Raw genomic sequence first — 215,550 nt, 5'->3', positions numbered from 1 at the left:
TCAGGTGTTGGTGCGTGTTAGATGGCGCGAAGGAGCGAAACCGTCCATTAAGGAGCGGTACAGAAGTAAAGATTACATTCGTAACGTTTCGTCGGGTATTTCGTTGCCGAGGGTGTGAGTAGCAGGCAGGACAACCGCTTATCGCGGCAATAAAAAGCATCGAGCAAGATTGGCATGTTGCCTGCCGCAGACGACGCAATCTTTTCGGCTCTTTAGGCATATTCAGATGTACACTAGTTCTCAGATAGCGCTGCGAAATATGCTCATCCTCGAAGAATGTTCTGACATCGGAGCTGCTTGGAGCAGAAGAAGGGCGTAAGGATTAATTTATGGATACGAAATTTTAAAAACAATATTCCCTCTAATCGTAATAACGATGTTCTTGCCAAATTAGTACGCTAGAAAATATATATTTTGTAAATTCAAAAAATTTCAATATTACTTTCAGGAAGGGTATATTATAAAGATGAATTTTATATGAATGAATAGTATGACGAAAAATTTTTACGAACAAAATTAGCGAAAGAATAGCATCAGTCTATGAATTTTCTTACTTTGTACAAATTATAACTAAATGGAATTTATGAATCTTCATTATTTTACTCTTATTTATTCTTTCCTAATATAGCCTAAGAATATTGTATTATTTATTAAGTGTTGTTAATTTATATAATAATTTATTACATTTTTATTATATGATTTATATAGTAATTTAATTATTTCTTGTAATATTGTAAAAAACTATGACTATTATATGATAATACATTAAATTTATATATATTTATTCATCATACATGATCAGACAAAAACGAATATTATATATGAATATTTTCTGTAAAAAGTGCATCAAGGATATGAAAATACTATTTTACAGATGTATGTCATAAACTATCCTATAGATATATCATAACATCATAAATTATTATTATTATTTACAATTAATATTACCAGTAGTTTGTAGAATTTTTGTACATTTATAAAAAATTTTAAACTACCAAATTACATAAAATACACATAACATGAAAAAATATAGTGCTGTTTAATATTTAGCACGTGAAACAATATTCTGCCAAAATCGTATTTTTGCATTTTTGAAAATATAAATTTGTATGAAAATCCGTAGTCCAACTGTTAATGTTCTTTTGTACATTGATATATCAACGGAAGTATTTGATTATTTTGATTATTAATTGATTATTATTTATTTAATTATTTTATTAGTTTATATAATCATTTATTTTTTATATACCATCAGTAATAAATGCACATATTTTTCTATCAGTCTAATATCCATATTTTATTTATTATACTTTCCATACTAGTTGTTTAAATAATTTATAATTTGATTATTTTGATTATTAATTGATTATTATTTATACTATTATACTTATATACTATACTATTTATACTATTATATTATACAATTGATTATTATTTATACTATTATACTTTCTATACTAGTTGTTTAAATAATTTATAATTTGATTATTTTGATTATTATTTATTTAATTATTTTATTAGTTTAGGTAATCATTTATTTTTTATATATTATCAGTAATAAATACACATATGTTTCTATCAGTCTAATATCCATATTTTATTTACTATTCCATACTATTTGTTTAAATAATTTATACGCGATCGTTATTTATATAATTTGTACGTAAAAATTGTAATTTACATTGTACCAATGTATTTCTTAAATATAGATATTACAATATGATTCGACATTAATTCTTTATTAAACACTTTCTTAATCACTTCGCACTGTATGGAACAATTTACTTCCCAAACTGTAGCATCAAAGTCTGATTTCCCTTGAATCTTAATTTGCACTCTCCTTAATACGCTGCTTCTTCCACACCTACGATCTTTAATCGTCACTCGCTCGAACAGAATCCTGTCTCAGGGTTACAGGCTCTCACACGGAACTCGAATGCGGATTTACATCGTCTGAGAGCAGGGTGACGAGCGTAGGAAAGAGAGGGTGAATAGAAACGACAGCAAACGAAGGATAGTTCCGGACGACGATTAGACAATACTACGGAAACATCGGAGGACGCCGAGGTTTAGCGAGTCCTCTTTCTCCATAGTTTGGGAGCACCAACAGATGTGCACGGTATCACGGACCCAGCATATATTTTATAGACGTGTATACGTAGAGACTCAAACACACGCATATCTCCCAGTATACGTTGCACCTCATCCTCGCGAGGGTCCCGCACCTCAATGTCTCTGATCTTGTTAAAGACGCACTGAACCACAAATAGCCGGCATCCATTCAAATATTAGCGAGAAATCTACCTACTTAAGCTAGCTAGTGTCGTGGCAATAACAATTTAACGCTGGGTAATATCACGACGAGAAAACTGGAAATATATTGAAAATTGAAAAATATAATGAAGTCATAATGTTGAAAATTTAATAAAAAGTAACTATTAAGATTTGTAGAATCTTTGATAAAAGCTTGACGCTTTCGTAACATTGTGTACATCGCAAATTCTTTATTATGTGACACAAGAAATTTATTCACGTATATCTCGATGTCTGAACTGGTAACTGGTATGTTCTACTTAGACACATATTTGCTATGTAGAGTTCAAGTCGAATATAGCTTTTGGTGCAAAATATCAATGATTTGTAGTATAGTTATAATATATTATAATTTCAATGTGTTTTATTAAAATTTTTCATAATAAATAAAATATCAAATGCATCATTATCAATAATATATTTTATTACACATTTTTATTACAGATATATTTTCAAAAATATAAAATTTTATAAATGCATAAAAATCCATGATCTATAATAACTATTTAAATTTTTTTTAATTTTTAATATCAGAATTAACGTAATTAGTAAATTGCGTAGATTTTCCTGCATACAAGAAATTATATACTGCAAAATTTCACGGGATGCATGTAATATGAAAATTATATATAAAACATCCAAAATATAGTGTTTTCTACATTATTTAGTACGTAAAACAATTTTGTTAAACACATAGGGATTCTACTTTTTTAATTATACTCTCAAAGTTATAAATTTGCATAAAAGTCCACTGACTAATTAATGTCCTAATTAATTTTCTTGAGATGAAATAATTAATATTAATAGATTTTATTCAGATATGAAGTCCGTTATAAAATTATAAAATTTTATCTATTTGTTTGGAATCTTTAATTTATTTTATTTTGTTACAAATAGCGTAGAACTTACAAATAATGTTAACTTTCTAAATTTCAGTATCATTACATATTTATCACATAAAACTGTGTGATTTTATTCATTTTCGCAATGAAATCATAGTTTAGTCATACTACAAACCTACAATTATTAGATGGTGTATATAAAGTATCGTTTCTACGAAATCTGATTTTATCAATTGTCAATTAGATTAAAAAAGAAAAAATTTGCTCCAAATTATGTATATTCCGCGTTAAAATATCATTTTGGGAAAGGTTAAATCCATTCTACATCTCGAAAATTTTTTATTGCATAAATTAAATTAAAACAGTCTACAAATATAGTGTAGGAATACTATTCTACAGCAGCTCCAATTTAAAAATGTTTGAATTTACAAATTGATAATTCTTATAATTTTGGAATTTTTTAATTGAAAAAGTATATTAAAAACTACATACCATCAAAGTTATATAAATGACATTTCACGATACATGCATCAATACGATCTTTTTTCCATTTTTGTTACAATTTCATCTTTATTTATGATTTTTTCTTCTTTTCACCTTCGTTAGTAAATTTGTGTAAAATTAACTCAATTAAAATTACAAATTTTCTCATTTATATTCCAATTTCACAATGTTCCAATTTTCTAATTTCAAATTTCACTATTTATTCGAATTAAATCAACAAGAGCATGATAACAATTTCGAATTTTGAAACACAGGGTAAACCTTGGGGATAAAGCCACGTACAAGATACCGTATACATCTGTACGCGCGATCTGTGCATAGTCGTCGATGCGTAAAGACCAGGACAAACCGCTGGATTTAATTCAGATACATGCCACAGCAATTACGGGTGCACGTTTCGAAAGACGTCTTCTTTTACGCGCCCCCTTACAAGGCATAAAAGGTGGTGGGTAGGGTCGTTCCGAGGAGTGGAGTTTGCCTTTGTACAGACTCGCAGTGGCGTTGAAGCCGACAAAAGATAAGCTGTTATTTATAACCGAGCTTAAGGGCCACTGCGTGGCGGGGGTGGCTTTAGGGAAAATAAAATCACTTCGGAATCTCATAGCTCGTATGTATAACCCCTGCAAAAGTATCTCTTTCCCTGTTTCGAATGCCGAAAGGTGACAAACGAGCAAGTTAGGTGTGAGAGTTCACTTAATTGCAAAACTCAACTGCTTTTTATAAGAAAAAAGGATAGTTTTGCATTCAATTTTAAAATACTTCTTTTTTTTAAATTAGTAGCATAAGAGATTTATTGTTGTTTCACATAAATCGGTTAAAATATGTAACATTTAATGGATATAATAATTACTAATATAAGATTTAATAAAGAATGTTCAATAAATAGAGTACTTTGTTTTTCGTATTTGATGTCAAATAAGTATACTATTTTGCATTATTTTAATCTGTAAATAGATAGAAATAAAAATAAATTCAAGAGATAAATTAAATGCATAGTAAAAGTAATAAAAAATAGTGAATAATAAAAAGAATGAAATTATTTTGTAAAATCTACGTAAATCTTATTTTTAACTTATATAAGTATAAGAATAAAGGAAGAACTTTTTTTTTATTTCGGTTATTTGACGTCGAAACAATCACTTGCGCTGGATTATTAATGACTCGAACCGCAAAAATTGTTTTTCAAAAAAAAGTTAGAAAAGAAGAAGAAATAAAAATTTCTTCAAAAAACAATTTTTCGAATCTCTCATTATGTTTCCACGTAACAACTCAGAATTCAACATTTTTATGTTTAAATTTAATACCATTATAAGATGAATCATGTGCTTATTATTTCAACAGAAAGAATATTGTATTAAATAAAGTAATAAAGTAATATAATGCAATAATAACTCCATTTTCAGAAATTATAATCTAATATTCGAAGAAAATCTACATCGTGGCATTATAGTAAAAATGTCAAATTTTTTTATTTTACAGAGGAGATATATTATCTATGCTCGAATCTAATAAAAGTTTTTTCGAAAAACAATTCTTTCTCAGGATAAATATAACAAGTAACTATAATAAATAACACGAAATATAGGATAAGTACAATCTTCTCGTTAAGCTTCCACGTGACAGCTCAGGGGTAAGTATTCTATGGTTAAGCTTGTCACAATCAAAAAACGAACCTTAAGCTGATACATAATTCTTATCTTCGCAGTGGAACTCCGTTTAGGTACATGAACTCCATTCATTTGAATCAAATTTCAATTAAATAAATTTTTGCTACTATTTTTTTGAACTTTTATTACATGGCTAAGAACCATTAGTAGAGAAGAATCGAAAAAATTATTTTATCCTATAATCAGTTTATACCGTAATGTTTATATTGTAATTTAATTTTTTAAAAAATTCTACGTCACAATATGTAATATCAATCTTTTTTTTTTACAAAGTAGAATATAATTGAATGTAATGAAAGTTTTCTCAAAAATCAATTTTTTTTCGAGATAAATGTAGGTACAATAAACATATGAAGTATAATTACGTATGACTTCATTGGACTTCTGTTCAGAACGGAAAGTTCTATGATTAAAAAACAAACCTCGAGCTGATACACAATTCTTATTGCTTCAAAAAAGGAAAAATTAAATAGTATGTTAAACACACCAATAACAATAATATAAAAATTCAATGTTATATATCGATTTTGACAAAGTTAAATGTATTGGAATGTAGTAAAAGTTTCTTCGAAGAACAGTATAAATATACAACAAGTACAAGTAAAAATATTCGTATGCATATAACATACATACAAAATTAAGTATTTTATTCAGTATAGTTATATATTACATAAATATAGCCACGATTATATCATATTATTGAATATAGTAATTATTAACTATACTGAGGTATACTTAACTGCAACCCTCTCGTTAACGTAATCAGAGAACGAACCCTCAGCTAATATCTACATACTACAATTCCTGTCGGAACATGAAATCTCGAGTCTTCAACAAAAGAAATACTATGGTGTATTAAACACGACAATAACATAACATTCTGAGAAATTGCCGTTTAATCCCCGAAGAAATTCCATGTCGCAGTATTTCCAATTAAACGGTCCATAAAGTAGCTGTGGCAAATCCTGAAACGTCTCCCGTGAAGAAGGTACCGTGCAAACGATACCAATGCAAACTCGTCCCCGTTTTATTTCCGAAGAGCCTACTGAAGCGTAACCCGAAGATCTGAGCGGAGACGACGGCGATATCTAAAGATTCGTCTTCGATGGTTCGTAGTTGTGTTGCCGGGGGTTGGGAACGCGGCGAAGGGGGTGGCGGAGGGCAGTTGAAACTGCAGGTTGGCACGGTAGGGGAAGGGGGTAGCGGCGGAGGCGGATAGGGGCGTCACGAGCGATGCCGGTAACCGGCGGTGAGGGTAAAAGGGAGGGGGTCGACACAGGGGTCGAAGCTTCCAGTCTGCAGAGGGTGCACCCCCCACCCGCTAGAGGGTGGGTGGTACCCAGTCCTCGAACTGATCAATACCTGAAACACCGCGAGGTATCGTCCCGCTATTTCCGGTGTCCCAACGTGGCCGGAAATGAAGGCGTTAAAAATATATAGAGAGACGTGTATAGTATATAGATATATATGTAGACATAGAGGACAGAGTCTACCAGGGCAGATAGTAGCGGCGTAATATCTTCTCCGGCAACTGTTTGGTATAGCTGGCCTCAATAGCGAGTTTGCAGGATGAATTTTTGTTGTCTAGATGGGCAGTGCCTTTCCGATATGACGGTAGCCGCGGTTTTGTCAAGAGAGAGAGAGCGAATGGAATTCGCAGACTTCTAATACTGTTTCTGAACGGGTGATAGAAAGAAATTCTTGAAAATGGGAAGCAAGAAGAGTTACTGCTCGAGATCTTTAAATCGTTATTCTGTACTTAAAACTTAATATAATGACTTTGTAAATACATTTGTTCCCTGCAAATATTAGAACAAAGAAATAGTTAACAAATATATGTAAAACTTGCAACTGACGCGTCAATATCCATTTTTAAACGATTCTTCAGAAATTGAAATAATTGAAACATTTATATCAAATCTGTTGTATTTACTCCATTTATTTCGATTTAATTGAAATTGCCAAATTCTAATATTTTAACTAAGAAATATATAAAATTTTAAATTTTTGTGTGGATTATCATTTTGGAATTGCATCCTTGGATAGATGTCATACTCGCTTTAATACCACTTTATGTTCTGGATGCAAGAGAACGACTTTTAAATTATAACTATTCGCTGCACTATCCAGCAACTGTGCCTTGAAATTAGAAATGGGAAATCGATACAGGCTTGATAATCAAACCCACACAGAAACCATTGTATAACCATCATCGTGATGCAAAATAGATACTCTTCGTTCCATAACCCGACATTTAAATTTTGTTACTCGGTGAACGCACACCGTTGTTTTAATAACGTAATGTTCAACGTAAGATGATTAAAAGCTTATTGCTTTAACTCTGCTGGTTCTCTTACTTCTCCTTCACGTTTGTGTCTTCTCAGATATCTTTCTTCTATGGAATACTGATTCGTAGGAAATATAAAATACGCAAAAGTGAATGAAATTGTATCATAACGGTGAAACTGAATATTTCGAAACTATCTGTAGTATAATAATATTTATTGAAATGTAACATGTATTGTCATATAGGCCATAAAAGAATAATTAATTCATTTGCATCACGACTTAAATTACACTGATGAAACTAAACATCCTGATTAAAACTTACCACTTTTGATTACTAACTGATTGTAATAAAATATCAGAGTATATAAATAATTATGTAGTGTAGGTATCTACTGTAGTATAAAATTCTTAATCACTATCTGAAGATTACTTTGCATTTGGTGATACAAAGCAAATATTATTCGTGGAATAGATAAGGAAATATTAACATTAGAACGCGACGATTGAAATATAAAATTCATATCAAAAAAATTAGGGTACAAGGAGAAGTTTACAGTGCAAGGAAAAATGCAAGTTCTTATTTATATATTCTACGAAAAATGATTCAAATTTTTAAAAATTACCAATTGGTCATTTTAATCACTCGAACTTTTAGAATTCCCTTTCATAGCATCAATGTTAAAAAAAGATATGATCAATGTGACGAATTTTATATCTTCTTTTTTTACAATTACGATTTTCGTTCAACAAATACGTGGTTGTATAGCTCTTTCTGTTTGAATCAGGGTTGATCATTTAAATTGTAATGATTTACATATAAAAGTTCGTAATAGTCGTATTAAGTCGAGTTCGTGTTTGAAATTCGCTGGAATCTAATTGAGATGAGCCAGAAGAGGAGCAAGTTGCAGGAATGCGAAAAACTTTGCGCGATCTTCAGGTTGGAGGGCGTGACCAGACGTCGAGCGTGCAACTCCGGATTTGTAAAATCTCGACGAAGGGGTTGGTTTAGTGTATCAACAGGTAGAAATGTAGCGTATCCTTGTCCCTACTAGGATAAGCCGTCGGCTAAGCGCCGGCGCTGGCTAAACCGCTCGCACCCTCTCGAGGGTGTGACCTATCATCCCCATTGGACCAACCGGACGTGTGAAAAAGAGAGAGAGAGACACGGTTCTGCGTTGGTCCTGCGCGGATAACATATTTTTTTAAATCTGTCAACACGAAGAGCGAAGTCTTTATCGCTGTCTTGTCGCTCGCTAGATAATGCTAAATAAATTCTTATCGCTCGTGCGGTATATTGTACATGCTTGATAAATAACAAGCGTTTTGTAAAATGACTTGTAATCGCACATATAAGTTTGTTACATTACATTGTAATCTCATCGAATTCTTTGCGATTCATCCTCATTTACGAAGTATTACACAGAAGTATTCATTGTTCATTTTGAGCGATTAATGTCGCTTTATTATATAATTTTTTTATTTCAATGACAATTCACGTGGAGATAATGAAGCATAATCGATTAGCATGCTCATTAGCATGCTTTTGAAATTTGTAAGAGGATATGAATCGTTCAAAGTACGATGTGGAAAAATGACACGAATAACGTTGTAATTGCCTTACTATATTTTAGCACTGCAATCACGGATATGTAATATGTGAATAAAATGTTTGAGTGAGATTAGAATTATTCTGTGTAAAAGATGAAATTGAGCGACAATATCGCGAACTAATAATTAATAGAAAAATAAAAAAATACTAATTATAAAAACTGATAATTAATAAAAAAGAATAACAATACTAATCGAGTGTTGGAATGACATTTATTAACTGATACTAACTAAGACAAAACTGTAGAATTAGAATTTACAAATACAAACGAAAAATTAGAAATACAATTACAAAAAATGAAAGCAATTTTTGTACTTTCGTCTGTTAAATATCTCATGATGTCTATCGCATGCTTGTTATTGATGTGTTGATGATGGTTATCGACATAATTCCAGGCTACAGTTAATCCAGTCAAGAGGGAACCTTAAATGCCACCCTGTTAGATTGAAGAAACGATGAAAAAATAGAAAAAGGTTATGATATAGCGACAGTAGGAGGGGGAAAGGGGAAAATATCCGCATGGGTCAGCCGAAAGAGACTTAGACTGTGGAGATGGCCGCCTCAATATCGGCTTTTCAGATGCTTCAGTACTTATCTAATGTCTTACATTTTCCAGTGGACTGCCCATTCAAATTTCGACTTATATATTTCATATGTAACATATTTTTTTATATTCAATATATTCAATATCTTTATATTTTATATTCTATTCCATATGTATATCTTATCACGTATACCATACATATATATACTTTTGTAGTATAAAATATTTATACATATATCTCTAAAACATTTTTCCACACTTTAGCTTCATTAATACTTGTTTATTATAGTACTATAACTAGTCAAAGTCATCGTCACTATCAACAATTAACTTTTTTTGAATATTGTATTTCCTAATACCAACTGGAAGTTTGGATATATTATACTGTATTTGTGTTTCAAATTTAATATTATACGATAGATAGACTTTATCATTTAATTGAATCATTCCATAAGTAACGTAATTTTTTACGAACTCAATTTAAAATGATAGGAATTGTTGCCATTAAAAGTTTTAAAATATTAAAGAAAATAGTTGAATAGAGAAAGATAAGAACGATATAAAAATATTGTGCTGCTAGTAGATTATTTTTCATTTTTATTTAATATATTCTTAAAAAATTTTCCATGTTATTAACCTTATTATTATTTGTTTACTATTAAACAGTAATTTATACATTATATCATAATAAAATGTATATATAAATTTATATATATTAAAACATTTTCTATTACAATTTTTTTTGAAATATTAAATATTTTATACTTATTAATCTCCAAATATTAACACATCGGATAATTTGATTCGCCGCATGTAAATTCAATATATATACTACGATGTATCGTAACATTTTGGGCGGATAACAGGTGCATTTGCCAATATATACTTCAATCTTTTTTACTATCACTGGAAATAATGTGTTCTCCACGCCTCATCGTGCGCACGAGTTATCTTACAGAGATATCATGTGGCATATCCCACGTTACTTATCAAAGATAAGTTCTCAGTAGTTTTCAGGTCGGTTCCGGGTACTGTTGGGCCATTTTCTTACGTTGAAACTTCACGAAAAGGAAACGCGAAAGTGAAAATGACCGATCAGAAATTATAATGTGATCGTGAAATTCTCGCGACGTTTTCGTTAACAAAAGTGTGAAACTTCACAAAGTGAAAATGTGATTTCTATGGATGTTCATGCGATCGCGTACGATAGCAGAGAATATGAAATACCGGATAATGACGCCTCGTGATTTACTCTGTTTGTTGGCCACCTACTTAGGAATTTTCTCGATCGCGCTATGCCAAAGTACTTGTCCAACAAGGTGCCTCTGCTACCTCAGCCAACTACCAAGGACTATCACGTGTTCGAAGCAAGGGTTGGAAGTGTTTCCTGAAAATATAAGCGACGTGGTGGGTGAATCTCTTCTGTGAAATCAAACCAGTAATGAGTTCTTCGTCGTAGCGTTGGAATTTCTAACAGATACGCACGAGTATTAAAGAAATGGCGATATAACAGACATTTTCTTCGCTTTATCGCATGGATCATTCTAGTTGTGGAAATGAGTCATTAATACTTACTAATATATCGACGGAGAACGAAAGAAATGCTTGAGTATCTTTGAGTATCTGAGAAAGAAATCTTTGTGATCGTGGTACAAGCGACTGAAAATGATTCTATGTGCGAAAATAGGTCAAGAAGAAAGAATGACATTTTTATTTTCTGTTTGAGACACTTCACTTTCGAGAAAATTGTGTCTGAAAGTTTGTCAAGTATACTTGAATTTGATTGATTCCAAAGGAGACAAGAATTAATAATCGACAGAATTACTCTGCATACAATAAAATTTTTTAGTTTAAAGTCTGATTTTTAAAAAGAATACATGTAAAAAGAAGTTAAAAATTTCTTTGGTACTAATTGATAAATTTTCAAATTTAATTTTCTCACAAACGAAACTTATTTACATACATAGAATAATCTTCTATCGATTACTCATTCTCATCTAGTCTGGAATTAAGTAAATTCAAGTACATACGTAATAAATTTTTAAATTCAATTTTCTGAAAGATTTTTTCTTGTATAAAAAAAATCTCATTCTTTTTACTCAATTCATCGCAAAAATACCTTGTATTTATCAAAATATATATGCATGTATCAAAATTTTTAACTCGAATCTTTAAATCAATTTTTGCTTAATATGTCACGTTGAATTGCATTTTCATGCTACGAATTTTCATGCACTTATGGAAAATTTGAGGATGTAAAAATACAAAAAATGCATAAAATATATAAAAATATATAAAACATCAAAAGTAAATTTAGTAGCGAAAACAAATTTCCATTTTAGACTTCGTTCTTATGATGGTATTCATAAAAATACATGCAATGCATAAAAGCACATACAATGAATTTCAATCTTATAAGTGCACTGCGATTTTTTATGCATTTATTAGTTGCAAAAATACACAGAATATACATGATATGTGAAATTATATAAAATATGCGAAGTTTAGCCTACATATTATGACATTTAGTAGGTAAAACATCTCTATTTATTTGTCTTTAGAAAAATACGAACTTCTACATTTTTTTTGTATTTATAGGAAATATTAAAATGCAAAATTTCACAAAATGCACGTTATGTAAAAAGATATAAACTGTATCCAAACTATAATGTTTCTATAATTGGTATATAAAACAATCGGGAGTCTATTTTTTTCATTATATTCTCAAAAAATTTGCATAAAAATCCGCAGTCTATTTAAAAAGTAATTTTGTACAAATTACAAGAGTGTGCATTAATCGACAACATTTTAAATTTATGAACATTTTTCTATTTAATTTAAGGCGATTGTTAACTTAATTATGTTGTAGGTACAGGAATTAAATTTATCTAACAACCTGTTAACGAATATCACTGATGACATTAATCGATTGATAGATTTACGAATCTTGAAACTAGCAAGAAATAAATTAACTTCGTTACCTGAGGATTTAAGTTCTTTAAACAGCTTGCGAACATTGGATTTGACTGCCAACAATATAAAACACATCGTTGATATTAGGTCTATAGTACAGCTACCATCATTGATGGTTCTATATTTATCCAAAAATCCACTATCTAAATTGGAAGGGTTAATGAGTGCCAGCATTAGAGCTTTGGATGCTAGTCATTGTGGTACAATTATATTTCACTAATTACATTACTATTTTAATAATCAATTTGTTACAAACTATATATTCTTCATCTAAAAATTAATATCATCATCTAAATATAATATAAACATGAATCTTTCAAGGTTTTTATTTTAAATAAATGTTCAAACGTAATGAATCTTAAAATTTAAATTTCAGTTCCTAATAAATTCTTTAATTTAAATTCTTAATCTATATTTTATTTATTCTACGTACTTAATCTATATTTAATTTTAAAATATTCTATAACTTAAATTTAAATTTTGAAATTACTTAAAGTCTTTTTTAAAATTCAGTATATTTATTTGTTTACTTCTTTACCTGAAAGTAGAATAAAAAAAGGTAATAAATGAATATATCTACTCTGTGATCACCTGGCTTCTTTTTAATATATTTTCATTTAACAGAAATACGGGAACTCACTAATACATCTTTGGATGGCCTACCAGAATTGACTATGCTTACCTTAATGGGAAACCCATTGAAAGACATTAACAAAACCTGGAGTCCAAAATTAGAGTGGCTCGACATGTCTGACTGCCTTTTAAATTATTTAAGGCCTGATACTTTCAATGGATTTCCAGCGCTTGAAGAGCTTCGACTGTCCAACAATCCTACTTTAGTCTACAGTACGAGGCAAGCAATCGAAATTCTAAGCAGAAAAATTATTCCTTAGAGTAATTAATTGTAATAAAAGAAATATCCAAAACAACAAATAAAGATAATCGTCTTGCATGTTATAATCATAAGCAGTAAAATTATATCTTTCTTTGCAATTCTTATTTATTAAATTAAATCTATATTATCGTATATATCCATGGTTATCTTAAATTGTTTTTTGTTTTTTGTGCAAATTTAGAAGATGTTAGAAATATATTTATATATTATGTAATGTTAGAGAGGAATAAGTTATTGTAAAGAAGAATCATTAAATACTTAAGGAAAATTATTTTCGGGTAATTAAATTTATACATATGACAGTAGTTTAATTTTAATTTTAACAAATTTGACGAAATTAAAGAAATTTGATAATTTCCTACTTGAGCTATATTGTTCCGTAGATAAACAAGCATTAGATCTTTTTCATTTAATACTAACTAAAACTAGATACTAAATTTAAAAAGATACTACATATGACTGATTTATAAAAAAATAACAGTTAAAAACAAGAAATAGTGAATACTATAACAAAAATTTGTTCTGTAAAAACAGAAAATAATAAAAATTAGTATTTTGGTATTAAAATTTTTACAAAATCTACATTTATTGTATAATCTATTATTTTATATTTATAACGTTTGAGAATCGAAAATCATCAACAGGTTAAATATTTAATTTATTAAATATTTCTTATTGGATATAATTTTATTTATGTATTTAGTTATTATAATATATGTCATATTATTTAAATTTTCATATATATATATATATATATATATATACACATTAATATTTAATTGGTAACATTTCACAATATTTCAGAAACTCAACATTGACACACTCAAAACTGAAAACGCTTGACGTGTCAAAATGTAATTTGGATAGACCTGGTCTCCACGGACTACCCTCGCTGACTCAGGCTCGATTATCCCGCAATATGATCCATATGTTGCCAGATCGAATTTTCGCCAAAAATAGAGAGCTCGGTTTCCTATATTTAAATGCGAATGGAATCGAAAAATTGAATACGAGTACGTTCGAGGGTTTAGTGAAACTTCAAGTGCTGGATTTGTCAGCCAATTACTTGGAAGTAATTCATCCGTTGACGTTTCACGAAAATGTGGAGCTCAAAGTGCTCAACTTATCGTACAACGTTTTGTATGAGCTTCCAAGTCTCACGTCAACCGTAACAACGTTGGACGCATCGTCAAATTTGATCAGCGACCTGGATGAAAATTTCTTAGCAAACATGCCGAAAATAAGAAGCGTCATTTTGAATAATAATCAACTACAAAGGTTTCCATCCAAATTGAAGTCCACATCGTTGAAGAATTTAGATTTAAGACGAAATAGATTAGTCGAAGTGTGTAACGACACGTTTCTCCAATTACCACAACTTCTGAGGATTGATTTGTCAGGTGCGAATTTTACCAATTTTTCAACAAGTTTACTACCATACCTGTCTTGAAATCTTAAAGTATCCTTTAAAAAATATAGTCAGTGTCAAAAGTCTATGTATCTCTGTAAATTTCAAATATTTAAAAGAAAATATGGGTTTTGAATATTTTATAGACTTTGATTTATTTATTAATTTTTTGATGACATAGGTTTTGAAAAAATAACAATGTTTCTTTTATGTTCGTTTATTGAAAATATAAATTAGTCAGAACAAAAGAGTCACAATTACGATGGGTGTATTAAAGTATATAAAATTATTCAGAATAATTATTAGGTATACAAAATAATCAGAATAGTTATTATTTGCCTTACTGTAAATGTGTTAATTGTACATAGATTTTCGTAAAAGTATGTTTTCGATTTATATATATTATACATAATGCTTTTTCAAATATATATATTATTTTATTTTAATATATTTATTATTTTTAAACTTATTCTTAATAGTACTTATTTTATACTAATTACTTGTATTTCTCATAATAATAATAAATCTTAAATTTTTAGGAAATCGATTAACAGAAGCTATAAATCCAGAAATCTTTCGAAATAATCCAAACTTGAATACCATAAAATTAGAGGACAATCCATGGCGTTGCGACTGTATTGACTTATACCTGATGTATAGTTTTCTAACAGAACAACCAGCAAAAACCGTAGACCAAAATTTGCTTTGCCAAAGTCCATCAAACGTATCCGGTTATACTTGGCATACTGCTTGTTTCAACATATGGAATAAATCTTTGTACTACAATAAAGATAGAACATGGGGGTTTGTGATGATCATAGTCCTTACGATTGTCGTTTTATCCGGAAGTTTCATATCTATCAGACACATGATGAGGATTAAAAGAAGAGCTATCGAACAAAGGCAACAATTGGAAACTTTAAGACTATTAAGGCAAAGAAGGTAAGAAATATTATTTCAAACGTTCATATTTGACCTACGAATTACTGACCATAAATAAAAACGCGCACTATGAATTTTTATGCATTTATGAAAAATCTGGAGATGCAATATTTCACACAATGTAAATAATATGAAAAATATATAAAGTATTGAAAGTATGATACTCTATATAATATTTAATAAGTAAACTAATTGTTTAGTTAGATTTCACTCTTTCAAGTATCTTCATAAAAATATAAAATTGCATAAATATCCATAGTCTAATAATGAGAAATATGAATATTTTATAATACAAACATAATTACAGTGCATAAGTATTTGAGCACTTTCATATTATTGTAGTATAAAATAAAATTTAAGTGAATCTTTCTAATTTAATCTTAACATATATAGTTAATAAATAACAATTAAAAAATTGCTAATGTCATCATAATTAGAAGCTGAAGACACTGCAGAATAATTTTCAATATCTAAATATGCCCATTATTGAAATTTTAGAACAATTGAAATATATACTTGTAATCATAAATTTTAGATTTTTACAGAATTTTCATAGTATTACATAGTTTTTAAATAGTATCAGCTATTAAATAAAAATATTGAATAATTGAATATGAAACAAAAAATATGAATTTGTCAAAAACATTCATCAATCATAATTGTCGAAACGTAACAAAAACAAACTTTTAATGGAATTGCCTAATTTGAAACGATTGTTCATTTATTTAATGCTTAAAAAGTATTCCAATTTAAATTAGATGTATTTTTAAAATATTACTTGAGTTACTTTTGCACTAAAATGAAACAAAAACAAAAATGCTAAAAGATAATAAAAGAATCGTATTAATAATTTTCTATAATTTTTCTAATATAGTATTGTTCACAAAAAAATTTTAAATTACAATTAAATTATATTTTCATTGTTCCTCAGTTGATAGTTTCCATCTACCAATCTGCAAATTACAATATTAGCTACATGAAACAAGTTAGGAATCTGCTTTATCTTAATAAAATAAATTCATTTAAAAATTTTTATAAATGTAAACAGTAAAACTGTTGTAAGTAATAATCTTATATTTCACAATCCTCTGTAAATTTTTTCAAAGCTTTTTAAAAAAGTTAATTAACTCTAAGAATTTATATTTTATTAAAGTTCTAATTATTACAAAAATTCCAATGGTCTCAACAAAAGTTAACTATTTCAATTGAAATTTTTTCTAAAATTACTGAAATATCTCTAACTTCTATCATTAATGTCATTAAATATTTAATTAATATTATCAATTTCAAGATAAATTAAATCATTTTTATCAAACATATCATTATCTTGAAAATAAAAATTCACCATTAATTATTTAATAGGAACCAAGTTGCACAACAACTGGAAGAAGAAGAGCACATTGAACATGCACCAGAACCAAGAATCCATCCCCTCGAGTTAATTGGGCCACCCAGTTACGAAGAAGCAATACAGATGCCAAGACTTGCTCGATCTTTGGACAATTTGGATGAAATTTCGGAGACGACTTCTGTGCGTGTAATGGGTTCCGCTGATAACATAAGATACAAATATAGAAGAACGAGGAGAACAAAAAAGAGAATACAGAGCGAGGACGATTTACTCAGAAGGGAAGAGCGACGACACGAAAGACTCAGGCGAGAACGAAATAGCTCCGCCGGTAACAGTGAAATCGTTTTACCACAAAGTCAAAGAAACTCTAGAGCTAACACGGCACGTAGAGCCAGAAGGAACAGCGCGATAAGTGATTCCATAGAAACAGGAAGTGAAAGAGTCCGAGCCAAACCGCAAACACCAAGTTCAAGAAAAAGGAGACAGAGATACACGGTTTACGACGGGCACTCGACCGATGATGAAGACTCGGACGTTGCACCAGTTGGTTCAAGTAGATCGATTATCATCAGGGAACTTCGAAGAGAACCGAAAAGCGGTTACAGGGAACCTGTGGTAGAACAGGATTCCTAAATATTCATATGTTATCGATTAAGATTCCACTAAGACATTTTTTCAAATGAAATATTGTTATATTTATATTTTTAATAATTTTATTTTAGAGAATGATTATAATTATTACTATAATCATTATTCTACCATTGAAAGATATTAATTAAAAACTGATTGCTATCAATAAGAAAATCATGTTGTGATAATATACTTTCATTGTTCTTTCGAACGAATTCTTTTTTCGCTGCCATTGAACTAATTAAATAAATAAGTAAAATAATTTATGCAATAAATGATATATCGCTATATATGTGAATCATTATGTTTGAAGATGACAAGTCTTCATTTGTTGGTCTCATGCATCCTAATCGTTATTTACTTATTTTTTAAAACGCAAAGCTTCTTTATTTCTTAATGTGTTCCTTTTTCAAATTTGTAATTACCATTTAAAAATAAATTTTTATCTTAAAATCTGAGGATTATTTTCATTGTCGACACTAAAAGGTTTAAAGTATATGTAGTTCATTTTCAATATTGTTCATAATCATCCGTCATGTTATTGTCAAAACATTATCATACCATAATAGAATGATTTTTATGTTTAACATTGAGTATTGCACAACTTTTAACTTTTTATTTAACTTTTCATTCATCTTTTGACGGTGAATGAAAAGTTGCAGGAGATTTGAATAATTAAATTATTTAATATAATATTAATAACTTATACTAATATAATAATACTAATACTAATACTAATATAATAATATTAATGACTCTTAATATTTTAGTTTTTACTACCCATCTAAATATTTGAAGGAAATGAACTATTCTTAAAAAAATGTATGTGCAATTACTTTAAAATAAAACAAATTATATTTGTTAATCATTAAAAACTCCATGAACAGTCTAAATAAATTGGGTATTTTAAAGGGTAACTACTGAAGTTTTATAAATATAACAATATGGTTAATGAAGGGATGGTATCAACATCGAACAAAAGACAAATGTGTATTTTATAAATATCAATATTTTATTTCGCATCCAGTGTTGAAAATTATAAACGCTTGAAAAATATATCGATATAATTGTTTCAACTATATATAGCTATCATACAGTTCGTTTCTATATATTGTATATATTGTATATTATGTATAACAATGTATATTTCATAAATGTTGCATGGAAGAAACTTATCTTTAGGAAACAAAATTAATGGTGAAAATAACGGTGACATGTCAATGATACCACGAACGATCGAACGTTACCCGTTCCTAGCATTTCAATGCTAATCACAGTAACAACAAAATGATTCTTCTTGTTGCACGTTCAATTGAACACGCATAAACAAAATGCTTCTTGTTTCCACAATTAATCTACTGTCATAGTACATAGACGCATAGATTTTCTTTGGAAGTAATTTTTACAAGGATTCATTGTCTTAATTCATTAAGGACCAACATTGCATTAATATAACATTTTATTTACAATTTGTTTTAAATTTTCAATTTATATTATCAAATCCCATTTCTTAATACTGATAACATAATATCGATAATTATTATTAATATTGATAATATAACATCAAATTCTATTTTTGAATACGTCCTTTTATATTTTTAAATGCTGCCTTTTAATATTAAAGGAAATTTCAAGGTCTCGTTTAATACTTTTTTATTATCATGTTTTCCATATAGATTTATACAATTTTATGAAATTTAAATAAGTTAAAGAATTTACAATTGATCAAGTGATAAATTATTGCTTGGTCTTTAATGGATTAATGACAAATACTTCGATATTTTACGCATTTGATGTACAAAAACTTACAGGAATTTGGTATAGAAGAATAAACGCAGACAAAAGTGATGAGAATATTTGTGTCAAGGCTCCAAGATTCCGAGAATTATCTTTAGAAATATTTATTTTTCATTTCGAAAGAATTCGATAGTTTTACATTGGATATTATCCAGCAAATTCTTTTTAGCCAACTAATTTTTCAGATTTTTACTAATTTCCACGACAATTCCCATTACTTTGTATGCATTGCAACAAATGTTTAAACAATATTTGATATGATATTTGTGATGTCGCTTTTACATTAATAGATTATTTTATAATTTCATTATTTATAATTTAATAATAAAATTTTTGTACAAAGATTGTTTAAAAATTTCTAAAAAATGCAAACAATTGGTCTTATACGAACTCATAGACAGTTGACATTTTATATTTAAATTGTCGAAGTTTAATTCCAATTTCAAATATATTATATGCTTTCATATATAAATTATGTAATTATATTACCTTATTTCATATCGATATTTTATTTAACATTATCGGTCCGACGATTAAAGTTATTAGAAGAGATGATATGATTAATCTGGAATGATTATTATAAATATATAGAATGTACATTTTATATAACTTAATTTTTTTTGTTATTATTATTAAGTGTTAAGTTTTGCTAGCGAAAATCAAATTCTTTTATATTCTCCCAAAGGAACATTTAACACTAGAACTATTAGAATGATCTCTGGCCATTTTTAATGATCCAGTTTTTGAGAAATGAATGATTTTTCGAGAAATATCGAGAAATGTCGCTTCTTAAAATCTTTTAAAGTCTTTTATATATATATATTAAAGGTCTTTTCCTGTATTATTATATTATTATATAGATTTCAAAATCTATTAATTATAATTTTATTAAAAAATTATATTAAAGTTTCTCTTCTTTTTTCTAAATTAAACAGTCATTAATTTCTTTGATACAAATTTTATATTTTAGTCGTCGATATAGTTCTAGTGTTAATATCACAAAACAAAACATTTGTCTACTATTAACATATTATAGTATACTTCAAAAACAATTTACCAAATATTTTTTAGCCACAATTAAGGCCAAATTTTAATATTAAATATTTGTTAATTTTTATGTACATTAATTTTTTAATTAATATGTTCCGCTAGCGAAAGTCCAATTCTTTCGTATTCTTCCAGAAAGACATCTGATATCACGAAACGAAACATTTGCTTGTTATCAGTATAATGAAATTAGATTACGAATATTTATACAATTTTAAATTTCACTAAAGAAATAGAACCAAAATAAAAATTTCTCTCATCCTTTAAATATTATATATGCTTTAGATATTTCATATATTTTTATTATAATGCGCATAATGTGCATTATGTGCATTATATGCATTTGTTTGTGTTTAAGTTTCTTATAAGTGCATAAAAATCTGCAGTCCAATTGTAATATCTTAAGAACAATTTGAGGAAAACTATATATAGACTTATATAAATCAGTTAAGGAAAATTTTTAATATAACGTTAAACATTATTCTTATAATTCTAGTATCGTTCATGTTACTATATTGAAACAATAATGGTATACATCGAGTTCAAAGAATTCCAGTGGAACTTATTGTACCAAAATTCCATCTGAGTTCATACAGGAAGGAAGATGCTTAAGAGAACTGACTAGTGTGCTAATATTGCATAATCGTATATAAAACGTATCAAATAGTTTTGCATCCACAAACCTCATACAAACAACGGAAGTATTACTATATACGACTATTATTTGCAAGTATGTACAAACAACTTCGTTTCGCTCATTTCTCCTATACCAAGTAAACGAATCGTCACTGAACTATACGCTACGAAAATGGACTTTCACTTACTGGAGCAATCCGTTTCACACTCGAAACATAATGATAGTATAATTCTATGTCTCACTTTATCATAAAAATGCACTTAAATCAAGGCCCGGATCCGGATAAGGATTTAGGAACACTGACGGCATTATGAATTCTATAAACTGGAACACACGATCACACCAATCTCCCCCGCGCTTTCGTTTTGACACTCTGGTTAGATTCGACTCTTTTCATCCACTTAACTCGCATTGAATTTACCTCATGGCGTCTTGACTAGATTCTCACCAGCCGCTGTTCTCGTGATGAGTATAGGCGTCCTTGGCACGCTATCGGGATTTTCTTGCAAGGTGATCTTTACTCTCTGAGCACCAGGACTTAAGGGAGGTTGGTTCGCTTCTGCTAGCCGAAAACTCGGGCTGCTATTGGTTACTGGATCTACCGAGTTTGTCTGTAACGACAACGAATCATCTTTGGGGCAATTTCCATCCTGACCGATCGTTTCTTTGATCTTTTGATCGTTCTGCGGGGTGACCGATCGTGGTGGTTTTAACGGTTCTGTACGATCGGAAGTATCATTTGGAGATTTCGGTATTTCCGCCGTAACACGGTAGTCATTGGAACTCTTTATCTCGTCATGATCCGTGGCATCGTCGACCAAAGGTGCGCTCTCCACGTTTCCATTCGAAGCTATTTTCGGTTGCGTGGAATTTCCCGTTTCCAGTAAAGCTTTCTGCATGTCTCTCAACTCGGTTCCATTCTCAACGTCACTGCGTTTCCTTCTTTTCCTACAAAAATCACCTTTATAAGCCGCAAACCCTATAAGAGTTGCTAAAATCGCCAATAAAGCGGCTAGGACAACATAAGAACCCATTCCTTTCTTCGATTGTTTCGCTGAAGATACCTCGGCCAGACCATCGTCCGTATCTTCCTCGTCCATTTTAACATTGCCCAATTTTGTCATGTCATGCAACCCGTTGTCCATTAACTCAACTCTACTTGTAGGTGTTGGTATGTCAGTTTTGATAGCCACTTCAGTGGTACCTGGAACTGTTTCGTCGAGGCCGACATTCTTCGGTACGATATCATTTCCAACCGCGGATTTGTTAACAAGTGATTCCTCCTCTTCGATACCTTTAGTCGAAGATGCGTCGATAAATTGTTCTTCTTCCAAGTTAGGTTCCTCCGATGGTTTCGTTGAACCCATAAATAAATGATAAAGCCCCTCGAAGAAAGAATCTTTCTTCTCGTCGTTATCCGTTTCGTAAACTTGTTCACCAAAACCTACTCCCGTTCCGGATCCTTCTCCAGAACCGTCTTCTTCGTCGCCGGAACCTTCCGTCGGATAAAATAAGCCATCTTCGTGGACTTTCTTTCTCTCTGTTGTAGTCTCAACCGTAATTAACTTAACTTTCTCCTCGGAATCAAAGAAAATCTCGTCGTCCTTGCTGATTGTCGATTGAACAGTTTCTGTCGTTTGAATAGGAAGTTCTTGTTCTTCCGTAGCAGCAGTAACTTCTCGTGACGATTCAGTTGTTTTGGATTCAGTGGTAGCAGAAATTTCTGGGAACGATGTTTCGTCTTCGAGCTTTGGAGCTTCGGCAGTAGAGCCTTCAATCACATATTCCGTGCTGTCGTCTTCTTTATCGAATGAATCTCCAGAGCCATAATCTTCCAACGAGTCCTTGTACTCCTGATCATTCTGCATCTCACGATCTTGCTCCTCAAAGTGACAAATGACCGCGGTGTCTAACTTGAACAACGACGTTCCCTTCATGTTTCTCGGATTGGCGCAAAAGACTTTTTTCGAGACTTTCACGCCCCTTTTCACGATTAGGTCTCTCACTTTAAGCGTTGCACAATCACATTGCAACGGATTACCTTGTACGTCCAGGTGTTTCAGAATCTTTAAACGAGCCAAGGCTGGCGGCAAATGCCGGAGATTGTTCTTACGAAGGTTTAAACTGTGCAAATGATTTAAACCATCCAAAGAACCTAACTCCAAACGTTCGATATGATTTTCAGCGAGATTTAAGCTCCTTAGATTCGTCAATTGACTGAAACTTCCTGGCTCTATTTGCTTAATAGCGCCTCCTGAAAGATCTAAATGTCGAAGGCTAGTCAAATTGACGAAAAATCCCGAATGAAGGATAGATATTGGTATGGAAGCCTTCAATGAATCAAGGTCGTAGGTCTTGATATATTTGACATCTTCGAGTTCGTGACAACGAGCTACTGTACCATTCTGCAGGATGCAGAGCCCACTGGTCAGTCCAGAATAACTCAAGAGGGCTAAGAACAACGGCAACAGTGTTCTTTGCATCTTTTAATCTGATTCACCTGGGAAAAAGAAAATAACATTTATAATTTCAGTTTATATTTTCAGTTTTCAATGTTCTTTTCATTGAAGATGAAATGTTATAGATATTAAAATTAAAATTAGTATGTTGTTATTAATGTTATAATGTAAATTAAGTTAATAATTCTACAATCAATACATAGTTTACATTATAGTTACATAAATATTATAATAAAAATTATAATAAATATATACGACATATATATAATACACGTATACTATATACATATATAATATATACTATAATACACATGATAAATAAAATTTAATTCATTAAAGACTGATAAGTATTTTGTTATAATATCAAAAATATATAAATTTCTTTAAATTTTGCAAAATTACACACGTTCGCTAGAGAAATTAATAACAAAAAAGGTATTGAGCGAATTCCTAGAATTCCATTTAATAACTAAAATATTAAAAAGATAAAATCGCAATATAAAATGATTTAGAAAAAGATGTAAATGAAATACGATAATCCTTAAGAGATTAATTTAATATTTACATTTAAGTATAATATTAATATTAATATTATCGAAAAAGACAGAAACGGAATGTGTATGTTGAAATAAAACAATATGAAGTAGAAAATTTTTAATAAAATTTTAATAATCAATAATAAAAAAATTTTAATTGTATGATTTTATTAAAACTTTTACAATTATAACTTTTAATTAAAAAGAAATATAAATTTATAAGTTATACCTATTCGAAATTATTGCTTCTTTAAAAATCTCAACGTTTAATGGATATTTTAACGTAAATAACCATGAATCATTCGTACTATTATCTGAAAAGTTTTATTAAGTACTTTATTATCATCACTTATTTACGAAGAACTTGTAACGAAGAATTGATAAGAGGCGATTTATTTTATACGGCAAGCTCATATTTTTTTCTATCTTAAAAATAACTATACGATATAATTTTTTAATTAAAATTTCATTAAAATTTCATTAAAATTCATTTTTGAATACACCATACATTATTATAAAGAGATATTGTTACTCATATATATGCTTTATTATTTATTGACAATTTATTGAAAATTTATAATAAAAATCATATAACATTGCTATATTAAATTATAGTAAGTTTTTCTATAAATAATTTTCTAAAGATGCACGTATGAACCTCAAAAATAAGATTTGAATTTATTTGCTTCCGACAACTTGTTAATTTCCAAATTTATCATTTAAACAAAAACTAAATAAAATTTTTATGCAGTTTAAAATTCAGGTTTTCATCGAAAAGAGCTCAAGATATCTACGTCAGAAACACGCGATGAAATGGCAACTATATGATTTATATCGGTGAATATCACATTTAACTACTAAACCATCGTCGCAACCAATTCTATTGACGAACCGAAGGCAAGACTATTAATTGGAATACGATTTGCATTATTTTGCATCTGCGTTCACGACATTATGTGACGTCATCAATAATTTGAATTTTTTTTTTATCGTAATCACATCAACTTATGACTGTGATTGCATATACTATCCATCCTTTGTTTTGTCTCGGTTTCTTCGCTTACCATTATGAACATCAAATGCTATCGAGTGGAATAATTCAAATAATCAATGCTTGTCTTTATTTCACGCAATGTATAAAATCCAAATACTAATACGAATTAAACGTACAGATAAAACTTAATGGAAATCCAAACATTTCTGGAATGCAATCTGATAATATTCAAATATTAGAGAATCTTAATATAGAATCTTAATATAGAAGTCATAAAAATTTTAAATTTCTGAAATATGATTGCGCAAATAAATCCATCGAATAAATAATTTAATTGTGGATAAAACTATGTGATAAATGAAATTGCAATAAAAAGAAATGTTTTAATGTTAATAAATGTATCTAGAATAGAATCTGAAAATGTTCAAATATTGACATAGAAATATTTTATATAGGTACTTATGGACACCTAAAAATATTTATTACAGAAATACAATGAATTATATTATATATTATAGAAATATGTCTAAATAATTTATAACTAAATTAAATAATTTATAATTTAATACGTAAAATAATAATATAGTTATATAATTTAGTTCTAAAAATAAAATTACATGATGAATGAATTTCTAATAAAAATATGTTTGTCAATATCATGTATTATGAAAGTGTGCGCCGCTCATCGGGTAATTTCATAATACATGATAACTTACATTCTAATTCTAGATTAAATAATTAAATCCAGATTAAATAATAATTTAAATTATTGATTTCAAGATTAATAAATTTGGAATAATACTATACTTGCTGATAAATTGTAACAGAAAAGTGTGCGCTACTCATTGGACATTTCCATAAATAATTTATAATTTAATTTTAGATCAAATAATATAGTTCCAAATGAAACTACATAATAACTGAGTTTCGAATAAAAATGTATTTGCTAATGTATCGTATTATGAAAGTATTATGAAAGCGGCAATTCATCAAATGATTTCATCGATTTAAAGTCCAAATGACGTATGCATAAGTACATTTGTGACAACTTTTGTGCCTAATGTGCAAACAGACGCAACAGTTAATAGAACTTAAGTAGTTACGTACTGCGCAAAGCAGTCTCGAAGTGTTCTGTTCGGATGCGTGGGTGGAGGTAGGTCATGGCTAATAAGGCAGGAAGGTTTTAATACAGATTCTGCCATCCTTTCTCTAAGAGAGATATGAAAATCAAATATCTGCTCGTCCAATTATTTATTGATTCGAGAACGTTCCTTTTCCAAATAAATTTCAGCACAGAAATATATATTTGTGATAAAATACTCACGATTTATTTGATCAGACGTAGCTCTAACTGGAATGTGATTCCGAAAGCATCTGCAACAGAGTGAAAAATATAAAAATAGAATTTTTAAACGGATATGTATGTGAGCACTATAATTAAACTGTTTGATGTTTATGCAATTTTATACATTTAAAAACTATAGAAACAGAGAAAACAATTATAAAGAATTATTTCAGCTATTAAATATTATGAGAAATATTGTATTGCTTTGAGTATTTCATCTCAAAATTTTCTATAAATGCATAAAAATACGCAATCTATTTATAAATTAATAATAAATAACAGAAATCGAGTAATTATAAGTTTGAAATTCTTATTTTGAACTTACAGTGCAAAGAACGTTTATAACAGGAATTATGAGTGAAATATAACAGGAATAATCTACTAAATATTCGTAACATATTCGTAACAATAATTTTGTTCTGAAAAATATTTTACATTTATTTATTGCTTTTGTCAAATATAATTTTGCTTTCTTTTTAAAAATGTGATATGTTTCCTTACCATTTATCTCTTAAACATATTTTCATCCATTAATATAAATAAAAATTCATTTTATTTATTATACTGTTAATAATAAGTTTAATTAATTAATTCTACTAATAATAAATTAATTTTCATGCTACTAATAATTTAAATATTTTACATGTTTTATTTGTTTGATAATTGAATTTTATATCAGTAGACTATTTAGATATTTTATCTGCTACTTTATTGCTATTTTATTTTGATATTCTACAGATATTTACTAATTTAAGCATTTTATATTTATACATATACTTCGTATTTTATATCCATAGTTTCTGCATATCATATACATTCTGTAAATTAATATACCCTTAAATTTTTTGAAAAAACATGAACATTCAATAATTATACTAAATGAATACAAGTATTAAGACAACATAAGCAACAAACTTTATCGAAAACGTTGTTGAAAGTTGTCAAAAATCAACAATGATATTAAAAATTCCTGGATTATAGATCATATAAATCTTGATATCTTGCATGACATGGATTCTTTTCGAATGACGTAAATTTTCGATAAAAATATTCAATTCGCAGGAAAGTGACGAACGAAAATAAATGAAATCGAGAAACAAGTAACAGAGTAGTAAAATTTTGTATGTTAAGAAAATATTATAATAATGATGTGTTTATATAACATTAAACGACTTTCAATTATTAATTTTAGTTAAAAATTATATTTAATTTAAGTTTTTTTATTAAAAATTTTAATAAGTTTTCATATTAAAAATTCTATATATACGTATTAAATACTTATATATGTAATATTATATATATATATATATACGTGTGTGATATGTGATATGTATAAAAGCATTTTACATTTATTTCTTACTTTTGTCAAATATAATTTTTCTTTCTCTTTAAAAATGTGTAAATAAACATTGTAGATATATTTAATATTATATTATATCGAAACAATTAAGTTCTATACATTAAAATAAAAATTAAATATATATTAAAATATAATAATAATGTATATTTAAAAATTTTTAATAATATTTTCGTGTCAGGAATCATGTTTAACTAACATCAGTTACATATATAATGGATTCCATAAAGGAGGAAAATAATAATACTGCGAAACTCGTACTACAGAAATTGCATAAGTGAAAATAGTTGTCTCATACACATTCAGTAAAAGTTATTACGCGAGAACTACAATTACTGGACAAGTTTCTCTTAATGCTTAGTAACGTTGTTACATGTTGTATATTTCTCATTTCTCACCGCAAGATAACTTCTTATTTTCTTTTTTTCTTTAAGTTCAAAGAATAAAGTAGTAGTATCTGTACAGCGTACGCGCTATATACCTACTAACCTATATACTGATATACAGAAAATTTTTCATTATCTACGTAAAAAAAACATATGTAGTCGAAGTCAATTAATATTTTCTCAAGGTCTTACAAAATCATGAAACAAAATATACACATTAAATCCGTTACTTGCAGTTATTTGATGATTACTAAACATATGTTACATAATTTTATGTAAATTTTTGTTGGATATTATTGAAAATCGAAAGTAATGCTAAATTTTATTATTAATTAGAAATAACAAATTTTTGTGCAAGTTTCCATTGTTTCATATTATTTATAAAACATTGTTTATTCTGATTTTTTTTGCCATATACTATAGAAAATGTATGTAGCTACTTTTTTGTAACCACAACTCTTTAAATTTTCATATTAAATGGTTTAAAAAAACTTATTAATATTATTAATATTATTATACACATTAAAAATTTATTAGCCATAAATATAATTATGATTAAAATAACTTATTTAGAGAATACCAATTGTTCATGAAAGTATATTTATAGAATATTTATAAAAGCTTTTTACGAATATATTACTTGTGGTATATAAATCATTTTGAAATTTCATTAACATTGTAATAAATCTCAAATATCATAATTACATTAATCAAATTTAAAATAAATATTAATATATATATTAATTATTATATATATATATTAATATATATATATATAAATTACATGATATTTAGTACAAGTTAAACGATTATAATTAATTATATCAATACGCCTGAATATTTAATAAAAATATCTTTGTCATTTACCATATGCTCGAGATGATCACGGTATATTAATTTCTTACTAAATATATATGTTATAACAAATATCTTGTAATTTTTATATATATATTCAAATTGATTTCAAGTTTGCTAATATAATCATAACTAAACTGTAGACTTTTTGCATTATATATTTGTATAAAATTATACAATTATTATATATTAAATTCATTTAATATGAAAAAATATAAAAAATTTGTAAAATATATATAATGCTTTTTACAATATTTAGTCCATCAATTTTCTATCACAGTTATATTTTTTAGATTGTATGTATTTTCAAAAATATACATTTACATAAAAATTTACCATTTCACCATTTTATTAATAAAATTTCAAAATGTACATGTGCAATGTATACGTATATACAAACATTCGAATACTTTCGAAACTACTTTATATTATATAATTCCGGTTTTCACTTAATCTACTACAATCTCATGAATCTTATTCATGTTCCAACATGATGACCCTTGAGATAAAATTTAACTTTAAAAACCAAGAAAGAAACGATACCTTGTAAACTGACAGCATCTATTATGATTCCTAGAATCTTTTGAATATGTAGGTATTCCCCAGTTCGAAGTACTAAGAACAGTCATCGTAAATCGAAAAGTTGGAAATAATCATTTATAATTCATTATTAATTAATCAGTTCAAATAACTTACTTTTGTTTATTCTTAACCTTCAGTTAGTTATCTAATATTTAGTTATCTAAAAATACCTTATACTACTACTACTATTTAATAATTTGTCACTTAAAATGGAAAGACAGAACTTAATCTTCACAAATTGTTGGACTTAATTAAATTATGCTCAATAATTTGTTTCTTTATTGTGGTAAGTTACTAATTTATACATATAGGAAAATTGTTGTAAAATTGCACTTGTTTACATTTCTAAGATAAAATTATGCCTAAAAATATTTCTATAATGTATACAATTTCCAAGATGTGACCTTAATCGCTTTGTAAACGCAACATTGAAGAAAACTTACACTAAAAATTATAAACATTAGAATTCACAAATGATTAACTTATAATTTTCCATAAAAATCTTATATATTTATAACAGTGTATTTTTAGAGATTTAAATGATTTTTAGTAGTATTTAGACAGGAACTTATGTGCTTTCTCGTATTCTAAATTTTTCTACTACAAACTTTATATTTTAGTCGTCGATTGTTCTGTTAAAAATAAAATATTTCTGATATTAAAAATTTAATCTATACTACTTTTTTCCAGTTTCTCAAAATTATATAACTGTTAATCTTTAAGTTGATAAAAATTTTATTGAAAAATATATCGCAATGTATTAATCATAATTATATAATATATAAATTTAATAAACTCAAATTCTTTACATCACTTTTAACAATGTAACGTATGTCAAATCTCTATTTGCAATACAAAAACATCACTGTATGGCACTTACTAATTGATCGTCAAAAATCCTGAATACTAAATATCAAAGGAAAAAAGAATTTAATATTCAAACAATTCTAAACAAGAAAAAAATTTTAAACCACATTTTATATTTCCTAAAATGGCTTATGTTTTAGATTTCATTTATTAATATTACTCAAAATATATAGATTATATTAATATAATTATTGCATGTACATATCTATCATTACATAAACACAGTATACATCTATCATTAATCTAAGCATACTATTGTATAAACTTTTAACAATATAACACAAAATCATGTAGTATATTAACATAAATAAATTAATTAAATTAAAGGTGTTATTTCTTAGGAATTTATGTTTCTAAATCGGCAAGAAGTAGTATGTAACACTATAATATGATACATCAAATAACGTTGTACAGAGAAACATCATTTCAGAATTAATTTAAATCTCATTCCTCAAACTTTATGAAGCATTTTAAATTTTTCTTAAATGAAGCAATTAATACAAACGTCATACAATGACGCATGCAGCAAATTTTCAAACTTGATTTTCTCGAAAACGAAGTCTCAAATCAAAAAATTTTATTCCATATTTTTTCTTTATTTTTTCCATGAGAAATCATTTCGTGCTTGCCCGTGCATGTTATTTATTTATTTGAACTCCTATCGTATGAAAGAAGTATCACTAGTAGAAAGCAGAATTAATGAATTTTAATTATTGAACCATTTGTTCCATGACAGATTCACATAAACGGAATTTTACTATATTATATCGCTCCCATTTAGCCAAAACTGTGATATCGGGAATAAAAGAAACAACGAGGAGTCGATTCATTCTAAATTGTACAATATGAATAACAGGAAGTGACAATGATTCCGAGTGATCACTTGACCAGGAAATTCAAAGTCGTAATGAACGTAGCAACGAGCATACACACCCGCTTTTGGTCATGATTCGACTTTTTGCCGGTTGCGCACTTAACGGTACTTTCGCGGCCTCGTGGTCCAGTTCACCACGTGCTTCTAACAGAGTCAACAATTCCAGAAGTCGTTTCAGGAGGTCGTGTACCTTTCGATACGAGGAAGACGAAAGTGTCGGTGAAATCTCAGCTCATTAATTTCCATGAAATCGATGAAATGATGTTATCGACTTTCCGATCTAATCGTTTTCTTCTTTCCTTTTTTAACAATAATATTACCTATTTATATTGATAATGATTTATGGATCACGCTAATTTAAAATTACTTTTTAAATTTACACACTTTTCAAAAGATAAGTAGCACGTAAAAGAAGATTTATTAACATATGAGAAAAATTGGCACCAAAAGACTATTTAGGAACATGTTTCAAATTTGTGATATCTATTGTTATTTTCCTTTTTCATCACAGTTGAATTTAATAATTTCAAAATATATTATTAAAACAGTATATCGCTCATTTACTGCAATATGACACAACTCAAAATCTGTAGTTTTCGAATTATTGGTATAGAAAGAATAGTTGTCACTTCGTGGTATGGTTCTGTACATGTTCGAAATATTATAAAAATTTGTGACATTTTAATGTCATGCTGTAACAAAATTATTACAAGAAAAACATCCAAACTCATTTTTCCTAAAAAGACAAAAATAAAATTGTATTATGAAAGATGTCATGTACATCCAATCACAAAAGTACACATTTATTTGTCAAATTTCAAAAATTTAAAATAGAAAAAGAATTTTTTAAATATTTTATGGATCTTAATTAATTTGTAAATTAAAGTTAAATCATTTTCAAAATATTAACAATGTTTTTTGCATTTGTTTCAAAGAACATAGAAATAAATCAGTAGATCTTACAAAAATTTATATGCAGTACTGTAGATAATATGTCTAATAAAGCGAATAAAACTATTTGTTTACAATTATAATTAGAATAAGAATACATCTTATGTTTAATGTATCTGTTTAATTTTAATTCAATTTTATTTAATTAATAAATTGGTTCTTTATAAAATATTCAAAATTCTTATTTTTCTTTAAATACTTGGAATTTATCTATATGTAAATCTCCGTAACTGACTGTGTATAAATAAATTTTATTTCAAATCTTATAACCAATACAGCCTTTAATATAAATAATAAAAGTAATATTGTAATAAATTTAATATACATCTAATATGTATAATACGATAAGTATAAGTGATAATATAATGTACTATTAAGTATAATATAATAATAAATTATTTATAGTATAATAATACATTAAACTATGTTAAACATATCATCTATTTCGTTTGTAAGAAATTTACAATTTTTAAATACAGAGTTTGTATTCATATTTAAAAAATGCTTATGTTTCTAACTTTTTATAAGCATCGAACTTTTTATCATAAAAAAATATTGTTATTGAAGTAGTGATTAATTATTATGTTGTCTTTGGTTATGCAAGTTACACATAGTCATAATAAGATAAATAGTCAATAAGAAATAATCTTCGCTCTACTAATAAGCATAGCTTTTAATAGACAATAATGCTCAAGTATCTGTTTACAAGACATTAATTGTAATTACAATAAAAAAACGTATAATTTAAAACAGAACTTAGGAAATAATTTAAAAATTTTCTTCTAAAAATATTGTATTTACAAAATTTAACTACGAAATTTAAATTATTAAATGTTTCTTTATAGATTTTTCTTTAATGATATAAACAATTATCAATATACAATATTCTTCTACGAAAATAGTTGAATACTTCTAGATAAAATATAATACATAGTATTACATGTACAGAATGCAGTTTGTTAACACTCTATGATACTTTCACTCTATAAAATTCCAGAAGGGAATGTCGCAAACAGAAACACTAATTTATTGCTTCAGTTGGTTGCAATCTAAAAAAAATCTTAATCAGCGATTTCTTAATACCGCAAATATTTCAGATGTATCATGAACAAAGAATGAACGAAACTTTTAATCTGTGCATTTTTAAATTTTCATGAACATAATTAAAAAAAATACAATCTACAAGTAAAATTTTGTTTCTTCTACTAAATATTATAATAAATACGCTACTTTTATGTAGGATATTTTTACATACTACATGCATTGTGTGCATTTTCACACCTTTAAATTTTTTATAAATGCATCTACATATCCAAAATTTTCTACATATCCAAAAATTTGCGACCTACATATCCAAAATCACACAACTAATTCGAATTATATTTATTAAGCTGTTAGAAAATTTAATATTATATTTTACGTTTCAAAATTTTATTAAATTTCGTTATTTTAACTAACAATTGACTTTGATCAAAGTAATTCTTCAAATAGCTATACAATTTAAATTTGTAATTATACAAATTAAAGTATTAGTGCGCATGTTATTAGAATAATTATCTTATTCTGCGAATAATAAATATGGATAGTAGTTAGAAGTAGAATCATAAGTTATACATTACATGTGTTAATGTATAAGGTGAAGACGCGAAATTTGATTATCTCGAATAATTTTTAAGATACACGTTACATGAAAACATTCTTTGTACAAAAATTGTATGATTTGAAAGAACAGATTATTATCGACGCATGTATTTCTTTGAAAAAAAAAAGATTTTATGTAAAAGAAACATAACTAAGTCTCGTTTCTTTAAATTATCTTTAAAAAAAATATGAATTCGCATAAAAGTCTGCAGTTTATTAATGGCATTCCACTTCGTTTTGTATATAAAATAGTTTACAATTATACATTTATTTACTAATATTATCTATTTATATTTATTACACTAATAATAAGTTTTACAACTTTTATATTTATCTATCAAACTTATATTTTATATTTAATTATCAAAATTAGCTAATTGATTAATCTGAGAAGCAGAAATATTAATCTTAAATATTAATCTTTCGCGAACCTAAATATCATTTACATATCTAAAGGTTAGTCAATGCTTCCGTAAGTAAAATGGCATTGAGAAAATTTCTACAAAATAAATCAGAATATGTGATATTTCAATATTTCTAAATAAAAATTTTAAAGTTTTTTTTTTAGATTTAACTCCAAATTTCTTCCAATTATTTTCATAATTACACTATATCATAATTATATTTAACAAACAAAAAATTAAATATTTTTTTCACTCATAATAATATTTGCTATTATAATGTTATGAATAATTATAGGTACAAAGCAATTTTGACGAAAGATTAAATAAAAAGATGAATTATAACAAACAACTCTTAGAGTATATTTTAATTAAGTAAAAGTCACTTTTCGAATCTTCATTACCGACAGGAAATAATTAATTATTTACTACAAGATCATTCTATTCAATTGTGAATAAATTCACTCTGTTAATAAATATAGGTCGTCACAATTTAATTCAAAATATCGTCAATTACACTATAACAAGCAATTGTACATTCGAGTAAAAAGAAAAATTCATCTTCATTTTTAATATACAGACTAAGAATAATACTACATCGAGAATTTCTAATAATAGAGAATTAATGGATTTTGTATATTTGCAACATGGTAATATAAGTTTCTAAGAGATTCCAATAAGAAATTCCAAGTATTATATCACAAAATGCATTTATCAGCTTTTTTGCGAGAAAGAAAAGAAAATTATGGACAAAAGGAAGTTTGGCAAACTATCAATATTTTCTCCAACTGTTAAATAAACTATTAGGAGAAATTTCGCAGATAGCAGCTTCATGCAACATTTTCATTTATAAATATAATTCAAGCTCAATAGAGAAGTAAATTTTTAAGCAGGTTATATATTAAATATTTGAAAAAATTATATTTATAATTCCTATTCTGTTTTATGTTTATTAATAAATTTTTGACCCTGTGTTTTGGCACTTTGACATGTAGAATTTTTGTTTGAGAAAAAAGAAGATAGTTTTAATTTAAAAATCGATTGTTAGATTAATTTATATCAGTCAATACACTTTTATTTAAAAATAAATTAATACAATATTCTTCATATACATTTTAGTAAGTATATTATATCTAAGCTATTATTATTATTATTATATCTAAACTAAAAATGGAGTTTCTACACCGAACGCTTCAATTATATAATATAATCTTTAATATGAAGCTTATTCTTTAACTGTTTAATTTCTAAAATAGAAATTGAAGTTTGTCATATAATAAAATATTAAACTTATTGAATATTCGTTTGCATCGCACTTATTTAAGACTGTACTCCATTATAAATAAACCAGAAGGTTACATGATATGAACGAGCAAATTATGAGACATAACAAATTAACTTAGCAGACGGGGAATGGAACGAACGCACCTGTATAATTATTGTGCGGATGTACGCGCATAACGTAATTACAGATTTAGTGTCTGCAGTATACATTTGAATTGATGTCTATAAAATGTTTAGAATCCTTGTTCTTCTTTAAATATCAGAAACTTGCGAATTTTCGTAACCTAACGATTATTATTATAATTTTTCACTTTTGACCATTATTGAAAATAACGTTCAGAATAAAAGTCAGTTATCAGTTGTGTACAAACTGCAATATAACAAATTCTTCAAAGATTGCTTTTTTAAAAATATCTCCAGTTAACATTTTACTTTTTAAATAACACTAAAAATTTTTAACCTTATATTGTTGTAGTTGATATCAAAATGAATTCAACGATCGATATATTATATATACCTAATCTATTAATATCGCGATAAATTAAAGTTTCGTTTGTGAGCGTGATTTTGAAATTATATATATATAATTTTTTCACATACTTTCAACAGTAAATGATAAGCATGTGTTTCACGCCAAAAAAAGGATAACTAAATATACAAATTCCACAGAACTATGTACGTTAAAAGAAATAACCTTAAATATTGGAATAAACTGATAACTTTTTACACAAAAGTATCAAAAACGTTGTTACATTATCTGAAAATTTCATTAACTCCTTTCATCCGGCATCAAGTTAGCTATATTATTTTTAATAAATTTTTGTGTCACTAAATTTGTAACGATATTATAAACATAGCGAAAGAGAAATAAATTTTCTAATAACTTCAGATACAATGAAATCTTATTTGAACCATTATTTCTCGAATATTTTGATATTCGAACTGTTTGTACTGATAATATAATATTCGAATAATTAATTAATTCGAAAAATAAAGATAACACACAAGATGTGTAATATTACATTTAAGATGGTAAACTGCAAAAAATAAAACGCAGTACTATACAAAGCAAAAACGTTTAATCTTTAGTATCATGATTTTTTATTTCATCCACAAGAATTTCTATCAACACACGTTTGTTCATACTTTATAAAAAAAAAAAACCAAAAAATTTCTTTCTAGTGTAACAATTTGAAAAATAGAAAAATATAAATGTCACGACTATATCAATTCGATTGTGCTTAATTATTATATGGAATGTTATATTCACAAACATTATATTTATGAAAAAATTTAAGGAAAGGAAAAAAATTAACTGCAATTAAAATACAACTTTCTTAATGGAAATTAATCTCTAGATAAAACATTTTTGAATTGGAAATGAAAAATTTTGTAAATTTTGCATTTGGTGCAATTAAAAAAAAGGTGCACAATGATGACGGTCACGATATAATACTAACTGTAAAACATTCGTGTGCTCTCTTCCAGTGATCCACGAGTGTTCAATTTACATGTCTTTTTAAGTACCATGAACAATTGTTATAAGCGTTAACATAAAACGATACATCAAGTATCATTAGAATACAAAAGATTAATCGAATACTTTTGATTCTTTATTGGAGGCTTTTACCGTATATCACAAGAAATCATTGCTCGATCCTTAATGAATTAAGAAGGCGAATGTTTTGTTAACAATAACAATAATTGTTATAATAATTCTTATTACAATACATTCATCTATAAAAAAGAAATTAAAAATTAAATTTAGAAAATTTTTTAAATTAGAATACATTGTCCCATAAATTTTTTACATTGATATCATATACCTATCCCAACAAGTCTCAGTGATGTAAAGAAAACATGTGTGAGGAAGAAATTTATTTATTATATGCTGAGAGCTTACATCTTAACAGACACATGGACATTTATTTATCATACGAATGTCTCAAAAGGATGAAGAGAAATACTTAATTGATGAAATGAATGGAACGAACGTACCTGTACAATTACTACGCGCATAGTGTAACAACTGCAGATTTAGTGTCTGCAGTATCCATTTAAGGGAATAGCAATTTCACGGGTGCTGGAAGACACGGTAGAACCTCAGCAACGTGAAGCGCAACGACGACGAGGCATAGAAAGAAAAGAAGAAAAAAAAGAACGAAGTGGAACCGAGGAAAAAGGAAAGCAGAATGAGGGAATGCGGGTTGGAATAAGTCAGGTGAAAAAGAGAAGGAAAGAATGAAAAAGAGAGACGCAGGCCACACAAGGAGAGTGTCTTAACCACACAGGTATCGCGATATCGATGGCAGCCGGTCGTGCGAAACGATTAGCAAACCGTAACGCACCAGAAATCAGGATCGAGCCATACGTCAGGACAGGTCAATCAACTCGAAGTAATCAGAAATAACGAGAGTCGTATTTGCTTTTCTAACGAGCAATCCTATTTATGAATCGCCGCTTTCGATTAATCATCCAGACTCCACGCTCGATAGCAAAACTAAAAACGATGAAAAAGCAGCGATGCTTTTTCATACAATGACGCTGCGACAAAATCATTCAAATGTGTTTCTTACTCGTTCGGAGGTTATTAAGTGGAAAAAACTAATAGGAATCTGTATTGCGCCGATAGCTAACGCAATACGTAACGTTAACGATTAAAAGTAATGAATTCAAGATCGGTTGTAATTATCCGTTGGTAAACATTGACTTCGATTCGATAAAAAAAGGTATTATTATTATATAACTAAGGCAGCAACTTTGGAAATATGTAAATAATTGTAGGAAAACAGTCGACAAAATTATCACAGAAAAAAGATGTATATACACAATCACGTTTAATAATAACCGAAGGAAATGAATTTACAAGTATTTAATGTTGATTAACACGTTAACTGCAATGTAAAATTTCACGATTCGTCTATATTTTATTTATGGAAAATATCGTGTTACAATAAAATATAATGAAAGGGCAGTTTTCTTATAGTATTAGTTAATTATTTATGCTATTTAAAATATTTTTATTGAGAAATAAAAGCGAAACTGTGGATAATATCATATGATACATACTCAATGAATTATACAATTTAAATAAAATACTATTGAGAAAATATTACTTCAATCTTTTATTTAAATTTTATTTGCTTGGATCAATTTGAAATATATAAAACAGAAGTTGCTATATCTATAAGATAATTATTTTTTTTACATCATTGATTAATAAAAATATTTTTATATTTGATTGCGAACTAAAAAAGTTAAAAGAAATATTAAAAGTAATAAATATAAAAAAATATGTATTCAAAATATCATTATTATTATTGATTTAAAATATTTTTGAGATTTTATTATTATTATTATTATTATTGTAAATTTTATTGAAATTTTATTATTATTATTATTGTAAATTTTATTGAAATTTTATTATTATTATTGTAAATTTTATTGAAATTTTATTATTATTGTAAATTTTATTGAAATTTTGTTATTATTATTATTATTGTAAATTTTATTATTATTATTATTGTAAATTTTATTATTATTACTTGTAAATTAATCATATATAGTAGAATATAGTATCAGTCACTCATTTATATAATATCCAATATCAGTCACTTATTTACATAACAGATTATGTAGATTTTTATGCATTTATAGGAAATTGCAAGATATAAAAATGTAAAATGTATAATATGCAAAAATATATAAATATATTATAATCTATAGTAGATAAAATAAATTTCTACTTAGGTCCCGTTTTCTTTTAGCTATAAAATCTTTCTTTTATCTATAAAAATTTAAAAATGCGTAAAAATTCGCAATTTAAATGTACGAAATACTATTAATATCAATAAAAATACTAATAATTTACAAAAGACAATTTCTAAAACTAAATATGAAATGGAAGTGCATATATATTTCTACTGCGTAAAATATAATATATATTTCTTATAATTATATTCTGTTACGTGTAAGATAATGTAGATTTGCTATTAAATATGAGATCATTAATATATTTCCGTAAGCGGTGCTATTATAAAATAAAATTTATTTCTACGTATTTCAGCTGCATCTTGAAGTTATATCATAAAATCTAACAAATTATAATACATAATTTTTAATTGTAACATAAAATGTAGAGATGATAGCGATAAATCAACCAATCACGTAAAATTAAATCATTATCATTATAGCTATCGTGTTAATTGCAGTGGAATACTAATGAACGATTTAATACAAGATCAACAGTTGTTGCATCTTATCTTTTGCAACCGGGGAATTGCACAGAGGCAAGATCAAAGTCGACAAGTAGTCTTTAGATTATCTTGTAAAAATACGTTATTAAATTATCCCAAAACTAGATTCTCTTACGCAGGCATGAGTAACTGACCAATTATTAATTTCATGATTATCATTTAACATTGACAAGTTGTTTGTAATACATAATACAGTGACAAAAATAGTACCGTTATCGCGATGCAAACTGGTTTCCTGTAATCGATGAAAGCAAACCAATCAGTGTGTTATTATAGATGGTAATGTTAAAATCGTATCATCTTCAGTACACCAATGTGTTTAAATCTATTTAAATTAGTCGAATAGAAGAATCACATGGCCAACGCTTCTAAGAGTACAGTATGTACTTATTGACAACCAATGGAAGCAATCAAGAACGTTATCTCGCTGCTGACACACATTTCGTAACGAAACAAACGGCGTGATTGTCGTATGTATTATTCGGCTATAAGTGGAAGCCAAATGTACCAAATAATTTTTTAATCTATCAATAATAAATATGAAGGATTAGGAAATAATGATTTGTAATGTATTAGCTTAAATTATTATTTCAAAGCTAATCATTAATAATTATTACTTGGTAGATATACTGTCAAATAGTGTAAATTAATTTATTCAGTTAGTAGATATACTGTCAATTAATATAAGTTAATTTATTCATTTAGTAATTAATCTTGACAAACAGAAGATATTAGATATTTAATATAATTAATATAATATGTATAAATATAAAAAAAATTTAGAAAAATTCGTGTAAATATATAACGTGTAACGGAAAAGTTTTTTATTTTCAAACTACCTATATAATTTCTAAAACATCAGATAAGAAAAATTTATAATACAGATATTTTTCTAAAATAAGAAAAATTTATAATACAGATATGTTTCTAAATTTATAATACAGATATTCAATTATAATACTTGAAACTAGTAAATAGATTATCAGTAAATTACATTTCAAATTAAAATATATTGTCGATCAATCTTTAAACAAATAATTTGCTGAATATTCATCTGCTATTATTAATCAGCTAAACTATTCGAATATTTTTGAGTAGTAATGTACATACAATGTAAATACATATAATACGTATAAAATATTTGTTTATAACTCTATAAAAAAAAAAACGTAAGCTGACTGAATTTTATATAATATTTCTTTCTTTTTTTTCTTTGTCTGCAGATTAAGCATCTAGCATTTAAATATTTAACCTTTTGTTTTGAGTGTTTAGTACTAAAGCATTGTACAAATAATCTTATGATCAATTATAAAATAATTGATCTTATTAGAGGTTCAAACAGTTAGAGTACAGTACATTAAACAAATACCTCAAAAAATATATATTTAAAAATGGAAGAATTTTTTAATTTCTTATATACTTCTCAGTATTAAACTCTTAGATTTTTGCTTAAATTTTAAACATTTAAAGAGATAAACTTATATCGTATATACAAAATATAGAGCATATCTGTTCTTATATACAATACAAAATAAATAAATAGATAATGTAATCCTTAAAAAGATCATGTTTGCAAACAGCACAAAACTTATTTATCTAATGAATATTTAATATTTAAGTAATACCTTAGTTAATACTTTAAATTAATATTTAATACTTAAAACTTAAAACTTAAAAAATATGAATTAGAAATTTTTTATAACAGAATAGAGATCAACTTAACTATTAATTGTTTTAAAAGTTACAATCTATGTAGAAACAATGCCCTCAAAACAAACTTGTTATCCTTCTGATGACGACTTAATGTTAATATCATTGTACAATTCAATCAACCAGGCGACCTTGACCCCCTATTTACATACGTGTAAATCAAACGCAACATATAATGTTTGGAGTTCAGAACTTTAAACATTAATGAACTCTAGGCACGACTAAATAATTGTATTAAATCCAATAATAAAAAGTACAATTCTTCATTAAAAATAATAGAAACCTTACAGGCATTTAATTAATAAATAATACCGTATATAGAGAAACAAAATACAAATAGATTTATAGCTTTCCTATTCTCTTTATTTTTTTTTTTTTACATTTATATTTTCTCGGACATTTTTTCTTTTTACAATATTTAAAAATTTTCTATAAATATCTTAATAATAGTTAATGAAATGTAACAGCCATTTTCTGGTCGTATAGAATAACAGCAGGATTAATTTTCACGGTATACAAAGTAGAGCGTCATTTATAATACAAATATATATTATGTTAAATATAAAATCAATCAAAATTAATTGATTAATCACTGCTATCATTATAAGAAACATTTGAATTTATAAAATTTTCGAGGAAAACATATCTTTATTTTTTATTTAGTGCATACACGACAAAAATTGTTAAAAATGAATCTAGGATTGTGAAAGGTCTACACTTTGAAATGAGTCTCATTGCTATACAATTTCTTATACGAAATTATAACAGTTTAAATATTATCAATTTTTCGAAGTATTGGAAATTTGGCGTATATAAGTTTGTGTCCGCAACTGTATAATCATTATATTTTTTGAATTACGACATACATTTGAAGTATTATCGATATTTACAAATACAAATACAGATAAAAGTAATCAATAATTGGGAGTGGTATTGCCGAATTCTATGTATATAAATTTTCAATATCAGATTTTTCAGAAATCTCAAACATAAAATTATATTTTTAATTTTTTACTTAATCTTTCATATAAAAACATCTCTTTTTCGAATGAGAAGCCAAAACGCCTTACTTGTATACTATGTACTGAATATATCTACTCAAAAATTAACAAGTAGATTTTTATATGTAATTAACGTAATAAACCTCGGTAGAAAATTGTTTTACTATTGTACTGAATATTATAAAAAATAATATTTTGGATATTTTATACATTTTTTTATATTACGTGCAATTTCACACCTCAAAATTTTCTATAAATGGAAATTATGATAATTAAAAAGTGCAGTTTATTAATAAATATCACCCATTCTAAAATTTTAAATTACAGATAAGAATTTTAATTTAATATAATGTAATTCTTTTATTTTCATTTCAATAATTTAATAATCCAATAATAATAGAATATTTTTAAATAAAACTATAATTAATTATTATTATATCCTAATTATTAGTCCTTTCTTTCGAATTTCGTATTTTTCCAATGACTAGATTGAATTACATAATCTTTTGGTATAAACGCGTGGCGATTACCAACCTGAAAAACGATCGACGTGTTACAATAACATTTTGAGATCTGATTTCATACGAGATACACTGTCTATACGAGATCAACGGATCTCTTCCTGTACAGGTCACGGATGAAAGTAAAATGAAATAAATGCATTGTAGAGGCTTGATTTTACATTATTATACGATCTTTTTCACTGCGATATAAAAATCGATTAACGAAACACGATACATCAGCTTTCGTGGATTTAACTAATACTGTAGTCTATTTAATTCTTATTAATATCTGATTTTCTTTTATTATTATAATATCTATATCTTCATATTTTATTATTATATTTCAAAATTTAAATGCTAAAAATTCTGCACAATTTGTTGGTCTTTTGCTATATTACTATATTTTTCAAATATGAAATATGAATCATTCCTTCGAAGAGAAGTACGTGTTAACAAATACAATTCAACATAATTTAGTATAGTTTAATATAATATAATAAGTATAATTTAGCATGCCGTTTAACATAATTTAAAAAAATTTGGACATTTGGAAAAATATTTGTACATTTTCAGAATTAAAAATATTAAAGCTATATAAGAATAAATATGACACTTATACAAATACAATATAAATTTTACAAGCGTTTAAAAAGATAATATTAAGTAATTTTCCGTTCCTACATATTTATTACCTATTAATATTACAGCTAATTATAAACATTAGCTATTATTCACTCCTTTTTAATTAGCTTACTATTATTGTACTAGCTATTATATTGTATAAAGTATAAAAAAGTAATTTTGTTTTATATACTAAATATATATCTTTGGAGTTTAGTACATTTTATATAAGGTATTTTCAATCGGATGTTACAATCGAAAAAGATTATTAACGTAAGATGATTTTACACGAAAAAGTAAGTGGAAAATAAAGAATAAATGTTTTTCATTTAAAGCTCCGTTTTCGAAAAAATCGAGTTCGAAAAAATCTATCAGGTACATTTAAATTTTGCTATATATGTATAAAATAGCATACAGCGTAATCTAGAAACCGTACTATATTCCTATCGAAGATAGAATATATTTTTGTTTTTGTCGGAGATAGAAAAAAATTGTAGAGAAAAGTATTACATTGTTTAAAAAGTTCCAACTGAACAGTACAATTGCACTTGCCAAGTCTGCTATTTTCTTTTCACGAATGTATTTCTTGTATTATTTTGAATAAAAGATTATTGGGACGCAATATCGAAAAAATTAATATTTTCTGAAATATACTACGAAAGAAAGTACCAAAATAAATATAAGCAAAGAATTAAATGCAGAACACTTTGTTTTTTATTTATAATAAAAAAATACATGCATTTAACGCTGTAAATTTGTACATAATCGGATGTTATTTTTGTGTAATTTCTGTTAAGTTTCTATTGCGAAAAAATATTATACAAAACTATTTTATTTACGATAAATTTGCAAAAAGAGTATCGACGAGTATAAACGAATATCGTGTTATATTGCGACACCTTTAAACGAGAGAAAAAATGTAGCAAACATGTAATATAAAAGTTATCTTATCTTATCTAATGCAATCTTTCAAAGATTACTCTTTGAGAATAGTTTCTAGCACACGAAATATCTGAGTAACCAACAATTTTCCTTGATGAACTATTTTCCATATGTGTAATATTAATACAAAAAAAGTAAAATTCCATTATAATAGAGCAAAGTAATGAATTAATGGACAAATAAAAATTCAAGAAGTATATTTTCAGAATGCTCAATATTCAATATATGCATTAAAATCAGATACAATGAATGCAAGAAATTCACAATAAATAATTAAATGACGTAGTTAATCAATTATTTACAGTGCCTTCATTTCACTTTCTGATGATTTCACTTTCATTAATATTATAACGTACAGTTTAACGTACAGTTTGCATAAATTCCAACATTATATTTCTCACTTCATTCTCTAAATGATTAATACTATATTTAAATTAAAATATTTCAATTACATGACTTATAGGAATTATAATACCCGATAAATATAATAATGATGGAGTTATAATATAGTAAGTGAAATAGGTATAGAATGATATATACATAAATTTAAGAAATTTATAAAATATACTCAATACATGTGAATAATATTATAAATCCATTAGACATATTTTATTTAAATTAAAATCATATTTCAAATCAATATTCAGTTCAAATTTTCTCAACTGTAATAATATGATATTTATTGTTTAACCATTTCATGTATTATTAAAGTATTTTCAATACTTTCTGTTCATATATGTTGAAATAAAAATATAATATTTGTTTTAACAAAGTGTATGTAGTTGTAAAATTTTCAATCATATTTTTTTGCAATTATTAGAATTTTTATGCATTTATAGGAAATTTGAAATATTGAACATGTAAGGCATATTTTAGCATCTATATTGAATATTTTTTTAATTATAATAATTTCGGTGTTCTAATTAAAATATGTTTTTAACAATAACAACAATGAAAAGTTACCAAGTATAAGAAACATGCATTATTGTTCAAAATTTTGGAGTAAATAAAAAATAAATAAATAAATAAAATAAAACCATGTATTTTCAGCAAATAAGATGGTACTATATATATATATATATTTTTTTTTTTTATATTATATATACAGGGCGTTTCATGAAAACCAAACCACTTGAACATTTTCTCTATTAGTACGAAAATTATTTCTAACTTAAACAAATTAAAGAGACGAATCGAATAGAAGAACTATTTTCTAAATATCATTTTTTAATGTTTTTTTCAAGATCATTGGCATTTTTTATATAAAAATCGTATATTCTTTTTCTATTTCATCAGGTAACTCATGAAAAAATACATTCAGATATATTTGTGACATGACCTTCAAATGACCTTGGACTTTAAATTAATGTGAAACTTATATTGAGCAAGATTCTGATAAACCCTAATTCGCCTTTCAAAAATGTAGTGTAATTTTTCCCAGCTTGCGTACCGTTGATAAAGCAAGATCCAATTATCTTATTATAATTCCGCATTAAATATTAAAACTATCGCGGATTCACAACCGATCATCATACCAATAATGCATATTTCTTAAGTTTAATTAACCATGATTTGTCGAAGATGTTTCATCGGTAAATAATATTTTTGTGAAAAACATTTCATTAGGTTGACGTATGAGCCACTGATCAAAGTTTAAACGATTTTCGAAGTCTCTTCCATCAAGGACTTAATGAACAGATAAATGGAAAGGATGACATTTTTTTACATAAAGCATTCGGAATATGCTTGAAACGTAATTAGTTTCACGTGCAAGTTGTCTTAAATTAATATGTAGATTTTCATGGACTTTGGCGATGACGTTTTTTTGGTTAACAAAATGGATAACAATTTTATGTATTTCTTTCTGTCGACCAGCTTCACGAAATGTTTTAGTGATATTTACGTATGTAATGACGCGATGGACGAAATTCTTTTTTATAAATTCGAAAGCTTCTCTCAGATACTGGCAAGCCTTGCCATAAATGAAAATCATTTTCTTGTTCTGAATAACTAATTATGGATCACTTGTCGACTTGATACACCAAGAGAATTAATAATGAACAATGCTTGAGAGAACTAATAATAAACTAATTTCATAGTGTTGTAATAGTATTTGTTTACTTTCAAGATCACTTCTATTTCGTCTGCAATCTCACTTAACATAATTAATTTAAAAATATTAAAGTCCAAAGTCATTTAAAGATCATATCATAAACATATCTGAATGTATTTTTTCATGAGCTACGTGATGGAATAGAAACAAATACATGTTTCCTAGATAAAAAAAGAGCCAATAACCTTGAAAGAAACATTTAAAAAGATAACTCTATCTATCTCTACTAAATCTATTCTGTACTCTATCCGATTCGTCTCTTCAACCAGTTTAAGTTACGTAAGGAACGATTTCCATATTATCATTAATAAAGAAGATATTCAGGTAGTTGGTTTTCGTGAAACATCCTATATATTGTATATAATTATAATATGTAAATTTATTTCTGAATTTTAAATATGAACATGGATACTCCGATCTTTTGAAAAATTAAAAAAAATCTTTAATTGCCATTTATCATGACACACAATTAATTCTATTTTCCTGTCCATTGGGAAAAGAACTTTATAAACCATTATTATTATTATTATTATATAAAACAACACCAAGCGTATGTCTAAATATAAAATATGAGATTTATTTTCTGAACATAGAACATGAAATTGAATTTTTTAATATTTATTTTGGAATTTTTCAAGTGTTCTGAAAAAACTTCTGAAAAAATGAAGAATACTTAATTAGCGAGCCATTCTTCTTGATATTACACACAAACGATTGTTGGAAGATACGTAGTTTCTGAGAAAAAAAAATTCATTTTGACACGTTACGTGATTCATAGGTTACATAACGCACCGTATCACAATATTACATCAGAATTTCACCATACAGGTACACTGTGCTTTCGTTGTCCACCATCGATTTCGCATACGGTGAACGGAAATGGCGAACGTAATATGGATCACGCGCAACGCCGCTAACCGTTTCGAACAACGTGAAACAAATGCATGCAAGTAAAATGAAAAGAATGAAAGACCAGCCGAGAGAAGATAAAATGAATATGCCGAGGTTGTAGGTCATTCTGTCGACTTCAGAATATCAGCATTGCTAATATCGTCAGCAATGTCTTTTCCTGCTTTACCAGCCAACCGGATGAACGCACGCAATATTCCAACTTGCATCATTTCTGACAATTATTTGCGTGAATGTTATACAATGAATATTGATGATCATTAATTATCATACGATTCATTATAAAATTACCTCAGGCGATATTCTAGTTTAGAATGTTAAATTTTAAGTAATTTTCAGTTACGTTCAATTCATTTTTCCTAAAAAAAAAAACCACAAGACTTTCTGTAAAGACTTTTTGCACATATATTTATGGATATTTAATGTTAGAACCATCGATAATTAAAACCTAAAATTTCTATCAGAGATATTAAAGTAAAAAAATAATGAAAATTTAAAATATAATAGAGCACACAAGTTATCGTTTAAAACAGATCATTTAAATTTCCAAAAATATACTGTTTCAAATCTGTAAAATTTCCAACGAAAGTTTTTTGGTTATTTTGGCCAATTTAATAGTTTTAGTCTTAAAGCATAAAAATTAGTTTTTTGAAAGTAAGAATAATCATTACATAAGTTATGTTTCTTTAATAGAGTCCATTCAAAAATAAGAGTTTGATTGATACGATTAACTAAAATGAATCTGTCTTCATATTGTATTGTCTGAGTAAGATCTAAAAATTAGTTTAAAAATTAAACATTTCTTATATACAGTGAAATTATTATAAGATTGTTCATAATATTAAAAATTTTAACAAGATAAGAAATTTAATTAAAATTAAATATTATTTTAAATTAATTAAAAAATTTTAGTAAAAAAAACTTAATTATATAATAGAAAAAATTTTAACAATATTTCGTCTTAATAATTTCATTAATATAATCTGATTTACATATTAATATAGAATAGCAATATATTAATATCGAATATATTTACTTGAAAATGGCCCAAAGCTTTGTTTATATCTAACAGTACAATTGAGGAGTGCAAATATTCACAAATTTCTATTTAGATTTTTTTTGTAACATTAAAAAATTTCATATTTCTCCTTAATGCTTTCATCAACACAATCTGCTTTATGTACTTTGTAGAAATACAATATAATACTAATATGTATTTTACTCGAAAAGAGCCTGCACATCTTGCAACAGTATAATTATCTTGTATAAATCTAACACACATTCATTATTAGAAATATTTTATATGTAATAATTATTTTTAATTTTCTAAATATTAATATAATTCAAACTACACAAAGCTTTAATTGAAACTATACTTGTAGCTTCAATAAACACGATCATACTTTGTTGTCATTTGGAATTATACATCTTGAAAAATTAACTCTTATTATTCTATTTGACAAGACTGCTTGAGGAAAACTTTTTCTAGATGAATTAATGTAATAATTTTTTATGTTGCAAAGATACAAAGTATTCATTACCTTAATAGGAATGAAGAGATTTTATATATGAGCCTGATCAACTCCATTTTTCTATTAATTTCTTAATTTCTTTACATAAGTACAAAATTAATATCCAATTTTTAGGAAATGAATAATTTACTTTCATAAGTTCAGAAAATGATGCAAATAATAATAAATTCTAAGGTAAAGTTATAAAAACAATATTTATAATATCATTTTCTATACTTTGAAGTTAGTCAATTTTACTGAATCTAAACGAAAGTAGGTATTTGATATAAAAGGAACAGTTCAAGATTGCTATAGCTTTTTCATTTAATATTTTTGTACTTCTTTTACGCACTTCATACTCTATTTTTAATATAACAATATTTTTTTTATGATATTTTAATTTTTAATATTTTAATTTTTTTTCCTTATAATGCTTTAATTTTTGTATTTTTAATATTTCAATTTTCTTTCTTATGATATTTTAATCTTTGCACTTTTAATAATTTAATTCTTTTTATGATATTTTCATTTTTGTACTTGTAATATTTTTATTTTCTTTCTTATGATATCTTTTTATAATTTTCTAATGTAGCTCTAATTTTTCGTTTATTTCATACTCCTGTCACTAATTCTCTGCATTATTCTTCCTTCTTTTTATTATTATTCAGTTTTTTTCTTCTTTATTATTTTTCCCTTTTGTGTTAATTTTTTAACTTTTCACGTGTCAGTTATTGCGTCAACGCTTCCTTCTTGAAAAGTTTATGAAAACTTACAATACGTAAAGATACACGTTAGAAGATCAAAAAAATTCATAAATTAAACAAGAACAACCAAGTAACAAGCTCTACTAATTGCTTTCATATTTCTGTGTAGTTTGAGGTATTAGATCAACATTGCCTTTGATGGAGTATATAACAGATAAACGGACTTGCGGTTTTGTGGGATATGTTTAATCGAAGGTTTGTAATTAATACCGAAAGAAAATTTCAATAAAAATGATAATATTTAAGCAGTTTCTATATCGATTATTTGTAAATCGAGAAGGCATTATTTGTAAATTGAGAAGATGAGTTAAACAACTCATTAAGTTTAAAATAAAATTTTTAAAATATATAAAATATATACTTGTATATATCGAAATTCAAAACGATATTATTTTTGAAATATTTATTATATTTATAAAACAAATTATCATTAAAATAAAAAGTTAAATAGAAAAATATTATTGTATGCTTCGCTATGTATTAGAAATTATATATAATTATATCAATCGATATTATGTTATATTTATTGCACAACTTAACTTTAGGCAAATGTAAAGTTCTATAGTATTTCTACAATCAAGTTTTTAGAATCAAAATTATACATTAAAGAATAAAGTTTCTTTAATTAGCCCAATCGATTGCAAAAATCAGAATTGATCTTTGAAATTATCTGTAGTTTTTATGCTAGTTTTATGCAGTTAATCGGTTTTTAAGTATTTCTTCCGGGAAATTGCGTCGATTTCTAAATGAATTTCTAATCATTTTAGTTACATAACAAATATTAAAACGTTTTTGTCAATGAATAATTAATAAAATAAAATAAAATAATAATTAAATGGATAATTAATCATTATATATTAAAAGTAATTAATATATAATATATAATATGAATGAATACATCGATACCGTAATTAAGTATATAAAGAAGTATTGTACAGAGATATAATTATTAAAATTAATTATAATTATTAAAATTATACATAATCAATGCTTTAAATAACAAACTATATTAGTAACTATATAGCAGATTTCAATGTATTTATAGAAAAAATATAAAATTGCACAAAATGTATGTAGTATGAAGAAAGATATGTATAAAATATTCAAAATATACATATTACTTTTTATAATACTTGATACTTGATACAACATAATTTTCTATCAGGATTCTATTCTTTAAATTACATTTCGAAAAATGTAGAAATCCACATTTTTTTAACAACGAATATTCTGATTTATTAGATGAATTTTTTCAACAGCATTAAGAATCAAGCAATGATTTATTATTATAAATACTTCAAGTCCTTGAAATTTTGTAAAATTATAAAATATAGAAGACATAATTATAAGATAATGATAAACGAAATATTGAAATTTCTTTTCAGGAAATATTGAAATTTCTTTTCCCAATTTTAAAAGATAGACTTTTCTATTATGTGATATGACATTTATTTCCAATAGATTGATAATAATGATCAATGGAAAAATTGAAAATTAATAAATTATTATTAATAAAGAAGAATAATGTACATAAGAAATTTTGTAAATAAAATATGTGAAATATATCATCTATTATATTAGAACATATATCTCCATATATCAGTATTATGTGCGAATTCGAAAACGAAATAAGTACTCTAAAGATTACTGTCCCTCAGTTATTTGTACAATTCTTAATTGATTTAATAAATATATTTCTATGTTACATAAATGATATTGAAAATTTGTTCAATGTAATGAATAAAAAAAAAAGAAATAAATATTGCGTTGATTTATGTTCGTCGCATATAACGATAACACACATTGATAAGTTTACGATAAAACATAACAAAATCAGCAAGAGTTCCAATAAAGTTTTTAGTTTGCTCGATTTGTGATAATTACGTATAATGTCACGTAATGATAAGTTCGTGTTCTTTGGAAAATTTTCAATTTATTGCCTGCAATTACGTTATATTAAATTCACATTAACTTTCGCATTACATGATTCCATATATCTTTAGATTTCATCATTATTTTAGATGTAATATTCAATTCTTATATTTATTTCTTTTATATTATAATGTTCTATTGTAATAAAATATTATATTTATACAATTATGTTTTCTTCATATTTAATTATGTTTTATATTTGTATCTTTGCTTTTAATAATAACCTACAGACATGGAATAAATTCTATACATATCAATAATTGACTATTAAAAATAAATAATTGTTATACATTAAATAACATAAATAACGAAAAAAAAGTAAAACAGACGAAATTTCTGCAATTTTATGGAGTATTATATTCTTAAGAAAAAAAAAAATGATAAGAAAATATATTATCACTTCGACAGTTTCACAATCAATGAATTGCAGAATATACTATTTACTCTAACAAGCTTATCATAGCATTAAGAAAACTTGTATTATTTAAATTTTTTTACTTCACTAAGACAGAAGTAAGAAATATTGATATCATTAGTTATGATATCTGTCTACGATACAAATTTGTAACTCTAGTAACCTAACTACATATATGCATATTTTTATTACATAATTTTGTGATTAATTTGTAACGGAATTATCAATATTAATGGGTCATGTAAACATACACTAAATGAACAGATTAGCACCCTAGAATAAATTAATAACACAAAAATACATCAGAAACTTAGAAAATATAATTTAAAATTTTCAATTCCTTGTCAATAATTTAATAATATAACTACTATTGCAATAATGAAACTTTTTTTTATGAAGTTATATTATATTTCTTTGTTGCTTGTTGGAAAATTCCGACAGGAGTATTTAACAACTCAAGAAAGACACGTGAAGCAAAAAACAAAAGAATAAAATTAATGCAAATAATCATAAAGCTAGAACTGTAGTAGTAAAAAAGTAGCTTCGATGACGTCTGATTTAACTATAAACATCGGAAAACTTATCGTGATATTATAATGCATTTTGCGTTGCATCAATTGGACTTTGTACTTTAGATATTCCTGGTACAAATCCTTTGATGCAAGTTAAATTATGTCATCAATAAATTATTGATAATTCTTCTAAAAAAACTAAAGCTATAGAATTTAACAATAGTTTTCAATATCAGTAAAAATCGTGAAAATATTACAAAATATTATGGCAGAACTTTATTTGTTCTATTGCAAAACATTCTTATTAATTGTGATGACAAATTATATTGGAAAATACAATACTACGGGAAGAGGATGAATCAAGAGGTCAAGTTTTAGTATTTTTCAGGAAACGAAAATTTATTTTTTAATAACGTTACAATTTCATGTTTTCTTCATATATTAAAATAAATGTAAAACTCAGGAAATTTTAACTCGATATAGACAATGATAACGAGTATACACACGAGAAACATGTTGAACTCAAATTAACTCAACTTAAGTTCAAAGTTTCTTAAAATTGACATTCCCCTTTTACTCTTGGATCCTTTATATAGTGTATTCCTATATAAGCGATTCCTGAATTTTTCATAAAATTATATTTCATAAAATGAAGCTACCATATTTTATGAAAATACAATAAAATGAAGCTACCACATTTAAGTAAACATAAAATGAGTATTATACATATACATGTATATAAATTTATAAATGTGTTATTAAAATAAAAATAGAAAATAATAACAAATTGTTTTTCGTAACGAACGTTATCACATCTAAATCATTAAACATCAGGTTGATCTAGATCTCATTGAGTTTCTACTTTAAAAGTGAGTTTACATAATTAGAATTAATGTTTGATAATTAGAATTTAATAGAAAATTTTGTTAAGGATTTATGTTAGGAATTCATATGAGGAATTTATAAAATTAAAGAAAATAATAAAACGAATATAATGAATGGATTTTCGAAGGAAATTTGAATGAATTCAATTTTTACATTTCAACATTTTTGGAATAAAATTAAAAAAAATTTTAGATATTTTTTATCGGATAAAAAATCAGCCCATTATTTCGTAAATTGTTTAATAAAACAATCTTCTTCCTTATTTTTATTCATAAAATATATAAGCTTCATTTGAGAAAACTTGAAACATTCTACATACTAATGCTAAGTATTTTTATTATAGCAAAGAACATTCTAGATATTATTTTATACACATATTACTTTTGTATTATAGTTTTAGATTTCTACTTGCTAAAAATTCTATAAATTTTTAATTACAAATTCATAATTAATAAATTACTGCTATAAATAATATTTATATCATAAATTCTGAATTATTCTATCAAAAGTATAGAAAACATTATGGAAAAAGAAGTATGGATGCAATCATATAAGTTCATAATTTTAATAATAAACACAAATAAATATTTTTAATTAATAACAGAAAATTTAATAACTAACAAATTTATAGTTGTCACAATCACTAAATTAGAAAGAAGAAACTACAATATAATTATATACATATAGCATTCAGATACTGTATAAGTTATATTTCTGTTACAATATTTAACACCCATTATAAGCCAATTCACGCGTCAATTATACGAATTTCTATCAATCGTCGCTTAATATCAGCAATCATTTCCAATCAGTATCATCTTAATTATGCGAAGATAAATCGATGCTTCGAAGAAATTGAATACTTCACTCAGAAGAATATTTATTTCAGAAGAATATTTATTTAAACTAGATTACAAAATATTATCACACAAATAGAGAATGTCGAATTATTTGATCAATGCATAAAAAATATAAAATGTCCTGGTATTGAAAATACAACTGGAAAGAAAGCGATTCTATATGAAAAAATATATAAAATAAAATAAAAAATAAAATTTTTCCATTTTTAAGAAAATATTTTTCATTTTCATGAAAAAATATATAAAATAAAATTTTTCTATTTTTAAGAAAACATTTTCCACTTTCATGAAAAAATATATAAAGAATAAATAATAAAATTTTTCCATTTTCTATTATAAACATACACTTCATAAATTTTGGCTTAACAAACATATACTCAATATGTTCGTAATATATTTTTAAATTGAGTTTTCTTAAAAACGATACGTCTTGTAAAAAGATCATACCTACACTTTTGACTTATTTTTACAAGTAGAATAATTCCCTTCATTATTTACTCTTAATCTTTTATTTATTAAATTTACTCTTAATCTTTTATTTATTTACTCGTAATCTTATTCTTATTTTTGAAATGATAGAAGTGGCCTTGAAATCTTGAAAACGCTTCCACCTAGATAAATCCAATGGCCATCGTAAAATGTCTCTTTCGAAACATTTTAAATTTTATTTGAAACATTATTTGCGATAACGAATACTTTGAGATAATCGCGTGGAAAGATTAAAATGGAACACCCTATATATGTATGTATATAAAAATTATTCCGTGTGCATCTATTATTCTATAAGTGTCCGAATACTTTCATGAATCACTGTGTAGTTACGTGTCTACACTCATACTTAAGTGTATACCTGTACGACCTTAAGTTCTAGTTGTGGCCCGAATAGGTATTGTGCAACACGCTAATCAAAAGCAACGTATAATTCTATCTACAACAAATCCAATGTCATCGCCTTTGAAATGAAACATTTGTATCTTTAGTGGAGCTATTTAAACCCGAAATAACTCACTATGGAACAAAACTACTACAAGTTGCATGGCCTTTAAGGGATCTAATAATAACTACACACTTTAGTGAAATGACGATGCTAATTTTCACACAAATTAAGGTTTCGTCAAGTGACAAATTTAACATAGAATTGAATAATATTGAAATCTTTATTTATTTGCGTTGAAATTTTAATTATATTTGTAAAAATGTATGTGTGCAAATTTATATAATTATAACGAGCTGTATCGTTTTCTTTGTTTTTTAATAAATGGTTAGACTATATATTCACGATTATATTTTTTTATATATATAAGTACGATAATACATGTATATTTTTTAGATAAGAACATTTTCTTTTTTCTTATATAATTATATCAAATCGTAACTTGACATAAAAAGATACTAACATTAGAACCATCAGTTATTATTACGCATTAAAATATTCTTCATATAAATCATTGGAATTTAAATAATAATTAAAATGAATAGATCTATACAATCATTCGTCTAAATCCATCTACGTTTATAGAGAAATCATTATTAATTTTGACAAAAATATCCGTCATATTTATTTTGGGTTTGGTTAAATATTTGCTGAAATCAGTCATATTTACGAGTTTGCTAATATGAAGTTAACATGGTCAAAGATTGAAAGACAAGGAAAACAAACTCAAAAGGAACAGGTTACAACTTTCCTTGTCTTTCAGAGAATAAGTTTCACAAGTTAAAATTAAAATTTACACTATTTAATTAAACCAAAATTTAAACTTCCATCCACGTTATTTTATACTTTTTTTTACATAGATTTGATATGTGCAAAAGAATGGTACATTTCTATTTGAAATAATTGCAAAATGCACATACGTTATTGTATTTACGAAAATATTAGGTTGATGTATATGAAATATTATTTTTTAAATTTGTATAACTTGATCGTAATTATTTCTATATGTATCCAGTGCACTTTTCTAACTAGTAGATTCCACAGTTATAAGAATTATAAATTAAAAAATTAAAAGATTTTTGAAATGTAATTATTACATATACATGTAATACATATATTACAGTGAAATGTAATTATTACATATACAGTGTTTTCCATTTGTCACCTGTTTTAATTAATTTGTGTATTAAAAAATTATCTAATTGTAATGAAGGATATTTATAATCTTTCCCAAATACTAAATGTATGTATGTTTCTCAGTGCATATCTGTTAAATAAACTAATGTAAAAAAATAATGCTCTAATCATTTATGCTGATAAAATATATATAAAATAAATAAAAAGGTTTTGATGTTCTATTTATAAATTTTTTTAATATTCTACATATAACTGTAGTTTTTAATATTCTATATATAAATAATTTAAATAACAATGATTGAAATAAGTAGAGCTGTACAATCATGTCTCTATCTAAAAATATCTGTATCTTCTCAGCAATTGTAAGAAAAAGAATTTTAAATTTTTTATATTGGGTTATAAATGATTTATAGCGAATTTCTTCTTCTTCCATGTAATTGATAATTGACAACTGATAGATTCAATCTTCGAAGAAGCTATGTTTCATACACATCAATATAATAGTGTACGTGTTTATGCATATGAAGTCATTCATCTTCTTCTTGTCCTAACATTTTTTTTTAACTTCAAGCAAAAGACAGATTATAGTTTATAACACAGTGATTATTTGTAACAGTTGCATCCTGTATATAAAAAGAAAATTGACATTAATGTAGAAATTAAAGAGCGCACTATATCGTGACATAAGTTTAAGATAACAATTTTTCGAAATTGCTTCTTTCCCAAGTCGAAGGCGGGAAATACGCTTCGATGGCGTGACTAATCACGACATACGTAGCAATCCAATCACGCATACGTGTTAATCCGTCAATAATATCTCTATGTTAAAACAAAAATAATTTCCATTCATACTCCTACTACCACTATTTTTTATTTATTAAAGACCTCACGTTCATAAGAAAAAAAAAAATTGTTATATCATGTACAAATGACAAACGAACAGTCAATGCCTTCCATCATAGAAGGGAAATAGTGAATGAATGAAATAGTTGTAGGAGTAACGGAGGTGTGTCAACCAACTGACATCATCATAAGAGTTTACTACTATTGTAATTTATGTATAAAACTGAATATACAAAATCACTTTGCAAACGTTGAAATCGACTGAATATCAAAAAGCAATATACATTACTTACGATGATTTTACTGTCATATTAAATTATGACAATTCAACCTCACGATAAGATACCTTACATTTTGAAAGTAGTAACTTTCGATATGATTTATCTATTTTCAATATAAATATATCTAATCATAAAATATAATCATTAGTCAAATAAGAAATCGTATGTACTTATAAAAAAAAATTTCTATCTTGTTTTTTTTTATTTTTTATATTAAATAATGTTAATCCAACATTAATTTATTGAGATGGTTTGTAAGAGCAGAATAAAAAAGCTAGATCATTAGATTCGCAGAATTATTTAAACATTATGTACATATGTAGTATTAAAAAACTGAACCTTGAAAAAGCTCATTTTCTTGTTATACATTTTATTATACATTATGGTTACGACAAGATTAATAATCTTTGTTGTTAATTAGCTATTGCTAATTGAATAATCATGTAGATATGTTCATATTCGCAGAATTACAGAAGCAAGAAAATTATTAGGAATACGAGTTAATTACAATTTATATTTAATCTTTCCTTTATCTATTTCTAAAAACATTTAAGTGGAAATAACAAATTGAAAATATTTAAGAAGTAATTATTTTCTTATTCTCATATGTATTAATTTCAAATATCTATAAGTGTAAAATTATGAATAAAATTAGCCATATCTCAAAAATATGTTACCAAATAAATTGTAGAATATATGAATATTTTTTCACCTTTAAACACACAAATTCAATTAATTAAACTAAACACACAAATTAATTAAATTAAATTAATTTTTGTTATTTAATAAATTTATACTGTAATGAATTAAAGTCATTTCACTAACTTTATTAAACTAATTAATAAATTAAATTAAATATAAGAAAATAGTAGATAATTTATATTAGTTTTAATACAGTGGTCAACGATGCAATGACTAGCGTTCCTATTTTATTGTATACTATTCTATTTCTATAAATATTTTATGAATTTCTATAAATTGTATTTTTACAAATATTATAAATAATTAAAGTAAAGCGAATATTAAAATAAGACTGGCTTAAAAAGAATTTTAAGTAACACTTTTATTCTAAAATTAAATATTCTGCCCACAAACAAAACATGTTGCAGTCAATATGTTAATAGAAAAGCACGCTATCAAGGTAATAAACTTTTTCAAACAACTTTTATAGTAAGTTTCACTTTATCAAAGTATTATAAAATATTAATAACAATATTAACCAGAAATATATATATATATATATCATAATAAATTATAATAATTTATTAATAAATTGATTCAATTTAGAATAAAATAAAAAAACTGTACTTTTAACATTGGTACTTCAAAAATGTAAACTATTGGGATAAATATATATATACTAAAATTTTAATCACTATAACAACAATAAAATAATATCTTTTGTTAATATAAAATCAAGGTAGTATTTTTATTAATTAATCTAAAATAATTGCATTAACAACAATAATGAATAATTCAGTTTGCACAAAGAAAAAAGAAATTTTAGCTTAATAGCATATTATTATTCATCATAAGTCAAAATAGAGTTAAACCATATTCCATTGACCGACCCTGACTGTCTGAAGGTTGTTTCTTACTTGATTTCTAGTGATTTATTCTAATTTTAGAAAAATACGGACATTAATGCAGGAAGAACTGCTTTACAAAAGTCATGAGATGTAAAATAAGAATTGAAATTTACACAACACGGATATAAATAACTATTCATTTCGACTATAAAGAAAGTGCAATTACCTATAAAATTAATAGCCACATTACGTACGTATTCTTAGTGAATTTTATCAGTCGAAAGACTATTAAAGTTACGCGCTAAAAACTTTATAATCATAGATTGCGTTCACGATAAAAATTCTTTATTGAGATTTCTTTTTGCTTTTCAATTTTCTTTTTAACAGAATCTTACAATATTTCTTTGTAAAAATCGTTCACTTGATGAAACGTGAAAATATACTAATAACAAAGTTAAAAATAAATTTCATCGTGAATTTCACTTGCAAGAACTAATTACAATTATATCACGTTCTGCCGGTCACACTAGTATCGAGATCTGTAACCGGTAAATGATAGAAAGCTGACTTAGCAGAAACGTCTTAATCCCGAATTAATTCAACGTCTCGATCCAGTTCGGAACAGGATTTTCAACTTGTGCCTGAATTTTCGAATTGATTCACTTCGAAAATGAAACGGAGTTACTCGCGGATAGAAAGCTTTTTCTAAATGTCTTGTGAAACCACGTGTCCTTACCTCCCAGACTCCAGTCGTTTGATATGTTATCCTACCGAGATATCCTTGAAGCGGCAAAATATCCTTGAATTATTGGGTTCACCGGCACTCGGGGAAAAGGTGAGGAAAGAACTGATAGAAACGTTATCGATGCAAAGTGTAATAAAAGAATGGTATCGGAATTTTGATAATACTCGAAGGTCGTTCGATCGGTTGTAGCGAAGGGGTCAGTTGAGGACCGGGGCAAGGCTGGTGCGCGCGAGATGAATTCGCGGCAAGATCGAACCGACGTAAGATACGATCTACCGTAGCCTGAAGCCGAGTTAGGACTGTGGACTCTGACAGTCCCACGAGCGAGAGAACGTAGTCAGCGAGCAGGGCTGCCAACTCTCCCGCTCGCTCTCTTGGCACGGTGGCCCCACCACGTATTCGTGATGCACACTTTAGTAGTGATAGGTGTGCGCGATCTGTCTCCTGGGGAACCGGTGAAATCATTCTGAAGAACGCCAATCTCCCAGGTATGTCTTTTACGCATGTATGACGAAATGCTAAATAACTACGAAATCTTGTTTCCTATTTCTCTTATCCTTTTCTCTGTTAGTCGGCGTTACGTAATTCGTTCTTAAAAATATTAATTGATATTTGTGAGCAATTGCGAATGTTCCTATTTTTTTTTTTTTTTTTTTTTTTTTAAAATAAAAAAAAAAAAATGTAACTTATGTAGAAAATTATTCTATTTATTATATGAGGGTACTATTTATATATAAACGTATTGTACTTCGAATATTTTATACATTGTTGTATTGTTACATTGTGTATGTGATGATATGTTAAATAATTACGAAACCTCATTTCCTGTTTCTTTTGTTTAGTCTATTAATTGACGTTACATAATTCGTTCCGCTTCTATTAATTTATATTCGCATGTAATTACAAAATTGTAAATATTTATATTTTTATGTACTTTAAGATAATGAAAAGAATAAAAAAGTAGAAAATTATTGCATTCATTGAGTGTTATAAGAGATACTTTCAATGTTTTGTATATTTTTGCTTATCGAATGCATTGCTTGCATGTATGACATACTAAATAATTACGGAATCTTGTTCCTCATTTCTTTTATCCTTTTATCCTTTTTATTCTTTCTTTCTATTAATCCCGCTTCTATTAATATTTATTAATATTTGTGAATAACTACTAGAATATGGATATTTATGCAGATTATTTAAGAAATAGGTAAAAGATTATTGTATTTATTAAATATTATAAGGAATATTATACTTTAAATATTTTAAATATTTATATTATATGCGTTTTTCGATTTCCTTTATCCATATATAATGAAATACTACTTAATCATTTGTTTCTCATTTCTTTTATCCTTTTTCCTATCATATATATATATATATCAGTTGACATATATAACTGATTTATAACTATGATTATTTATGCAATCTTTTATGAAGATAATAAAAAAATTGAATCTAAATAGAAAATTATTTATATATAAATATATAATATAATTTTACATATTACGTGCATTGTATGTATTTTTGCATTTTTAAATTCTTTATAAATATATAAAATCTGCAACCTATTAATTGTTTCTTTAGTTTAGTGATTAGAATTTAAATGATATATCTGTTCCACAATTTAGCAATTTTAAAAAGGGTTGGTAATACAATTCAATGTAAGTGAAACCATATAAATATGTTTTCTTAACTCAATCAATATTTATAAAGAAATTGCGGATTTATATTTTTACGAAGATAATGAAGATAGAAAATTATTTCATCTATTAAAATATTATAAGAAATATTGTACTTTGAATATCTCATCTTATACATAAATACATAAAAATTTGCATTACTTATAAATTAATAAAAAGTAAAAGGACTCGAATAACAAATATTGATCACGAAAATTCAAATAAACGTAAGCGTAAAGATTTTACACATACCTGTAAGTGATTATTCATAGCAATCTCGACCAATCGATTATCTGGAGCATGTTTAATTATTCACTTACTGTTAGCAATTTATGTTATGCGCGAGATTGCAATCACGGTGATTATAACATTGCAGTCATACAATTATATTTCATGTTAATGTTGGATATAAATACAAACACTCTGTCATATATAAATTATTGTATACAACAGTCTAAATATTAGTCATGTTATTATTTATTATTATTTATACAAGAAAATTTACGTTTAGAAAATTAAACCACGTATATTGATAATCACTTCATTAAAGAACAGCTGAAAAAAACGTTTAAATAAAATTTCCAAAAGTATATGCAATGAATGTAAAAAAAATTTATATAGTCTTATAATAATATAGTCTTAAAATATGATATAATCTATATAGTATTAATTTCTTAAATTTTTATATAGTATTAATTTCTTAAATTTTATTGAAATTTAAAATAAAACTTAAGAAAATAACATCAACCCTTAACCGATGTAAAATTAAAAAGTAATAATTTGTAATTGCAAAATATGTATATATGTTTATAAACTTGTAAATAAATATAACAGTAAAAATTTATATCTAAAAACTTACATTATAATTGAGACATAGAAACAAGTTATAATTCACTAATTATTTAATTAATTTTTGTTATAGAAATAGGTAATGAATACTTAATTGTCTTTTAGTTGAATAAAAAATAAAATATTTCACTTTTATGTCGTATAATTATCAGTTAAATTTGCAGTGAATATATTATTCACTTTAGAGCATTGAAATTTATATAAAATTTATGTCATTAATTAACAATAAAATTACCCATGACTAAAATATAAAATTTGTGCCAGAAAAATTAAAATGCAAAGAATATTGTTTTATAACAAAGAACATATATTTTTTTATGAAAAATCAATCACCGCTATAAATCTATAAAATTTCTCTGAAAAATTATAAATTGTTCATTTTGATCACATTGATAAATCTATGATATGTATCAATATATATTATATTTAAATTAATATATTTAACACTAGAATTAAAACTAGAAAATAGTTAAAATATAACAAAACGTAAAATATTAAATATTGGAGAATATTAAATTTATCAATTTAAATAATTAATTTAAATATATTAATATTAATATTGTAATTTAGCTATATTAATTTAAACATATAAACTATTACATTAATATACTACATTAAATATCACTTACTTTCGCGCTATAACTATAAGATTACCAATCACTGAAATCGTAATGAAATTTCAAAGTATAATTGAAAAGAATATTTTACGTTGCAAAGCATCCTATTAGGACTCACATTCTTTACGAGTAAACTTCTACTAACATCTACTAAAGATAAACCACGCGTACATAAAACGTAATTCGCAACGAATGAATAGCAATAGAATGACCGATTAAAATGACTTTACGAGCGGAAATAAAAAATACATTAATTTTTTTAGACTATCCTCGGTAGTCTTGTTTCACAATGAGCGAGGCATTCGATTATCGATTATCACTTATTCGCGTCTCCATCATCTCGAGCACTGGCGCAGCGAAGAGAATTCTCTGAGGTGGCTTCTGGTCTATGACTTATTGTTAGTCATATCGACCGACACTCGTCGTATATTTTCTGACCCAGAAAAAGATTCCTACGAGCGGAGAAGCAGAGTGAATCGAGTTGAGTTAAACGCCTAACATGTCTATTGCTTCACTGTTGGTAAGCATACGACTATTACAAATCGACGATTAGGATATTATTGCAAGTCAAATGTTACTTGGTCAGGGATCATTGCCGTCAACTTTTTTATGATCCTCTTTATGGTCAACTTTTGTTTTGAATCTGGAAAACTTAAAAAAGAATCGAAATTTTATAAAAATTTAATTATATATTGATATTAAATATTTTAATTTTTAATATGTAATCTTGTACCGATAATGATATATGAATTATTTTTTCAGAGTATATTTCAAAGTAAATATTGATATACATATATTTGATACATATAAAGGTACTATTTGATATTTTCTAGAAATCCGTCTTTTTTTATCATACTTATCTAATATACTTATCTTTGTTACATAAAATAATAATATTGATAAAGTATATCAGTATTATAGAGAAAAATAATATAAAACAAATTACACACCTTTGTTTATCTTAAACTATTGCAACCTTTGAAGACATTCATAGATAGGCTACGAAATTTTATGTATTTTCATATTTTTGTAAGCATAATTAAAAAAATGGAACCTAAATAAGAATTTATTTCATTTATTATATATTACAATAAATAACTTTAGATATTTCTGTATATATGTCTTCCAATTACACATAAACTTGCAGTCCAGTTAAATAAATATCATGTACTTGTAAACGTTACTTATAAATAGACATTTGGAAACAATTAAAACTCGCAAAACTATAATTTAGAATAAATCATCTGATGATTGTGTAATTTCAGAGCTCATTATTTAAGATTCACAAAAAAATAAATTAACATTATGAGCAAATACCGTTTTGCGTTACAACCTTGGCATGTAAAGCGACCAGTGACACAGGTGTGAATGCGATATATGTAATATCATTTCCTTTAGCAACCTACGTCTGACTTGTGAGACGATCAATTATAATTATTCTTAAGAGAAGAAAAATATAGCAAATATTTATTAGCATTTGCTTGTTAATTTAATTGACAGATTACCTAAAAAGAAAGAATATAAAATAAGTATAAAAATATATTTTAAAATTACAGACATATAAAGTAATGTATTAATAAAATAATGTATTATAATTTAAAAATCAAACTTTTAGACCGTGCTTTTATTTTAATTTTATATGATATTTACTCATCAAAATAGATACTAATTTTATGTATATACGTATATAAAAGCAAACACGGTCTAAAAGTTTGATATATATATATAAACAGTATTTTGAAAATATATTCTTCGTAAATAAAAATCATAGAAAAATGTTAAGTTGTTTGAACGCGTTAAACGATCATTATGATTTTATAAAGATTGGTTACAATACTTACAATCCTATTAAAGCTACATGCATGGCAATGAGCCTGAGTATAACAAAGTTAGTGGAAGAAACAATGATTGCAGTTTATTGCATTATGCATCACATGTATAATACTTCGCTCTAGCTTCGTACTTTCTTCAGAATGTTTTTAAATTAACATCGTTTAAATACGCTGTGCTATTTTTCAATGTTCTTTGTAAAGAAACACATCTATTAAGTCATATTACTTTCCCAATGAAATTTTAAACTTGAATCAGTTTCTTCAAATTTTATTCGCTTGCAATAATTGATGTATAAGATCGGTATACAAGGAGTGCAAATTAATATACAGCGGATGATTTTAAATGTAATTTTATTACAAGGTATAAACTTTAAGAACTTTTATTTTCCAAACAGCGTTAAAAGAGAAACTATACAAACGCAAGTTTCTACTTTCTTCCGCTTTCTTTTCCCGTTCCTTTCTTTTTCCAGTTTCGATTCCTGAATACATGCACAGTTCGCGCATGTTAAGCAACATGTAATTGCTAGAGCCCCCCTACATATTAGACAACAAAGAAATCGTTGTGAGCACACCTTTACACAATGTCTTAGAGAGAGGAACCACTTAGATAGAGCCGCAGTAACTCTATAACATAAGCGTGCCAGTTGGTGGCAAATTTGCGGATGCGTGCAATTGGCATTGCCTATGCCCTGCGTATACCTATATGTTGGCAATGGCAAACCGGCTGTCCAATCGGCAGCTATGAAGCAGTTAACTTAATATAGGCGCACTCGGAATGTGTGCCATCGACGACCTCGAGGCCTTCCCTAGGTCAGTGCTAATTCTTCAGAACCGACCACCTCTTCCGAATTTCCGGTCAACCTTCAAGACGTCGCGTCGACAACGCCGATCAAAAGCCATTATAACCGATCCCTCTGTTTATCTTTCCCTTTCTCTCTTTCATTTCTCTCTCCTCTCTGTTTCATTTCTCTTTAAGAGGTACGAACGAGAATCGTTTGACAGTAGTTATAATTCGATGAACTTGTGGATTCTTGTTAATGAAATCAGTCTTTAGTAAAACTTCATCACTTCTCCACTTTTCTGATGAAAACGAAATGAAAACTAGGTTGTAATAATGCAGCACTGACTGATCTTGATTACTGATTCATTGTATTATACAATGATGTAGCAAAATGCAGTAATTTACTGATTTCCAAATTAATATTATTAATCATGCAAATGTTTATATACATACTTAAATTAGATGTATATTATATATGATATATATTAATACATTAGTATATAATATATAATACATTACACAGTAATATAAATATGTATTGTATAGATATAAATTATAATATATACAATTGTAATAAAATAATATATTAATTATTATATGTAACATATAATATAATATATGTATTAAGAAAATAAGATAATGGTGTGAAAAATATTTGTTCTATGAAATACTAAATAAATTTTCAAATAATTGTATGAAAAATAATCATATATATGGAAATTTAAATGTGTACTTATATCATTGTAAATATTATTGTATATTTTAAATATAGGTCCTAGAAGAACCATTTTTAGATGATCAATAAATTATTTAGTTATTATTTATTAAAACATAGAAATACCATATCAATTATTTACATGATTCAATTCTCTGTAATCAAAGTGAATAACAAAACATACAATTTCTCATTACAGAAATTATTTTGCACCTACATTTTAACGATTTATTATTTTGTGATTTCCACTTCTAGTCCAATATTTTTTTCACCACAATTAATTCATATTCGTACGAAAGAATAATAATAATAACAATAATAATAATGTAAACTAAATAATAATAATGTAATGCACTGACATTATCAAATATGTATGACGCATTTTAGTTTCGGGAACAACGTCTCTTAGAAATGTATCAGTCTTCAACGTATAAAAAGTCGCGTTGTTTGATTCGAAGAATATTTCGTATTTATTCACTTACCTACTCCTGATATCGATGTTATCAGGCAATCGAGGAAATTTGCAGCAACGTGTTTGCAGTGCGGACAGTATCAGTAACTGAAGGACGTAGTTTCACTATCAAAGATTTAGATAGTCACTAGTCAAATTCTAGAACAGTTTTCATATAAATTATTTCAATACTATATAAAATTGTATATATTATGTACTAGTATTAATTAGATTCAGGTCTAATGAAATCAGTTACTAATGAAATTTTTATGAAATTCTAAAACAATTTTCATACAAATTTTTTTCATTACTACATAAAACTGTATTTATTATATATTAGTATTAATTAAACTGAGATTAGTGAAATTTTTATGAAATTCTAAAACAATTTTCATGCAAATTTTTCATTCTAAAACAATTTCATACAATTTTCACTACTATTCATTAAAATTGTATGAACAGATATGTATAATGTTAACTTATTGTATTGTTTTATCGTTCTTCTTTAAGAAGCTGATCTTTGATTGTTGTTTTTTACTGTTCGTTAAATTACATAAATAGATAAAATTATTTATTTTACGTTAGTTAAATAAATAGCACAAAGAAGATCAATTTAATTGAAGTCTATATTTTTTTGATGAATAGAATAAAATAAATTAAATACAGATTCATATACATAAAATTCGAAAACTAATTCAATATGAATTTATACTTCTCAAGAATACATATAAATGATATCGTGATGCAATACTATCATACCTATCACAAAGCGTTTTCATCAAATCATCGTTTAAGTATAATTTTCTACACTCAAATACTTCCAACACAATCATTTAATAAAATGCATGAGTTTCATGAAATTATCTTTTTGTTGTGAGTTTTGTGCAATTCTCTATTTTATACGTAGAATTATTTTTACTCTATATATCTTTGTTGAATTTACGTAAGTATAATAAATTTTTCTGAAACTATATCGTCGCTTTTGGCTTGATGATTCATGAATCAATATGTATTTCGATATGTTCAAACACTTTGCTATGTCAACGAATCAAAATGTGATAACGAATCGATAATATTTCAGAAATATTTCAAAAATTACATTTATAATATAAAATTAGAAACATTATTAACATTTTAATATTAAAATTTGATTGTTTAATTTTCAAATGATAACAGTAATATCAAAATATATTAATTTATATAGAACCAACTTTCACCTGATATTTTTAAAATATTACACAACTTAGGCGAAATCAATTATTCTTTATCACTTTTCAAACACTAATGTATTAGCAGTACTTGTTTATCATTAATTATACTTAACATTCTTATTGAAATTGTTTACTAATAAAATTAGACACTATAACACTATTACCTAACAAAAATATATACAGTGGCTATTGCAAGTACTTGTACTCAATGAAAAATTATAGATACTTTAAACTGCTCTAATTTCAGAAAAAAAATCAATAATCCAACACAGTTCATTTTAAATCCGAATTCGTTTTATTTTTATATCATTTTGGAAAGGATAAATGAAGATATTTTTCTTTCGAAAATTTTGCAAATTCATCTGTATGAAAATATGAAAAAAATTTGTTTATAACTAAATCCACGATTTTTAAGATTAAAATTTAAGTATCTTCTTCACAACAATACCTTAAAATTTAATTTTTTTTACAAAATTAGAAGAGTTTAAATTTTTAATTGAATGTACGAATGGTTTCTGTACTCAAGGTAAATAAAAAAATTTTTAAATAATTATACATATATATATAATTATTTAAAAACTGTTAAATGTTTTTTTAATATATATATGATAAACATAATACTAATTGTTGTGCATTATCTTTTTTACCAGGTACATTCTATATATTTTATGTTATTGTGTATTAAATTTATCTCATAGTTAAGTTGAATGATTTTTGTCCAAATTTTGTACTCTGTTAAAGCTATCAATATAGGCATTTAAATCTAATCCAAACCTAATTCAAACCTATATTGATGGCTTTAATTGATACAAATATATTCCAAATGTTAGAGATACAATACAGGATGACAAAAATATTTTTGTGAACATCTCGCAATTTAAAGCCAGATGGCAGTAACATGTATAAGGAAAAATTGTTCAGAATATTACGATATGTTCACAACATATTTCAAAATCCGTAATATCGTTTGTTTTGTAAATATTTATATAATACATATAAATTACTATGATGTTTAATATAAATCTAATTCAAAATATATAAATTTAATTATATACTATAAACATAATTTAATATAAAATCTAATTATTCTTATTCATATTTACTCTATTTTAATATAAAATCTAGTTATTTTTTCTCAAACTCTGTAAATCTGAAAATCTAATTATTGATATATTATTATGATATGTATATAAAATTTTATATAAAAGTTGCTCTTATCTTTTGAATAAAAATTAAATTTCAACTTCCTTCCCCTACAAAATTACACGAAACTCAATTATCGAAGAACATTATAATGTAAATCTACTCATTTCTAGAAACATCTTATTCTACCAAAAATTTATGTCAAAATTAATGATATAAACATTGTCATCTGTATATAAATCATTACTAACCTTAACTACCGTAATACGAGTTAACCTTCACGTTCTGCAATGAACAGAATTACACTCTTCAATTACAGACACGTGTACCTTTTGGACATAAACATAAAACATTCCATGACAATCTAATTATGTAAATGATGAATTGAAAGCGATACACGTCGAATCATATGGTCATGGAAATTAATACGTTTAATTAAACTTTATTACTAATGTATTTTGACATTTAAATTTGAAACACTCTATGTACTTCGATACTAATAGAATGACTAGAAAAAGAAAATAGTAAACGAGAAATGAATAAGAAATTTAAAAAGTAGTGAAAACAATATGAAAAAAGAGAATAAAATTTATCGATGTTTTATTCATTCTACATCGTACACTATAATAATTGTTAATAGTAAGTATTTATACGCAAAAGATTGTTTTATTGTTTAAAAAATTATTAGATTAATAACAATATTATCAATATTATAGTAATAAATAAATAAATTGGATATCTATTATTATTCTAATCATGTTATCCTAATTATAATTGTAATTATTATTTTAATTATTTTTATACTATATTTTAATTTTAATTATATTTAATTATTTTAATATCTAATTAATAACACTTATTTATATTATTTATAACTATATTATTCTAATAATACTTGTCCAAATATTTAATCCGAATATTATTATTATCATCAGTAAATACACATATATATATCAACAATAAATATATCTATATTTTGAATTTTAATAGAAAAGAAAAATACAGATTTGAAAAAATGATGCATTAATAATTTGGACAAAACACAATGGAAAAATATTTTGACACTTTATTAACAATAATTTTTACCTCTTATATCATCGAATATTATATGAATTTTAAATGATAATGATTAAATATATCTACTTAAAATTAGAACGTATAAATTATTGTATCTAATATAAGAAGCAATATTATTCATCTAACAACAGTCTTCCACGTGGATGTCATAAGTAGATGAGAATATTTCACTTATCGTTAGTATAAAGATTTCAAGGATTTCGACTTTCGCTTTACACATTTCGCGCGACATATCTTATCAAGTTAAGCGAAGATTACTATTTATATATACCCATGTGAGTGAATACACGCAGAATTACAATTTTTTAAAAATAAAAAAATTTTTTATGTTTGCCATTACAATAAACTACTCAAATGGATATATTTTAAATTAGAAATATCTATAATGTTCTACAATCATATATGTTCTACTCACTAAAATCATAATAATAGTATTAAAAATACGAAAAGTAAATCTGTCTATAAAATGAGAATTTATTCTGAAAGTTTATTTCACGAAAAAGAGAAAAATGAACATTATAATCTTCATCAATGTTTAAAAATTATAAAATTATTAAAATTATAAAAATACTTTCATACATAGGATTATTAAAGAAATATAACTTGTGAACGGAAAGAGACGAGCATAATAACTGAAAGAGATGATTTTTGTAATTTCGTTTTTCATAGCATAAGAATTAATAACATGATAGTATTCACCGTGCTTAGTTATTACGATAATGAAAGGTTTTTCTTGAACTTCTCATTACATGGTCATGATCATTCTGATTTAATTTATTCTTTAAGAAAAGAATTCTTAATTTTATTGATAAAGATACAAAACAGAATATAAATGAATGGTGCAAAGAACATCAAAGCTTCTTCTATAATAATAAGCTTCTATAAATGAAATCTCTGTTTTAAATTTTGAATAATTAAAATCAATATCCCATTGTCTACTTTGTAAATGAATTTGTTATATATAGGAAAGATGTACATATGTACATACATAGTTCACTTATAAAGAAAAATTTTCTTTCAGATATAACTTTCAGTTCACTTTAATATCGATTTCCAGAATAATTATAGAATCAGAACGTAAAATTATGCACTTTCACATGTTTTGTCATTTGGCTGTTGATAATTTCAATAATTGGCGTCTAACTTACATACTTGGAAGTATGTGCGGTTCGATAAAATGGTCCACGCGAAGGTATTACATTACGCCCACGTAATAAACGGCGTTAACGCGAGAATGTTAAGAGTTAATGGACCAACTTCCCGGACACGACGAGTTTCAACGGCCGTAGCAAATCCTCTGGCAATGACATTGCCATCTGCCACGTCATTGATGCCGAATAATTTTTCGGTATCATCTTGCAACATAATTTCGATGTATTAATATAATTGGCAATTGAAAAGTTGGTAGTTGCAACATTATGACAACAACAGTTAATAACTGAAAGGAAACACAATTCTCTGTCAAAGATAGTATATAATTAAAAAATAGAGAAAAAACTTTGGTACTATAAAATTAATGAAACCAGAGAATTTATAGCCTGATTTTTATTAGATTGAGAACTATCCTAAAACTTACTGACATGACTATACGAAACCTGGATTATGAATCAATGAGTCAATTTCCGAACAAACATAATGTAGAAATAATAAATCCCACATAGTAAAGGGGTAAAGGAAGTGATCCTTTCTCTTACTCACTACGTTAGGTTACCTGGCCCTTATATTTAATGTATTATATTTATATTATTATATTTAAAAATGTATGAGAAACAATCAATCAGACCCCTATTTCTTTCAAGGGACTTTTCATTATAGTACGTACGTTATGGCGAACTAACAAATAATTAATAGAAGCGAATAGGAAATCACCGCACAGTATCATCCAAATCATAAATAGTCTAAATCTAATTACTTTTGAAGCAATAAATAAATTTTACAATACCAAAATATCTCTCTCAACAATTATATTGAATAATGTATAAAATACGATTAATATAATATAAGACAATGATAATGTAAGAAGAAGATATTATATTATTATAGTATAATCTATATTTTTATTCTTATATTTAGTACAACTATAACTTAATATATTATTTCGTATCTCGAGAAAAAATAAAATAATGAAAAATTATTTATTTACATTACACAATTCCTTCAAAAATATTCAACTATTATTGGAAACATTTTTTTATATAACAAATAGTTTGCAAATAATTAGCAAAGTTAGATGATTCTGTACGCTTCCTATCTTAAAAGAGAAAATCAGTTAAGTTATTAATTTAGTTATATATTTAAGTTATATATTTAAAATAAGTATTATGATAGTTCCAAGTTAATTTCTAAGAGTTAAATCCAATTGCAACTATGAAAATTTGAAAAAAATAAATAAATAAAAATTATTTGAAATTGTTTATAAAGAATCGTAATAAATCTTTTAGTTGAGAAATATACTTAACACGATAAGTCGCGATCTTAGTCGATAAAAACATTGATTCGTGCAATGAATTGTAGGATGATTTGCATTGATCGATCTGCTCACAAGACAAACATCAATCCATTTTAATCCACCATAAAAATGTCAATCTTTGACAAACTGAAGTTATTTAAACTCCTAATCATTTCTTTTTCTTCAAGTGGCAAAAATAATTTACATATTAGATTTAAGTAAGATGCCCTATATATCAAATGTATTGCTGTTATCATCTTCATAATTTGGAAAAAAGGTGTGAAGCATCCAAATTAAACTAAAGATAATGTGTGCTCATAGGGACACTCTTATGAGTGATAACTGTAAAGAATAAAAACAAAAAAGTGAATCAAAAAAAAAAAGGAATCATAAATAAGAGAGAGATTCTAGAAATCATAAATAAATTATGCTGTCAGTTAATATTATGAGAGCTTCCTATCTTGTTTTTCTTCGATATTCTTGGTATTTAATAATCCTTCTCTTTTTTTCTTGCTGATAATCCTTTACCATTTCTTCAAAAAATCTTTAAATAATTACTTATTACTTACTAATTTCATATTTTTAAAAAATTAAACAACTTCTAAATGAAATTTCTTTCCTTCTAAATATTTTTTTCCTTTTTATATTTTTTTCATTTCTGAATTATTTCAATCACTTTAAATGCAAGATGGTCCCCTGACTTTTGCAGATTATTTGTAGCAAGTATTCTGTACTTAACCCCTAATACAAACTAAACTAAACCGGTTAAAAGTTAGTCGGTTAAAACGATTATTTAGTCTTTGATACGTTTACTCAAATTAATTTAAATCATCTTTATGTTACGATACAGATTTATAAGATGTATTGTTTACCATATAAGATTACAGGAAATGGATAAGTTGGCCTACTTCGTAGCGACATTCAGAGAGAAACGGAGTTTGAAAAGAATGTGTAATGACAGTTGATTGAATTGATCTGACATTAAACGGAATCTTTGGTGAAACTTGTCATGTTAGATTAAGCTTTAGAATTATGGATATTGTTAACTAACGAGAATATTAACTTCAACTATATCTGTTCTAGAAACGATGATTTGCGAATAAACACTTGAACATGTCTATCAATAAAAAATACAAGCGGTATTACACTTGTGTTGTAAAGTGATCCACCGTTCCTGTGACCACTGTCTGAGACCAGGTGTTTGTAAGTAAATCCATTCTCAAACAAAAATACACAATTCAAGCATTCGATGTTCGAAGAAGACAAATCGAAGTTGTCATACGATTAGTCACGATATTTATTATCTTGGTTAACATTAATATATTATTAATTATCATAGCAGTGATATAATAAACGCTTATTTTCAGGAACACTAATTTTGCACTTTATTTTATTTTTTTCATCGTGTTAAACACACGCGTTTCTTTGCAAGTATAAATATAAATTGTGTTATCTGATAAGAATTCTCAAGATATCATATACAAACCAAATAAAAATCTTTTCTTACTTGCCGCTCATAAAACGAAAAAATGCTAAGGATGATTATGCTTTATCGAAAAGATAACTCTGGAGAATACTCTATTTCAACGAACTATTCTTTAATGTAATGAGGTATATAACGCAATTTTGATAATATATGTACATCAGAGCTAATTTTAATTTGCATTTCTCATATGAATTTCAAATATTTGTTAACTTTTACTACGATGGTTGCCAATAATCGGCATTTCTATTCCTATAAATATTTTAGAATGATTAAAATAGAATACTGTTGACAAAAAATTCTAAATAACACGAATGACTAGATAATACTTTAAAATAAAAAATTACTCGATTATCTTCATTAGTTTATCTTTTATTGTAATATTTTCCAAAAATTAAATATTCTATCCTATAAGCAAAATATATAAATTTCGTACGGCAGTAAATACATGTGTTAATACTTTAATGTTAAAATCTAGGCCACTAGAAAATATTTATGTATATTTTATTAAATATAAATATCTATAGATGAAAATGTAAACCTATTTAATTTGCTTCAATTTATATATTTAATTAAAATAATTCAAAATAATTTTCGTATCTCATATTCTGTTGCAAAAATATAGTAAATAGAAATATTCACTATATAAATATTATACTGTACGATACTATATATAATACATAATATGGATCAAGTAATAGTGAAAAATCTATCATTAATTTCATCAATCATTGAAATCAAATCATGGATAAAATATAGAATAAATCTAAACCCGACGTTGCCACCTGTTCTGAAATACCGATCGTGCAATGGTATTGTTATGCCATCTATGATTTAAAATGATAGGGATCACCTGATTCCTTTACCATTTTGATGTCACGTTCTGTCATATCGACTTAGGCAAGTAATTGCACTGCAGCGCTATTGGCGATAGAAATTAAAATCAAAAAATACAAATAATGTTACCGTTTCCTCATCAAAAATTGCGTATTTTTTGAATTGAATTCGGTGACACTATTACGAGCGAACATACATATGTATGTACGTACAATAATAAATCGTAATAAATAAATACGAATTTATTAGACATTGTTTATGAAGCTCTATCATCGTATAGTATAGATTTTTCGCAAAAGTGTATTGTTTTTTAATGGATCTCTACAATTTTTCTACGTTTGAACTTTTTCTACGTACTATTCTGAATAAAAAATCCGGTATCGGTATTAATACGAGTAATGCTGCAGGTCGCAGAAAACGAACTTTGTCTCTCGAGTCAGATCCCGAGCTCGATAATTTCGCAATTTCTAATTTCGTTAGATTCTGAAGCAGGGACAATCTGATCGCGCGATCGGACAATTCTCTTGCTGTGTCAGGTTTAAACTGCCTGTTCCCTCAAGAGTCTTGGGAAGCGACTGACTTTAACAACTGCCTAAGGGCTCCAATCGATTCCACTTCGAAGGGGCTGTATGCTAGAGATAAACCTGATCGAGAGGTTTTCCGACTTGAAAAACATCTATCTACATGCGCAGCTATTAATGCTGCCAGGTAATGCTGCTAATAAGGTATGTTGCCAATAATGGCAAGGTATGATGCTAGATGCTTCGTGCGTCAATTTGCAAAAAATTTATATCAATGAATTGAACGAAAGTCATGCATATTTGAAAATTAAGTTTGTATTTTTTGACACGTTGAATGCAATGCTGATTTTGCATGGCTGGCTCAGGACGCCAACATGAATTTATTATTAGGGGAAGTATTATTTGCAATAAATGAGTTGAGGCATATAATCATATTTAGTGTTAAAAATTAATCTTACTGGGAATCACTGATAATGGAATGCGCTCCTTCGATTTTCATTTATTTTTTACAATATTTTATTTTTACGATATAGTGAAATTGAGAGTTGTATTTCTTTATGTAGAAGCTCACAAAGAAAATTATAACATGAAATGGTAGAAATGGCAGGAAAAACCAATATCATAGTCAACGGTCAAGGTATATATTACAGCATTGACTAAGAATAGGATAGACCGGACATTAAATGGGGCTTCGTGTCTCAGGGCACAGACGAGGTATATGAATAGACCAAGCATCTTACGGGGTTTTGTGGCCCGTGACCTGAAATACCGACATACCAAAAAATAACTGGATTTTAGCGCACTCTACGCTTAAAAAACGGTGAATTGGAGAATTACATCAAGTAAAACGACCGAGATTAGTCAAGTCACAGACGAGGTATATGAATAGACCTCTTTGAAATTTAATTTCAACTTTGCAGCGCGTCATCAGATTATAAAATAAGAAATTATTATCGCCAATTTAAAATATATTTGTACATAAGTACAATGACAATCTCTTATGTTTCGTTTATCAAAATTTGTCCAGATTTAATATTTTCCAAGCAAACTAACTAAGATTCAATGCTTCATCATTGTTTATTATATAACAGTTTACAATATTAAAAACAGTTTGAAATGATATGGCATTTTGTTATATTATTATAAGTACTCGCCAACATTTACAAGTTAATATATGCTATATTTTTATTACATTTATTTATTTAATATTATATATTTATTTAGACAGATGATGAAATCTAGATATGATACTTTGATATTCCCATGGAATGATATGGGTGCATTAAAACATTGAAAAGAAAATTTTGAAAATTGTCAAAAGTATAGGACTAGTTCTATAAAATATATAATAGTAGAAATTATAAAATATAATTTCTTATAAAAAATACTGGAACTATATTTTAACTATTATGAATTAAATATAAAAATAAAGTCAATTCATATAAAATGGCGAATTATTAAATGACAATTAAAATTTTATACTTATGTACAAATATATTTTAAATTGGCGATAATAATTTCTTATTTTATAATATGGTGACGCGCTGCAAAGTTGAAATTAAATTTCAAACAGGTCTATTCATATACCTCATCTGTGACTTGACCAATCTCGGTCGTTTTACTTGATGTAATTCTCCAATTCACCGTTTTTTAAGCGTAGAGTGCGCTAAAAAACCAGTGATTTTTTTCTCTGTCGGTATTTCAGATCTCCGGCCACAAAAACCCGTAAGGTGCAAGGTAAGGCCTAATCATATACCACGTCTGTGAAAAAATTATTGGTTTTCTAGCGCACTCTATGCTTGAAGAACAATAAATTGGAGGACTATATCAAGTAAAACGATCGAAATCACAGACGAGATATATGATATGATATTCACATATGTCCTCGTCTGTGTCAAGTAGTGAAGATAACAGACACACACTGTCTAAAATCATTAACTGAAGATAGCACCACAACCTCATCTGTGTAGTGATTATGATGATAAATAAATTTATATCACAATACTACAAATAAATAATAATTCCGTAATTAATTTTAGTTGTTTATATAAAAATATTATCAATATAACAAAATATATAATTACTAATAATTTAATGAAGATTAAATAATGAAAGTTAAATAACGAATCAATAATTTCTACTATGGTTACAATATATATAAGTGTCTGTAAACATTTCTATGGTGATAATAAAATTACTAACTATTTTTAAATATTCTATTGTTTATATTAAATACACATCTCGACGAAACGATTTAATGAACAGAGATGTCGTTGATCTAAATTTCTTCGAAGTAAAGATCGCTACACTGTGTTTCTGTCAGACTGAGTAACGATTGCAGCGCCAATGATACGGTGCGGTACAAAATTACATATCGCAATATTCAGGTACAATCGATTTAAATTTGTTGTCAATCTATAATATTGAAATATAACATAGAAATATTAATTTTTTGCAGCAAATACCACAGGAAGAAACATCAAACAGAATTGTCAGATAAAGATTATATTTGATAGCTTTTATATCTATTTCTGCATTAACAAATCTACAGCTTAAAAAAAAAAAAACAGTGAGCATCATTTTAAAGAGTTGTTACACACAATCCAATTAATGTTGGTTAGAAGTAAATATAATGTCTCATAAATATATTTAAATATTAATTATAAAAAACTTTTCAACTTAATACGTTATGTGTGTTGTATAAAATATACTTCGTTGTGAGATATGTTAAATTTCAGAGCAATTTGAAAATTCATAGTTTCATATGTTCTTGTACTAATCAGATCGCTTGTCGATTATCGTATTAGCATGCTGTGATTTATTATAGACAATGTTATATGGTTATAATTGTTCTAAAGAATTATATTCTTCAGAACAATTATATTCATATTATTTATTATTACTGCCCATCTTCTATTTTGTTAATTGTTCATCACTATTCTTCAAAATTTTTTAGTTATGAAGCCTTGTTTTGTTAACTAACCGCAGGTCTTATCTAGTTGGTTGCCGTAGATATTCCATTGTTGTATCCTGTATAAATTAAAAACAGGATTCCATTCTGTATAAATTTTCTGATTTGTTTCAAATTTTATCAATATAATCACAACAATCCTGTTTCTTTTATACACGATGAGAATAAAATTTTAAAATATTTTATATTAATGCATCTAAGTGTACATTGAGGGCATAGAAAATCAACTAAATCCTATATATGTGCGCTTGAACCCTCGCACCATCAAATTAGTTCACGATGCAAACCTGTTGCACGAGGAGTTATTTTGTTGTCGAAAATGGTGATTAAATATATCTCCCACATTTATTAATTAAGATATTAAGACAATTATTTTCACTAATTATTTTCATCATTATACATTTACCGTTCGTGTTAACTTCGTTTAATTAACGTACGTTCATCTTCGATAATTTATTGAATATTATTATAAATTTATAAATAAAAATTATTTTTCTCTCTTTATATTTTCTCTAATTATTTTTTTCGTTATTACATTTACTATTTATAATATTGCTTGTTTTGTTGTTATGCAGTTTTCGTTTGTACATTTGATTTCACACACTATTCCATATTGCAATTAGAAATTTAAAGCAAATAAAAAACATCATAATAATTAATAACAAATTCTATGATTTTTTAAAATTATGAAATATAATATCGTACAATATAATATAATAAAAATAAATAATAATATAATATATGAATAAATAAATTCATACAATACAATGATATAATATGAATAATAACATTTGTTTTATTCTAATGAAAACAGTTGTATTCTTTAATACAAAATATGAAATGAAATGTTTTGTCCGAGAGAATCGAGAAAATTTATCAGGTACTTGTGTATCAAGATCATTTTTAACAAATTATATATTATATATCGAAATATATAAGTCTATTTTCTTAAAAATAAAGGAAAAAAATTTATTCTACATTTTTGATTTATTTTTGTACGCGCAATAAATCTTTAATCTGCTATTGAATACCGTTTGCTAATATGAAAACGTTAGGGGCTCCTATTCTGAAATAGGTCTTATATGAAGTATCCAATTACATTCATTCTTTTAGACGAATTCCTAAAAGAATGGATAAAAAATAATGGATAGAATGGATGGAATGGATAGAATGAGATGAAGATTGGATGGTACTGAAATTGAAGCAGTTCGAGAAGGTAATGGGGTCATAAAAAAGCGACGAAAAAAGATATTTAAAATAGGCGAGTTTTGGTATACTTCTGGAACAAAAAAATTCCTTTCCATATGATTCTACATCAAAAAGAATGAAAAATATAATAGTCACTTTTCCAGGAAATGATGGGAAAATTATGAAAAATATAGACAAAGGATATAACCATAATTGTAACTCATTGAACTTTAATTTTTTCGTCACTCTTTTTTTCAAATAGTAGTTCATCTATAAAATAATCATTTAGAAACTTGTTCATTTAGAATATGTTGGAATATATACGGAGTCGATGTTAGAATATAAACGAGGGGTCAACAAGACAAGGTCAAGATAATTAGACAGAGCACCACGAGGTGTCTAACAAGTCAATATTCCAAGTTAGGTATGTGACATGCGAATATAAATATGCATGAAATAAATCCACTGGTCAGACAGTTCAGTCCGGTTCCTGTCCAGTGAAGTGCAATAATAGTGAAGTCATTATCCCGGGAAAAGTGGTGCTACCTGTGTGTGAGTGAAAAACTATTCTTGTTCCGCCGACATCGACCGCCGTAATTTTATTAGAATATTATTTAGAACAATTTTTGTACATTATTATTTAATGAATAAATAATTAATTTCAAAAAACTATATATCATAGAAATCATCCAAGAAAAAATTCAGAGTTTTTTCATCATTTCAGAGAAAAGGGATGACTATTATATTTTTCGTTCTCTTGGTGTGTAGAATTATGCTGTGAAGAAATTTCAGAGGCAAAGAAAAAAAGACTTTGTTGAGTTTTCTGTTGAAAGTTTAAATGAACAAATCGGCAGGAGAAACTTACATCCTTAAAATGTTTAATTAAACTCTATATTCTCTTTTACGCGTGTTTAAATTTCGTTGTCTTCAAAATTAACAAAGTAAATTTTTCAAATTAATATTAATTAACTGATTCTTTCTCTTTTAAAGATATATTTAATCTAAAAAACCAAAAAAAGAAACTAAAAAATTAATTAATCTAAATGTAGTATATAATATATACTATATATACTATAGTATAATATATAAGTATAATATGTACTAATATATACTATACTATGTACTAATATATAAAGTATTGCTTTATTTTTTCGTTAATTATTTTCTCAAATTCATGATTACAAATAGTTTTGTCTCAATAAATGGAATTTTCAAATGGCAGACGGTGCCTAAATGAGTCAATAAAAACTAGAACTTCTTCATAGCTTTCTATTATTTTATTTATTAAATACCTTCTAATTTTCTACAAATATGAATTAAATATTTTCTAATTTTCTTCAATATTCATATCAAATAGATATGATACAGAGTAACATTAAAGAATAATACTATCTTCATAAAATAATACTATCTCAATTCATTAAAGAATAATACTATCTTCTAAGAGTCAAGAGGACCCTTTCATTTCATTCATAACATGATAATTATTTACATTATAAATAATTATAAACATTAAAAATATTTATTAATTAATAATTAACTTAATAATTTCAATCAATTTTCACATTTCGTATAAAATCAATAAATACTGTGCCTTAATACTTATAAACGGGATTCCACACACTTCCTTTTCCTGCAATCAAAATATGAGTAGTACGAAATTTCTTGTCCAACGTATCCACGGTTGAATTTCTCATAAACACAAAAATTACTAACGACATAACATCAACATTGTTCATTCTTCCGTGCATCGTGGAAATTTTGTACTTCCGTACACCGTGCAATCAGAAATTATGAAAATATGAACCTCGGTCGTTCTCTCAAACTGAAAACGAAAATCGGGAATGGGCGGCCGCATTTGAAATTTCTCAGATGGATGTTGGGGTAAACCTTCTGACGCAGCGATAATTGCTGATATTACAAGGAGAGGAAGATTGGCACGTTGTGGTACGGAGCATGCGAGACATGGATATTTAGGAGAGTTAGGTTGTCAGCCGGATAATTATGCAGAGTTAGATGTCAAGTTTTCGGAGTCCCTAATTTCCCTTCCTGGCCACTATTAATACAGGGTAACTTTATTCGGCATATCAATCAAAAGCTGTGTTAAATGAGGAAAAAATGTTTACGCAATTGATTCGAGGAATTGGTAAGGATTGTCGGGATATTTCGGAGATGAATTACTCAATCAGTGAATATTTTCTTTTTTCTTTTTCCTTTTCTCACCGCTGTTGACAGAGGGTAACTGGCTCTTTATTTATGAAACGATACACGCGATCGTGTAGAATTTCTTACGTTTTTCCCTTCGGCAGATACCGTGTAATTTTCAATGCCATCATGCCGATGTTTTTATTATTTCTTGAATAGAATTCTCTTTGATTGAAGGGCTTAATATAAAGTAGGTATACTTGTGTCTGAAAATGTAATTATAATACAAAATACAAATATTTTCCCATCAAAATGTGATCAGATGATGATAACGTCTATTTTTTAACTGTGTCGTATGAATAGATTTATTATGAAATAATAATTTTTTGTATTTTAGCGAGTCTAGCCATTATGAATGCATACGAATATTTTGAGATTATTAGAATATTATTTCTATCAAGAGAATGAAATGAAAAATAGAGAAAATAACAGAAAAATTTGAGAAAATAACAAAATAAGAAAAGCAAAAAAGAAATGAGAAATTTAGCTAAAAAAAGATTACGCACAGTAAATTACTTATATTATAATGTAAAAAAAAGTAAAAATAATTTTTATAACGTAAAAATAAATGTAAAAAGATTCTAATTAGAATTGAAATATTTGAAATATCTAATTCATTTGTTTAATAGTTACGTTCAGTTTGATAAAATTCTAAATTCTAAAATAATAATAAAATGATAAAAAGGGTGTGCCTAATTTAATTTAAATTCATTATTTAATAGAATATTTAGAATATTGTTTTAATTACTGTAGTAATTCTATAGAAAAAAATGAAATTTCTAATCATTTTGTTCAATGTATTCTTCTTGTTTCATCTTTAATAAAAAAATTAGAAATAAAATTATTGAATTTATTAAAAAGTCAACTAAGTATCATTTCGTTAATTGAATTCTAGCAAATGTTTGATGTTTGTTAATCGATTTTACAGCAGGTATTCTCTTAATTTTAGCCGTAGATGTGGATTTTTAAAATAGAGCTAGGCGATTAATAGATTAATAAAACACATATTTAACACGAATACGTTTACTGTTTCACTCCATTCATGTTTAGGATCTCTCTATCATTAAGTCAATATTTTTCATTTAAAGACACCCTATAAATTGAAATAGGTCATCCTACCTGAATACAGTAATCAAGAAGAGAATTTAACAGAGAAAGTATTAAAGCCCAAGAGATATAAACATTAAATTTCCTTTTACATACATTAACGTATACTGGAAACCATATAAGTATATTCTATCAAAATTTACTAATTTTCGTTTCTTTATTCATTTATGGCATTTAAATGAATAAATATACGATAAACTTGCTTCTCGGTACTTAATTCATACAATAAACATTCTTACTTTCATATTCATGCTTGAAAAGAAGGTATTTTACGATTCTCCAAAATTTAATATTTTGCTAAATGTTTTCAATTATCCTAAGCAAACTAATCCATGAGTTGCACGCTAACGATATTTTTCATGTTTGATCTCTTTCATTTATTTTTGCAGTGTTTCGTAGCTCTCGACAAATATTGTAGCGTTTTCTTCGTCGACAGGAAGTCTTGAAAAATATCTCGACGCAATCCGTAATGTTTAAGTTAGAAGCAACGTAATTGTTTTACGATGGTAAGAACTTCTATTTTTGATATTAATTGTATCTTTAACAAATAATTAATTACATATTTATTTATTAGAATGAAATTTTGACATTTATATATAAAATGCTTTCACAAATGTGTAAAATTATTGTGTAAAATTAAATATGTAAAATTAATTATTATATGATTTAGAGCCCTGTTCGATAATATCTTTAATTTAAATTCGTTAATTTAAAGGTTGAAATTGATCAAACATAACATAATTATTTTGTCAATTAAAAAGAGAGGAGAATATACATTAAAGCCACGTATAAATCAATATTAAATTCGAAAGTTCTAAATTTTCTTCTGATTTAGTAAAAGCTAACTTTAATATCTACAAAGTAAAAGTAACGTTAATATCTACAAATTTAATCAAATTTATCTAAAAAATATATTATTGATATGAAGAAATTAAATCGAAATAAAAAACTTATGACCAATGATCTATTAAATATTTCAATTGTTATAATTATAACTTTGTTTTATAATGGTCAGAATGAATTAAATATAGTAATTTTATATTTTAGTATAATTTTGTATCAGTATTATTAATTTAGATTAGTATTTCTAAATAAATATATTTCTGAATAATAAACTGGCTGAAAACGAAAAATCTTATAAATAACTTAATCCTTTACAGTCCAACTTTAAAACGTTCAAACATTCTTCTTTGAAAATCCTGGACGATGATTATTCAAAATGTTTCTAATATTGTTGAAATTGGCGATAATCGATAATCAGATAATAGAATCAATAAAAGATGATTCTTTATTTTATATTTGAATAATTTTCCGTCAAGTTCGTTCATTGGCAATATATGGCAATTATATCCATTGTATTACATCGTTGATAATATATTTCACAATTCATTTAAACTCGATCCTTCCTGGATTTCAGGTAATGGTAACGTTTCCCAGAACACAAATAAATGATAAAGTATATAACAAAGGTGACTTAACGGAAAGTTTGATTAGCGTTCTACGTGCAAAGAGAATCAAGATGAATGTAGGAAAAGTAGAGCACGTTCAAAAATTAAATAGATTTCGGAAATACAATTGAAAAGTTCGGATACAACAATTTATGAGGTTATATAGTAGTAAGTTTCGAGGAAAGTAAAATTATATAATAATATAATAAAATAGTATATAATTATATAATAATATAATAATATTAATAGTATATAATTATATAATAATTATATAATAATATAATAATATAATAATATTAATAGTATATAATTATATAATAATTATATAATAATATAATAATATAATAATATTAATAGTATATAATTATATAATAATTATATAATAATATAATAATATTAATAATATTCATAATATTCATAATAGTGTACAATTGTACTAATATAATCACGTTAATTCAAAGAAAAAGCACTCAGAGAGATATATGTGTCTAAAAGTCTTATGAGAGAATATATATGCACTCTTTAGACAATTATTTCGCTTGTCAGATATCAAAGTATGAGAATAGTAGAGTATCTTAAGGAATGTGACATGGATTTGTCTATGTGACTATTATCTATATAACTATTAAATTCATTATCTCTTCTGGGTCTTCATAGTTATGGAATCCAAGGAAAAGACGTTGATTTTGAAAGAGTTAAAAAATAAATTTGAACAAAGAATTTACGCAACTTGAATTCAATATAGAGAAAACATTATCAAATAGGAAAGCATCGCATAAAATAGAAAATCAAAGGATAACACAAAACATGATTGCACATGAACATGAATATAGAAAAGCGGACCAAGAATGGTCAAAGTTAAAATAAGGAAATTTATTATTAAAGAAAATAAGAGAGAAGATGCAATGACAAATACAAAATTACGAAAATAAAGTGTCTGGTGTTTAAATAACACACAGTGAGATATTTAATTGATATAGATGTCATGTCGCTGGATGGCATCATATAACTAGTCCGCTATGAATGTTCCGTTTTATATAAAATATATTGTTATTTAAATATAATTTTTATATTTTTTTGAAATTGAGATCCTCCTCTGTGTATAATGGTAAATTCCAATTACAATGCCGTTCAGCGGCGCGACTCTTGGCCAATTATATTGATCGAATCTATGTGCAGCGAGGTAGCGTTACATGTGTGTAATAATAAATATAATAATTTCAATATAGATAAAAGGACAAAAATTTACAAAAATTGTGTTCACTTCCGAACGAAAATGAGAAGTAAGTATCAAAGTACAAGTATCTAATTATAGATTCAATAACATAAAATTAAAATATATAATGTTTGTACCAGATTTCAAAAGCAATTTATCGTCCATGTCTAGCATTACAGAATATACGGATATAAAGTCATTTTTCATAAAGACTATGCTGTCATAAGACATAGCTATGAAAGCCGAGATGCGAGATGGACTCTACTTCTCATCGATAGATGAGAATTCTAAATTTGCAGGATGACAACAACATGTGCGGGCCAATGCATATAGGCAAATTATATCACATACAACAAATACAAGAAGATAAAGTTTGAACCATTATATGGTTTGTAAGCAAGCGAACAGAAGATAGTATCAGGTATTAAATAAATATCTGATAAACATTAATTTTAGTGAAACAGCTGCGAATTGTGTGTATGTAGACTCTGTGAATAGTGACGTCATGTAGACAACTTGTTAATCAGTTCCGAAAGTCTTAGCAAAAAAGAAAAATTTAAAAATAAGCCCAAGATAAAAGATTTAGGCGAAATTAAGTCTAGAAACCATTCACGTGAAAAATCACTTTTAGAGAATGGAGATATAAATGTAATATATTTAAGTACACATGCGATGATAGCAGTCGCGTTAACCAAAGCCAAGTTACCAAATATTAAGCATTTGAGATGCGTGAAAATGTTAAATTTATATTAAAAATGTATAGGTGAAACATTGACCTAAGATTAAGGAGAAATATTGAAATTGGCGATAGTTGATACTCTTGGAATTAATATACAAGAGATAGATTTTTGTTTTATCCGGATAGTTAATTTTCCGGTTTGATTTGTGTTAAATATGTGGCAATTGTATATATTAAAACAACATATTATATTGATATTAAAAACCATATCTATATGATATTAAACTCTCTATTGTATATATTGTAAACCTCGATCTTTTGCAGAGCACTTCTCGTAAATTTTCAATATCTAGGTACATAACGAGTTAGTGCATTTATTTTCAAATACTACTATAAAATTTCTTCTTCACACCTTCGTATGTGTAATTCAGAATCACCTATTATATATTGTTTCGGATGAGATCAAAGACGTATATTTTTCTGAACCTCGGCATCGTGCAAAGTATGATAAAATTTTAAAAGTTCAGAAAATGTGTTCTTGAATGACATCAAATTTTCCAGTTCCTTCCCTTTAAAACTACGTCGAGTGTTAGAAAAGGCACGTAGCTGTCCAATTATTAACAATTCGTTGACGCATACCCTCAAGGATGCTTAATTGAACTTTATAAAGAACATATTTTAAAAAGTATATTTTTGAATTTTCAATAATTTTAGGAATCATATTGTTGAATTCAAAATTTTCTTATAAAATTATTAAAATTTTATATATTACTACTTCTTCAATTTCGTCAACATTAGATATTATTATAATATTTTACTCTTATTATTAGATTATTGATTTTATTCGACATCAATATCATAAATATTAATTTTGTCAATATCTTTGAACTTAAATATATTTTTATTTTATCATTAATACAAATTTTTTCTTTATTTTTATTTCATTATTTCTTTTTTTTAGAAACTAGAGTTTTTTAAAACTAAACTAGCGAAAAGATATACATGATAAATTTGGAGATTGAAATTTACAGATTTAAATGAGTGATGGATTGATCTTTAACGCTAGAACTATCGACTAAAGTATGAAACGTATACAAGAAATAGTAGAAGAAATAAGAAAAAATTTATGATATAATAAAAAAATACAGATTTAATATATTAAATTTTATTCATATATTAATAGACATACTATTGTAAGTTTATGAAATTTCTGTGATAATAAAGTGATTATTTTATTTTTTATGTGTCAATTTGTTAATGTTAATTTTCTTTGTTTTGTTATCTTTTGGAATTTCGTTTACTTAGAGAAAAATATTATTGGTTAATTATATTTAATTTAAAATCTACATTTAATTTAAAATCTGCCAACTAATGGTAGTTGCTACAAATAAGTAAACTGCGAATTTTTATGGATTTTTATACATTTTTAAATTTTTACGAATAGAACTAAAGAAATGGAACTAAATAGAAATTTCTTTTATTAAATACTACAATAAATATTTCATTCTTAATATTCCACATATTTTTGCATATTATGCGCATTGCATTTATTCATCTTCAAATTTTCCATAAATATATTAAAAGCTGGCAGTTTAGAAATACACTCATTTGATACTTTTGCAATGATACATCAATGAAAATAGGAAATAGGAAAATGAAATTTTCAAAACCTGAATGCGTATAACTTCCAGATTGCACTAACTTCCACATTACAGAGTATGGTTAATCATCGACCATTCTTCACGAAAAAAAGAAGAGAGGAAAGAATAAACGCAACGACAAAAGGAAGCTTAACAGAAAAGAACGACCAATAGTCAATTCCATGGATAGTTAAAACATTGCAACGTGCATCAATTCAGAGTGATTCCAACATCGCTCGTATTGAACTTGATCTCATTTCTCATAGCCCAATTAGCCCACATACATATATAATATATCCGCCCATGCCGTACCGTATGGGGTGGCTTTCACCCAGGAGTGTGCGCAGTAACAGGTAAACGGGCAGCCTCTGGGTTGGAGAAAAGGCAGAGCAGAGAGGAGGTAGCCCCGTGAACCCGTGTGATGATGCATAAGGGTAGACGTGTCGTGACTCTCAATGCTGATACTTCGTCGGGTGCCGGTAACGGGCCACTCGTGACGTTCTCGTTTGTAAAACGGCCATCCTCTTACTGCTGGTCACCTGGCCCGATTTTGCTCCTGCCATTCGTCCCTGGACTGAATCGATTAATAATTGCTGTCTAATCACTTTTCGGTAACTTTTTTTCTCCAGCCGACGAGGGAAACGCTGGTTCGCGCCGAATCCGCCTTCACGTCATCGTCGTCATCATCGTCGGCTTATCACCGCCACTGCCGCTGTCGCCACCGCCACCGCCATCGCCACCGCTGCCGCCGCCGCCACTGCCGCATCCTCGGACATCCGTGGCCGAGGGAGTATATATTTAGAAAGGCAAACGGCGCTGGAGGGGGGACTGAGAATCTGGAGCACGAACAGGTGGTGCAGTATCAGTTGAACAATATCAGTCGGGGAAGAAGTAACAGGTATCGTATCACCGATATCACCTTCTTCTTCCTCTCTTCTTCTTCTTTTGCTTCCTTTTGTCCTCTGACCGTTTTCATTTTCTTCTTTTTTCCTCTTAATTATTGTTTTCTTTCATCGATTCGTTTCGAATTCGTACATATTACGCATGTATAATATTCGTGTATATTACATGCAGTTTATAGATTTTTTGGACAGAATTTCATTTACTTATAGGAGAAAACGGTTATTATTTAATTATAGCTATTTATTCTGATTTAAAATCTACCAACTAATAACTGCTGATACTTTTGTAAGCAATAAATATATAAAATAAAATTAACGTGATTAACATGACTAATTTGTAATTTTTCTAAATTTACAACGATGATATTTTTAGATATTTGAATAATTTTCAAATAAAACCTTGCGTTCTTTATGATATTATAAATTTTTTCGTATTTCTTATATTTTGTCTTCGTAATCGTGTCAAATTTTCAAAAAACGCATGAACATCTGTAGTTTAACTACAAGTCTTAAAGAATACTTTTCACTCCGTCCATGTTAAACGCCATTTTGAAATTCGAATTAGTAATTTCAGTACTATCGTACTTACACTTAAAAGTCTTAAAACTTTATTTTTATAATATTTAATAATCAATGTTTATCATAAAAAAAAATTTTTAAATTACGTATATATTTTATGATACAATTATTAATATATTAACTTTACAAATTCTTTATTGCATGAATTATTATATTTTACTTGAAATATTTAGTACTTAAAATAAGTAATAAAATTTTTAAACTATACGTGTATTCTATAATAATATACTACATGTGTTTTTATAATATTTTATAAATGTATATTTTATAATTGTATAAAGTATTATTTAATTTTTTCAATTTGGGAACAAAGTAGTATACATTCCAAGACTTTTGAAGTATATTTAAGTACTTACTTAATCGCACTCATAATTAAAAGTAACTCGCAACATTTTTGAAATGCTCGCTAACAAGAGTTTCATTCTTCCTTCTTCGTATTTGCCATGCGAACCGTCTCGTTCCAAGAACATATATTTAATTTACTGAAAGTTGGAAAGTCAAAATAATACAGCCACAAGAATTATCTGTTTGTTTTCAAAAATTTTTGGTCTGTTTGGTCATTTGACATTTTGGTCAACTTCTAGCTGACTTTTCCTTTTCGATTTAGGTCATGGTTTTAAGAAATCTTTAATACTATCTTTTAACTTCAGTAATCGTCTAACATTTAATTTTAAACAATTTCAAATTAACTTTTTGAGTTCTTGAATCGAGTTTTCGAATAAACTTCTATCTTTTGATGATTATGCACACTATTGTACAATTAACGAAATCTTTGTTAGGTACTGCTTAAGGATTACACAGGATATCCCCCCTAAGTTTGTCATCTCAAATATCTCCGTTGTTTTTGGACATTTGAAAAAAATTTATTGAGTTATTTAGTACAGAGGGAACCATAACATTGCGGTAATAATTTTTCTGTAAATGGAGGGATGTCAGGAATTTCAAAATCACTTTCATTTTTTTCAATTGGAATGATATGTTTTTCCATCCATTGATTGATGCAGCTCGACATTCTCTATAAAAAAAATATTGAACTGTATGTTTAAATGTATATCAAAAAATGTATATTAAAATGTATGTCAAAAAATTATTAAAATTCATCGTATGAACGACAAGGAAAAACAGAGACAGTATTCTTATGTTTATAACTGTTCTTATCTTTTATGCACAGATTTTGTAAAATTAAAGTTTAAATATCTAATAATTTTTTTATATACATAGGTTAATATAGGTCGTGCTACATCGATGAAAAAAATATATCATTCTAGTTAAAACATAAAGGTGAAGATAATTTTTATATCTCCGATTTCTTCTATGATTTCTTCTTCACTGAATAACTTTTGTTAATAAAATGTTTTCCTATTTCTAAAAATATTACGATAAACGAAGATATTTGAGATGGTAAATTTAGGTAGAACTCTATGCATAACTTTAGTAATTCATGTATGTATGTAGATGTTTGTTTAGTACAAAGTGAAATACAGAGATGGAATAGACAATATTAGTTAAACGCAGAAGACAGATAGATGTAAGAAATTATAAATTAGAAATGATACGCTTACAAAACTTAAAAATATTTAACTTTATTTTGTATTTTATATTTTCTGTGTTTAAGATTTGCAATAAATTGCAAATGATTATTTATGTAAAATTTAAGTGTGAAAGTGTAGGAGTATGAAAATATCTATCAATTTAAAAGTGTAAAAATACGAAATTATATAAAATATTCAGATATTATACAAAATTTATAATTACATACCATGATAGATATTATATAAAAATATCTATTAATTTAAAAGTGCATAAATGCAAAATATATAAAAATATATAAATATATAAAATACCTATAATAAAGTATAATTATAATGTTTAATGAATAGAACAAATTTCTATTTAGATTCAATTTATTTAATTACATTGTTAAAACTCTAAAATTACATATTTCACAAACTACAGATAAAATTAAGTTAAATTAAAGATTTAAAAATTAAGTATACTATAAATTGTTATAATTTTCATTGATATCAGTTAAACGTTAAACATTTTTTTTTAATAATATTTTACAAGCTGTATATTTACTGCTTGTATTACTTTCCTGAATATTTGATATTTTCTTTCTCGCATACAGAATGATTAAATGTCAATAGATCAGGAAATAGATAGCAATCTATCTACGAATAAAAATTATCAAGATTTTTCTTACTAAGATACAAAGTAAGAAAGAAATCGATGCACAATATGCCCTTTGAATGCTCACTAAAATTATTAGAAGTTTAAAACTTTAATAGGAAATGGAGAATATGTAACAAATATTTTTTGATAAACATATATTTTTTGATATATTTTTTTATTCTAATATATTATTTTCTTTAAACCTTAAATAAATAAATTAATCATTTTAAGCAATTTAGACTTTGAGTATCTTATTTGTATGATATTCTAGCAAAACTGAACACTCAACTGGGTTAAACAAATGTATATCATTACCGAACCCTCGAATTTATCTATAGGCTATGTTGTTATTACAACTTTTAAAAAATACAGCTATTAAAAAAAGTAATGACGAGACTATTTATTTTTTATTTAGGTACAATAGAAAGTGTTTTTTTGCCATTTATTAAGTTTTAAAAATCAGTTGAATATTAAATTGTCTGTTTAAATTTTTGTAATTTTTATGAAATAGATGTATTAAATATCCTGTAATTTTTATATATATTTGTAGATCTGCTCCAATAAAAATGTTACAACACACAATATAATAATAAACAGTAGAATATATTAATAAATAAATAAAAAGTTTCTATGAATGTTCGAATATTTTGGTGAGAAACATATACATAGAAAATCAATTGATATTGAATCAAGAAGTTTGTTATTACAATGTTGTTTTTCATATAAAAGTTCGAAAATATTCTCTATAAATGAATGCACGTATACCGATTACTTCAGTTTATTTTAAATAAAAGTAGGAAAGAAAAAGTTGTACCATCCCGCTCATTATAAAATTCAAGAAGATAGAAGATTTCGTTAAACTACAGAAATTTTCCTGTTATTAGTTTTTCTTTTTAACTTTATTTACAACATGGGTAATTATTTACAAAAAGCCTCTCCCATTCGTTTTACGCTTTTACTTGATAATGCGCAATTTTTAATTGTGAAATAAAGTTATTATTGTATCAGATAGATTTTTGCTATTACATTAAAAAATCGTCAGTAAAATACCGATGTCTTCTGTTTTGCTTATCTCTTTTCATTGAGAATTAGCTAAATTCAAGTCGCTTGATAAATTCAATTTTCTCGAAAACGAAGCCTTAAATTTAAAAATTTTATTCTATTTCTTTTCTTTTTTTTATTTCTTTGTGATGAATCATCTCCTGTTCAGTTGTACATGTTATTCCAACGCACCTTGTATTTTTGCGAATAACTTAAAAATTAAAATATAAAGCGACGGTTATGTGCATGTGTGATTTCAAATCACGTCCTTGATAACATATTTCAAGATTATTGAAATCGATGAGATATATCTCTTTATAAATAATTATCAAAATATATGATGTGTACATATCAGATTTACGCATTTTATTTACGTATACACAATTTCCAAAGAAAAAAACAAAAAAAAAAATGAAACAATAACTTATTACGAAGTGCATGCAAAGTTGTTGACAATTATTCAAAAAATTGCTTTCTTTTTCTTACTTGTGTCGTTTAGAACGGTGGAGAGAGGCTCTTGTTGAAGAGACTCAAGAAATTGGAGTTCCTAAAATACGGCACGATAAACGCCATCGCATTCTAAACAAGGTATTCTGGACAATCAATATTTATTGCGGAGATCGTCGGAAGGAAGCGTTTTTTTCCAACAACCTGTGATTATGCTCAGCCCAAAAATGCAAAAATCTGGTAAGTTGCGAACGAAACAGCAACTATTTTCTGCTCAGTTTATATACATGGCGTCTTTCAAAAATATTCGTCGCGTCTCGATCGCGAGTTTTACGATATTTATTATCTTCAAAGCAAATCTATCGCATTGAATATTGAATTGTTCGTGCGGAGTGCCATGATTATTCAAGAAGTACTTCAGTAAAAATTTCTTTTAATAATAATACAAATAATATTTATGTAAACTCACATTGTTAGGAATCCAATTTTTAAGTCTGACGATTAATATGTTATCTGTGAAAAATGAAGCTCATTTTTATTTCAGATCGCCGAATTTTATTTAATGGAAATTTAAATAATGTGGATTTTGATAATAACTTTGATAATACTAAATGTTATTTCAAATGAGATTTAACAGTTAATAGTTAATTAGAAAGTTAATAACGAGAATTTAAATGAAATTTAAATAAAAATTGTATAAGATAAAAAAGAAATAATGAAATAAAAATTTAAATACCTAAGATTTTATTTAAACAAGGATTTAAACAGAAATTCTTCTCTTCTATTAAATAAACTTTATTTTTTTAATCTAATTTAACTTGAAATTTTTATTAAATTTTTGAATGAAATTTTATTTAAATAGAATTTTGTTTATTTAAAAATATTATTTAGATGTTTATAGATTGTTTAAATAGAAATTTAAATAAAAAGTAGAGCAAATTGTAAGTATTCCGTTTTGAATATTTTTTTTATATCTATCTATATTTTATTGATTTTTGGTAGATTTATTTATTTTCTCCCAGAAATTTTTATATCTTACTTTCTGTTACGTTTCGTTTCTATACACATACATGAATGTGATCGGATTTATATTACAAAAACATGTCAGTCTGATACAACACGAAGATTGAACTGAAAAGTTTGTTTCCATTGAATTTTTAACATAGAACGTATGCGTTGTTTTACATTGATTGATATTTGAAATCAGCTTTTCGAAACAAAAAATACCTTTGCTTTGCAGTTCTTATTTGTTAAAAAGTAATTCGTTATTTTATTGTGCGAAATTCGGTAGAAAATTTCCTGTTTCTTTTTTCTTCGAAGTTTTATGTTGCTAAAAATGTTGTTTTACATCCATCGAAATTGTGACGGTAGAAATATGATCGAGAGAACATTTCTTTATTTTCGTGAATTCTGTATTTTTTCAAGTTCAAAAAATAAATTTTGTCTGTTTTCCTTTTCACAGTAACGTAAACAGTAAAATAGATCCTCTTAATTGAAGAATATTTGTATACAGTGAAAGAGCTTTTATATAAATATATAACATCTATATTATATAATGTACTATATAAATTTTTTACAATTTTTTAATGTGTTAGAATTTTAATTTGTTAAATTTTATCGTAATCTTTCACTAAATAAAAAATAATTATAACAAAACAATATAACAAATTTTTAAAATTTATTTAATTTCTAAAAGCTGAAAATATTGTCACGATCGTATACATATGACTTTTGCTTGATGATTGAATGGATCATCATTATTATCATCACTGCTATAAATAATTTTCTACGAAATTCTATTTTTTTCTTTCTTTTTACTTTATTCACAATTGTTGTTTTTTATTATAAAAATATGAATTTGCATAGAGATGCGTAGTCTAATCATAAATTAAGCTTATAAATCTTTATTAAGTGAAAAATTTCGTCTTACTTGGAAAAGCTTAAAAAAAAAAGATATTCTCACGTTGATTTGAAAGTGAGAAGTCAATAAAGTATCGCGTGTTTTAAATTGAGTAATTCGATAAAACAAAGAAGTAAATCGATTGTTTACGGTAATGGATGACTTCTTTAGAAATCACACTTGATTACCCAGTTACTAAATCTTTCACTTAACTTATGTCTAACTGAAGTTGAGTTGCAACAAATCTCGAAGCTTTCAAGTGGATCGGGAACTTTATAAATATTTAGACAGTGAATTGCTCGCACCAGCAAAAATAGTTACTTTGAGATCCTTCTCGCCAATTGATTCTATTCTTTTTAAAAGTTCTTTTCACAGTGATATTTGACATGGGATATGATTCTGATAGTTTTAATAAACAGTAAAAAGATGAATATTTCAGTAGTATATAACTCGTTAATTAGAAAAATCAGTTAAGTTAACTATTTAAATTGAAATTTAAAGATCCTTATCTTCTGTCGATGTATATTTTAAAAAACAATTAACTTTTTTATTTATTTATTGTTTAAAACCATAAACATAAATGCCGAAAAGAAGACTAATGGAAGAAGAATAATTTTTCTTCGCTAACTTTAAATTTTAGAGTTAAACAACAAAAATTCAAAAAATTCTAAAAGTTTGTCGAATTTTTCGTCATCAATTCATCATATATTCAAAGTTTAATAACTTAGTGAAAAGAAATAGTAGATTATAGTAGATTTTAGGGAGTCATTATAAAGCTTCAGTCTTCAAATACGTGGTAGATTCAGTCCTGGAAAAAATTTTTCAATGTTTTGAGAAACGTTTGAATTTGTGAGCATTTTTGAAGAAAAACAATATGTTTAAAATGAGCCTAGAAAGAAATCATCAATTTTTCTAAAGAATTTTTTGGAAATTTGGTGTATATGGTCCAAATGTAAAAGATTGATAGAACAATATATCCTACTTCCAAAAATATCCTAAAAATAGTAACCTAATTATTATTATATTACAGAATTATTATTGTATATTTGTTTATAATAGAATTATTATAATAAAATTATTTGTTTATAATAGAATTATTATAATAAAATTATTTGTTTATAATAGAATTATATAATTATTGAAAGAAACATTCTTCTCGAAAAGGTTAAATCGTAATAATGGAACGTTACAATTGCAGATGTAGAAAACAACGCAGCGCGTAGTATAACATACATAGTATAGTATACAATTCACGATTGGATAATCTTTGAAATTTTATGAAAATGTTTCTAATCGAATATTCAACGTTAAACGTGTACAAACTTACCAAAGTTTTATACGTCGCATGCGCAAAAATATTCAAGTGGCGCGCAAGAGTGATAAAACTATTTTGAATTTCTGTACACTAGTTTAAACCAGTGCCGACATTTAATGTAATAATATCGAATAACGCTGCTCCCATTGATGTTGCCAAAATTTTAGTCGTGATATATAAATTTTGCCAAGCTGTTTATTTCCATTTCAAGAGAAGCTAAACTTTTGCATGCAAATGTTATTCGTGGTAGAAAATACGGGTACTGTTTAATGGAACATGCATACAAGAAATAATGACCATAATTATTTTATATTTACCAACAGTTGTGTAATTTACCTTGCGTACGAAAACACCAATAAAAAGTTTTCGAATTACACAAAGTTTAACGATAAAATATTAGGAGTTTTCTGCAGAGAAAATCGAGAAAAACGAAATGGAATATATTTTTCAAGCAAAGGGTTCACGGAAAAAGAAGGGAACGTCACGTTCAACGAATTTTGAGTTGAATACATTTTCATATGCTTTTCTTATGCTTTTTATCATTAACTGTATTGCATTGCAAATCAAAATTCTCTGAGTTTCGCGTGAGATTCATGAGATTATTTTGATATGTAAGAAAATATAAAATTAAATGGTTCACAGGAAAAGTGAAAATATCAATTTTAACAAATTTCAAATTCAGTATGTTCCTATGAAATTTTCTAACAATAAGTTTTACTATTTATTTGAGAAAAATATCAAACTGTGACGTTACGTATTGAAAAATAAATTTTCATTGTTCGAGAAATTCTGAAACTCGAAAATTCCCTCTTTTTCTCTTCAAGCAAAATGTCTCGTTACGATTAAATCACGTGCTAACGTGGGAAATGAATTTGTCAAAGAAGAACAATAACTACACGATAACTAGACAATATCATAATACACGTAACGCGTCCAAAAACATCGCATTCGATCGTACTAATTGCGAATTGAGGCTTGCGATGTACCATTTCATGTGCGATGTTCGTTCTATGTTTCAGTGAGAATGAACGATTCGCAGCTCGCCATGCTCGCGGAGAAAGCTCGTTACGATCAGTCGTTAAGTGGATATTTACACAAAAGGAGCGCCGACTTGGCCAAGTGGCAATTACGATGGTTCGTTTTATATCAGGTGAGAAAAATTTCAATTTTTCGCGTTAATTTTCATATTTAAAAGAGGACTAAACTATAATTATCGTGTGATCTTCGTTTTCTTTGAGTCTTTGAATATGATAAGAGAAATTACTCGTGTCGAAATCGTACTTGTATACGCGAGTACGTAACAATGGTTTTCGACGATAATTAGTGGTTTCATGTGATAAGTGAATTTCACGTGAATCAACTTGTTTGAAATTAATTAATGAAATTTATCTGACCAATGAATTTTGTTCGTTACTAGGTTAAAATACCTTTCTGAATATGTGTGACATAATATATATTACATAATATATTAGATATATATATATATATATTTATATAGTTATATATAATATACATATTATATATATATATTTATTTATTTACATAGTTATATATTTATATAGTTATATATAACGTATATATTTTTGGTGAACAAGCAAAAGCTAGAAAACAAATTTCGACCAAGATAATATAAATGATAAGTCAAAAGTTTGCCAAACGATATTTCTGTTCATTCACACATTTTCGTTGAAATTTTTTGACTGTAAGCTTCTCGTTTCCTTTCCTGCTTCGTTAAAAATGTGACAAAAAAACAGAAATTCCAACTGATGTTATTGTACAAATATTCTACAAGTACTATCTACTTCATAGAAATTATTCCACGTGACAAATAACACTTAATCCATGATCAAGCGCGAATTCTTTTCTTCGCGCTTCGAGAAATCGTGTTTGCTTTAAAATTTTCACATCGATCCATTTTGTTGCATACGTATAAAACGATGACTATATATATTACAGAACTTGCTGTTCTATTATGAAAACGAAAGCTGTTCGCGGCCCAGCGGCGTTATTTTGTTGGAGAGTAGCTACTGCGATCGTGTTGTCACCGTCAAAAGCAAAGAGCCAGATAAACAGGTAAATGTATTGTGTTTTTGTAGTGTCAGTGTTGTATATATATAAATTAGTTAGTATCCTATAAATTTTATTCGTCACGTAAATATTTCCTAAAATTTCTCTCGAACAACAAATCACCACACGTTCGATCATTAACTCTAGCTTTGCATCAGTAAATTGAAGAAATTTTGATATTAAAAACTGTCAAAGATTAAAATGTAAGATTTATAACTTGATTTATAAGATTTGTAACTAACGAACAGAAACTTGTGCTCTCTCTTTATTGTATTAAAAGTTCTTTCTTGTTTCTTGCGCTTTTTACCAAAAATTTCAATTTCAATTTCTGAAAATTATAATTAATGTATATTAATTACAGCTAATATCAATCATTTTGATCATTTTGATAGTTATATTAAAAAAGCAGATAATTATTTATATTAGCGATTCCCCACCGATTTTGAAATATGTTATCAAGTTCTTTAGTTTCTAAGATATTTATAGAAATGTATTTCTCGATTTTTAATGAAGAAGATTCCTCCACTGATTTCAATAATTTTTCGATTTGTATACTGTATTTCGGTATATTCGATAATGTACTTTAATTTAAATATTTTAATTTAAATACTTTATACTTTATAATTATTATTTTATATATAATATAATATATATTTTATTATTATTATTTGATATTTGAATCTCATCAACTTTTTTAGTTGAAAAGAGGTATTCACTGGCTCGAAATATATCTAGCTTAAACTAATACCAATTCTCGATTAAAGAAGATATTGATGAGATTCAAGTTATTGAAGTGCATACTATCGAATATACGATGACAGATCAAAAAATCATTGAAACCAATAAAATTTGCTGTTAAAAATCGAATAAGACATTTCTATAAATATATATCTTAAGAACTAAAATCGAACGGCGGTAACATGCAAATGAAAATTGTCCAGAATGATGAGTTTGACATATTTCAAGGTCATAAGAAATCGCTAATCTTTTTTTTTTTATTTTCTCGGATTTCCTTCTTCTTCTTCTATTCTTTTTCTTTAATGTCGTATCGACAGCGAGATCATTAGATTGACGACGATGCCATTAGAGTGTAGTAGTTTATGTTTTTGAGATATTTTATGTTTTTTTAGTTTTATGTTTTTGAAAAAAAATACAATCTAGCAGTGTTTTTCGACTTTTTCATCTTTCAATCTAATATATTTATTTATCATGGTGCCGCAGTTCAAATTTATATAATATGAATATATACGATCTTTAAGAACATGATAAATTAAAATTTTATATTGTCTGCATAAAAAAATAACTTTCATAATAACTATTTGATAATAACTTTTACATATTAAAAATAATATTGAGTATATATTTCTACTACGAATGATTTAAACGAATTTCGGATTATAGCAAATATTGAAATTTGATCTTTTATTATTTAATCTACTATAACCAGAATATAGTATACTTAAGAAAATTATTAAAATTTTAAATTATTAATTCCGATTAATTTTAAATTATTCATTTCAATTTGATATGGGAAATAATAATTGTTAAAATAAGTTATTTGATATTTTTGCATTTAAATATATGGAATAAAATTTTATAGATCAAATATACAAAATTTCAAAACGTAGATATGTATAATAACTTTCAAGTTACAATATAAATAATTAAGTTTATCTATAGAAAAATGTAAGATTAACAATCGAGCCGTTTATTTTCAAAGTGTCACAGGTCCATTTATCTTTAAAGATATTTAACGGTTTGTGCTTTGATAAATTTAAAAATATTGGTAACATGGTAGTATAATGTTCTTGTGTTTACTCAATTAGTTTAGAAAATAACATGTTTTTGATAACTATAAATGAACTTAGGCCACTTTTAAAATTAATGAAATAACTTTTTTAATTTTTACAATTTTTAATAATTACAATTTTGTGTTATAAAATTTATAAAAAATCCAATTTTTATTCACTATTAAAGAAATGTTACATTCAAATAATATTTCATAATTTATAATTCTTTCCCAATTGCATATGCGAGAGCGTTTTAAAATAATTATGACGTACAGGTGATATATTGTGTAATAAGTCCATTATATCGTTGTATTTTAGTGTTGCGATTGGTCTTACATTTTTGTCACAGTGATGTCAATTCAATATTATTAAAGTTTCTTGGCCTCTCCCGACGCGATAGTAAATCCAGAATTTTGAATAGTGCATCCTCATTCATTGATGTTTTATAGAGCATTTTATATGGTTCAGTTCTCAAAAATCGTATCCAACATTTTTTTAAACTTTTCTCCATTAATATTTTTTTCCTGGATTTTCAGATTTTAAAATGCGTTTTAATCATCCTTTACTTATATTGAACATATTCAAGAAGAATTTTTTACAAACGGATAATTTTCCGTGAGAAGTAGTTAAAAAATACTTAAAACTGTAATTTCTTGGCGATTTCTTTTTACCATTTCTTAACCATTTTCTTTTTACAACATTGCATTCAGTAGCTTCGTAAAGTAATATATTTTGCTTATTAAAACCACTCAAATTCTAAAATCTATCAAAAATCTTTTTCCTTTCTTCTACATGGAAATATTTTATACAATCCTTTGAACAGCGGCAATCTTTGTTTTGGAATAGGAGTGGTTCTTTGTATGTATAATTTTTCCTTTCGAGTGTAATATTTTTAATATTTTTTTCGTACATTTCGTAATTTTTTTGATTTTTCGTAATTTGTCATCACTCTTGTTTCTTAACATTCTTTTTGTGGAATCGTCTGAGACATTAGCTTAACTCTCTGTTGATGAATATGTTTCTATGATTCGTTCTCTCTTTCCAGTATTTCAAAATTAGAATTACCTTTTAGATCATCTTCACTTTCTGATTCCAGAAATCTTTTTTTTTTTGTATTAATTCGCATGGGTAGAATTTCTGTATATAACAAAAACAGTTAAAATTTCGTTAAAATTTTTAATTATGCCAATTATTTTTAACATATCTCACTTTAACATAGATCACTTTTTTAATTATCTGCATCATTGTCTGAGCTAACTTGAAGATGAATACTTTCAAATATGTTGAAATTTATATTAAAAACAAAGTTAACCAATTCAAATTTAAAGAAACTCTAAATATAAACAAAAATTTTTAGCCCGTAAAATAACTCTGTTTTTCAATGCAGATTGCTGAAAAATAATGCATTCCTTTTTACGTACTTTGTGTAACTATGAAATTTACCATTGCTATTGTTTACCATTCCGGTAAATTATCAATTTATTAGGAAACTTTAGAAAAGTAAATTGTGTACTCAATCGGGTTATCAGTATCAATTTTTGTCATATTAGTGATCTTTTTTACTTGCTTATTTATTTGTGTTAATATATTAAAATTATATTTAATGGAATTATTATTATTTAAAAAATCACTATCTGAGCTAATCAAATACCACTACTTTTTTAATAAGAAAAAAATATTGCTTTTATCTCATAAAATTTTACTGCATAATATACTTCATATCAATTTGAAACTTAAAATGGGACTTAGGCCACTTTCAAAATAAAAATTTTTATCATTTCATTAACCAGTCAATTTTCTGTGTAGAAAATCTTAGTGATTTTAAAATATTTGCTTAAAAAAGAAAAGCTGACGTAGAAATGTAAATGTTAAAACAGCTAGCTCGATTCTTTTTTGGAAAATGAACTTAGGCCACTTAAAAATATAAACGACTCAATTGTTTCAAAATTATAACAATTACTGAAATAACTTAAATTATATTTTATATCTAATTATTGTAAATTATATATTTTCAATTAATTAATTAATACTTATATAATATTAATATAATTACTTAATCCCACCATGTATTACGTTATCTAATAATAGTTATCCAATGATTGATTTCTGAATTTATTTTTCGTAACAGTTATTGAAATTCATGATCCATAGATTGAGAAATGCTTGAAACGTTACACATAACATATTCTTTCGCTTGTGAGACTGACACAATAGCGACATAAATACAATAAATGCTAAATATAAACATTATATGAAACATAATTTGCGTCACGCTTCTTTTCAAATTAGATATAATTTGGCTATTCTTTTGAAAATTACCGAGACCAGCTATCATTCTTAAAATCATACATTTCTCATACACACGGTATTGGGGTCAAGCGTTATGCGAAACGAGCCATATGTAAGTTGAGCACACTTTCAAAAAGACTTACGGATGCAAACCCTGGGATCGCGAGATTCATATCCTTTGTTTCCGCGTTAAAACTACCTTCTCGACGTTGGTGGTCCATGTAATGTCGACTACACCGAAACGACGCGTTACTCTGCAATTTACTGCAATTTACAATCTGCCATTAAAATTTCGCACGTAACTACCGAGATACAGTTTAAAAGCGAATTTACACATTTTCACTTTGAATGATTATTCAGGTTAATTTATAATACCATTCTTGTTTGTGTTTTATTCAAAGTAATCATCCAAAGTGACTAGTAAACAAAGCACAGCCGATCTTTATTTTTGATCATTTGAATGGATGATTCACTTGTGACAGTGACAAGTATAAACTTACAGTGACAACTAAAAGAAACCATAGATCAAAAACCTTAGTTGAAAATTACACATTATACTTGCCTCTTTCTTTTTAATAAAATTGAACGAGACACTGTACGACAGAACCTGTATACAGTGACAGCCAAAAGAATATTTAAAAAATAAAACGCGATAGATGCGAAAATATCATTAATTATGATAACTAAATAATTATGCTTGACAAGAGGAACGAATATAATAACACATTATAGAATAGGCGAGTGTTTAATACGAAAAGAATGTTTAATAAAATTTTATTTATTCAGATATGAAATATCAATTTCAAACTTCCTTTTGTTTGCTATTGTATATTTTATAACGTTTATAACGTTTTGCATAGTATAATTATATTTAATGCGTTTTTGCATGGTAAGTTCATAATTCTGTGACAAGTATCGCACGAAATGAACATGGATTGATTGAATGATAAAAATCTAAATATTTTCACCAACTTATTGATTGAATTTATTTCAGTCACGAAATTTAATCAGTTATAATTATTTGAACGAACAATACGCATGTAATATAACTGCTGTCATTGAATATATAGCACATACTCAATGAATTTGAAAAACAATAAAATAAATTCATCCGGTTCATCTTTCATATTCATTATGGATGAATCATTCATAATGATCATTCAAAGTAAAGAGATATCAATTCGGCTCAAATTATTGTTAACCTGGGCACTATTTGAAATAATTATTATATATAAATTATTTGAAATATTATAATTACTTCGAAATACAATTTATAATTTATTCTTGAAAGACTTACATGTTTGCAACTAACAAATTATTTGATACTAATAATCTCTCATTTAATTATAAATTAAAGATGAAGAATACTGGTTATGATTTTTTCTACGATTTTCAAATACCAGAAATCAAATTTAAGATCCCAAAATTTTTGAATGGAACTATACATATATTATTAAAAAAGAAAATAATAACAAATTTTTAAGTAGTCTAGACTATAATGACAGATTTTAATATTTACTTATTAACATTGTTACACCTAATGATAACTAAAAATTGCTCGATTTACTCATGGAAATGAAAAACAAGTTTTACTTTATCGGTGATTGCGCGATCTGACACTTTTATTTTAATCACAATTCATCAAATGGTACTTACTCCTGCATTGATAACAATTAATCGTAAACATTATCCTAATACAATTCAATTAACATTACCTTTCATCGCTCGATAGCATTAGCGTTCGTTGATACGATAAGTTAAAATTTAAAATTTTATTAATATTTTAACAACCAGCATTTGATGAATTCAAGAAATATTTTACACTGTATAGTTGCATCAGTCGATGGATTTTCTTTCGTGATGCTGTATTTATCGAGGACGATGCTTTAAATATCGACAAACAACTCGTTCAACCATATTGGTGACCTCGATACGTGGAATTTTTATATGGTACTCTGACACAGGTACCAGTAACAAAAACCAAACTATGTTTTATTTTTTTAAATGGATATTTTAAGAAATATAAAATGTATATTCTGCAGTGTTTTTCACGTTTCATTTTTTATCCTTTTCGTCATTATATTATATTAACCCTTTGCGATCGTAATTAAGTTTTGCACAAGTATCACGCTAGTCGGGATTAATTTTCATTAAACAAATGCTAATAATATTATAATATTTATACTTTTTTTCAAAGATACTTTCATAAACAAGATCTTTCATAAGATTATAAATAATATTTATGCTCTTCTTTGAAGAAGTAACCAATGAGAAAAGTTATAAAAATTCAACGTTCTTAAAAGTATTGAAACAATTTTTTCATAATCATTAGATTCACCATGATCTCGAAAATTGAGATTTGCTTTCTACAAGACTCAAGAATTATTGAACATTGAACATTGCATTTAGACAACAAAATGTTAGGATTATTTGAGTTCCTATCGTTTAATTCTAATGTTCAACATTCAAAAATATAAAATTCGAAAATATTTCGAATCGAATTTAATCTCTGGATCTGTCAAATGCTATAAAATTTCATTTTTTAGCTACTATTTATAAAACCGCGATTCTCTCTTTAAAATTGTGCAATTCTTCTCTGATTGGGATTTCTTATTCTTATATTGTAATAACAAGAGACATTCAACGATCATTCTTACAAGACATCGTGGTATACTTCCATTTACTTTATAAATAGAATTTCAATTTAAACGGAGATTTAATTTGAAACGAATAATTGAGTGGAAAAATTATATTACAAAAACAGAAAATATTAATAACAAAAGTATCTTAAAACTTATTACATTATTCATTTATTAATTATTTGATAGGAATGAAATTTAAGAAGAAAGTGGTAGGAAAAAAAGAAAAGTGAAAGAGAGGGAATAATGTGCTTTACGTCTGTGGAGTATGAACTACTAGTGAATTTATCAGTAAGGTTAGTAGAAATTAAGTTCGTAAATATTAGGTCAGAGTATATATGTACTTGTATTTTGTATAAAAGAAATAGTTGATGAGAATTTCCAAGAAATTGTGTTTTCTTGAACTTTTTTCTTACAATCGTCTCGTGACAAGACTATTGGGTTCTTTCTTAAAACTACGTATCAGAAAGTAAAATAAAAATAAATATGTACGTGTTCTTGGAAAAATAGCTAAAAACAGGTGATTCGTAAAAATTATTCTAGGAATACAATATCAAACTAAAAAATTAGCTTTAAATTCCAGATACGATAATTATTCAATTTAAAATTAGCAGGTTTGGGTTAGGTTTAGGAAAAAAATAATTGTTCTTGTACTTTTTATCAGTAGAGTTGTGTAAATATAGATGTTTAAAATATTATCATAAAAATTTGACATTTTGATATCATGCTGCAACAAAAATGTAACAGGAAGAATATTTTCCCTAAATCATTTTTCCTAAAATCGTGATTTTTGAGTTATATCATTATTGCAGTAAATAAATAATATATCTATAGTAAATTTGAGAAATTATTTGAATAATTAAATAATTAAATAAAATTATTTGAATAAAAATTCATTTAAAATAAAAATAAAATAGAAGGTTATTTCATTTGATAAAGAAATAGTGAAATACTCTAGAAATAGATTATTTTCATATTCAAATAAACTAACTCGTAGTTGTTTCAAATAAGACCTAGCGGACTAAATAAGTTAATGTATTATTCATTTTATTATATTCGAATAATGTCCAAGTCTATTATGAAGTGAATATTATTGAAAAATACATAGAATGCATACATAATATCTATACAAAAACATATAAAATATCCAAATTATTATAGAATATTTATTACAATATATAATTGACAAAAGAAACAAATTTTTATTTGCTAAGTTAGATTTTTAAACCTATCTCGTATGTACATGTATCTTTTCTAAATATTGTGTAAATAATAAATAAATAACACATAATAATGAAAACCATGGAGAACTATAATTAAAATTTATTTTATTCGTTTATTTTATTTATTTTATTACATTTAACTCGGATTGTGTTGATGAAATTATAAAGAACAAATATCAAATTGTTCAACATAGATAATTTTACAACTTCGTGTAATGAAATATGAAAAATTTCATTTTTGAACGTTTAGAGATATTTTCTGAAAACTAATCTTTGAGGTCTCTCTTCATCGAATAATACGTACAATTTTATTTTGTTCGCAGTTTCAAAAGTTGAAAATTACAAGTCTATTCAATATCCTCAAAGAGAAAAGATAATTATTCTCATCTTTCATGTATCATAAAATGTTTCGCGTAGAAACAAAGAAATTTATTTACTTACGTGAAAGAATAACTTTGTACAGATAATTACTTCGACAAAAGTAATATGAGGAAATTGATTCTAATTAAAGCGTGAAAATTTCATATCACGTCATCTTACGATTGTTGAACTTCCTTATCCTATTAATTATTTTTATAACTTAATCGCGACTTATTTAATAGCTATGCAATTTAATTAACCCAAGCATTTTTGAAATTATTCAAAAAGTATACGTTTATACTGTAAACATAATAATCATGCTAACAATATAAATATGCAAACAACAGCTTGGTAACAAGCTTGCCAAGTTACTAATAACAATGCGTGCGAATATCGATCTTTTCGAAGTGATGCTCTTGCAAAAGAAAGTCGGTGGCAATTTTTTATTTTTAAATATTGAATGTCCATACGGGAAAACCGCAGAGCAAATGCAGAATATTTGGAATAGCAGTTTGTTTAAGATGAATAAAAAATTGCGGCAAAATATGGGAATAAATGAAACTGCGTAATATTAATTAATAAACTTTTACGTTTTTACGTTTATTTTTACGGTTTTTAAACTCTTGGTAATAACGAAAAACAAGGTATCTGAAACTTTGATCTAATTGAAAAATGGCATAAAGTAACGATTTTGTACAGTGTAGGTAATAGATATTTCAATTTTCAAGACAGACAGTATAAGAATAATTACCTCAAGTAAATATTAATTCTAAATTTTAAATATTTCTTATGGAACAAAGGCATCACTGCGCTTTAAATTATTTCAGGTTTGACTTTAGTGTTCGAAATTAAAATCGAATGAAATTAAAATTAATAAGAATAATATTTAAAAATAAAAATAAAATTAAAATTTTATGCCACCTTAACTGCGTAAGTATATTTGTGCTAAAACTGGAAAAATGAAATAATATTTTATACAATAAGGAATTTGCATAACTGTGTTAATATAACAACTGTATCATATGAAACATGCAGTTCAATTTAAAAATTGTATTATCTACAATTAAAAATAAAAATTAAATTTATTATAAATAAGTAATATGTAATAATAAATACATTATATATAAATATATTATAAATATATTTTAAATAATAAACAGAATATAGATAAATAATATATATAATATAGAATATAATTATATTTTTAATTTATTAAAAATAAATAATTATAGATAAATAAATTTTTAATTTATGTAATAATAATAAATAATTATAAATAATAAGTAAATTTTCAATTTATTAAAAATAAATAATCATAGATAAATAAATTTTTAATAATAATAATAAATAAATTTTTAAATAATATTTTAATTTCATTCGATTTTAATAATAATAATAAATAAATAATTTTAAATAATAAATAAATTTTTAATTTATTAAAAATAAAAATTATTGTCTTGAAATTTTTGAGCGGGATTGACAAAATATGTAATTAATGCAAAGAGTGAATACTCATTGCATGTACAAATATCAATTTTAGCGTTAGAGTTAAATCAATGCTGTTATATTCTTACAGAAAATGGTAGTATCAGATTGATAGCTTAAATCGCTATACTTTGCAATCAGACTATCCAATGACGAAACTGTTTTGCAAAGATAATCCATCTATCATTACCTGTGACACGTTCATATTAACAAAGTTCTCGTGTCACTTTCCCTAGTTTACAATAACGAACTGTCGTTAATCTATCAAATTCTAGTATGGGTTTGAGCGATCGCCTGACTGTTCGTCGGGAAATTTGTTTCGCATTTGTTATGGTTGTTACACACGACAGATGGAAACGGGACAATCGATGGCTTTATGATTTACCTTTGACCTTACACCCGATAAACTTTCTATAAAAAAACAGATGAAACGGAAAGAGATTCTGTGAAGGTTGCTACTACTATTTTTTACGTGCAGGTATCTTCTTCACCAACAATAAATTCGTTTCTCGTATTGTTCTGTATGGTTTGATTTCTTGATTCTTTTGCTATGTAAGAATCTTACAATCGTAAAAAAAAAGATTTAGTTTCTTTATAGCCTGGAAAGACTATTTTCCATTGTTTTGTTATTTATTTGCAATTTTATAGTAAGATTGTTTTTGAAAATCTGAGATATTAGAATGTACATATAGTAATTCAAAATTCTGACTTTTTCGTCTATTTTTGATGTGACTTATTTCTTATTATATAAACAAATTTCTTTTATTATACAGAAGAAATGTGGAATTTATGATGCGAGAGGCAAAAAAGTGTAAAAGTATGTTGAAATATGAAAATAAGAAGAAGAATATTTTCTGCAATACGAGTCAATTAAAAATCACGTTGCTTAATTTTATAAAATTAAAAGAAAGTGATTATATTGGTAATATTATATTTTATATCGTCGTTTTACAATAAATAAATTTATAAAAATAAGTCATTTGAGAATCGAACATTATTCCTGCACTTAGGATATAAGTAATGAAAAAATTGAAAGAAAAAAGAGTTGATTATTTTGACTATTATTAGTTATTGGTAATAGAATATTACACTTAACTCTGTATATTATAGCATGTTCTATGTACTATGATCAAGAAAAACTTTAATGACAAAAGTCAATTATATTTAACCCATTAAAGACTAAGCAGAAATTTATCACAGTATTAAGAACTTTAAGAAAACATTAAAAATATTTTATTCTTTCATAAAATTACAAGATTTATGTCGAATGATGAAAACATGCTAAGAAAATCTTTAGTATTTTCTTTTATCGCAACAATATAAAAAAAATAAAGTTTTTATAATATGATCGAAAAATATAATTATAAATGAAATGTTGCAAAATGTTGTTGATTCTGAATGAATTAAAAGTTATATATTTCTTTCATTAGTGAAGTTATTGCAAGATTGTTTAGAACATTAATAAACTTAATGAAGAAATTTGAAAGAAAAATTGAATCTGCTGTATTGTTTCGACCAGTTTGGATCTACTCGCATTTTTTCTAACGTTAAAAAATATCTCAAGTTTAAACAAAATTAATGAAAAAATTCTTATTAGTTCATTCATTATACATCATTCTCTAGTTAAATTTTGTATTAAACTTTTTTCTAAAATGTTATAAATTTACATTACTTTTTTAAAATGAGAGTATTTATTATTTATTAGTATAGTATATCATCATTATGTGCGTTTTACTTGAAAAGGATCTAAATATCTTTTATATCCAACAACTCATTTATAATTTTAGCGAACAAAAAGATTCGAAGAATTTTTAAGATTACAAAATTATTTGTTGCTGTTGGTAAATGGAAAGCTTTAAAAAAATCCTTGAGGAACTACAAAGGTGTCCACTTCAGCTTTTTGACAGGCATTTCCTTTACAATGTAAAAGTTCCTCTATAGGGTTCATGTCACATACAACGTGCAGGAAGAAGCAATATGTATTTTCTCAATATCTTTATACAAAAAATTAGTGCATAACATTAGAAAGATTAATGTTACACAGAATGTAACATTATAATACGAAGGCTATTTTTGTTACATAAAATTCTAGAAGACGTTTAATTTTCAAGTTTAAGTTTAATTTTCAAAATTCTAGAAATTAGTCGTATTGTAAATCTTTTAGGTTTTAGATTTTCGAGATTAGTCTTTTTGATTTTGTAGATTCACATGCAATCACATAAGAACATTTAATTTTATAGATTTTAGAGATTATAAATGCTATAAGTTTTAGAGTTTAGATTCTGGAACTTAGTGATGTTTTATGTTTAGAAGACAATATGCTACTACATTTTACGATATTCACATATTATCTTCTAATAAGTTCAATATATTCAAAATTAATACTATTATATTAATATAATAACATTTTAGATGAGATATTAAAGTTCATTTTAAAAATAGAAAATCTTTTGTTATTTGAATTAATAGGAAGACAAAAATATTTGATTAATAGAATTTTGGGATAATAGAACAACAATTTTTCTAATATTAAATTACATATATTCAAAGAGCTTAAGAAAATCAAGAAAATTATCAATTTATTTCAATATTTAAGAATACTATATTCTTTTTGATTATTAAATTATCTAACCTTTTAATATAAGCACATTTTTTTTACATTTTAAATCACCAAAATCTTTCTTTAAATACCGTTTATCTTTTTAGTTTTAGTAAAAAAATCATGACTACGACGGTTTTGTCACTTATAAATGAATTAGTGATTTTTATGTAAACTTATATTCTTAAGAGTATAATTAAAAAAAAAAAAAAAAGAAACGGAGCCTCAGTAGAAAATTTGTTTTACGTATCAAATATTATAAGTACTTTACTTTAAATATTTTGTACATTTTTTCATATTATATGGATTATTTGCAATATCACTTTTAAAATTTCGTATAAATACATAAAATTGCATAAAATATATAAAACTTTGATATCACGAAATTAAACATATTTATATATTAAGACTTATACATTATATATTCTTTATTATTCTTTTTTTATTTATTTCCTTATTATTTCTAAGTTCTTTTTGCGACTGTGAGAAGCGTATGTAATAATGTATATATATTTAAAATACTTTTAAATATACATAAATAAACTCAAAAATGCACACAAATGCATTATAGAGAATATGAGACATAAATTGGATGGAAGAAAATTACAAGATAAAATTATTATACAGAATAAAAACTTCAAAACAGAATACTCAAATGCGAAGATAAAGGCTTTTTTTCATCTTATTATTAAATGCTCTGTTCTTTTTTTTAACTCAAAAATATAAAACCGTTCCGTTTGATAATAATTAATTCTCTAGTATAAAAGGAATGAGAAATTATTCTGCAATACAAAGCAAGACTAGATATTATTGAAATGAACTTCAAACAATTTAAATAAAACTTAATTTATTTGTTTTATCATTTAATTAAGTAACAATGTATTTGAAAAATAAATCATTTTGTTATTATTTGTAATTATTATTATTACATATTCATATATTACATTTATAATTATTATTATTTCATATAATATTTGTAATTCTATTTGAAATGAAAATATTTATTATTCGATTTTATCAAGAAAATAATTTTCTTCCTATCGTGACATGGAATTTCCACATATATTTATATAATACAAAGCTATTATTTTGTATTTTATATTATCACTTGAAACTATAATTTGAGAATAATTTATTTTTCAAATTAGACATTGGAATTTATTTGCATTCATCTTTACTTTAAAATAATTTATTTCTTTATATAGAGTAATCATTTATTCCTTTTTATTTTTATTTTAAATACAAATTTCTGGTATAAAGGTAAAGAAGATAATAACGTTATATGTACGTATATGTGTATTATTATAATGTACCTAAAAGGAAATTGTTTTCATTTAATAAATGCATCGTTTCTTACTCGCAATAAACATAGCAGATGATATTTCGTTAAATCGACGAATGCAACAAGTTGAAAAAAGCAAAAGTAATAAAATTATTTGATTAAATTTACCTACTTACCTTTTATGGAAAACGTTTCGTCATTGTGCCATATTTCTTAATAAAAGCAACGCTGTATATCGAACAGAAGCCAGCTGTGGTGTTACTAGGAAAACTAGAACCAACCTAATGGATATTTTACTGAAATTTCGCATCAAAATTCCTAATTAATTAAACTTGTTACAAATTCTGTCATTGCAATGTTACGGAGGAACAATGAATAATTGTTACGTCAACTAGAAGTCAACTTAATTACTTATGACATTTGAACATTGGCAATTTACACAAAATATATTAAATAATATTATTTACAACATATTTTCAAATCTGTTACGAAAGATTATTTGTAAGTAAATAATAAACTTGAACAACATGTAATATTCCACTATAAACTTTTAAATAGTACCGTAATACTTGTACATTATACATTGTATAATTTGTTATTTAACAAAATTTTAAGTTATTTAATATTATTTTGTATTTTATATTTCTTCTGACAGAGATTACTAATAAAATTAAATCAAATCAAAAATTTTAAAATTAAACATAAATATAAATTTTCATGGCTTCCAATAATGATACAAGTTAAAGATCAATAAAAGTCGCTGTAGGTTATAAAATAAAAAATTGCAATAATTATAATTTTTAATGCAGTTTCACTGTGATTTTTATAACAACGTAATATATCTTTGCCATGTTATTTAATTCTTTTCGCTTCTATAATAATATTTTAATTAAAAATATGAAGTTTTTAAAGATACATTACCGCTTTTATCTTATAGAAAACGAACGAAATAATTTATTAACTTTTAATTACAATATTAAACACTGTTCTAAAGAAACAACGTTATTAAAATATATATTTTCTTTCAAAGTTTTTAATCCGTCACATCAATTTCGAATTGTAATTTATCTTCTATATATTTTCTAGAATATTTTACATTTGTTTCATATTACATTTTAGATTGCGTTGTATGTTATTACATATTACTATACGTCGAATTTATATTATATGTTTTATATTACTATATATATGTTTAATTTATATTATATTTCACAGAATATTTCATATTATTATACACTTCATTTGTATGACATTTGAGTTCATTTTAATTCTCAGTATTGTACTTTTGAAATGAACTTTAACCTATTTGAAAATGTTACCATATAATAATGTAAATATTATTCGTGGAAATTAACAGAATTTATTAGAACTTCATATACAAACACCACAAAAATATCTATAAAATCTACAATGTTACTTCAGTATAATGTTAAAGGTTCTCTTATGTAATAATCAACCAGAATACGCATTTTTGTCAACATTACTAAAGGAATGAAGTTTAGATAGAAATTTTCTTTATCCATACTACATATTTATTCAATGTTTATTTATTTGATATTTATTTAATGTTTATTTATGTAAAATAAAGATTTCGTACATGTAACATTTTATTACGTGTTGTAACATTTAACATTTTTATTTATTAGTTAAAGTTATCCTAGTTTATCATACTACATGTATAATTACCATGTTAAAGTTATCCTAGTTTATCATACTACATGTATTATATTTACATAAAGAATTATGTAAATATAATAATTTTAATCAATTTTAGCAATCGTATTATTAACACATTGGTGATGGACGAATGATGAGAACAAAATAAATCTTGTTTAATATTATAATTATGAAAATATTTCTTTCTTAGTATTTCTATTCAGATTATATAATTTTATAAAGTCTCAAAAAATGGAGATTTTAATATTTATAACTAGTCTATGAATGTTTATGCGTTTTTACATTTTTAATAAAGTTAAAAAAATGGAACCTAAATAGGGATTTATGAAGAGATTATAATAAAAACTTTGCTGTGGATATTTTATATGTTGAATGTTTTATAGATTTTTATACTGTTAAATTTTCCAAAAATGCATGAACATCCGCAGTATGATGCGGATTAATCATCATATTTTATAAACCTGAATTTCCTGAATACTTATGAACGAGAGCACACATTTACTCTCATTTGTGTCATTTTAAAAATTAATTTAAAACTTAATCTAGTTGGAAAAAATTGAAAGAAGAGAAAAATTGTCGTATATAAAATGTTAACGTTAAGTTTTTATCTTATTAAACATAATCTTTTAACATCACGTCACTACGTTTCATCTTATTTACGTGTGGCAACGTGCAGCTTCGAAAGAAAATTTTTAAAATAGAAGTTAAATAAAAATTTTCCTCATAATAAGCACTCTTTTTTAAATATTTTATACATTTTTGTATTTTTCCTTTTCTATTATATTTTTCTATATATTTTACATATTTTTATGTAATCTATATGTTTTACATTACATTACAGTATTTTTCAAAATTACAAATTTCTCAAAAATATATTAAAATCAGCTTTCAAGTTTACAAATAACTATTATTTATATTATATTAGACTCGGGCAAATTTTATTTGAAGTAAAGATTTAAAAAAACAATTTGAAATTATTATTTTTAGTTGAATTTAGAGATAGTAACTTAACGTATTTCAATCAAATAAATCATTTTCAAATAATCTATAATTTTGTTCAAATAATCTAATAATTTTGTTTGAGTGAATTCATGGAAATAAAGTAACAATTATAACAGAAAGTGAAAGTTATACAATAGAATTAGGAACTACGTAAGAAATTATTTGACGCAGATACGAAATATAAAATGAAATAAAAAATTATTTCATTTGAAATAATTAAACCAAACAATTAAGTCAAATAATTAAACTTATTTGTTCAAATAAAGTAACGTAGATTCATTTCATAATAATATAATCAAATAAGATGGTAATCATTTTTCAAATATTTTATTCAAATAATTGAAATTCAAATTATTCAAATAATGTCCATATATATTTGCTTTCATCTTTTTTCATTTTGAAGATTAATTCAAAAATTAATAATGTTTAAATTACTAATTAATAAATTAATAATTAATAAATAATAATAGTAATTAATAACTCGTTGAAAGAAGAAATACAGAATCTACTAGTATCAATATTCCGCATAAAAATATAATTTTACGATGTCACATCATCACGTTTGATCTTATTTTCGCAAATGTGTAAGAAAATGCAGTTCTGAATAAAAATCGTTGAAGATGCAAAAAGTTTGTGACACGGTATAAGAAAATAACTCTTTTTGATACGATAACGGAAAATAATTTGTATAAAAATGAAAGATGAACCCGAAGTTGAATTAACGCCAGTTACTTATTATATATAACTGTCAAATCAATCGATCAATATTAACTAATAAAACCACCACAAAATACTCCATTATATAAATGGTGTAAATATCTACGAAATTTTTCGCTATATAATCGTGAAACTTTATGCAGTGGAAAATATAATGTGCGAACCGCGTCAGGGAAGGGTGAAAATAATAAAAGAAGGGTTAAAGGTGATGGCCTACAATACATTTTAAGAATACCGTATGCACATGAAAGTACGCTTAATTTAGACTTTCCTCGCTTATTGTTTTATTTCTGAACTGTTCGTTCGCGAATTTTAATATACGTGGATTTTATTCATTTAATTTTGTTGTCCACTATGTGAAATTAGTATGTTTTATCATATTTAAATTTTATGAAATATCGATTATGTTACGATGAAACTTTTTAATTTCAGTTATTTACGTTATTTGAAATTGTTCATCGATGTTGTTCATTTTATATTAATCAAGAAAGAATGTACAAAAATAGAAACTAAAACGATTAAAATTAACACTGTTGTTAAACATATACGTGATGAACTATATTGAAGATATACGTGAAAAAAATTTTTCGATATGTAGGAAGAACTGAATAAATTAATTTGTCAGAATCATTGAAATATAAAATTAATTTACGTTGAATATTCGTTCAATATTTAAATTACGTAACTACGTAAATTACGTTGAATATTTTATTCCTCTCTTCTTTGGGCTGTTAAATCGTTCAATTATTTTATAATATTACATATACATATCTGACATAAATATATTTTATATAAATGCATAATACATTATATGCATCATGACTCCAGAAATATTATGTGACAGTCTTAAGACTGAAGGAAAAATTATACTTAGATTTGATATTGACGTAAAGATGTATTAAAGACTTAAAGCGATAAAAATTAACAAAAGAAGAGATAATTTTGTATGTTTCCTTTTAGAATTTGCTGAATAATAATTATAAATAATAATTATAAATAATAATAATGCATAAAAATAATAATAATTAAGTATATATAGGTTTGTAGGTATAATAGGTTTACTAATTCTAAACCATAGTATTATTAAATTATAAATGTGTGTAATAACTTATGTTAGATTACGTAGTACACAGTATTTGTTGTAACATAATATACTATTATACATAATATATAATATATGTTTATATTATTAATATGAATATTGTTATAACTATATTGTACAAAATATGTTTGTTATATGTTACATATGACTTATATTTAGATTTACATTTACAATTACATATTTATCATATGTTCATTATACATGCTATAGTAATTATTTATTTCTAATATTTATCTTTCAATTTCTACCCATGCTATAGTAATTTTTTATTTCTGTTATTGCTTAATCTGTTATTTAAGATTTTTAATTTTACTTTGTATTTTGCATTATAATGATTAATACATTAATTACATCAGTAAAAATTAATAAAAATTTTTAAAAAATTAATAAGAATTAATAAAAAATTTATAAAATAAAATATACTTAAATTAAATTTGAAAATTAAACATTTTTTGTTTAAACTCCTAAATTGCTACGGCTTTCAATAATAGTTAAAAGTTAATATTAGCCACGATACGTAAGTAGTAAATCATAGCTGGAAACCATTCATTCGAATAATGAGATGCGTAGTTGTTAGTTATATTTAAAAAATATAATTACGTTTAAAAAATAAAACAGAACGTTGTGCTTTTTAAGTATTTGTGGTAAATATTCATCTTAAATTTCAAAATAAATAAAATATACAAAGTGTAAGATATCTTTATCTGATGAAAGTTAATAATATAATTAAATAAAAAATTCTAGAATTAAGCATTATAATATAAAGTTTATATTGTTTCCAATATTCAATGATATCGATTAGGAGTTAAATTCATTGAGATTCGAAGCCACACATGCATAAACTAGATCGAAAAATTTATTTCTCTATTTTATTAAATAAATTCAATTTTATTCATGAATAATTAAACTAACTAAAAATTAAATAAATTATAAACTCAAATTATAAACTTAAATTATAAACTCAAGTTATAAAAATTATATATAAATTATATGCATATTTATAAATCAAACTATACTTTACTTGTAGTAAGTATTCAATTTTAGAACAAATCAAACACAAAAGGATCACGTGTTTTGCACAAAGTATGCATCTGCATAAACATCACAGTTGTTGTCGCGAAACAAAACAGAAATACAGAAAACATATTGAATAGAACATTCGCAAAATTGTTCCCGTAAACTGTTCGAAAGCATTTTCCAAAAGAAACGCACGATCAAATCCATTTAACAACAATACTATCCTTATGTCGACCGAAACACGCACGGAAGAACAGCGTTTAATATCATTCCAGTTGATCAACAATAATTGTATGGAGGAATATCGCATGCACGGTCGTTTAATTAAAATTCACATTTCGCTATGCTTGAAATATCGCGGCAAGGAGCTTGTATCGCATTGAACGCCTGCCGATTGTCAATGTCGGAATCCGTATACAATTTCAATTTCCATACGCTTCGTATCTTCCAGATCCATCGCATCGTTTTAACGTTCGATATCGAATGAACGTCGCACCGGCAGGTCGCGAATTGTATTGCGCGTTTCAACTTCATGACCATTAATCCGATTCACGTTCATTACATGACCGATGTTACACGAAACAGAGAGCCAACTAATCGCGTAGCTTTTGTCTGATTGCTGTTATTTCAATAGAAGCTCTGATAAAATTGTTTAACACATATGTAACGTACGTTTGGTTTTCCCCTATGTTTTGCTGAATGACAATTCGTGCGAAGTGACTCGCGAAATTGGCACAGGCTGTACCTCTCGTTTCAATGAAAACGAAACAAAAAATCGAACGGCAGAACATAGTGTTTTTAGAGTGAGTTATCAACGGCTCGGATAACGTTACTGATGTTTAAATCTTTATGTAACCTTTGCTTCACCTTTGCTTGAATGAGCTTAACCTTTTAGCAGATAATCGTTTTCCGATCTATAATGACTCACGAAGGTGTTCGGACCTACTTATTATAGAACTTTAATTTTGTACATAAACACGAAGATATTCGGATCTACTTATTGTAGAACTTTTATTTTGTACATAATTATTCATTACATAAAATGTTGGGGAATTTTATTAATATAACAACAAAAGGTAATTATTATGATTAAATTTATTAGGTATCAAAATTTGAAATCAATCTTTTATGTAGATACCTATATATTCTATAATATTACACAAGATGTTTTAAAATTTTATTAACATTGTAATAAGAATGTATTATGATTGTATTCCTAAAATTTGAAATCAATATTTTATTTATTATATATTATATTTATATTATATTATGGTTAAATTCATTAGTTAGTAAAATTTCAGATCAATCTTTCATTCTTACATAAAGCATTTTGAAATTTTACTAACACTGTAATGAGAGACAGTCATTGATAAAAATTGATACCAATCTAATGATATATATACTATCGCTGTATATTTAATGAAAAATTAGTATATAACATGAATAGTGATCTTAAGCATATGATAGTTTCATTGAATATTGGAACTTATTATTATAATAAATAATTGACTCTTTAAATACTTTTGTGATATCTGTAAAATAAATATTTTTATTAAATATGATATTTTGTAATTTTTAAAAATTATAATTTCTATTAAATACGATATTTGTAAGTTTTAAATTTATTTCAAATTTGATCAGTATGGTTACAATAATCTGGTCTCATTACTATAGATTAAAATATCAAAATATTTCATGTAAAGCATATAATTTATAATTTTTCATAAAAAGTTTTTATAAATCTTCGAATACTTTCGTAAACAATTGAGCCTCTCAATTGATGAATGACAAGGAAAAATGAAATGAAATAAGAGTCAATTTTTTACATCGTTAATAAATAAAAAAAAATACATTGTAAAAAAATTGTAAATAAATAAATAAACATATAGTGGCACTTTATTATTTGTTATCTCAGTATTAGTTTAATTGAAAAGAATAAAATTTTGCTTCTAAATTTTAATAATTATTACCATTCTTTCATTTTATTTTCTCAATAAAGCTATATTCTATTCTTAATTGGTTATAAAGTCCAAAGATTTTCACAACATTAAGAAAAGAGATTTAATTCACTTGTCAACTCAATTATATATTTTAAAATAGTATTTCTCTTGATAATGAAGTACAATGGTAGGAATAATTATAGATTTACTAAATAAATCATAATTTTTGTATGTAGATCGTAACTTTTCCTAAGGATTGGTTTTACAGTAGATAGTAGAACTCCGTTTATATGAATTCCATTTATGTGAAAATTTAGTTATATACAATTAAATAAACTCTTGCTGGTTAAATCCAATTATTTGAACTCCTAATGAACGAGAAATTATTAGCAGAGGAAAGAATCAGTGAATTACATAAATTATTTGTATCCCAATAAGTTTGTATAAATGGAGTTCTATTATATTTATTATAATGTTTAATGAGCAAAATAAATCTCTAGAATGAAATTAAAAAGAAAATTGTAATAAGATCTTATACAAATCTTGAGGAATATTCGTCCTTTTTCTTTATTTATTGTATGTAATATGTATTTATTACATGAACGAAAAATCACTAACTCATGTAAACGTAATGTTTGCTATATTTTACACATTTATGTTTATTTTCTCTAAGAATCTACTTTTTTATTAATCTTTATATTTATTTAATTTAAAATTCCATTAATCTTTATATTTATGTAAATGTTTAGAAATATTAAAAACTAGACTTTAATGATATATTTGTATCTTTATGATATATAGTGATTTATGAAAATGTTTGTACACTTATCGTCACATTTTATGAACACAATGATATCTCGTTGTCAATATTATGAATATTTTATGATTAATAATAATAAGTGTTATTAACAGTGAAAAAGCAGAAGTTAAACAAAAATTTATTTCATTTTAAATATTTTATGTTTATATTTTATATTTATATTACTGTCTAGTAATGACATTCAATTATACATTAATGTTTGAAATAACATCTGTCGGTAATTAACTGGAATGTTAAAAATGAAGAAGTAGAACTACATAACTAGCTGCGAATGCGTTAATAAATTAAATTGTCTAAAAAATTCTCGACTTTCCTCGAATATGTAACTAGTTTCGCTTCTAGAAATACATACTTTGAAATACTTAAATACTTTCTTCTAACATATATACCATACTAGAAAAAATTAATATTTTCTTCTTCTTTTAATCCTAGTTTTATTTTTGAACACTGTTGATATCATGAACAACTCAAAACAAAGTCTAGATATAATGAACATTATTGAATATTTCTGCAAAATTCTCTTTTCATTCTTCTTTAGATATCCTAGAAATTATTTGATAAATTATATATTATATTTTATTATATTTTTATTATATATTGTATTATATTTTATAAATAAATTATTTTATAAATCTTAAAGATTATTTTATAATGGCACATATTAAGGAAATGTATAAATATTCAATGTACAGATTAAAATTCGATAGGATTGCTGGTAATCCCATGACGACTTTCTAGAATTAATCGCGTTTTTAGTTCTTAACAAGACTAAAAAAAAATTTGAAAAATCCAGATGCCACGAACGCCGTCGCATCGCTGTAAAATTCACAGCTATTCTCTTGTTGGGCAGATCCTTAAATCTCTACAAAATTCTAGATTCCCAATAAATTTCTGTCTTTGTGAACTTTTATGAGTAAAACGGCTTATTTCGTTCCATCTCTTATCCAATTTCCATTGTTCTTTTTTCTTCACCCCAGTTTCGCTCTGTCTTTGCTCGCTTTATTTTTCATGTGCTCGCCGTGTCGCTTTTTTTCTCCGGTTTCCTCTTGTTCGCTCGTTTCTTCGCATGCAATGCCAGCCTCAGAGACCACGGTGGCATAGTGACAGCCGGCATACCTTCAGAAGGGATAAATCGATTCTGTTTCGTGCTAAAAATAAGCATCTCGTGGAAGCTCATCTCGCGAAAGCGGCGCGCAGTTTTCTCTCACTGACGCCTATCTCTTATCAGAACCAACACTCACCAAGTCGTTAAGGGATCGTCAAGGCAGCTCGCATACCAATTATTTCTTCGTGGCCGTGTGCACCATTCAGCACATCCCGAGGAATCATCATATAACCGACGTTAAATTTCTCTCGGGAGCCTCGTTTAACCCTTTAATTGCAGCAAGGTTAATCATAGAGTTGTATCACCTATATGGATTTCTTTCCCACGAAATTAGTAATATTGATCGATATTTCGATGATTTAGCTATGCAAGTTATACGCCAAGCCATATTTATACTTTAATGCAAGGTAAAGTTGCTGTAAGTTATATAAAGTAATATTGGCGTAAATTTTTATTTATTCGTATGAGATTATTTATTATAATTCAATATTATAATTATCTGGATAATTATCTATGTACACAATATACACAAAATTGTATGCAATTTTGATGTATAAACATGATAGTATAAACATGAATACTTTAATGGTTTAATAACACAATTGTGCGTAATATTTTTTGAAACATAGTACTATACACATCGTATTTACATCGATATTTGTGGTGATCTTTTTCTGATATCATTTTTCGTACAGTTTTTTTTTTTTTTTTACGGAACTACTTTAGTGGCGCTTCGTTCCAAAAAATGACTTAGAGGGAAGGCATTTTAGTAGTGCATAGTAGCTAGAGAGTTAATAATCCATCTGCACCCTTGATCAGTCGCTTGTTAAATGCTTCACTCGATTACGCGAACCGAATATAATTTTCTCACGAATTTGCCAGTTTGTGAGCTCGACTCATTTAATAGCTCGTATCTATGAAACTTGGGTAATTTTCTTCGATTGATCGGTAGATAACTGTGTGCATTGAGAAATTTTTTGTGATATCGTGGTATTTCTGTAGGAAGTTTGAAGAGATTTTTGAAATTATATTTAGGAAAATTGTACTGTTCGATGAAAAAGGAATAAAATTCTTCATTCTGTTGTACATTTTTTTTCTTTCTATGGAATGTAAACATTATTGCTTCATATTTTTTGAAATTATTGATAACCTTTTAAGATATATTAATCAAATTCTTCTTCTAGTCTCTTAAGTCACCAGATCTTACATCTTCAGTTTTCTATTTACGTAAAAATATTTATTAACTTTGAAAGAAAAAGTTTATAATGCACAAGTATTTATACGAAATAAACTGCGTGTAAAGAAATTTGACAAAGTTGTTATAAAATTTGGCTTATAATAAATTCAATATTTAACACTCGATTTTACATTGTACATAAAGTATACGCATTGAAATGCATATATAAGTATGTACAGTATGAACTTTTTGCTACATTTGATATTTTAATCTTATTTTGTGTCCGAATATTAATGCGAATAACTATATACCAATATGCAGTTTTGGATATCTGAAGGGCAAAATTTTTTATCTGAATATACCTTTGAATCGCTGGAACTGAGTATTTTTGCTTAATTTTATTTTCACAAATAACGAGAGACAAAAATATAAAAATACGAATTCAGAGACAATTCATGGACTAAAGCTTCCCATATCCAAACCTTCAGTATCCGATAAATATTTTTTCTTGTATTGACCTATTCTGTATAATTATTATTATATGTTTGACGTTATTTTCATAATTACAAAAGACCTTGCTAAAATTTGAGATGAAAGACTTTACTAAAAATACAATATTGATATAATATATATGAATATAATATAATATATAATATAACATAATATACTATAATATATATAATATAACATAATATAATATAATATATATGACTCTAATATAAAAACCTATTTTGATTGTGCTATAAATCAACGTTGAATTACAGAGTAAATATTTTATTTGAAGAATTAGAATATTTGGACAGTAGAATGTTCGAAGATGGAGCATTCAAGGCTCTAATGTAATAATTTTTATTTATTCTCAAACATTAATAATGATATGTATAATTCTCTTTAAGTTAATTCAATATTTTGTAATAATCTCAATTCAATATAGACAAATATTATTACTGGCCTATTTTTATGTAAATTTATATTTTTGTGAATACAATTTAAAAAATGAAATTTGACTACAAAATTATTACTTACTAAATGTAAGAAATAGAAAGTACTTCGGATTTTTTCACATCATGCGTATGCTCTCCGATTTTACATTTCAAAATCCTCAAACGCATAAAAATTATTACTTCCATGATTGTACGCAATTTATAAAATATGCTTTTATATTCACTCTTAAACATCCATTGTATTTTTCAGTAAATACACTTCACTCTGACTTTAATTAATTATTATTTTATCTGTTTTTTTTTTTCTTTAATTGCTAATTTAACACCAGATTCTAAATATGACGTGACGGTAATACAAAATCATCGATCTCGCTGAAATATAGCTTACGAAAGAATATCACGAAAATAAAAAAACAAGCTTATTCATTTTTTTTCTATTTTACTATTTTTTTTTTTTTTNTTTTTTTTGAGCCAACTTTGCCCTTCATGAATATTGACTGCACTGATTATTAATCGATAACACTATTCAAGGATGTCACGACTTTTATTTTCTTTTAAATAACTTTACAATATACTAAAAATATCCTGTAATCTGCCGTACGCCTTTGTCACTTGAAATTTTTCTCGTGCAAAATCACGCCGGTTTCATATACTCGATTACTATTTATAGGCTTTTTGCAATCTGTCACAAAGGAATACGTGAAAAAATTGCTCTTGATATATTTTTTTGAAATATACGCCAGAGTGTGTGCTATAACTGTCGCCACGATTTTTCATGGACTTCTAACGGTCTGACAAAAAATGTTTCGAACAAAAATTAATTTGTTAATAGGCTATAAACTGCAATATAAAAAATTTCTTCAAAAAAAATTTGTTCTCAATAACAAATCAAGGATGCTCTAAAAACATCAAATTATGCGATTCAAACAATGGAATAATGTAAAATTTATGTATTTAATAAGAATAGCTTATCATCAAAACTGAACCAAATATTTGAAACTTCTCGAAAAAAAAATTCTAGATTTTTTGAGAAAGATATAAATCTACCATTTAATATATGATAAGTATGCTTTGTCTCATTGCAATCCTCGCCGTGACCATTAATAATCTTAGAAGATTCAACATAATAATAATAATAATAATAATAATAATAATAATAATAATAATAATAATAATAATGAAATGTTCGAATTTGAGTTTTATGAATTTAAAAATTAGTTTCGAATCGCTTGTTATAACATGTCGTTCATCATACGAGATATTGGAGATTTGTACGAGATATTGGCAATATCATTGTTTATTTAGTACGTTCATAGTACCAAATGAATGAATATTGAAAAAAGATTACGACAAATATAAACTTTGCCGAAAGTGCTCGTTTTATGTCGGAGGAAAAGATTTTGATTTATAAATTCTTTCCGAATCGACGGAGGAAAATAGAATATTATTTTTAAAAGAAACATCGCTCGGCGAATTGTAAAAATACGAATCATCGTGATTTGAAGTTCTGATTGTTGGGAGTACCATAATATTTATTTAAATTCTGCTTTCAATCACATACCAGAAAGATATAACCAGTCAGATTCTACGTGGGAAAATCAATCCAGAAGGAAAAACAATATTTTTCCATTTAAGGCTTCGTTATCGAAAAAAAAAAAAAATGGAATCTATAGATGTATCAAATGTATTTAATCAATACCAGAATGAATAGAAACAAATAATCAATAGAAGATTACTCTACGTTTGAAAATTAGTAAAAAATATGGAATTAAATTTTTCCATTCAAGGTCTCGTTTTCATTCAGGTTATGAATTTGTTTAGTACACGATAAATTTCTGACAAAGTTTTATATTTAATTTTCTGGGGAACGAAGCGTTTTATGAAAAAAACTTTATTCTACGTTTCCTATTTATTTTTGCAAATAGAATAATCTTCATCAATTATTCATCTCTGTTTAGTCAAAAATTGATCAAATTCAGTGCTATACAAGATAAATTTTCAAACTCTCGAAAAGCATTAAATTTTATTTTTTCTTTGCACACATAATCATCTCAATGCATCATGTATAATTTAGATACATTGCACTTGTACATCATATTTGATTTAATATTTTGCTATATGTTAATTTCTACATATTTTTTCGCTGTACCATACAAATTCTATTACTATTAAAGTATTACATATATACATGCATATCAGTAAATAATACATTAATATAAATGATATTGTACGTGACAAGTAAGTACTTTATAAATATCCTCTAAGAGATATGTGATTGAAGAAATAATCAACTGATTTCAATTTTTAAAATTTATTTGAAAGAAAAATTAAAATGAAAAGTGTAGATTCTGATAATTAATCAAATTTATGATTAAATTTCATTCGAAACAATATATATTTTATTAATAGCTTGAAAATTGTAAGTGGTCCTAATTCAATGACCAAAGACTGTACATTTTAAAAATAAATCTACACAGTTGACGATTTACAGATTCAATTAATATCGTTTCGAGTCACTATGTAAATTTTACTTCATTTCAATGCTTCATCTTGAAGAAACTTACATGATTTAAACAGATAGCTCAGCTCATTCATGACAGAACTCATCCCCATAGTATCTATTCTTTAGTTAGATAGCAGTATAAACAATGTCCTTAGCAATGATTACTATTAATAGTTTCTCTTTCGTGGAAATGAGAATATATAAGATAAGTATATCTGTACGTTATTCCTCGTAAATTTTAAGACTGAAACGCGTCCTCAGAGTTTAAACAGGCTTTGGATAATGTTCCATTCCATTTACAATTCCTCGTGTATTTGGCCAGACCAATGTTTTCCTATTATATTGTATTCCTATTATATTGTAATCTACGCGAAATGTTAAGACTCGATTGATCTTGTCGTATTTTATCGTGTTATATCTTTATTATTATCTATGTTGTAATAATAATATATAAATGTACAGCTGCAATGTCCAACTGTTAAATATGTGTGAAATATTCTCTGTAATATTTCATTCTTTGTCTTAAATGCCGCTTCATCCAGTACATCTATCAAACCTTTTTTCAAACCAATTAAAAATAGTCTAAAACATTTTTCTCATTAAAGTCGACGAATTTCCCAGTTAAAAAAATTTATTTCGTAAAGCGAAGCAAGCAATGTATGAATAAACTGCGGGAAACTGAAAATTCGAGGATGAAACAGTATCTCTGTGAAAATAGTGACGTAACAAGCCAGGTGAAACAATTATTTCCGCTTTTCTCTAGAGATTCTATCATAAAACTTTCCCACCTTAATTGACATAGCAAAAAAAAAAAAAAAAAAAGAATTGAAACTCGAACGAGAGCAACAAAATCATTTCCTCCCTCGAGAGGAAGTTTCGTATCGGAAGTTAACAGCAAATTGTCTGCAAATAACATCTAATATGCGTTTTCATGGTGAAGAAAGAAGCGTTCGACAACCACGTGATGGATTACTGGCGTTCCATTAACTCGCAGACTCATTAATAAGAAATTCTGGTTCCGATGTATTTCTCTACCGAGACGCACTGATGTCAACGACAGATCTGTCACAGATTTATTGAACGTCTTTCTTTATTTCGACGTTTTCAGAAGTACGATTAATTCAGGAATGTCTTACGTAAATTTATCGTGTTAACTTTACCATGTTTTTCTTATTGAAATGTACCTTTTTAAACAAATATCACAAACTGGAGCGAATTTAATCACATTACTGCGGATTTTTATGCATTTTCATATTTTTGTGAACATAACTGAAGAAATGAAATCGAGATAGAAATTTGTCTTATCTTTTAAATATTATAATAAATAACTTTATCTTCTAAATATTATAATAAATATTTTCGACATGAATTTTTGTATTTTGAAGTTGAATTTATATTTTTACAAAATTTATGAAGAAAAGAATTCGGTAAAAAACGGTATTTTGTATTGCATCGCACTTTTGAATATGTATTTTAAAACTTTTTTATATTATGTGCATTATATACAATTTTGTAGCTTGAAATTTTCTATGAATGCATAAAAATTCGCAGTCTGATGTATAATAATAATTTTTCGAACATAATTTAGTTTCGTATCGCGAATGTATATTTGTAATTCGAATATAAATGAGAAAAGATACGGGTGAAAATTCTGCTTCTAACGCCACGAAAATTTCAATATTTATTGAATATTAATTATAATTTTTTAAATTTTTTTAAATAAGAGACATACTAATAAGTTTAATCGTTTGATTAAGATGCAAATTGAATACTCTCACTTGATATTCTGTTTTCAACGTCACGACAATTTCGATATTTATTAAAGATTAATTAAAATAGAAGGTAATAATTTTTCAAATATAATTTCGAATTTATTGTTTGGCTAAAGTAAATCAAATGTAACACCATCTTGTCTTTGACGCTATGAAAATTTCAATACTAACAAATTTTAACTAACTAATTAACTTCTAAGTAATTAACTAACTTCTAACTTCTAACTAACCAGTCAACTAGCTAACTGTAAATTCTAACTAAATACAGTTTAGCCATCCTTAAATGCATATCGTTGCAAACATGCAACATTCTATTATCAATTTTTAATTTCAAATTTACAGGATCAAAGAGAATTTAAAAGAATAGGAAAATATTTAATAAATAAGATATTACAATAAACTAGAGTGAAAATAGGAGTTCGAAAGAGAGTGAATAAATTGAGTGTGTGGATAAGATAGTTTTGTAAAAATATATTAATATAAGCAATATTATAATTTTTGGATTCAAGACTCAGTAAAATACATTATTGTTATTTTAAATCGATCATTTAAAAAAAATTGTGTACTTAAAGGTTCATAATTGTATTATTAATTCGATTAATAACGTTGCAGATGGAAATAACAATTTGATTTAACAAATTTTCTTTTCAATTTCACGTTTTATTTAAATGTCATCCGTAGAATATCGAGAAAAAGGATTTGACTGGGGATTGCTAATATCTTTTTCAACATACCGAAGAGAAATCTACAAAGAATTAGTTCTTTTTTTTTACTTTTTATAGGAGGAAATTTTATACGCAATGTGTATATTATCTATATGTAAATTCTTCTTTCGCTGCAACATTATGACGTATATTTCCTTTTAATATTGAAAGTAATAAACATTAATTAATGAAATATTCATAAAATGCAAAATTTTCAAATGTGATATTAATTCAATTACATCCTTCAGTTACATAAAACGTGTGCTTTTATTTGAAATTTCTTCGAACTTTGCGACGAAATTAATAAACAAATCAATGGCAAATATGTGTCAAAGTAAATTTTGTAAAATACAAATGTATTTTAAAATACCATCCTGTGCGTAGGAAGCACAAAGTCATTCTTTTTGTATATACATATCATCAGGAAATATTTTCTTTGTTTACGCGCGAATCTTTCATACACGTGATTATTAAAATTTTTTAAATAAACTGAAACAAAAATTTTTATCGTTCCTAGATTCGATCGAAAATAACGAAGCAATCCTTTGAAACTGATGAGTTTAAGATAAAAAAAAAGAAGGAAAGAAAGTAAAACTGAAAGCATAATATTAAAATTTTGCAGTTCGCAACGACAGATTCTTAAATTAGCCAAGAGTTCCGTTAACCTCGATTTCGCTGACCTGAATATAATAACTGCATTAGTCGAACAACTTAAACTGTTGCGCATGTCGCTGAAAGTTGAGGATGGCGTTCGAGATTCGAACACACGCGCTGGTATAATTTTATTCGAACTAGTGGTGCACACCTTCGATCGTTTACCACCGCACCGAGGTTTCATTTACAATTGACCGTGTACTGGTACGGTCGGCTCTCTCTCTTCCTCTCTCTTTCTGTCTCTTTGTGCAAAACGCTTGACAACATACCCGGAGTACAATGTCGAGGATTGTAATTAAACGCTTGAATCAGTATGACGAAATGCACAATTACGAATACTACCTGATCACTTGGAATATATTTAACGTCTGTATTCGGTCCACATCTCTCAGTTTTGCATATTTACCCCAGATATTTGTTGAAACTGTTCAACAAATATGCGAAATTGCTGTGACCCTTGCGGCTGTGATCCCTTGGGTCTATTTCTCAGTAAAACGATTATAATTATATCAAGGGTTTTTATTTCATCTTTTAACTTGTCAACTGCTTATGACAATTGTACACTTGTTATGTAATAAACGACTATTTTTGTCATTAGAATTTTACATAGTAACAAAAAAATATAAGATATTTTAGAATATTTTGAAGCCAAAACAAAATTAAAAAAAAAAATCAAGAAAAAATAAAAATAAAAATTTAACAAGTATAAACTAATGAAAAACATTTCTACATAAATAAAGAATTTCTACATCATTGAGCTAGAGTATATATTTTTAAAATAGAGTTACACAATTAGAATAGAGTTAAATATCCTTGAGATTAGTCAAGTAAATAACTTAATTTCCATTAAAATCCCTTGAAATCCCTTTACTAGCGCGAACCTATTATTTAATTCGGACGTGATATATCTTCACGTTTCTACGCTTGATCTTGTTAGTCAATTACGGCCGATTAAACTTTTATTACGATTTGTTTCAGCACTGTTTCGTGATTTCCTACAGAAGGGAGAATCAACGGCAATACGAGTTAAAAGCAGCTACAGAAACCGACTGTAAAATGTGGATCGATGCTATACGAGAAGCTAGGTAATTATTGCGTATGTAATTTGTAATGTATAAATTGGAAATGAATATGATGAAAATAAGGATATTATGGCAGAACCAAAAAGATATTTTATTTTAAACTAAAACGTCGGAGAACATCGGAAAACTGAATAATAATATTTTGATAAATTAACGACATTTCTAGAATTAAATAAAAGTTTGTTTTTTTATCTTATTATAAAGTTCTTCCTATTTCTCTTTTATTTCTTTGTTTCTTATCTTTTACCATTGTGTAAGAAACTTTGTGTTCTTTCTTTTATTATGGACTCCTGCCTGTTTTTTGCATGTTTCTGAAACTAGTTTCATACTTTGTTCGTTGGTAATTAAACGAATTTAAACGAATTAGTACAAGATTCTGTTGAATTTTCATTTCATAAAAGTAAATTCATATAATCTACCATTATATCATAAAATAGAATATTTTAGAATACATGAAAATAACAAACAGAAGAAAATAAAATATGGGATTTATTTAGAATGAAAAAAATTATAGTATAAAAATAATATCTCGATATACGATGCACGATAAAAAAAAAAACATTTAACAATCACTGGTTAAAATCGAAGCTTCTTAAGATATTAGGAAAAAATAGATCTCGACAGCGTGCAATAGACGAGGAAGTGAATTATGGAACGATAATTTCTCATGCGTTGGTCTTTCGTTTTTTCTGAAAAATGAGCAGCGAAATTATCTTTTTATATTATTTGCACAGCTTGGACGGATAGGATAAATTTTTAGCTTATAGATCACTTGCTTCTTTTAAGTTAATGATTTAATGGTTTTGTCTATGTGACAAACATGATCAATGTCTCAAAATGTGTTAAGTAAGCACGACGTTCTCTGCATGTGTCATTAATATAGTACATCAATTGTTTTTTTCTTCTTTCGATCATTGTTTCTGACTGTTCTTTTATCGAAATGAAACGATTATTAATGAAATTTATGAATATTATATTCATGATTTGTATAACATACACTATTTTAAAAGTAATTCTAATTTACAGATTAATTCAGACCCGGAAAATGTCTAGAACCTTTCATTTTCTTTTTTGAATATTTAAAATTTTACATGTCTAGATTTTTGTGTTTCTCAAAATTATGTTATTAACATAATTGTTGATAATTGTTAGATTATATGTGAATCTTTATACAATTTTATATTTTTATGACCGCAATTAAAAAAATGAAGCCTAATTTCGTTTTCTTGATATTATTATTTAATCGAAGATTTTTATAAATTTATGAAAAATTTAAGAGTACAAAAATGTATGCCATTCACACAATACACAAAAATAATAAAATAATAAAATAACCAAAATGCGATATCTATTATAAACTCTCAATTTTTTAATTATTTTCAAGAACATACGAACTTGCAAAAAAATCCACAGGAAAATTATAACAAAGATGTAAAGTTATTAAAAAAATACTGTATTTTCTGTGTTTTATTTATTGTACACTGTACATTGCGTGCATTTTCTACATTTTTACATCTTCAAAATTTCCTTAAATGCGTAAAACTCTTTAGTTTGTCCATAAATTGTAAAAGTTTTGTGATAAATGTTTGAATACTTTCGCGAGCCACCGTACGTACCCCCTTGTGAGTTAATGGTCTCTCTAATTGGTAGCATCTTGCAGTTCGGTACATATCGTAGTCGTACTTTCATATTACTTTAGGGAATAGCATGTTTTTGCGATAGTTGTTCTCAAGTTGACTTCAGTGTCACAGACTAGCAACTATCGATCGAATTGGAGCTGGTGGGAGAGAGAGAGAAAGAGAGAGAGAGAGAGAGAGAGAACACTCGAAAATTGAAGTTATTTGCACATGTACATAAAATATTTTAATGTTAAAGAAATTAAAAATATTTTAATCTCGAAGACAAAGCGTTATTTGAGAGGATCGAAATCCATCTATCAATAATGGGTTTTGTTTGAAATTTTCAAAAAGTTATTCGAAAATGGTGATCATACCTAAATTCATAAACATGTATATACACGGGAAAGGTGATTAACAATTTTATTTCTCTGATATTACCGAAATGCAGATTTTCATGTATTTTTAAGTTTTAATGAACACAATTTAAAAAAACTGATTGTGAGATATTCTATTTTGGACATTTTATGTATTTTTTCATTTTTTACGTTTTCTATAAATGCATAAAAATCCGCAATCTGGATATTGCTTTTTGTACGAATCATCGAGATGATTGCGAAAATAAAAATATTTGAAGAGTGTATTAATTCGAAATGATTGAAAATGGCATGTTGTTAACTTTGAAAATTTTAACAGATTTGAAACCACCGCGATACGTGGGAAAAAAATAATTCCCAGGAAAAAGATAGAAATGAAATGAAATACAATTTCGAAAACACGTTGAAATTGAATAAAACGAAAGTAATTGAATAAAATAAAAGTATAATTTAAGGTTTAAATTTTATATATATATAAATATTATAAATACATTTAATATATTTAGACATATCATATTTTGAATTTTCTGAATTTTGGATAGATATTAATATTTATATATACATATATCCAAAATCCAGAAAATTCAAAATATTTCTATATATCACACTAAAATTTTAAAAAGTGATAAATAAATAATAATTATAATAGCAAATAGTAAATAATAATAATTAATAGTATAGAACGCTTAATCATCAGACTCCGTTGCCTGATCAATTTCAGTCTAATATTACTTGAAACGACGGCGCTTTATTTTTTGAAATTATTCCTAATTTATAAAGTTCATTCACATTGCCCCTCAAAAAATTGGAGTGCACTAGAATTCAAAACAACGACGTTCTTAATTAAATAAATATTTATAATATCTATTATTCTTTTATATAAATTGTATTGTCAATCATATTGTATGATGTAAAAATGGCGTCACTTTGTCTAGTGACAAAAATTATATTTAGAAGTTAAATACTTTTTATATGTAATCAAGATATTGCAATATTCAAATTTATAATATTAAATACAATATTAAAAAATTAAAAACTAGTACTTTTGAGTTGAGAATACTAGTACTTTTAATATTTTATAGGTAATAGAATACTAGTACTTTTAATATTTTATATTTTTATACTGAATATTTTTGTTTTATTTGAAAAAATCTTTCTTGCCTCTAAGAATGTAATTAATTATATGTAAAAATGAAAACTACCGTTATAATATTTTTATTTTTAAAAAAATGTATGAACAATTTATGTTTTGTTCAAATTTTTAAGACATTTATGTTACAATTAATTTATCCATAAAATCATTTTTAACGAGATACATTAAGTGAAATAAAATACCATTCTGAAATATAATATAAATTTTCATGAAAAAGAAGGAAAATAAATAGGTAATAATGTGCATAAATGTCAACTTTTCATTTATGATCAAGCCTAGATAATATTCAAAAAATACATATATTTAAAGAAGAGATTCGTTTATTTAAATATAAAAATATTTTATCTCTAAATTGTTTTATTATTTTTTTTCAAACGAAATCTAAATTAAAAATAATAATACTTGAGGTAATGTACTGTTTCAAATCGTTATGTTTTATCACGTCCAAATGCACGTGCAATTTCGTGTTTCAACGTGATTCACAGTAATCGTATATTGTGTAAATCTGAATTCCCCTGTATAATTGAATTGTTGGAGCTCGATAATCAGTGTTGTATTGAAATTTTATAGTCGACTGATATCGCGATGTGTTTTGATGCAATTAAAACGTAAGCACGGAGAGAGATGTGTCTGTTTCATCGTCATCAACTTGCTTATTGATTGCAGTTTCAACAAATTGCGATTGCAAAAGGAGGAGCTCGAGCAAAAGCATCTACACCTGTTGCAGATTGTCGAGAGCGAGAAGACAGCTAAGTGGCAGTATACACAGCAATGCGAGGAGCTTATGTCAGAAATAAAGAAGCTCCGAGCAGAAGTAAGTTGAGAATTATATTCGACGAATCTTTGCGCAAGAGAATTGGAGTTAATATTATAAGCTAATAGTAATTATAAGGAAATTTCAAAAAATTAATTTTAAAATACTCTTCGCGAGATCGAATGATTAAATGTTCATTTTACAAAATTTTCATAAATTTTTGATCATTTAAGCTTGATGCATGGTGAATAACTTTTGTTGTTGCGATCTCAAATTGATTCGAGAGACTATATGATTTGATAGGTTTATAGAATTGCTAGCTATTAAATTATGATTACTCTAATTCATGTTTTTAATAAAATTGAAGGATCTGATATATTTGATTAATTATTAAAGTTAAATTACTAAAATTAAGGTAAAAATCAAATTATTCTAAGTTTTTAACAACATTTTTTGGGGTAAAATTGAAGGATTTAAACATAATTTGATAATATATTTTATTAATTATTAAACTTGAGTATAAAATTAGGCCACTCTCAATTTTCAATAATTTACATATCTTTGGTAAAATTGAAAGATTTGAACATAGTTTGATAGTAAATTTTATTAACTATTCAAGCTCAAATTAAAATTAAGTCATTCTTAATTTTTAATAACGATAGACATCTCTAAATCACGACGTGAATTGAAACAGACTATTGTCTGAAAATCACATCGCAATCACGAAACGATGGTTTTGCTGTCGGTGGAATAAACAACTCATACACTACTTTTTAGTGGTGGCTCGAAGTGGTTCGTATCGACGACAAAAACTACATCACCAAAATGATAAGAGTGAATTCAATGTTTAACGTTTGAAAAAATATTGAACACTTTCTTTGTATATAATAAATAAAATAATGATATATTTTCTAGTTAATCCTTCGTGTCATTGACAACTCTTATGACATTTTATTAAATTTTTGTATGATTAGATGATTTTTATCATATTGTATTACATACAGAAGAATTTTCTAATAATTAGAGCAGAGCTTTTTCAAATATTCTTAACATTTGAATGTTATAACTCGACTGCAGATGTTTATGCAAATTTACATTCTTTTAAACATATTTAAGATAATTAAAGAAGTGGAATCTAAATTAAGACTTTTTTTACCTATTAAATATTATAATGTGCACTTTACTTGAAATATCTCACCTATTTTTGCAATTTATATTATATCTATATTCATTCTGAAGATTTTCATGATATTGAAATTTTATACAAATGCATAATAGTTCGCAATCGAATATAACATTTGAATATTAAGATATTTAAAAAACAGATGTTTTTTAAATATTTAAATAATCTCTGTTGTATTGCGTTTTATATGATAAACTGAAGAAAATAAGACGTAGTATTACACAAAGCAGAAACATGCAAACATTCTCGCGATTTACAAATGTTTATTTTATATACCCTTTTGAGTATCCTGAGGAATTGTTGTTACACTGAATTGATTAAGTAGACTGCAGATTTTTGTGTAAGATTATATTCTTATGAAAATAATTAAAAAAAGTAGAATCTAAGCAAAGATTTCTTTTAATTATTAAATATCATAACAGATACTTTCTTTGGATATTTTTATTAAGCGTATTCAATGGATTTTCATACTTCTAAACTCTCTATAAATACATAAAAATTCGCAGTCTAGATATAATAGTTTATATGAAGCGGTGCTTTTAACTTTTACCGCATTTTTCACAGGAGTTGAGTCGTTCGCGGTTAATCTTTTTTACTGTCTCAGGCTTTTAAGAGAAGCAAAAAAATTTCAATTTATTTAATTCTACAATCAGGTTCTAACTCTGCTCCGTCTTTTCGGTTCTATTTTCGACCCACCTACATTTCTCAAAAACTAAAACATATCTCATGTTCAAACGAACTATAAAATATGACTATATATACTTATTGATATGCAATATGCGATTTCTCGATCAAATTTTATCATCTTTTTAAAATAATTATAAATCTTTTTGCTAAAACAAATATAAAACTAAAATAATATAAAAATTCAAGAACCTCGGGGTTAAGTTAAATTTTCGAAAGATGAATCCTCGGAGGAAGAAAAATAAATTTACTCCGAAAAATTCACGAACAAAATTTCGCACAGGACCTATGAAGGATTAGAAAGTATCATCAGGATATAAATAATTTTCATTCAAGTTTTTTTATCTATAATAGTAAAATTCTGCCAATTTGATCAACGAGGAAACGTTAATCCTCGAATTTCTTTGCATTCCACGATTTATTTCTTTTTTTCAGTTGTGTGCCTTGAAAAAAGAGTTGAGGCCTGTAGCTTCATCGTATACAGGAAAGCCGAGAGTTCAAAGGACCATGTCCCATGGTACTGGCAGTTTATACATGTCAGGATCTCTTTATGGATCCGACGAACACGATTCCGTAGTTACGTCGTTTGGAATACGAAATATTACCGAGGCCGAGGTGCAGAAAATTAAAAAGGTTCAGAGCTTCTTGAGAGGATGGCTGTGCCGCAGGCGCTGGAAACAGATCGTCGAGCAATACATTAAAAGCCCTCATGCTGAGAGTATGCGTAAGCGGAATAGGTAAGAATTACTTCCTCTGTTTATTCAAATTTTATTTGGTAACCGCTCGTAACATTAAGTACGATCAATTAGTTAAAATAATAACGATGCTAGAAATTCTAGAACAATATTATGACTAGATTGCGGACTTTTGTACATATCAGAGATTTTTTAAAGTAGAAAATCCCATAGAATGGAGATTTACACATAGCTGCAGATTTTAAATATTTAATGAAAAAAAAAAAGAATTTTTAACAAATTATAGATACTAATTTATTTAGGTCAAAGATTTGTAAATTTTGAAGAAACGATGATATTTTTTATAATTGTTTGTTGGAAAACAAAAAAGATCGCGAAATCTACTATACAATTATTTAAATATTTTCTTCTTATTGTTAAAATTATAATCAAAATAAATCTTTTTTTTAATTCATTATTTAAAGTTGTATCAACCACTTATATGGGTTATTAGCGGCTTGAAACTAAGTCTTACAATTTATTATACAGATTAGATTGTTTTAGGTGTATTGTGATTGTTTTAGGATCGATTCTTTGTTCATCAGATTATAATCTCAGGGAGAGACTTATATTCAGTTGATGTCTATTTATTACACGACTAATTATATTGGTTGTATTCATGATCAACACTCGCCCTTGTCTGACCCATTTCTCTGTATTTACACTAGAGTAACATTAATCAAGTAACAACAAACCAATTATCAAATAATGTACTAAATATAATCTACCAATGAACAAACGATAACTATTTTAGCCAACGATAACATAAGCTAAATTAATAGAGTAAAGTAATAAATGTAGAATCATGCAAATATTAAGTAAAATGTTAGACACGACAAAATTAGCTGTTGAATAGTTTACTCAATCATAAATCAGTAGCGATCGAATTACTTATTCTCGTAAATCAAATAAGTCAATGTAAATGTTTGCACGCGGTGCGTTGGTTTATTACGATACGCAAAACCGGTTGAAAACCGTGGTTTCATAACAAAATGAATTGTATTATTTGCTGCGTGCTGATTATCAAGAGATTATCCCTTCAACTTGACGCAATAACACTTAGACTGTCAAAGAATGCTCGGAAGTCGAACTATCTCGATCGGAGGCCAAACTATTTCTAAACTATAAGCGAACTGTTCTTTACCGGAGTCAGACGATTTCTCAACTATTCTGAGCCAATGAAAAATTGAGGAAAACTCCCTCGTTTCTCTTTCCACCGTCTTCGGAGATTCTTGAGCCTCGAGATGGAGACAAATTCGCGCGGAACGGATTTAAATATTTTCGAGATCCTTTCCCTCAAAGGATGCTTCATGGCACGCTGTACGCTATTAAAATTCCCAAGGACATAACTTTCGAGTAATTCGACCCTTCAGTGAGTCAAGGCTTTAGTTCTTTTTCTGGTATATAAATTATTTCTCTTCAAAAATTGCGCTAGTCCCCAGACGTACATGCAGTTAATTGAAAAAATATTAATTTTTTGGCAATATCTTTATAAAAACAAACGATATATTAACAAAATTTATTTCCATAAATAACTCACTATATACAAAAGTAATCTGCACAACAGCAACTTCCAATAACGAGTTATATAATAATAATACAGGATTCGAGAATCGAAAAGGTATTAATATATTTGTGATTCCAGTGCTTAGTTTGCACTGAATGTTATTAAAAAAAAATATTTTGCAAATATTGGAATATTCTCGCGAATGATATCGCGTGCTACATCGTGTTAACATTAGGAGAGAATGTTTGTTTTTAAACCATTAAAAATATTTAATATTCTGAATTCAAATACGTGGTAGTGCTGTAGAAAAGAAGCCATCGTGTATCAATATGTTTATGATTCTCGAATTTTTATATTGTAACGTTATTGTATAACTTATTATTAGAAATTGCACATTCCTTTTGTATATAATAAATTATTTCTGAACAATTTTGCTAATGTATCATTTGTTTTCACTAAATATTGCAAGAAAAGTAGGTTCGCTAATATTTTTCGATCCACTGTAAATCAAGGCACTCGAATAATAAATATCGTTTGTATTAATTTCCTATAATAGTGACTAAACTTTCGAATGTTAAAATTCTTAGACAAGTCAGTGCTATATTTTAGCTCATTCGAAACTAAATACGTAAAATTTAATGTAAAATATTTTGTGTAAAACTGATAATGAAAGGTAATGTAATAATGAATTAAAGAATTAAGAGAACATCATACTACATACTCTGTTAAATATTCGCATTATTTTAGAGAGAAAAAAATACAAATTAATTATTAATTAACTGGTTTAATTGTATTAATTTAACGTTTATTAAATGAATATTATATGGTAATTATACATGCATTAATTTTTTGAAACAGATGTACGTTAAAATTGATTCACTTGTGATTCTGTATTACTAACTGGAACAATTGCATCAATAACAATTTCAGTTTAATAAGCGTACTGCAACGTGAATATGTATCTGTGAAATATCGATAATAATATTTGCGAATAACATTGAATAACATTTAACTGTTAAATGGATGTATAATTAATATAACGCGCTATTATGTAATAATTACTCGTTTCAAGAAGTATATGGCTTCATTACTATTTCATTTCATTCGTTAGCCGCCATGGAATTTATTGATAAAATTAATAAAATTTTCATAATATTTAATTTTATTAATATTATAAATTATTTAATATTTAACTGATTTCTATTAATTATGTTTGTTTCTATAATGTTCTATAATGTTAATTTGCGGAATATTGAATGACATTTAATCATTAATTAAAGATTTATTATTAATACGTTGATTGTACTGTAACTGTTCGTTTTGACAAGTAATTACAGCGTCATTATTATTATTTTGATTTATTATTTTACACGTTGATTGCCATAGAATTTATTAGTAAGATTAATACACTCAATTTTTATTTGTATTATATATTTTTTTGAAATGAATAAAATAAACTTTTATTCATTTTTTATTTGATTTTAATTTCATTAGTATTGAATTAACTTTTATCAAATTTGTTGTTTTATAATATCAACAACAATACTTGCGGAATATCGTGTGATATTTAATTATTAAATAGCAATTTAATATTAACATATTGATTATGCAATTATTAGTTTAAAAAGTTCATACGATACTTACATTTCATGTGTACTTGTATTTGTATTAAATATCACTTTATTTTATTTTATTTATTTTATTATTCTATTTATTTTCGACTTTGTTTTATTATTTTACATATTAATTTTCATGAAATTTGCTACATTGATTTTGTGTACTTATCTGTTTGTGTACTTATTTGATTACCTAAATACTCTGCCAAGAGACATATTTTCTAATAACAAATATTTGATTAGAGAAAGGAACAAAGAGAATAGAACACCATCTTTTGAGGTAGTAAAGCAAAATAATTTCAGATAGCAAGTTTTACTTCAATAAGTAGTGTACATAGAATATTATTTATCTGTACTTTTATATTTGATATTCTTTATATGCTGATTAACGATCAATTTCAGTATTATTATAGATCATTCGGAGAATTTCTATAATATTGTTATCCAACTTTAAAATTAATTTATTTTACATTATTTCTTATGGGAAAATTTAACTCGAAAGTCAAGGTATTATAGATCATTCGGAGAATTTCTATAATATTGTTATCCAACTTTAAAATTAATTTATTTTACATTATTTCTTATGGGAAAATTTAACTCGAAAGTCAAGGTATTATAGATCATTCGGAGAATTTCTATAATATTGTTATCCAACTTTAAAATTAATTTATTTTACATTATTTCTTATGGGAAAATTTAACTCGAAAGTCAAGGTATTTTCTGAAATGAATTATGTTTAGATTCCAAGGATTCCTAGGAATCACTATATTTTTACAATACAATTCATTTAGAGTATTAGTTAATTTTTTTTAATCTTGAAACAAGTATAATACTTGTTCCAAGATTCTCTATTTAAATTAATTTAAAATACTTCTATTTAATTCTTTTATATATTTATCTTCTGCTTGCAAGGCAAAAAGAAAAAGACAGAATGAATTTTCTTAATTTCAGCTTAGTGTTTCAAATGGTGGAAACTGAAGAAGAGTATACAGAACAAATGGAGATATTAGTGAGCTGTTTCTTGAGGCCTTTTAAGATGGCCGCTAGTTCAAAGAAACCCCCTTGTAATCACGAGGATGTGAATAGCATATTTTTGAATAGCGAAACAGTATTATTCCTTCACCAGATCTTCCTGAAAGGTCTCATTTCTCGTATGGAGAACTGGCCTACTTTAGTTTTAGGTATGTCTTTTTATTTTTATTCAACAATTCGATCGTCGTTACATTCAGAAAACAATTTGATACTTTTCATTAATTCTTATAGAATTATTTATAAGACATTCTGAATAAGATATCGTTTCTCACGAAAGTATTTAAACACATATGTAAATTTTTTATGAATATACTATGTAACATTATTTGTACTCAATTTTATCACGATTATATTAGTAAATTCAATTAATATTATTGTATAAAACATTTAAAATTTTTATTACAGTAATCATGATTATTCATTATTTTATTTAACATGATTACTATGATTATATTATGTATATAATTAGGAATGTAAATAAGAATAAATATATGTTTACAATAGAAGCACTTTGAACATCAATAGTCTATTATATATTATATTTTTTATTATATTAGCAATCGTAATTTAATCTGAAGATATACTTTAGAATTATTTGTTGCTCTTCTATATTCTAAAAATATGGTATGTCTTTGTATCATTTATTTCTTAAATTCTCTTTTGTCTGTCACACAATATTTTATAGAGATCCCGAAATACATTGATATACTTTTTTCGCCGTTTTATTAAATTTTGAATATCAAGTAAAAACGAATATAACGATGAGAATATCGATCGTCTAAGCTTAGTAACCCTGATTCAAAGTTCAATAAAATGGCGAAAAAAGATTGTACCTCAAATTTTAGAGAGCCATTATAAAGGGAAGTCTTTAATCTTTAAATCTGTTGTAGATTTAGTTATGAAAAATATTTTTCAATGTTTCTATATGCTATGACAATTTACAACATTTTCAAAAGAAAAGAAGTGTCTTCACTTTCCTACGTAATGTAGAAACATCTTAGAATAAAATGAGTGCATTTTGTACGATTTTATTTTACGAAATTGTAACAGTTTATGTACTTAATGTCCAAATATTTAAGTGTCCGAATGTGAGTAACTATACATACGAAATAGCATACAATTTTCACGAAATAGCCATGCTTCAGTGGTAGTGAAATCGAATTATTATCAATGATATCTTGTTCATGATGTCATATAAATGACGTTGTAAAGCGAGATGTCTCGCGATAATTTTGGTAATTGACATGGTTGTCATAATTATACTGTTGAATGCAAGCCTCAGAGTGCTTATGTTCTTTACGAGTAGAACACATATTCAGTATATTCCGTACTAATACAAAATTCAGATTGTGTTAACCAATTAAAGACTAAACGATATAATTTACCATAATATTGTAGATATTTCAATTTATCGATATTTCATAAAATTATAGAATTTACATCACGGTATAATGATGAGGAAATATTAAGTGAATTGGAATTTTCTTTTATAGACCTAAGTGAGGTATGGAAAAACAGAATTTGATAATGAAATTGATTGAAAAAATTGTAAATAAAATGTTGCATTGATCTTTAATAGCAATATAATGAAACTATTAAGAAGAAATACATTAATAATAAGTTTTACTATTAATATTAATAAATTTCAACAATAATTTCTTTAATATTGTAAATAGTCTTACAATAACATTATGATATATTCATTCACTTCTAAATACAATTGATTTTTGTCATTGAAGTCATTGCGATCAAGAATAAAATCGATATGGTTATTAACAGAAATATTAACTTAATGTAAAATATAAAATCGAAAAATCAGTTATTAGAATATCATTACGATAATTAGACTGCGGATCTTTATGCAAATTCATACTTCTAAAAATATAATTGAAAACACAAATTTGATATTTATTTACGTATTAAATATTATAAAAATTGAATACTAATTAAATTAATTGTTAATTACACACTTATGTGCATTCTACGCAATTTTGTACTCTAAATTTTCCATAAATATATGAAAATTCGCAGTCTAATAATAATCAACGATACGTGCACAAAATATAAGAATTTTGACGACAAGTTTGATGATTTTAGGAGATTTGTTCGACATGTTACTGCCAATGTTATCAATTTATCAAGAATACGTCAGAAACCATCATTACAGTCTTCAAGTGTTGACTGAATGCAAGCAATCATCACCTGCGTTCGCTGCAATGCTTATTAGATTGGAGAACAAGATCGCTTGCGGAGGACGTTCACTAGAGACCTTTTTAACGTATCCTATGCATCAGGTATGTTACGTTATATTCATTTTCTTAATATTATTCATTTGTTTGATTGATAGCCTTTTGAATATGAAACAGTGGGTGCATAACATATGTAGGTGTCTTAAAGGTCGGAGCAAAATTTTATGGAAACAGTTATAGCAGATTTAAAATACTCTGATGGGACAAAGGAATATAAATCCAATTTCAGTCAAAAAAATATTTTTTATGCGTTATTCAATTTATTATCAAATTTTATTTGTTTTTTTTTTATTTATTAAAAAATATTCTTTTTCCTGAAAATGACAGTTCTCTAAAGTTTTGAAATCCAAATATATAATTACACATTTTGGATAATTCTACGATCAAACGTTATGAAGACAAAATCGCAAAATTCAAAGTGAAATTAAATGATTTAAATATTCATCATGAGTGATATTTTACTGACAGTAAATATCTTCTTTTTAATAAAATGAATCATATACATAATTTCTTATTTTTCAATTTCATACTTCATTAACATCTTATAATTTCTTTTTTCAATTACTTTAAGAACTGTTTAAAAACTTCTTTCTATTTACTAAAATGAGAGCAAACATTTAGAGATTATAGCAAATTTAAATGAAGAAATGCTATTCTTTCATTTTAGTTTATTTTTGCGTATATATGTAGAATTATTATCTTTTCAGTTTTACCATGAAAATTGGAAAACCCCATGTCATAGTTGTATGATTATATACATAATCGTGCAAACATATCCATAGTTTTATTATACTCTTTGTATTTTTATACATATTTTTTTAATTACTTTTTTTGTACTGTTTATCGTCTTTTTCACGTCATACTTACGTTAATTAAATTTTTGTCGAAAAACAACAACCGATATCAAAGTGTTTTTGGCAACAAAAAGCCACTTTTAAAGCTATTGGGCAATGTTCTGGACTAAAAACAGTAAACAAAGCAATATCGATGTAGCTCGTTTACTTGTTTACCATCTCGCGGTTCACATATTATTATAGGAAAATACGAAACTTGCCACTTTCCACCAATATTTATGTTGTTCGTAAAACTATTAATCAAACATTGTCATCATATATACATAATTGTAAAAAATAATAATAACATATCGTTCTATTTAAAAAAATTATATTGATATTGAAATTCTTAAGAATAATAACGTAAAATAAAATAATAATATAGATTAAGATAACACAAAACAAAATTAAAATAAAATCTAAAGTTTAAATTCAGATTAAAACGAAGAAGTTATTTTTCCTTTTTAATATCTTTATGAAATATCATCTCGTATCTACTTTTATATAACATTCAACCGCAATTCGTAAAAAAATATTTTTTTCGTGTTTTTAATTTTATCACGGAATATTATAATAAAATAATAATGAAACGGGATATAATAATAGTAAAAATAGTGGAAGTATAATAATAATTTATACGCATGAGACAAATAAGAAAAGGAGGAAAAAGTCATGGATAAGAGAGTGACAATGAGAGAAGCTGAGAAATTCTGATGTTCATATACAGTGCACGTCCCCAAGGATAATTAATCAGATTAAAGTATTATGTACCATCTCTATGCATAAGACACAACTTCATAGTTGAACGTCATAAAACGATGCGCAACTACTGTTGAAAATTAATATCGTAATTAGCATCCTGTTTTTAGCATCCTGTTTACTCTATGTTTTGGATTTAAATACTATTACCAACACAACGTGATTGTTTAACGACATAATTCATTAATCCTTTCAGTACGGTGGATAAGATATCTCGCCACAACTATGTATTGTACAACCAACGAGATTAACGCTCTCGCTTTATAACGCCATTCTACAATTCCACTTCATTGATGATATTGCACATAGTTATGCAAAATATCTCATCCATGATAGCGTAATGGTTAATGGCCGCTATTTTTCTATCAGTTCATAAAATTTTCAAATGTTACACTTTAAATTATTCCTCCGTTTGTTATTTTTGTCAGTATATTCAAACACTAATCGTCGATGTAACATTCAAAAGCTAACCGTTTCGAATAAATATCAATTTTGATCAGATTTTTGCAGATAGATCTGTGGTCGTATGGGAAAATAAGACGGTATACCACATACTTTCACTTTCGTGATATAACCATTTAAAGCTCATAACATCAATTCTTCTTATTGGATATTATTTATGTAGAGATTAAATATAAATGATTATTAAATAACAATAATAGTAATTGAATAACAAATAATTAGACAAGACAAATAACACAGATAAACGACTCAAATAAACTGTTTTAACAACACAATTGACTCTTTTTAAACAACACTCGACTCCGTTTCTAAACTCGCCCGACTCTCTTTTCAAAAAGACAAGAGCGCAAACGTTGTGCTTCATTCGTATAGTATTCATATTTTTTCTCGTTCACCCATTTTTATGATAAACAATCATTACAGGCCATCTGTTATGATTAAATGCAACTAAAATGACGTACGATACTACATTTATATTTGGTATGTTTAATGAATTATTTTTTTGATCCTATAAGTTTTGTTTTCATGTATTGTTTCATCATAAATACGTAGATTCTGTATTTCACAACTCAATTAACGTATAAACGCAAATTTTTTTGAAATTTTTTAACAAAACAAAAGTAAATGTACGACATACTTCTGTGAATGCAAGGAAAAACAACATTCCGCATGCCAAAAAATGTCAAAAAATTTGCGTTTATGCCTTAATTGAATGTTTTGTTAAAAATAATGCAATATTAAAGACTAACGAGTACAAACTTTGGTTATTATAAGTTTTGAATCTGCTGCTTGAAAAACTCAGTCCATGTTTCTAGCCTTTATAGTCTGAACCTCAAAGGTTTAAGCGTTAAGCTGTGGAAGTTAAAGTATTCGACGCTCGAATTTTTAAACTCGAGCTATCTAAGTTGTATACAATGATTATTATAAATAACGTGAGTGTCAAATGTCACATTATTATCAATATATGTATTACTCAATATTATCAATATATGTATTATTAATATATGTATTACGAAATGAATCTTAAGAGTATCGAGAGCTAATTGTAGTCTTAAAGCTTCAGTCTTAAAGTTCTGAAAGTTTAAGCTTCGTATGATATTATTCTTAAAAACTCAGCCTTCAAGGTTAAGTCTTGAAGCTTGCATCTTTACTTTCAATATTATCAATTCTCAGGAAATATATACGAATTCAAACAAGTACCTACAATAAATGCTTTTTTTCCAACAATAACTGCGTTACTTTTGAGTAAATATTTCTCATTTAAGATTTCTCGAGTGAAATTTTGCAAAAAATTCATCATAATAATTCCAAATTTCAAATAAGCGTCAATGTGTTAATATTGCAGTTTATTTGTAAAAAAGACTAAAATAAATTAATCGATTCATTGTATTGTTGAAAAAATCATGGAGGAAACTTTTACAATATTTAACTAAAAACAAAATTAATATTAATTTCAATTTATGTAGCAACAAAATTGTTTATTTTGATTATTATTTAATTTATAATGATTTATATGTAGAATATTTTAGTACGTATTAAAAATCGGTTATCGTGTAATATGATGTTTGGTAAAAGTGCATTGGTGCAATTACAAAATGCAATTGCATTTGTTTTTAAATGATTCCTTTTCTCTACGAATTTATTTTTATTCATGTCATTCTGAATAAAGAAATATTAAAATGAAATATAGAAGATTAATATTCCTTCGTAAATGGGGACACCTAAATAGTTAAAATATTATTTTTGGTTTTGTAGGAAAAATGTTCAAAACAAAGAGCCATATCTAGTGATGGTAAATTTACGACTAAATTAATTCATTGAGAACATATATATCTACGAAATATTCCATCATCCAAAGAATGTAGCAATAATAAATTAGCTTCCATTACAAGTTTCTGGAAGTCGATGTAAATTTAAAATTTTTTCAAATTGTTTTTGCTAAATCTTATTTATTTCTTGCATCATTTTTAAAAATATTGCATTATGCTCTTTCTTATTTTCAGTGAATTATTATTTTATTCAAACACTATACATTTTTATTGTAAATTCTATTAATTAATGTTGAATTACAGATGAAACGAGGAAATAATTGAACAGAGGAAATAATTTTCCACGTATATTTTTCAGATTCCAAGATATATTATTACACTGCACGAATTATTGGCGCATACTCCCCACGATCACGTTGAACGGAAAAGTTTAGAAAACGCGAGGCAACAATTGGAACATTTATCGAGACAAATGCACGACGAGGTATTGATTTTCTACTTGATTGCAATAGTTGATCGTTCAGAAGCAACATGTTCGTTGATTCTAATAATTAATTACTGTTTCATTTCGTTAATCTTCCAATAATTAATTATTAATAAGATATTTCTAGCTGTGTTGATGCGTTCATATTATTTTAGGTCAGTGAAACAGAAAACTTACGAAAAAATTTGGGCGTGGAACGAATGATCGTAGAAGGCTGTGATATTTTACTCGATGTCAATCAAGTATTTGTAAGACAGGGTAAGCGATATTATTGAATGTTTCTGTATATTTAATTTTTAAAACAGCGAATTGCTGTTAGAAGATTGAAAGAAGTTTCAGATTGCAAATTAGTTAATTACATCGATTAGCAATTTCCATGCACTTACGAATTATTATATCATTTATCATATTTAATTCTCTTAGATCTGCAGGCCAAGTATTTCATCATGTATTATTATTCATCTGTATACAAATATAGACGAACATGGATAAACGAATGCCTTAAAATAAATGAAAATGATTGCACTATACGTATACTACTTGATTGATATTTTTTCTATTCATTTGTAGTGTACGTAAGTCATTCAAATCAGTTTGATTTTACATTCAAAGGATTGAAATTTTTTACGGTTAATAAATGTTCAATTATGCGAACAGATTTCAGCGGATATATCGGTAATTTCAGTTTCGAAAATTTAATTATTAACACTATAATGACTGGTTATTATTGGGAACAATTTTTACCAGAATCGACAAATTCTTGGTTGAAAATGATCTATGAAGGCGATATCAACGATTATGAATTTGTCAAAACTAAGAAGATAGAGATACTAAAAGTATAGATAAATAAATGATATATATAAATGACATATATTGTTGAAAATCACATGACGCCATAGGAACGTCATTGATTATTATTATATTCAATTTCTTTAAGATGTAGAAAAATGTTTCAGAGTTCATTCTCGAATTTAATTGATTTTAAAAATCAATTATTTTTTAAAACAAAAAAAAAATTTTCCAAAACGTTGTGAAATATCTCGTCTAAAGCACATAAAAAATATCTAGTTCGAAGCAATTAATTATGAATTAAATGAAAATATAAAAATCTAAGTAAATTTATTATTAATATATGAAGGATTCAAAAACATTATAATTAATGTAAATTATTTTCTATAAAAATTTTTGTATCATACAAATATCCTTTTCTTGTTAAAACCATCAATCAATGGAATAGTTTAAATATAATATCATAATAAATATACTACAATGACTAAACTATTTTACGGACTGGGAATTTGTCTAGAACAATTTATTTTCAACGAAAAATAATTTACACTGATTAATTAATTTTTATACACTTGTAAAAAATTTGAAGATATAAAAATGCACATGATATATACTATATGAAAAAATGAAAAAAAATATTCTTTATAATATTTAATATTATATAATAGATAAGACAATTCTTTTTTGCTTTCTTTCTAGTTGTCTTCATAAAAATTTTTTTAATTATTTATGTAAAAATTCGCAATTTATTAATTACCTTCTGATTAGCTTCTGAGCTCCATATTTTTCGATTATACAAGTTGTTTCTACAAGTAGAAATTTACAGTTTCCTTCATCAACAATATCGGTAACCCTCCATCGATATTTTCATTGTTTCACTTCTCTTTCATCCCGAATCGAGAAAATCGATGAAAAATTTTTCGCTGCAGTCGATAAAGTCTGAGTTGAATTTGCTATACGTGGATATTGCCTCGAAGCTTTTGCATGTCCATAACAAGTGAAAATTCGTGGTAAGTGATGCAAGCGCATCTCTTTTTGTTCTAGAATCAATAGGGTTGTATGTACATAATACGTCGAACTGCCGGATTATGCGCAACTATTATTAGGGCTGTTATAGAAATTGTTATAAAATCTCTTAGAAATATTTCTAAAATATTTATAGAATCAATTTTCTCTAAAAACATTTCCAAACAATATACCTAACGAAGCCTAAGTACATACGTATAGATATTGCTGTTCAAAAATCTTCGGACACTTTTGATTTTTAACATTCAATTTATCGTAGATAATAAGATTTTTAATATTATTATTAAATTCAGTATTAATACCTTGCAGATTCTTTGTCGTATAAGGTATTATTTATAGTAATGTACAATAATTCTTTTAAATAAAATTAGAAATTATTTGTAGAAACGAATCAATATAAAATATAAAATAAAATAAAAATTATTTCATTTGATGATCAAGTAGTGAAATAATTTCGAGAAAGATCATTTGTTTGTTCATAATCTGGAAAAATAACAATTATACAATATTTTTCAGAAAGTACTTGAATTTTCCCGGACTTATATATCATCATACTATATGTATATCATATATTTTGTTGTTTTATATTATGCCGACTATACATAAACATGAGCAGAATCATACATGTACATATATCGTATTAATTAAAATAGTAATAATAATTAAGTAATAATTATTTAATAATACTTTAAACTTTTTTTTAATTTTTTAAACAATTGAATTTTTATAGAGTTAACCTTTTTAATAAGAGCAAATATATCATTTTTACCACAAATGGCTTTTACGCTGAGATGATGGCTTTTATTTTTATAAATTAAATTATTTGAATTAAATTTTTATGACAGAAAACGTTTCAATTGAAAAGCAATACATACATATATTTGGGATTTTTATATGTAGTTTTAGATGGTACATTACAAAATAATAACTTGTAACTTGTGTTTGATTTTATTATATTTGAAATTATTGTACAAATTATAATTTGTATTTGCACCGTAATTTGTATAATGTATTTTATAATTATAATAAACCAAAGAGGATTAAAATTTAGAGGATTAGAATTATTGGTATATTTGCAAATATGGTACGCTCTATATAGAAAGATCTTCTGTGTAGAAAACATTTAATGACTGTAATTTATGATCTGGGAACGTTAAAATTTCATAGAATTATTGGTACGTTTAAAAATGTTATAATTATAGATGGTACGTAGGAAAATGGTAACAATTATAATTTGTAATCTAAGAGTGTTAAGATTTGAGAAAATAATTGTACAATTGGAAAAATTTTTTAAATGATTTTGAAAAGAGATTTGTCCTACATGACAACTCCTTAATTGACGAGTGGCGTAAATCCAAAATGAGTCCAATATTATAAATATTGTTCGCACGCGATTTAGGCGGAATGAAGTCTATGGAAATTGACATGAAAATATAATTTTCACAATACTAAGGAATAAAGACTTAATTCACCTATTAACTAAGGGACTCACATATTCTTTGTAAAATGGTGTAACTTTATTTTAAAACTATGAATATGACAAAAATAATTACGTGTATTAAATGCTGTATTCTATATGTAAATTATGAAAATCATCCGAATCTTTAAACAAGCAAATCTACAAAATTTCTATAAAAAATTACAAAAAAAGAAAAATTGATCGTTTTAATCAATCTTGAATTTCAAATATATTTTCCATGTTATCATTCACATCTCATTATTCTTTTTCAGGTACACTCATTCAAATATTAGACAAGCCAAGAGGAGCACGAAGTAGATTTAGCGCAACGTTCGGTGGGAAAAGTAGTGATAAGGAAGCAGTCAGACAATGCTTCCTCTTTTCCAAACATTTGTTATTAACGACGCGTCAATCGGGCGACGACGGTCGTTTGAATCTTGTTCCACAAATCGGAAAAATACCACTTTCCGATGCAGTGTTAGTGGAAGACCCTAACGAACAGAATATTGCAGATGATGACGGTATTATAACATTATTATCTGTTGACTAAAACTTTTTAGAGCTTTATCTGGCAATTTCATGCTATTGTGATCGTTTATGTTTAATCTTTTGCACTTGGTGTATTATTAATGTAATTAAATACAAATTCTTGAGAAATTCTAGCAAGTGATAAAAAGTATTATATTATTTTGTTGCAAGTGATAAAAAATATTATATTATTTTGTTGCAAGTGATAAAAAGTATTATGTTATTTTGTCTTTCGAGAAAGTTATTGAATTTTTAATTAATTAGAATACTTCTGGTGTATTTTCTATAAAATATTCTATTTTGTAGTCTTATTTTTAAGTTCATGTATGATGAATGTACTATTCTATCTTCAGTCTGTTAACTGTGTATGAAGAAATGATTTTTGTTTTGTAACAAATATTTTTGCTATAAAAGAACATTATCCTTTTTGCTATTTGAATTAAAATTAAGTAATTAGATACATTAATGTAATATTACTGTGACGGTGAACTGATTTTAGAACTGTCAATGTGTTCGATATCCAGTGGTGTAAGTGAAAGTAGCGGAATTGGCAGTGGAAGTGTCAATACACAACTGCAGAACCGTGACTTCAAAATTATATTCGATGTAAAATCCGGCGGACCTCAATTTACCGTACACCTCGTAGCTCCTACTATTCAGGTATAATTTCGAATACTTGAATAAAGATCTTGAATAGAGGAATAGTACTCGAAGGATCTATGTTACATTTTCGAATTGTCGAAATTGAGTCAACAGTGCAATATGGTTTTACAGTCTCTCTGATACTATACACAGATTACAAATATTCAAAAGTCAGAAGTCAATATAAAATAAAAGAAAAGGAGCACTTCAGAGTTTAAAATTCATGGAAAATGTATAGGTTTAAACTGTGTTATCTTGAAATGTAATGTTAAATGTAACGTAGATCCTTATTCGAGGTCACCATTCAATTTTAATCAAACTGGAGATTTTTATGTATTTATGAGAAATTTCAAAATTCAAAATTGCACTGTGATATTAATATTAACACTAGAACTACCAAAATGACTAGTTCATAATTTTTGTTGAGAAATTTTATAGACGTCAGTGTATTTTTGAAAATTCAAATGATTTTTCATAAAATGTTTAAATAATAGTTTGTATTCTATTGCACTATAAAATTTTTCTATTTTTTTCTTTTTAGCTTAATATGTCTAATGAAAGTTTTATTCTTGAATCTTCTAGTGCTAATATTATAATATTAATATTAATTAATAATATATAATATATAATAATATAAATAATTTGTGATATTAAAATAATATTTTATTGAGATTCAATACTTTTGTATTAAAATTCAATACTTTGGTTATAAAAATTTGTATAAAAATCCGCAGTCTAATTATAACAAAAATTATATGTACTAAATTTTATTATTGTAAACGTAACATCCTTTTTAATTTACAGTTACATATTTACTATTTTTTTTTAATCCGTCAGCAACAACTTCTACGTGTCATACAAGCTATTACTCTCTTTAAGAGAAAAAAACCTACACATAATTTGTAAATTATTTAAATAAAAGTATTTAAAGTATTTAAGTAAAATCAAAGATTTGAACATATTATTAGTTAGGCAGTAACTATTAGTTTAAAAAAAAATTTGGAACATTTTATAAACATTAATTTCATTATTTGTTGAAGTCATATATAAATATATTGAGAGAAAAAAATTACGAAATCTACAAATACATTAAAATGTAGAAAATTGAAATGTACTATTTCAATAATAATAACAATAATAATAATCAGAGTAATGTTTTATTCGCTTTATTGCTTTGTTTTAATTTTAACAGATATATGTAGAGTTCTACGTAAAAGACAAGGATGAAAAAACTACTGATTTTAAGAATAAAAGAAATTGAATCTTTGTATAATCTTACATAGCAGAATTTTATAATATTAGCAACTAGAATTAGAATTTCAAATAGAATTATATATAGAAAAAAAATTACAGCTTGAGTCCCCATTGAAGGGTTAACAATGTTTTATACTTTCCATCTACAAGAAAAGGAATATTAATGAAAATTAATAGAAATTAGCGGAAATGAAGGTGGAAATGAGATTAATAATATTTTATATTTTTAATTTATAAGAAAAGAAATATTTTTAATTTAAAGGAAATTTATAAAAAATTTCGATTAACAGGAGAAAGCTGCTTGGATAAGCGATATCAGTCACTGTATGGATAACGTTCATTTGCACGATTTACTTCAAGGCTTGTGGTCGGACACTAGTTCTGTCACGATGCCTGAAGCTATCGAAAACGACCCGAAATTATTCAATGATGACGTGGACATCAAATTCAGTAAGACTTTAAATTCCTGCAAGATTCCGCAAGTTCGATTAGCCACACCTGAACGTCTACTTCAACGTCTGATGGATCTGAGATTTCTCAGTATCGATTATCTCAATACATTTTTGATAACTTATCGAGTATTCATCGATAGTGTCACTGTGTTAGAAACCTTAAAGAAAGCGCTTTACGAGGCTGAGCCACCGTATGCTGAGATGCCTACTGGTTCTCTCGTGTAAGTTTAATTATTTTTTAATTTATTAATAGAACATAGATTTTTATTAGGACAATTATTGCATATATAATAAACAAATCTGTGTTTTAATCAATTTTTCGTAACACATGCATTTAATTTTCAATTGATAGAGGAAGTTCTTCCAGTGATGAATATTTCATTAGATAAATAAAAATCTAATATTTTATAATTAAAATTAATATTATACTATTATATATATTAAAATATTATAATATTATATTTTAAATATAATATTAGTTTATATATATTGTATTATATATTATATTATACAATATATCATGGTATATTATATAGTATTATTGCATATTATATAATTTCCAATTTATTAAATATTGAGTTACATTATTATATAATCCAATTTTTCATGACAAAATTTAGTTAATTAATTTTTCATTTTGACATAATGCAGGCTTGTCGAACGCGTCACATGAATTTAGCAATTTATAAGCCGCTTGCCCCTCATTGTTTGGGGCTTTAACCCCATGATTTTCCTATCATGTTTAGACTTTAACCATTATTGCATACATTTGATTTAATTTCTTAACTTTGTCAATTTATGAAAAAATACTTTTCTACAATCTCTTCTCACACATGTATTATCGGCGATGCATTTTATCCATAATTTCAGCTTTCTATAATTTACGACTGGATCTCAAGTATTATTATATGTTCTTACATTGCTTTATCATATTTTATTTAAAAAAAAAGTCGATACGAGAATATTTTTAATTTTTGTTACAAAAAGCGGATAATGGAACTCTTAGAGTATCCGGAGAAGAAAGAAACAATAGAATGAAATAGGTATGAAGGAGTCTTCCCCTTTGTTTGCAAAAAGGATTACGAGCCATTAGTTCGACGGACCTGATATAATGAATTAAATATATATATATGATCTTGTGAAACCGACATGATTATGACATTATGCGATCCTGAACATGGTTTGAAATTTTCTTTGTCTCAGGAATCGTTGAATCAAAAAATAAAGTGAATGTGAAAGTCGAAAAACATTTTTATGGCTTAAACTTCGTCTTTTATGACTATGAATATAAATTTGTTTAGATCTTTAGACGTCTTGGGTGGAAACGCGACAGACTCGCAACTGCAGATAGACGATAAGAAACGAAGCATCCTTTTACCACGAAAAACTAGTGGAGCTAGTTCAGTTTCTGGTACATTTATCGATTTATTAATTATATGGAAATCTCGAATAAATATATATATCATGCCTTGAATTAACACTAGAACTACCAATATGGCCAAGCTTCTCCAGGCTTACAACTTTTCTTAAATATTTCTTAAAGATTTACAATTTTCCATAAAATCAATAAGTAAACAGTATATTTATACTATTATATATAATAATGTTATTATATTTAAAAAAATAGTACAGTTATTTATAATAGTTATAAATAAAAAGTATTAATATTTATATTATTTATAATAATATAATTATATTATACTATTATGAATATAGTCTTGCACTTGAATTTTTCTGATATAAATTTCATGGTACAGTTGTTTAGTAGTTCTAATGTTAAAATGTGTGCCTAATTTCATATTAAATTAGTATTAATCATTGGAGTAATAATAGTAATAGTTATATACATAAAAATATAATTATGCCATACTTATGCAAACACAATATTTTCTGATAAATTTCATAATTATCTACTATCTTTAATTTTTCATTTTGCAAATAGGATATGGATCCGAAATAAGTGAGAGCCATGAAACAAAAAGTCATGGTTCTGGTGACTCTAGCAGCGGCGGACATATACTTAATTCAAAGGGATACTGGCGCACTGGTGGATATAAAAAGGGTAAATTACTTATTACAAAGCTAACTATTAAACTTAAACTAGCTAATTTAAACAAAGCTTACTCATTAAAAAGCGTAGCATTAGCTTTCTTTACATGTATAGAAATGATAAATCATAATCTTGAAAAAATAAAATTAAAAAAAAATAACATATAAATACAATAATTTTATAAATTACGCATCTTTAAACAACGTTTGCACAATAGTCAAAAAAATAAAAATTTCAAGATTTATAGCTTTTTTCTTTATTATTAAATATAAATAATAAATTATGTATAAGTAAATACAATTAAATGTAATTATTAGAATTAAAATCTTTAGTTGACTGTTGTTGGTAATTTTTTGGTTAATCTTTTTATATTTTTATTTCCTAATCTAAATTTTTCACACGAATGGCAAATTCTCTCTTCTTTTGTTCATTTTCGATCCGCTTTCATTTTCTTTTTATAACATCAAAAAATTCCTATTAGTATGTATAACTTCTCAATTTCATTTTATATTAAGCATATTTTCTTAAAACATTATAAATTTTTATTATCTGAAATGAAAATAATATTAAAATCTGAGAATTTTGAAAGAATTAATACAGCAAACCTATTATAGTATTGTAAGCAATTTTTATTTCATTATATCAGTGTTTTAAATTTTACCAAAATTTCTCAAAAATACTCAAATTCGATAATCATACACGGTTTAATACATAATTTACCAAAATTAACACAATGCCGATCATATTAAATTTGGCGAGCTCCAAATTTCAAATCAATGTCTAATAAATATTGTTTAATAATATGCATTTATTAATAATATACATTTGTGAAATCAATCATTTCATATGCAACAATATTATAGTTGTGTGTGAATCATGCTGAAACATTTTCCGAGTTTTGTAAATTCTACATTTATAGTGGATATATATTGAAACAACTTATTAGCAAATTATTTAAAATTTCTTTTTTGAACAGTTAATCATTGCATTACCATTGTATTAAGTAGATTGCAATTTTTTTTTAAATTCTTGCATAACATAATAAAACATATAATAGTATCGACCAAAAATTTGAGACATTTATAGCTATAGATTGTATGTAGTTATATATTTTCTGAATATTTTTTAACTTTTTAACATTCACTATGACGTATTCAGTTTCTGTACTCTAGCTCTATGCAAAAAAAATCACTATTGAAATTAAGTATTGATATATGTATTTTGCATACAGAATGTGTAAAATATAAAATATATATACCTATATCTATTATTATTATTAATTGATATTATTAACATTCGGTAATATAATAAACGACTGTCGTTAATGTCGATTCAAATATTCCTCAATTTCTTTAAATTAATAAATATATGATTAACAAATTAATTTCCATTATTAATATCGGAAAGTTATTCTATAACTTCTATTAATTCATACCACCAAAAATAATTGTCGATTAATAATTATTTTAGTAGATGAAGAGCAGCAATTAAGCTTGATTTCGGAGGCACCTTCAATTATGAAACGAAGTCCTACTGCACAATCGTGTACTGCGTCTGTTGGTTCTCAATCTCCGGCAGTGTCACGAAAAATCAGCATTTCCGTGGACAAAGAAAAGAAAGAAGAAGACGATGGCCGTCATTTAACAGTACCAAAAGTCATTCCTGTTTCATCGAGCTCTGAGACTCTTACGGGTAAAATACTTTTCGAAGAAAAATTACGATTCCCGTTCAAGGAATGATAGAAACCATAGAATAACTGTGAATTGAACTACAAAATTCATTTTCTTTTCTTATGAAATTCATTTTGGAACGTGAATATACTTTACTAACAATAAAGCTTTTATGAATTAGTATTCTAAATATTTTCAAATATGTATTTAAATAATTTTATATATGCACATGGTTTCAAATATTTTGGAACATGCATCTAAATAATTTTATTATTAATCCATATTATTCCTAATATTTTCCAATTTATTGTATTTTTATTAATATCTAATAATTAAGACACGATGATTTATTATTTAAAAAAAAATTGTCCGATTACTTGTGAAACTTTTTTTCATTAACGTGATATTAAGAAAGAAATTAATTAATTTCAGATAATACGATAATGAGTGCACCTTCCTCTCCAAGCAACCTTAGTTCCGTTACACTGGTTGGATCAACTGGTTCTGGATTAGATCGAAGTCCACAAGATGGTACTTATCGATCTGTTTCCAAAGAAACGGATACACAAGTGGCAACTGGTCTCCCAAAAGAAGGTAAATAACCGTGAGAATTTCGTTTATTTGCAAGAAAAAATTATTAGTTAATTGTAGTTATTTATTTCGAATAAAAATGTATTATTATTTAACAATTTATTATTTGTTCCCAAGAATTTTACTAATTTTACTAGTTCCTAATAATTATTATATATATAATAATTATTATAAGTAAGAGATTTGGTATTTTCATAATAAGATGAAACAATAGTGAAGTAATATGTAAATAAAGTAAAACTTTTTAAAATTTGAATACGACTAATCATGAAAATATTCGAATATTCATCATAAAAGAAATATTTATCTATATGTATTATAGTGTTATAGTTTATCTATATGTATTATAGTGTTATATAAAACATTTGGAAATTTCAATTTCAACTCTATAATGAGAAATGATTGTTACGATTATATTGGTAAAATTTGAAATCAATTTAAAAATGTACATAGAGGTTACAACAAATTTATTGTAATATATTTAGTAAAAAATAAAAAAATAAGTAGCCATCTTAAAAATATACCCATAAATAAATGATTTGTGGCTTCAAATTCTTTAGAAAAACTGTAAACAATATAATTTTCAAACTCTTCATCTTACAGTTGATTAATATAATCATAACTGAATCTTGAATGAAATTTTTAAATATTTTATATAGCATCTACAATACATAATATTTGTATTTATATATTAAATTTGTATATATTGTATTTGTATATTAAATGCATACATTGTATTTATTTATGTGACATAATGTATTAATTACATTTATATATATATATAAATAATTAATACAATATATGTTAATTGTATACTAAGTAACGTATAGTTATAATTGTACTATACAAATATATTCATAAAAAAAGTCCTAAAAGTGTTCGAATACTTTCTTAGACAACAGTATGCAACTTTAAAATTACAGGACGTTATAAAAGATTAAAATATCACAGTAATTAAATAATTATTTACAAAGAAATACATTCTACTGATTTTAATGGACTCGAAATATGTAGTCGGGGCAATTCCGAGCAACTTTTCTAAGCAACTATAACTGTCGCTCTCTTTTAGTTTTCGAGATATTCGCAAAAAATATTATTGTCATTATTATCATTATTTGTACTTATTTTAAAGTGGTCCCATTAACACGTAGTGTTATTAGCGACTATTATGTTTAATTTTGCAATTGTATTAATAAAGATTACATATTACATATTACAAAAATTTAAGAAGACCAGCAAATATAATGAATTTCTTTCTTGAATCTCTGATCTTAAATGTTTCTTTGATGTCAAAAATATTCTTTATAACTATATATTTAGGATAGACCAATAATTTTCATGAAATTATTTTCCAAACTCTCAGACGGACAATTTACTTACGAGCATCTCGAGTCTGATACATCGACAGAAGCAGAAGAGAAAACACCCACAGAAAGTCCTACTACGTCAATGGCAAAACCCGCTGAAATAACTGAAAGTAAAACAAGCAAAGAAGAGAAACAGAAAGAACCTGAAAGTGACAGTTCATCCGTGCAGACTCCTCAAAAATCAATACCAAATCAACAGAATCAACAAAGATACCAACATAGAGCATCCATTGTCTCTGCTCCTGCGGCTACTGCAAGAAGTAGCTCGATTTCTACGATAACTGGAGTATGTCGAAAAATGTCGAAAAATTTCTTTAATATTTAATTAATACTGATTTCTATACGTTTTATTTCTATTATTTCATATTATTTTTATATACGTGTAGCATAGCATATATAACATGTTATTGTAATTAAAATAACATAGAAATAATACAGTTGATCATAGAAGTTTACATATATACATCAAATATTTGAAACAGAGAAAGAAAGGTTTTGAACATTTTAAATCTACGTTAACTTATTGGATGTTTACATTTGTTTAAATAAATCGAAAATCTATATATAAACGATTTTATAAAAATCTATATGCAGACAAAATTTATTCTGGTTATAATTAATAAAAAGTAATAATAGAAATATATGTATATTGTACATTATATTATATCCAGGTCATTGTATAACAGATTTCGTGATTTCGAATTATGTTAACTTTTCCAGAATCTGTAGAATTAATAAACAAATTCATATTTGAAATTTACAAACCTCGCTCAATGGTCTTAGCAGTATTATTATCTCAAAATTGGAGAAATTAAATAATTCTTCTATATGACAATGTACACATGTAATTTCACAAATGTACTTTTTTAAAAATTACACATATAATTTAAAAATTGTGTTTTCTACAACAAATACAGAACGTTAAAAATAAAAAATGTTAAAATGTATGTTAAAACTGTATGTAGACTTTCGAGATTGACTGTAATATATACAAATGATAGTATATTACCTAAATACTATTTAGTACATATATTTTTTTCGAGATTACAAAGGATCTATCAATAAGGTAGAATAAGTTACATATACATATGTATATGAAAACGTAATAAATGCTTTCTTCAGTGAATTTTTAATATATTGCATAATATCATGATGATGATATCATTAATTAAGATCTAAAGGAAATATTATTATATCACTATAAATTTCCCTTTTGCAGAATTATTGGGCGAGCAGGCGTTCAATTCAGGAAAACCAATTGTCTTTCCAACAAGGCACCTTCCAGCACGAGCAGATTTCCAGCAAAGCTGGAGTTGTGATTACCAGTTCTCGCCAGAGTCATCGAAGGTTCGTTCGAGTATTCCTGATGTGTTTAAATGTTTAATATCCACACGTTGTTGTACGTGTCGATCGATCCGAGATTTTTCATTTCCCGAAGATTACACAATATGTCTTCTACGAAACACGATCGAAGTATAATTATAGTAATCTGTTTACTATTCGTTCGTAAGAAAACAGTAGCACATAACTTCAATGGACAGTAAAATGTACTGATAACGAGCTGATCGATACAACAATATTAGTGATAAATCTTCCTACCGAACGCGCGTACCTCGAATATAATTAAGAATACTGATTTTGTACAGGCGTTTTGTATTTTAAAACAGAAAATTATCTCTATTTCGTTTCACGGTATCGCTACTGAATGTTTGATTGTAATAAAGGTATTTTTCTTACATACTTTCTTACGCATGAGTGCTTTGTCTCGGTATTCTTACGTGTTTTCTTCCGCCTATGAAAATCTTCCTTATATTTCTTATTTTTGTAGACAGAGATATTCATATTCTTCTATCCTCGTTTAATCAATACTGTTCTCTATTATTTATGAAATACTGCATATGTAACAATTGAAAAGTCTATTTTTATTATAAAGTATAGTATCTCCTTACAATCAACATCTAATACTTTTTAATAATATGTCTAGTACTTTCCTATTTTAATTTAATGTATCTTTTATCTCTATATATAGTGAGGAGCATAACTGAATGATTAATCGCAAAATTTGTACAAAAGTGTTTCTAATGGCAATTAATATTAAGATGTGCAAAAAATAAACGTAATAAAGTATTTCGAATAATAAAAATCAATACATTTATATGTCATATTTTTTTTTTAGTTGCTTGTAACAAGAAATATTGATTAATTCACGATCTACTAACATGTACTCTATGATCCTTTAGCTATAATCCTTTCTTTTCGATCTATTTTTGCATGTGTAATCATTCCCTGATTTAATTCTATCATAATCCCATTGTTTCTCGAAGAAGCAATTATACATATTTTTAACTACATCTAATTAATTATTCTGTAAAATATCTTTATACATGTGATTCATTCTACTATTTATTCTATATAATAGCTCAACACAGATATGTAGAACAATCTTACCCACATCAAATTCAAAGAAACTGAATCAACGAATGTTTCTCGTTACAGACAAATAAAAAACATTGAAAAAATTGTTGCAACTAACTAATCAATTGTGCAAAACATTCTTACAGTGTACTATTTTATCTTATTTTTTATACACGAGGAATGATTTACGGGTGAAATCTATAGTTATTAGATTCAATGATGCTTTTCACTTTTGTACGTATATTGTTTATCTTTGAGAAACGAAAACGTCGAAGTTTCAAGATTTTTAAGTTTAAGTTGATGTAATTAGGCAATTTTAATTTTCAGTGATAAAATTTAAACCTATACACTTTCTATGAAATACATATATATGTTGCGATTTAATTAGAAAATAATCGATGTGTAAAATGTACCTTCGCGATTTCGTACATTTCATACGATTCTTCTACTGAACATACTGTATTTTATTCTTACTTCTTTTTCAACAACATAGTGTCAATCTTAATAGCAATGTAAATCGTTTGTATCTGATCGAGGTGTTTATTTCGTATGTATTTATCTGCTGTTTCGAATGTACAAACATCCCTTTAAGTACCTCATGAGATTAATTTTTCAATCCAGAATAATATGTTAATTGTTTTAATGCAATTTTATTTCATATGATGTTTTGTATCATTTATAGCGTTGGACCTGTATCTATCTGGTAAGTGTCATTATTTCTGCTTCTGAAACACTGCTATTTTCAATTCTACGTAGTGCATGACGAAACTCTTTTTCACCGACTCACCTATAGACTCTCGTCGTCGTTTAATATTGCTTGCGTTCACATGAAGCACTTTGCAAAATTTGTATTACATTCCTGGCAAACGTTTATCAAAAACAAGACTCGTCGTGTATAAAGAATACAATGTCAGTTCTCATGCAATTGGATGTAAAATTACAAATAATTGAAACTTCAATAATTTGTAGTATAAATTGTAAGATAGTATGAAATCCTATTTCAGAGATTTATAGCTTTTTTTTACAATGTTTTTTATAAACTCTCTATTATTCTCAATGATGAACAAAATTTTGAATGCATGAGAATATCTTAAAGGTAAAATTTTCTGCAGAGTATTCAAGTTTCGTGGTACAATCAAGAAGGATTCTATGTGCAAAAAAGAATTTTCTCATTTGAATTTTTATTTTTCAAAAAATCGAATTCGAAGATTTGTCAATTTTATGTGTATATTTGAATTTAACTAATCAAGTACTAGAGCAAATAATCGACAAGAAAATATTCTACGTACGAAAAAATAGATTGAAGATAAAATCTTTTCGTGAAAGGCTTCGTTCTTTAAAAATATAAACTTGTTTTATTAATATTAATTGGTACTAAATTTATTTATAAATATTTTTATTTTTTCAGAAATGAAACATTTTATTAAAAATTTGTATACTTTATTTTTAATTTAGTTTTTTACATAGAATAATCTTTTGTTTATTTTCTGATCTTATACATATGAATATATTATTATATTATTATATAAGTATATTATTCTTAAATAATCTAGAATTAGCCTGATTCGATTATAATTAAGATGTATTCAAAATTGACTTTCAGGAAACATTATATATTAATTATTTTAAACAGTCTATGTAGATGAATTTATTAAGTGACATATTTGCACATTTTTCTCTGGTATTTTATTTTTCATATAAATCTGTAGCTTTAATGAAGGATAAAAATATGTACAAACGAAATTAAAAAACAATAAGTATAGAGAGAATAAAACAAGATAATAACAATACAACATTTTAACACTTTAACATTTTGTGTATGTTTTTACAATTTTACTAAGATATATGATAAAGAAATAGAATTATAAAACTAAAAGTATAAAACAAGTATATATCTTGAATATATAACGACTTTTAAATATGAAAAATATTTGGAACAAAGAAATAACATGTTTTGAATCGTTTCATAAAAGTAAACATAAAAGTAGAAAGAAATTTTAAAAATATATAAAAAATATAAATATAAAAATAAATGTAAAATATAATTTTTATACAAAATTTCACTTTACGTTTTCTATGTTTTATATCTTATATTTTCCCTCTATTCTTGCACATAGAATCATTTTCTCCTCGGTTGTATAATTGAAACTAACAACAAGACACTCTGTATTATAATCTCCTCATATTTTCTCAAGTCCTTTTATAATTTCACGTTTTTTCGTTTTCGAAGAAAATAATATAAATCTAAAGCTGTATCAATATATTGTAATATACATAGTAATTTTTTAAACTTTTTTTTTACTGTATTACCTATTTCTATTTTTTCATGAATTATCTAGCATCATAGCGAGCTGAACGAAATAGAAATAGTTTAAACTTCTTGTGTTTATTGGCGTTCGGGATAATAGTGTTCACCACAATTATAATTAGTATAGTAACTGGACACAGCTATTGCATCGTTCGTATTTGTTAAAAAATTAGATAGCAAGGCGCACAAAAATTGGATTTTTAGATGAGAGGAATCATTCGTAATACGCTGATTTATTTTGTTTCAGTCATACGTGTTTTACGTAATCACCTATATTTTTAATGATGTAAAAAGAATTTGTTAATTTTAAAAAATTTGTTAAACTTTTCTGTTTAAGATACACGACGTATGATGTAAATAAAAATAAATTTACAGGATATTTTACTTTCACAGTAAATTCAAGTTTAATATGAACATTTTTAGTAGAACTAAACATAAATTTTGTCTTACCGTGTTACACAGGGAGTTTTATTACATGATTACAAATATTGTGCAAAATAAGATAGAACATTAGATTTTCAACAATAAAAATATCATGTAAATTGTTTTCCCAATTTAATATTTGTACAACATGAATGCAAAATGAACTTGTCACGTTTATGTATAATCGATTATTTATTACGAGTAACGAAGATCTTTAATAGAAAATTATTAGTTGCTCAAGAAAATACATTTATCATGGAAGAACTTCTACAATTGTGTGTGTTATATAAAACTTTATGAAATTTCATTAATACTGTATCGAGACACAACTATTATGATTATATTAGTAAAATTTGAAAGTAATCTGAAAGTATGTACAGTCAGTCATAGAAATCTACACTCATTCGTTAGATATTAAATATTTAAAAAATGAAACAGACACCATTTAAAATGACACCATTTTTAAAATACTGATCATTTCTAAATAAATCGAAAATACAGTATTACGAAAATCTATATGCATACTGTTAACACCACTCGAACCGAGCAATCGATGGAATTATTTCTTGTCGACATGAAGAAATTTATTAATTTATTTTTAGATATTTACTAACAAGGAAAACAACTAACATGTTTTTTAATGCTGACAAGTTCTAACGTTTGCATTCTACTGCAGTATTATCTCGCGAGCGTTTTATTGTCAACAAAACTGACATTTTGTCAATTGGTCGCTGATCTGCTGACCTGTTTTGATCAATGTCCTCAAAAAACGCTTGACATCGATTCTTGGATCGACGTTTGATTTCCAACATCATGTGAGAAGGCTGACGCAGGGCAATCAACCGTCGTATATTTTGAAATGATTGAATAGCTAACTTTAAAACAGGTTTGCAGGCAGCGAGAATCCAGAGGAAAGGAATACAGTTCGCGATCTGTAGCCAAGATTCATTATTCACAATTTAGAAATCAAGACGTGACACATTACCATCGCCTTAACACATGCAGTATATACACATATGTATATACTAAAAAAGAAACTTTTTTTCGATTATTAAAGTACGGATTTTTACGGTGAATTTGAGAATTTTTGACAATTTAAAAAAATAGAATCTCGATAGAAAATTGTTTTATCTACCAAATACTAGTAAAAATTTTACGATCAAAACGCAAATATTCTAAAATATTTAGAAACATTATACTTTGAAGTACAAAATACTATTACATTTATTTAAAATACATAGAAAAATAGAGTCAACAATTTCAGTTTAATTCGTGAAAGTTTTACTGTTCAAATATTTTCAAACTCGCTTTTAGATATCGTAATATATTTTTTCATATTATATGCATTCTCTGTAATTTTACATTCTAAAGTTTCCTATAAATGCATAAAAATACAGTCTGGCTGATTATAATAACAACAACAACAATAACAGTAACAATATCCTGTAATTACATAATTAATTGCATATGATTTTTCCATTTATTTATGTAAATAAATATAAAATATATATAAAAATATCGTAACTTTTTCAGAAATTATGTAACTTTGATTAATAATTAAATTAATATCTATAAAATATTTAAAATCCTTGTTTTTTTTTAAATACTTGAAATTTGATGAATGCAGAAGTTCTTCTATTACGTCGTCGCAAATAGCTAAACAATTCTGCGGAATATTACGTAAAGCACTCTGTATATAGTATTAATATTAATAATAATACAAAAATTTATCAACTACTAATTAAAAATATACTATTTTTATTTCTAGAATCTGTAAGAAAATGTAAACTTACTTTATATATAACAATTTAATGATACAAAAATATGTTAATATTGCAAAATATAATTTATTTGGAAATATCTCCAAATTGTACAATTCAGCGTATTTCGAATGATCAGTAGAGAAAGTATAATTTAGAATTTTTTTTTGTGATGTGCTAAGTAGTTTGTAGATAATAAAGAAAGGAATATGTGTTTTTTTTTTTTTAAATTAGATAGTACACTTAAATGTTCACTGCTGTCTGGTATGTTAAATATTATAAAACTATGAAAACAATAAAAGATATAAGGATTAAGAATAAAAAATAAGGATATAAGATAAAAATAAAAAAGGATAAAAGATATAAAGATATTCTTCTCACTTTAATTTTAAAATTCACATTTTAATCATTGACTGATTATTAAATTATTGTAAAAATCATATTTCATGTTGAATTTGAAAAATTTACTGATTATCATATTATTGTAAAAATCAAACAAAATTAACGGTGTTTGTAAATGAATTAAAATTATCGACGAAATTAATATGTTCTACTAAAAGTTTCAAACGTAGAGTACACACGTCTTTCTATTAAATCGAAAATCTCCAATTCGAATCGCGATATATAATTTTGAGATTATATGGATATATAATCAAAAGTATAATGGAAAAACAAAATTTCGTATATTTGAATACGCAATATCATGATTAATAAATTACTGTTATCGCCAGTCGAGTATATCGAGTGCCGTTTGTGAGTGCATCGTGAAGCGATCGCGATGTATTTAACCGATATGTATCTACGATTTCTTGTGAAATCGCGTAGATTAAAGAACGATTCAGAAATTTACTGGTTTGTTTTTAGACGATTCGCCCGTTTTTTTTTTATGCTGATAAGAAGTTCTAATGTCTACTGCGCTCCACCGAAATTATTGTCAGGAGCACTTGCCAATAACTTGGGTCGCTGACTCGCGCGCCTGTTTTATTTGGTATCCTCAAAGAATGATCGACGTCGATCCTTCGATCAATGTTTGATTCTTTACCTCACGGAGTTATGCGAGGATAGTCAGCCGCCCCACATTTGAAATGATTGATTAACGCCTAATCAATCTGTACATACAAAACATGATTCGGTATTTGAGAATCAAAATCTAGGATACAGTCCATCATTCAGGGGATCTCGAGACCTACAATCAGAAATCGAAACTTATTATTGACGATTTGGGAATCAATACAAGACATCGATTCACACCTGTCCTCACTGTCATCGCTTTCGCTTCAGTATAGCTGTCACAAAACGTCTTAACGCTGACTAAATGATTATTTATTTGAATAATATGAGAAATAATATATTAATTTATACATGCTGCATACATATTATCGGCCAAAAGATATGTGATAGATATATTTTGTATTATGTTTCATTTAATATTATACATATTTAATATTATACAGATTTTGATATCGATATCAATATCAACAATATCAATAATGATTTCTGTGACTAAAACATTTTAGTGTATATAGTATTTTAATATATGTATGAATAGTATACATATTTAGTGTGCATACATATTGCAGTCAGAAAATATCTATCATTGTGTAATATCGTCAAAAAATTAATTTTTATTAAATATTAAATAATATTATAAAATAATAATTGATAATAGTTATAAATCAATATTACGATAAATTAATAATAAATATTATAATAGTTTAATATGCTAAATTATTGTAATGTTATAATATTATAAATTTCTAAAATTATTAAAATTTATTATCATTTTTTATTTACTTATTGAGATAATAATTATAATAATAATTATAATATTTTTTCATGATACTATAATATTATAATACTATGATATAAGAATATCAGTTATTAAACTTGTTAACATTTATTATCATATTTTTTTATTTACTTACCATTATTATTACATTATCATATAAGTATATTATTCATAATAATTAATATTTTATAAAATGCTTCATAAAATATTACAAAATATTAAATATTAAACCAAATAGAATGCGAATAGAGCAAAAATGTACTTTCAGCCGATATTGTGTCGCATATTACATAATTGTGTGTGATAATCAAAACTTTTCATACTGTTCAAAAGAATAATCATATAAATGAATATAATACAAATGAGATTGTATAAAAATGAATTAAATGGAGAAAGAATTAACGTTTCGTTGTATATATCTAGGAGCAGTACATCGACAGCTGCGACCGCATTTGCAATTGCAACATCTGCATCAAGCAATCCGCCAGACATTGATAAGGATAATCGAAGCGGTTCTTACTATGATAAAAACAGCCGGAAGGAGTCGGTTATGTCAACCGCAACTATGATGCGAGTGTTAAAAGTTTTGAGGCATTGGATTTCGAAACACCCTCAGGACTTCGAATCCGATCAGAGATTGAAACATCTGACGATTAAATTTCTTGAGGATATTATTCGCTCGCCTAATCTTCTGCCGGCTGAACACAAAGCTGCGAACCAACTACTCCGATTGATCGCGAAGGAAGTGCCGGACAGCAACAAAGTGGAACTAGAAAAACTGTTGGCTCCTCCTACCGTACGTGTGCACAGAAATATCAAACAAATAACAGATATACAATAAATCGCTGTATTTTACTTTTCCGATAGTATAAGTATAATCTATAATTTTTCCGATAATATTAGTTATATTATTTTATTATTATTATTTATTTTTTATTATTTATATTATTTTCAAAATAATTTTATCATTCTGAAAAACTATTCACATATTTTCAGCTGAAAATTAAGCAAAGTATTGAAACGTTCTCGTCAGTTGAAGTCGCAGAACAAATGACATATTTGGATCATAAGATTTTTATGGCTCTCTCAAGCAAGTAAGTTAGCAAAAATTAATATTAATTCGCTATGAAATTGACTGTAAAACGAAAAACGTGAATCATAAAGATTGCAGATGTGTTTTGAAAAAATAAGATAGAATATTATATAAATTATACATTATATAAATCTCTGTTCTTTTAGAATGTAGCTGAGAAATAAATTTAATGGATTAAATAATATTAGAATTTAATTCAGTTATATATATAATTTAATATAACATAATTCAATATAAAATTATAATGAATTCGATGATTTAAATTTATTTTCAAAAAGTTTTTTAAATAAATTTAATTAATCTAGAAATTTAAAAAAAATTTAAATTAAATTAAGAAAGAAAGAACTGAATTTATTAAGATAAAGAGAATTCGTTTCATTGGCATTCAATGATATATACAAGTGCTGATATTTAATATTTAATCTGCTCTATGTAGAGAATTTCTCGGACAGGCATGGATAAAACTTGACAAGGCTACACGAGCGCCCAACATTTGTCTGCTAACAAAACGATTCAATGAAATGTCACAATTGGTTGCTTCCGAAATTGTCAGACGCAAGAGTGTATCAGCGAGAGCTGCAATGATTGAGAAATGGGTTGCAATTGCAGATTACAACAGAACTTTACACAATTTCAACGGTGTATTACAGATTTGTGCAGCCTTCTCAAACAGCTGTGTTTTCAGATTAAAGAAGACTTGGGATAAAGTTCCAAAAGCGGTAAATAAAAATGATACGAACACTTTTAGAATACTATTAATCCTTGAAGAATCGTGCTGCGTCGAGTTATGTTTTTTCATTCATATCTTTTGGAAAAAAGTTGAAAATATTAATTATTATATATATAGAAAAATAGTATAAATGATGAAATGATAAAAGAAATATGTACGTGGAATGTACAGTCGATCATGGAATTTTGAGGGTTTGCTGGATCGTCGTACTGATATTCCAACAGTTAATGGAAAATATATAAGTATAATAATGAGCTGTTTCGTTTATTTTATTGATAGACGGTTCAAATGATGGAAAAACTACAAAACATTGTATCATCGGATGGACGATTTAAAAATCTAAGAGAAGCTTTACGTCGATGCGATCCACCATCTATTCCTTACATAGGAATGTATCTATCCGACCTTTCTTTCATAGAAGAGGGTACTCCAACTGTGACTGAAGACGGCCTCTTAAATTTTTCCAAAATGAGAATGGTAAATAACTTTTTTTGTAGTAATATTATATCAAGATATTCTCTACTTTGTAGTACAAAAGACATGTAAAGTATTACGATTCAGTGAATTAGAAATGAGTGAATTTGTAATTGAAGCCTTAATACTGAAATGAATTCCTTAATACTGAAGTTATCGACAATTAAAGTATAAAATTTATATCAGAAAAATTCAATGGGAAAAATACTATGATACTATAAAGAATACAAGTTGTTATTTATATATTTATTGAAAATTATTTTTGATTCTAAAAATGCACCATTGTAAATCTATGAAGTTTCTGCAAAAAATTATAAATTAATTATTTTGACCACTTTGGTAATATATAATATATGAATAGTTTGCAAATATTTTTTCACAGGTAATTATTCAATGGACAATTCCAATTTTTTAAATGTTCCATATTTCAATTTTTTGTTATGTCAAAATGTTACAAAATGGCGGAATTATTCACTAATTCATTTCAATGATTAATTGCTCTCTCTGCAAAAGAGTTTGTTATTAATCTATAAATAGATATGATAGATGTAATTCTTTAATGTGAACTTATGGATTTTCAAAAATTTCAATATTATAAATATAGTAACAATTCGAAGTAGGAAAACTTGTTCTAATTACTTGTTTTACTAATGTAGTTTTAAAATGTTTTAAAAATCAATTTTAAATTACGTAATTGAAATACTGAAAAAATTGTACATTTTAGATAATATATTTTTATTTGTAAATTAATGTGAACTTTTTATTGCACATGTTCCACTCTTTCATGACAAAATGAAATTTTATTCACAAAAATGATAATCAGGGGTTGTCGTTAAAAAAATATTTATCGTTATAGGAACCTATCATTGGTTTGTGTTTTCCGTTGTGATACCTATAACACTTACGTTGGCGTTATCTTAAATACCAAACCATAACTCCTCAAAAAATTGGAATTTTTAATTTAATAATTAGATTATATGTTTTCATACTTTAATTAAATTGCAATATTGAACAAAATGCATATTATGCAAAAAAATTATTTTTTACAATATTTCGTGCGTAAAAAAATTTCCTACCAAGATTATATTATTAATTTTTTTTTTAAATAAATTTTTAATAAATTTATTTAATAGAAAAATATTATGTAAATATTAAGTATTATTATAATCATGAATAAATGTGAATAATAATATTAAATATTATTATAACATTATTATATTTATTTAATATGAATTCGAATAAAAACTCGTGAAGATTCTTAAGTTTTATTTCTAAAAGCTCAGAATAGCCGAAACTTTTAAATTTAATGTTTCACTCGTTGAAATTTCAAATTCTTCAACTTATTTTTAGATTGCCCACGTGATTCAAGAAATATATCAATTACAACAGGGATCGTACAATATCGAACCGGTAATGAAAGTTCTGAATTACCTATTGGATCCTTCGTTGCAGATCGACGACGATACTCTCTATCGCATGTCTTTGGAGATCGAACCAAGATCATCCAAGCTAAGTAGTTCAAGTTTACTTCATCTAACACCCTCCGTCGCCCAGAAATCCAAGAAATAAATTTAAGTATACACGTCCTTTAATTATCGATACGCAATTTATACTTGTCTTATCCTTCCATACCTACCATACCTATCCCTACACTCATTCGATTCTACATCTGGCGTGCGTATTTATATATATTAAGTCCCAATGTGGCCATAGTCACTTACATTCACGCATCACAGAAGAACTGGCCTAGGTGAAGGAACTGGCAGAGTAAGAGTTCGTGAGACAGAGAAGTTGTCCAGGCCTATAATATACTGTAACGCGTTCTAAAATTTCAAAAAATGTAAAAATAGGAAAACATTTCCAATCGATTCTAAAAATAGAAAAATTTGTTTCTCCAGATCTTGAAATTGTAAAATCAGTTAGAATCGCTCTCACAAATGTTTGCCTTACGATTGTGTTTCCAATTTTCGAACATTAATCTTCAACGTGAGAAATTTAAATTTAAATTTCAAATTCCATAGAACTATAATGTATTTTTTTCTCTTAAATTGAAATCATTATTCGTACTATGAACGTAGTTGATATTACAAGACGTTTAATTTAAAGATTTAATTTATTTTAGAAGAAAAAAGAAAGTAAGGGTTAAATTTATATATTGATTCGGATATTGACCATACATCATTTCCTAAAATTCCATTTACCTCACTACTTATGATTTATTAAGAATAATCTTGTCCATACATCAAACTAAGAAACATAGTGAAACATGGCGAAATATGGCGCATAAATGATGTCACGCGTTTTGGCGCATTCCCCACAGATGTTTCACACAAAGGAAAGATCGATGGAACTTATAGCGAATAACTTTTTGACCTAATGGTCTTTCTCCTTCGATAATTGCAGTTTATTCAAAAATTGTACATTTACATTGTATAGATATATCTGTGATGGAACAATACTATTGATGAACAATAGTTATTGTACATATCAATGACAATGAAAAATTGTCAATAATTTAAAACATAATTTTATAAAAAAAGATCATATAACAATCAAAGTAGGAGCTTCACGTTTTAAAATAAGACCAAATGAATTGTTATATAAACTTGTTTTCGTTCGTAAATATTGTTAAAAGACTGTAAATAAATGTTGAAAGTAAATGAACTATAACCTGCATAATTTATTTGAACCATGCATGAGATTTCAACGTTGATGTCTTCGTCAATTACAAATACGTTTGTAAGATAAGATTATTCATTCCGAAATTTAAAGATTATATAAGAATAAATATGTATGTACTCGTCTACGATGAATCTGAATATAAAATATTATAATAAAGTACATTTTTATTAGCAATTGTCCTTTTTTTCTAATATTTCATTCAACATTCCAACGAATATTTTAATTTTTCGTTTACTTAGAATTATCAAAAGCTTAAATGTTCATTATTGGATGAGGAATATATAATAAATTAAAAAATGCATCTTTAAACATATATATATATATATATATATTTGTTCAGTAAATTGTAGTATATATTGTAAATTGTTTTTGGATCACTAATAAATAAATAATAATTAATAAATAAATAAATAAATTATTTTAAGTATAGTAGATTATTTGTACGATACTCTAGTATGAATTAAACACCTCAAGGATTAAATCAATTATGAATTTCTAAAATTCTATGTATATGTATATATATGTATATATATATATATGTATATATATGTATATATATATGTATATATATGTATATATATATATGTATATATATACATAACTTTAATAAATTAACTTTATGGTCATATGACAAATTTTGGAAATTTTATTTTATCTGCTCATTGCTTCAGTATACGAAGCATTGTATGATGATACAACCATTATGCATGGTTTTAAAAAAACCGATGTAAAATAAACTAAAGCGCAAGATATAAATTGAAATTTAAATTGAAAATAATTATTACTCTGAATCTTCGTGTATCTTACAATTTTAAATATTTTACATATTTAAAAAGAAATAAAAGTTGTTATATGTACATTATAGCGACTATTCTGTATTATTTATCTCTGTGTATTATATACACTGCTCACAAAAATTAGAGGATATTTCAAAATGAATATGAAGCGATAAAAAAAGAAGCACTTAATTTTAATAACTATATGATAGTACCGATAGTACTATATGATAGTACTATATGATAGTACGTGATACTATTTAATAACTATGCTTCCGTCAGGAAATTCTAAATCTGTGTCTTTTCAACGTGCTTTTCATTCCACACGACGATGAAGACAAGTGAAAAGAGGTAAATGAAAAATGAAAACGAACAATTTTTTGAATTCTCGAATAATAAAATATAAAATCTCAATAGAGTTATAATATAATATAGCTATAATGTATCATTCAATCTTCACAAAATCACTCACATATCATTTATTAATTTTTGCACAAGTGCCAAGTTATTTTGACTTGACGCGGCTATTGTATTTCCCTGATATAAAAAATGATTCAATTTTATCTTACAAAATAATTCACTAATTCATAACGTAATTTTTAACAATTTATAATATAAATGCAAGTCGTAAAATTCATCTCAACAAATACCAGTTTACTATGAAAAAGAAATTATATAATTTTAAAAAATGAATTTGACTACGAAATTTCTCCCATTAGATGATCTGCAATATTTCACATTACATAATATATTCCTTTATGCTAAAAACATTTTTTTGATATTTTAATCCTTTACAAAGTATATAAGAGAAATATACGTATATATCGTGATTCATTTAGACTGTGAATCTACATACTAAAATAAATAAGAATCATATCTAATTCACGTCTAATTATGATATTAGTAAAAATATATCTTAACAAATTTTTTTACTTTAGATTAAATATAAATAACCAAATGTATTGTAAATTTTTCATTTAAATTTCCATCAGTCATTGTTTCAAATCATTACATTCTTTCATTAATAAAGTTTCGCCATGAAATTTCGGTGTAGAATCGGCAATATTGCCAATATATTTTTTGATTTTAATTCCTATCACTAGTGGTGCTACTGTGCAAATCATGCCTAAATCGGTACAGCAGGATGTGACACGAAAATGGTAAGGTAAGTCCGAACCCCTCGAACGTGTGATACAAAAATATATTATATATATCATATCTTTCCTATACCTTGTCTGTGTATGATTCTACTGCTGCCTTTAAATTATTTTCACGAAAGAATTCAGATATCTTCTATAAAGTTGTAGCTTCAACTTCGACAGATGGCACAACGACGATCACCTGTTACTTGAACTTCTACCTGAACAACTCCGTTAGGGACCAACCGACCAATCGCTGAATCGACCCTGGGGCCTCACTAATCCCCCACTCTGTACTGCCTGGCACGAGTGCAACAGGCTACGTAGCCATGCATTAATCTGCTGTAAGCACGCAGAAGAAACGCTAGGTTTCGTTTTATCGTAGTTGCATTATTGCATACGATTTTACGTGTGTGTAGTTATTCCAGCCCATCTCCGTGGAGTACCAATAAATAGGAACAAGAACAGGTGAGTTGATCTTTCTACATCCGTTAACACTTTTCCAATTGTAAAATGCAGTCAACTGTTTCGTTAAAGCGGTATTGAATCCGCTATTCTACTTTGTAAGAGGAATTTCTCCAATGGCACGCCAACTAAGGACATTCCGTTGAATCGTTTCCTATTGTCTTTCAAGATATGAATATTTGCGGGTGTATTTCTATTAACTGCAACTTGTTTCTTATATACGAATTCTTTTGCTGTACACAATTATCTTAGCTGTACTTCACGATTAAGGTCACATGATTTCCCGTATATTTGTTGCTGCCATGTTTGAAGAACAAACTTGCATGAACCATGTTCTTCCTGTGTCTTATGACTTTTAAACATTTCATTTAATACCCTAACAAAAATCTTATTTAATGTCTTATTTCGATAAGTTCAACTTTGATGAATTTCATTTCTTATGATCAAAGTATAATTTCAATATTGACTTATGATATATATATGTATATATATAATACATATATATATATAGAGAAAGAATGTGTAAAAATTGTGCAATATATGATACATAAAAATTGTATTTTGTATTTCTCTGATTGTTAAATTATAGTATCAATTATTAGATTATAATCATGATGATTTTTATCATTAACATTTCGAATGACGTAAATATTGTTCACAAATGCTCAATATTAAAAAATTTTTCAAAAAACAAAAAGTTGATAATTTTAATATATTTAAAATTCATTAAATACTAAAAATTTTTCAAAAAACAAAAAGTTGATAATTTTAATATATTTAAAATTCATTAAATACAATTAATTGAAAAATACTGGAATGAGTTTTATTTTTTAAGTTTTGTTCTTTTTTATTCTATTTAATTAATTAATTAATTAATTAATTCTATTTAATCTATTTTTATTTTTTACACGGTTAAATTGAGTTTTAAAATTATGATAAATTTATGCAAATTTTAAAATTATTTAAATTTGTTATTAATTAAATTGTACATATAATAATTTTTGCAAAACAGAAAAAATGAAATTTCATGATTCGTATTTATCAATTAATGATATTAACAATAACTTTAATGTCTATAGACGTGTTTACGTATACATTTTTCTATTGGATTAAATGTACATAAATAACAATTATCATTTATTAAAATATATATTTCAATTAATGTTTTTTATTAAAAACAATATGTTTGCTCTGTCATAAAATTATAAGATCTCGTTTTAAATAGCGCTTTTTATGGTAGTTTTAATATCAGAATGAACTTTTTGCTTCATTAATATAATCATTTATGGTTGAAATATAAATGCATACATAAGCAAAAAAATATGAAACAATAATCTATGCTTCAACAATTTACAAACTGTTTCAGTCAATTTAATTTGAATTGGTATTAATTGAAATAACCGAATGTAGATTTTAAACTCATGGGAGGTCTAAATCGTAATGTGACTAGGCACAGATGTGCGATTGCTGCTATGTATGTATATACCTTTGCATGCGTATCAGCAGTCACAGATTAAACTTGTATTTTTGTGTCCTCATTGGCGCCGTCTAACTATGAAACAATGAAGTCGATAAGTAATGAAAGGCAAGGTAAGATTCTGAGTCATTCTAGAAGTTTCGCAAATTAAATTTTTTTTACTTTTTATATATATGATATATGTTATATATTTTTTGCTTTTTAAATAAACTACTATATATGCGTTTTACTACTATATTTATATTTTTTTACTTTTTAAATAAATAGTTTAAATATTATAGTATACTTAATTTATCATATTTATTGTTAATTTAAATATCATGTATACATAATAGTTATATATCTCTGCAGTAAACAATAATATCTATATTACACTAACGTTATACTACGTTATACTTGTAATTTTATAATCTAATTCCTACAGAAATTTACTCGTAAAATTTATTTCAGATAAAGATAACAATAAATATTTTCCATTCAAAATAAGTACGCAGTATTAATGATTCGTTACAATCAACTCAATTACAGTCAGTTAGCTGAAATTAAGAACAAGAATCCTATTTTATTTCTTTTGAAATGAAAATGCAAATGGTAAATTCTCAATATTAATTATAAAATTAAATGTATAAAAGAAATAACATAAGATAGAAAGAGATACAAATATAAATATGTATTGTAATGGAAACATGGACTTTTCGATTAAATATTTAAGTTGATTTTTATTTTTAGCTATTTTTGTATCACATTGATATTTTTCTTAAATTTGAATTATAAATACACTTTTATGTTTTGTTTTTAGTAGTTTGTAATAAATATATTAATAACGAAATGTCGGTGATTGTTTATAATCAAATTAATCTCTCAACTGCCGTGAACGTACAAATTATTGAATAAAACAATTGAATTTATATAAAAGGTCACGGAATAAAGAATTTCTATTAAAATTGAAATAGGAACTTACAATTAAATAATATTTACATCATGATGTTTACCACTCTTTGAGAGAACGTGTATAGGTAGAATAAATGAATATGAATTAATATAAGCTATATAGTGATATTTTTACGTAAGCAATGCACAACGTAAGCATATACGCTCTGTCATTGCATAGTAAACACGCATACACTCTTACGTATTCTGTGTATGTTAAACGACAACTTAAGAGTAAACTAACAGTTTGCTACGTTGATCCAAGAGAATAGATTCACTGTACGCGTATTCTTACCTGCGCAATGCCTGTGATAAAATTTTAATTTAAAAAGCAAAAACACAAAAATTCTAAAAACGGTGAGTCGAAACTTTTCATTTTAATTAATCTCTTTATCAATTTTGTAACAAATACAGATCAGATATAACAAATATCAATTAAAATTGTAGAAATAGAATGTATAGTTTATTATTGTTTTACAGTTTTTAATTTTATTTCTAATTTTATTATTCGATAATATAATAATACTACATTTATAAATACATTGAATCTGAGGTAAATATTGTTTAGAATGTAGAATAACACAGTAGATGAACTGTGGTCAAATATTTTAAAATTTTCCTTTAAAATCATTATACTTTAAAACTATATTATATTTATATAGTTATTATATTTATAGTATAATTATATTATCATATCGTCATAAAATGTCGTTTTTAGTGCAAAATATCGGATAAGTGTAACAATAAATGCTCTACCTCAAATTTGTTCAAACGAGGAAATAAATTATGACTGAATCAATTTGAGACCTTTTTACTGAAACAGTAAAAAGTCTTTATTTCAAAAAAGGAAAAAGTAATTTTATTACAAAATATTTTAATTATACTTTAAACATATTCTATTTTCGTTGTATTTTATTTATCGTTTAAACAAGAAACTTTACTTATTGGATGAGAATAAAATTATACTTACTCTTATACAATCTGCGCTCACAATAATAGTATCGGTGGGAGAATCTTCTTGCTTCTCTAATAATATTTCGCATCCTTGCGTCATCAAATTGTTCAATTACGCAATAGCAAGGTCAATGTCCATTTGGATAATCTATTTTTATCCAAGAGAAACACTGAATCTTGGTTTATGCGTTAGCAATTATGAAAGCCAGCGGACTGTGCAGTCAAGGTAGAAGCGTCATTCCATTATACTCCCAACACATAACGTCGATTAAAGATATTCTTTTAGCGCCTTGATAGCAGCTAACTGCTTTATTCAAAAATTAACGTTTTAATTATTCTTATACTAGAATTTAAAAATGTCCAAATTAATAGAGGAAAATGAATTAGTTCATCAATCAAATTGACAATTTTTCAAACATAATTTGAAGATTTTTAATTTTCAACTATGTCGCATTTGTAAGGATTAAAATTTATGTAACTGGAATTAATTTTATTAATTATTAAATTTATTAAATTGTGTTAATTAAGGAAAAAGATTAATTCCATAATTATAGGAGCTTTTAGTTCAGAATTAATAGATTTTAAACATTTTTTTATGCATTCATATAATAAATTTTTATTGATTTTATTTATGCATAAATTAATTACATGAACTCTAGTAGATATATGTTTAAAAACATAATTTTCCTATATATGTATGTATATATATGTACAGCCTGTAGTAAGTATATATATATATAAGTATGTACATATGTTTATCATTAGCATATAATTATCTGTATATATTTTCGATTGTTTTGTTAACGTAATGTCACACAACGTATTTCATTATACATACAAAAGTATGCCTAAAAATAGAGGATGAAGTGTTTGAATTTAAGATTTCACATTCGTAAACTAGAAAATTAAAATTAGAAAATTTACCAAATATATCTTCATATAGCTAACTTCTGATGGAATTTAGCATGCTACTATTAATGAGGCTTAATGACAATTACGAAATCGGTGAAGGAAAAAAACTTATTTTACTTTTATAATTTAAATTGCATATATTAGACTCAGAAGTTTTGTTGCTCAAAAATATGTAAAAAATAATCATTTTTTGCCAACATTTAAACTTGAAGATATCCGACATAATATTGACTTGAATTGAAGAAAAATAATATTAAAAGTAAATTATTTTACACTGTAAAAGATTTGCAAAAATGTTTATCATGTAAACAAAAATAAAATTATAAATATAGATGCTAAGAGTGATTTATTCATTTTAATTTTGGGAATATTTCGCTTGAGAATCAGTTACAATTAAAAGGTTTAACATATATTAATGAATGTAAATTTCATAGACTCTAAAGAATAATAATTCTTTGCACATAGAAAATAACTATGCTTATATTATGTAAAATTGACAGAACTTTTACATCTATCTTGTAGAATAGATGTCTATCTAACCAATTTCCGTCTTCGTTCATTATGCTTATTGTATATATATTCAGAAACAGTATTTACGGACATATGTATAATTGAACTGAATTTTTATACAACACACATAATATATTCTATAATATATTCTATAATATTTAATTTTTTAAATACTTCCTTAAATTACTACACATTCGTAGTTAATCAACAATTTGGAGGCAATAGTATAATATAACACATTCATTAATTGAAATAAAATTTTGAAGGAATGGAGAGAAGAAAGAGAATCCTGAATACAAAATTTTAATAATGGATCTTTATTAGTTTCTAAAATATTATAAGTTATAAAAAAACTTTAGGTATAATACATTATAATTCTACCTACACAGACATTATTAAACACAATGGTCAATGATCGTCGATGAACATTGGGAAACTGTTTATATAACAGCGATATCGGTTTCGTTACCTATAAAGTGTTCCATTTAAAATCCGACATTAATTTTTAGTATGATACATAGATAGGTAATTACATAAATATTACCTTACCTAGAGTTGGATTTTTTTTTTTTTTTTTTTTTAATCCAATTACTGTGAAGATGTTGGTAAAATTTGTCAAATTGGATTTTAAGTGCAACACCCTATAGATACTGAGGGCAGAATCGCTATTACGTCATCTGCTATTCGACGACGACGATGACTACTACATTGACGATGGTCGAGCAACGCTGGCTAATACAGCGAAGACGTTTGTTTGATAACGTCTGTATAAGCAAGATTCAACATATTGTATCCGGAGCTTTTTATTAATATCTCAAAGACTAAATATAGGTCCGTCGCTAAAATTTTATATTCGAAGTTCTTCACTCAGAATTTCGTTTCATTCTGATGAACGGATCATATCGCGCTATATCCAATTTTGAATTCTTTATAAATCTGAAATATTTTATGTTATACTCTAAATTAGAGTCCTTTTTATACGGCGATACTTATTGCGATACACGTATGATAAATACCGAAAATACACATGTAGATAGTTTTAATTGACCATCATACGCCGACAAAACTCATTGCCGTATGATTGACTGACATTGGTCAATTGGATGGCCATGCAACAGTACTCATACACAGCTGTTTTAATTAATGTCAAATCAATCAATAACAATCCATAATTCTAATTTCCAAGATGTTTTTGATAAAGTCAGCAAATTTATTTTATAAAATAAACTAATATAAAATAAAATAAGTTTCTCTATTTTACAAATTAATAATTACTCACTACAAATGTCACGCGACTGATGCAACCAAAAATAAGCTAGTTTGAATTTCAAATGCCACTGACGAATACGATGCTGCTGCTGTTTGCTTCTCTCACGTGATCAGTATCTCAACATTGATGTCGATTATCGATGGTACTTTACGACTTTATGATGTTGATAGCCGAGAATTGTTTGTTAAAACAAATAAATCGCGATTATTAATGCGATCATAAGACGTAAGCATATTGATTCCTCGCGGGAATGTAGGGCATTAAATGAAAACAGGCTTGATTATTATTGAAATAAAATATTTGAAAAATATTTAAATAATTTTGTGTTAGTTGATTTAAATAATAAATGATTTTTCTCAAAATTATTTCATTATTTGACTTTTCAATAAAATAATCTTGTATTTTAAATTTATTTCTAGAAATAATTTTCTAAATAGTTTTTGATTCCGTTAAATAAGCTACCATTTTGTACCGCTGTTTGTTATTTGTTATTTATTTGATACAAGATAAAGTTAGTTTTAAAATAATAATAATAAATTAATGACAATAAGAATAGCAAATTAATGGAATTTCTTATTCTAAATTTTTATTTTTATTTCAAATGAAATTTGCCCAATTCTGGACATTGGAAACTGATTTTGAATTTCTCTGGACTGAAAAACCGATTATTCGACACATCATCAAAAGAAATAGAACTAAGCATGATTTATATTTAATTTTCAAACATGTTACACGTATCACGATATCTATATCAGCGATAGAAGTATTTCCGCCTGAAAGGAGTTTTACTTTTTCGATATTTTACGAAATATTAAAGTCTCTACACGTAATTAAATCTATTGTATATATTGTTATAATATGTACAATAGATCTAATTACATGTAGGGACTATCCTTGTTTTAGGATAATAAAAAAAGTGGAATGATATCAGAGCTTAAAATCTTAAAATATTTTTCACTTCGTATACTGAAATAGATTACAATAACATAGGAAATTAAATAAACATAAATATTGATTATTTTGTATTCCGTATTCTTTTATTATAGTAAAAATACTCTTTCATTGTAGATTATGTATAAGAATGTTTCGTCACAAGTGAACATATTGATTTGGGGCATGAGTCAGAGCAGCAAATGTTACATAAACATATTTACGAAAGTAAATGATTGAAGTATGATACTTCAGGTTAATAAAGGTCGCTAACTTTTGCTAATTTTGACATACATATTAATAATTTTCAATACATATGTATATTTGTATATAGAATTTTCAACATACTTATACATTTTAAGTTGGCGCATAACTGAAAATTTAATAACTTGTGGCAAAGTTAAATAAATTATACATCATTTTTAAAAGTAATACTCAGAAAGCTGCAAAATACAAATTGTATCAATGTATATATGATTACTTGCGTTCAAAAAAAAAAAAAAAAAAAATGTAAAAAGTCTCAGCATTTTGACAAAAATAAAGAGCAAATTATATCTGTTTACTTATTTGAGTTTATCAAATTCTGTCTTGAAAATTTATTTAAATTACCGAGATGCCTTATCAATGGCTATAATTATAATTGATGCCTATAATCAATGTTCATTAAGCAAAACACAATTATTAAATTTTCAGAGTATCTTATTCAGAGTGTCTTTATTAGGATGTTTTCTATGTAGAGCAATCGTAGTTCGAATCATCTGGCATTATTTTAATTTATTAATAATAAATATTTCCAAAATTGTTAATTATAATGAAAAATGTTTGAGATAAAGGTTTTAAATAGTTTTCAGGAGAGTGTAATTTTGTGCAATTAGTCTTTTTTTAGGGAACCATGTAAAAATTAATTTTATTTTATTCTTTTTTTTATGAAATCAAATATATAATATTTTAAAATTTATTAATTAATCTGGTTCTCATTATTTTTTACGGAAAAATATTAATATTATAATAATATTAGTATTATAAATATTCGACTTATATCAAAAGACTAGTTAGTTAGTTCAGAAAATACTTTATATTTACGTTTTCTTTTAAGTAACGTGATATTTATTTGTATAAAAAAAAGACAAATTCAATAATTCAATATACAGTTTAATAATTTTAAAAGTTTGAAAATGTTATGAATTTTAAAGAAATAATGTTGAATGAATTCAGAGTTTCTCTTGAGAAAAACGTGCATTGTCAGCATTCTTACATGGAATTCAAAAAAATTATAGGACGCCACCATATACGAACCGTCAAACGATCCGCCTACCAATAATCTGTCGTCAGCAGTATTACATGGAAATCCTTTCAGATTGTCGATTGATAGTCCATTCAAAACTACCGTCGATGATTTCAATGCAGATTTTTGTAGATTCGAACCATAAAGACGATTATGAAATTTGAAATTTTATATTTTTCTACTTGTCTGTATATAATTTTTAGATTTTTTATTTATAATTTTTATATATTTTGTCTTATATTTTACATCTTTCTACTTAATATTATATATCTAAGTAATGTATGAGAACGATGTAAATGCATATCTTCATTTATTTTTCAACAAATATTTTATTACCAAATTTTAATATACGTAATTTTTATATGAATTATTTCACAAATATATATTTTGCGTGCTTTAAATGAAACTGTTTGAGGAAACATTTTTTTTAGTTTTAAAAATGTTAAAATTATATTTTAATACATTTCATCAAATTTATTTTTTTTACTTTTTAAACAATTTAAGATTTTGCGGTTTATTTATTGTTTACTTTGTTTATTGTTTATTTTTGTTCATTTGCATCAAATAAATAAATTATTAATGAAAACAGTACGTTATAATTGTTAGTCAAACAATTAAATATAACGTTTAAACTTTATGATGCATGATTTGATATTTGTAAAAACAATTGCCGATATAATTGATACTAAATTTTTAATATTTCATTTTCTCATTATTTTAAATTTAAAAAAATCATCAGTTGTAAAATTTAAATTTTTTGTCATTTCTTTCTATTCTATACTCTTTTTAAAGTCTTTCTATTTCAAAATATGAAATTAAATTTTGATTACAAAATTAACGAAAAATATTATAACGAATTTTCATAATAATCCTTAAAATTTTAATATGAATATTTTTAATTTTTTTACCAGTTCATACTCTCTCTTAATTAATTAATGATTAACGATTCGTTTCACCCACTATGTCATTATTCATATTTTCAGTGTAGCATGTATTTATTTTATTTTTATTTACATATACTAGAATTTCGTTTATAGTTTATATGAATTTCGTTTGTTTGAACCAAATTTCAGTCAAAACCTGTTTGGATAAATTTGTATTGATTGAATCCATTTATATGAATGAAAAATCACTAACAAAAAGAAGAATTAATGAACTTCTACTATATAAATTTAAATTAATACGAAATTTTTAACAGTGTTATAAATATTTTACTGTTGTTATAAATAAGAATTGAATAAAACCTGTCCGTTGATCATAACACAGTCACCATTATCTTCTTTGGACAAAGCATACGTTTCGACATACATATATATGTTTTATATGCGTATTCATCTTTTCCAAGCTATTGTCACGAATGTTTCTGTTTATCGTTGCGATATAAAAGAAAGAGTTTTAAAAATGGTCTTTTTATTTCATTGAAATAATGAGGTGGCTATCTCCATTAAATCGGTTAGTCCGTTTCCTTTATTCTCCGTTTGAATTAAATCGGAAATAATTGTCGAATGACTTACTTTCAGTTGAAATACTATCTCCGTTACTGTTTGTATTGGATTATTCGCAATAATCTATCTTAAAACACTATTGTCGATGGAATTTTCCTCTGGCCTTCCTCTTGATGTTTTCTAATGAAAAATTACTACTCTTGAATTTCACGAATAAACACTGCACTGTTCTGACATTTAAATAATTAATTTATATTTTTAGTAGCTTTTACGACTCTGTCCAAATTTAAACTGAAAAAGTTATATGATGGCTAAAAATATTTCTAATATTTTTATTATGAATCTTTTTTATTTATTTATTTATTTGAAGTTACATTTTTTGTTAAAATATTAGTGACCAAGATTTTTATGAACATAAATAAAATAAAGTCATAATATATTGATTTGTTAGATTTTTTCGTCAACAATGTTTATCTTTAAAAAGTTCAAAATTTTATTACCTAGAAGTGATTGGACGTAATTGAAAGAAAGGAATATTCCTTTTATCTTATGTTTTGACTTTGATATAATGACAGTAATTGATAATAGAATAAAATTTAATTTTTATTGCTTTTAGAACTCCTAGAATATACATTTACGTTTCTTATTTTTTTTTTTTTTAATTTAATTTAGTTTTTTATTTATTATTATTCTATGTTACTACATTAATATTTAATAATCTATTGATTACAATTACTATTTCCTAATTTTTATATTGCAATGCGAAACTATAGTTCATTAGAATTTCTTGTATGGCAAGCAAACGAAATTTCAAAAAGTATAGATTCATTAAGTTAATATAGATTTCTTAATTGTGTTACACTATATTTCTCTCTTATTTTATAGAATGATATAATTTCACAATGTATTTTACGATGTTTTGATTGTTTGTCCTTGTTAATATAAAATTTGTTATTTTATGTGGAATTACAATACGTGCATACATCTTCGTAAATATTGTTAAATAAAATTTGGTTTATTAAACAGAACACAAAATTTCAATTTTTTTATCAAATTAATTTTATTTATAATTTGTATAATTTGTAATATTGAAAATATTTAAATTTTATATAAATAATTTTGGTTCATTAAACAGAACACAAAATTTCAATTTTTTTATCAAATTAATTTTATTTATAATTTGTATAATTTGTAATATTGAAAATATTTAAATTTTATATAAATAATTTTGGTTCATTAAACAGAACACAAAATTTCAATTTTTTTATCAAATTAATTTTATTTATAATTTGTATAATTTGTAATATTGAAAATATTTAAATTTTATATAAATAATGATTTTGATATAATTATTCAAGAAGAAAGAAGATAAAAGAAATATAATTTAAAACAATGGAAATGCTGTTACTAATAAATACTATTACTAAAAGTGATTATTCAAGGAAAATGACTAATTCGATTAATTAGATTTATGAGTGTTTGAAATATTTATATGACTAATTTTCAGATTATACTATATTCTTTGAAATATATCATTTTGAAGTAGAAACTACAGCGTGATTCACGTAACTTGCACACCTGAAATAACATTTTAATTATGCTAATGAAAAATTGTTTCTATACAAAAGTTGTATGGTTTTAAGGGAGGCAAAATATGGCATATTAATTTGTGTGTGTGTTGAGGAGTTTCGAAATTTTCAAGGTCACCTATATTTTTTTAAATTAAACTATATATTTTTTTCATCTTAAATCGAAGAAAAAGTATTAGCCCACAAATTATTGTAAAATATCTCCTTAACTATTAGGTTTAAGACTAATGAAAATTTCGAATCCCTTAACACACAGAAAAAAATTGATACGCCATATTTTACCTCCCTTAAAACCTTGAAACCTGTATATTTACAAACACAAGTGTAAATACAAGTGTATTGTACAAACATACTTTTATATTAACAATTTTAACAATTTTTCATTAGACGCATAATTAAAAAGTTATTTCAGGTATGCAAGTTACGCGAATCACTCTCTATATATTATTTTATGTGTATCACATATACATAATAATAATATGTCATATTTCAATTGATTTAATATACAATAAAAAAAATTAATATAACGCATAATTAAGTAAAATAAAAAAAATTAATATAATACATTGTAAAAATTTTATGCTCAAATCACTGAACACTGCATTTATTTTGCTCCAATAAAGTACGATACATAAATAACTGTACTTGGTAAAAGATATATGAAACACAATTTCTAAACACGACTAACATACTTATACAATTTAACAATAAGTACAGATGAAATCCAGCTATTGTATGCTCCATAATTTCATTCTCCTGCTGATATTTTCAGTGGAACGATCGTTCTTGGTCCCTGAATGAATACATACCAAGTGGAAGAGCCGGTTCGCCAGATGCTTCGATTATCTCCTTTTTTTCCCCTCTCTTTGCTTTTTCTTCCAACTATAAACACGATACTTTTGAATCATGGAAAGTGGAATTTTTAAGTGGTACATGTTTAAAAGTTCATGTTTCATTAATCATCGATGAACAATTTTGCGAAATATTACATACATATGTAACATTGATGAAAACTACTGTCACAGTTAAATTTAACACTACGCAATTAATTTGCAAATGTGTAAAAAATGCTTATATATTAAAAGGTTTTTTTGGAATATATATCCAAATTAATGGGGAAATAAAGGTATTCGGTTAATGGAATTTTCGGATAATAAAATCATTTCTTTAATGTTAAATTGAATATCCAAATGGAGATTAAGAAAATTGCTAATTCATTTTGATATTTAAAGAATGCTAAATTTTCTTTCCTTCTCTTTCTTTTTATTATTAAATTTCCTAACTTTTTTAGCATAAGTAACTATTCTTTTTGTGCTTCAAATTATCTTCTCTGAATACCTTAAATGTTTCAACGACAGACACACTTCATGTGCTGTAAACATAATTTTTTCAGAAATTGAGTCTACGTTTTCGTCATTTATAAATGAAACGTTAATTTATCACGGAATTAAACATAATAAATGTAATATCTTACACGTTCTTTTTGATATCTCTTATACTGTTGTTTTTAATAAAATTTAAGTATCTTATATTTTGGTGAATTCTTTTTACAATTATAAGAAAACGTGTAAAATATGTAACGATATATATAAAGTAGTTTAATACATAAAATTAAGTAAACATTCTTTCTATTCAAGTAACAAAATGTTGAACTAAATTAATAAAATATTTGGATATTAGAGTATTCGAATAATGGAGATTCTACTGTATGTATTACACGAGTTTTCTTTTTTAAAATAGATTTTTAATGAAAATAATCAGATACAAATCGTTTTGTATTACAGCATTATAATTTTTTTGCAGAGATAAAAAAGTTTTTGTTAATTCATTTAACAAAAAATTGACTTTATGAATTGTATAAATTCTTAATGCCTTTCAATTATATAATCATTTATTATCTATTATATAATCATTTAAGGTCTATGTCAAGTAATTTACATCACTTTTTATATTAAATTTTTTATGAAAGTTAAATAAAATTATATAATTAACATTACGTATTAATTTAATCATTTGAAAATAATTTGACTTATCGAAACATTTGATACATAATTTAATGATGATTACATATCGCTTTTATTTCATTATTACATTTTTATATAATCTTTTAATATTATTGTATCATAAAAAATTATCTTTATTGACGCTAATTAAAACATATTGTATGTGTTTGTAAAATATTTTACGATATAATTTTTTACAATTATGTAAAATATTTTACGACAAAATTTACAATTTTTTGGATATTAATAATAATAAAACTGACCAAATGAAACAACAAAATTGATTTATCTTGAAAGAATTATCTTCTATGTGAAGATTTGATTACATCGTGTTTATTCGTGGAATTAGATGTAAAAAATATTAATTGATATAAGATTTTTTATAATTTCGTAATTTATAATATCGTAAGTGAAAAAACTGAAAAAGCAAAAAACTGTCGTATTATTGATAGTATTTGACATAATGTGTACATACGTACATTTTTACGTATCTGCTTTCAAAAAGATTACTGTCTAATAATCGCATTTCCTTATGACGCCATTCCTTTTTTTTTATTTATAAATACCAAGAAGTATAAAAATTCTTATAAGAAGCAAAGCTTCTAAGAAATTGTTGTAAACTGTCTTTCTCTTACAACACTTATACATATTTGAATTATATTATAACACGGAAATAGTTGTAACTTAAATCTTTATTTAAAGTTTGTTCATTTATTAATTTTTACTTTATTTGCACAATGTAATTGTTTAGCTAAATCTCTATTCCGTTTATGAAAATTATTTTCAATATTACATAATCAACATTTAGAGATAAAATATGTGATTGGATGTTAATTTTAAGTTAAATGATTTACAATATTGAGTTTTCCATTGCGGAATTGGTTACTCGAAATGTCGAAACTTCAAAACTCCTCAAAAACTAAAAATGTTTCAAGTTTCGATAATTTGAAACTTTGTACTTTCTTCGTGATTTGAAACTCAGATAAGAAAAAATATAAAATTAATGAATGAAAAATCATTTGTAGCGTGATCAAATATAATGTTTGATTCATGTATAATGCATATCTCGAATGTTCGATGCGAGATTCTTCACGAACGCTCGGTCGCCTTTGTTTTTAACAATATAAAATTCGCGAATGTGCGAACGATCATAATTTTGAAATGATAATGTAAAATATCCACATCTAAAGAAATTATAAAAAAATATCATATTAATTCTTTTCAACGCTATAGTCAATAAAAAAAAAGAAGTTTTAGCAATGTTAATGAAATTTCAAAATATTTTCTACAATACGAATAGTATATTCATAAAAAGTTGATATACTTTTTGCAAGCAACTGTATATGTATTCATATTGTAACGCTTTCTTAATCGTTTTACTGTGTTGTGAAAGATCAAAAAAATACTGTTCTGTAGAAACGTTTATTCATTTTTTATCATTTTTTTTTTTTTTACATAATTGGCATTTTTTAATTATTTTGCATTCTTCCAAAATTGTTAAAAAAAATTGTTAATAAAGATGTTCACATTGTATTTGTGACAATAGTATTGAGATCATTTTAATAGATACTGAATCTTAAAATTAACCATTTTCGATTCGGTGAATTTTAAAATATATATATATATTTTTTTTAATTCTCTCATTCACACACACACACTCTTTCTTTCTCTCTCTCTCTTTGAAGATAATTTAACAAAGACACTACGCAACAAGAGTATTAAACGTTCATTAAACATATTCTTGAGCATCAATTTTTTATTATAGTATATAATTACAAGTTAAACAAAAATGTCAAAAACATGCTAAAAAAATACATCGGGTATTTACATGTGCAAATTACAAGTTTAAACAAGGTGTAATTCGTGATACAAAGATGTAAAAATGCAATGGCGTAGTCTCAGACAAAACAAATACATTATCAGTACATATAAGATAAACGTGCTGATAAGACACAATAACGATAAAAACCAATGTACATTTTGTGATAAAATGGAGGTAACAACGTACTAGCTGAAAGATGAAATGAAATCTAATGAACGTTATGCTCTACTAAAATGAAACACCTTACAACTATACTGTGCTGCTTTTGAATATTCAATTATTATAAAGTTCTGGAATTCTGTTACAATTCTGTGAATAATATTCCTTTTAATTTCAATAATTAATAATTAGACTGTTGTAGATTTTTATACAAATTCATATTTTTAGGATATAATTAAAAACGTAAAATATTATTTCATTTATTAAATGCATATTTTATTTTGGATTTATATATTTTTTCATATTATGTGAATTCCATGCAATTTTAAATCTTAAAATTTTCTATAAATGTATAAAAATCTATAATGTATTAATAATAAATGAGAAAGAGAAGTAATTATTTTCTTAAAACTTGTTAGTGACATGTTAACAATTTAGATCATTTTTAAATATAACTTTTAAAAAGTCGACGTGCATATATATCAGAATACGTACGTACATATATGCATATAAGTTGTTATTCCGTATACAACAGTAACACATTACGTAAGTGACTATCATGCAGAAATATTTGCATAGTGAAACGAGAACAGCACGATTAACTAAATTGGAGGAGGAAGTTAAAGACGCGCCTAGTAGCATAGTCAGCAATTCGTTCTAGAATCTAATGTTTCCAAGATTTTATCAACAAATAAAAAAGTAGAAAACAAAAAAAGTTACATAAGTAGAAAAAGATTTTTTTCTTTATTTATATTTTGCCATAAATAGAAAAAATAATTTCTTATCTGTATAAAGAGAATGTTAATAATGAATCAGATAATTTTATATATAATTATTAATATTTCTCATTATGTATTATTATTAAATATAACTATATGATTATAATTATCAAAAAATATATAATATGCTCCTCAAGATAATCATTTGGCTTATAATAATTATTTTATATTTTTTGTTCCACCTGGAAAATGTAATCTCGATCGAGGCATCTAAAAAAATACGATTAAATTTGATGTCGAGTGTACATGATCATTAATTAATAAATATACTGATATTTTATTGAGACGTAATTGAACGACGTAAATTCTTATGAAATCGTTACTTTTACTGTTATCGATACCAGATTGCGGATTATGTTATAATAACGCTATCTAATGTTATTTTCTATATAGAGAGTGTCATTTGAGCCGATTGATTTCACAAGAAATCACCTTACGGTTATACGTAGAATTGGTTATACAGATTGAATCGATATGTAATTCTTACTAGGAGAATGTTTCGACGAAACAACTCCTCGAAGGACACTACCTTATAACTATCTAATGCACATCGACTCGGAATTCTTTTTTATAACATAAAACGTTGTTTTATTCGACAAACACAATGTTTTGATGTTTCAATATTTCCGTTTTGTGGAAGAGACAAGTTTTTTCCTTTTTCTTGTTTTAATTAGGCAAAAAAGATTTCAGAATAATTAGAGATAAGAAAGACTAAATTAAGCATGTCATTCTATTTAATTTGTAAGAAGTATTATCTTTCTGATAGAGAGAACAGATTACTCCAGTAATAATAGATATAATAGTAAATACAGATTACAGATCGTTGATGAAAAAAACTGTTTTATTCGTAACAACATGAAAACATATTTTCTGCAACTTTTATTCAACAACAAAATTCTCTCATATAGCACTTTGTTTTTTTTTTTTTAATCAATTTTGAATATTTTTTATAGTAATATAATATACCTACTTGAATTAACCCATTAATGATTTATCTTAATAATTTCTTTAAATTTCGTAAAATCGTGAAACCAAATAGAGACATAACGACGAACAAATATTAAACGAATCTTCTTTCAATTAAATCTTTCAATTTTATGAAAAAATAAAGGCATGTACATATGTATACATTCTGTGATGTACTATTTTTTTTAATTGTACAAATTTTACTTGTACTGCTGATTTAAAAAACAGAAGTATTTACACAGAATACCGAAAATAATATACAAGCATGTATAAAGTAATTTTTCATAAAAGAAATAAGGAAAAGTTATCGAATAAAATTCATTTTTCGAAGCTTAGTTTTCAAAAAAATTGAATTTAGAAGTTTGGCTTAACTATCTCCAATAGTCGGTTTGAATCCATAATCGACTATTTAGGTGGGCCGAAAGAATGTTGTCTAAAAATGTCAATCTCGAGATTTAGAGACTGCCTTTGGAATAAAATAGCCGTAGCCCCCTTTTGTGCGTGTTTGCTGTCTAAATTGAAATGGAAAAGCAAAAGGACCACCTGCGTTATGCTTGTAGACAGGTAACTCTACCTGGTTTTAACCGTCGAAATTTTCTGAGACCCGAACAAAGAAACTGGTACTCTACGATCTAAACCTAGCATCCACCTTTTAAAGCGTCACACGTATATACTTACCTGATCTGTTTGAAGTCCACCTTAGGGCTACGATGTAGCCCATTTCGTGTAAGATGACTCTTACTATTGGACGTAAATTTCTAGCATACCTTTCGATGCAGAGAAAAAAAATTTTCCATATGTCGAAGTTTTATTTGGAATGTAGCTTTGGAAATACACAAATATTGCATAGCTTTATACGTATAATATTTTTTCCCTAGTAAATCTAAATTTTTATATCTTTGCTTAACATTAATAAATTAATAATATTAAATATTAATAAATATTAATAATATAAAATTAATAAATATTAATAATATAAAATTATTTTTTATAATATTATTTATATAATAAGCTAATTAAAACTTTTAGGTTCATACCCTAACGATAAATTTAAATAATTTTTATATAATTATTAAATAAGTAATATGTCTGAAAAAGATATATTTTGATAAAATATTTATATATAATTTATTTATATTATTACCAAAATTAATATATTAAATAATAATAAATTTAAATATATAAAATTAAATTATATTAATTTTTAAAATTAATGTTTCTCGGCAATTCGAAGTCTTTCCATTGTGATTTTGTTATTAAGAAATTGTTGATTAACCTTTTACACACATGACATTTTCAAATATAATATGATATTAAAATATGTAATAAATGATATTGATATTAACATTAACCATTTCAATGTTTAAAATTACCAAAAGCCTAAAAATTTAATATTGAAATATTGCATATTGCAAATTAAGAATAAATTCATCTTTAAACATAACTTTTGACATATTTATTGTAATATATTGCAATATATTATTCTCTTTGAACCTCTAATAAGAAAACTAATTATTTCATTATTGATTATAAGATTATTTATAACACTAGGTACTCTAGTATGAAACATTCAAAGAATTAAAAAATAATATAATATTAATATTAAAACATTTTTTATTTTAAACTGTAAAAGAAAAGAAATCAATTTAAAAAATAAAGTTACTGTTGGTCTAAGTAACAAATTTTTGTTTACAAGTTTATTGAAAACTTAATTATTATGAAAATATAGCAAACTATTTTATCTTGAAATTCATTGACTCAAAGTCCAAAAATGACTTTCATGTTTAGATTACAACATACACAGATAACAATTCCCTGACGCATTTGTAAAAAAAAAAGGAATATATTATCTTGGTAGCATGAATTTATACATATCATGCACTAATAATAACATGTGTTTGCTTTGTTAAAAACTTTGTTTCTTCCCGAACAATATTTTAAACCTTCTATCAAACTTCAATTATATTCTATCGAAATTTAATTATAGTGTATTCAATTTAGGTAATTTTTCAATTTGTATCATTTTGAATCGCCAGTTATTATTATTGAAAAAAACATTTCAATTGTATTTATACTTTTCTTAGAATAAAATGATCTATTACGTTGTTAATTAATTTATAGAACAAAAAATGAACACATGGTAGTTGAACATTGAACGATACTCATATATATGTTAACACCTTGCAAGATAACAATGGCTATATCAATATTATCACGGTATAACACATCGACATTTATAAAGTATTATTTTTATTGATCTCGTTAATTTTTATATCACATCTTGAAGTGACATTATTGTTTAAAATTAATTAAAGTAATTAACTTTATTTTAGAAAGTAACGAAGTTCATAAAAATTGTTTAAATTTCCATTTTTTTCACATTGATATCATATGTTAATATATAACGCAACATATATATATATTGTACATACAATTGTTAATAATATTATTTCTTTTTATTTTTAGAGTACATATTTTGTTTCAAAATAAAAAATTTTTATTCTTAATATTAATATTAGTTTTCTTAATATTTTTAATTTTAATATTCATTCCTTATTCTTACAATACTAAGTTCTCAAGTACTAAATTTAGTTTTCTAATAAGATAAATTTGACAAAAAAACATGACATATAATAGATTTCATAAAAACAATTTTAAAAAATATCAGTTGTATTACTCAGAAAAAGTATAAAAGTATATATATTATTCAGAAATATTCTTTATGATACACAATATTATTTACTTTATAAAAATAACAAACATAATTTAATTTAATATAATGCATATATTGTTTAACTGTCAAATTTCTAATTATGTAAAATTATTTTACATACATTATACATACACTATATAGATTATCTCATTTTAATTAACCATAGCAAATATTAATATGACGAAAAATGATAAAAAATAAATAATTTCGACGTTTATTTTTTTTGTATGTAATTTTTATTTTTGTTTTAATAAAACTATATATTGAAGTACAAAAAAAGTATTAATTTGTTTATTATAAAAAAAGTATCTTAATTTCAATGTTACTTCAATGTTATTTTTCTGAAATGATACTGCTCACTTTAATATAACAAGATGAATTCAACGAAATATATACTTTTATGTGTGATTTCACTGAAAGATTTATTTATTAGAACAGATCAAATTAGTTTTTTAAATTAATTAAGTATGAAAATAAGCTAGAACTTGCTTAAATGTTCAAATATTCAAAGATTGTGATGATCGATTTAAAAAAGACACACGCAATTTATTGAATACATTGATCTACATGTATACATGAACATACATACATACATATACATACAAAAACACTAATTGTTCAAGCAAATGTATGCAGGAAGAGAACTATTTTTAGTAGTCATACGTCAATAGTGAGAATCATAAAGAAATCATTTTTGCTTTGGAGCTAACATCATTTCAAAAACGATTCTTTAGAATTAATATACATATGCATCTTATATATTTTGGTAAAATATACATGGTATACTATATGACATATTGTTTTCTCTAAAATCATTGTAGATATTATTCTGGATAGTTAATAATCATTTCAATATTTTAATTTTTTTTATTTTACTTTTTAATTTTTTAATTCTTAAGAAAAAACTTTAGATTAATCTTTAATTTATATTTCCTGTAGAATATTATGTATATGAACATTATATTATTATATTGTATGTTATGATATTATAATATGATATTAATTAAATTTTGATTTGGTTTAGGTTACTATTTTAATTTATAATATTGTTGATGTTAATATATATATATTAATTTGTGATGTTTATGAATATTAATTATTTTTTGAAAACCAAAATATAAAAATAATAACGTTTGTAATTGATAAATCAATTACATGATAATATAAATATAATATCAAAATATTCTTGAATTTATATGTATAGATAAAGAATGAAGTGTAAGAAATAATGTAAAAGATAAAGTGAGTGTTGCTTTTAATTATTATTAATTCATTATTAATTTGCACATTTTTATTAAGTTCAAGTATTGATACTTACAGATTGAACAAAATTTTCAGATATTCATGAGCAATAATCATACAAACATGTAAATATAATTTGTGTCATTTTATTTTATTTACACTATCAAAAGTTAATTGCATTTTGTAGATAATGAAATACATGGAAAACTGGAACACTTTATATCTAAAGTGTATTTGACAATTGAAATATTAGAACATAATTCTTTGCTTTCTATATCTAATTTATACGGATTTTATTTGTCTATTTTCTTTACTTTCCCATTTAAAATAATTGACAAATAATGGGAATAATATAATGACAAATAATTCATTTTAATTTAAAACGCTACTTATTATCTCACACATTTCTTAAAAAATTATTGTACATTGCACTTTCTAATTTTATTCTTAATTTATTTTCTGAATAATCTTTAAATCTAATGTTTATTTTATAAATAATAATAAAAGATTATTTTTTGAATCTTATATTTATATCTGTTAACCAATTTACATTTATTAAAGTTCAACAACTTTCATGATATCTTTTGCAAGTTTGAACTTATATAACAAAATATTGCAAATATTCTGGTTTGTCCTAAGCGAAATTTCATTCATGAATTTTTCGAATCTTTTTTATTGTTCCTGAAAATCTTTTAAAGATTTGATTTAAAAACTGATTGTATTGTAAAGATTCCAATAAGTAATGCTAAATTTTTTTTATATTTTTTGAAAATCTAGAACGGACTCAGTTTTCCTATGGACAACTGCAAAAATATACTTACACATAAAAAATTAATGATATTTTAAATTTAATAAATTTAGATTAAACAAATAGTAATTAAAATAATAATAATTAAATACAATAATAAATTTAAATTAAATTAAATTTAACACATTTCAATGGTATTATAACAGTGTAGTAAATCAAATTTCTCCTTCTTTAATCTGTTGATGACAATTAAAGATAGATATTGAAGCTTGCTCCAACCGTTGGCTGCTATATCTCGTGCAAACAAATCGTATATTCGTACAAGTACATATCATCATATATATTATACTTACTATCCCTTGAAAATTTCGGTCGCAACAACTCGGAAACAAATCAAATTTGATTGATCGTCGCTAACTTCTGATTTTCGAATCTTATAAATACTTAGTAAAACAAACTTTTGAACGAACTATTAGCTGATTATTGTACGTTTGCTGTAAAAAAGCCTCGAAATATAACTTTTTAATTAAATATATCTACTGTATCAGATTCATTCCCAGTTCTATCTCAATGAAACTGTATATAGTAAGACGCGCAACATCGACCTCGCAACGAGCAGTGCGACTCAACAATAAGGCAAAATTTAACGAATGATATTGACCTAAATGTTTTAACTGAATATAAAGAATTTAGCACACGATGAATAATATTGACAATATCATTGATCGTCTCCTATCAATACTGAGGGATTAAAATTGAATATTGACAAAAAACCTTGCATCAGGCGTCAATACCAACCAATAAGTAATGGGAATGTTGATACAATAAAACTTTATTTATTTGAATCAAATTTTAATCGATATTAATTAAACGAGCTCTTGCTGATTAAATCTATTTATTTGAACCTGAACTGCGAAAGATACTATAAGAACGAAAAATACTACAAAAAGAAGAGATTCAATGGATTCCTATGAATATAAATTATTTGTCTCTTGGACATTCATATAAACGGAGTTCTATTGTGATAATGTTGATTATAAACAATTGAAGTCTAGTATTTTCGATCAATAATTACATTTTATTAACTCGAGAAACATTCGGATTTTGTGTTACGAATAAGCATTCATCACTTTTGCTTCTACATAGAAATAAAACGAGTGAAGATTGAATACAGTATTTCGAAATTGCTAGTGATGTGATATAACTTACTTAATATAAGAATATGCATATTTATATTTTACATTTTTAAAAAAATTTCAACAATTTTTAAAAACTGTTGAAATGTGTTCCAGCTCATTTTAAAGTAACAGAATGCAATAAATTACTTTATTCTAAAATATAATAAGTTATTACATTGAAAATATAAAGTACAAAAGTAGATGACTATAATAAATACATAATTCTATTTTTAAAAACCGAGAAGAACACAAAAGATAGAAGAATTTGTAATTGCATATTTTATTATTTATCATCATGTATACTATCGTATATTTAAAAACTTTAAATTATTGCTATATAAAACAGTTAATAAATATTGATAAAAGGAAAGTGGTTGAAGATTCCGCAGAATGATTTTAAATTTGTCTTTATTATTAAAATTTTATAATAATTGAAATATATATTTCTAGCTATATTATATCATTAACATTAGTTATTTATTTAGATATGTTTTATTAGTTATTTATTAGAGATATGAAACTTGAAAATGCAGAAAATTAATAGCAAAAGAACATTCGTCAATCGTAGCTATTGAAACTTTTAATGAAATTGAATTATATATCCAACAATTTACAATAGTGTGTCTGCAATAGAATACATGGTAGGTAGTGTATCTACAATAGAATATACGGAATAGTCAATTTTTAAAAGTTAATAAAATTATAAAATTAATCACAATTATCGAAGTTAATTGAATTATTTTGTTAATTGAAAAGTCTTTTATCTTCGGTTTGATTAATTTTCTAAATTGTAAATCAAATAAAAAAGATTCTTTTAAACTAACATAAAGAAAATTGACATTGTTTCAAACAACTATGCCAAAAATCTGCGTATTCATTAACGAATCGTGTATTTCCTAATAAGTTAAATGTACAATTTTTTTAAGTCTATAAAATAATATTAAATATTGCTTTTATTCATTGAATTTATTAATTTAAATATATATATAATTAACTGAAATATACATTTTGAATATACAATTAAAATTCTTATAATACTGTTCTAGTTCTAACGGGTTTTTATATATTTTATGTATTTATGGGAAATTGGAAGTTGCAAGAATGCATACAATGCATAGAATATGTAAAATATCTAAAATACCTAAAGTAGAATATTTATTATAATGTACAGTGTTCTGCATTTTAGCGTTCAAACATTGTCAAACATTACAGCGTAGCTAAAAATAAGACTGAAATATCATATAGCAAATAATCCATAAAAGTTATACATACGTGTATAGATGAAACATGTGTAGATATACGCTGTATAGTAGATGAAACAAATTAGTTCAATTTTTTCATTTATATTTATAATAAATCTTTCAGAGTATTCGAACATATTTGAACGATGTGTACATACGATTGAAATTTATAATAGAAACAGCAAGTGATTCAAGTTCGAAGTACAAGATCAAGAGAGAAGCTTCTCTTGACTCACTTACTGGAATGTATTTTCTTTTTTGGTGTAAATGCTTCCTTTAAAACCGGTTATAGTTACTCGAGCTTAACTGTGAAACATTCTAGCTAAGAAAAACGTCTACAAAATATTTTTAATTAATGTTTAAAGAGTGTTGTCATTTTTTTTTTTTTTTTTTTAGAAAAACTGGCCAATTTTAAAATTGCTTATTGTTAAATTCAATTCAATTCAAAGATATCTCTGTTTTAACAGATGCAGGCTTAAGGCATTGTAATCTTTATGGAGGCAGATAGCAGTCATTCCAGGAATTCTTGAGAAGCATTGTGTATGAATGAAATAAAGAGAAAGGCTGGTATTCTTTTATTATTATTACTATTATATACATATTTTTATTATTATGTATATTATTACTATTATTTTATTTTTAATATTTGCATTGATATATAATTATTCTATAATATGCAAAGATATTACAATATTTGTTTTATATATATATAATTTTTATATTTATTTTATATATATATAATTTTTATTTTATATATATATATTTTTTTTAATACTACTGCCATGTTGTTTTTGTAGAATTTGCAATACATCTTATGTGTTTACTTTTCAATTTTACAATTAAATTGAAACGAAATTTTTCGTTTCTAAAAATATAACATAGGATTCTTTCTTTCAATATTGTTAATGTCTTCACATCTACATATTAACGAGATGTGTCCTTATATTACTATTGCTATTGATCCTATAAACGACATTGCGAAATATTGTGAAATCTATAACATGCATTGAGAATATTAATCAAATTCATCAAAATGATAGAACAATTTCATTAGAAAACCACGAAATAATTTCATAATTTTAAACAAATTTTATTTTTTTCTTTATTTTAATGAATTAATACTCAAATATCATCAATCGTACAGATATCATAATCCTCTTTTCGTATTGCAGCTTTTATTAAGGCACGTAGGTATCCAGAAATATTCTTGAAATTCTTGAGTTGAGAAATAAAATAGAATAAAAGGGAAGTGGAGGAGGAGAAGAGAAAATGAAAGCAATGAAAATAATTATAGGGTTACTACGTAACTACAATGGAAAAAGATAATATTGTACATAAATATGTAATTTAATATTGATTATTACATAATCATAAGTTTTTAAAACATTCTGTAAAACAAATTGAAAAAATGAAGTTATTAAATGAGAATCTAGAACTGTATGTGAAACATTTTCTACAAATATTCATTTTTATATCTGAAATATCCAAAACAACTCCTATACATACAAAATATATTATTAATATAAAATTATATTTAAAATTTTAAATTATCTAAGAATGAATTGTAGTAATATGCGTTATCGCTAAATTAATATTAATTAATTAATTTTGTAATTTATGTTTGATTTATGTTAAACTTGTCAATGATAGGTAGAAAATTAAGGACAAATATATTGAAAAGCATATGACATCTTCAAAAAAGTAAAATTTGTTAAAAATTTCGAAATATGTTGTCTTAAAAATCACAAATACTTTTGAATATATTATTCCTAAAATTATACATTCTCACTCGAGAATTTGCATATCAAAATTTCAAAAGAAATAACGAATGCTTTTAATGAATAAATATTTCACTCATAGCATTATCTTTTAGTATTAAAAAAGTTTCAATTAATTATATTCAGTTCAAAATAGTATAATGTAGGAAGAATTTGTTTTCGTTCAAAAAGTAAATGATCTTCCAAATTTTTAAATAGAAATACAAGTATATATAATGATCATAATTCAAAATTTATATAATTAAATAAAAATGGTTTTTTTTTCTCTTTTTGTAGGTTTTTAAAATGAAGACTCTAACTGCTTTGCTACTTACGATACTCGTAACTGGAGTGGTTTGTCGAATTGATACTTCGTCTGATAATATTGAAGCATCAACTACACACGTATCATTGAGAATTAAGTCACACGTGAACAATTTAGATGGTTCTGCAGAATCGAAAAAACCTTTACTTAAGGTGAATGGTACATCAAGGAAAGAGTCTTATTCCATCGCTACATCAACTGGACAAACGAAAGATGAAACGTCTTCTACTGAGAATGAAAGGGTAAAATTAAAAAAAGATGATTTAAAGCTTTTAAAACCCTTCCTTGGTCCTAAGGATATGCTTATGCAAGAAATTCGTACTTTAAACGAAGAAGCTTCTAATTCTAAGGTGATTTGTAAATTTTTGTGTATAACTGACAATGATTGAAATGATAACCAATTTTATAGACATATAATACACACATACACACATATATATTACACATGTTTTATAATAGAATCTCTAATATTCGAATTAATAGGCAGACAAAAGTATTCGATTAATGAAATTTTCTGATAATAGAACAATCTTTTTTTTTTTTATATTACATTTTGAGTAAAAATTTAAAAAATTGTTAATTTAGACCGCCATTTAAATTAAATTATTACTTAAATTTTAAAATGGAAATATTTGCAGGCGCAATATGCACAAATAGTTAACAACGAATCCATATCAAGGATAACTAGTGATAACACAACAGAGAAAAATGCTATAACGAAATTAGTTGAAGATGAAGACGAACCTTACGAAGATGATTCAAGCGAGGAAGAAGAAAATGAGAATGAAGATGAATACGACGATGAAGACGATGACGACGAATACGATGAAGAGCCCGAAGATGATGAACAAGTTATGACACAATGTCCTGATTATTGCAAATGTGCCGGGGAGTATGCAGCTGCAGCAACTGCAACGTACGCATATAATATAGTTTAATTATTTCTTTTGTACAATAGATAAACGCAATATTGATAAGTAGACTTATTATAGTATGCAATAATAGTTCTTTTTCGAAAAATATTATTTTATACAAATTTATTACAGTTAAAATTCAGTAAATTCTTAAGGGATTTATAATATCATAAATGCAATTATTAGTTTAATAATTTATTATAAATTGCAAGCGCGTAATTTCTAAATAATAAAAATTCAAATATCAATTAGGATGTGTATACTAAAAATCTTTTCTTTCTGTACTTAGGTGCACTAAACTTGTGGAACATCAATTTTTTGATAGGGGTATTGTACATTTGCGCATAGAAAATGCTGGTCAAATTCGTCTCGGCCCTCATGCATTTCAGTCACGTGGATTTCAGCAATTGGAATCTATTGTGATTACTGACACAAGGATAGTCGAATTAAATCAAACTGCGTTTGATGGAATACCGTATTTGTTTTCTATAAATTTAACACGTAACGATCTTCAAGATATTCATCGGAACACTTTCCAAAGCATCAGACAATTGTCATTACTTGCTATCTCTGGAAATCCGTTGAAACATACACAAGATTTGAAATTGACAAAACATGGTCTGTTTGATGCTCCATCAGTAACAGAATTTGATTTTTCCTATAATGGTTTAATGAAACTGAAACGTACAGCATTTTTAAAAATGAAAAGTCTAACTTATGTTAATTTAAAAGGCAACAAGTTAAAGGAAATTGATAGCACAACTTTCAAAATGTTGGAATCACTTGTGGAAGTGAATCTTTCGGACAATTTATTGAATGAAATTCCTATTGATCTTTTTTCTAATAATGGGGTTCAAACGCTTCATATTGCTGGTAAGATTAATGTAGTTAATCGTACTAATTTGTATATTTAGTTGATGCAATCGTTCTTGCAAATCGTGAGAAAATTGTTTACTAGCGTCATATTAAATAATAATAAAAAAGTTTATTTATAAAATCAATATATTAATTGTGAAAGGAAAAAAACAAGAGTTTTTTTGTTTCAGTATAATATTCATGATTAATATCTGTAATCATCAACAATAATTATTAGAAATTAATATTGACATTTAATGACTAATTAATTGATTTATATTGATAATTATATATGTATATTTATTTTTTAGGAAATAATTTAACAAGCTTGAGTACTATACAAACAACTAAATTAAAATTATTAGATGCTTCTAATAATAAAATCAGGATTATAGCGAAAGATGATCTTTCTGGTGTACCCTCATTGGATCAATTGATAATTAATTCGAATGGCCTCAAAAGAATTCATCAACATGCCTTTGCCAATCTTGATAAACTTAATTCTCTTGATATTAGTAATAATAAACTAACTTCTCTAACAGAACATCATTTAAGAGCTAATTCAAGGCTACAAGTTTTATTAATGAATGACAATCCTGAATTGAAAACTTTACCAATATTTAAAACATTTGGACTTGAGTATGATACATTCAAGTAAGATAATTTTTTCAAATATTCTGTTATATATAATGATAATTCTCTTCATAACTTTAGTAATGCATTCACACATCCATTTATTACTAAAGCTATGTATGTATATGTATATATATGTAATTTTCAAACAGAAATTTAATTTCTTTATTAAAATAATTTTATTATATAATTATATATAATTATTGATATAATTATATACAAATCTTTATAGAATCTGTAGAAACTACTACAAATTTTCATTTAAAGATCTTAAATCGAGTTATTAAACATTCTAAACAAGAGATTATATTCAATTCATTTGAAATTTCATTACCTTAAGATCTCTTCTATTTTCGTCTTATTTAAACATTGTTATCGTTAGTGGTAAAATTCTTTAATTATTATTTCATGTAATTTTTAAAGAAACTTTTATCTTCAACTATATCCGGAATTTTATTGTCATGCAACATATATATATATACATACATACATATAATTAAATTGATATTGACTTTGTATAAAATTGCATTTATAATTAAATATATTCTTACAGCGTATATCGATTTGAATGCTCTAACTGTGGCTTGTATTTCCTCGAGAAAGAAACTTTCAATGCCATGCCAGCAATAACGCGGTTAAATTTATCTAGAAATCGTTTAACTGGTCTTCCAAACGGACTTCTGAGTCGTCTCTCATCTTTACGAGTTCTTGATCTTTCTGATAATATAATTAGTACGTTAGAAAATAACATGTTCAGTGGTGCCACTAGTTTAACGAAACTCAGTCTTGCTGGTAATCCTTTGACAACATTACAAGTAACACCTTTCCTGGAGGCTACCGATCTTACTAAACTCGACGTAAGCAGATGCGCTTTAGAGAGAGTTTGGTCCGAAGCTAGAGTTCAGCTGATTAGTTTACGGTACATATATTTTTGTTGTAAAAAAAATTTGTTTTTATATTTATATTTGCAAAATATTAAAATATTTTTTTTATTGCGAGATATTTAAGCGTGTTATCGATTATTATTTAAAAATCCCTATTAATATTATTTTTAGATCCCTGTCAGTTCGGCAAAATCTCCTTCGTCGAATTACTGTGGAAGAACTAAAAGCAACGCCGAAACTTGTTAGTTTGGATTTATCACACAATCCTATTGATTGTGATCTTGAATTTAATGATGCTGTACAATGGCTTACTGATCATGGTGTAACACCAATTGAAACGTCAAAGTATTTATCATGTTTATATATAATTCACTGTAGACTCCGAAAAAACTAGAATTTTTTCTAGAAATTCTTAATGATTGATTCCTTTTTTATTTCAGTAATAAAAAAAATAGCTTTCTTCATTTAAGTAAAACTTTATTTTTATTAATATAAAATATTGGTGTTAAAATTGTAGACAAATTTTGAACTATTACTTTTCTTTCTATTACTGTCAATAGAAAGAAAAAACTTTAAATATAAAATATTAAAAGTGTATAAATTAAATTAAATATATGCGTTTTTTGAAATTTACAGATATATAAGCAATTATGGTAACGGTGACAACTATCAAGATTCTGAAGGTATTAGCCAATGGACAGATTTGGCAAAAATTGTTTGTGAAGGCGTTAGTACTGGACCACGACCAAGACCAGTTCCTCATAAAGAAAAGAAATTGAAAATTTTCGTTGGAGGATTCGACACATCAGAAGATTCAGATCCTCTATTTAGAAGTAATGTTGAAAGTGATGAAGTATGTATAAATTTTATAATAATTTTCATTATCACAAGTTTAATAACTTTTTCAGTTTAAAATACATTTAGTATTTAATCAAAATTAATAATAAACTAATAATAAATAAAAAAATATCTTTTTTCCAAAAGTCGAAATCAAATATAATTAATATTTTGAAATTTTACTAATGTAATTTGTAAAATATAAGAATCTAATATTATGTGAGAAATATTATGTGAGAATCTAATATTATGTGAGAAATTTTATCAATAATAATTATTTCATCAAACATGAATAATGAAATGTTTTTTTTTGTATTAGGAATTATTTAAACTGCAAAACTTTGATCATGGAATGAAATCGAATGAAGAATCTGATAAAGCGTGGACAACTCAAGATGAAGAATACGAAGATTTTGTTGCTTCTGAAAACATGGAATATCATCCCTGGTATACTAGTGCACTTTGGCCTGTAGTTATCGTAATTATTATAATTGCAATGATTCTTTTACTAACGGTGCATATTGCAATTCATTTGGCGAAACGACGAGGTCAAGGACCTGTTATTAGGCCACCCATGATACTTCGACAAGGTTTAATTGATAACAAAAATTGCGGTTTAGTCTATAAACCGCTTCAAGAAGAAATTGCTACGCCGCATGTTCCAAAACGAGGAAGCTTTTATTCTAGTAGTACATTCCATTATGATAAAATCGTGCCAGAAAGCGTTTAAGTTCATTATTAATTACAACTAAATAATGAGTTACTTAACAATCAACATAATTCAATTTAACCAGATATTAAAGAAGGTAAAAAGATGTTTAAAAAAATATTTTCAATATCGATACACAATTTAATAACACATCGGAAAAACGTGCGGTATGTAAAAATATTATATTTCTAATAGTAAAAATAAAGAAAATATATAAACTTTTACATTTAATATTATAAAATATTCATAAATAATGATAAATGTACGGGAGAATATTTTTTATATATAATTAAGATAATCTAAAAAGCATATTTTTTAGAATATCTATTTCTGTATTTTTAAGATTTTGATTTATGATACTTAATAACGTTTTAAGAAAATTTATGCATTTTTACGAAACTTTTACTTGCATAAATAATTTGTATTTCTTTCAATTCAGTTAAGCACGATTTTACAAAATAATATATTAATAATTCAACTAAATGTACATTTAATTAATATTGCATAATTAATATACTTTTATTGGTTATTACTGATAATTGTAAAATTGCAACTTTAGATAAATAAATGTATTGTAAAAAACAAGTTGAAACAAGAAAAAATAAAAAGTTTAAAAAATAGGATTTTAAAACGTAACGAATATAATTTTATATTTTAAATAATATTGTTCAGTTACAGTAATATATAAAAACTATAAGATTCATAATTCTTTGTTACGGTGATGGTAACAGCATCACTTGTAATAATTGTTTAAGCCATAAATAGTTAAGTATTTTCTACTAAGTACTACACGTAGTACTAAGTTAATGTTTCGTAGTATAAGTAGTACATTATGTGCTACATATTACACTACGTATTGTAAATAATGTATAACGTTTTAATAAAATTTTGATCATAGTAAAAGACAATGATAAATTTTTTTATTTTTAACACTTACTTTCTGACCAAAAAAAAAGATAATTTTCTTTATTTATAAAACTTCATAATTTATATGTATATATACGATAACAATGATATGATAAATTTCATATCCTAGTATATTATAAAATAAAAATATTGCAAAAAATTGATAAATTAATATTATTACTATTACCAGATATTGACAGTAGAATTTCTCTTATATGAATTTGGTAAAGAAATTTTATATATATATACGTAACATGTATACATAATATACATATTATGATAATACAATAATATAATTAGAGTTTATATTATATCATTGTAATTCTCTACATCAATGACTTTTCATTTATATAATAGGAATTCAAGTTTCAATAAATGGATGCAATTAGTAAAATTCATTTAATGGCGTATTGATTAAAATAGAGGTTATATAGTTCCGATAAATAAGGATTATATAAACAAAATATTATTGTATCTGGAATTTTGATTATCTGTTATTTTATGATTATAAACATACATTCGAGCCAAATGATTTATTACGTTTGTATATTTAAATTTTTTTTTCTCTCAGTATTACGTTGTCCTCTGTTAAAAAAAAAGATAGTAAATACGTACACAAAAATATTTTGGACAAAAAAATTTCGTCATACTTTGATTTATTTTAACTGCGCTAATAAATCAAAATTCTGCTTTGTGTAATTTTCTATGTTATACATAAATAGTAATTATTTATTAATAATTGTTTAATATTGATTCATTTGTAATGTTTCAATTGCAGTTCAATAAATTTTTATAGAAACTTCTTGTAACAAATGGAGATATTTTTAAATTAGATTTTTAAATAAGATTTAAATAGAAATTATGTCAAATATTGAATTAATTTTTGGAATAATACAAAGTCAAATATTGTACTGAATGAAAAAATATTTTTATCATTATGATTAAGGATGAAAATATTTTCCTTATTAGTATTGAAAAATTCTTATTAAAATCAATATATAATATGTATATACTTCTTTACATGTTACATATTTAATTATAATATTTAAATAAAATTCAATTAAACAATATTGTAAAAAAGAAATAAAATTTTGAGCTAAAACAATACAAAACTTGTAAATATATTTAGATTTCAAATATGTTACATATACATACAATAAAATTTCAAACACTTTCATGTTTGACCTCACTTATCAACAATGTCATTTATAATGTCTCAATCAACTTGTTATCCATTTATGCATATTTATCCAAATATTAATTATCCATATATATAATTTTACTAATATTAGAAATAATTTTAAGGTATAATTTCTTATATAATATAATATAATATAAAATAATTAATATAATTCTAATAAAATATAATATAAAACTTAAATTTTGTATTAAAAAATACTACACTAATGATATAAATGGTAGTATATGTAGATACGGCACTGACTGTTATCTACATAGATAAAATCATGTCAACATGCAGTAGTTAAATACAACAGAATCATGTCATTCCGTTCAAAATAGTCCAAGAGATCGAAGAACATTTGAATCAGTGTTTTTTTTTTAAATTTTTATATTATTTTACAATTATATATTATACTACGAAAAAATGGAAAAAATTCCCAAAAAACGTATTTTAGATTTATTGCAAGTTATATCCTTACAGTCGTGAGTATATATATATGAAATATGTGCTTATTTCGTACAAGCATGTTATATGTACATAGAGGTATATATACATTTAATCTATATACAAGTGATATAATAAGACATTTTTTTATTTAATGACAGCAATATTTATGCAATATATTAAAGGATACATGATATTTTGTTAATTCCAAAATATTTTAATGTTTATCAATTTCAAAATATTCTATATGTTATATATTTGTATGATATTGTTCTGATAAAAATGTAAGGAAATTTATATTCAAAATTTTAAACAACTGTATATATTTATATTTTAGACATTAAATTTATTTATGTATATTTATTATTGTATATATACAATAAATTTAAAATTGTATTATATATAATAAATTTAATTAACTTAATATGTGACTATATGTCTTTAAAATTATATTAAATATTTATATCAATATTTAATTAAGAAATTAATTGTTGTAAATGTATTAAAATATTAAAATTTTCAGTAAATTTTATAATCAATAATTTGTTTTTTCACAAATACTTTTGTTGTATATATTAAATAATTGTATAGTATTTAACTTCATTTTATAATTCTTTTTCATTAATCAGTATAAATTATTTATAGATGTAAATGCCCAGCTCATGGAAATCCAGGAGGTACAACTTTACATGAATTAAGGAAAGCTCGTAGTACAGTAGCTAATGCTGTTCCAGCAAAAGAATATGCATTTGAGGTATTTTCAACATTTGGTAACAAATAATCTAACATTGAAGTTAAATTTGTTATTAATTATAAAATACATACCAGATTGTAATTAATATACGTAAAGAACATCTTTAAAACTATCATATTTGTTATCATATAAAATTTTTGACAAAACACAACTTATTTAATTGCTTTAAATAATCTTTATTATGTTTCTATGTTATAGTGCTTATATATTATGACATTATGATTTGTGACAATATGGCTTATATATTGTGACAAATTATTTTTATTTATTTAAAAGCATAAAAAATAACTCTAAAATTAAGTTTCTAAGAATAAAATTTTTTTTTTGTCATTGATTAAATCTTATTTTTATTAATTTAATTTTAATAAATATAAATAATTATAGATGGCTTGTTCTACAATACGATATGGTATTGGTGTTACAAAAGAATTGGGTATGGATATGCAAAATTTTGGTTCAAAAAATGTGTGTTTAATGACAGATTCTAACTTAATAAATTTACCACCTATTAAAACTGCTATGGACAGCCTTACTAAGTATGGAATTCAAACTACAGTTTATGATAAAGTACGTGTAGAGCCTACAGAAGAAAGTCTGAAAGATGCTATTGAATTTGCTAAACGTGGACAATTTGATGCTTTTATAGCGGTAAGAGACAAACATATATGTAAATATTATTTAAAAATTATCATTTCCATTTTTCTAAAAAATATATTTAGAACATATTTTTATATTCTTCAACTAGCAAACAAAAATTCTAAATTCTAATATTCTAAGAAATAAAAAAAGAAGATAAAGAAGATAATTATTCTTATTGCATTAAAGAAAGTATTAAAGAGATATTAAAGATAATTAAAGTTCTTAAGATCAATTACAAGATATATATAATATATAACAAATAAATGAAGTGTATATATATATTTATTTATTTGTTTGTTATAAATTTAATTCATTAGGTAGGAGGTGGTTCTGTAATGGACACTTGTAAGGCAGCAAATCTTTATAGTTGTGATTCACATGCAGAATTTTTAGATTATGTAAATGAACCTATTGGTAAAGGAAAACCAATCACAATTCCATTAAAACCATTAATAGCAGTACCAACTACATCTGGTACTGGTTCAGAAACAACTGGCGTTTCTATCTTTGATTATAAATCACTTAAAACTAAAACTGGAATTGCTAATAGGTACATTATTATTTATAATTTTACATAGAAAAAAGTAATAGTATATAAATAATAATATTCTAACAATATAATTATAATATAATTAATATAATAATGTTCTAGCAATATAATTATTATCTAATTACTAATAACTTACATTTTATATGTATGTATGTATGTTATATATTATTAAGTATTATTTATAATTTTTATTACTGTTTATTTCATAGTTATTAGCAATTGTTTATTTTGAAAATTTTAATTATAACAGAGCTCTGAGACCTACCTTAGGTCTTGTTGATCCAAATCATACATTATGTATGCCAGAAAGGGTCTGTGCTTTTTCTGGTTTTGATGTGCTGTGTCATGCCCTTGAATCTTTTACTGCAATACCATATACAGAAAGAGATTGTCCTCCAAATCCAATTCTTAGACCAGCCTATCAAGGAAGCAATGCTATTAGTGATGTGTGGGCAAAATATGCTCTTCAAATAATGCGCAAGTATATAATCATTTTTTTTAAATAATTAACCTAACCACAATATTAGAGAATGTTCAAGTGTTATTTAATATTTAGTATTTTTAACGTAATTTACATTTATATAATTTACTTTATTTTTCAGTTTTTTAAAAGAGAGAGATCAGTTATTTACACTTTCTGTACACTTTTATTTATATTTTTATTATTTTTAAATATAAAATTAAATTAATAGTAAAATAAGAATTGCATGAAATTGAAAAGTGTAATGTTTTTACTTATTTTTTTTTACACAGATATTTTAAAAGAGCAGTATATAATCAAGATGATCTTGAAGCCAGAAGTAACATGCATCTTGCAAGTACTATGGCAGGTGTTGGATTTGGTAATGCTGGAGTTCACCTTTGCCATGCACTGTCTTATGCTATTAGTGGAAATGTGCGAAGTTTTCAAGCAGAGGTATAGTAGAATGATAAATTAAAAGTTTAATAGTAGATTATTAATATTATTATTAGCTTATAATTAGTATTTAAATAATTTTAAAAAGTAAGTATATTTTATTTTTCTTATAAAAAAATAAAATAGAGAATATAAATACTCTATTAGACAGTTTATTATGTGTTTTATTTTTACAATATAGCAAATACTTCTATTAACAAAAAAATATGAAATTATATAAGAACTAAAAAAAATATTCATTAACAAAATTAGAATAATTAGTATTTTAGTGACATCAAAATTATATTTTAATATGCTGTATAAACAGTAAATAATTATTCTGACCAAATTATATTTTTAATTATATTTTTTGTATATATATTACACAAAATTAATTACATTTATCTAAATATTTCTGATTAAATTATATTATTTATAAATTAATATTACTATATTATTTATTGTAGGGTTATGGCAAGAATCATGCTTTAATACCACACGGTCTTTCAGTTGTTGTATCAGCACCTGCTATATTTTCTTTTCTTGGACGGGCGTGTCCAGAAAGACATTTAGAAGCCGCTGAATTACTTGGTACTGATATTAGCCGAGCTAAAAAGAGTGATGCCGGTCAAATATTAGCAGACACTGTAAGAGAATATATGCAAATGATGAAAATTGAAAATGGTTTAGCCGAATTAGGATTCAAAACTGAAGATATACCTACGTTAGTTAAGGGCACTTTACCACAAGTAAGATCCGTTATTATGATTACAATGGATGCATTTTTTGATGCATGAATATATCAGAACAATTAAATATATAAATATATAAACTCATAAAAAGTTATATTCTTTAAATGATTCATTTGTCAGAACACGCTTATACAAAACCATGATCTTTGATTCTTTTCTATAAGACATTTGTTGCCATTAAATAAAATAATATATAACTATATTAATATAGTTATGTTATATATTATAGTTATATAGTATAATATAGTTATAATTTATATAATAGTTATATATTACTCTATTTAGTAGCATATAGTTATGGTGTAATTATGTTTTAAAATAATTTTATTTAATTTTAAGATTATCTTCTATTCAAAAAATATATTGGGATATAGAGAAAAGTTAAATGAATAGTGATTTATTTATAATAGTGATTTATTAGTCACTATACATGAATTATGCCAATTAAGTAAATTTATTATATTTTTAAAATTCCATATATATATAACAAATTTACAATTGTCACAATAATATAATAATTCTTTTTGTATGATCATACAATGTTTTTTACATACATTTTAAAAATTATACATTATCTTTCTTATTACTAATTTATTCTTACATTATTTCAGCATCGTATTACAAAATTAGCACCACGAGAACAGTCAAAAGAAGATCTAGCACAATTATTTGAAAATTCATTTACAGTTTACTAAAAGAAAAATGTATCTTAATATTGTATTTTCTTAAAAATAGTAGATAAGCTATTTTTTTTATTTTTTCTACATGAAACTTTATATACACCTACAATCTATTAAATAAAAATTACAATAAATATTATTTCATGAAAATATATAATAATATAAACAATATAATTATTAATCTAAACTAATAAAACTATGAATAAAATTAAACATGTAATTTATATTATTTACCGTTTCATCAGAAAATCCTTAATAGAGCATTCATCATTATATTTAATAATGATGAAAAGGATTCCTGACTTATATCCTATATAATTACGAACAAATTCTTATTTTTATATTAAGAGTGTACATAATCTAATAATTTTCCTTTGACAAAATACAAAATTGAACTTTCTACACTAAATATATTACATGTTATTAATATTATTACCTATTATTATCTATTAATGTAAAACTTTTAAGAAATTAGAAATTAGCTACAGACTAATATTCATCCAAAGCAGTCAAATTCTATTCTATAAATTTATTTAGTTTAATAAATCTTTATGTCGCAAACTGTATATAATTCGTTCTACTTACAATTACCATTGAAAAATATAAGACAAATAGTATAACATAATTTCATCGATTTAATCAATATTACAATACTTTAAAAACACAAATGTAATAATATATCAAACTTCTTTTTACTTTTTAATATTAGCAGTTAATATTTAACTTCTGATTATTTTAAGAAATATTGATCTTAAAATTTATTGATATCATTTTCTTTTTAATATAAAAAAACATGAATATATGCAAAATATGTAAATTAATATTAATCATTAAAATAAATAAATATCATTTATAATATACAAAATTGTCTTCTTACCAATTTATATTAAAATGATATTTTTAATTTTTAATGATCTTAATTTATATTTGAAAGCATATATTATAAGTTTTTTTATATTAAAGAAACAGGTGCTAATAATCAATTTACTTCATAACTTAATTTTTGTAACTCCATTCTATAATGCAAATAAAATTGGAACATTTTCTTTATTATATTTTCTTCCTTTTGTTGTTCTGTATCGTAACACAGTTTCATTTTCCATGTCCAAAATTTGTCGTACAGTATCATGTTGAATCTCACAAAATTAAATTGTTTGTTGAAAAAATTTGCTTTCTATGATAAGTATTAATAAATTAAAATATCTTTTTAAATTTAATATCCATTTTTGAATCAAAATTTTTGGAATCGTTCTGAAAATTTACAATTTTTCTTATACAGTCCCGATTAATTTTTGTTATATTTTGTATATAGTAGAATTTTTACATTAACCCATTAAGAATCAAACAGTATCAATTCAAAAATTGTAAGATTTATGTAGAAGATATGATAACTCAATAATAAAATAAGCAAATCCTTGGAATTTCTCTTACAATCACAATATGAAAAAATAGGAGTTTTATAATGTAAATTGATTGAAATAGAATTGCAAATAAAATGTTAACGTTAATGCAATATTAGTTCTTAATGAGTTAATATAATTCAAAATTATAAATGAGTTAATATAATTCAAAGTTGTAATTAGTTACCTTTATTAGAAAGATATTTATCTTTCATTTTTTTTTTATAATTTCCTTTAATTAATGTTCATGTTTAATTATATTATTAAAATATGTCATTCTTTTTATTGTAGATTATAAATTATTCATCTCTTCTTCTTTTCAAGCTATATAAAGTTTTAAAAATATTTCGTAATTTTTAAATTCTTTTTAATAACTTTTTTTTAATAATAATTCTTAT

At 25.5% G+C, this 215,550-nt stretch overlaps 5 protein-coding genes and 1 long non-coding RNA gene across 19 annotated transcripts; 5 read left to right on the top strand and 1 right to left on the bottom strand.

The window, feature by feature from the left end:
* The first annotated feature begins 10,776 nt into the window (after window positions 1-10,776).
* LOC122531834 (leucine-rich repeat-containing protein 15) lies at window positions 10,777-18,338 on the top strand. Its single transcript, XM_043660073.1, has 6 exons — window positions 10,777-11,175; window positions 12,638-12,941; window positions 13,366-13,594; window positions 14,441-15,036; window positions 15,584-15,986; window positions 17,349-18,338. Exons 1-6 carry the CDS (start codon window positions 10,954-10,956, stop codon window positions 17,968-17,970), a joined length of 2,376 nt encoding a protein of 791 aa, XP_043516008.1. The 5' UTR covers window positions 10,777-10,953; the 3' UTR covers window positions 17,971-18,338.
* A 2,511-nt stretch (window positions 18,339-20,849) lies between these two features.
* Window positions 20,850-60,691, bottom strand: LOC122531826 (protein windpipe). Of its 2 annotated transcripts, XM_043660064.1 has the most exons (4): window positions 60,375-60,691; window positions 26,762-26,811; window positions 26,545-26,646; window positions 20,850-23,948 (listed from the first exon to the last, which is right to left on the bottom strand). In XM_043660064.1, exon 4 carries the CDS (start codon window positions 23,929-23,931, stop codon window positions 21,871-21,873), a length of 2,061 nt encoding a protein of 686 aa, XP_043515999.1. In that variant the 5' UTR covers window positions 23,932-23,948; window positions 26,545-26,646; window positions 26,762-26,811; window positions 60,375-60,691; the 3' UTR covers window positions 20,850-21,870. The 2 variants fall into 2 exon arrangements, with proteins under 2 accessions (XP_043515999.1, XP_043515998.1); XM_043660063.1 differs by lacking the exon at window positions 26,545-26,646.
* A 75-nt stretch (window positions 60,692-60,766) lies between these two features.
* LOC122531832 lies at window positions 60,767-85,119 on the top strand. 3 transcript variants are annotated; one of them, XR_006307408.1, is made up of 4 exons: window positions 60,767-60,871; window positions 74,068-74,198; window positions 74,271-74,390; window positions 84,917-85,119. It is a non-coding gene; the product is annotated as an uncharacterized LOC122531832 (long non-coding RNA). The 3 variants fall into 3 exon arrangements; XR_006307409.1 differs by lacking the exon at window positions 84,917-85,119 and adding an exon at window positions 74,555-74,873; XR_006307407.1 differs by lacking the exon at window positions 84,917-85,119 and having other exon boundaries at window positions 74,271-74,474.
* A 3,801-nt stretch (window positions 85,120-88,920) lies between these two features.
* LOC122531822 (ras-specific guanine nucleotide-releasing factor 2-like) lies at window positions 88,921-173,472 on the top strand. Of its 6 annotated transcripts, none has more exons than XM_043660054.1 (26): window positions 88,921-89,380; window positions 93,676-93,863; window positions 97,858-97,988; window positions 98,795-98,911; window positions 130,685-130,791; window positions 134,601-134,748; window positions 136,991-137,292; window positions 141,364-141,593; window positions 143,542-143,738; window positions 147,875-148,000; window positions 148,156-148,258; window positions 151,547-151,795; window positions 152,302-152,462; window positions 153,989-154,371; window positions 155,452-155,561; window positions 156,093-156,212; window positions 157,674-157,892; window positions 158,303-158,464; window positions 159,825-160,114; window positions 161,048-161,175; window positions 162,926-162,946; window positions 168,947-169,319; window positions 169,520-169,617; window positions 170,053-170,335; window positions 170,626-170,823; window positions 172,171-173,472. In XM_043660054.1, exons 2-26 carry the CDS (start codon window positions 93,836-93,838, stop codon window positions 172,387-172,389), a joined length of 4,503 nt encoding a protein of 1,500 aa, XP_043515989.1. In that variant the 5' UTR covers window positions 88,921-89,380; window positions 93,676-93,835; the 3' UTR covers window positions 172,390-173,472. The 6 variants fall into 6 exon arrangements, with proteins under 6 accessions (XP_043515989.1, XP_043515987.1, XP_043515986.1 ...); XM_043660052.1 differs by having other exon boundaries at window positions 98,795-98,917; XM_043660051.1 differs by having other exon boundaries at window positions 98,795-98,917; window positions 157,671-157,892.
* Window positions 173,473-175,734: 2,262 nt separating this feature from the next.
* LOC122531825 (extracellular matrix protein 2) lies at window positions 175,735-207,857 on the top strand. Of its 6 annotated transcripts, none has more exons than XM_043660062.1 (10): window positions 175,735-175,885; window positions 200,503-200,598; window positions 202,090-202,359; window positions 202,756-203,033; window positions 203,321-203,904; window positions 204,198-204,540; window positions 205,073-205,438; window positions 205,575-205,748; window positions 206,040-206,256; window positions 206,560-207,857. In XM_043660062.1, exons 2-10 carry the CDS (start codon window positions 200,578-200,580, stop codon window positions 206,968-206,970), a joined length of 2,664 nt encoding a protein of 887 aa, XP_043515997.1. In that variant the 5' UTR covers window positions 175,735-175,885; window positions 200,503-200,577; the 3' UTR covers window positions 206,971-207,857. The 6 variants fall into 6 exon arrangements, with proteins under 6 accessions (XP_043515997.1, XP_043515992.1, XP_043515996.1 ...); XM_043660057.1 differs by having other exon boundaries at window positions 202,090-202,467; XM_043660058.1 differs by lacking the exon at window positions 175,735-175,885 and adding an exon at window positions 178,531-178,646 and having other exon boundaries at window positions 202,090-202,467.
* A 1,502-nt stretch (window positions 207,858-209,359) lies between these two features.
* Window positions 209,360-213,902, top strand: LOC122531829 (probable hydroxyacid-oxoacid transhydrogenase, mitochondrial). The gene is made up of 8 exons (XM_043660067.1): window positions 209,360-209,520; window positions 210,128-210,236; window positions 210,621-210,884; window positions 211,193-211,425; window positions 211,676-211,906; window positions 212,179-212,341; window positions 212,788-213,069; window positions 213,684-213,902. Exons 1-8 carry the CDS (start codon window positions 209,462-209,464, stop codon window positions 213,765-213,767), a joined length of 1,425 nt encoding a protein of 474 aa, XP_043516002.1. The 5' UTR covers window positions 209,360-209,461; the 3' UTR covers window positions 213,768-213,902.
* The last annotated feature ends 1,648 nt before the right edge of the window (window positions 213,903-215,550 follow it).

This window comes from Frieseomelitta varia, unplaced genomic scaffold (assembly GCF_011392965.1).
Source record: "Frieseomelitta varia isolate USP_RPSP 00005682 unplaced genomic scaffold, Fvar_1.2 scaffold_418, whole genome shotgun sequence".
NCBI classification, from domain to species: Eukaryota; Metazoa; Arthropoda; class Insecta; order Hymenoptera; family Apidae; genus Frieseomelitta; species Frieseomelitta varia.
This window is presented reverse-complemented; position numbering and strand designations above follow the sequence as displayed.

Bases quoted from the DNA above. Each gene is read 5' to 3' on its own strand.
- LOC122531834 (XM_043660073.1), top strand. From the start codon at position 10,954: ATGTTCATGCGATCGCGTACGATAGCAGAGAATATGAAATACCGGATA. The intron at 13,595-14,440 runs GCAAGCAATCGA...ACAATATTTCAG, and splicing joins ACTTTAGTCTACAGTACGAG to AAACTCAACATTGACACACT. The intron at 15,037-15,583 runs GTGCGAATTTTA...TTAAATTTTTAG, and splicing joins TCTGAGGATTGATTTGTCAG to GAAATCGATTAACAGAAGCT.
- LOC122531826 (XM_043660064.1), bottom strand. From the start codon at position 23,931: ATGCAAAGAACACTGTTGCCGTTGTTCTTAGCCCTCTTGAGTTATTCT.
- LOC122531822 (XM_043660051.1), top strand. From the start codon at position 93,836: ATGCTCAGCCCAAAAATGCAAAAATCTG. The intron at 97,989-98,794 runs GTGAGAAAAATT...TATATATTACAG, and splicing joins GATGGTTCGTTTTATATCAG to AACTTGCTGTTCTATTATGA. The intron at 143,739-147,874 runs GTATGTTACGTT...TATATTTTTCAG, and splicing joins TAACGTATCCTATGCATCAG to ATTCCAAGATATATTATTAC.
- LOC122531825 (XM_043660057.1), top strand. From the start codon at position 200,578: ATGAATGAAATAAAGAGAAAG. The intron at 200,599-202,089 runs GCTGGTATTCTT...CTCTTTTTGTAG, and splicing joins TGAATGAAATAAAGAGAAAG to GTTTTTAAAATGAAGACTCT. The intron at 205,439-205,574 runs GTACATATATTT...TATTATTTTTAG, and splicing joins GTTCAGCTGATTAGTTTACG to ATCCCTGTCAGTTCGGCAAA.
- LOC122531829 (XM_043660067.1), top strand. From the start codon at position 209,462: ATGGAAAAAATTCCCAAAAAACGTATTTTAGATTTATTGCAAGTTATA. The intron at 209,521-210,127 runs GTGAGTATATAT...AATTATTTATAG, and splicing joins CAAGTTATATCCTTACAGTC to ATGTAAATGCCCAGCTCATG. The intron at 213,070-213,683 runs GTAAGATCCGTT...ACATTATTTCAG, and splicing joins TTAAGGGCACTTTACCACAA to CATCGTATTACAAAATTAGC.